Genomic DNA, 231,758 nt, shown 5'->3' with positions numbered 1-231,758 from the left:
GCAGGGGAAAGGCAATTACTGATGGTCATGCAGGACATGGTCACATGGGTTACTGCAGTAATGTTTTTTGAGGTCTTCAAGCCAATTTGGAGGAAAATCTTTGAAGTTTTGGTCAAAGTAAAAAATGTGTTCCTTGTCTCCTGTTATCTGAAGTAACTGGTCTTCATTCAGTACGACACCCTCCCTTCTAAATGCGTACACGTACAACTGAAAAACGTGGAACCGTTAGGGAAAACAATACAGCTAATAATAAACGAGCTGCAGCCTGCAGCAGCGTCACCGCTTCAACACTTTGACGATTAGTTTTACTTAGCAGACGTGTACGTACATTGTAACACGCTATATATAGTTGTTATACCAGATATCCAAGGCTTCGTGCTCGCTCTGCAGGTTCTACTACGTCATCGTCAGAATTTGAATCGGTAAAGATGGAGATTGACTTCGGCACTCTCTCGTCTCTCATGCCGAACTGTGGTTGGAGAATTTGATCTAAAGCAAACTGAATTGCTGCTCCGGTGTTGGAAGGTCCTGTATATCGTATACAGTTCGTTTCAATGCCACGTCAAACCACAATGTTTGAAACAGGTTTATTTTCTAAGATTAAAGCGAAACTTTTTCATTGTGCAAGACATGTATATATCTTTTGCAGGTATTATTTTTTAAATTTTGCAGGTAAGTGACAACGAGTGCGATGGTCCATCCTGAAATTTGCCCGTATTTGGATATGTAAATACTTGTTGCGTACATATACACGTTTTGTTTGTTTAAACGGCAACTACTCATGCCATCATCTGATCAATATATTGGCTTGGCTGTTAAAACTACAGTCAAAAATTCGCCATGAAATTAACAAGCTGAAACGAAACTGATTGAACCTTCAGGAGTGGGTTTAATGGTGGCGAGGAACCTCTCAAGAGTAAATTCGCCGAACTTTGTTACTGATGAAGGGATTACACTTTCACCGTACGTGTAAGATGCCGATAACACAGCATCATCTCCTTCTGCCACCAATCTAACAGAAAAAAAATTAATGTGGTCGTAGATGATCTGACAAGCGGCTAAACTACCGTCAAGTTCTAGTGACTCCAGCCATGGTCGGTATATATGTAAAAACGCAGTGTTACTGGACATGAAAAAATCTTTTGTATTTAAGCTTATAACACATTGGAGTCAAGCAATCCTTAACTTATTTCAAAGTGAACATGAACCGTGTACTTTTGTTTGTGTCAGAGTTCGTTCTAGTTACTGTCATCCGCCTGACTATACATGTATTATTTACCCTTCCATGGCACCAAGGACGCTGAAGAACGTGGACACTGTCTCCGGTCGAATGTGGTATGTTGAAACAGAGTCGTATAGTAGATACGGAGGGCAAGGACCTGGTAAGTTTGTTAACAAATAAGTTCAAAAACGTGGTTTTAAAAGATAGAAAAAATATATTTTGGTATTCGGACGCGTCGTTTACATCATCGACCAATTTCACTGTGAATGTCTCGCCTAAAAATGATCCTTTTTTCGCGCGAATGTTTTTCATCCAACGTACGTGCGCAACAAGGCGTGTCGAACAGCCACGTCGCTCCGGATTGGCAGATGTTGGTCACGTGATCGGATGGATAGACATCGTAGTTGGGGTCTGTGCATGTGTAACTGCAAACGCTCTCGGAGCAGTTGATGTTTCCATGAGGCAATCGTGAAGGTTGGTCTGGACAGTCGTTCGCTGTGAGCATAAAACAGATCTCTTGCATTATTTTGATTTGAGCAGACGAAGACGCATAAGATACTTCTTTTTAGAAACGTTTTGACGATGCTCTTCGGGACAATTACTTTTGTAAGTCTTGTACTGGGTCTAGTGTCATTTTACGTAAAAGTAATGACACAACACCAATGTCCCACGGGTTATTTTCATTGAAAAGTAGGAAAGTCCATTGGAAACCATTGCCCTAAGGCAGGTCATGTTCTATGTCATTTGACCTCTGAACACGCCGTATTGGTTGAATTCAGTCTACGTTAATTTAGGCACAGGAACAGTTATATTACGTTAAATATATGTTGATGTTAACGTATTGTAACATAGCAGCAATATACCAGGTCCTTGGGGTCCAGAGCTTGTGGGTGAACAAGTTTGAGATCCGACGTTGCACAAATTTCCGGCACAACAACAAGTACAGAACGAATTGTATTGGTCGGAATTGCATTGCGTTGATTGGCCTGAAAGTCCTGCATTCTACAGACAATACATACAGTTTATCATTTGACCTACTGAAAACATAAGAAACGGCAGCAAACCTGTCTTTGGTTGTTGTTGCACGACATGGTTTCGCGACATCCCTTATTAACAAATTCTTGACTTCCCTGTCTTCGTACAACTGTTTCACATGAGCTCTGTGAAAATGTTGCATTTTAATGATGTATAGTCCAATAGTTCTCAATCAGCGCGTCGTTTAATAATTTATGTGTCGGAAACGCCGCGAGTCTTTCCGAATAAGAACCACAGATGTAGTGTAATATTTTATCAACAAAAGTATGAAATATCGTACTTGGTCGACTTGACATGCGGTTATTTTTCCGTTCGTGTCGCAGTCATGAGCATTAATTCCACGGCAAGCCATGCACTCCAAAGCTGCAATTATAATATTATATTCAAATGTCTTACGAGTCTATATCAAATTATTTTTTTGGAAATACCATTTTGGTTTAAGCCACACATTACGGCAAGTTACACGTTGTCACCAACTTTTGTTTCAGTTGTTCTTCATACATCAGTAAAAGCTAAAAGCTTTAGATATTATAATGCTTAGAGCTTTCTAGTCTTATCAGTGCAGCTTGTGACTACACAGCGATTGGCTCTCGTAGTTAATATGTTAAAGACATTTTTACTCGTCAACATACCACAGTTTGTCTCAAGGCGCTAGTAGGATACCTAGCTTGGCATCAATTCAATTTATATTGATTGCAAAGTGACCACTACGAGAAATACACTTTGTCCAGCCAAGTACTCTACTGATGATACCAATAAGGTCGAAACACTACCTCTGTCTACAGTTCGATTTTCATATTGCTTCTAATGCTTGTATGTTAATATTCGTCGTCAACAGATGTTAAACGTACCTTGTAAAACAGACACACTTGTGGACAAAAGCAGGACTACATAAAAAATCTTCATATTGGAACACTCAAGCCCCCAACCCTCAAAGACAATCTAATTGTAGGTGAAACAGGTTTTACCGATAAAACTAAATGTCCAGTCGATAGGTCGTGGGCACAACACGACATAATCTTTTCCGTTAGCCCTCAGGCACAAATGTGATTTGCAGTGACATGGAACAGTCCTTGTAGAGTAAACTCAATCACAAAGACTTCTGGCAGAAAAAATTTGTCGCCGAAGTTTGGCAAACGACCTTCAGAATACCGTAGATCATGCGCCGGCAGCATTTCTTCAAACCACTATATTATTGCTACAGCTAAAGAACATATTACATGCGACAAATGTGACGCACAACTTGTTTGAATGCATAATAAGACTTTTCAGCAATGTTTTTCTAGAATACGCTTGCAAGATTCCTTCTTCTAAAGTGATTTATTCTTGGTAAATTTCATTTGTACAAAAATGGTTAATTCTGAACGTTAAACGGAGTATTGATAAGGAATTATTCGGATCAAATTTTACCCGTCGATATTTTAAACTTTTATCACAAAAAAAAATTCTAAATAGGCCAAGGGTGGCGCTTGGCAGCGAAAACCTGAAGGTTAATCCAGCGTCCCCCTGCCCATACTCTCGCATTCCCCATCTTTTTATTGCTGAAATACTTTTGGCAAAAATAAACCAATGAATGAATGAATGGTGTGGCATAACTGATAACTGGTATTTTTATCCCACATATTTCCGTCTTTGCCCTTTTTGTTTACCCGACAACGCATGCCCCACCGTAATGTAAAGATTTTATTACGGTAATCGTTAAACAAAAAGTTATTGTCACTGCAGTGCATTATAACAGCAACCGTTATATTTGAGTAAAATATATTCAGTCTTATGTTAAATAAATAATTTGGCCATCAACGGTTTTCGCTATTTTTTGTCCTGAAACATGACAACACGTGTATTCATTATCGTGGAGCACGTGGTCGCATGGATCGTTGCAGAATTGTGTGACGATATTGTCAAGCCACGATTTCCGGAACTCCTCGGAATCCCGACCCGAATTTAGTTATATGGGACTCTTCAACCGCTATGTCCACACTGCTGATCATCTGTTACTACACCCTCTCTTTTAAAGGAGAAGACGTACATCTTATTTAACTAAAGTAGACCAAAAGCTAAATACATAAACAAAATGTGTCTTAGGTGTAAAAATGCGTAACACTTGATTCATACACCTCTGAATTGAACATAAATGACGCCATCATCACAGATTCTGGGCCGGCATCTGTTGTTGCAAGTGTGGAGACAGTTGTATTACAGCGTTGATCTTTTTTGGATGATACAATAAGTTGTATCAGTCTCATGTCGCTAGACTGCTCTACTCTGGCGTATTCTTGTATCTTTTTGGGGGCTTAACTAAGTGTAGCTTTTGTATAAAACGGCATAATTTGGTTTAAAATATTCGAAATATCATACTGTGTTTTTTAAGATAAAGCCTTGAACGAAAAGAATGTTTTGTATGCGTCAGTAGAACATTGATCCTTCCGAATGATGGTTATTTATTTCTACACAAAGAAAACTTTTTGGATCACCAAATCCTTGATAAAGTCTGACAATGACACAGCTAAAAGAAATACAGATCAAGTGCAAGAAACACGTTTTTTTATATCACGCAATTGGCCAATTAGGTATCCAACACTCAACAATCTCTCTTAATTTGCTCTTTACGCCCAAAAGATCTTTTCAACTATAAGACGAAAACGTTGAAGGTACAAATACGCACTTTCTAATAAAAACAAACGTTTTAAAATAACAATTAATCATCCACCATCGCACTGGAATGACTTATTTTAGGTGCTTGCTTATTTTTTATGATCTCAACCACCCACACGTCCGTTATGTGCAATCACTGCGTGCATGCGTAATTGTTGAATATAATTACAGTTTGCTGCGAGGTTCCAAAGGTGCTATGAAAACACAGACCATTTGGTAAAGTCACCCGATACCTGGTCGCTTGTCGTCTGTTTGAGAAAGTCTTCACAAAAAGGAAGGAAGAATACAAATGAATACAGTGATATTGTTTCAAGTATTTCTGCTACTTCAGGCAGGTGCGGTAAAATCTTTCAAATATTATGAAAAGGATATTTTGTGTCTAAATGTGTGTGAATGTCTTTTGGGTGTGTTAAAAAAGCTGTAACGGACTGAATAATAACCATTTATGATAAAAATTTTAATAATAAGGCCTGGGTTATGTAAGGCAGTATGATGATTAGAAACAGTAAACTGTTGAATATTGAATGCACGTAAGGCCTAGCATATAATAGGGAAAATGACGTTAGAAACGTAGCAGCTATATTTTGTAGTCGTCGATTATAAAACCAAACCAATGACAAATTTAAAAAACAAATCGGCTATAGCCTTATGGCATTGGCATTGGTTCTACTTTGTATCAGAATACACTGCCGCCAACCCTTACTTAAACTTCACTGTTCTGGAAACTCGTCCATGGCCGAAGCAAATGATTGGAGGGAACTTCACGATTACCACGAAAATCGAAAACGGCAACGGATTCAACGACATCATAACTTGGAGCAAAGGTGGTAAGAATATCGGACGACTGGAAATTTTAACCAATGGATCAGTACAATACGTTCAAGGAATTCCACCAACTGGAAGTCCAGTTCATTTCGCCCGGTAAGAAAATTTTACTGAAATGGTCTAATCTACCAATATGAATTTGGTGTGTTGATAATTACGTTTATAATTTAATTTCTCCTGAACTTGTGGCACAGTCACATGCTGCAAAAACGACAATTCCAGTTATTCTAAACTTTAGAAATCTGCAGATGATAAATATGTCCAGCAAAACGTATAGTAGTATGGCATTACTTGAAAATTGTAAAGCAAAAACGTTGAAATAAAAACAGTTTAAAGTAACAAGCAAATAATTGCGCTGTCACACATACTATCGAATAGCACAAGTCCGGGCCGCACAATACCTATACCGTGTGGCAATCAGCTTAGGCCGATGTGTTTATGTAAAAACTCCATCCTGTGGTTTCTTTCACAGCAACAGTCCGGTATTATGAATACATCAAGTTTCGTTTAAAATAAACAACTTGCTTTGGAGTTGCACAATGTTTTTGTCTACAGGAACTTTACCACAAACGCAAAAGCTGGATCATCAGTTACATATTTTACGATGACAGTGGTTGGAATTCGAGAAAGTGAAAATGGAACAGCGGTGCAAATATTTCGAAAAAGGGAACAATATGTTCAACTTAGACTGAACGTTCAAAGTGTGTTTGTGTCTCATTATGAAAAAAGGACTTGTTTTGCAACATAACAATACAACTTGTGTTATATCCTACAAAACTGCTTTTCATTAGTTGTTGCGGATTATACTACTTTTGCATTAAAACTTCCTAAATAACAAACGTCCAAATATGACCATGGAAAAATTCCACTTATTTCAGAATACTTAGGCGATCCTTACTTAAACCTCACTGTGGTGGAAACAAGCCCATGGCCTAAACAAGTTATTGGCGGGAACTTCACCATTACCGCGAGAATCGAAAACGGCAACGGTTTTAACGACGTCATAACTTGGAGTAAAGGTGATAAGAACGTCGGACGACTGGAAATTTTAACCAATGGATCAGTACAATACGTTCAAGGAATTCCACCAACTGGAAGTCCAGTACAATTCTACTGGTAAGAAATATTTTATACTTGAATGGATATGTTTCAAAATTACACACTTCAGTTATTTTACTGATGATTTATTGGGTTTGTAATTTCAAACTGATGGCACATCGACATAATGTTAATATATCGGAGTAACAGCAGAACGAAAAAGCATTTCAATGGATTTGTCTTTCGAATGATCCTGTCGTTCCGTTTGGAATTTCCAGCAAAGCAATGTCAATTTGTAGACTTTATTGCAAAAGAAGTTGTATAGAAAAAATAATAATTCCACGCAATTTACTTATGGCATTATAATACGAATTCTACCCATACCAATAGTAATATCATATTCCAGGCACACAACCAGAAATTTTGGCTCGTCTGTTACCTATTTAACGATGAAGATTGTTGGAATTCGTGAAAATGAAAACAGAACTTTGGTTGGAATATTCCGATACACGCAACAATATGTTCAACTACGACTGAACATTCAAAGTCGGTGTTCAAAGAGTTTCCTGCCAGAATTCTAAATAATTCTTTTGAAAACTTTGTGATGTGATCTAAACAACATCTTTGTATTGAGAAGTGGGATTTTTACTGTTAGAGTTCCTTAAACTAAATGTTAATTCAATCGTATTTAAAAGCATAATTCCTTTCCTTTTTTATGGAAGATTGCCCTTCAAAAATCAACGAAGATTTGTCTGTGATCGCCGCGTCAAACAGCTACGGATCTCAGGGCCAATATCAGTGCAATAATAATGGTACCCTTCATAGATCTGACGTACAGCAGCTTGTGACGTCAAACACAACGACCTGCACGAACTCTGCTGAATGGGAAGGACAGGAGTATATGACATGTTGGAAGGGTAACTCGTTTAGACATTAGTTTTGCTAATTTAACGATTTAAATCGAAGCTTATATATTTTTTCAAAAAGTGTTACTCGATACTTAGCAGGAGACAAAAATACACAAAATAAGGTTGCCTATATGCATATAAAACGAAAGCATAATAACTTTTAAGGTCCAGGCGTCAGAAACAAAATTGCCTGATAAATTCGACTGGTAAAAAAAATACAAGCAAAAATTGCATGATTATCCTGAGTAAACAGACAAAGTTACTTGTTGTAAACATATTATATATCAGCCAAGGCTGGACTAACCATTCATAGCAAACAAGGGCATCAACTTAAGGTGGACACGCAAATTCATCATTATGCGTAAGGCATAAATTTAAGAAGTTGTATACTTTTTATAATGTAGCACCTTCCGTCTTTCTGATTGGTTCACGCAGTCACAAGGCAAACGAAATCGCATCATTCTCCTGCGAGTACGCTAATGACGTGTTTCCCCCGGTGACGTCGGTTCGTTTTGTGATACACAACAAGGCAATAGAGGTTGGTGGAAGAGCAAACAAGTCGGTTTCGTCCATGCGTGGTGTTTAAATTTCAGTCTTTGCATATGACGAACCAACTCTCAGAGATTGCTTCCGCATCTGACTTAGAGCGTGGGGAGTTATGACGAACTATAAAGACAGTTTGACTGTTCAGCATGTTAGTTGGGTTTACGTATAAATTCGGAAAACGTGGGTCGCTACAATTGGAGAAATGACTTCCACAATTATTGTATCGTGTTTCATCATCACGGCGCTGCCACTTTTGCCTTTCATGCTTTTGCATCAGGCATTTATTTCATATTCTAAGTTCTAATACTATCCAATCATTTTCGCGCATATTTATTGCCCCAAACTGTTTCTTTCGCATTCTTGTTTCAGAGTAAAGAAAGAAATATTTCTACTGAGATGACCAGGGAATTAAATGGTAAGACCGTGACCTGTCAAGCGATATCCAACTATACTCTACTCCACCCAGATGCTGGAAGATCCAACTCCATACTGCTGAACGTCTCCTGTAAGTTGGGTGCTATTGTTACGAAACATTGTAATTGAAATTACGTGACATAAAAACAGTCGATTGCAGTATTTTTTCTGTCAAACGATTGACTTTAAAAGCAGTAAAAAGTTTTTATTCTGATAAAAATTAAACCATATCAGCTTTTATGCCATCTATATTTTGCAATATTGTTGGCAACAAAAGTTTAGTTTGCAAAGGTGTATGTTGGTAAAGTCAGCAAGAAATGCATAAGATTTTTTACTCAAATAAGCCAATACGTGCAGATTCGTGTTTTTTTTTTCTTGAAAGCAACTTTAATTGAAATGCTGTTTCATGTGCAGACCCTCCGTATACCAATGCAAGTCAAAATGCCTGCGACTTTGCAACGGGGAATGTTGAGAATTGTTCTATCGAGTTTTATGCAAACCCATCTCCAATCAAAGTTGTTCTTTTCCAACCAGGTAAGTACAAATGTTGAAGTTTTTCACGGTTTTATAGATCTTGAAGACGAACAATATAGTCCATACAACTGCTACAAAATTAATTTTACACACGTATCGACTGAAACTGCAATCATTCTTAATATGAAACGTCTGTAAAATGAATTTCATAGCAGGTATATGTGCTGTATTGTTTGTCTTTATAAAACCGTGAGTTACGTTCCGAAAATATAGTTTTTGTTGTCACTCTGTTGCCACTGTGTAGGAAAAAATACTTCGAAGGACGTGACAACAAAAGTGACATCACAAGGTGAAAGAAACACCCTCGTTTTACCCAAGGTTGGTGGAAGTTTCCTTTGTGCATAACTACCCGAATTATTACAGCTCAATAATGATGGCAAATAACAGTTTTTATTTGAAACAAAAAATCTAAATCAGTTACAAAAATATATTCATAGCACACACAGCTTGAAGATTACATTTCTTTTTTCTTGAATTGAAGACAAATTTCATGGACAACGGCATCTACATAATCAATATATCATCAGCCATCTACGACACTTCCATACAGTTTCACGTTACCATAGCAACGACCACTACAGTTGTTTCTGTTGTTCCAAACAAGTCAACCGTTATACCGGCTGCTGTTGGTGTCGCAGTTGCTTTAATTCTTCTGCTCTCTGGCGCCGCCTTCCTGTTTTATTGGTTCAAAGTGAAGCGACCACGCGGTGGGTTCAGCACATCATAAACTGTAACTGCAGACTCTATTAGGCATAATTTTAGCAGATTTTGAATGGGTGCCCTGTTTAAAAATAACACGTTTAAAAGTAACCAGTTTGGTTAATTATGAAGACAACGGTTCTATTTTACAATTTAAATCACAATTCATACACGACGATACCTATTTCAGCGAAACATATTTGCCTTGAGCAAAAAATCTGCGGAATGTGACGTTTCCCTGCAGCTTGTCGCACCACAAATATTTACTTTGCACCCGCATACGATTTTCGTCAATTTTGAAGCTCTAATTTGTGATGTAAATTGCAAAATAGCGCCGTTGTATTTATAATTATCCGATTAATTTGAACGCGTTACTTTCAAACATGGCATGGAATCAAACTATGCTTTCACGCAATTAAACCCGAGCGCTAACAGTGTGTCTGCTTAACTTTAGATGAAACTGAACAAGATTTTTCTCCTTCATTTCAACCAACAAAAACCATGGACGAGGTAAGAACGTCTTGACCTGAATCTCGAAGCTTGAAGCATTTCCTTCTCTTTTTTTAATTTAATGAAGCAGTATACATTTTTATGAAAGTTTTTGTTGTTCTTACTTTAATAAGTATATCCAGTATTCTGCACATGTAATACCAAAAATGTTTTACATCCTCAAAGTAATAAAAATTTCTTGCATTTTTTTGGTATTTAGACAAACATTCAACCAAGCAAGGTAGAAAAATCAGAAGATCTCGTGGATCTTAACACCGGTAAATAGCAAAAGACTAACGTTAAACAAACATAGTTTTCAATTTTTATCAAATTTTTGTGTTTCAGATGTCAACGGTTACCTCACCTTTGCACCAGTTGAAGAGAAAAACAGAAGGGTAAGTTAATGCTTTTTCGAAGCATATATAAATATGTATACTCGGTAAAGAACTTCCCGATACAACAGTAATACCGTGTATCCAACTTGCACGCTAGTCGGACTCGTGTCAGCAAAAATATACGTAGGTAGGCCTATGTACAGGATCTATTCAAGTCGGAATTAGATCTTTCAATATTCTTTACTTGTTGTTTGTTTGTGTGACCATCCGCTGTGCTTTATGTTTATGTTGTCCAATTTTTGTTGTAGAATGTTTACGAAAGCATTCGTAATGAAGGAAACGCCAAGGCTGCTGCGGAAAACCTGTATGAGAATAGTTAAACTTGTGTGGAAAGTATTGAGCTTTGTTTATTTAACCGCAAAGTTTATGTACATACTTTTTGGGTTTGTTTTATTTTGTGCAACATAATTTTTTTTTCGCTTCAATTTGTGATGATTGGCAAAGGCAAGATTAAAAAAACATGCAAACCGCACTTCGCTGACAATCTTGTAGCTACAAAACATACAGCTATAGACGTTTTGTTTTTACACCACTATTCCACACGTTCAGTGGCACCAAAAATTCTGCAAATAGCAAAACGCCGTATATTTGACACGGTTGGCACAGCCGTCTTATTTCAAACTACACAAGGTTATTATGGATAAGTTTGTCTAACATGAAATCAATCAGCAAGTTAAAAACATGTCCTACACTAAAGACAGGTGTTTTTCCCTAAATCATCCTGTTGAAGTACAACCGTCCTACATAATAAAATTAGTAGTATATACAGAAAAGCATCCATTCGATCTCATGTCGTTTTGTTGTTTCGTGGGTGCAGTACCACATTAGTCGCAAACCAAAACGCACTTGCGACATAGCTTCTAACTTCTGCTTACGTGTGTTTCTTCAGCAACAAAACCACACAAAGTAAGCACCCACTCACCAGAAAATTCCGGTGCACCCACCTGGTTGTTTTCTTGACAAACATTAACAGTACCGGCATATGTGTTTAAACAGAGACTCAACCTTCCGTGATCATCAGTTATGCAGCTTATTGCTCGTCTGCCGTTTTTGGTCTAACATCGACATTTTCCACATTCAAATATACTTAGGAGATATTAATTACTTTACAAAAATGGTTTGACATCCACGTTTCTGCAATTGTAGGATTACTATTGCGAGCCCAACGGAAAAGTTGAAATTTAAGATCAAAACCAATGGCACCGTCCTTGTTTAGACTGTATATTAGGTGCTGAAATGAAGCTGGCGTTTATCTTGCTAAAAATAAGCGTAATATTTGGAATTAGGTCCCCACAACCTATGATAAAATCAACAGCTAAGTTAAAAACAGTTTTACCAACCACATCAACGCGCCCAGCGTTTCGTATACTGCACTGCCACGCACCGGAACTTGCCCGGTCGCCCACAGGCTTAATTGGGACTTGCACACCTCACAAAACAAATACAATGCATGGTGCGTTTGAAGTGCTCCCGTCAAACAAGCATGTTTACTAAAGTTATCCCATGGTTGTGAAGAAAATACTGCCCGAAATATAGCAATCAGGTTTCATCAAGCGGTCTGACAGCACACAACTAAAGAAAAAACATATTATGCCAAAAAGTTTTGATTCAAACATTGCTGGTATTAATTAAAAGTATTTGATTTTTTACAAACAGTATTTCTTATTACTTATTGATAACGAATTTGACATCGTTAGAAATCATGATCAGTGAATTTATTAGTTACCAAGGTAAAGGTTTGATTGTGATTTCATAAATCTTATGACCTCATCAAGTTGCTATTGCCCGCATATTCACCTGTAGGCGGTTGCTGGGTTAGTCATGTGTTTTTCACAGTAGTGTGGGTTATATTGGCAAATCAGACCTATGTTGGAATGTCATATACTGCGTTGTAGCGTTTATTGACGAGAAACTAGTTTATTTGAGAAGCTTATTGGAAAATTAAAGAATATTTTAATGAATGTTATGATATTGTTTCCAGTATATCTACTGCTTCTTGCAGGTAATAAATACCGTTGTGTGTAGTTTTGTGTAAATGTCTACTTACAAATTCAGTTGCTTTAGCTGTACAGCTACGATAAGAGTAATACTGTGACTGCAAATGACTGAAAGTAAAGGAAAGGGTTAATGTGCATATGAAAGTCAATCTCATGATTACAATATGTTTAGAATTAAATACACGTTGTGTTTTCCAAACGATTTGAAGCGTAACAACGGGATATAAGGTGTTTTTTTTGTATTTTTTGACTACATAAAACAAACAACCCAATCTATACTATCCTTCAGGTGAACCGATCATTGATGGCCCTAATTTTCTCCACGGTCTGAGTCTGGCAATTTGCAACAACGAAATTGTACTTTCTTTTAGAATACACCGTCGGCAATCCTTACTTAAACGTCACTATAGTGGAAACTCGCCCATGGCCGAAGCAAATGATCGGAGGAAATTTTACGGTCATCGCGAAAATCGAAAATGGCAACGGTTTCAGTGACGTCATAACTTGGAGTAAGGGAGGAGTAAATGTTAGCCGACTAGAGATTTCCAGCATTGGTGCCGTGCATTACGCTCGTGGCGATTCTCCGACTGGAAGCTCAGTTCAGGTGTCATGGTAAGATCGAATCGCGATGGAATTGTTGATTATAAACAGTATATTGTAAACACGTGATTACAAACGTTGGAATTTAATTTTTGGCTACATATGTTTTGTCTGGATTCATTTTTCTGTTGTTTTAGGAATTCTAGCCAATAACATGTAACACATTATCTTAGTCACCAGATTATGTTGCAAGCAAAGAATGATGACACATACAGTTGCGGGTTACTCACAACATAAGTAACTGTGATGCAAATCGAGTCCGCCGAATTTTGTTCAGAAACCATTTTCTTTAATCCACCCAACAATTTTCTAGGAACATAACGTCAAATGCATCTACTGCATCTTCAGTTACTTATTTCTCAATGAAATTGGTCGGAATCAGGCAAACTGAAAACGGAACACTTGTGGAAATATTTGGAAGCACGAAACAATATTTTCAATTTAGGTTGAACCTTGAAAGTACGTGTACGGTTGAGTTTCTAACCATAAGCGAGAATGTGTTGTTGTGTTTTGACAAATGTGAATATATATATTGAGTAACACAAATGTCTCAAACAACTTTGTTACGTTTGTGTTCTCTAAATTTTCTTCATAACAATTACTACAACAGATTATGGAAATTTTGCATTTAAAATTCCTAAATAAAGGTTTAGCTATGGTTTGAGTCAGGCCCCAAAAACTATTCCTCCTAACTTTCCAGAATTCTTTGGTGATCCTTACTTAAACCTCACTGTGGTGGAAACAAGCCCATGGCCTAAACAAGTTATTGGCGGGAACTTCACATTTACCACGAGAATCGAGAACGGCAACGGTTTTAACGACATCATAAGATGGAGCAAAGGCGGAATATTTAGTGTACAATTGCAAATTACTAGCAATGGTGACGTGCAATTCTCTCGTGGGTTTGCTCCTTCTGGAAGTTCAGTCCAATTCTCCTGGTAAGATTTACTCCTAGGACTCGTTGCGAAAAGACGTATGTGACATAAACTGTTTCACCATCAGAAACCAAACCACATCATTCTGTAATATATAATTTTTTTTATTTTTAGGAACATAGCCACGTCTAGGAGTTTTGGATCCTCCGTTACTAATTTTACGATGAGGGCAATTAAAATTCCTGAAAGTGAAAATGGAACTCTCGTCAGAATATATGGAACCACGAAAGAATATTTTCAACTAAGACTTAACGTTCAAAGTTAGTTTTCAAAGGGTTTCCCAATATCGCAGTGTTTCCCAAAAATTTTTGTGTTTCGTCAGTTGACTAAAAATCCAAAAACGTCAGTAACATTGTTTGTTTTCCTTTTATTTTCGTTCTCCTACGTGTTCTCACAAGGCCAGACGCACAAACTCAGTAATTTTTGCGTTACACTATATGGTACCTCATATGGAAGCCTTTATTACCACCTATAATAATCACTGCATTGTGGCATAGGAACACACATGGTGTTAAACACACAGTCCCTATTTTAGAGCAGAGTGCCTATTAAAACTTATTAACATTAAGTCGTCTTTTTTTGATTAGTGGGGTCAGTTCATTTGAACTTTGATCAGTGGGAGATCCACTCATATTCCCTTAAACATAACGTTTCATACCTTCTTAAATATAATAATCTGCACATTATATTTGCTTTTCTTTTGTGTTGTAAGATTGCCCTTCAACGATCAACACAGATTTGTCTGTGGTCGCTGCATCCAACATATACGGATCACTGGGCCAATATCAGTGCAGAGAAGGCGGCGTTCTTCATAGATCTGACGTACAGCAGCTTGTGACGTCAAACAGAACGACCTGCATGAACTCTGCTGAATGGGAAGGACAGGATTATATGACATGTTGGAAGGGTAACTCGTTAGTATTGTTGTCGCGTTGATCAGTTTTAAAAAGATAATTACAAACGTTTTGCAGTTCATGTGTTGGGTATATATAAAATTTCGTGACAATCCCGACTGGACCGATTTTTCCGGCATGACTAGGATAATTTGGCGTAGTGTGTATCGTAAACGTTTGTATGATATTTTAAACTGTTTTGAATAACAACGCGTTTCCGCTCTGTGCTCGTTGTCAAATTTTTGCACGGCAGTTTTGGCAAAGTTTCCACGCAAATTTTTCTTTTTGTAACGTAGCACCGTCGGTCAGTTTGATCGGTTCAAAGTATCACATGAGCAATAAAAGCGCGTCATTTTTCTGCAAGTACGCCAATGACGTATTTCCCCCGGTGACGTCAGTGCGGTTTATGGTGAACAACAATGCTCTAGAGGTAGGTGGATGAGTGAACGAATCTATATCGTTAAGCGTGGAGTTTAATTCTCCCCGTTTACTTCTCATTAAGCTTGGAGCGTTGGGCATTTTGAGAGGTGTTGGCAGTTATATTGATTGCAATATTATTTGAGTTTTCTAAGTGTAAATTTTACGTTTATTTTCATCAACCTAGAATTTAAGGTATATCTATACTGACAAAACCTAAATGCATTTAATATATACGGTCTTCGTACGCTCCCCCTGCATAACAATTACACACAAACAATGTCCCTATAATTGTGTCTTTCGCGTTTCAGAGTAAAGAAACAAACATTTCTATTAGGATGGCCAGGGAACTAAATGGTAAGACTGTGACATGTCAAGCGATATCCAACTATACTCTACTCCACCCAAATGCTGGAAGATCCCACTCCATATTGCTGAACGTCTCCTGTAAGTTGGGTGCTATTGTTACAAAACATTGTAATTGAAATTAAGGAAGACTGAGAGTCCATTTCTTACATCCCAACTGTTTTCAAGCTTTTCAAAAAGCAGGAAAAACAAACAAAATAACCTGGAAAAAGGAACAGTAATATTCCTTTCGCAAAAACAATCTGATCAAGGTCAAAATTAGCAAATATATACGTGTGATTTCAGTTTCAGTTTACTACTTCTAAAAAAACTGACTTTTCAAAGGAGAAGGTAAAAACATAAAAGCAAAGCAAATTATTCTGAAACCCATTGGTAAAATTGTAGCAAGAAAGTTAGCAAATTTAGAAGGATTTAAGAATAAAATCGCCTATTTCTGACAAATATTTGTCTTCGCGGACAATGAATGTAATGTAAAAATGATGTTGCATGCAGATGCTCCTTACACAAATGCAAGTGCAAACTCCTGCGACTTCGCATCAAGTCGTGTCAAGAATTGTTCTATCGAATTTTACGCAAACCCAGCTCCCATCAAAGTTGTTCTTTTCCAACCAGGTAAGAAAAAACAGAACGTAGACTACTGAGCGCAACGTTTGTCATCTGCTGCCACTGTGTAGGAAAAAGCTCATCAAAGGACGTCACGACAAGCGCGTTGCCTCGCGGAGAAATACACACCCTCGTTTTAACAAAGGTTGGTGCAAACTACTTGATTAAGATAAATCTTCCTTTGTGGACAAAATAAATTTAAACTGAAAATCATTAAACTAAAATATTTGGAGTTTATACCTTTGAAAATGAAAGCCAAAGCTAAAATGCTGACACATTGCTAAGGATGACGTCGCTGCTGTGCCACCATGTTGTTGTCACGTGACATGCCTCTGGCTTGTTGCGCGTTGTTGCTGCTGCTGTTTCCCTTCTGCCTGCTCAGTCCTTTATTACCCCGTAGCTTTTCTTGCATGCAATCATTGTAGTACTGATGATGAACGCAGTTAGTGTTCGAAACGTTTACTAATGAATAACAGCATTTTAGCTTGGGCTTTCATTTTCAAAATTAAACTAAAACATCTCATAATTAATAATTCTGTTTGGCAATTTTTACTGGTGTTAAATGTTTAACCCATTTTACATCAACTTTTCATTCAGCCGATAAAAACAATTAACACCTTTTTTTTCTTGCCAAATTCAAGACAAATTTCGTGGACAACGGCATCTACATAATCAATGTGTCATCAGCCATCTACGAAACTTCTTTCCAACTTCACGTTACCATAGCAATGACTACAACAGTTGTTACAAACCCCATCACTACCGTTGCTACAAACCAAACCACCGTTACTATGTACCCCGTCACTACTGTTGCTACAAATCCAACTACAGTTGTCCCGCAACCCAGCACCTTTGATGCGAAACCTGCCACTGTTGCTGCAAACGAATCATTCGCTATACCAGTTGCTGTTGCGGTCTCTGTTGCTGCAAATTTGGTGCTCATTGGCGCCGCCTTGTTCTACTATCGGTTCAAAAAAAAGCGTTCACGTGGTAGGTTTAACTTGTTCTATTGGTGTAAAAAAGTATGTTGTTTCGACGACGTTCCGATTATAGCTATATGTTGTGTTATTGTCTTCATAACTGACCAAAACTTGGAAAACCAAACCAGCTTTAACAATATTTACCTCAGAGAAAGCTGAACGTCCTTTTCCTTTCCAAGTTTCTTCTCCCGCAATCCGACGAACCAGAAACCAGGACCAAGTAATAAATACCTTTGTTTTTTACACGTAAATCTCGAAGCTTAGCGCAGTCTCGCTGTACTTGTTGCATTCGTGAACATATTACCAAGCTTCATATTAAGAAAAAGCAACAGTCTTTGGGTTCTATCTACTAACCGGAAACGCTGATAGCAATCCAGTGTTCTGTGCATCTAGTACACAAAATCATTGATGTTGAATCCCATAGACTTCAATCAAACCTTGAAATTCTGCGTTATAGAGACAGTAATTAAAACCTCTTGCGTGTTTTGTATATTAAGGCAATCGACCTACCACAACGAGTAGAAAAACCAACGGAAGTCGTGGATATTAAAACTGGTAGGTAGCAGAAATTATTCAAGAATGTTTGTCAAATTACTTTTCTGCGTGTTTTCAGATGCCAACGGTTACCTTATCTTTGCACCAGTTCAAGAGAAAAACAAAGAAGTGAGTTTGCTTTTGCGAAGCTCAGTAAATACAAACACTCTCGGTCAGGTTTGGTCAAACAAGTTCTCCTATAGAAAACAAAAATATCAAAGGTTAAAGCATTTTTCTACGACAAAGCCCTCCTCCATTCATAATTTCGTTTTTTAGCTGTTTACAGCTACATATCTTCTGTATCTTTACGTTGACCCAACTTGTGTTACAGCATGTTTACGAAAGCATTCAAATCAAAGACACGAATGTGGAAAACGAATACCTGGGAGATTAATTGAGATGAAGAAAATTTAAGCTGGACTCGTTCAACGCAATACCATGTGTGTTAATGCGGTTTACTACTAACAAATGTAATTTATTCAATCTTACGTTTGTTTTTGTAAGATTTTGTGTTCTCCTGTCACATTTGTAACCTTATGGAAACATGGTAAACACACAAGCCCGTGAATACAGACCTGGGTCTACTGTACATATAATTGACACTATAAATTGTTGATGGAAAGTCAAGGATCACTCCTCGTGCTGTATCAAACACTTTTCCAATTAATATCATCTACATTTGGCAATAGGATGAAATTGAACGAGAATCTATTATAACACACTATAGTGTATAACTTATAGTTGTAACTTCCTACAAGATTTAGTCTAGATAAATATGTTTGTCAAAATTTCAATATATATTTTATGTACTTTACCTGAGAATGGTAAACATCGTTGTGCAGTTTCTCATCACCAAACAATTTGTTGAATAATATAAGCTCGGAAAAAGAAACTTGTCACTGTTCAATGTCCTTCGTTTTAACAGTTACGTTTTCATATAAAGGGGAATCCGAAGCATCCACCAAGTGTGTTCGTAAACATTAACATTTGCGTAAAAACGGAATGACCTGTCATATTTGTCGTTCATACTCGTTAATCGTTGTGGTTTCAACAATTCGGCATCACTAATCTGAAAATATACTGAAAAGATATCTTAACGACTTGCCTGTGCATTCCAATTGAAAAACTCCTCATTCTTGCCAAGTGTGCTGACAATTAGCATTTGCGCGGCGCGCGACGGAATTGCCTCGGGTGAGACCTGGCGTTTCCATACCATCGGTATGTCCCTTACGTCTATCTATTATCTATTAAGTGCTGGATTGGTGCTTGCGTTGAGTTCGCTTGTAATCAGCTTGATGTTGGAATGCATGTAGTAGTCTGCCCTGATGTTGTTCGGTGGCCGTTTTCCAATGGCTGTACATAGAATACTTACATGTAACTAAATTTGGTGGTGTCGTTTATAAGCAATATTCGCATAAAAGTGTAGGCCTATGCAGTATTTCTGTTTTCGTTTACGATTTTTTCTAAACTAACAAACCAACTGAACAAGAAATAGAACTAATTTATGATATCTCCATATGCATGTTTCAATGTAGCCTAACTGCTGTGCGCTATTTGTAAGGTATTTCAATAACGTACTCACTTTCTGAAATAATTCTTTTCCTTTCCTCAAAATACACAAATTATAGACTTTTAGCTTGCTTTTGGAACATTTGCTTTGCATATAGGCTAGTTTACAAACATACGCAAGTCGTTCGCATACAAGACAAAATGTCTTTTAAGTCTGGGGCGTTTGTTTATATACCTAGTGTCACGTGTTGCTACCCACGTGAGTGAATTTACCAGCCATGCGAAGTGCTGCAATAATTTTGCTTGCATGGGGGTGTTTCAGTAATGTAGAGTTTCTTTCAAAAAAGTTTCTACTGTCGGATGGCGTATTTTACTTTTTTCCTGCGTCCTTATCTTATCCGTGGTTTCTCAACGCGTCTACCCGTTGCATGTGGCAGGTTTTTAGTTGTGTAAAGGGCGTGTTGTTAGGTAGTGGAGAGCCTTTACTTTATTTTATTTGAACCTAATTCTTAATTTGCTTTTATAGACACTGATGATGCTTTTAACGAAGCGAATTATATATGTCTAATTAAAGAAGACTGAAAGATTTTAACCTGAAACGAAAGTTTCCTAGACAGTTGTTATATATATATAATAAGGTGGAAATCTTCAGGGCCAAATTGCAACAGAATGGGAAATGATTCCCAGAATCAATTCTCAAGTCGGATGGCGTAACTACTTTTCTCTAAACCATAAATTTTATCCCACAAAAGTCTTTCGTAATGCAACAAACAAATGCGTTGGTTTCTTCGCGCAATCAGTCCCTATAAAAAATTACCAGAGTCATCAAAATCAATCTACAAATATATGCTTTAACGTTCTCCTTAAATCAGATACTAAGGCCAGCAAATAAAGGCCCGGCTTTGCGCAGAGCCAATGATTGCACACTGCTTGTTTGAGCGATTTACACTTCTTCTGATTGTTAAAAGCTTGTGTTTAAGCTCCGTAAATAGTCTCTTTGTGTACTAATGTGGGGGTTTACCGAGTGGTGCTTTTTAGGCCAGTGGCAAGGACAGGACAAGATGGCGACTGGACGTCACCAATTAATGGTTTAATAAGCCATAAATCCTATGTATTAAGGTAAATGCGTCACTAAAATTTTATGATATAACGCAGTATGATCCAAATTTTTTGTTGAAGTGCCGCTGAATATATTTCTTATTGTGTTTTGAACAAAATCATGGAATGCACATTAAAGTTTTATCACTTACGGGGTTGTTACATCTGAAATCGTATGTTTAATTCCCCAAAATCGACAGATTCCCCTCACAACAAAATCATTTCTTTAAAAACAATATTTTTCTGTAGTTGGTGGAAGAAAATGTAGATTGAAAACCACAAAATGGACACGAAAAGTGATAAACCACTGACGGTGGTTGTGTCCTTGCAAGATAAGGAAAAAACACAAAAGGTGCAATAGGTTTGATTGTAAATCAGAAAGTTAAACTTTTTGCTAATGTGCACATATGGTTCTGCTTCAAGTATGAATATAATGATTCTGCCAACTAACATACTTTAATAGCTGTGTAACATGCATATAAAAACCAATTTTCTCTGTTTAAAAGTGGGTTTCATCAAATGATCAAGCAAATGAAGAAGTAAAAAGGTTTGAAAAAGACACTCTAACAAAGTACAATCAACGCAATAACAGATCCTTTAGTAAGCAAAATCTGGTTTATTAAACTTTCATTCTATTTTCTGACAATTTTATGCTTTATAGATACAGCCAAAGGGCTAATCCGTTGGGATTCTGTATACAACTTTCCCTTCAAAATTTCAAGAGTTATTACACTTGAGTGTCAACATGCAAAGGATCGCAACAAAACATATAACATAAAACGGAGATCACAGGTAATTGTTTAGAAATTTCTACCATGTACCAATAATATTTCCAAGCTTTTTATCACTTATGCATCAGGTGGAAAAGACAAAACGAAAACATAAACCTTACATTACTGCCAACCCTTCAAAGAAAACAAATTGTCCCGCCTTTGTAGAGATTCTTCATGCAATAACATTTCCAGACTATAGTGTGAGTTGCTATATAGATAACTTTTGCTAGTGATGACTTATACTTTTGAGTACGTGGTTCAAAACCACAACTGTAGATGATGACTTAAGTAAAAGCACATCCTAAAGCACTTGGTTAAATAGGATCATCCTGGTATAATTGCACAATTTATCATTATACCAGGATGATCCTGTTTAAGCAAGTGCTTTGTGTGTGTTTCATTTTCTCCCATGTTTTGCAATATTTTGCCACACTGTGGGGCAAAATGCTTCTAAAACTACCAAATCAATCCAACAGAAAAAATGTCTATTATATTTGCTGTAGATTCCCCCCAATACCAAACTTCATAAAAGGAAATTAATGAGTCAGACTTTAAGGTATGACCTGGCATTGGGAATCAAAGATATTCGCAAAGAGGATCTTTATAGAGTGACCTTTCCTTCTGCTGAAACCCATATTGGGCATGGCTTTGGTGAGGTAGGTAAAATCTGTTCAATTATGACATCATACTACCTTATTATGCAACGAACAATGGATTGAACAACCACATATAAATAGTGAATTGTCAACACAATTTTAAACTGAAAGTAGAATAATCTGATTTTGTGTTGTCAAAAACCTGCCAATAAATTGTCATAATTTCTGCCAAAATAGTGACTATTAAATTGTAAATAGTGACCACGACGCCACTTAATTTATTTTTTGTAATTTTTTTGCATACTGATACAGGTACTGCCTAAAAGTGACCAGTTGGACAGTAGACTTGTTGACAAAATTGAGGAATTGGCCACACTGGGCATCATAACCTTTAAGGAAATCAAAAACACTCTGTCATTCACTGTGGGTGAGATGTTTAAACAAACCTCCCAACCCTGCACGAAACACAAAAGGTTTTGGCCAACTAAAAAAACTATTTGCCAACACTTCATTGGGGCTTGTTCAAGATTAGGATTAATTAAATACGACAAGGATGGTGTAATGCTCTTGCCAGATAGATTGAGCACAGTGAATACAATAAAAGACAATGTGTTTGCGTACTGTGCAAAAACCACAGGGACGCAAATAGCAATTACTTACTACAATTGGGGTCCTGACACCAAAAAACAAGTTCTCGCCTGTGAGGAAACCCCTGTTCCGTGCAGTGAAAAGGATGAGAATGAAGAAGACGTCATCAAAAAGTATTTGAGATTTTAAGTGCAACCCACGTGTGGAAATTTGACGACAATCGGGTTATTCCCTGATTGAATACGCTTAATTTTGTAGTACGTAGTTTAGATTGTGGCAGAGATTAGATTTACCTTTATTGCTTTACAATCGTCGTTGTTGCCAATCACGTAACTACTTTTTACCATCTCTCGGAAAATGAACTTGCATAATTACCTATTTATGTTGTACTGCTCTTGCCGTTATTTTATTGTCTATTGCTAATTACTGTGATTTGAGGCTTTGCGCCGCCGTACAAATTTTGTGGTGTGTTTAATTTTCAATCCAACCATGGTAGAAGAGATTGCCGGTGTGTTTTGCGCTTTTTACTTCCAATTTTAATGTCTTTGATGCACTTAAGAGTTCAAAGTTTCGAATCGTCGAAAAGGGTAAAATCTACCTTCTGATAACAACGCTGTGTTTCCTCGTGCATCCCTCTTGTCCCTAACTGTTGATTATTCTTGCCTAGACGAAGCAATAAATCCTTGCAATAAACGGAGTAACACTTTGCCTAAGACGTACAACATTGGTGAAGAACAAAATATGCAGGAAATTGTAGAATTGAATATGCCTTCGCGTGCACTGGGACCAGTGCGACAAGTACTCTCCATTTTTCACGTATTTCAGTCATAGACGGGCAAATAATAATAGTCAACATAGAACGCACAAAGTCGCCACCAGCTGGTTGGTTTTTACAAAGGCCGGAAGTTAGTTCGTGATTTATTAACGCTCGAATGGCAAGCGGTATTTTCCAGCTGCTGCATCTGCTCGCTTGCAAAATATTTTTAATCTGTCCCAGACCTTCTGCAGAATTTTGTTTTCATTGTAATGCAGCACAAGTCGAAACCCATTTAACCTAAACTGCTGGGCGTCGTGTGATTTTTCACTGTTCCGAATGCTAGGGTGTTTTTCGTATTGGAGCAACTGCTCTGATTTTCTTTGGAGCGACAATTCTAACCAAGCCGAGCGCAGAAGTCGTGACCGGATGCAGTTTTTTCTCTTGCTCAACTCCGCCTGGCTCCAGGACTTTCACAGCAGACGGCTACACGAAACTGATATGCTGGTTTCGGCAGCGTTGCCCCGGAAAAAAAAACGATCGCTGCAAATTTGTGTTTTTTTTCAAATTTCTGTGTAGAATTTCAACGTTCGTAAAGCAATAAACGAGGAAAAGTTGAGAAAAAAACATTTAAACCAACGAACGTAATGCAAAAAAGGGATATTTACGCCGATGCGTCTCTCCAACAAACAAGAACATCGGATAACCACGCAGCTGTTTTTAAACGAAATACCGACGAGAATAACTTTGTTCAAACAAACAAAAGCATGACGTCAAATCTATCACGTGACGAAGGCAGTAAACAGGGTAAAATATGAACTAACAGTAACCGTATATACAAGCCGCTGCAGTCGTTGTACGACAGTGCAAGTCATTTGGAGCCGCGGTGGCGTAATTGTGGCCGAAGAGACCACAAGATGAAGTTTGCATGGAACATTGATGGGCGAAAAAACTGTTGTCGTTTGTGGTTTTACGAATAGTTGACGGAGGGCTGTAAGTAATGGACAAGCTTGGTTCGGGCGCTGGTTTGTGGATGCAGAAACGGCATACGGGAAGTCTGGTCGTGCTTTTAAACTGAGTCACGTACGACAGCCTAAGGGTGCCTGTGGGCTTTCGGCCAAAAATATAAAGCTCTGTGCAAAAATTTAACAACCTTAAATACGGTACGGTTACCTACGTCACAAACTGCATTTGTTGAAAAGTCCCACAAATAACAATGTTATTTTTCAGCTAAAACTGGTTTACTTGACTGCGTTTTGCTGCCACATGTGGTGTCAGGCCCTGAGAAAGGGTAACGATAGGACTAAGCCCAAATCATAACGGTTTCGTTCCAGTATTTAGAGGCCGATTTTGCGGGGAATGGTTTTGCGAAAAAACGACACGCATCAGCTCCCACGGAACCACGTGTGAACTAAAACGTTCTTCAAGGCGTGGTTTCGGGTTTTTTAAAAAAATAAAAGTCCTAAAAAAGCAGAAAACCCGAGGGCGACGATGATTGTCCATAACGCTGACATATGTAATACAAAGTATGTATGTATACCACGTGAGTAGCAAAAAATGTCTCTCGTTACTATGGGAGTTTTAGGAAAACTAATAACTTTATTTTAAGACTAATGCAATGGTTATTTTATGGAATTTTTGTAAAGGCGCATTAGTACCGTTCATTGTGTCCGCAAAAACATGCTTTCAAGACTTCTATTTTACAGCTTTTCCAGAATGAATGATGGAATTCCGGAGCTGTTACCGGTGCGATAATATATCAGGGTAACGGTGTCGCGTCTTTTAAAATAAATATATATATTTTGTAATATATAAGGCAACGCTTAGGGATTGCGCCACCATTCGATAGAAAATAGTGCCATGGAAGTAACGACACAACGCCACGGACTCGAATACGAGTCGAAAGACCGTGTCGTACTCAGTGTACATACTGGCAGATCACAGCCGATGGCTTCAGTCCACTTGCTTGTGCACGTATAGTTCCTTTAGGGTTTTTAGCTCGTCAATGAGCTGCTTGTTTTGATTTTCAAGCACGGCCACGCGGGTCTCCAGGCACTTCACATATTCCTTTTTCCGTCGCCGACATTCTTTAGCCGCCTCCCTGGAAATAAGCAAAAAATATTGTAAGTTTAGATTTGATATGTTTCTGAATTGTGTAATTAAAGTATAGTTTGAAAGGTTTAAAGTGTTGCAAAGTAGGCAATTAAACAGTGATTACCCTATGTTTACCAATACAACATTGGCTTGGTAAAACACAGAAGGATTTTGATAGGAAATATTTTGAAGAAAACATTTTAAACATGAAGCATTATGACTCACATATCCAAAATAATCGCTCGTTCATCTTAATTGATTGTCGTAATTACTGTTCCACACTATTTTCGTTCAACGTATTTGTATTAATAGTATACTGATATATAATTATGAACAGCAGACTTGTTTCTAACCGTTAGTGCATCTCGTCTCTACAATACATTTCCTTTAGTTGTTTAAGTTCATCAATCAGCGCTTTATTTTGGCTTTCCAACACATGGACTCTGTGCTCCAAGCACTTAATATACTCTTTCTTTTTGCGCCTACAATCCCTTGCGGCCTCCCTGTTAGTTTAGAAACCCCATGTGAAAATGAAAACAACATGCCCAGAGTTGTGACAAAACACAAAAACATAAAATTGTAAATGATGATACGATCACCAAACAAAAAATTTGGAGGTCCACATTTGAGTTGTCGGAAGCGAAGACGATTTCACCGTGGCCATCATATCCAAATGTCCGAGCAATTAACGAGATGTGTGCATGGGTTGATGAGCAGAGCAGAACCAGAAAAAAAGAGGAAACAATAATTAGCGAACACTTGCAAAAATAAGGTCTTGTTTTTTACAAAAAAAAACAAACTTCATGCACCATGCAGACAGGCATGTGGATGTCAGTTAAGGTGTGCACATACATTCTCTGGTTCTGCTCAGTTCATTGTCATTGCACATTCCAAATCTCACACACACACTCACTTAAGGTGGTACCAATGCCATTGTGGCGTTATCGCTGCAGCCATAATCGTTTTTTGCCTTATTGCAAGAAATTATCACTGTTTAAATGTGCGGATGTATTACCATGCTTTCGCATAGCAAGGCAGGATTGCCCCCACTGCACAGGTCCTTTATATTTGGTGATCTTAGCTCTTGTATTTTTTTATCATAAGGCCATAAACTAGTATTATGACCTTGTCATTTAAACATGAATGCATTTTTTTTTCTGTTACTGTGATGTGGGCCACAGCTCTAGGCCAAAAAAATAGGGACAGAAGCAGCCTTTTTGGAAAGATAAAAGCAAATGCAAGTTTTAAACATAACTCGTGCACTTGTTGTTCACATACACTATGCAACAATAATCATCAGCAACACTGTTAACATTGCCATGAATTAGCTTGGAATGAATCATGGATACTGACCTATTTTTCATGAGGCGGAGTTCTCGCTTTCGAGATGCTTCCTCAGCCATTTGTTGTGGCGACTGCATGGTCGTTCCACTCATCACAACACTTGGAAGTGATGTGGTTGACGTGGGCGTTCGAATTTGGTACATTTGCGTGTCTCCTAAACAAAGGCAAAAGTTTAAACACAACATCAAATATCACTGTTACATGGTGGCAACTGCCACTATATTTAGATATATTTACATGGACCAGTCAATTCAATGTGAAATTGACACAGATGTTATGTTCAAGTGTACACCAATATGTAAATGCTTGTTGCACAATGGCTTCAGCAAGCTTTTAAAAGTGGCCAAAACAATACTTCTGTAATGTTTTTTTTTAAAAATGTGTTTCCTTAAATGTTATGGGTATTTCTAAATCAAGACCATAGAAGCTAGTGCAAGCATAGCGTTTTTATTATATTCAATATATATTTCTTGATAACAATTCAAAGCAAGCCTACCTTGGACCACAACATGGTTGCCTGGCAACCACATGTTTCCACCGGCTGTAGTGTCACCTTGGACGATGGTGTGACCCTGGGCAAGCGCGTTGGCCATGGAGAAAGTCTGCAGGCCCGCTACAGAGGTGGCAGAGTTTTGGTCAGCGTGGTTTAAACCTGCAGCAGCAACGTGAATGGTCTGAGGGGATTGCTGGACAGTGACTGAAAAAAAGTTTTTGCTTTTTTTCACACTTAATTTACTTATATATGGACACACTGTGGTGTGATTGCTAGAAAGGAATCAGACTTTGCCCAAAAAAAATTATTTGTTTTTTTGCATATTTGTTTTCGAGATTAGTTACTTTTCTATATCGAACAGACAAATGGCTATTTTAAACAAAAGTACTTGGAATCGGAATTTCCATGCCAATAATAAGAAAGGTTTTGTGCATGGAAAATGGTTTCAATTTGCTACATATACATCCTACATTAAAATGTCCAGTTTGGTTCACACAAATAATAAGCACAAATTTAGAATTAGAAATATTAATACAATAACAAGTATACGCATTTGTTCATAAACTTACATCACATGACATTATGTACACACGACAACAGTATCAGGCATTTGTGATGATTTATGCAACAAGAGACATGTTTTCATTTGCGACTATCGACAGGAAGCTGATAGGCTGGAGCCTGCTAGCAGTTTCCGGCAGAGCAGTGGTGGGTTTATACGCAAACAAAAACACACAGGGCATACAACCACTCAGCGCCTACTATAAAAACAGACCTAACCTTATAAAGTATGTGACCCCAATATAAGCTAATGAAACAACTACACAACACTTATCAGGCCATGTAAGTTTAGTCTATTTTATAGATCGTTAACATATGTACAAACACGAATCACTAAAATAATGCTTGTACCTTCTTGTGTGTACAGCAAATAAGTGAATTTTTAAATTTAACTGGTTATTTAACTGGTTACGGTTCAATTAGTTTATTTTGTATAAACTTAGTTTATACAAAATGTACAATTTTAAGACTCGATGCAAATTACATGTTTAACATACCCAAATATTCATTCTTAGGATGTTAAAATTTTGCTTATTCTTTTAAAGAGCAAGCAAAAATATAGTGAGTTTTTCCCAAAAAATTTTACAAGACATCATATCTACCTGTGCCACTGCCCGTCTGGTAAGCAATGGTTGGTGCTTGCATGGAGGTAATGACTTGGCTCCCAGAATCAGATTCTGAGCTTTCAGATGATTTACTCCCACCGCCAGGTTCATCTTTTATTCTCTGGTTTTCGTCTGGCTGTCCCGAGAGCTCGTTTAATATTTTCCTTAAAAAATAGAACTAATGTTTTATGTCTACTTGCACTTGACTCTTCACTGCAACTAAAACATCCCTGAACTTGCCTCAGGGACAAACAACTATAATTATATTGTATACTAACCAGTCGTATGACAAATTTTGGTCATAGCCTGTGTAATAATCAGGGTGAGCATACATCATCGAATGCTATCTTGTGTTCTCCATTTCAAAACAACAAAACAAGCTTATGACTGACAAAACAGATAATAACTGACAAAACAAAAAAGGCCATCTTTCGAGACAGTGCCACAGGATGTGACATCAGTTGGCTAAAAAACACATAATCCCCAAAACACACAATCTGACATAAATTAACCTACTCAGTGATGTAAATGTATCAGCCTAGATCATAATTTTTTTACCTGTATGAAGGTCTCCGTGACAACAATTCCCTCCTCTTCGCAGAATCCTTCACAAAAATAATGTAATATTAATATAAACTAGAGTTTTTGTCATAAAACCAATAAGTAAATGTTTGCAGAATAGTAATGCAGAATTTATTGTTAAAATGAAAAAGGTGATGTAAATTATGCCCATGAAACAATATCTTTAAAAGAACAATCAAAAAATTGTTTCGGAGGCCCAAAGAACTTTAAAAAGCTGTATTTATGCTCCTGTATACCTGGAATAATGGTGGTTGTATGACAGATTGTTGGTTGGCTGTGATGACGCTCTGACCCTGTGAACTAATGGCACTGGCCATAGACAGGGGCAATGTCACCATCTGTGTTTCACCCCCTGATCCTGACTGAAATAAAAAAAACAATTTAATTTAACTATAACTGGTGCAGTACCTATAAGAAAACTTAATTCCTTGTGAATACAGTCTGCAGGAGCACCATGTTAAGTGCTTGAAATGTCATAGTTAGCATCAAGGAGAGTAACAACAATTTATTCCCCAATTGCTTGATAGGTAAAACCTTATTTTAAACTTAATCGAACTTGACTTGTGCAGCTTTTGTTCCTATTTACTACAACATACCCATTCTTCAATATGGGGGAGCATGCTCATCATTTGTGCGGCTTAAAGTTAAACCACTTCCCAGAGAAAGCGTTAAACTCACTACATACAATCCATAACGCCCTGACCCCAAAACGACAAAAACTGCATTCAACATAAATGAGTTTAAATCCATTAACAGTAAATCCACAATCACAAGTAGGGCATAATCCGAAATGAAAGACTCCTGACCAGCGGTTACAGTAGAGCACTAACAGGAAATTACAACTGGATTTCATTCGTTCAACTGGTCTACCTGATTGTGACTACAACTTGTCTATCAACACAAGGCCTTTATTGATACAACTGTCGCCCACTCAAGTCAAGCAGCATGCGCCACGCCAAATTAAAACATTGTGACACCGGCCAGTACCGTCTGTGCAGGTGTCATAGTAGCCAGTGATACATGGTGAGATTAAGGAAGGAAGTATTTCCCCTGTGTAGCTAACACGCGCTATGCACAGTGTGGCACTATTTGAATGTGCCAGCGGTGGTTAACGGCTACGACCGGATGCTGGGAGCTAGAACAGGCAATTGTTCATGATTTAGTGTAAACAATACAGGGGTTGGAAACAAATTAAAGTTGCTAGCTTCGTATAGAAAGTGTCGGGGACAAACAATGAACAACAAAATTGTTTGTATTGTTAGTGTGAGTGTATACAAATTTGTTATGGTTTCAAATAGAAACAATGAAAAAAAACTTTCATTTTTTATCTGCATTTTTTTATATTTTTAATTTTTTGAAAAAGACTATTAATCGCTGTCTAAATTGCATGTCACATTTATCAAAGTAGATCGCTTCATATAAACACAAATTCCATTTAAACAAATTTCTTTGATTATATATATATATACCCCAAACGGCGTGCTTTACCAATATATAAAATTATATTCAACAAACTGTCTGCAAATTAATTTTTTGTTTTGGAGAAAATTTCATGTAAAATTTTCTGCAAGCAAAATATAATACTGCTTGCAAAAAAGTCAACAATACGGAATAAAATACAGGTAAAGAAACAATTACACCACCTTCAAGAACAAAATAATCAAATATAACTTGCATAACAAAACAAATTTTTGTCACAATTATGGAACGTTCCCTAAAACATTGCACAATTATGGATTTTTCGTCATCCTGTGTATTCCACACATTCTCCCAACAATCTTTCACACAACTTGCAAAAGTTATCATCACAAATAGAGCCAAATTGTTTGTGAATTTCTACCTTGACCAAAGTGGCACCCAAGCTTTGTTGCAACAATTTAAACATCATGCCTAAATAACAACTATTATTAGTTGTATCGAAACAAACAAATTGGTAATGATGCATCGAGTGTGCAGAAGGCATCCCCAATCTGAGCGACAGGTGTGTAAATATCAAATAGCAATTAACAAAAATTACATATACTTGAGGAAACACATCTTGTTAAAGTTACAAAAAAAATGATAGTGGATTTGAAGACCCACCATACAAAATCAATTTGACAAACATAAAACAATTATCCTACAGGGCTTTCAACAAACAGAACTAGACTAGTTAAAAAAAAAACAGGCAATTAAAAACTTTAAATTACCCACACAAATATGTGTAAGGAATAACAAAAACATTTTAGTGTTTATAGAATAAAGTACAGGCTGCATACCACTTGTATCTGAATTTGTGCTGTTCCAGCGGTATTGGATCCGTCTTCATTGGAATTGGAGTTCTCCATTCCATCCATAATATCATTAAACCTGTAATAGTAAAACAACATTTGTACAAACTAAGTTTTCATGAAAAAAAAACGGAGGAGTTGTATATAAGTTTCTTTAGATATTGACAACTTTGGCCTGGTTTGATTAAATTAGCAAGATTTGTAATAATTGTTGACAAAAGTGTAAACAAAATGAAAAAATCTACTTTATCTACTAATATTTCATACCAAAATCCATTATAGTAAGTTGTTGGAGCATCAAGGCTTCCGAAAACAGACTTTACACTTGTGTAGCAAAAACATTCCCCAAGTCGCTATTAATTCACACAGCGAACGAAATTTAACGAAATTAACGCCTCAACCAACAGATTATTACCACTACAACAAGTTACTATCAAAGATAAGTCATTAACCGCCACCTAACAAACGCTAAGTAGTCGTAACACACGAGAACTAGGCAACGTGGTTTGTGTTTTGTTATTGTACTTACGTAGTTTTGTCGTGATCAAAATGCAGCTTCGCGACTGGACACTCTCCTGCTACGTAGTCAACACGTCAAATGACACAAAACGCGTCACCACGGACAAAAACAAGAAAGATGCTAAGGGTCTTCACGGTAAGTAAACGTTCGCTAGTACGGCTCAATATCCACAAAAACGTTGTATTCCATGAAATTAAACTATTAATTAGTGATTCTTTTCACAAACTTAGATACAACAATAGTCTGGAAAACAAATCTACCCGAATAAACTTGATTATTACTCTCTGCGGAGTGTTACAAAGATATTCATACGCCATCAAACTGTAGTCTCGAAGCAGACGCGCCCATATTACGCAATATGGCTGACGTAAATGAACAAGACAGTGATGTAAGGATACCTGGTAACCACTCTTTGTAACAGGGTCAATCCATTGATTTAACGTTTGTTTAAAATATATTTACAGTGAAAATCAATACCAGAACTACAATTATACTAATTACATGGCTCATCATGCTGTGTATTCATTTTTAATTGGATTTCGTGAGCTTTAAACGAAAAACACAAATGCTTATTTTTCATTCCTCTTTGTGTTAGATAATACAACATTCAATTGTATTTGTAAAAATTCCACCGTTTATGCGTAAAACCTAGGCATTAAAATGCCGAAAACCACGTTAATTTAGCAAACTTGAGTTGGGGCGGAATTACTTACGTATTGAAGTGACGACAATCAAGAGATGGCATCCAGTGCAGTCGACATACCAGAGGTATTTTCTCCAAACAGGCGCGCGTCAAACGCGTCGACTGGCTGACGTTCCTATGTATGCCTCAAGGCACATTGTTTTACCAAACGGCTTTGCATTGGTTAGGCCAAATCTACACATTTTACCCAAAAGTGGAAATTGGAATTACAGTAGGCTACTACTATTTGGTCTTTGCAACATAGGCATGGAAAATGTGATAATCCTCGACATCCTACAATACAAATCGTTACTTATCCAACATTAGAAAATACACACACAGTGTTTAATGCATGGACTTATTAAAATGGTTTACACCACCAAAAAATTCCTGCAGAGGTCCTTGGCAAGTTGCACTTTCAAAATCCACAGATTCTGCCATCGTAACAACACAAACATTGTGATTACATTCCTTTATTTCCCAAAATCTCACACGACAATTTAGATATCCAGGTACAATTACTCTATGTATTAAGAATCACTTCCACACAGTTGAAACACACAAGGCAATAAAGTGGGAATGGTGTTGCAGTTCAGAACAAGCAGGTTTTTACAAGCAACTAATCCTGTTTGCAATTTTATGTGTTTTTGTACAGTACAGCCTCATTCGGTCATGTCAAAATAGTCAATTACCGATTCTTGTTTGTTACTACCAGAAGTTTGGGGCTGACTTGGAGTGGTTGAAACCGGATCTCTTTGGTTACTACGGACAAACGCCTTGGCGGACGGTGACAGGTTTGAACTGGTTGAAACCGGTTGAGGGTGATGGGAAGATGATACAGACAGGACATCGAAACGAGTTGAAAGTGGTAAAGGATTTGGAGATGAGCGCACGGAAGGGGGTTTGTAGGAAAATCCGATGTTTTTTTCCTGGATTTTTCGAGTTGGCGGAGGAGCGCGTCTCGGCACTTGGTCACGTGATGATTCCTCGGATTTAAATGAGACGAGTTTCATGGAGCTCAAGAGTCGACTGTTGATAAACAAGCATTAGATTGGGTTTGCTGTTGCGACCAAAAGTAACAGTTTTTCAGCAAAAATGCCTTTGAACCATCACCGTGGTTCATGCAAAATTTTCCGTTGCAAAATGGCTCCATGACAGCAAGTCAATTGAATTCAAGAAACCTTAACACAGTGTAAGTCTGTATTCAAAAGCGGCGTTTAGTCGGTGAAATTTTGCGCCACTATATGTAAAAAGTGCACATCAGGTGCAGAACGTTACACGGCAATACCAATGAATCTCACCCTTTGGAAGGGGTAGGCTTGGTGGAAGGGAAAGGTTTCGCAGCTTCGACGACTTTCTCAAGAACAAGCTTGCTCAACAACGGGTTGGGACACTTACTCACGCCTTTAGTTGCTGTGACAACAACGTTACGATTGGGTTCTTCATCTCTGCTTTCCGATTTGCAGCCGAAAGCCTCTGCCATCTCGTGTACAGCCTGGTGTATATAGAGTCGAACGTGTGTTTCTTTGGTTTCAAGCTTTAATTGTCCGTGGCGTTTAATTTTAGGAATTAATTTTTTTACAGTTACTTAGCAGAGGAATAATAAACACGGTCATAAAGTGTATGGGGCGTTACAAGTAGGCATATACAACGCGGATAAATTGCTCTTTTCGTGTATATCGGCACTATTGAAGAAAGACCGTGATATACAAGCTTTCGTGAGCAATCAAGTTAGGCCAATAACGTGTTATTACAGAACACATGCAACACTGAAACCAAACACTTCAAAAACAAACCTGTCGTTTATCTCTTCTCATGCTGGGAAAGGAATGCGATTTCTTAGGGGAGCCCATCCAATCAACGTGATCAATAAGATTCGTCAGATCTTTCTCCAATGTTTGGACAAACGCCCCGTCGTTCCTGTTACAAATGCCATGTCATGCATTTTATATGTCACAAAAACAGACGGTACGCCACAGAAACAAAATAATTCATACTATTGTAGCAGAATTTATTGTAACAAACGTTTTGGCCGTGCTACTTCCACCGTTCTTAACGCAATGTGTCGTTAAAGTGTTTTTAAAAGTAGCAATTTATACACTGCAATTTTGACGTAATACAGCTTCTCGTATTATTATGTTTAAATTTGCATTTGCTCTTTTCCTCAATAAATACATTTGCTTCTCGCGCAAAATAATCCCAAAACAGCCCCGGGTGATTAAATCAACAATGACAAGATCTACATTACAAATACTAATAAGTGAACATACTTTGCCATGGACTTAAGAAAGTCAGAATATTGTTGTTTGGTATCCGAACTGAAGTCCGGGTCTTTCACATTCAGTGCAGCAGCCAATCTCCGGTTTCTCTCGTAGACGCTGCATTCCTCATTGCAAGGAAGAGCTCTGTACAAAAATTGTGTGAGTCGACTTGTCTTGGCATTCCGAGTTTAAATTTAGAAACTATACCCACTGGTGTGCACTCAGTTTTTGCTACACAGCATAATAAAACGTGAGCAATTATATGTCAGTATATGTTGGTATTAAACTGCTATGTTCAATGTTTTTAGCAATACCGACGATGTCTGTGAGTAGGCGAAATATATAGGCTACATATTAAACAATATTGTAAAGCAAACGACTTGGGATTATGTATTAAAGGTATCAGCATAAGGCCATAAGTTTGTCCAGTGCCAAAAGTCCATTATCACGTATACAAACCTCGTAGACCAAGACCCTGAACGCAAGAGGAGATTCCCTATATCTATTCCCTCTCCCTTTCTTGTTCCAGCGATTACCGCACTCCTTACACCATAGTAACTTTCACGACCGGAGGAGCATTCCATCTGCTCCTCTCTTCTTCCGCATGGACACTTCACCGTCACCTAGCAACGAGCATGATTTACGACAAGGTTAGGATAAAAACGAACACAAGAGTACTTTAAGATCAAGATTTTTTTCTCATCATAACTTGAACTAATACAGGGTTTCTCAACGTTTCAAGGCATTTTTGGTAATTTCCTATGACACTGGCAATATCACCAAATATCACCGAATTATTTGCTTAAAAACTATTGTTATACAAGTGGGCGTCATTAACTGTTAACCATAACCCACGACTGCGACTTGTCAACCAATAATTTCTTACCATCGCTAAACACGGTGCATTAGGACAAGGCGATCCGTAATGACAGGGGTTTGCGCATGGGTGGATACACTCACTTCTCATAATACTGCATGGCTGTTTGCATTCTGCGCCTTCATCACCACAAGAACCCCTGCAAGATTTACACAATCGGGTTGATTAGGTGGGAAACTAACTAAAGGTTTATGCAAGAACCAAGTAAGATTTAATGGAATCGAGATTTGCATTGAGCACATGTAGCTAGTACGTGCCTAATTTGTAGTAAATTTCAAACAGTACAAAACAATGATGTGCTTTGGACAGACAGATAAAAATTCAAAAATCCTACAAAAAGTAACAAATTGTTTTTTTTATGCCCCAGTATTTTGAAACAACAAATAAATCACCCGAAGGTTTACAAACGCATCCCACTCTTGTATGATTTAACTTGGCTCAAACGCTTACAGCCAAATACGGCATTCTCCGGGTAGGATTTCCGCGTGTTTGTCGTCGCGGTTCGTCATTGACGTCACCAAAACACACAAGGCGTGACGTAAAAGTTATGCGTCATCACAAGCATTGGCAACAAAATTATAAGGTTTTCGACTTCCTGTTGCATAAAATCACTTTTGAATGCCTTTTTTGTGAGCAAAAATATGTGTTTTACGTAAACTGATTAGTACGACTGTATAAGTAACAAGCGAAAGTATTCTGGAACAAAAACATTAATCATACATTAAACTTCGCAATGTTTACGCAATCGTAGCATTAGAACACCAGTCAAAAAAACAAACAATTGCTTTCTTACTTATGACACGGTTTGGAGCATTTATGCCCGCAAGACAAAACTTTCTCGCATGGTTTGCCACATGAAACGTTGTCAACATGACACATGATGTTGCCACGAATTACTCGGCCACAATTACACGGTTTCTTCACCAACTCTACGCACGGTGGGCAGAATTCCTCGGTGTGACAAGTGTGACGAACTGTAAAAGCATACGTTGTTAATAATAGTAACATAACTAATTTAATTTATTAGTCTGATCTTCTGGCACAATAAAAACGTAACTTTATTGACCGACGTTTCGCCTGTTATCCAGCAAGGCTTCCTCAGGATAATGATACTGGTACAACACATAACTAATTTAAGCCTTAAAGAACTTTACAACTGAAAGTCACAAACACATTACAATCGCTTCAATGTGCTGTGTCAGTCTCGGGCAGTACCTGATAATGCGAGATTAAGCTCACGAAAGCTCGTGCAAAAAAATTTTTTTAAGACAGTCTGTCTAAAACAATGCACCTATCACTAACATTACAATAGGTTGGCATTATAACTGAAATGTCCACATACGAGCTTTAAGGTAGTTTAGATCATTGTTTTAGTTCCAACATCGGAAAGAGTTTAGAACCGTGGACCATTGTTTGTGGTGACAACATGGGGTTTCTGTTTTCGTTGCAAAAATGTTTAGCTGGTCATAAAATTTAATTGCAAAATATGAAAAAACCTGAAGTAACATATTATGAAAACGGAAAACGAGAATTTTTGAGAAGTACTGGAATCCTTATTTTTACATACTTTTTATTTATAAGTTATATATTTTTTTTGGAAACACTTTTCTGGTAACCAACACGCCTACTTTTCGCGCGACTTACTCGGGTGCGTGCACGGATGCATTCTGGTACACTCGTTGCTACATTCAGGCGCCTTTGTGCCACATGGTATGGGCGGGTAGGTGACCTTGTCGCCGCAGTAACAACGCAACTCGTCAAAGCTAACGTTGAAGCATGCGTGACACGTGCCACGGTGACATGGCTCATCGCATCGGTGAATACCACATGACAGCTTACGACCACAGATCTGCATGCACACATGTTCCGACTCCTGCGGAAAAATAGAAATCTTACACATTTTCAACATAGAAATCATTAAGGCCAAGTATTTTGGTTTAAAATCTACTGACGCAAAATTGACCACGCGCAAGTCTTGTTATTATTACTTACAGTGCAGCATGTCTGACCACACTTATGACGTCCACACTTCCTCTTCTTGTTGCACCGACGGTCGCACACGTACGTTTCCATGGTTACGTATTCGCCACACGCCACATCCTTCTCTGATTTTCCACACCTGAGGAAAAGATCAATGGAATGTAATGTAGTTTTTACAGCGTGTGCAAAGCACAGATTTTCATATTGTGGTTATATAACCAAGGGGGTGCAGTTACCATGCACTTTTACAGAAGAGCTTCTGCAGCATCTGGTATGCATCTTTTGGTCTCTTACCTGCATTTGATGTTACTATGTTGGTCTGTACATGGTGGACAACTCCCAACATGGCAAGTCAAAGTGCAAATATGGATTTCATCCCCACCACATTCCAGGGGTTTGCCACATATCTGCATAAAACATGGAAATTTATTCACGACTTGTGAAAATAAGCTTTTGAAACAGTCTTCATTGAATATGAAGCATACAGAAGCATATTTTACCACATTACTACACAAACAAACCTAAGCAAAAAACTCAAAGAGCATATATAATTAATTTCATTAAATATTAAAAGTTCAAAATTCCAGAAAATATTGTCGAAAGTCTGCATAAAGGTATAAATGACTTAACACCACCACTAAAATCTAAACAGAAATATTTATGCGAAAAAGAGCCATAATAATCAATGAGAGCTGCAGACAGGGTGTATACACGCACTGTTTCGACCTGTAAGGTCTCATCAGTGCAGCTGTTGATGTGGCACTGTGCTAGCTGGGACTAGCAGGCACACAGATTTCCACTTTGTGGTACCATTCGGTCAATCGTCGATATGTTGGGTACCAAACTAGGTAACAATCAACACAGAAATATTTACCTTTTCACAAGTTGGGACAGGTTCCAAACAACTTTTACGACTGACTGGTAAGCCATCTTCATTCTTTAAATTTTCCAACCTAGTTTGAGTGCATGGGCATAGTTTCACCAGACGGGGGAGCATGGGGCACTCTTTGCATTTTCCCTCATGACACAGAGCTTCACAATGATGGTTGTCACATTCAAGAACTCTGTTCAAAAGTACAGTGTTTGTTGGTACAACCAAAACACAGTGTGTTGACAAAAAGTTTTGCTTTTCGTAAACATTTTACTAACCGAAAAACAGTAATACTATTTTTGCACTTGGGTGCAGAGTTGATTACTTGAAATAGAAAATGATGAACGCAGTTAGTGTTCGAAACGTTAACATGATTAACATCATATTAGCTTTGGCTTTTCTATGTTATATTTTTGCACTGTTTCACCTGTTGCATATTTCTTCACAGGAGTAGAAACCGTTCCCTTCCAATTCTTTCGAAGCTTTATGTTCATACGAACCGCACACCACCTTACGACTGTGCTTACCACAGAAACATTCTACAAAAACATACAATTCTCAAAATGAAACATCTCTTTGAAAAGATTACAAGAGATTTGTTTAATGTATCACCAGGTGATAATGTGTCATATACACTGATTGCATTTGGGTCATCAACAGAAGTTGGTATTGTGACATTATGAAAACAGAGCAAAAAATGTGCTTTGATTTGCCCACGTCCACTAACAATTAAGTATGAAATATAAACACTAAATATAGCTTGCAAATTGCTATTCCATAAAGTTACATGTTAAATGTCGAAATACAATTGCCAGGATATCTAATCATATACTTCTAACCAGTAATTGAATGCCTGTGACAGATTTTGGGCATGAACCTTTGCTCGAAGAGACAGATTCAAGTACAAACAAGAAATCACCTTGGGTTATGGTTTCTTCACAATCACTGCACTTGCCAGAATGGCAAACTTCTGAGCACTTGTGTATTCCACAGTTCCTAAATTTGCTGCACTCTTTGTCACACTTAAGCAAGCTTTGCTGACTGCATCGAATACGGGAAGTAAGTTTACCACACTGGCATTGTCTGTTCACCATCGCTGGGCATTGTGGACAAGGGCCGGGATGGCAAAGTCTATTCAAAGTAAAAAGTATTCTGGATTATTAAAGCTGAATGGATTTCATTGATGATTGCAAAACTGTAATGTCTTTAGGATTTTATCTTCAACTGCAGCAAAAATTTAACCAGCATTAAGTTTTTTAATTAAGCAACATAACATGTATAAGTATCAGGTTAACAACAAAGTTCAATAGAAATCCTACATGTTACAGGGGTGAGTACAACCAGGAGTATCCTTTCTTTGCTTGCTGCAATTTTCACCACAAGAGTGTGGCATTTCTCCTTTTTTCCATTCTGGGTCGCGAACTTTTCCACAGAAACAATAGTAGGTGTTGGGTACTTGCTTTGTAACGTTCTGACACCCCGGGCACCTCCAACCAACATCGTTTTCTAAAAAAACAAGACAACATAAGTATTTTTGAAAACTCAAAATGGGTTTTGACCATCTGGTAGCTTCTGTTGTTTTTTTCACCAGAAAAATGAACAATTTAGTATTGAAATACCCTATTCAGATGCAATATGCTTACATAGGTAATAATGACCAAAAATAGGCAATAATAGTAGGATGAAACATGTGTACTTTATAAGCCCTTGTATGCAAAGGATGACAGTTTTTCATTATAGCAACGATGTACCTTTGTGTGGGTTTGCATAGTGTAGAGTTAAATTCGGTGATGTCATTTGTTTATATGTATAATTGTATATGCCAATATGGTTTCCATCTAAAATGGACCATAGGAAAATCCTTATCAGCTCAAACAGGGACTATTTAAGACTATTTTTACTGTTTTACCAAGACAAAGGAGATTGGTTATTGAAGCTGACTCACCATTGACTTTGGCTACAGGCGATCTTGCCCACTTTTTAATGCACACCATGTGAAAAAGGTTGAAGCACTTTGGACAATTCCACACTGCATGGAACTGTTTGATTCGGTCGCAACAAACCATGCACTCATATGTACCAGCTGACAATTGATCATGGAGCAAACCTGGCAATGTAAAGCAAATTAACTGCTGTCAATATTTGGTTGATTATCAGCAAGTTAAAGATTAACACTTTACTGTAAAATGTAAACCCTAATTAAACTGGTTGGGTCTTTTGTAAATAAGCACCACTCCACTTATTAAATAATAATATACAATCCAGGTGGTGCATTTTCCTAACTAATCTACAAAAAGTTAAAAAGGAAGACTTACTAGCTTGATCTGCATTAACCATAGAAATCTTCCTACTCTTTGGTCGCAACATCTTTTCAGTTTTATCTAAAGAAGCAAGAAACAAATTTATAAAATTTTGATATTTTAAATATTATTAATTATTACATCACTATAGGCACTATTTACAAACTATGCCCATAACAGTGTTACCTTTGGATTGGGATAGCTTGGACTGTGATGCTTTGAAAGCTTCTTTTGAACTCTATAATATGTAATATGTCTTTAGCAAAGCATATAACAATGCAACACCAAAGTACATACCTCACAATGTTCACCATCGGGAGACCTACTTTGTAATTTGTACTTGGATTTGGTTTCTAAATTCAAATTACGGTCATATTAAATCACATATCATGACACTACTTTTTATATATATATGCAACTTTTTCTTCACAATTATGCCGACCTTTTTTAGTATTGGAGAGACCGTTTTCTTTTTGGTGACTGAATCTAATGGGGCCTTTTGGCTGCAGAAACACAGAAAAATAGTTCAGACTAGGAATAGAGCTGTGATGATTTCTAATTTTAAATACCTTACACAATGCATATATACCTATTTCACCATACCAACTGTTATCCGGTTTAAATAACTGAGTGTTGTTAAGATAAAATTACTTCACACACGTCCAGAAGCGTCAGATGAGACCATACCTGTTGTTTGGCTGAAAATGATTTGGCGTCAGATCGCTCTTGTGATTGACTCACCATTTCCCCACTTGAGCCCGGTGTGTTTGTGTCCTTGGCAGTCCTTTGCCGACTGAAGCGACGTGATTTCCTTTGAAAAAGGTTAGGCAGTTGAGGCATTGTGGTATGATATGCAAACTGTTTCTTGCAAGAAAATCCTATTCAATGTGTTTAACTACAATTTTAACAATGGCAATTAGAATTACACTTTGCCATAAGCATTTCTACCTGAAACTTGAACTGTACATAACAAATATTGTCTAATTTAGACATTAGAACAGAATTATGTCACTACAGTGAAAACATAAATGGCAACTGTCATTTTTTTTCGATCAAAATGTAAATTTATGACGTCTTTAAATATTCTGATTTAACCGATTTTGGGCTGGAAGAATCTTTTCTGTGTTGGCGCATCCCTACAATTGAGTGGAAGTGCCAAACGGAAATCATAACAAAACTTACCCCATTCCTTCGTTACTTTTAGAATCCTCATTGGGCATTTGCAAAAAAGAATCAGGATATGGGGGAATATTTGAAGTGGGAGAAAAATGATGGGGAGGCTGGACTACATGATATTGATCGGAATATCCTGCAAGACAATGAGTCTTTTTAACTTCTTTGTTTCACTTTTCTGTTGTGATTTAACTTTAATAGAGAAACTATTTCAAAAACACATCACCTAATTAAAAAAACTGGCAATACATTTGAGCTATTTGTGCTTTAACAGGTTTCTTTTTGCATTACTCCAAGAACAATATATAGCTACGACATACATCTATATACAAACACATAGGCATCGATTTTTTAACGTCTTGTAAAATACTAAGGGTGACTTTTCCGAGTGTTAGAAATACACAAAAAAAACATTTCATCAGTCGCATCACCCTAAACGTAGGCAAACGACGCAAATTCCGTTCCGTGTTTTGTTTTTACACCGAATCATGTTTTTGTAGCACTAAGTTTTAAACACTTTATTTACGGACCCCCCACGGCACATTTTTGTTTTACTCGGTCTATTGCAGATTTAGTAATTATGAAGTAACAAACAAATCGATTATGCAACAATGGTAACAATCAACAAGACACATGTGTTTGTCAAGATTGTTACAGTGATAATACAGGCATAGCAGAAAGTATGCAGGTTTTCTAAACATAATTTTGATGGAATCCAGGGGTGACAACACACACATTGTCACCCCTGTTTGTTTGTGAGGGATGACATGTCACCCAAGTCACCCCTAAATCAACGCCTATGTACAAACAACAACATAAATCTAAAATAAAATAAAGTTAACCTTGCTGTGGAAAATATTCCGATTGGTTTGGATAAAATTCTGTGCCAGTGTTGAAATACAGATTGGGCACAAACTGATTTCCACTATATGGAAAATTCATTGACTGGGGAAGATAGCCTGGAGCATTATGTCCAGGAAACATTGGGTTCAAGCCATTCCCAGCATATGGTGCATTCGGACTTTGATGAAAATTGTGAGGTCTTTGCCTTGCAGAACTGCTTTGGGGCTAAAATAGAAAGAGTTGTTTTAAAAAATTGCTGTTAAAGTATAAAATATTTTTACACAACTGTACGAAGTATGCTTTGCCAGAATTTGACAAATAAAACGATTTTGTTTGGATCGGGCTTAAATAATTTAACTATACAAATAACCAATCAATTTGCAAAATATGTGTACTATCAACAGAAAAAAAATCACATTAATTCACCAGTTTAAACAAACACCTACTCTATTTTCACTTGAAGATGAACTTGCTTGATCGGGTGGACCTGGGAATCCTCCATAGAAAGGTGTGCGGAGACTCATTACCCAAACATGGGAACAAATGCGTCACAAACACAAAACAGACTAGTTTGTAGAACTTCTAAACAAGTATTTTGAAATAAATCACTTTAAAATATAGTCATACGACTCAAAGGTCTTTAATTTTTTATATTGGCCTAGCCTACAAACATTAAAAAATTTCAATTAATTCCATATGAACCATACATAAGTGATATACCCTCGTCCTAACATGCAGTGAAATAATGACGAACATCGTTGCCTTATCAGGTATTTAATTAGGACCTTGATAAACATTACATATGCTTCTATTTTAATTTTCAATAAATAATGTTTGTCAAGCGTATTGCGCAAAAATTTGCAATTGCTGTTGATAGCGATGGGAACTTGCTCTCTCTCGCCAACTTGTGTTTTTTTTTGTTTTGCTTTTGATAATTTTTTCAGTCTGTTCACGGCTAAAACTTAGGGCAATGTATTTTGGGTTCATGTAGAAAATAGTACTTCCATCTTTGATTACAAAAAAAAACATTACCGCCAAACAAAACAAGTAGTTTTGTCCAACAGCCATGTTTTAATGCTTTGATTCTTGATCTGTCCAACAGATACAAACCTTGAAAGGTTTGATCTGCACAGGTAGTTTCATTGGTCGTAAATTCACCTCAATACCTTAATAGCTTCAGTCTGATTACCTTGGACGAACGTTCACCCTGGGTGTGACGACCAGAATAGAATAACTTTGTTGTCGGTAAGATGCTGAAGCTAAAATCAACAGAAAGAATTCTGGTTGCGATCAGCCAAGGCTTGGTCAAAACAGAGTCATTTGCTTTGACCAAACGGTAGCCTTTCCACATATATGCCAACCAAATATTAATATAAGTTTAAATCGGCATTTGTAATACATTTGCAGTGACTATATAGCCTAGCCTAGCGTTACATTCTTCTCGATACGCTGATTGCTTTTGATTGCACCGATTACGCTTGAAGTGCCATCGGTTGCTTATTGCTTCGGCAGAGCGTCACATGGGCATCTTACTCGATAACCTCCAAGGTTTTATCGATGTCCACGCCATTTCAATTTTAGCAGTGCATTTGTGTTGTAGTCTTTTGCGAAAATTGACCATCATTTGATTTTATTCAGGAAAACCCGTTTTTTAACTACACATTGATGTAACTATTAATTCCATAATCTTTTGTAACGAATGTTGTTCGTGTAAAAGCAACCAGTTAAATATGTGGACTACACCATAGTATATCAGTATGATATGATATTATACACAACTCGACCATTCTCCCGCACCAGTTTTACATGTCCCTTAAACGGATATGTCGAAGTTTTGAGACAATGCCGCATTGTGTACTTGCCAACGTTAGAGTGGTTTAGCATTGTTTGCTGTCTGCAAAGGGGGTTTATCGCTTTGTGCATGTTTAGCCGTGATAACTGACCTCTCAAAGAACTTAAATACCCATAGTAAATCTTAAACTCAATTGCAATTTTGAATAAGGCCATGGCCTCTTGGCCGGTCGGTATAAAGTATGTAGCAATGTAGGCCTCTTGTGTTTTAATTTGCAAATAGTTTTCTACATTTTACACCCATTTTTAGGGCCAGTTCTGTGTCTGGTGCAATATAACATATTTAACATCAATAAACTAATATAGTATATTGTGTCTTCAATGAGAACTACAGTAATATTAGCATTGACTGAATACTTAATGATGCTTGAACTAAGCTATTACAACAATAATTATAACATGATAGTCCAGTCTGCAGAGTATGGCAGCTGCATGCACAAGTTTTTTTGAACTTTTTTTTGCACGCCAAATTTTTCGACTGCACGCGAATGTCTACACATAAAACAATTAACAGAAAGTCGTTTTCGTTGCACACGGGCTTAGGGGTCGTGAACGCGCGCACATAAAAAAATTTAGTATTGCACGCCTGAGATCTTGTCGAGAACTGCCATATTCTGCAGACTGGATGATAGTTATTTAAATGATTGTTTGTTTAAAATTAATAATTTTTTTTGAAATTTTAATTGTCTAACACATTGCTGTGGCCTTACAATATTGCAAAATTCACTCAATTGTTTAGCAGCATTTCTGATTTTTCAGTAGGCCTACATGATTGGAGTTTTTTGTGGCACCGACAATTGTTTTTCACACATTATTGCATGGATTGGTTGTTAATTTGTTTTGTGTGAATTACCAAAAAAACTTCACATCAGTAAGCACAACATTTTTTTCCAATCTTGCAGCCGTTTTGTTGTAGTTTGCAAACGAGGATGTGTTTATTGTCTGAAAAAAAAAATTTCATTGTTGTTAATTTTCATTTTAGCATGCATTAGAATTAAAAGCAGCTACTGCACCCATCTGTGGCAACTGCCTTGAGCCAAAACCTGGAATCAACTTTTGCCAGAATGGATGCATACTTCCATGAAGCGCTGCTCAAGCAAAGACAACAACAGCAACAAGTTGATTGCGGCATTTCTCCAGTTGCTGGCACAGGAGGTTTTGACTTTACATCATTTTCTCATCTTGCCCAGGCAGCTGCCGCTAGCGGAGTTAACCCCGCTACTGCTGCTGCAGTTGGCAAACAAGCTGTTCTTGCTGCACAAGAATACTTCGATGAACATCGGTGGAAGGAAAGACAGGTGTATATTTATTTACCTTTTAGCTAAAATCTAATGTGGAAGAATGAAAGCTGTGCAGTGTGCTTGATTCTTCAGTGTAATATTTGATATGAATATATACATAGAATAAACATTATAGCCCAGCTGTAAAATGGATGTAAACTGGAGACAGGGTCACTGTTTCCTGATTTGAGATATAAAACCTGATTATAATATATATATTGTTTTCTTGTTAAATTATGAAAAAAATATCAAGTGAATTGGCAACATAGTTAAAAATATTTGTATAAAAAGACTTAAACTTGTTTTTTGTTGCATTTGTATGTTTAGTCTGGTTCAACCGGTACAAAAATTGTACTTTTGTGAAACTGTACGGTGGATTGTCTCATAAATAAGTATATATTGTATTTAGGCACAATGTGTTGTCATGCCCGATCCCTCCAACCACATACTGTACAACAACAGCAACATGTCAAATCAAAACATGGCAGTTGGGCATCAACAAATAGCTGCGACAGCCGCCAACTTTGACATGTTGGCTGCAGCGCAAAACAATGTACGATCATATATGACCAACAACGAACATGGAATCTCCATGCTGGCCCAAGACACTATGGCAGTACGTTTCCCCGCGGCATTAGAATATTCATGAATGTTTAATTAGGTTTGTCCACATCTGGTGTCCAAGCCGTCCATTCATTGATTTTTTAACCGTTTTCATGTGCCTAAAAGCTTTCCATATTTGGAGGTTTGTTTCACATTTGATGCATAAGCTACTGTCAGCAACTTTAAAAATGCATTAATACTGAATTTAATATTTTAATTTTTAAAGTGAAGTACATGTTATTGCTTAAATATGAATGTGTAAAATCAGCAACCACATATATGTACCTTTTTGGATGGACTCTGTTTGGTGACATTTATTTTTCTTTTACTCAATTTTGCCCACATCACAATAAAGTGATAAGTTACTAATGTTCATAAAACAAATCAAAAAAAAATGGTAAAAAAACAGGTAAAAAAAATTCTGTTAAAGAAGACATTTAGTAATTCCCTTTGGCTTTTCTATTTAAACTTTTCCATTTCTTAGATAAAACCTGACCCCATCGATCAGATGATTCCGAGCAACGACAGTGTGTCATCTTATTCAAGCCAGGAAACGGCGATTATCAGCCAACACCAGGAGTTGGATGCAAACCAAGAACAAGTCATATCAGCAGAGTACAGTGAAGCAAACTTTAATTCACAACTTGTTTTAGCATTTTTATGGATAGAAGCCAAGTTGTGTGCAAAATTAAAGGTATTCATCAGATTTTTCTGTCAAATCATTAAGTTACTCTTAACTAAATTACGTTTACCAAGCATGCACTTAAATTTTCTACTCTTAACAGCATAAATGTGGCCAATATTGAACAAGTTGACCAATTTTTGCCAGAAAATGTAGACGACAAACAGAAGCCAAGTTTATTTTTCTAAAAAAGTGCTTAACCATCTGAAACCTTTGTTCATACCATGCCTGTTTTGTCCAATGTTAAAAGTTTGGCTTGCTGTGTATTAGTAGTCGTGACCTGTGTGTCTTGTTTATAAATACATCCTTTGCAGATGATGACATTCTGCGAACGAGTGTCTTATGTATACAACCCTCTTGAGTATGCATCAGATCCACACGCTCACTATATCAGCAAATATTGTGGGACCAAAACTGTTCTGTTCCTTGGAATGAATCCTGGACCTTTCGGAATGGCACAAAATGGGGTAGGTAACACTTTTATGTCAATGAAAGGTTGTGTTAGTAAAAATCCATGCTGAAAAACAGGTGCCTTTTGGTGACACACGATATGTGCGCGAATGGTTAAAAGTGAGTGGGCAAGTAAACTCACCAGAGCCAGAACATCCAAAACGTCCAATATACGGTCTGGAGTGCACTAGGTGAGTAAACAACAACTCAATTTTGTTTCTTGACCAATCAGGAAGCAAAAAATACATGTACAGTAATTCAGTCTTTACAATATTTCTATTGCACTTTAAAATTTTATTACAGTAAATGAGGGACTATGTTACACAAAATTTGTCACAAGCCACTGAATGTTACCACCTGTAAAACTAGAACTATTACTGCATTTCTTTGCAATATTAATCTTGAACTTTCAATTTGTTTTGTGTCAAGCTTCGTAGGTACAGTTACCAACTTGTTGGGCTTAGAACCATATCACCTTTACTCCATGTTGTTTAGGAGTGAAGTAAGTGGTGCAAGATTTTGGGGATTTATTGCTAAAATATGTGGATCGCCGGAGCAGTTTTTCCAGAATTGTTTTGTTCACAATTACTGCCCCTTGGTATTCATTACCAAGACCGGTTAGTGTCGAATGTTCTGCAGCAGATACAATCAGTGATGAATAAGTAATGGATTTCTTGCAGGCAAAAATGTGATACCTGCAGCTCTTCCAGCCTCTGACAGAAGAACTTTAGAGGAAGTTTGTGACAATGCTTTGTTAGAATGCATTCGTGTTCTGCGCGTTCAAGTTATTGTTGCTGTTGGAAAATATGCATCCGACAGGTTTGTATTGAAAACCAAGATTTTTTTGGTTTAAAGTTAAGCAAAATCCAAAAAAAACAACAGTACTAAACCACCTGCATGAGCATTAGATAATTTGGCAAAGTTCCAGTTGCATATCAGTGAAAAAAATCCATTTTTATCAAAAATTATCGTTAAAGGCTCTGCTGTAAAAAGAACTGACATATTATTGATTTACATTGACATCAGGGCAACTCATGTGCTCCGTTCAACGGGTGATGAATCATCAGCAAGCATTCGTGTCGAGAGAATTCTTCATCCATCACCAGCTTCACCGCAGGTAATGCAGACTATTTTGTCCTCTATTTTATTTTAATAAATGTGTGATTATTCAGTAGTGAACTAATTACGAAACGAAAGTAAATTCATTGCCAAAGTGATATATTCTTTGTATGACCTGCATTGAAAAGAAAAGTGAAACAAAGGTTTTGCCACGAATTCAATTGGGAAATGACAGTAAAATTGTTACTCTTAATATTTGAAATTACATGCATAAAAAGCTTTATTATTCTCTTCAGTATGCAATGTGGCCTTGCCATGATTATAAACAGGGCACATAACAAGAGTTTCCAACAACAGGAGATATTGTACGCAAATGATATTACTAGTTGAATTTTTTCCACCAACCAGGCCAACAGTGGATGGGAGGAAGTGGTTACCAGGCAACTTCGAGAAAGTGGGGTTTTACAGTTCATCATGGGAACTGGGTGATGAGCATCAAAACATGTTTGTTTCTTCTTGTCTGCAGCACAATTGTGCTACAACTAGAGTCATTTCACTTCATTTAACGACAGTAAAGCATCACAAAAGTTCCAACAATGTTCTCTCGAGTCTTCATTGTTCGTAGTCAACTCTTTTAAAATTTCACAATCTTATGTTTTCAAAAAAGTTTCATATCTACTCCACATACTGTTTTCATTATGTCACTGGAGGCGAAAAAGTTCCTGCGTTACAAATATTCTAACAAGGTGCAACAGCTTTAACACTTGAATGTTTGCCATCTTGCACAGTTTAATATGAAGGTTCTGATTACTCTGTCATATAATCGTGTACATTTCCTCAATGTTCCTACGTTTTTTCTCTGTGTTGTGAACCATGCCTCAAAACTTTTTGCTGTTGTACCTTGCCATTGATGTCAACTTTTTGCTCAGTGTGCTGAATCCATGGTGCTTTATAGAGCCGGTATAGCCTTGATGTGAACATTATTAAAATCATATGTTTCCCTGCAATAACTCTTCAGGCAAACTTTAAAATCTAATCTGCCGGAAAAGTGGACCTGCAATTTTAGCTCCTTATATGACAATAACTTTAATGTTAAATTCCAAAGTGGTTGTATGCTGGATTTTGGGAAAGCAAAGGCACATTCTGTAGCTACTATTGGTGACTTCTCAGGTAATAATTTACTTTTCATGCCAGTACTCCTCCAGGGAATGTTATTATTTTGCCTTGCTTTCTCATCCAAGAAAAACCCTTTCCTTTCTGCATGAAGTTACTTACATGAAAATTTAGTTGTAACTTTTTCAACTTCAACAGACTCGATTTTTTTTAAGAATTGTTACATGTGCAGTACAGTGATGTTGAGTTTATTAAAGTGTGTTTCAAAGTGCCATACATACCATATCTCGCCCACATTTATCTATCGTGTCTCGACTTGTTGTTTCTTGTTGTAACACTCATTTTGTGAATGTTTTTATTTTGCCTTATCAAATTTTTTGGTCATTCCAATGCATAGTTTTTCACATAGTGGGGTAGCTTCTAAATGTAAAAATTGCCATCTCTGTTCAAGTGCATAAAACTGTGGCCGAAGATGAAGTAATTCAGTGGCATGGCCACATTTCTCTACCAGGTTCCATTTCGTTTGTATTAGCCTTTAGGAACTGTCAAAACTTGTATTTAAAAGTTTTGGCTCAAAATACCTCATTGCCTGCTTAGTAATACACGACTCTTTTTTAGATAGTTGGATAATTTTGTTAATTACATTGTTATTTTTAACCAATATGGTACATAGAAACTGACATGAAAGTTTCGCTGTTTATGTGTTGTGTATCACTTTGTGGTACATAAAAATATTTTTCAAAAAAAATTGTTACTGAATGTGCGCCATTAAAAAATGTGTTATCAGGATTTTACATTCTAGTTTACATTGAATAATATAAGCTTTAGGCAACTAATAGCACTACCTACACAAACTCGATCTGTAACCTCTTTTATTGGATAACCACTGTTCATTACAAACTCTACATTTATTACATAATAATTTTAGTGGTACATGTAGTCTTATTTTCCACTCGGAGGAGCACTTTATCTTTCAACATTTGTGTTGCACTGTTGTCATTTGGTTAGCAACGCCATTCGTGAGTTTGACACGAAATTCGTTTCGAGTTTTCAAACAATAAAATGTGTCACTGTACATCCAACGGTTTGGAATTTCATTCAGCATTGCACCATGTGACTAATCACATTATGTGATGGAGACCAGATGAATGGTGGAATCACGACAGCCAATAAGTAAGTTCGAACGTGAATCACTTTTCTCTGCTTCTTTTCTGGGCATGTAGTCAGTCAGACTACATATTGTAACAGGCCAACTTGGGAGATCTAGTGTATGAAGAACCTAAAGGGAGGTTTATGAGTTCAACAGGAACTTAATTCAAGGATTTGCTCACAACTATGAAAACAAACAGGCTGGCCCATCATATTACAGAAAACGTCGACATGTTTTATGTATTAAAGATGTCGATCAATTTATTGAACTGTTGATGGCATGAGTTGCAAAAACGTCTTTGTCTGGGTTTACTGCAATTCGGGCCAGTCTGTTTGTTCGTAATAGTTTTGTCTTCACAAAAACTAATCCCTAACGTGTTACCTTGCCATGTTGCAACACAAGTAGCGAAGGAAAGTGTCCAGCGCATATGAGGAGATCTACAATGCCATCAACACTATTGATGCCTTGAACAAAGTTGCCCTTGGCCGGCACAGGCCTCAATTCACTGATTGGATATCCAATTTCAGCATAAGGCGAAGTTTTGTCAATGGTGAAGTCGACACACAGCCAAATTGTGCCGTTTTCACAGCCAAGGGCTATTTGCGTTAACCTGAACACAAAATGACAAGAAAATAATTTGATAGCTTGTAGCAATATTTGGTGGAGTTGCTGCTGTGTCGCAAAGTGTTAAAACTTCCAGTAGTTTGTTGCAGTTCGGAAAAAAATTATGTTGGCAACAGATATAGTCCTGGATTTATAGCTGCAGATTTTCTGTCTATAAATGTAGGTCACCTTTGTGTTGTTACCTTTGGTTGCTTGGATTTGAGTCTTCCATTTGAAGAAATTGCCCAGCAGTCATCTGTGAAGAAGTTTAACATATGTGACAAGGTTTGGTACACTTGCGTATTGTGTTTGCAAATTGCATTTATAAATTAACACCTTTGGGAACTTTAAAACTAATTTTCCTGTTAGAATATGAACTTACAGTCTTAACTGCAGACGGAACATTGATGACATCCATTACTTTCTCACCTACAATTACATAAACATAGCCCTGAGTGTCAGCAACAAGAATGTAATCTGCTGTAATTCCACGTGATGACTGGGTGACAATTGAAGTTGCAAGGATACAGGTGACTGAAGGACAACTTTGCGACTTCTAATAACAAACGTTTATGACACAATTTGCAAGTGCAAAAATGGTGAATTCTTGAAAACACATTTAAGTCCTGTATCAAATATCATTTAGAACACACAAATTAAACAACCCCTTATGAGAAGCATAAAATGGTCCACTGCATTGTTTCCCATCTGGTGATACGCGTACATCTTAAAATATTCATTACTTTATCCCCAAGGTTACTTTGTACCACTTAACCAAGTGGTACGCGTCAAAATTGTTTTACCTCCAAGTGGTACGCAACCAAAAAAAGGTTGGGAATCACTGGTCTACTGCATATGTGTTCGTCAATCACTACATATACTTGAACAGACATTAAACACTGTTATCACCTCTCTCACACAATCACTCAAGCGAATTCTCCACAGTTGTGAGAAAGTGTTGAAGCAGAGAACCTCTCCATCATCTCGACCAATTATCACATTAACATGGCCCACTAAACATAAAGCAACATTTAAAGCAAGATCCTTCAATAAAAACAAAAGAACGACTTTTCAAATTTACATTTTGAATATTTAACAACATAATATGTGATTTAAGTTTAATGATACAGTATAATATGGATATTTTTTGACATGTAGCTTTACAAGAATCCTGTAAACACTCAGATTGAATACTCACTTGCTGTTTCCTGTATTTCAATTGCAGTGATTTGAGCAGATTTACCACTCACAGAGCCTTTGCGGTTGAGAATTTGGCCGTCGCAGAACAAGACGACAGACCCTCGTGTGTCGGCAACCAGCATATCACATGGTGATAACCTTGTTATGTCCTTGAGCAATATGTGAAGGGCAGGACCACATTTGGCTTCAAGTGATCTCTTTAACTAAAAATGGGTTAACTGTTTCAGTAGGAAATTTGAACCACTTTTTAAGCATTTAAGCTTGGCAAGAAAATGAAATCTAATCAAAACATTATAATTAGTCTGACAGTACTACAGTGTACGTGGACAACCAATAAATGAAGTGAATCGGCATGGGCACTGAGCAACTTTGCTTCCAGATTTTACTGTATATTGCATGTAAAGATGTGATCCAAGATAGTATATTTGTATTTCATTTTGCAAACATCAAAAAGCTGTTCAATTTTGGTGAGTTGCCTCTCATCGACATTTAAACAAAACATAACGCTTTTGTATCAAAGCACATACCTGTAGAGTTGTGGTTTTCTGGTTTGACGATTTCTCAGGTGCGGCAAATATTCTTACAATTCCATCCTCACCTGCTGTAACTACAGAATCAACACTTTCCTTAAACAACTTTCCATATGCAATGACATTGAACGGAACAGATGAGTGTGCACACCAAACAGTCTGCACATCTAGGCTTAACAACATTTTACATGTACCTTAAAATAGTTGAAACAATTAAATAAACAATTTTGGTGAAAGGATGATCAACTTTCCAACACAGTTTAAATGTCTCAACCAGCACAAGGAAAACATGTTAAAAAGCTTTTTTACAGCATTTACCAAGATAACGTAACAGAAAAAGTTTACCCTTGTTCTATGTATTTTTTATGTGTGCCCACTCTCCATAAGCATTTCTTGAATAAGAACATGTTGCTTGTTCTCATTGATATAGGGTTGGTGCAGCCAACAGGATGAATAAAACATCAGAATGTCTCGGCATTGTTTGTTATGCTGCTCAAGGTCATTGGCAGCCACCCAGTGGTCGATATGAGCCACATTTTCAACTATGCACCTTTTCACCAAAAGTTCTCTGCCGATCATATTCACAATTTCCCTTCCATGTAATGCAAAGTCATTTGGTTGCCATGAAACAAAGGGTTTATTGGCTTCTGGTGAAATTCCTTGTAGCTTTGCTAGTTTTTCAAACTTGGAGGCAACATTAATTAGCTTATCATATACAGATGTCAATTGTTTGAGGACTTCAGACAGTTGATTACAAGCACTCTCAAGTTCAACAGAGTATTGAGGCTCATTTTCATTGCTATCAGCCTTTGCAATGAGAGTCAACTTTATGTCACAAACATTTGTCACTGCTGTGAATCCTGTGGAATTCAATTTGTCCCATTTGGTGACCAAGTTATGGACATCTGCAGCATTGTCTTTGAGCTGTCTTGGCAATCCTGTCAATTGACCTTGCTGGGAGTTACCAAGCGACTTTCTTTTCTGTTTCATGGCAAAACGGTAAAAAACAACATAAAAAATCAGTCAGTTTTCTTGTCTTCTCCTGCGTCCGCGCACCTTTTCGTTTTCTTGCGTTTGTTGCCGAGTAATTCCGATTCGGCAACGTCTCTGTACTCTACGTTGTCAAACTTGTACGTATCTTTCGTTATATTAGCCCGGTATTCCTTATCGCCAACTTGTTCAATCTGCACAACGTGTTTACGTAGGATCGAAGCAGAATCCTTAGCCACCGTGATCAGCTCTTCGATGACCTTGGGGTCTGTAACGTCCTTGTTATTCCGAAAGTGTTGGTTGATTTCGTCTCGCCCGGCTTTTAAAGCTTTTTCGTCTCCGCGAAAAGTTTGTAGTCTAGCTTGGTGCAAATCCTTAAACGCAGCTAGCACAAGTCGCCTCAGATTTTCTCTTCCCGACATGAAAAAGGTTCAAATTAACACGCTAGCGATTCAATAAATCGAAATTAAACTGAGCAAAGGTAATCTTAAAGCAAGGGTCGCTCGGCGGGTATTTTCAGAAATATTCCCTAAAGCGCAACCAAGATTATCAATAATATTTTTTTTATCTTTAGCGATGTTTTTTTGTTATTATTGTTATACATTTTTTACACTAGACACTATGAATTTTTATTGTTTAGTGCAGCAATTCTCAAAGCAAAACATTAAAGGGTTCCTGCTACCGAGTTTTAGGCAAGAACTGCCAGTTTATTTAAGAACATGTACGATATTTTTGTGAAAGTAGGAAACCCAAACCTAGTATGCTGATCATTACTAAGCAAACGCTCATCATCAGTGCTATGAACTTTAACTTTGGCTTTCCCTTTTCGTGTATTTAACTAATTCTTTTCCTAAATTAAATTACGTCCCCTAACATTCTTCTTGAAGGTCTTTCGTGATGTGCTGAATAGAATACGAAAGCCGATATAGACTCTTTTTTCATATTTACCTTGGATTAATTAGGAACTGCGGGAAAAATAGAGAATCGATCAAAATAAGAAAACAACAACAAAACATCGGCGAAAAGTGGAGGAGGGGAAACAAATGCATCAGAAACCGTCAGAGGCGAAAACATCGCGCTCGAAATTTCATAATCGCGACACTTGTGAGGAAAAGTTGGCGAAAAATACCAGAAAATAAACGTTTGTTTAAAGTTGATCGGCTTTGTAAATTTGGTCTTGGAGGGAGCGAAAAAAGCGAGAGTTTTATGTGGAGCGCCACTTAGCGGCGAAGCATAGGGACAGAGCAGTCACGCTCAACTACGACAAGTGCAGAAACGAGAGCTACTGAAATGCTATACTGCAAAGCGCATGCGCACTTTTTAGTGGGCATGAACTAACCAAACAACCACCAGGCAGTATAAAGGAATGAGAAAGTTGTCTAGCGGAAGAGTAACCACGTCAGCATTTGTATATTACAATAGTTTCTCAGTGTGGCCTCATTTTCCAGCTTTGGGCAGTTTCAAATGACTTGGTTTGCGCAGTGACTTCAGCTCACAGGGAAGTGCATGCATTCGGCAAAATGTTATTGGCTTTTTCAGCAAGCACATTGAAACCAGTTCGCGTGTGCCGATTTTAAATATATTACGTTTGCTTGTCAACATGTGTCATGACTTTCTTTTGTTAATTAACCTAGAAACCGGTGTGTCATGTATAAAGAAATGGCATGACAAACAAAAGTCCATAAACAGCTGGGGAATAACATTGGCCCACTTTGTTCAAAGTATAGTTTTAGAACAGGTTGCGTCGGCTTTAAAAAAAAAATTAAAAAGCAAAAAATGGTGAAAATTTTATGTTGATAAACATTATTTTCTACAAGATGAGATGTACAGAAGAAAACGGAATAATTAAAAAACAATAGGATCCCAACGCAACTGGTTGTCGTGATTACCGAAGAAATTAGCCTTTACAAGCAACGGGACTGATGAGAAGGCGTTGGTAGCTTTTGAGGCCGATATGCGGAAGGGCTGCAAGCAAATCTAGTTCTCCCACACGAGCAAAATCTCAATAAAAGCCACAAGTGCCGGCAAAGATTGATTGCACTTGAACAACACTGACCGATGTACCTCACGCAATTAGGCGAACGCGCGCGTCGATAAGCCACGTCACAATGGTGTGATCGGGTATGGCGCGTCATCAGCCGTAGCGCGGTCCTGTTTTGGGAATTTAGGCGACGAGGTTGATCGAGAACGAGCGAACGGCGGTAAGGTGTGTTTGGCCACACCGAAAAGTCCTTTCGTGCCGTTGTACTTTGCCGTTTGCGGCGCCAAAGCGCCCGTTGCGCTGTTGTTTCCATTTTGGTTATTCCCCGAACCGTCACTTTTCTCCAGGCCGTTCGTGTTGTTGGTCGTATCGGTTTGTTTCGGTTTTTCAGCTGCGATGCAGCAACGCGTCGCCGCCTCCCATATGTCCGCTAGAGAGCGCGATGCCTCATCTGAGCAAGCGCGCAAAAGCTCCACCTGCCCTTTCACAATGCTGTGATTCCAGCGTAGATTTTCTTCGAGCGTTTGGCGCCTCTTGCGGTCGCCATCCAGGCTGTTCGAGGATTTCTTCTTAGCTGCTGCCTTGGCTGATTTCTTCGATACCGGGGTTCCATTACCCCCGTTTATCACACCACTACTCAGAGAATCACCTTCTCCTTGATTTGATGGAATGTTGCCACTTATCAATTGAGGAATTTCCTGAAGAAACAAACACTTTAGGTAAAAACTTACATATGTTTCATTGTTAATTTTTTCCATCAGAAAACGTTAAGCAGGTTATTATTAACTTCCTATCCTGATAAATTGCTGTCGCTGGTAGAAAGATAATGCCCAAAAGAGAGATATATTTTTGCAAAATTAAGGCGCCAAAAGTTTTAAGTAGGTTAGTTTGGTTCCTTTTGGTTAAATCCTGTTCAGTAGGCGCTACCTATAGTGAACACAAAAAAGCTTTCGTTAACAACCTCTGGTGATCGGAGCAATTCCTAAGGTTTCCTTATCATAAAACTGCACGCACTCACTTCATAATAGGTTTCCATTGATTGACAGAAACCTTCCAAGGACGCACAGCATCCGGGAGCATTGTCCAATACTGCAAGCGTGTCCGACACGTAAGCGTCCAACGCTAATCCCGCTTTCCTCCAGTATTCGTTGTTACTATAAGGTGCGCGTAGATCCAACAGCAGTCTTCTTTCCTGGCGCAGAATTGTCACCGGGGATGCTGTGAACGACGAATCGGTGGAAGATTGTGAAGTTTGAGACGCTTGCCGTTTTAAGCGAACGTCACCGGAAACTGTGCTTCGCCGTAAGTCGCCTTGGTCACTCTCAGTGGCTGTTTGTGTGTCGTCATCCGCCGACTGAGCCGAAAAGGAACGTTTTTGGCGGGGAGTAGAACCGTCGCTTTGTCCAGAGTCAGCCCTTAGCCTTTGAGCTAAGCACCGAACACACTGCTTGACTGATGCCAGTGGACCCGCACCACAAGCCTCGCGCAAGTACGACAAAGACCAGCGCTGCGACTCCCGCAGTGACGTAGCATGACGCAATGGCGCGTCGGCTTTACGAAACAGATCGTCCAAAACTGGCAAAGAGCATTCGCGTATCGCAAGATAATCGATATCCTTCCGCGACCGGGTTTTCTTCAATCGTTTGCTCGAACTTCCGCGCTTCTTCAGCGTTCCGCCAGACGTGTTCGACTGGGAAACGGCGGCAGCGACGCCACCAGACCCAACTGCTACCGCCTCCGAATCTACGATCGAAACGTGAATGAACAGAGTGGCATCTTCAAGCGGTTCATCGAATATGGAACGGAGGCGAAGGTGGCGGTAACCGGGTCTCATGCATTCGAACGGAATTGTGTACTGACCTGTGTGCGAAAGGTTGTTTCTTATAGTACAGGAAAGACTCAAATGTAGGCACAATGAAACAATATGTTAGTTACAATTGAAAAATTATAAACACAAGACACATTTTTAGTAAAACCATTGCTTTTTTGCAGTTTAGATCTGCCACTAACTTCGCTGTGTTGGGAAAACCACTTTATTGTTTTGAGCCCCAGAAAATATCAATCTATTGCAATAATTCGTTTAAACACTCAAGTAACACAGCTACTTTAAAATACTTTGTTTGTTTTCTCCCTATATCTGCTGTTTACAGTAAGTACAATAGCAACAAACCGATGAATTCGTCGCCGATAAACTCGTCGTCGAGCACAACAAACCGCACGAGGGCGAGAGAGGGCAGAGTAAGGCGGAATTCGAAGGATTCGTCGAACACCGGTGATTCCCCGCTGTTGTTGGGCGCGGTTCTGGTTCGTTGCTCAGCGCAGTCGGCCGGAACGCCGAAAAGTTCAATCAGAACGTAGGGGTCGATAACATTGCCCTTAGCGCCTGCGAAAACCCACGTAAACGGTCAAACAACGTGTGATGGTTGTTGCTAGGAGTATTAAACACATGCAAAACGTATTGACCAGTGACTACCGCTACATTTCAATGTATAAACACGATCGCAAACCTTACCAAATTATTTTCAATTCACTTTGCGTAGAGTAACGACAACACAACAATTTAATCCTGGTCGGGGTGCGCAAAAACAATAACATAAAAGGGATCGCCCAACTGTGAAGGCCCTATGGCTTGGTAATCTCAACCATCATATATCGATCAAATCTGACTTTGATCCAGTTCGGCTGCTATGCCAGTGAACCTTACAGTTATGGTTCAGGGTTCTTATAAATATTGGTTAATCATTGTGCCTTTAGGTCTGGATGCATTGCAAGACAACACCAGCATCACACGACAAAGTAAGCACAGGGGTTAAGACCTATCTGTAGCGGGAACTCACCGCCTCCTCTGGGCTTGGGGAAGTTTTGGCCACTGATGATGCGAAGGTTCAGTGTTTTGGTTGGAACTCCAGGGATGGTATCGGTATGCTGCGTGCTGTAGTACGCCATCTAGCGGATGTAAAAAAATAGGTTATAATGATGAAATATTACGAAAATAAATAACTTACAGGCTCACGCATCACACTTGGTTTCAGTACGTAACCACAGCTACCGTTCATGGAGAATCTTCCGTCGTTGATGTCCATCATCAAACCTGAAACGCATGATATAATAATAAAATCTTTACTTTCACTCGACGAGAATTTATATTATTAAAATCTCCTGATAGTTTCATGACCTACAGATATCTTCAACAACGTCTTTCATAAACCCTAATATGGTTCTCCCACACAAGGTTTTCAACATATATGTATATGTCGCTTATCCTTGTGGGCATCATTAGTCGCTTATTCAAACAGAATCTACTTAATCTAAAAGATAAGGCACATGAAAATTACCCCTTTGGATTTTACAGGAGATGACAATCTAAGTCATTTTCACATCCGAACATGGTCGTGAGATTATTTTTGACAGTGAAGTATTTAGTCTTGTCAATGACATTTACTAAAGTTTTGTAATACGCCTTTGACGTTGCCGTCAGTAAAGATGTTGCTGCATGGGGTTTTGAGTAATTTAAAACCATTTCACATTGCCCTTCCTCTAAAAAAAATAAAGATTTTGCAACACAGTAGCTATAATATTGGATACCTGAAAAAAACACCACATTTGGTGACCCCGATTATAGAAAAGCGTCACAGGATCTTTACTTATTATTTGTATGTAAGTCATTAAGTCACTTAATTAAAGGCCGTGTAGCAACTTTACCTGGTGTTTGGTAATTGAGAGAGGCAATCTGCACCCCGCAGTTCCAGTAATCTTGTGGGTTGAAGTTACTGGAATCGTACCTCAGTCCGCTCGGAAACACACGCGTTAAGTACCTGAAAAACATGAGAAATTCAATCAAAATTAATGATAAAATCCTCGAATAATTGAGTATTTTTGTCAGATAGAAGATTTTCGTGTCGGAAATTCAGCTATTTTTTTTTTATATTTTAAAATGATTTTATATTTAAAACTTAAAATGATTATTTACAGGTGCTTCCCCACGTTTATTAAAAATCCCACAGTCTGTAATCGTTCACAAAATTCTAGATGGGCCTTGAGGCTTTTTTTGACACAAGGAACCGTTAGAATTATGACAAATTACGAAACAAATAAACACAGTTTTAGCCATTAGTTGGATCACATCCACGTTCACCTGACAGGTCGGAAAAGAGATACGAAAATGAAACAAATATAGAAAAACATATAATATATTGTCTTACTTCTTAGTGTGGACAACAAACTGGTCGGGAGTGGTGTCAACGATGCGGACGGCGAGTTGTTCGTTTAATGAACACGTATGTGAGCAACTGGAGATGATACATAAGGATCATTACCAGCGTTGATAAACGTTATTTTTTGTATTATTTTACCCACAGTTGAAAACGGTTTCAGACATTGTTCGGCCAAAACAATTTTGTTAAATTTTTCCTAGCTGTACAAGAACAGGATTAACTATACAGAATATCAAAATATGTATTCAGAATATCAAAATGCAACTACATCACTTATCAAAATAACTATTCAGAATGTCAAAAATGCAGGCTAACATAACATAAACTTAATGTTTCTGTTGCTGCCAGGCATATTGTAATTTAATAGTCTGTTCCTCTTACAATAAAAACGTAACTTTATTAACCGACGTTTCGCCTGTTACCCAACAAGGCTTCCTCTTAAACTTTTTAAATACTGATATGGAAAACGAAAGTCGTTATGAAAACCACCAGGAAATGAAACAAACACTGGGACGGATCCCAGACACAAGTTCATGATGGTCCCTGTAAGATCTAATTACACAGAGCAACAGTTTCCATAACCACGGAAGTTGAAAGAGAAACCCCCGGGATAAAGCCCAAGAATTGTGCAAACTCTCATAAAGGTCAATTTAGCAGTGGTTCTTATTGCAAACCAAACATGACAAAACGCAACGTTGTGCAATAAGTTGTCCTATTATTGACCTGGTGAAGTGGTTAAACCTTATTTCCCTCGGCAGCTCCTTGTGATTAAACAAGCCAATAAAAATAACTGTGTGTTCTCATGCGTCACACAACTCGTTACAGCAGTGGAACGCTGATGGTGGATAAATGTTGGAACTTTGCATGTAGTTTTGCAAAAGAAAATCGATCAAGAACAATGTCAATGCTCTCACCCGTATGTGCGCTGATGCGCGTCGAAATTGTCGAGAAAAGTTACGCAGGAACAAATTGAAACCAGGTCGGACAGTTGTCGAACGAGGGGAAGTCCCTTAGAGCTGGGGCGGCGTTCCGTAACTGGAATGGAAGGAGCACCGTTGGTGGGTGATATTGGAGGCGTTGGCATCTGCAAAGCGAGTAGTTTTAGCATTAAACATTCCACGAAACAATAAACAAACAAATTCAATACTACATAATTCTAATGACTTGACATTAATTAAATTTTTTCCGCGATGTTTACAGGTCCAGGTACAGTAGGCCTATCTCATGAATGTGCATTGGTAGAGTAATGTGCTCAATTCTTCTACTTCTAATAAACAAATAGCAGGTGGCATTCCTACGCGAATACAGCCTTGTGGGATTGTGTTTAAATTATGCAAACACCCATGACAAAATTATATTGGCAAAATCACACTTGGAGCTTTTCTCTTTTGAACCCGTATTACAACAAAATGAAACAGAAACCTTACAACAGAACAGCGCAACATGTCTTACAGTACCTAAACATTTTATATGTGACTCTGAACAATTTTTAATATAAATGACAGATAGGAACTCTTTTACATAAAACATCTCATCAATATATTAGTAACGGATGTACGGATATGCAGTGTCCATAATAACAGCTGTGGAATCCAATTGTTAGTCTCTGGTGTGTAGTGCATCCGGTCATTATCGCCACAAGCCAATATAAACGGCCCATTGGACGCTGTGCTGTTGCAATTCACTAGGGACAAGGGTTTTTTATAATCCCTTGTGACCAGTGAGGTATTTGCATTGGCTGTGCTCTATACAACATACAGCCTTTGGCTCACAACCCCTTGCGGCAATGCAACGAGAACGCGAATTAAGACGCGGTATATGTCTGTGCGTCACAATGTCTCAAGATTTAATCCGAATAACCACCACTGTTCATTGATGAGTCATAAAAACAATTAAAGAAACAACTGTGTGGTCCAGTTCAAAGTCACCTTCTCCTCGACCTCCTGACCTTCGTCGTCCTCTAAGACGTAACCGACCTCTTTGTCGCACTCTGGTGGCAGTTTTCGGCTGCGGATGAGGAATCGATTCTTGAGGGCCTCGGGGGATGGCAGACATTTTGCCTCGTTCGATAAAGTCTGAAAATAGAATTATTTTGGCATACATGCAAAAGCGCCAGGTATGTTCTGAGCAAAAACAGCACAAGAATTTTGTTTTGCTTCCATCAAAATTTTGGCAAAAGAAAAAGTACCTGATCGGACTTTGCGTCAACGCATATCTACATCGTAAATAATTTATAATCCTAAAAATTGTCACGTTAACACAATGGCAAAAGAAGAAACCTAGCCTTCTTCGTATGAATATCCTAACCTCAGTGTAAATCTGGTCTCCCAGTATGGTTGTAAGATCTTCGGCCAATATCACTTGCTGCTTTTCGCTGCAGTGATTTTCCACACACAGGATTACTGGGTAAGGGGAGTTCCTAAAGGCGCTGTCCTTGATCGCTTCTATCACTTGTCGGAATGGGATTCTGTCGGAAGATATGAGATGTCAATATTTTGGACAGGAAAGTCATACAAAAGCAAATGAGCCTATAATGGAAATGAGGACGGTGAAAATGCAATGGTCTGTTCCTGCATGGTTAGAATAAAAGCATTAACTCTAGTGTACGCAGTATAAGTGCCTTAGAATAGTCGACAGTAAGCTAAAATCGCGGGTGAACTTTTGCCTCATCGCAACCAAACCAAACTCCATTCAACAGCATCCAAATGTGGAATCACGTGACGGAGAATGGTGCAAGTAGAAGTTTTGAATATAATAAACGCGTGGGCGTTGCCAACTGCACCATTTAGGAAAACAACAACGCAGAGAACGAATGAGCTGACCGGTCTGCACAGAATGTATACCAGCATATACTCACTTATTTGTGGGTGTGTGACCGTGCGTTACAACGGGTTGCTCGTTTGGTCCGTCCCAACAATCGAGCTCTACGCAGCGGCAACATCTGCGAAACACAATTGCAATTTGGACAGACTGGTTTTGAGACATAATACACGAGATTAAGTGCAGACAAATCGGTTCCAAAAACAAAACATGATACACTTTTGCGTCTTACGATAACCCCTATATTTTATCACCAGTTAACCAGTAATTGCCCCACATAAACATTTAACCTTACAAGAAAGAAATTGTTACTGCAGATGCCAGACATAATGAGAAATAAACACAGAGTTACTGCGTCTCGTTGCCAGAGTAGCTCTGTGTGTATTATCAAAGCATTAATCAAGTACCGGAGGAGAGCCCTGACGTAGGCACCGGCGCTGCTGGGGCCACTTATCTGGTCTTCCATAAGGTAAGTGTTGTGCGAAGAGGCGATGAAATAGTGGGAGAGAGGTTGATCCATGTCCTGACAAACCTGAAACCCACACAAGTTTGAAACCAACAGCTCTTTACTGGTTGTACGGTTTCCATGTAAACGGTAGCAAGAGGATTGTGTTTTACATTTTGCAACAAGAGGAACAAAAAACGGAATGCCCACATTCGCACAAAATTAGTAAAAAAACGCAATCATGCACATTGTGCCTGCTATCAATACAGTATTTTTAAATGACAAAACACTGGTAAACTATAACTGACTACATAAATATCAACAAAGCTTGTTTATGTCAAGCAGTGCTTCAAACTCAACGACTCTATGCGCGGTAATATTTGTATATCTTTGCATGTAAGATTATTTTCTAAATAGAAATTTGTAATTAATGTGAGTCAGCGATCATGGGTTGTATTCAAATTCATCTGCTATACAAAACAAGATTACCATATCCCTGTAGAATTATCCAAAAACACGAACTTCTGTTATTGCAAATGATCAATGCAAAATGTATTTTATTCTTGTCACAAACATTACCTGAAGATGAACCGGGTCTAGAAGTCCGCACTCATCCGACATGAGGTACTTGGTGAAACCGTCGATACCCAAAGCTGGTAAGTTCCTTAGAGATTCGGTCGGCTCATATGATTTAATCAGTTCAATGCAGGATTCGTGTGTAGCGCCCGATATTCCTATACAACAATAATAATATTTATTCTTAGAATCCTCTACGCTGACTATTTACTGTGCTACTTTTGCTGGCAGACATACCATAATTTAAACAGTACTGATATTTTGGCATAAATAAACGTACTTTATTCTTCCGACGTTTCGTCTGCCATACAGCAAGACTTCATCAGGGTTTATTTGAGCAGTCCTTTTTAAAATTGACTGTTTACTGATGTTGACATTTCTTGTCAAACATCAATTAAACTTGTATAAGCAATAGACGCAATAATGATTTTTACAGAGAGCTGCAGACAGGGTCACTGTCTGTCGTGTAGCTGCACTGATGAGATGTGTTACTTTGAAACAGTGGCCCTTATCCACCATATCGATTTGTGTAAACGAAACGCGTGGAATTGATGAAAAACTTAGACAAAATAAACCTCAAGCATTCATTTCACAGATGATGAAAATACAGAACAATGTATAAATGGGTCTGCTGCAGAAATAGGTCAGTGAGATCACGATTTGTTTACTTAAAGAAAGTGACGTATCATACAAACGGATACATTAAGTAGTGACGTAATATACCCACAACTGTGCCCTAAATTTAGCAATGTCCTCAATTTGTATGTGTCCTTCATAGTCACAAAATGACATAAACATTATGCGTAAATTTGATGCTAGTGCAAGGTTTACTTCGACACAAACAGCGAAAAAGTTACACCACAATTTACAAGGTTAGAATGGAAAAGGTACTGGTAGCGAGGGTGCTGCTCTCTCAATGAAAAAGAGCTGTGTTTTTCCGCCAACGTACATCTACGTCAACACAACACAGTCTTTCCATTGATATCCGAAACCAGATGTAGGTTGTGGGAAAGTTTTGACTCGTTCACTCAAAACCGCTCATTGCCTCCAGGCGACAATATGCAACGCACCTACATCCATCCTTGTTATGAAACGTAGCGTGTATTTCCAATACATTTTCCAGCAAGTACCAACTAACGTGAGATATAACACTGGTTGGAGTTGGTTGCGCAGAGGTTTACAACTTTTGCAACTTAAAACTAACATTAACAACAACGCCTATGTAACTGAGCGAATGGCGCGGTCTGCGGTACAGTTTTGTTTGGCGAGTATTGCAATCAACTATTTTCGTCTCTTTCTCCAGCTCCAGTCATGGGATATTGCATCTCTTGGATGAGATTGGCGCAAGGTCGCACGGAATTGACATATAGCGTCACATGTTACAGTTTTCCCAGCAAAATGCTGTATATATCACGCCACAATCCTTGGACCAAACGATAAAATCGGCGATATTATTGACACTGCTTTACGCCGTTGCATGAAAAAAAGAATTTAAATAACTTTCATTTGTATAAAATCTTTTAATCATATTTTTTAAGTGAGTTAATGCAGATAGTGACTTGTTAAAACAATGACAAACAATTCAAACATAATTTAAACGCTTCTACATACAACATATGTTGACATATGAAATTGGAACAAACATACAGGTGTGTCGATCGGAACCCACTGTTACTCATGAAAAACATTTGTACATTTCAAAAGCCACATCATTACTTTGAAGGCGAACTTGAAGGGCTGAAAAGTACTGCGTGCTGGAAGAGCATTTCTCCAAAACAACGATCAATAATTCACCATTATGTGGCTCAATTCTGAAGCCGACACACTTCACATAGAGATCTGGGACTTAATTGAAAAAGGCGCCCTATTGCCCTAACTCGACTGTGCTTGAACCATTTAAACATGACTGTCTGGACCGCTGTGACTCAATGTTGCAGCGCAACAGTGACAATTTAAAGCATACCAGAATACCTGCAGAACAGAACATTTGTGCGGTTTTATGAAACCTAATGGGAAAAAGACACTTCGATGGTGTAGTTTTACAGTGGGACTTGCAGAGTTGTCAATGGCATGTTTTCAGAAGCCCAAACAATGATATCAAACCCAAAACACACATGATGTCTCATCAGCCATGCTTGACACCAAATATAGTTTATGTAAAGTTACCAAAATATAAGCATCTTTGCGGCAATGTAACTTTTGATTTTACAGCTTTATTATAACGGACTGGAACAACATAAGTTATTCATTTCTATTATCTTATTTTTGACGTTTGTTTATGGGCAAAGTTTTACTGGAGTTCCAAGTGTTTGGATACCCTCAGCAAGGTGCGATGACTAATTGATGTTTTACCTTGTTCAGCTTCTAGAAACACCAGCAGATCATCGACAGACAACCGATCATCCCGACTCGCAAACCGCGCAAGCAGGAAGTAGATCTCCGGTCGCGTGGCAACGTCCTTTAAACAATCAATAAATTCAGAAAGTCAGCTTCGAACTGACTTAGAAAATATGTGTGTGGGGTGAGTCATCAATATTGCTTAAAAAACAACAACTGCGCTATTTTTCAAACAACTACTATTTTTTACAAAAATTTAACCCCAGGTTTAGCCTCAAGGGATTATCTTGTGTCAAAAAACACCATCCATTCATTTAACACAAGCTATAACTTGCACGATACGCTCGTTTGACCATAAGGCGACGATGACAGACACGCCCTATGGGATTGCCTACCAAGGCTAAAAGATTGTCTGACTACATTATGTGTCTTTAAAACCTAGGCAGAATCCTAGGAGCGTCACAATGCCTGAATTGCTCACACGTCAACACTGTAGGTAAAGTGCGCCATTATTTAACGGTTTTTCGTTCACTAAACCCCGTTTAATCCAAAGCACTCAAATGCTCGGTTGACTGAACGTTTGGAATATATCAGGTAGATAAAGATCCTGGCAAAAATGGCAAGGAATCCACAATAGATTTATAATTTTAATGTCAAGGCCATTGTGTTGGGATTTGTGGAAATTTTTTGTACATGAACTATTGTTGATTCTTCGAGAATATTGTTTCATGCAATGGCATAATTGGAAGGATCGCGAAGACTGTAAACCTAATTCTCGGAGAATTTTGTTAATTCTCGATTAGTTTCCTATCTAAGAAACTGTCCTATTCGTTGCAACATTTTTTTAATACAATCAGTTAACCGAACCCTCTCCTTTACATTGAAGACTGCTAGTATAGTGCAGAACCCTCCAGCTACAAATATGGAAGATGGGTGGAAGTCAGAGACAATCCTGAATGCCAAATCACGAGTAATAAACGGAAATATCAAAACACAACTGACCTTGAAAAACTCGACAAATTCATCCTTGCTGAGTCGCGCGCTGTCAGTGTTCCCGCGCAGCTGGACGTGTTCCTGGAGTTTCTGCTTGATTCGCAGTTCCCGAATACCGTCACTGAGGCTCTGTATGACGTAATAATTAGCGACTGGCGTATTTTAATAAAAGCAAAACCACTATCTTGGAAAAAAATGCTCAAAGCTTGCAGTGGAATTGAAGTAACTTCTGTATCAACGCCATACAAATAAGAAATTCAGCATAGCATATTGTTAACAGATAGAATTCTCAAAATATGGATAGGAATATCCCAACATTCTCATGGGCGACAAGACAGGAGTGTGTCGGCTGTTGTTAAACGTAACGCTTACTTTCAAGAGCTTAAGGGATTCCTCCTCGTCAAGAAAACCATCCGAGTTGATATCGGCTCTGTCAAATACTCCACTTAACCACGTGTCTCTGGCGTCCCCGCGCATCTTAAGACCTTCCATATCCTGGCCAGACATTAGACAGCGTAAACCTGCACACGAAAATGGTTATTACCTTAGAAAAAGTACAAATATTCCTGGACAAATATTACTTTTGAAAAGTATTGGCCAATCATACCACGCAAATTGCACACGTGGTAATGTTTTGCCCATTTTCACGTCTTGGAAGTATAGATTGTGACTGCCGCAGTATGTTCAGCCATATGATTGGTCTTTTAATGGCTCAGTTTGGTATCAATCGAATTAACAGTGACACTAAGTCACCACTTTGTCCATTCAGGCCATAGGTTGTCGAAACTTACATAAATTATAACCGAAAGCTAGGCAGTGTGCTGGCATTTTCTACAGCTCCAAAAACGTACGCACATTATTAAATAAATTATAAGGATTAGGAATTTTGCCATCGGGAAAGGAGCCACCGATCGATGTTTCCAAACTTACGTGTTTCGATATCGACCCAGGAAACATGTCGCACCTCACGATATATTAAACTTCGTTGCGATATGGTTGTAATCGCCAAGCAAGGTCCCTCGCAGTGAACCTGCCAATTATGCGACTGCACGAAACACTGCTGCCTTACCTATTTCTGTTAATCAATGTATAAGATTCCTACAGTTTATATGCACGCAGAGGGCTCAAAATTATCTATAAAACGGACAACAAAACTTCTACAGCCGGCAGTTCGTCATTTTCGCACCTGTAACCCAGACGTTTGCGTCGTCGGCCGAATTCGCGATTAAATCCAATGTCTTGCCGTCACCATAGACAATAGAAAAAGAACATTCTTCGGGAAAGTGGGTTGAAATGTCGGATGTAAGGAATAGTTCAGTTGTTTTTCCAGGACGAACTTCGCGGATGGAGCTGATGTCGATCCGGGCCTTACCGGAGTCTTTCTTTGACGGTTCCCACCTCAGGCAACTGCAATATCGATATTTACGTAAATATGTGACGGAAAAGCAGACGATTTTAGTGGATATTTTGATACAATTGCGATGTACATTGATAACACCTTGCGAGACCAAAAACTGCTATTGGTTTTGTGAATATACCACGGAAAATCAGATATTTTAAGTGATTTACTAATACAATGTACATTGCTTTGACCTTGCGAGACCAAAAACAGGATCAACCTTAACTTAACGTTATCTTATCGTAATTATAAGGTACTGTAACTTACCCATGGCCATAAATAATTCAAAAGCGCCCTAAATTGCCCTCAACACAAAGGTTCCAATTAGTGTCGCCTGATTGTTTTAAATGAGGATTTTTGCTCCATTGCTAGGAGTCTCCTACGGCAGGGGTTGTTAACCTATGGCGCATTGCACTGTTTAGTATGCTTCGTCTACTGCAAATCATAGGAATGAACAGGCGTATATATAAGTTGTGGTGCATCTGAATTGAATGTGAAACATATTGGTGTTCGGGAAGCAAAAGGTTGGCCACCCCTTATGTTACACAGCAGAACAACAAGGAAGTCTGCGACGAGATTTGACGAGTAGATTGCTGTAAAAATACGTTTAAATAATGCATGGCTCAAAACCGCGCCGGCAAAACAGGGGAAAACGAATCAAACCGCAAATAGGAAGCGACAAGCGCAAGTTCGGTCATACGGCATCGGTCTGATGCAGCCGCAAACAGTGGTACCGCATGGGGGAGATTGACACCCATTAGGTGGAAGTCTAATTTAAACATGTTAGGTTGCTACAAAACAGTGCCTCTTGTTTTTCTATGAAAAAAACGCTTTGAGACGTGTATTTGGTAAAATGCTGTTGGAACTCAAGCTAATTGGATTACAGTCATACATTAAAGGTCGATTTAATTAATAGTAGTGTAAGAATTTTCGAGATTTTGAAAATTCATTCAAGAGCAATATATTTGCTAACCAACATTATGCAGAGGTTTCGAACTCCAGTGTCAATCATTTTAAAACCTATTCCCGGCAAAAACGCCATCTTTTTAAAGTTAATCCTACATTCCATTACGAATTATATTGCCAAAAATCGCACCAAAAACATAGGGACAAAATTTCACATAAAAACAAGGCCTTACTTGACCACTTCGTCGAGCCAGTATAGGCGGTTGTATACCCTGGCGTTTGATCTCATCTTAACGAATTGGTGCCCGGTCTGCATCAGAGTAATGCAATCGGTCGAGTTTTTTACCGACGCTTCACTTGGCAGTCGACTGAATGAAACAGTTTTCTTTCGCAGTGTTGGTTTCGTTCCCGGCTCCTATGAAATCAAACGCACGTGATTAGTGATGAGTTGCGTTATTGAAGCTCAAACGATTTGTGTTGTAGCAAGAATACAACAGCCAGAAGAGTATGAAACCTCATTAAGGCCTTACAAGCATAAAATATTCGTTTTGGTGTTAAACTCTTAAGGATCTGCACGGTAGTACAAGGGATGAGTGATGACCCCAACATAAGAAGCAGTATCTTTACCGACGATGCAGAACGGTATTTTTTTAACGTACAGAAGAAAGTCTGCCTTTTGTCATAACCGTGAAAAGATGTTGCAACTATCAGAACAGAGTTGATATATACAGAGAAACGGTCAAGGGAAAAGCCATTGGACAGTCAGAGCAAAACCTTTACCTGAAAACAAGAAATAACAACGCTCTCTTCCTGAGGTTTCTGCCCTATCGACGACCTTACGTCACAGTGCAAAGCAATTGTGACTTGAAACTGTTCGTGACCCCACGGTGCTGTCACGCCAATTGCCAAAAGGGGGGTCATTGAAGGAAGAGTAAAGTGCGGTGTTTTAAAATCTGATTGGAAAACATCCTCATATTGGGCAACTGGTTATGACCGGAGGTCGTATTGGTTGGAAATATTCATGTTTTTTCCAGCTATACCAAGTCAAATGATTGGGCCATTGCCTTAAAGCGTTTAAAAACGCTCAGAAAATTTACAGGACAACGTTGACCGTAATCACATAAAAAACGTCTGGGCAAGGCTCATTAATCTTCCAATAACATCGGCCACCATTTGCAAAAACACGACACACGTCCGTGCCTTTGTGTTGAACCGCATTCCTGCCCTATACCTACGGTTCAAAAACAAGTAAGAGCGCAGTCCCAGCAATCAATCATAAGCCAAATGCACAGCACTATCGACCGCGTTTTCAGTACGGCCGGGTGCAAAAACTGAAACCGACTCTTTCAAGCGGAAGAATGAGTACCAGACGATCTTTCGAAGCTTGCAATGGCATCACAAACAAAAAGAGCATTGATTTATCACCATCTGGTCGCCAGAAATAACGCAATTAAAGTGGCATATCTGATTTCCAGTCCACGCCGGTCAGCAAATTTGATACCTTACAATCCGGTAGTCAATTCGTTTTGTTTTTGAATAAAATGTTATCCATGTATGTGGTGCATGTAACGCCCTTTGCATGAACCGGAAAAAAAGAATAAAAAAATCAACACCAAAAAAGCTAGATTAGTCTGCAGTCCAAAACGTAAAATCCAATTCCAGAACAAAGATCTACTTTCTATACAACGAACAGACAACGGTGCTTTGGGCATTCAGCACTTTGAAATTGCCTAGAATACTCGAGAATGGCAAGCAGTTGGCTGCACAAAGGTGTCATTAAAAAGCATTGATGTTCTGCATAAAAAAGATTTACCCAACTACTATACTTACGTGCATACAACAAGAATATGCACGGCAAAAATTTGAATTGACCCAAGGCTAAACATATTTGCAATTAAAAAGAGCGTCATAATGAAATGGCCCAAGCGTAATCGTTTCTCTGTATAGTGACGTCCAAACATAGTCATAAACTACGTGAGCAAAGAACCTGTGGCTAAAGAATTTACGCATGTTTTATGAGGTGACAAGTAAATAGAACTGTTGTGTCGTTAACATACGTTACTTGGTACTTGTTTTATACTAATATTGTAAGCAATAAATTGAAGTTTTGCATTAGGTATTCACCGAGCTACAAGCATTATATGGTCATTATGTGTCAATGACCTTACATGATAGATTTTTACGTTTATTTTAACCAAACGATTATTTAGTGATAAAACGTTTTTTTGTTGCGACATAAAGGTTTTCCATGACGTCACCTTTTCTCTTGCATTCCAGTTTTGTTGGGGATGCGACCTGCGTTTCAGGATGGGAGTTAATGCAGGATTTAGGACACAAGAATCCAGGTCCACGGTACCGAAAACGGATGGCGTAACTCCAACACGCGCAAGCGCTCTTGCAAGAGAATCCCAACCCTGCAAGCTGTTGTTACTCGGACTTCGGTTTAAACCAGAGCGTCGCAGCCGGGATAAAAGAGTTCTTTTCCCGCCCCCACTGACAGGATCTCCCGATGTGAGTTCCTCATCAAGGGAACTGCCAGAAGGCTTTTTAACATAAGGCGACGGAGGCCTGTCTGCAAGACTTGGCGCTTTCTTCTCTATGGGGCTTCCAAACAGCTCAGCAGGCCTGGTGCTGTCCGCAATACGATCGTAAACCTCCTGAGCGTTGGACGGTTCAACTTTGGAATGCTGCAAACGCGGTCTCGGGTCCTCCGGTGGCTTTTTTGTTTCGCTTTGCGCCCCGACCGTTGATTGGAGCGACGAGGAATCACTTCCCGAAGTTGACTCAGAATCAACATCCGGACCAGTGGGTTCATCAAAGTCAAACTTTTCCGATGCGGTAGTAGCCGCTGGGGTCTGTTGTCGTCTGACTGGCCCAGTTCGTTCAAAACTACACCTCCGAGTTTGCAACAACATCTCATAGCCTTCATCGTGGACCAAGGCTGCAGCTACATCCGGAATCTCAAGGATTTGCCCGATTCGTGACGACCTTCTCACCACTGGTGAATTCATGGCTCCAGCACCAAGCGTACTGACCACCTGTTTTCTGAGTGTAACAAAAGGTGGGGTTTCGTTCGTGGTCTTTTCGTTTTTCCCAACGTCATCGATCGTCTGGTTTTCAGGCTTCGCACAAGCGATGTCCAAGTTCGGTGGTTTGTTTTTACGTTGAAGAGATAGACTAACTTCAAAGTCTTCCTTCTGGGAATCGTCTTTATCTGGGGATTCTTTGTGTTTACAAGAAGGCATTTTATCTAGCTCCATAGCAGAGTAATCAATCCAATGATTGCTCAGAGCAGACTTTTCACTTTAAAACTCATCCTAAATCCATGAAGGTTTACGTTCGAGACATCAATGTTATTAGTAAACCGTAGGTCACAGGTCAAGTCGTAGGAAAGCACTTAAAGGTTTTGTGACGTTTAGAAACCTGCAGTTTACTTTGAAGGCAAATAAAAATTAACATTTGACAGTAAAGTAAAAAAAAGTCGAACGGGTCGTGAATTATATGACCGCTTGTGAAAACTAGAACCCTTACAAAAACAATCCCTTACTATACAGAATAAAATTAAACTTAACTTTATGTTCTTGCTGCCTGCACATCTCACTTACAGCCGAGTACAACCGAGTATAAGATAAATAGCGCCCACCCTGCCCCTGAACCGTTAATTAATTTAGGCACAAACTGCCAAACCCTGTCACCTGCACGATCAAAAATCACTTAATCGCAAACCTAGCAAGAGAGCACTGGTCTACAAGCCAACAGCCGACAAATTCCGGTGAGTTATTAAAAACACAGCGAGTTGGACCCTGCCGTGACTCAGTACATAATTAGCGCTATACCGTTGCCTTAAATAATAGATGAAGTGGGAGGTAAGGGAAGAATCAATAAAGAAGAAGGTTCTGGAAAAAGGGGATGAACTTGGGTTAACCGTGAACACGCTGACCCCTTTGCGGAGAGTGCGATTATACCGGTCACAAAAGGATACAGAGTGGTCAGTGGAATGTTATCTAACGAAGGTTCACACCCGATACCTGGTTACACCACATTGGCCCAAATTTATGAATGAAAAAAAACGGGGAAAACGTCATTCGTTAATGTAACATTCTCCGTTCAAATTACGCCTCCCGCAAACTTTCTATTACGCAGCAAAAAACTAAGACCCGTGTTATTGACCTCCACCCAAGTGTAACTAAACAACTGTGTGCGTAAATGAACCGAATCACCGCTAACATAAGAAACTTTGGCAATATTAATTGAACTGTATAGTTCCAGTTTAAAGTTTTGTTTTCTGTTTTGACAGCGACCCGCAATTACATGTTATGTCGCCGGTGAACTTTACGGTATCGCATAATTGCACATTTTCTTTTGTGGCATTTTGCAGCGAAAGATGGTAAACTATATAAAAAAGCGAATTTTCTTTGAATGGTTTAGAAGTTTTTATAAGGTCCACGGGCCTGTCGGGTCTGTGATAATAATGAAAAGAAAATGCAAGTGATAGTTTAAACCTTTAATATGAGCACATCCCTTTATTGTGACAAACATCCATGACATTTGCATCTTTATCGGTGTTGACAATACTATCATTGTATTTGTACAGAATGGTTGGCGGTTTCCTGAAGATGGCCGATATACCAATATTCAAAAGCTTTACTCAGATGCGGTTGCTTTCCATGCAATAAACATGCGCCCTATGAACGCAACTGCAAATAAAGCGTCGTGAAGAAAGGTCGCCATAAACAAAGAAGGTTCAATATTAATCTCGGTCCGTCGCCATTGATGCGAACTCCAGTTTGCGGAAAGCGACTGCACATGCAATTATTCATTAGTCTCATGGGATTCTCCCTGTTGAAATGCGATCTTCTTGTGAAACGGATTTGCAATAAGCTGACGCGACGGGGCCTTTGAAAAGGGAAAGAGTTTATAATCCGCACGCCTTGCTCCCATCACAGCATTGGGAATTCTAGGAACTCGCGCCATTGTTCTGCAGCCAAATAAATGCAAACCCTACCCCAATAAAGCGATACAATTTCTACTAGTCACATCCGAATTATAAGTTTCATAGCGATTTTTTATGTACAGCACACATATACATAGAAATGACCTTGTTTAAAAATCAATAAAGAGCTTACAGTAAAACATAAGCAACAAGATTTTATTCAACGACCGTTTTTCCTGCAAGCGTTATAAATTAACATCAACATTGTACCCAATCCTCTCATAATACATGGGTAAGACCAGACTCTAACAACATGAAACCTACAACGACCTGCATTTACCCTTCACGTTGCATCACTTACTAAACTCGGTTCTGATAACATTTATCACGGCTGTGTTCTTCACGGTTTGACGTCCTTGCATTGCTGTCCAATACATCGGCAGCGGCGCGTGACTTGACACAAGCTGGTAAAAGTGCGCGAGGTAAAAGCCGCGATTCGCGTAAATGCCAAAACAAGAGCGTCCGCAAGTGGGTAGGTCTCACGTTTTCTTTGTCACAGAATAAAACTGCTTAATCCACAAGATACCCTTGGGCTGGTATTCTATCACAACCATAAATGACGCGAAAAAGTTACTTCTCCGCACTTTTTTGAGAAAAGTTGTTTGATGGTTGTGTTATTCAACGTTATTTTATTGAAGTTTATAAAAATAGCTAATAGTGAAAACTGAAAATAGGCTTTGACCACCAGGTATCATAATGAATTATGAATCTGACGCTCTTCTGGTGGAGAACAACAAATATACAAAATACAATCTTTTTTAAACAAAAGGTGTATATTTGTTGTTCTCCACCAGAAGAGCGTCAGATTCATAATTCATAGCTAATAGTGACAGAATTTACCAATAGAGTTTGACGGTATTGTCAATCAAGTAACAAAATTTTTATCTTGGGCGCTTTCTGAAAGGAGATCATTGGGCAAGCTCTTATTTTATCCGTAACAAAGAGAACAGTTTGCCTTGTCAGTAAAATGCCACTCACTAGCTCTGCGCTCCAACTATAGCTGCTATGAGCGTTGCAGATTATCCCTTCTTCTGTTGCTGTTAGCTGGTAACAAATACTTCCTTAAGCTATGACCAACAGGCCAAACCGCCTCCCCGAAAAGATAACGATTATCTGACCACATTGTGCAATTGCAGCCGGGGAGCAGCTGAGCGAAACGCACCACTACAGCACGTTGGTGCACTCTAATGCACGGGAACCGACCAAGCCATCTAAACTTAGTATGTCCGGCACTCTTTCCGAATCGGGTCGCGTCACAGTTATAAATACATGGAGGCTATTTCGCTCGTTCGCTACTTGCATGCTGCCTGCAACATCGCTAAGCTACATCAAACAAGGCAATAGCTTCCACGACACAAAGTGGCGCATATAGGTTTCATGCAAATGGCAATACCTCTGCAATATATCGTGTGGAAACTTCAGCTTAATAAAACGATGTTAATAACTTGTAACATTACTAATTGTATCATTTCCGACAACGATGACAATACGTTGAGAAGTTAATTCCAGATCAAAATTACAAGGGATGTTGCACCTTCTTCAAAACACTTAATTTTATAAATATGACCCATTGTTGGGTATCCTATACCTCAACGACGATAAAAAACAATTAACGTTCAATTTTCAAACATCATCTGGTATTTTAGTTTCGCGACACCAATCTTATATTTTTCGACCCGAAGAAAGAGTTCTTTGTAAGACCACTAGAAACCATTTGTAAGACCGTAAGACCAGACTGTAAGACCAGGAGGAGACCATCCTTGAATATAAAAACACCAACCCTTTTTTCATTGCGTTGTATGTTATAGTGATGGACTATAATGTTCTCCCGTTTAACTCACAAACATTTGGGCCACGAAAGAATGTTTATACGAATAAACCCTACGACACACTGTGTATTATAATTTTATGTCCGTTTCAAGCAATCAATACGCGAAGAAAATAAGTTATGACCGAATTGCATGTAGGTCATGCTTTGCTTCTTGTCATATTGATTTCTTGGGTTACGGGCAATCCACTGAGTGCGACCTTTGATGTTGCTAACGAAAGGAAAAGTATTAGCATTGAACCTTGGATTAAGTACCATTTACGATGGACAAAGAAATCCCCACCTTGTAAGCTTTTCGTTTTGGATATAAACCACTACCGAACAATCTAGCAACTGGACACATTAGGGCGCCTTTTAGGCTGAGGTTCCCTACCACGAATGCCAGCCAGTTGTCAAAGGTCAATCCATCCAGTCAAGACAATGCATGGCACGATTGATTGAAATTACTGCGGTTGCTTGGCAGCGTTACGTCACTTGTATTCCCTTTCAAGCGAAACCAACTGCATGACTGAACCAAAGCGGGCGACTGATCAAGTTTTATGGCGGTATTAACACGTTTGTAAAGTTGTGGGGCATCTCGCAATCACAACGCCAATAAGGCCATAGCATAAAAAATTAGACCAAGTTTGGGATGAAAATCTTCACGGACGTCAACAACATATAATCGCTAACAAACGATTTCATCAGTAACCACACCAGGAAAAAGTTTTAAAGTAATTCGGAAATAGGCGAAAAATTGTAATTTAACGAAGAGGTCATATTCTGTGAGACAATGTAATAAGGACGACATCACCCATTATACAACACTGAAAGCAATAAATGGTTGTTACCGACTAGAGTTGACATACATTACTTTATCACTGACGTCACCACATGACGTAATGCAGACAATGCCGGAAGCTGAACGCCTACAACGAACAAACTCGACTCTTACAACGCAAGTTAACTGCAGCGGTTGCCTACATAATATTCCACAAAAATAAAAGTGTATGAGTTGCAAGAATTGAGACTACCCAGCTTCCAGAACCAATCGTATCCAAACGTATACACCAGCAGAGGAAAAATATTACGGCGGGCTTACAGTGGGTGGTAACTTCGGTTTCAAACTTTATGTTCAAGCGAATACCGTGAAAGCATTTGTCATGAATTAAAAATACATGAGCGTCTATTAACGACAAATATAATTCGCTGAATAAGTATTACCAGTGCAATAGATTTCAATCATACCGTATTGAATGCTGCGCTCAGTATCCATTAGATGTATTATTTTCCAAGTATCCTATTCTGTACCAAACCGTACAGGCGTGCATGAGATTTATAAACAAACTATTTAGGTGACTTGCGACGCGCACTGCTGCCATGCCAATGGGCGGAAGGAAGCCGATGTGCTTGCTGCCGCATCACGAAGCTTAACGTCCATCTTAGCGCCCTACGAACCCCATCTCCCTTCCTGCTTACAACTTTGATGTTGTTTGCGCGTTGAAGTCTTTCTTAAAGAACTTTCAAACCCCTTTTTTCTACATTTGAACATAAATGGAGCGTATTTGGAATAAGGTGGACGCAAACCTGAACGTTTTGAAAGTTTGGATTGTTGAACAAACTGGACGTCGCAGTTATCTCGGTAAACATAAAATCTAAGTAACTTTTATTCCAAAAAGACAGCTCTTTCAAATACGCTTTTACATGTTTACAACTTTATTAGATAGATAAAACTAACTGGGAAAAGTAAACAAGTTTGTATATAAACAATAATAATAGTAATACGTATTGTCGCACCCTAAACTTCATTTACTGTCATAGAATGGTCAATACTCCTGTCTATGGGGGTTACTCTACTTATATTGCCTTGTGCAATATCTGCTCCAATTACAGCCTTGAGACCAGTTCATTGAACGCGACAACCACAACAAACCAGGACATATTCCTCCTGTCTACCCTTGTTACATTACCACAACGGCGACAACAACCACCAAATTCAGCAACGATTGGCCTTGTTTTGCAGTCATTTCACAAAACGGCAAAAGACTGACGAGCTTCTCGCGACGGGCGGCAGACATCTGCGTCACAAGCCGCCCGAGCAAGGCAATAATTCAATGCAAAGCAAAGAAAAACGTGTATCCGCGTCTCGAACTCATATCACTATAAACCCGGACATCAGATAACGACATTACACAAGTCAAGGGGTTTCTTTTTGGAGGGTTAGTACAGTAATTTAGGCATAGTCGGTTTCTAGATTATTATTAGAATAGAAGTATTAGGGCAACCAACGGATAGACGTAGACTAACAAGTACCGCATAATGAAAAACTCTGTACCTAGTAGTTCACATGGTCCTGTACTGTCTGCAGCTCACAGAACAGAGGTCAATCCACAGCAACCCAAGCAATACGTTACATGCATGTAAGTGTTTCTACACATAATATATTTAAAATACAATACTTTGCCATCTGACCGACACATGCTTTAGTTACAAGAAAATGAGCTCAAAAAAGGAATACAGCCGTAAGTGAAGAAGTAAACAAGATAACATTGGTTCTTGCAATTGATGTCGCGCGAAAACAAAAAACAATTTCCCACACACTTTAGTCATACTTTCTGTGCTTTGCTGGTGTCCAGAAACTTTATCGTATGTCATTCACCAGTGCATAACATAAACAGGAACTCCGTTTGCGAGTGCATTAGTTACAAACGCACTGTTGTTAATGTCACAGGTGTAAGTGAGGTTTGGACAGTGCGACGTACCTCAGTTGCAAATAGCTTCCATGTTTTGTTGTCAAAATAAGCCAGTTTTCTAACAATATATCTATTTTGAGCAGGTGAATTTTGTGACAATGCTTCTACTGTAATTCACGTCGAGGCGCTGCGGAAACATTGCCATAAAATCAGCTTACGAACATAATCCTTCTCTGCAGCTTTCATACAAACTTCACTGTCAATACCATCTTTTGTCGTGTACCCAGACAACGTAGAGATAGTTATTTGTTTGCACTCAAAACTTCTGCATCACTCCGCCCACAATTGGTGCCAAACATTAAAGCGACCTCCGGTAAGTTTCCTTGCCTTAGCTGAGCACTCGCAACAGTCTAGCCCAGCCCAGAAAGTAAGCAGCAAGCGCAAATTTATTCACAACCACGGCAGGACGACACACACGGAGTGTTTAACGAGAGTGCGTCCAGCCTCTGTGAATCGGTGCTCTTCTAAAATTAATCCTTTACCTTTCAGCTCTGTAACCAAACACAGCACCGATCAATACATAAACAAAACGACCGCTCCTTCGCCACTATTCCACGTTGCTGGTTCGCTGGCATAGACGCCAAGCCACAGCTAAACGTACTGCTGGGCGACGACTGACGCACCGCCTATATGCAATGACTTCTGCCCGTACAGCCGGGACCTCGCAGTGCAGTATGGCAAATTGCCGGATACGCACTAGCTTCAATTCGGCGGCATTTTCTCTCAGCGTGTATGAGCACCGACGCACTACACGCTGTTGGCAGCGCATCATCCTACGCAAAACCGCAGTATAACTTTTCAGTTCTGTTAAAACCGTCCACTTCCATCCCAACAAAACGGTATCCAAAAGTTACCACAATCTAAATCAGAATATTACTTTTTGGTTGTGAAAGCACGAGGACAACAATAAGGGTATAACGCAGTGGTTTGCGTGTGCATTTGACGAATCAAGGATCGTTTGCTTCCTGTAATTAACAGTTATAAACCCCTAAATTAGGGATCTCATAAAGACTCTCAAGGTGCCAACGAATGGCCATGGATAATAATTTTGATTTCAAATGTGGATTTTCGTGCCATAAAGGCAAAGTTGGACTTGCGTGACCAACAGCTGAAAGAAATATTCGGTTACGTAAACCTAAAACTAAACCTTTTGCGATTTTTTCAGGGATTCATTACCGTAACTCACCCAAGATTTTTATAAGTTAGATCAGGCATTTTAACAACGAAAGGCATTTTAAACAGATCCTTTCCACGAAAGGACGTAACGACGTTCAGATTTGCTTTCGACTCCCGGTCCCAGCGTCGTCCGTTATGCAACGATTTACCGGCACGCGTCCAATTACTCGCAATTTCGGTCGCCCCCATCCAAACCTTTTCTGTTTGTACAAGCGATTAAAAGGCGACCAGCGGTGACTCCGTGCGACGAAACTGGAGAAAGGTTTCAGAGCAATTACGACTTTACGCAACGTTGAGGTGAACGTCTGGACTTAATGCTCGAGCAGTGTTTTGAGAAGGTATCAAGAATTGTCGAAAAAAAAACACTTCAACCGGCGCAAGTTTAACCACAGCCATTTGCCTGCATGGAAAAAAAGGTTGGTGAAAAATGATCGATATTTAACTCCTTCTGTTATTGAAAGGCTTTTCTATCAGGTTTAAAAACAGATCACTTTAAATTAAACAAACCACAATTTACTACTTTTTTAGACTTGGATTCTCTGCCACCATTGCAAATTGGACGACAAAGTACACAGTTGCACACTTTTAGCAAACTCACACTCAAGTTATGGTATAGCAAACTCACACTCAAGTTATGGTATAGCAAACTCACACTCAAGTTATGGTATAGCAAACTCACACTCAAGTTATGGTATAGCAAACTCACACTCAAGTTATAGTATAGCAAACTCACACTCGAGTTATGGTATAGCAAACTCACACTCAAGTTATAGTATAGCAAACTCACACTCAAGTTATGGTATAAGTATCTCCTAAAACAACTCATATTCCTTGAAGGTTTGTTTGGCCCAGTAGTAAACTTTAATGCCTGTCAAATACATACGAGCCAGAAAATTACAAACCTTTAGAAGTTTTAAACATTAGTGGTGCCCGTAGTCGTACGTTTGGGAAAACTACTTTGGATCCGGTCCAGTCGGTCAAAAATGATAGACCGTAAAAGTAACTCAATAGCGCCAACGTGCGGTTGTGACTTGAATACGAAACGAACACAAGAGCCGAATACGAAAGACCGTGATAACGTAAGTTTCCAAACTATCATACAGGAATGCTGAATTTTTACTGCCATTTCGGACATTTGTCAGACATTTTTTATTGAAACAAAAAACCCAGAAGCAGATGAAAAAGAAACCATAGACTAGGGTTTTCCAAGTTTCATATATCGGCCACGAAGTACCAAATCAATTGTTAATATCTTTGCCGTGGTCCAAATAGCACGAATCAAATAAGTCTCAATAAGAATTTCACCAGCCAGCAAAGAAAAATGATACAGAAACGTGTCTTTGAACAGGAAAAGGCTATTTCAGACATCACACAACACGTTCGTTTGTAGAATATCATCCATTTGCACAACTATGAAGTTGCGAAGAATAAAACGATCACCGATTGTGCATCAGAAAAAAAACACAGACAAACAGCATGTAAAAAGCACTTTAAATCCTGGTACTGACAATGCATTGCACACAATAGACTTTTTTCTATTCCCATCGCAACCTCACGACCTTCGGCGATTTCTCGCAGTCAAAACGTTTCTTCTCTGCGACGATGGATAAGTTTAGAATTCAATTTTAATTGTGTTAGAGCCGTTCGTCGATCGATGGAATTAATTGTTCGAGTACGTCGCATCGCTGTTCGTTGATTTTGACGCAAAGATTAAAAGCCTGCGACAATCGATCCTTGAAGTCTGCTTCCAAATCCCTGTTCAAACTTGCTTGGATATATACTATAATATGGTGAGCACACAATTCAAATCCCATGGCAATTAAGTCATGGTCGTTTGCTGGTTTGTAAAAAGAGCTAAAAAAATTGGGTCAGCACCAGAAGGAAAGAAACCACACAAGGGCTTGACAAGTCAGGTTTAAACATACCCACGCCTTCGATACTCGTGATACTAGCACCACTGTCGACAGAGGGCAGAAAGGGACAAGAGCCCTTCCAAATTTCAACGACAAAGATATTTGTAAGTTTGTGTTTTTAAAATATACATTTTCCAATTGAATATTTAATAAAAATAAACACGACTAATTGTTTTTTTGTGTGTGTGTTCAGTTAAGAAATGTTTCAAGCCAATAACTTTTGGCTTCCACCCTAATTCCGGCTACGTTACAGAACACCAGTACAAAAACTAAGAACATATTTACATAAGAGAGGTCGTCGCCCGGCTTCCACGCAGGCAGTGAACCAGAACCAAAAGCGACACAAACTGTTTTTGAAGCATAACGAGGGGTAGAAACAGTAGATCACTCCTAAGTTTTCAAGCAAACTGTTGTAAATTTGTCGCTTACCGAGGGTACAAGCTTCAAGCGCAACTGACACGTGCCTTTTAACTTCCTCTGAGAACAAGACTACTGTATTTTCACATTAAGGTGAGCATCTGATTTGTGGGGGAATGTGTTTTAAGATACCCTAACTAAGTAGACAAACACGAAAAGAAATAAATGACGTAGTACGTAAAACCGGTTATGTTGTCCCCATGGTGACACTTCCTACGCTTAAAACACGACTTGTTGAATGTCCGTTCTGCTACATAGCAGTTTCCGGACGAGTTTGGTTGAACTGAGTAAGCGATCAGCCCACGAGGTGTGTGACGTAATCCTAGACTGAGGCAGTTTAGGGCCAGGGCTCAACGCCTCGAAGAATTTCAAGGTGCGTTATGCGACAACGCCCAATAAACCTACCGAGCACGGTTTTGATACACGCACTGTAATGTTAAGTTTTTTCCCCTACTGGTAGTCAGATTCCACGAAAGAAACGCTTCGTACGTCTCCACGATAAAGACATCAGTATGACATATCCGTCTCTTTCCATATATTTAAATGTGGTGGTAGAGACTAAAATATTTTCGGCCTGGTCATTTTCCTTGTCCAAAACGGTCATGGGTATTTTTGATCGCAGCACTGTGATACAGAAAAATGATTTTGCAGTCATGTTTAAGGTGACACATACGTAACACCTTTTATTCTGGCTTTGCTAATGCATAGTTATTTTTGTGCGCAGGAGAAGCAACTTCGTTCCATCAGACTTTCGCGCATACAAGCGCACAACAAGCTTGCGCAATCGTCATGTGCTTTTCTTTCTTTTCACTTATCTTTACTCTCACCCTACTTTCCTTGCAGATGACACAAACTTTTTTCTGAATTTGGAAGTCTAAACCCCTTTCACTCTTTCTATGTATAGAATCAACTGAATTCCGGGAAAGCCATTGCTTGAACTTGGCACACAGCTACGCACCACATTATGAACACAAAAACAAACGCTACCTTGATAATGCTTCGTCTCCTTCCGGTGGGCTGGGTAGGAGGAACTGTGCCATCTGGAGTCACAGGAATTTGCGGAAAAACAGCGGGGGGAGAAGTAGGACTGTTTACCTGTAAAATAATTAATCTTGCGTTTAAATCAAATTCATTAAATTTGCGATGCCAGAGCTCGGCAACCTACAGGGAGCTTCTCTACAAATTGCAATAACTATATGGCTCGACGGGAGCTAGTATGTTATGATGCAAAATAAGGAGATAATCTTCAAATAATAAGATGATATGAACAAAATGCGCAAGGAACAACAAAACAGCAGAATGCCCAAAAGAAATTTCTGTGCAAGCTTTACAACAACAAACACTGCGTATAAAGCAATGGAGTCAACAAATCTTGTCGGCTATTTAAGATCGTTATAAGTCACGCAATAGCTGCACTACTGAGACCTACCAGGTAGAAACAGTGGCACTGTCTGCAGTTCATTATAAAACGCCAGAACTACGACTAAGATATTTAAGGCGGTCGTTCCCAAATTGTGTAGCTCGCAACCTACTGTTAATGACGTTTTTCGGGGGGTACACCCATTTAAGATATGGTAACATGCCTCGTGACCCACTGGTCTAAGGTACATCTCTTAGACATAAATTTCTTCATAAATGTCCAAGTTTTGTAACGGATGAGCGAAAACCACGCTGAACACGGACACAATCGGAACGTACTCAATACGTTGTGTTGAGAACACACGAAATCAAAAACGGTAAGAGAACATGGGGCTTTAACAAGATTTTATCATGACAGTGAATAAATGTAGCCAAGTCAATCAGTTGGGAAAGTTAAACAGGGTTTTTTAACGATATGAATCGATATCCTGGCGTTGATGAACAAGACCTGATAATTGTAATAAACTCATCAGACCTTCAAAACATCATTGAGGTAAAGGGCGCGAAGTTCAACATTTACACGCGAGAAAACCTCGCATTTATATCCTGAATAGCGCGCGCGGCGCAATATTTATGACAATGGCAATAAAGCGCGTATAAATGTAGCCAAAAAGGTCATAGCCATTATTTCACACGAATACCAATAAATTTTTCCAATTTACTTTAAACACCATGCCACACTATTGAGTAGGATGTAATCCAAGGTTTAAATTTGGCGGTCAATGCATGCGCACTGTACGTAATTTGTCGGTGTTTCTCATTATTTTTTCTCTTTCCTCTCAAGAGAAAACCGCCCGCTCTTGGTCACAGCTGCAAACGTTGCAACATTAAAAACGCATCGAAATGCAAATTCATTCAATTTGTAACGACCTGTATTTCACAAACAGCTTTTCCAATTACATTTTGCATCGCAGTTCAGCCAAACAAGCTACACTTGCTGCAGCATGCAAATGCGCACACACGAACCAAACGACGATACTACTCTGTAGGTGATCTACTTCGAATAACGGTGTTTGTAATCACATATTTGAAACACAGCATCAAAGAAGGTTAGATTCCTATCAAATTGCCGGCATTTATAATTACTTATCTTTTCAGGATATTTTTGCGCGCCTTGTTTCAAACGACATAAGTGTAAATAACCATTTCTAAAGGACTTTGTGCACGGAAAAACCTCGAAAATTAAACTAAAACTGATACTATTGATATATGTTGATGCCATGAGATAGAATCAAAAGCAACAGAATTTTTCTTTAAAGGTTTTTTAGCTAGAAAGAATGAATAGGTACGAGTGATCACCCTGAAGACTGGCACAATAAACTTGGCTTATCGCGAAATTGCAATACAAACACTCAACGCCTTGGCAAGTAAATGGTGCCACTAAGACCTCTACCATACATAATGAATGTGAATTCGCCCTGATCCAATCAATTAACACACAAGTTCAAATTTGAAACAAAGTATTATAAAATAACGCGAAATTTAAAACTCTAAAAAAAACTAAGGTGTTTCGCTTTAATAAAACCAAACATAAAAAAGTACAGAAGCCAAACCTCACGCGATACAAAGTCCTAAAATTTTGTATGAAATTTGAAATGACGTGAAACATAATTGTATAGCTGTGCTGCTGCACTCAGCTTCGCATCCACGTAAATAATAGGCGTTAATGGCCAACAACACAGATCTGTTAGGCGTTGCGGGGTCGCCTTTCCCGCCCGAACACCAACAGGTGAAGGTTTTCAGAGAAAGCGAACAAACAGACCTAACGATAAACATCAAACCTAGCAGACTATCGACAGCGTTCCGTTTTTCTTCGCAAGAAAACATAGTATTTGTTATTTAAACGTTGGGGAAATGATAGATATGTACATAGTTGCCATCAATGTGAAACCAAATAGGACATAGGAATGCGATTTACCTTTAAACGTGCTACAACTTACAGATATTTAAACAGGATGACCTTTTTTAGTCGTGGCGTGAGAATGCCAAACACATTTTGTTGACAAAAAAAACGAAAAATATTAGCATTCAACGTTGTTGGAGCCAAACTATATTTAAAATAACGACGCATGGGACTAAAACAGCTAAAAATTGCCTAAAGACGCCCTGTCACATATAAGGTCAAATTGTAGAAATAAGTACTGTATGGCAACCCTGAATACATGATTTTGCATAATCTCGATTGCCTTTGAATAAGCATTACAGCGTGGGCATTGTTCGAACAGGAGAAAATACGACAAAAAACATCGACGGAAAACCAGTTTGGTTTCAATAAAATACTAAAGATACACCCCAAAATGACTAATGTGATTCAATTATTTACCCAAAAAGCCCCAATAGGAGATTGTTAAACTAATGCCTATCGTCTTTGTGTGTCTTCAGAAGTATTTATTTTATCGTTTTGTGTAACTAAATAATATCCAAGTCACTAAAACCATACACCAACAGTCACATCTCAACTGTGCGCGTGTTTATCTGGCAAACCACATGAAAGCGACGGTTTCAGTTTGGCATCCGAAAGACAAGAGCACGTGATACGTGTAGGATGCTGCCAAGCATCCAAGTACTATTCAATTTAAAATCTTACCAAACTGTCAGTTAAGTATTTGTGATTACCGTAGTATCTTAATGCATGCATCAAAATGTACACGTCAAAGGTTGCTAACTTCTGCAGACTGCATAGATTCAGGAAGTCCCCTGCATGCTATGATGTTATACATGCCCGTGACTGTTCGTCCTTACAAGGTACAAACCACTAGACGTGTTAATCTGCTCATTCTTCTTGTAAAAGCCTCTAACATTAACAGCGACCACGGCAAACACTTTTGTTATTGATATAAGATGAAGGCACATCCCAGGAGCCGCAAACTCATCCTGAAATGAAGTTACTTCTTCGGCCTTGGGTTTGTATATTACACCGGAGCAACATACTTAATAATTGTATAACCTGGCATAGCAGTTATAAACATTGTAATTACTGCAGATTTAAATAGTTTTGTTGAAAACCATTTCGTTTTTACTGAAAATTATAACCAATAGTGCAGTGCTTTTTTAACATTTTTGTTCGTAAACCATCGAATGCAATACGAGTGGAGCGCCACGACCTGGGCCGCCAGTCGAACAACCACACATTATATTGCCAGCCTACATCATTGCATAAACACTAAACATATCACTGGGGTTCACGAACACAACCAAAGAGAGTTTTAACCAACAATGACTGACAAGAAACCCAACTTATCTTCTAACCTGCATCAATGTATTCAAACTTGATCCAGCTTCAATTCTCTAGTAATACTGTTTACCAATACAACGTTGGAGTGTGCTGGTGCCAATCTAACCAAACACGACAAACTGCTGTCCCACTCTTGGCGCAACAGGTCGATGGGTACACGTTTAATTCGACAATAAATAATTTCCATTCACTTTAAATCTCAGGCAATTTCAAAGGATTTCACCGCACCACAAGACTAGGTCATAAATCTTTTTAATTATTTCCAACTGACTGAAGGGAGCGGCACGTTTGTGCACCACTTACAAATCAATATCTTTTAAGGGCAACATTTGTTTCTAAGTGAGGATTGTGCAATTTCTCTATAATTTCAAAAGATGTTTGATAAACACACACACATACACAACCACATGAACCACTAAAGATTTATTTTCTAAAAAAATTCGATTTTATTCGGATACATTGGATTAATTCCTGCTAGAATCAATTGGATTTGTAGAAAATATCCATTTCTTTACCACAACATGCAAACTTTTTATCAAGAAAAGTCTAAAATATGTTTTGAGGTGGAAAACCTTTGTTTTCGAATAAACTCAGTAACCCAAATAGCAATGAGTGGTTTTAAAACAATCCAGGTTCTACATAACACAGTAATTGCATGGAAGTTGAGAACTATTACTTACCATGACCAACATCTCGATCAAAACAGTATCAAAAAATTGGCACTCAACAATGTAATAAAACAACAAAAGAATTTCCAATCTGAATGTCACCGTTCATTCGAAGGGTACGCTGTACCTATATTCAACCTATTCTACACAACATATCCATCCATCAGAACTTAAAAGTGTAAGCGACTTACCGCGCTGGAAAAGGCTTTGTCCGTTTGAGGAAGCGAATGATCGATGTCACCGCCGCCCTGAGCAGAATCGTCAGCCAACTCTGGAATTGTTGCCATATCGGAAAGGGAGTCGGATGATTTTGTTGGACGGGGGGCAGGGGGTGGCGTTTTGCCTCTGCACAGAAATAAGTGATTTTTGATGGATCGAAAAAGTTGCGACAGAATATAACAGTTTTGAACAAGAATCATATATGACTGTCGTGGAAAGATCCTTACACAGTGACCCAAAAGGCTGGAATATTGCCTTTGACGTTAGTGGGACCACAATCATAACGCAGTTCGCTAAACCACAAATTGAAAACCCGAAGCAATTAGTGTTGAGCGATATGACATTTTTGCGTAGCGAGGCGTTGCCAAGCGTAATTAAAGTTCACCACCCAGCAGTGCCTATAAATCAACTGCCGATTAGCTTACCCCGATGTGGTTTTCTTATTCATGCTCTCAGCAGAATTGGTGAGACTCAAACGACAGCGATGACGTAATTGGTCGTTGTTGCTTCATTTACAAGCACAGCGAACGAGGAGACTTCGGGTCGCAGGTCGGTTGTTGTATTCCTTGTTGCAGGCTGCACAAGCTGAAAGCATTGCCGTGTCCCAACAAACAAGAGTTACTAATTTATGTGCTATGTGGCCGAATTCATCTGCGTGAAAGCAAAATCGGATGATGAAATTACAAACAAGTCGTATTGTGCATTGTGTAAATCTTGAGGATGTGCGTGCTTGTTTTGGCTATAGAGTGTTATCCTAGGAGAAGCTGATATTTGCCATAGAAATGTATTACGTGCCTCTTTCATTCTTAAGGTGTCAACTTAATTTACAACTGTCTTAAATTACAACTTAATTTAACAATTTGTTGATGTATTAACGGTATTTGAAATGAATGTCGTACAATCGATTTTCTGAGCTTGAAACACGACTGACTCTTCATTTAAGACATGTATACATGGTTTTGATAACAAAATTGGTTTCAGCTACACATAAATAAATTGACTTTGCCACAAGGATAACCCTAACAACAGCTAGTTGAACTGGTAGCACCCAAAACCAATATCTACAGCTGAAAGCAGCAGTTATATAATTGCTTATCACATCACTAGTAAGCAAACTACGATATATCAAGTTAATTACAAATTTCTGAACCAGTTAAATGATAATAGCTGACGTAAAAACGGTATTATGATCTCATTAAACTCAATTATAACAACCAGTTATGCTGCAGCAGACAACAATGTTCTGTCAATTGTTTACCGAGATTCATATGATATGTATTTAAACATCACTCGCTTTATCGTTTATTGAATACACTGAATAGCAAAACACATGTGTAACTCGGTCTACAAAACATTGAATGTTGTAGCCTGCAAAAGCACCGAAGGAAAAGCTTTCATGCCCAATAAACGGAAACACGATTTCCGTCGCAAACCTAGACGGCTTACAACACAAATTTTCCATCCAAGACACATATTGATTTTCTAATCTAAAATGCAGCAAATTTAGACATCGAATGTGACCAACAGAGATAAAGCTAGAGCCTTTGCTTTAAGCAACCAATTGTTTGGCATCCCAAGAAGAATACGAAGATAAGGAATAACAGCTCTGTCCCTCCATTATTTTGACCATGTACAAGGGTGTGTGGAATGTAAATTTGTGCTTGAAAGGAGTTCATTACTTGAACAATTTTCAAGGGGAATCCGTAAAACAGTTCATAAGCGTAGTTTATATTTCTACATATTATCTTGCCAACGAAATATATTAGTTGCAACAAACACTTCGCAAGATTTTAGTGCTTATTATCGAGAAACCATATTTTAATTTGATGTGGGGACATTCCAGACCCCTGCAGAAAATCAAGTCGCACAACGCATTCTTCACGAGCTACATTTCAGGTACATCCAGTGTTCTTGGCGTTGTTGAACAGACAAACAACGGTGGAAACCCTTCAAAGCCCTCAAACGAACCTGAGGCAAATATTTTGAATTTCCAGGCGTTCTTGAATACGGTCTAGTGATCTTTCGCGCATGCCCGAAGATAGAAAATGTATTGAAGAGTCCTGGAATGACGCATCGCACCCAATTGATCTTACCTACGCGTTAAACTTGGCAAGGGGGATATTAATAATAAGTTAGGCGAATCTTTTTAAAACGATCTTGAAATTTTCGTCCTATACAATATCGTGAGCACAGTAAGTATATTACTTGCAATATCGGCAAATCTAAGCCGATCTTTATCAAAATCTAGTTTCGTCGCAAGGGTTTTTTGATGGCCTTTCATCGTCGAATCTTTCTTTTTCACCGAATTTTTTCTCAAGTCTTTAATCTAGATTTCCACAAACACGAATTTTGCTGCATGTTTAAAGATGTTACAAACGAAAACGTCCAAACGAAGCACATCAGTTATAGCAAAAGTTTGCGTCAGTATTTTTCTGTGAAAGATATTGTCCTTTCATACATCATCCATCTAATCGTGGGTCAAAACATCACTTTGCCATATGCGATATTCACAACGCTGGTAACTGAATGTGACAAAATGCACATTGACAAAGAGTGTTTAATAGTTCAAACTGCCATCGAACCAACAGCATCACCCGCTGCATGTGTTTGCTTTACGGCTCCTGCTGTGTTAGAAAGTGACGCCACAGACTATTTGTCTGACGTGTTGAACAATTCATACATCTCCGTTGCGCCAGACGAAAATTTGACAACGCAAAATAAAGGGGGTTAATGAGTAACCCTGCGAAAGGCAAATACACGGCACGACCCTTCGAACTTTACGGGTTCCAGGTGTTGACTGGAAAGGACAAATAAAAAAGTTGGGATTCTTGCTGGAAACGCCACGATAAAGACTCTATATACGACGCCTACACACATTGTCCAGCATCACGTCCTGTAAGAGGAGTGCCTATTGTTGCAGGTGGCTTATGGCATTCGCTCCAGCGTGAAACAGTGTTCCGCATTTTGCACCGCGCATATGTTTCTATACCGCAAGCAAGTTTCGACTGAAAAGGGGGTTTCATCAAGCAATAACAGGAACTACACAGCAAATGTGTAACAACTGGAGTCGGTGTCTTGACATGCGTTGGGTCACAACACACAAAGCTAAACAAACGCAACTCTTTTCTAAGTCAGCACTAATTTCAATACTTACACATAAGGCATGTATTAATCATTCAAACATAAAAAGCATTTTTGGATTAATTACCATAGGGAAACTGGTAAAGTTACCCAAAAATAATAGCGTCGCGTACTGTGTCCAATGGAAGCATACGTTGGTCACATTCTACTAGTGAGGCTGTTCAATTAAAGTTCGGCGCATAAAGATTAATATCAAAAACTCATCGCGCAGCGCAGGTGCTCAGTTGTTATAGCACAGAGCGGAACACGGTCATTATCGCATTAAGCGATTGGTGTCCCCCCCTCTCACTGCGCTCATTTTCTTCATAAGACGAATTGCCATAAAGCTCGCGGTCGGTCAATGCTGTCGGACGTCACGTTACTCGTACAAAAGTTCAGAGCATTGGCGTCACCAGGAAGGGGACAAAGGGCCCATTTACCCTCCCAAATTTCCAAGTTAAAGGTTTCATGTTTCGGTTTTACTAAATGTCCGAAATGTGACTATTTTTTTAATAAAAAACTAAACCCATTAAATCTTTGCCCCCCTCCAAGGTGATGGCTACGTCACTGGTTTGGAGTAGGAGTTGGATTGGCACTGCAGCAACGCCGAAAGAACCGCTTGCACTCGTGTTCTGCCACGTTGTCGAAATGGTTTCACCACATGTTTTAACATTTATCGTGAAAAGCAATGTCTTCAACATTTACATACCAACTACCGGAATTGCTTCGCTGTCACACCGTTTTTGTGCATTTTTAAACCACGAAAATATCACCACGTTTCTTTAGCTTTCTCTTAAGTGCTGTTTGCCTGGAAATACACGAATGACCGCATTTCTGTAGCTCTGTTTGTTATTCCAAGAAAAACTGCGTTGTCAAAATGACAGCAAACCTTTTGCGAGGGGATATTATTGGTAGTAGCCATGGAGGAGGTGTCACTCAAACAGGAAATAAGCACTGCTCCAACCGAACAGAACCTTAACGGTCTCGGCATATCGTCCTTACCTTGTTCGCTCGTCCGTAAAGGCATGCCGTTGGAGTACAGAGGCAGCCGATGGGCAATTTCGCTGGTGAAACCGGTGATTACAGTGATGGCTCGACTGACAATACCACAAGGCAGTCAGCGATATTTGCCATGCTAGGGAATCGCTTCGGGTAGTTTACAACATAAAGTACAAGCCACATAACCTCAAGTTAAAACGTGTTCTTTCATAAACGTGATACAGAGACAAATTATGCACATTGCATGTCAGAGACTTCCTTTAGTCATGAAGACATGTTTGGACAAAACAACAGCATGGAAAAAATGCCCAAAAACTTTCTCAAAAAGTTTTATATTGAAAAACGTTCACACAATGTGTGTGTTGAAGTAAGTGTACCAAAGCATATACACATAAAACACTAAGTTCTTAATACTCATATGAGCTGTTATACCAGATATTTTGCAGAAACCAACAAAAAACTTGCTTAGGCACACAAGCCTTGGCTTCTGTTCCACATGCTGACTTAGAGGAAGGTGATAGGCACCACTGTGACACAGTACAATTACTTACATGTACTACACTGATTTACATTTTCATTGTGGACAGAATCCAAAAACACTTTTCATACACCATTTCAGACAAGTTTTGTTGTGACTTATACATGATCATAATAAGTTAAACAATTTTTATATCACTTAATTCTATTGCTTACAACAAAATAACACATATTGTTCGAATGTTTTCTACATGGTTTTGCCAACTGTATAATCAGCCTCACAAGCATTGCACCTCATAACTATACCTTGCAGATGGCTTATAGTCAAGCCAAATCTTTCAAAATTATTTTTGTTGTCTGCCGCCTAAAAAGAGTATAGGCATCAATCTTGCCTAATAGACTTTGTTTAAAATAGATCATATAAGTAAGCTTCTTCTGAAACACACGTACCAACTACACTGAGTAAACTGCAAAAGGATATTCGTGTCATAAAAAACACACAGGTCTCATTAAATCAATACACATAAAGAAAATAGACCAGGAACTGTCATTTACAAGCTGTAACTGACATTTTGACAGTTATAACCTGTGTTAGTGACATTCCATAAGGTCCCATGGTAAAGTCACAAGCTATATCCAACTGCAAAATTGTATCTGTCTATGCCATTGCAATGACAGTTTTGGAAAAACAATATATATACTAAATAATGTATAGTGTTCAATAATTCTATACCAGTAATCAGTCATGCCATGAACCAAAAACCCCACGCTACTTTATTTGGCGTTTTGTTTAATTTAGTTCTGTTTGTAATTCATGCCAGTACCAAAGTATGCCAAATCATTGTGAAAATACACAATACATCTAACAACATGATGGATAACAAAGATTATTTCCCATGTGTATTCTTTTTCAGTTTGACCTACTAAGGTAATGCTGGCCTTCTGCATATAACAAAGTGCAAACACCTTATGATCTGACTCATGTTATAACATCAGTAAATTTCCCTAATCATGAAAGGTCACACTTTCCATACACTAGCTGCAAACAAACATCAATAAGCCACAGTTTCCTAACCTAACCTTTAAAAAAATTTAATTTTGAAAAGTGTCCCCTATAAAACAAAGAAACAAATCGGTCAAGATGATTCAACAGCCTCAAAATATTTTAGCTGTGCATCACATATATCCAAGAACTGTAAATCTGTCATAACTTGCTTTCACATAATTTAACAACTTTTAAAATACATCCAATGTAACAATTAGGGTAGGCCTACAGCATATCACAAATAATGGACCATCCATGTTAGAGTTGCACCATTTTGAGTAATGATGAAGTAAATGTGATGTCCAATAGCCAATTGTGCAACTCTGGACACCAAAAGTAAGTTTATAAAATAATCAGAAAATATACCTGCCCCTTTATACACAGTGTAAACACATATCTTACACACAAAAGTGTACTTGGTTCACTCACATAAAAACTCTTAAACGTGTTCAAAGTAACACTCCCACATAAATATTACAACAAACATTATGAGATGGTATTAAATATTTAAAAGGGGTTCTATTTCTAGAGCTAGGGTGCTGATCAGTACCAATGTATACAAGGTTAAACCCTTTTTCATATCAAGCACAAACTATTTCCCGCTGCACAAGCACTACATAAAAATTTGTCGGAAATGAAGTTACGTTGCAATAATTAGCAGTACTTTTACCACAGCAGACATTACGTTATCCCTAGCTTAATACTGACGCTTAGCGCTATTTCGCAAACGGATATTAACATGATTACTCGAAAATGTCAAATCAGATTCTTGTAAAGTAATCATCACTGCATTTTTTTAATTTTAAAGTTTTAATTTTGTTTAAACAAAAAGATTGTCACGGGGATAAAACAAAAAAAATCAAAATTATTTTTACTATTTCTATGATTGTGTCATTGTGATATCACAAACCCATCTTTTTGCATTCTTTCATTGTTTTTGTTCTTTGCAAACTAAGCTACTGTTTGGTATGCTATTTTTAGTTTTTAGATATGCGAAGTTTAAAGAAACGTATCTGCCTTAGAATCCGTACAACTATTTCCAAAAACTCCTTGAAGAAACGAAGCTCATCAAACCAAGCGCTACTTGGTATTATATCTGGGTGCTTAGTTATCTATATCTTAATTCAGCTGGGAACTCTTCTTGGATCTAAAATTGGACTTTTGCATATTTTTCATAATGAAGTGCCAGCTGCTCCATCCTATATACCATTTTTGGTTTCAGTCATCTCTCCACGAACCAACAATCTCGACATGGATTGTATTTTTAAATTACAAGCAAACCGGTCATTTATGTCCAAGGTCGAAGGCAGCTTACGCAGCGCTAACTCCAACCCAAAGTTCATTCAATACCTAAATGAAACTTTGTCAAAGTGTATTAAAGAGGTGGAGAAGCCTGATGAGCAGTGGGCTACAACAATGACTACCCCTGCTTCCACGACCACGCTCAACTACGAATCTAGACCTTGTCTTATAGATATATTTAGATATTTAAAAGATAACATTGCCCTTAATTTGGACGAACCGCCACCAACAATGCGACAGATCGGCAAAAAATACCCCCAGCTTAAAATTGGTGGTCACCACCCAGGGCCCAAGTTTTGTCGACCAAGATATTCAGTTGCTGTAATTATTCCATACCGAGACAGGGACGCTCATCTGAGGTTAGTGCAGCATATTTTTTGCTCGGAAGCCTTTTTGCAACGAAAAGGTAAAAAAGATGTTTTTTACTTTTAACTCTCATGGATTCTTCGTTACACTTGTAACTTCGTTCTGTAGCAATATTCGACAGGTTTGCTACGCTATTGTTAACTCTTTACAATTTTGAAATTTGCACTTTGTAGGCTACTGTGCTACACGCTATTTTAAGACAAGCCCTTAACAGGTTTTGGCTCTTCTACACGCTGGAAACTTTAATTAAGCAGCAGATCGAGTTCAACGTATTCGTTGCCGAACAAAATGGAGATGGGGTATTTAACAAGGGGCAACTGATGAACACGGCATTCAAATGGATAACCGAAAACCAGAAAGGAATATTTCATTGTTTTATTTTCCATGACGTGGATATGATTCCGGAGAACGCAGCAAACATATACAAATGTTCAGGTATTCATCTGTGTATTTTCCAATATGTTTGTGGGGTTCCATGTGCTAAAATCGTTGTGCTATCCTCTTGTTTGCTACTGCATAAAAAACCCGGAAATCACCATGGTACGTGGAGGCTTCATACAAATGACTGGGTTTCAGTGTTACAAGGCAAAGATTGGTTTAAGATGCTATACTATTCTTGATCTTGCACTAAATATGCTTGCAGGACCAATTACATATTATTAATGATCGCGCCGTATCGCCTTTTTAGGAATGCGGCACGTTATGCACCTTTCACCATTGGTGTCAAAGTTCAATTACACCGCAAGCAGAAAGGTGGGCGTTACTGTGGGCGGAGCGGTGTCGTTTAACGAATGGCAATTCCGGTAGTGAAACTGTTCATTTTTCACTTTGCGGTTTCTAATCCAAATGACACAAATTTCAGGGCGGTGAACGGATATTCGAACGAGTACTGGGGATGGGGAGGTGAAGATGACGACATGAATCTTAGAATCAGATATTTGGGATTTCGCCGTCTTCGGCCCAGTTTCGAAATAGGAAGGTAAAGTACCTTTGTTAATCATTCAAATTCATAGCCTTAAAAATGAAGATTTTTTTAGCATTGAATCGAAGTTCGAGCCTTTATGATAATTAAAAGCAATAGATGCAAAAAGGCATGTTTGTTGGTGAGGCACAAATGAAAAGAATATTTTGTATTAATAACCAGTTTGTGATACGTTACATATAACGTATTGCCCCACAAATACAATTTTTCAATGTATTTCCTAAATCGTATATCATTGAATCAGATTAAATATTTTTTGTACATGAAACGATGGAGTATTCTTTACACCTTAATTTTTGTACTTGAGATAATCCTCTGAGAATTCATGAACAACATTTGTTTGTAAATTTAGTGTCAAACACTTCTTTTCAGGTACAAAATGATCCGACACCGGCACGACCAGTTAAATCCTCTTAACACACAGCGGCATAAACTTCTCAAAAAGACGCGTAATTCTATGTTCATGGACGGGCTTACTAGCCTCAACACCACGGTGAAACAGGTGACGCTCCTGCGGACCCACACGCATTTACTCATTGAAGTATCACATTACATCGTACCGGAGGCGCCATTCCAAACCACGGCTGGTTCCTAATTGCCAACTGAAAGGTTTCATAGCATCCTGATCTTCAGTGCAAAATGCCAAAAGCCCTGTTCAACACATTGATCTACTCCACTTGGACACGCCGCTTACCTTGTCGTGGGATTGTATTTTTAGGCAAATACTTAAACTTCATATGCAAGTTCTATGCTCTATGTGGCGACCGAAGTTCGTACTGTATTTGGAGACGTTCTCTTTAGTGAACGAATGCATTTCGTTGTGCTCCAAATACTAAAGTTATTTTTGTTGTTCACGCTCCACTTGTCAAACACGGAAACGCTCTGTTGGCCTTATCGCGTAAGTGGGAAACCCCCTTTCAAGAGTAGCTGAAGACACTTGAAGTCCGTGATGAGCACTCACGACGGTCCCGTGTGCCTTTGTTTACATTCGTAAGCCATAAAGACGGTCTGTTGTCCAGTGCGTGATTTACTGCCAGTGCTAGGTTGAATTAACATGAAACGCGGGACAAACAGTGTGTTCTGAGAAATTCTTGTGTTTATTTTGTAGCGTTGCTATAAACTTAGTGCATGACTTGGACCACTGAATGTCGATAAACCGATAGTCAGTTGTTCCTGACAGACTAACTAAAGCGTTCAACCTTTGCAGTGGATTGGCAGTTATGGTGTTGTGTCCTTTTTTTTGTTTTCAACCTGTTGCGCCCGGTTCGTTTTTTCACCAACCAACTAATTGCCTAAAAACGTGTTCTTGTGGTCAAGCCCGTGTTGAATAGTCAAATGTAGTTAGAATTGTTTTTTTTTGATGTATATTATGTAATGCTGCATTTTTATGTTTTATATCCAGGAAGTCTTTTTGTGTTTTGTACTTCTTGCCAGGTTGAAAAACAAAACTTATAAATGGAGCAACGCAAAATTAAAATTTGTGTGAAAAGTGAATTGAAATTTGTAGAAGTATGTGTCGGTAAAACTAGTTGGAAATCATCAATGTTTGACACAATTTAAGTATGTGTTGTAACCCTTGTTACACTGCTGTTTGAAGATCACAGTAGTCAGGAAGCAGAGTTAAAACACCATACAAGATAATAATTTAATATTACAGTAATAATCATTAAAAAAAACAAAATCAATTTAATGAATTTTTTGCTTGTTTTAAGGTTATAGAGGCTGTCAAGTATTAAAGTAATGTCTGTAGGATAGTAATGTTTTTAGATTATGCAAATCTGCACGTAGAAACATTGCCAATAAAAAGTTTAATTTTTTAATAGTGTATATCAGACCAGGCTTTACAATAAATATATTTGAGTGTACGTGAACAGGCATTTCCAGCCATAAAATGATTAGGGGTAGTGAAGATTTTGATAAGATCTTGGATTCATTGGATGATGAGCTAGAAGCTTATGACAACCATATTACTCCTGATAATTATGCAGAAGGTAAGTAAATATTATTTCAAACTTAACTAACCACAAACACCTTTAACATAGGTTATATATTTATTGTTTGTAGAAAATCAAAGTTATGCTCACTCTGGCAGCCACATGAATGCTCACAATCTTCCAAATGTAACTGGACAAGGTGTGTTTTTTTTCTGCCATTATCATGGCAACTTGCAAAACTGTTCAGTAGCATGCAATTTAATTATGTGCTGTTTTACTTTAGTACAAAACCATTTGTAAATAGTAAGTTTATAATAATGTGTTTTATAGTTAGTATAGCAAGTGATAAATTTTAATTTTGAGTACCTACAACATTTGGCTTAGAAAATGTGCGAAAATTTTGCAGATGCCAACCAAACACTTTTACGAAGTCGAATGCGAAATGCCAAGGAAGCCGCAGCAGGAATTGAGAATATCATCAATGAAATGCCCAGCCGGACACTTGGTCAGTTAATTTGTTTCTATATATGCATTATACAACAATATGCAAAAAATTAGAAAGCTGTGTTCCTGATTTCAGAAAGCAAATAAAACAGTTCAAATAATACCAAATGTCTGTCACAAAAAGTTTATACCAGTATTGACTATAGTTCACAAAAAGTTAATGTACTGTAATTTATTACACGTTTAATTGATAACTGTTGTCCGAAAACAATAGCAATAATTTGTTTTACTACATGAAATCTACCTAACCAGCAGCACTTCTTTCATGTGACACAAGTTAACCTTCAATTCAATTTTAAATGTTACTAGAACAACTTAGTGTCCACACTTCTGGTTTTAGAAAACATGTTTCGCTTTTTATTAAAGCATCTTCAGTTCTACAAACAAAATAAACAGGAAAGACATAGTTAGATGTTTCTAAAACCAGAAGCGTGGACACAAAGTTGTTCTAGTAACATTTAAAATTGTAGTCCTAAAAAAAAACTTTTTCAATAAGCTATTTGTCATCAAACAAAACTACACACCTTTTCCAATAATATTGTATGTATATATCAGGCCGTCGTGGGGGAGCACAAGTTAAAGATGCCATTCATTTTGGAACTGTGTCGAGAAACACTGTTTCACGGCGATTTGGCCAAAATACTTTTAAACGCCGCCAAAGTACATTCGAGGAAATTCTGCAAAATGAAACGAATGTAGCCAAGGAAATATATCGGGAAATGAAAGACAAAGATGGAGGTAAAAGAATTGAGTCAAATTTCAAACCTATATACAAAAAGTTAATGAGTCTTTGTGTTTTAAATTGCAGAAGTTGACTATGATGACTTGAGACAACTTGACATGAATATGAATGTCAAAAAGCAGATCAGGTTTTTGTGAAAATATTATAAAGGTTAACTGTATTGTATGTCAAAAGTAATCTCTACCTAGTCACAAAAGATTTAATTACCTTCAGAACAAGATTGGTCTTTTAGTAATAGAAATAACAAAAGATTTTTTTGTATGTGTAGAAACCAAGCAATTGCAAACAGACAGAAAAAGAAAAACCGAAATGTGGGCTGTTTTAAAATCTGGAAATACAAAATGTCCATGGTAAGTATTCTGAGTAGTACTGAGTACTGTTATGTTAAAATAAGATGACTTAGTCAGTCAAACTGATGATGACATAAGTTTTTGTCGAATCGTCTTATTTTAACATGACAGTGTTAATAACAATATGGGCCAGTCTCTTTATACTCAGAATTATGAGAAAACCCGTGAGTTGTGTTCCTGAGTAGTAGTTGTTTTTACAAAACAATGGACTGTACAAACCTTCCAGGCCCCGTGTCGCTGTTTTCTCAGAACAGTATTGATGATTCCTATAACTATAAATAGGTGTGATGTCAGAGCTGAACCTACCATCATTAACAATGCGCTGGTGCTATACCACAGTTCCTGTCCAAAGTGTTGCCTTTTTATACGTAAATATTCATGATTAATGCAAAAAGAGAAATTATGCAGCCTAAACAATTATATTCTCTTTATATTTTAATGCACTTTTAAACAAGATGGATAGAAATATTATAGGCTGTATTGTTTACTTTTTACTTGGCTAAATAAAGTAAAGATTATTAGGACTGCCCTTGATTATAAACCACAAACTAGTGTCATTAATTTCCAACTTACTTTTGCCCGTGAGTATTAAAACCAAATGATATTTATATGAGAATAAAAACTGTATTTTAAATAGAAATGGAGACATTTTAAAGAAAGCACTAAGAAAGCACTTGGATCAGCGAAACTATGGAACTACCACCTCAAACAAGTGGAGGGAAATTTCGGTTCAGGTAGTAAAACACAAAACTTGTGTCTGGTCAAATATTAACCATGTTTCAGCTCCCTGACAATCAAATAAAACTTAGTTCATGCAAACTAACTTTTCTTACCTACTTAATAAATAAACACTGTTTAGGTTTTATTTCCCTATTTTCTTTACTTATTTATTAACTGTTTACATTTTAAACAAATGTTTCTTTATGGAATCGTTGAAGTTCTGTTTCCATTGGTTCATTGAATTTTAAAAGTCTTCTATAACTATTTACAACTCTACAGAGCAAATTATATCAGCCTAAATAATACATTTCGTTCATCTATGATATGTGGCGTGAATTTCTGAACCTAATACAAGTGTATTTATATTTCTGTTAAGTTAAACATGCTTAATTTTAATTTTCTAGGGGTTGTTTCCTATTTTACTTTTCTAAGAGGACTTTTTATACTTTCCATACCGGCATTTGTACTCAACTTTGCATTCATTTCAATTCCTCAAATCATTGAACCAGAACCTCGAACAAATCCTAACATCACTTTCACCGGAGAAGAAATTTTAACAGGCGCTGTAAGTTGTGTTTTATCATTGTGTATCTACTATTAAGATATAGGGTCAAGATAAAATTGCAACCATAACTGAGTTGAAGAGCTCTTTTTAACTTCCAAGTCAGAATTAAAGTCTACAAAAGCCATCTACATAAACACACATCTCATAGTGGTATAAAATATTGCCACATATGTCTTAAAGTGGGCCACAAAAAAATTGCCAAAAATGGACTGTGACCTAATAATGGTATTGACAGATCCACAGTACAATTTGTAGACATTATACATTTGCAAATTTGTTTTGAGTCACTTGGCACCAGAATAAACTCATGTAATGGTTTATGTTTCAGAACTGGCTCACAGAGACTATCATGTATTATGGTTATTACACTAATCAGCCCATTCAGGCAATTTCTGGAGCTTACTATGACATGCAGTTGGCATACCTATTAGCCACAGCTGGCTACTTTGTCCTTTGCCTTATTTTGCTCATAAAAACGTAAGTAAAATGTTTTCTATTGTCCTATCTGAAAAATGTACTGAAGAAATACAGCCTGATTTAAGATAAAAGAACAAACACCATTCTATTATTTTATTGTATCATTTTTGTGAGATTGTTGAACAATACACTTGCTTTACTATTTATCAAGTTTAAACAAAGTTTTAGACCAAAAAAGTTCCAATGGCTGTTTACCTGGCAACAGTTTTAATAAAGTTGTAGGTTAAAATATTTCTATGCTTGTGGATTGAAGTATAAAAGGTGAAAGTTCACAGCGATGACAATAAAATGGGTATTGATTCGCAGAATCAATAAATAAAAAAGTATCGTAGTAGATATTTAACTTATTATATCAATAATAGCACTGCCACCAACTTTCGAAAAAGTTTCATCGACAACCAGGAGAACCGCAGTAGTTTCATAAGTAAAGTATTTTGCTCTTGGGATTATGGAATAACTTCCACCACTGCTGCAAAACTTCAGCACAAAACAATAACAACAGAATTAAAGGTACACCTTTGTGTCAAATAAAATACAGCTGTGTGCTCATGTGTCTCATATATTTTGCATACTTGTATTTTCATGAGTTAAAAGATTTCCTACATAAAGGAATTGTAAATGACACAGCTATTGCTGAAAGGTGACATAAGTGTCAGAAAATCTGACATTAATCTCCAATATCTAACAGGAAATATTGTCTGAAAGGCAAATGGCAATTCAAAGGCGATCCCTTAGTGAGAAATTGGAGGTTTACGCTTTTCGATTCGTGACATGGGCAATTGTTCTTGGTATTATTGCAGGGTGTATGACATTGATCTATTATCTTCAGTCAATTTTCCTTGCAGACATTAGGGTGAGTAATAAAACGCCAACCTACTAATTTTTCCAGATTCTCATTAAATCAAATCTAAATTTAATTTAATGGGTAATAATAAGTGCTTAATACTAAAAATGTCACCTTAAAATTTCATACATTCTTTAATAAAAATATTTAATAAAGTTGTGTCACACAATGTCAATAATCAATTCTGCTTTTCCTACTTTTTAGTGCACTCTTGCGGATGTGAAAGTGCTGCCTGAAATAGCTCTGGCATTGATTGTGTCTACCATTAATCTCGTAATGCCAATTATATTCAATGCAATTACGTTATTTGAGAAGTACAAATATCCAAGGCACCAACTATACATAGCTGTATTCAGGTACGAATAATTTGTGGAAAAGACAGCTATAAATTCTTGCTTACTAAAACTCTTGGAAGTGCTCAAAAACTATTTTTTTCCTTGTGAAGGGCCAAGCTATTGATTCTGTTATGTGTGTGACTAATAGTTGTGTGTGTTATGCTATTATGGCAATTAACTCATTGGCAATGAAAGCATGCCTTTTGTGGTAGTTCAACATGTGTGTGCTTTTAACTTATGTAGAAACTTTCTTTTGAAAATTGGAATGCTTGCTGTGATCTGCACCTTTTGGACTGCTGGAGATGTTATTACGACCAATTCTAATGTAAGTAGCTTCCAAAGTGGCCAACTTCCATTTTTCTGCATCAAAATTTTACTGTCCCCTTTGTAGCATATTTTGTGTGCATGAGCAGTGCATAGTGCCTCATTAATCGCCATACTGACGATTTTGTCTGTTAGCAAACAGATATTGTGTATTTAGTCCTCAAACTGTCCGGGAAATACACTGGGTGATTGCTGGGAAACAGCACTTGGACAAGAGGCCTACCGCTTGGTTATTATTGACTTTCTCTTCTCAATTGTATTTTCAACATTCTGTGCTGAGTTCTTAAGAAGGTAAATGAACACAACATGTAACGGTAATAAGTTTGCATTTTAATTCTGAAAATGGCTTATGAGTCCCTATTGGTGTTATATTTGGAAACCTCCTCAAATTTACACAGTAGTTACTTTTGTTCCACAAGGTTAAACATTTGCCAACACTTTGTGATTGTGGTAGAGGAACGGTCTTAACAATGAGGACTGCCTGAATGCAAAATTAAATTCATTAATTTCTTCTCATAGAATTTTTGCTACTTACTGCTGCAAGACCTTGACACGACCGGAGTTTTCCATTGTCAACAATGTCATGGATCTAATATATGGGCAAACATTGTGTTGGTATGCAAAAAGTGACGTTTCTTAATATGTCAATCTTTCTTATTAAAAGTTAAAAACAAAACTTTAACAAAAAATTTTACTTTTGTGAGTATTAACTTTTATGAAAATACAGCAACCAATAATATTTTACAGGATTGGTGTATTCTTCAGTCCTCTTCTGCCACTCATTGTCATTTTAAAATATTTCATCATGTTTTATGTTAAAAAGGTATGGGCTGATAAGTTGCTGTAAATTGTTGTATTGACTCATTCTACCTTGCAGGTCAGTGTTATGCAGAACTGTGTTCCACCAACAAAAAGATGGAGGGCAGCACAGACAAGAACATTGTTTAACTTTTTACTGCTGCTAAGCTTTCTGTTGTCAGCTGTGTTCCTGTGTGTGGTAGTTTTTCGGTAGGTTTCACATTATATATTGTAAGAAAAACAACAATATTAAGTCATGGATACCTCTTAATGTTTTCTGGTTCCCAAGTAGTTCAAGGTCGAATTCTGTTGGAAGCAAATATTTTCTTTATTGCTTCATAACCAGTGCCATTCTTTGGGTTATAGGTTAACTCCATCAACAACATGTGGACCTTACAGAGGATTAGATCATGCCTACGATGTGATAGTAATCGGAATAAATGACCTTGCTGGAAACCAAACGACAGCATGGTTGGCAGACATCTTAACTGCTGTTGGAAGTGTATGGGTTCTTAACGCAATCGTGACGGCATTAGCGTAAGTCCTTTTTTCACAAGTCAGTGATTCAGAAAAGTATGGGTTTAGATTTATTGTCATAGGCTTTGTGCAACTAAAGACTGGAGTTAGCATGTTTGCCAATGAAAGTATGTGTTGGCTTATTCATGTGTTTGTCACCGATTGCACGAGTTGAGTAAACAGCTGTTAAGTTTGACATCATGGGCTTGAACCGAAAGGTTGAAGTACTGGACAAAATATAGGGCACCAACTAATAAAAGGCCAAGTACAATAAACCATGAAGCCATGCTGTTATTTAACCATCTTTTCTTGCTTATCTTTCAGGGTGGCAGTGGCTATCAACTTCAGTAAATCAAAGGGCTACAATGCTTTGTCAAAAGCTCTTCAAGAACAAATTAAGTTGGAAGGAAAAGATAAAGCTCTCATATTGCAGTGGCTGCAAAACGTTGTTAAGCAAAGTGATACTTTCACTGGGCCTGGAAGTCCTGGATTCTCTGGCAAACCAGAAGTATTACTGACACTTCATAAATGTTACAAGTTGGGGTTTAGCTTTTACCTGAATTGCATGTTATCCAATAGATCAGTGGTTTCTAAACTGTACATTCCAATACCTGCTTAAGTCGAGTATTGTATCCCTTTTCCTCTATTTATTTGCCTCGTGCAAAAATATGACAGACCAAACAGTCTCAATGAATATCACGTTGAGATATTTGGCTATTACTCAAACCAATCTCAATGTTTTTTTTACTTTGTTGAAATAATTACTTGTTTTTTTTCAGCATGTGGTTCCAATTCTTAGTCGTCACCGAGATTCTGTGCACTCTTCCCACTCTTCCAGAACAGGATCCATCAGGGGAGTTCACCCACAAACTCCACTTTCAGCGAGCAATGTATTAACCTATGTTGACCCACAACATGTTCTGTCAGGAGCTCTGGCAAACAAAATGGTAACGGGACAGTTTTAAACCACAAACCACGAGCAAAATATAGTAGATTTCACTTGGCCAGTGTTGCAAAAAAATTATTTCACATTCTTTCCAACTACTTTAGTTGGTCCATGATACTTCTGGTCTGTGTTTTCCTTCTTTAATTTGTGAAAAATTGTAGTGTTTTAAATGGTCATCAATGCTTTTTTAGTACCGCAGTGATTCTGTGTCATCTCGTTCCGCTCACAAAGATCCACTCCTTCGTAAAGCTTTGCAAAAACAACAACAGGCACCACCTAGTTCCACCACTGAAAATTCCCACATCCCAGAACCAGGTTTGACCATTTTACCTCATTTACAAATAATTAGCAATGGCAAGCTTTAGTATAGAAAACTTTTGTATTGTAGATTATATGAAATATGAAACAACCCAGTTGGATGATTCTGTTGTTGACCAATGGCCACCAAGGCCAGACAATAGCAAGGTAAACAGCCTTTTTTAACATAGATTTGTCAGTTTAGTGCAACTACATAAAACACAGATCTCAAATTCTGCTTCATCATCGCCCATGGTTCAAAGAAGGCAGATAGAGACTGCAGATGTCTATAGTCAGCCACGCCCCTCCAGCATGTTTGTTCCCTCCAACTCATCAAAATATGGTAACGACGAACATGTTTGAGTAAAAAGTTCTTAGTTTTGTTGACCTTACACCAAATCAATCATGTAAATTGCACAAAATCTATTCTGGTGCCAAAAATAACATTCTGGAAGTTGGGTTTGCTTCAAAAAGTGTGAAATTGTAATTAATGAAAACAAAATTTTCAAATTAACTGCAAAAATTTGAGATTCTGATGAATATATAAAATCTGCATGAAGGTAATGTTTGTGCATAAGTACATTAAAGATCCAAAGTTTGAGTAAATTTGATCTACCAAAAGATTGATGCATCGTATGTTACGCCACTAGTTCTTAAATTCGCATGTCCAACTAAACATGTTGAAGGTTTTGAAACATCAAGCGTGGAAGATGATGAAGATGGCTATAATATTCCTGCATGGGTAAGAAACCTTGCAAAATACTTTTATCTATTCACATGTGTTTATATTTTTTTCAATCTTTCATCTAGAGTCCTTAATTCCTAATTTTTGGAAAATGTTCTTTTCATAATTTAGGATGAATAATTTTTTTTGGTATTAGTAGTTTATATGTTAAAATGTCAAGGTCAGTTATTCATCTATTTGTGTCAAAAAAATGAATACTATATAGTGGACATCCCAAAATATATAGATTACTATGTTATTTGCTCACAGAAACAGGCTAACCAAGCTGGAAAACAAAACCAAAACTCAGAAAACATACAGATGCAAAATGTGGAAAGCCCACAATCCGCATACCATGGCTATGCAGAACCAGATTATGATTAAAATTGTTTCTTGCTGTTTAATGAGGGTAGAAAACGTACGACAAAAATTCATGACATTTCTTTTTTTGTTCTGTGTGTATTTGCGTTACACGATTGCACTCATTTCTGTGCAAATACTTTCTCTCTTCCATATGAAATCTCACCTTGTTGTGTTTAACCTCAGTAATGCTGTTCACTGTAAACAGTGCTCATGTTCAACCTAGTGTAGTACCTAGATGCAATTCCCAGTGTTTGATGAAGATAAACGTACATTTTGAAAAAAAAAATATGACATCATTGTTTTTATGTATCATAATGCGATAGTGTTGAACAAAAAGTGTTCATGCCATGTTTTGAACAAGTCTTGAAAGTCAGTTTTCTTCAAAGTATAAATCATAGTCCTGTTATAGTGCAAGTGTTGTTTTTTACTGATTAAGTTTTTTTTTCTTATTCTATCATCCACAATTAAGTCATGACCAATTCCTTGTTTTTCATTTCGCAATAAGTGTACATTGTTTTTTTTTATTCTCTGACCTGACATTAACTGTAGGTGAAAAGTATCATGTGTTTGTTTGTACATAACAGACTGTATGCTAGTCTTCGCTGTTGACAACAAAGAGTTTGAATCTTGGTATTTGTTCCAACATGTTGATAAAAATGATGCTGACAAGAACATTGCACAGTTTATTCACTAAGATCACTACATCTGTACTCAGCGAAGATTGGAGAAAACGAAAATGAGTCAAGTGACTTCACAAATGTATCAATCTTAACAGAAACACATGTTTACAACTAACATCTAAATCAAAAAAGTGATTCGTGAATAAATTTGAAGTTCATTTTAAAGGCTGGCATGTTAGCAATGCATAGGTGTAAAAACACAGATCGCCAATAGCTTACAAGATCAGTTGAATATCATAGAATTGGAGGTTTTATGTTAGAATAAATACAAAACAATGTGAATTACAAATTATCTCAACCCTCCATACCAATTGGTGTAATTTTGGGTCAAAAGTTTAAGCCACTTGTATGATTCAATCTGAAGCTAGCAATGATCATATTTATTGCAGCTCTTAACTAGTTTTATCTCGTAGATAATCACAACATTATATGTAGACTATTATATTGCTATAAAAAACTTTCATGAATCAATAAAAATTGCGGAACAAGGTTGCACACTATGACGGAGCGCTGTTGTTATTAACAGTAAGCAAGCATGAGTATTGACAGTTTTGTGGCAATAGAGGCGTCTTGTCCTCAATAAGTGTTGGAACGGCCCAAACGCCGAAGGAGTTTAAGTTGTACACGCCTGGAATTACAAAACATGCATTCATAGAAAGTGTGTGGCTGCCATTTGGTGCCAAAATGAACTTTGATAGAGCTTTGCCTGTCCACAGAAACTGAGGATTGTTTGTTGCTTGGTTTTGTCCTGCATCAAGTCCATCGACTTTTACTCTCACTTCACAATTATACAAGTTCTGTACAGTGATGGCAACAGGCACTAAACATGGCCTTGATTGATCAAAATTGTTTTTCACGCTGGTTTGGTGTGCAACTTTCCATTTTACCAGCTGGTGGAGAGCGGCAAGTGAATGGCTGTTGTCTTGCGAGGAAGACTTTCCCTTGATATCAAGGCCAATTTTTGATAAGCTGTGTTCATCACTACTGATATCATGCAGGTTAAGATAATGCTGTCCACACACTGATTTGTCATTTGACAAGCACCATTCCATAGCAACTGTTAAAAACTTTGAGTTTAACTTATCTCCACTTTCTGATTGAACTTTGTGGACTTGAATATTTTTGACAGTTAAATTACATTCCATTTGCCCCGAATCATGAACACCAAAGGGCAGGCGCTGCTGAGAAACTTCATTATCATCATTACTACTATTTTTTGTGTAATTGTTTCCTACCTTGAGACAAAATTTTACTTGCTGCTGTGGAGGCAATTCAGAGGGGTTGGCATCACCAACTTGTTTCAATTGCCAAGTCCTTGCATCACAAAGCAGTCCTTCAATTGAAAACACAGACAATGGCGAGTTGCTCTTATTTTTAACGTCTACAGACACAATTGCATCCTCTTGGCTGTTTTCCCAAAACACAGTTGACTCAAGCTCTAATGTCGGCAGTATCTTAACATCTCCCTCATAACAAAGTGTTCTGTAAAACATGGCGTCCTTTACATATTTTTTTGCTTCATAGTAAAACATTAATTGCACACTGCTGCCTGGGTTCATGTGGTTACCCTGTATCCAAAGCTTCATATGACTTTCTGCATCCGGATTGCAACACACACCCGATAGATTTTGAACATGGCATTGCACATTGGCATGGGAGTACGAGTTTTTGAGGAAGTGAGACTTAGCTTGTTCCACTGTGGATGCATTCTCGGCAAAAACACACTGGCAACTTGAAGCATAAGCAATCTTCAAATTGTGGAGCTCCTCTTTGCCGACATTTTTCAAAATGAAGTCAACGCTTGCAATTTGACCTGATAGTAGACTGGTTGGAAAGTTTGCAACTTCCAGTTTTAACCTGGGCATGGGTGGACAAATTTTAATATCAATGCCACCTTCTCCATCAGGAGTAAACAGTTGCCTGCCAGCCAATTGTACACTAGATATGTTTGCTGTTAGGTTAAAACCTGCTGTGGTTGCAATGCTCAGGTTATATAATATGCCAACTATTGTCAGTTCTCCAACACACTTTGCAACAATAGGGAACAAAAGCATGGTTTCAGAGTTCTCAGGTACAATTAACTCATCCACAGTAGCACTGTCAATTGAAGATTGCTCCATTAGCTTAAGGTTGTAAACCAGCGTAGCTTTATGTAGGCAAAGTGGAACATTCAGTGGATTGCACAAATGTATTTTAACAGTCATCTGTTCACCCATAACGCACTCATAGCATGTTGGATGTTGCTTTTTGGTGGGAGTTTGTATCATTAGGTGTGGCTTTTCTTTGGACGCAATATCAACAACAGATTGCATTAAAACTGACCAAACCGGTGCCTCGTTTGTCACATATTCTTCAGGATTTTCAACTGTACACTTTGTCATGTCCACAGATGGTATGATCATGTCTACCATAGTGTTTGATGACTCACTTTTGCTCTTGGACACAAGCAGATACTCATGAAGAAAGAGAGCCTGCTGTGAAACTGGCTGTTTTGACTTTACTAAAAGGCCCTGGAATGCATCAGCCGCACTTTCAAGCTGCTTTAAATTATGAGAGTGACGTCCTATGGTGAAGTTGATGTGGTCCTGTGCAAGACTCCATCCACATCCATTGTACACTTGAAAAGCATATTTATAACAAGCCAATGCACATGATCTTTGCATTGCCTTGCCATAACGATGTCCTGCCAAGACTGCATAGAATGCAAACTTTCTAAGCAGCGGGCGTTTGGTATGCAGAAAGCACTGGGCAATTTGTTCAAGTAACATTGCACTTTTTAAATCATCTTCATCATTGGAGAGTTTCAAAAGTTGTGTGGCAGCTTCAGCATATAGGCCTTTGTTGCGAAGACATTCAAGACTGACAAATGCACACCGAAGGGACAAATATTCATCACTGCAAGTAGTGCTGTATGTATCAATGGCAGAATCAACATAGTGGGAGGGGTAATTCCTTTGCGTCTTGGCCTGCATAAAATTTGAAAATGCAGCCATTTCGGATGCTCCAGCAGCATGTAGCCATGCTTGTTCATTTGAAAAGTCTTTTTTAGCACTGTGGTAGTAATAATAGGCATGTTCGTACATTTGGCATAAAAAAAACAAGTCGGCAAGCTTCCTTGACTGTAACTCTTGCGACTCTGTGCCCCCTGCAAGTGTCTTTAATGCAGGAGCACTGGCAGCTTTGTTACCACCAAACAAAGACCGTGTTGCTCTAAAGAACGATTTGTGTATTGCTTTGCGAGATGCAATTTGTTCATTACATATACGTATTGTTTTTTCCATGTAAGGAATCAATCCCTGTGAAGCGAATTCCTGCATGAACTTCTTCAAATTCTCGTGATCAGTTAGTGTAAGGCAACAGCCATAACCTTTTTCAGTGATGTTTACAGACTGTTTGAGGTCCTTTACCCATTTCATATCAGTTTGAGGAACTGTTTCTGGGCCAATCTGTACAGTTTCTGCTTTCATGGTCAGACCATTGCTTTCCACTTTGTCGTGAATTTTCCAGTTAACAATGCGACTCCATGGGTCAGGTAGGTGTTGCTGTTCACTTGTCGATTTGGAGTTTATTGCCAAAATATTGCAAGATTGTTTACCATACATTGCTTGTAAGTCATTGATTACTTTTTGTGCCTTACTTTCATCAGCATGTGAGCTGTCATGAAGTAAAACATAGTACTTCAAGGTATTTGGAGTCATCCACCTAATATGAGCCTGACCTGTCTGGTGCTGGATGTAGTTTTGCTGCTGACTAAGCTTTCCAAACTCTTCCAATGGTTCGGGGTGTGATGACGATACGACCAGTAGGCAGGCGATGCAGTGCTTGACAAATTCATGCTGTTTTGGCAGTGCCAGGGTAGTGACTGCCTCTCGGTAGGCATCAAACCAAGGACAAGACAGGTTAACAGATACAGTATACTTATCTGTTTTCACTTCAGTTAATTGCGAATTGTCAAATCCAGCTGACTTCTCCGCTACAACGGATGACAAAAGTTGTTTGACGGAATTTTCGTCAGGAACACGACATCGTAGGTCACACATCGTGATTCGCAAATCCTTAATGGTGTACTGCTGATTGTTGGGGTCATGAACGGAAACTTCTGAGTTAATTGCGCAAAATGGTTGAATAAGTTGTGCGAACGACAGATTGTTTCTCTGGCTGATAATTTCCGCATCTTGGCTGCAAAGGACTGCCACATGTGGGGAAAACAGACTTTTGATGAAACCTTCCGATGACTGTGCGCATTGCGACATGTTTCAATCAAGCCTAACAAATGAATTTGGCCTGAAAAAAACGTACAGTTTCAAAACTACAGCTGTTTCACATTAACAATCTCCTGGAGTGATATATGTAAAAACTACATTCATTGACCGTTGTACTTTGTTTCAGGAAATATAAGGCAGAGCTTGCACAGTAAGTAGTTGAATGTGTGACCCGGATCAAGGTTTAAACTGCTCTTCAACTCCACCTAACGGAAGAACAATCCAAAAAACTTGCATTGCTGGGTGACGCCAACAAAGCAAAGAAATTAAAAAAAGTTTCCTAAGGTGATTGGCAGCATTGGTCAAGTGCCCGACCCATATACCAAGAAGAAAATCTGATCGGGATTCGTGCCCAGGATATCCTGAGTTCAAATCCCGGTGCGGTCAAAAAAACACACACATTATGCCTAAGCATTGGTCAAGTGCCCGACCCATATACCCAAAAAAAACTGATCGATATTCGTGCACAGGATATCCAAAAACCACACACATTATGCCTACATTGTTTCCCGTATTTGTTGTTGTGATAATAAAAATGGGTATTTTTTTGTGTTTTTGCCCTGTAGACAAAAATTAAATTAGAACTGTTATAATTCCTGATCTTGATAAAACTGGAAATTTTGTCTCATCTAAAAATAAACAATTGTCATTGCTGTGTCATTTATACCGTACGGGAATGTACTGCATTTTGTACGGTTATATCAGTTTAATCAAAAACACACACAAAGCAAAAGCAATAAGACGGATAAACTAAACACAAAACTTGGTATTAGTGTGGGTTCATTGACCACTAATTTACATAAAAGTATCAGTTGATTCAAATGTACACAACTCTAAAGAAAAGAAATAAGATGCAACCACAGTTAATCGATGTGCGACACAATTACTTCTCAGTATTCCAATTGGAAGAACTTGAATAGCAAGAAGATAGGCGGTTTTTAAATTTCTGACTGCCCGTCTTCGGAAGTCGCCGAAATCTTAAGAATGCAATTTACAAAGAAGATATCGACTACCATGAAAGCTAGAAAAAAGACCCAAAATATCCAAGCTAAAATGTACGATGTTGAGTAAGATATAGTTATTTTCAGTGAATTCCCGTTCATGTCCGCGCCATAGATGATGTGGGTTTCCCAGAAGTTTGTATACACGCTTAAACCAATCAGCAGAAAAACTTCTGAAAAACAATAAATGTTTTAGCATTCGCAACCACAATATACAAAGTAGGAAACATGCAAGATAGGAAAATAGCCTACAAGAAAACGCACCTGAAACAACATAAAGTATCTGAGTCAACCGCATGTAAAACATTGGACCGTGAGAAAATATCATTCTCCGAGACCATGAAACTGCCTGGGTTGCGATGCCAACAATCAAAGTCATAATTGCTAGAACCAACATAGCTGCTAAAGTGTTGGTACCGGTATTGTCTTTAACTGCAAAAACAGTAACAAAGTTCTATTTATGCAAGACGTTTCGGCAACAACTCGAATGGGGTTAGATCAAACAGGCACCGTTGCTATAGATTTAAATATATTCTCTTTTTGAATAAATGGACTAGGTTAGCGTTGGCAAATCTGATGAATGATGAATTTACGCCAGTATCGTCAACCGATTTGTGAGTCTGAAAAACGTATTTATTGTAGTATAAATTCCAGATAAAGTCAAAGCAAATTACTGCCGTTTTACAATAGCATATATCTAGATCGTACAGATAACTTACTGTAAAAGTAGTATGATCCACTGGTGGCTGTTAGATCAAAGGTCCCGTAATAAAACGTTACCAGTTTGCTGCCAAATTTTACAACTGCCCCCAACCAATTCTTCATTGCGGCCAAACTAATCAAAACGCAAAGTTGAATACACCCAGCTACAAGATTTCCAGCACAAACGTGCCAAAATTGAAGATTAACCATTGTCACTCGCCAGTCTTTATCACTAGCAGTTACAGTAAACAATATTTTGTCTACTATCCTGACAAGCTGCGCAAATTAATCAAAGGAAATGCCGTTAGTGCTGTCACAGGTCTTCCGATACAAATCAAACCGCCTCATAAAACCAAAACGTTGGCTACCTTTCCTCAAACTTCCTTCTGTTCTGTAGAAAAAAACAATACATGTGTTACGGACAATACTCTCCCCAGCACGAAATAATTCTTTCCCGCCACCAAAGTGTTTTTTGTTGTCGACGTCTTGTGACGTCATAAGCATGTACTATCTTACATTCTTCACTTTTCGGCCAGTGTAATGTTGAGGCTGGTGTAATGAGTCTGTATATGCTTATAATATTCTTTTTGAATAGGTGTGGTCGGAAAATCGTTTAAAATCACGACTTAGAAATTGATTTCGTAACTGTCGGAATAAACGTGCATGTTAAACTGGACCGACCTTATAGGCTACTACCAGTTGGAGGACTGTAAGGTGGAATTGAGAAAGTGCTCGAATTCTACAACATGTATGATTTTGAACAGAAAGCAGTGTGACGATAATTTTTATGTTGGTGGATATTGTTAGCGCGTGTGCAATTGACATAGCATACATAAGTCGTTAAGTCAAATGGTTTCATTTTAGTTTATCAGATTTTTTTAATATGCTGTGAGTAATACAAGGATCTTTATCGATAATCCATATAAACTGTTCGTTTTTGGTTGGCTCTGTTATAATACAGTCTAGTAAAAACTTACTCTGACACTATAATGTTTGTTCTGTGCTGTTGCCCAACCAATGCCATTCCAATCATATGTACAAAAGTTTTCTAAACAGTAGTTGTCTACTATAATTTTACCGTAAACAAAAGTTAAATTGAAACTGTTTCACAAATAGGGGAGACCGGGGGGATATCTCGGACAGCAAGTTTTAAACAGACGTTTTTTTGTTTATTTAACAAATATCTGAAATCAAACTTGGCGCAATATCACCATTGGGGCATTAGCGCATATAATATCATTCAAGCTTTCAGGAATCGGGGCGTGGCCACTTATCGTTTCGACCCTTCCATACGTTCATACTTTGGGTAACTCATGTACTTTTACGACAGCACGAATATATAGATTTTCGGGTCAACAATCGATGTTTTATGTTTGGGGCTTTTTTTTACTGCCAAAATTCGATGATTTCATACAGCCTCTGTATATTCTCTTCTATGACCTGATAATTATTCAAAAAACTCAAAAAGTGTGGTCTTCTGGCGATTTCTTGCCATGATGTCCGAAGTATCCCCGACCACGTGACGACACAGAAATTATTAAAATATGGCCTTATTTGTAAAGGTAACACAAAATCACCATTGGCCTATCCAAGAATACACATTTGAATATGCAATTAACCAAAAAATACTGCATTTTCATTAACTGTGACTTATATATAGCCTTACACATACAAATTAAAAAACTTGGTTTCACTGATAAATTGACTTTTTTGATTATAATTTTTTAAGCAGACATGATTTAATTCCAAAGTTCCTGTTAACGTTTGATGGAGACATAAAGCTTTTGTATCAGTGTCTTAACAATACCTAATTGTGACGTAAAATACCTGGTCCGAAGTATCCCCGTGTCCTAGGTATCCCCGGTCTCCCCTACTGGGCATTTTTTAAACTTAAACATTTTTTAAACTTTTAAAACTTAAAATAGGTTGCTCTCAACTCTTTTCTGTGTCATTTACACCGTGTCCGAAACATATTCCGCACTTTGGACACTTGTCATTTCAATCGAGAACCCCCAAAAGCAAAAACAATGAGACGAATAAACCAAACACTATTTGGTGTAAGTGAGTTGATTGATCAATAATTTACATAAAAGTATCAGTTGATTCAAACGTAAACAACTCAAAAGAGAGTAAAGAACCTGCAGTGGACCGACATGCAACGCAAAACTAATTTCTCGTTTCAATTGTAACAACTTACAAAACAAAATAGCAAGAATATATCCGTGTTTTAGGCTTCTGACTGGTACGGCCTGTCATTGGAAGTCGTCGTAATCTTAAGAACGCAATTTACGAAAAAGATATCGGCTACCATGAAAGCTAAAAATAAGACCCAAACTACCCAAGCTAAAATGAATGCTGTTGAGAAAGATATAGTTGTTTCCAATACATTTCCATTCTTATTGTCCAAGCCAAAGATGGTGTGGGTTTCCCAGTAGTTTGTATACACACTCAAACCAATCAACAGAAAAAACTCTAAAAGTGTTATAGCATTAAATATAAGAAGTAAGTATTAATCAAGACTGACAAATTGTGCCGATAAATGTCAATTGCTGCACAAAGAAAGCTGAAAGTTTGCAATAAAACGTACCTGCGACAGCGTAAAGTATCTGAGTCAATTTCATATAAAACATTGGACCGTGAGAAAATATCACTCTCCGAGACCATGAAACTGCTTGGATTGCGATGCCGGCAATCAATGTCAAAATTGTCAGAACTAACATGGCTGCTAAGGTGTTGGTAACAGTATTGGCTCTAACTACAAAAAACAGCAACAAACATTACGTTTTAAATATTCGAATTTGTCTGAAGTCTATAGTTTGCTGATATCTAATCAGTAATTATATGTTGTGGTATAGTGTGCTGTTCAATTATAAATATGTAAATAGGCCTAGGTCCGCAGAAAGAAATCGTAACTTACTGTAAAAAGAGTAAGATCCGCTGGTGTCTGCCAAATCAAATGCTCCATAATGAAACGTCACCGATTCGCTGCCAAATTTTACAACTGCTTTCAACCAACTCTTCATTGCGGCCAAACTGATCATAATGCAAAGTTGAATAAATCCAGCAATAAGATTTGCAGCGCAAACGTGCCAAAATTGAAAATTAACCATTGCCACCAGTTGTCTATATCACTAGCAGTTAGAGGAAAAATTATTGTGTCTACTATACTGACAATCTGCGGATATACGTCAGTCCCATTAATCAATTTCTGAGACTGAACACCGCATTTATTGTTGCACAAATACCAGACACATTAAGGACAAATTACTGTCGCTTTGCAATAGAACATGTAGAGATTTCTACTGCTCACAAATAGTGGTTTTATATAGGTAGCCCCATATGCAAAAACCTCGAATTACATCTAACAGACATCGGTAATTATACCTTAATAATCTGTTCTTCTGGCAAAGATAAAACGTAACTTTATTCACCGACGTTTCGCCTGTTATTCAACAAGGCTTCCTCAAGGTAATGGTACAGTGCAGCACACAAGTCGCACCCCATTGTCATGGAGGTAGCGGAACCAAAAGGAGTGGTTTATTCAATTCCATGTGGAGAGTGCGAGGGTGTCTACATCGGGGAAACCGGAATAGCCTTGAAAACCAGAATTAAGGAGCACCGCCGCGACGTTGCGTCAAAAGACGCAAATAAAACAGCGTTAGCCAAGCATGCTGCCTTAAAAGGTCATCAGATCGCCTTTGACAAGGCTAAGGTTTTGAAAAAGGAGGTGGACCATACAAAGCGCCTCTTCCTAGAAGCGCTCCACATCCACAAGAACAATCGCTGTGTTAATGATAGGGAACAGTGCGTTTACTTCCCGGTGCTCTATAACAACTTACTGTAACTGTAGTTTTCCCGCCCATTTTTTATACATCACATGATTTTACAAGCGGTGTTAGCGTTATCCCCTTTTTCGTGTTGGCACGTTTTTTGTTTTTTTTTTGCGTTAGTTGTGTGCTGCACTGTACCATTACCTTGAGGAAGCCTTGTTGAATAACAGGCGAAACGTCGGTGAATAAAGTTACGTTTTATCTTTGCCAGAAGAACAGATTATTAAGTTACAATATGCTTGGCAGCAACAAAAACATTATATCGGTAATTATTATATGATGTGACTAAGTTTAATAGTTATCAATCCTGAAGATTTGAACACTAACATTCCGAACATGTTTGCGAAAATCTTGTCGTATGGCAATCCTATGCGCCACATAGCCTGTAAGGGCAGCAATGCAACAAAATGTACTTTATAAAAATGTAGATAGGTCTATAGCACGAAATTGTATAGATAACTTACTGTAAAAGTAGTATATGACCCACCGGTGTACTATCAAATGCTCCGCAATAAAACGATACCAATGCGCCAAATTTTACAACTGCCCTTAACCAACTCTTCATTGCGACCAAACTAATCAAAATGCAAAGCAGAATAAACCCAGCAGCAAGATTTGCAGCACAACCGTGCCAAAATTGAAGATTAACCATTGCACTTCGTTAGTCTATATCACTATAGCAGTCACAGCAATAATGTGTTTCCAGACAAACCGCGAAAAACAAATGTCGATCAATACGAAGAACGAAAATCCCTTGTATCGCAACGCTTTAAAAATTGAACACATAGCATGTACTAGTTTGTTCTAAGCTGCTGTTATGAATGCAGTGTGCGTGCAACTGACAAAGCATACACATGTTACTTAGGTATTTTCTGTCACTCAAAAATTTAAACTATCATTGTGATGTTGCTTTTCAAATACATACTATGTCCATCATCTTTGTCACTCTTCACCCTTTGGATTGATGACAACTACAGTACAGTTATGTAAACTTACTCTAATACTAATGTTTGCTCTGTGCTGTTGTGGCCCAAGCGATGCCATTTTCCGTCGGCCTTATCATATGTGCGGTAAATTCCCGTTCATGTCCGCGCCATAGATGATGTGGGTTTCCCAGAAGTTTGTGTACACGCTTAAACCAATCAGCAGAAAAACTTCTGGAAAACAATAAATGTTTTAGCATTTGCAACTACAATATACAAAGTAGGAAACGTGCAAGATAGGAAAATAGCCTACAAGAAAACGCACCTGAAACAACATAAAGTATCTGAGTCAACCGCATGTAAAACATTGGACCGTGAGAAAATATCATTCTCCGAGACCATGAACCTGCCTGGGTTGCGATGCCAACAATCAAAGTCATAATTGCTAGAACCAACATAGCTGCTAAAGTGTTGGTACCGGTATTGTCTTCAACTGCAAAAACAGTAACAAAGTTCTATTTATGCAAGACGTTTCGGCAACAACTCGAATGGGATTAGATGAAACAGGCACCGTTGCTATAGATTTAAATATATTCTCTTTTTGAATAAATGGACTATAGGTTAGCGTTGGCAAATCTGATGAATGATGAATTTACGCCAGTATCGTCAACCAATTTGTGAGTCTGAAAAACGTATTTATTGTAGTATAAATTCCAGATAAAGTCAAAGCAAATTACTGCCGTTTTACAATAGCATATATCTAGATCGTACAGATAACTTACTGTAAAAGTAGTATGATCCACTGGTGGCTGTTAGATCAAAGGTCCCGTAATAAAACGTTACCAGTTTGCTGCCAAATTTTACAACTGCCCCCAACCAATTCTTCATTGCGGCCAAACTAATCAAAACGCAAAGTTGGATACACCCAGCTACAAGATTTCCAGCACAAACGTGCCAAAATTGAAGATTAACCATTGTCACTCGCCAGTCTTTATCACTAGCAGTTACAGTAAACAATATTTTGTCTACTACCCTGACAAGCTGCGCAAATTAATCAAAGGAAATGCCGTTAGTGCTGCCACAGGTCTTCCGATACAAATCAAACCGCCTCATAAAACCAAAACGTTGGCTACCTTTCCTCAAACTTCCTTCTGTTCTGTAGAAAAAACAATACATGTATGATTTTGAACAGAAAGCAGTGTGACGATAATTTTTATGTTGGTGGGTATTGTTAGCGCGTGTGCAATTGACATAGCATACATAAGTCGTTAAGTCAAATGGTTTCATTTTAGTTTATTAGATTTTTTAATATTGTTGTGAGTAATACAAGGACGAATCTTTATCGATAAACCATAAACTGTTCGTTTTGGGGTTTTAGGTTGGCTCTGTTATAATACAGTTGAGTAAACTTACTCTGACACTATAATGTTTGTTCTGTGCTGTTGCCCAACCAATGCCATTCTAATCACATGCACAAAAGTTTTCTAAATAGTGGTTGCCTACTAGTTCCACCGTAAACAAAAGTTAAATTGAAACTGTTTCACAAATACTGGACATTTTTTTTAAACTTAAAATAGATATTGGTCTCCACTCCTGTGTCATTTATACCGTGTCCGAAACATATTCCGCACTTTGGACACTTGTCAGTTTAATCGAGAACACACAAAAAGCAGAAACAATAAGACGAATAAACCAAACACAATTTGGTGTAAGTGAGTTGATTGACCACTAATTTACATAAAAGTATCAGTTGATTCAAACGTAAACAACTCAAAAAAGAGTAAAGAACCTGCAGTGGACCGACGAGCAACGCAAAAATAATTTCTCGTTTCAATTGTAACAACTTACAAAACAAAATAGCAAGAATATATCCGTGTTTTAGGCTTCTGACTGGTACGGCCTGTCTTTGGAAGTCGTCGTAATCTTAAGAACGCAATTTACGAAGAAGATATCGGCTACCATGAAAGCTAAAAATAAAACCCAAACTACCCAAGCCAAAATGAATGCTGTTGAGAAAGATATAGTTGTTTCCAATACATTTCCATTCTTGTCCAAGCCAAAGATGATGTGGGTTTCCCAGAAGTTTGTGTACACGCTCAAACCAATCAACAGAAAAAACTCTAAAAGTGTTATAGCATTAAATATAAGAAGTAGGCCTAAGTATTAATCAAGACTGACAAATTGTGCCGATAAATGTTAATTGCTGCACAAAGAAAGCTGAAAGTTTGCAATAAAACGTACCTGCGACAGCGTAAAGTATCTGAGTCAATTTCATATAAAACATTGGACCGTGAGAAAATATCACTCTCCGAGACCATGAAACTGCTTGGGTTGCGATGCCGGCAATCAATGTCAAAATTGTCAGAACCAACATGGCTGCTAAGGTGTTGGTACCAGTATTGGCTCTAACTACAAAAACACAGCAACAAATATTACGTTTTAAATATTCGAATTTCTCTGGAGTCTATAGTTTGCTGATATCTAATCAGTAATTATATGTTGTGGTATAGTGTGCTGTTCAATTATAAATCTGTAGATAGGCCTAGGTCAACAGAAAGAAATCGTAACTTACTGTAAAAGTAGTAAGATCCGCTGGTGTCTGCAAGATCAAATGCTCCATAATAAAACGTCACCGATTTGCTGTCAAATTTTACAACTGCTTTCAACCAACTCTTCATTGCGGCCAAACTGATCATGATGCAAAGTTGAATAATTCCAGCAATTAGATTTGCAGCGCAAACGTGCCAAAATTGAAGATTAACCATTGTCACCAGTTGTCTATATCAATATCAGTTAGAGGAAACAATATTGTGTCTACTATACTGACGATCTGCGGATATACGTCAGTCCCATTAACCAATTTCTGAGACTGAACACCGCATATATTGTTGTACAAATACCAGACACATAAAGGACAAATTACTTTCGCTTTGCAATAGAACATATGGAGATTTCTACTGCTCACAAAGTAGTGTTTTTTATATGCGTAGCTTCATATGCAAAAACCTCGGAATTACATCTAACAGACACAATTATTATATGATGTCACTAAGTATTATCAATCCTGAAGATTTCAACACTAAAATTAAGGACATATCAGCGAAGATCCTATTCTATGGCAATCCTATGCGTCTCATATAGAACAGCAATGTAACAAAATATGTACCTTATGAAAATGTAGATAGGTCCACAGCACCAAATTGTATAGATAACTTACTGCAAAAATAGTATATGACCCACCGGTGTACTATCAAATGCTCCGCAATAAAACGATACCAATTCGCCAAATTTTACAACTGCCTTTAACCAACTCTTAATTGCGACCAAACTAATCAAAATGCAAAGCAGAATAAACCCAGCAGCAAGATTTGCAGCACAACCGTGCCAAAATTGAAGATTAACCATTGCACTTCGTTAGTCTATATCACTATAGCAGTCACAGCAATAATGTGTTTCCAGACAAACCGCGAAAAACAAATGTCGATCAAAACGAAGATCGAAAATCCCTTGTATCGCAACGCTTTAAAAATTGAACATATAGCATGTACTAGTTTGTTCCAAGCTGCTGTTATGAATGCAGTGTGCGTGCAACTGACAAAGCATACACATGTTACTTAGGTATTTTCTGTCACTCAAAAATTTAAACTATCATTGTGATGTTGCTTTTCAAATACATACTATGTCCATCATCTTTGTCACTCTTCACCCTTTGGATTGATGACAACTACAGTACAGTTATGTAAACTTACTCTAATACTAATGTTTGCTCTGTGCTGTTGTGGCCCAAGCGATGCCATTTTCCGTCGGCCTTATCATATGTGCGGTAAATTCCCGTTCATGTCCGCGCCATAGATGATGTGGGTTTCCCAGAAGTTTGTGTACACGCTTAAACCAATCAGCAGAAAAACTTCTGGAAAACAATAAATGTTTTAGCATTTGCAACTACAATATACAAAGTAGGAAACGTGCAAGATAGGAAAATAGCCTACAAGAAAACGCACCTGAAACAACATAAAGTATCTGAGTCAACCGCATGTAAAACATTGGACCGTGAGAAAATATCATTCTCCGAGACCATGAACCTGCCTGGGTTGCGATGCCAACAATCAAAGTCATAATTGCTAGAACCAACATAGCTGCTAAAGTGTTGGTACCGGTATTGTCTTCAACTGCAAAAACAGTAACAAAGTTCTATTTATGCAAGACGTTTCGGCAACAACTCGAATGGGATTAGATGAAACAGGCACCGTTGCTATAGATTTAAATATATTCTCTTTTTGAATAAATGGACTAGGTTAGCGTTGGCAAATCTGATGAATGATGAATTTACGCCAGTATCGTCAACCAATTTGTGAGTCTGAAAAACGTATTTATTGTAGTATAAATTCCAGATAAAGTCAAAGCAAATTACTGCCGTTTTACAATAGCATATATCTAGATCGTACAGATAACTTACTGTAAAAGTAGTATGATCCACTGGTGGCTGTTAGATCAAAGGTCCCGTAATAAAACGTTACCAGTTTGCTGCCAAATTTTACAACTGCCACCAACCAATTCTTCATTGCGGCCAAACTAATCAAAACGCAAAGTTGAATACACCCAGCTACAAGATTTCCAGCACAAACGTTCCAAAATTGAAGATTAACCATTGTCACTCGCCAGTCTTTAAAACCTGGAGGTAACAGTAAACAATATTTTGTCTACTACCCTGACAAGCTGCGCAAATTAATCAAAGGAAATGCCGTTAGTGCTGCCACAGGTCTTCCGATACAAATCAAACCGCCTCATAAAACCAAAACGTTGGCTACCTTTCCTCAAACTTCCTTCTGTTCTGTAGAAAAAACAATACATGTATGATTTTGAACAGAAAGCAGTGTGACGATAATTTTTATGTTGGTGGGTATTGTTAGCGCGTGTGCAATTGACATAGCATACATAGGCTAAGTCGTTAAGTCAAATGGTTTCATTTTAGTTTATTAGATTTTTTTAATATTGTTGTGAGTAATACAAGGACGAATCTTTATCGATAAACCATAAACTGTTCGTTTTGGGATTTTAGGTTGGCTCTGCTATAATACAGTTGAGTAAACTTACTCTGACACTATAATGTTTGTTCTGTGCTGTTGCCCAACCAATGCCATTCTAATCACATGCACAAAAGTTTTCTAAATAGTGGTTGCCTACTAGTTCCACCGTAAACAAAAGTTAAATTGAAACTGTTTCACAAATACTGGACATTTTTTTTAAACTTAAAATAGATATTGGTCTCCACTCCTGTGTCATTTATACCGTGTCCGAAACATATTCCGCACTTTGGACACTTGTCAGTTTAATCGAGAACACACAAAAAGCAGAAACAATAAGACGAATAAACCAAACACAATTTGGTGTAAGTGAGTTGATTGACCAATAATTTACATAAAAGTATCAGTTAATTCAAACGTACACAACTTTAAATAGAATAAAGAACCTGCAGTGGACCGACATGCAACGCAAAACTAATTTCCCGTTTCAATTGTAACAACTTACAAAACAAAATAGCAAGAATATATCCGTGTTTTAGGCTTCTGACTGGTACGGCCTGTCTTTGGAAGTCGTCGTAATCTTAAGAACGCAATTTACGAAGAAGATATCGGCTACCATGAAAGCTAAAAATAAAACCCAAACTACCCAAGCTAAAATGAATGCTGTTGAGAAAGATATAGTTGTTTCCAATACATTTCCATTCTTGTCCAAGCCAAAGATGATGTGGGTTTCCCAGAAGTTTGTGTACACGCTCAAACCAATCAACAGAAAAAACTCTAAAAGTGTTATAGCATTAAATATAAGAAGTAGGCCTAAGTATTAATCAAGACTGACAAATTGTGCCGATAAATGTCAATTGCTGCACAAAGAAAGCCGGAAGTTTGCAATAAAACGTACCTGAGACAGCGTAAAGTATCTGAGTCAATTTCATATAAAACATTGGGCCGTGAGAAAATATCACTCTCCGAGACCATGAAACTGCTTGGGTAGCGATGCCGGCAATCAATGTCAAAATTGTCAGAACCAACATGGCTGCTAAGGTGTTGGTACCAGTATTGGCTCTAACTACAAAACAACAGCAACAAATATTACGTTTTAAATATTCGAATTTCTCTGGAGTCTATAGTTTGCTGATATCTAATCAGTAGTTATATCATGTGGCATAGTGTGCTGTTCAATTATAAATATGTAAATAGGTCCCCAGAAAAAATCATAACTCACTGTAAAAGTAGTAAGATCCGCTGGTGTCTGCAAGATCAAATGCTCCATAATAAAACGTCACCGATTTGCTGTCAAATTTTACAACTGCCTTCAACCAACTCTTCATTGCGGCCAAACTGATCATAATGCAAAGTTGAATAAATCCAGCAATTAGATTTGCAGCGCAAACGTGCCAAAATTGAAGATTAACCATTGCTACCAGTTATCTATATCACTAGCAGTTGGAGGAAACAATATTGTGTCTATTATACTGACAATCTGCGGATATACGTCAGTCCCATTAATCAATTTCTGAGACTGAACACCGCATTTATTGTTGCACAAATACCAGACACATTAAGGACAAATTACTGTCGCTTTGCAATAGAACATGTAGAGATTTCTACTGCTCACAAATAGTGGTTTTATATGGGTAGCCCCATATGCAAAAACCTCGAATTACATCTAACAGACATCGGTAATTATAACTTAATAATCTGTTCTTCTGGCAAAGATAAAACGTAACTTTATTCACCGACGTTTCGCCTGTTATTCAACAAGGCTTCCTCAAGGTAATGGTACAGTGCAGCACACAAGTCGCACCCCATTGTCATGGAGGTAGCGGAACCAAAAGGAGTGGTTTATTCAATTCCATGTGGAGAGTGCGAGGGTGTCTACATCGGGGAAACCGGAACAGCCTTGAAAACCAGAATTAAGGAGCACCGCCGCGACGTTGCGTCGAAAGACGCAAATAAAACAGCGTTAGCCAAGCATGCTGCCTTAAAAGGTCATCAGATCGCCTTTGACAAGGCTAAGGTTTTGGAAAAGGAGGTGGACCATACAAAGCGCCTCTTCCTAGAAGCGCTCCACATCCACAAGAACAATCGCTGTGTTAATGATAGGGAACAGTGCGTTTACTTCCCGGTGCTCTATAACAACTTACTGTAACTGTAGTTTTCCCGCCCATTTTTTATACATCACATGATTTTACAAGCGGTGTTAGCGTTATCCCCTTTTTCGTGTTGGCACGTTTTTTTTTGTTTTTTTTTGCGTTAGTTGTGTGCTGCACTGTACCATTACCTTGAGGAAGCCTTGTTGAATAACAGGCGAAACGTCGGTGAATAAAGTTACGTTTTATCTTTGCCAGAAGAACAGATTATTAAGTTACAATATGCCTGGCAGCAACATAAACATTATATCGGTAATTATTATATGATGTGACTAAGTTTAATAGTTATCAATCCTGAAGATTTGAACACTAACATTCCGAACATGTTTGCGAAAATCTTGTCGTATGGCAATCCTATGCGCCACATAGCCTATAAGGGCAGCAATGCAACAAAATGTACTTTATAAAAATGTAGATAGGTCTATAGCACGAAATTGTATAGATAACTTACTGTAAAAGTAGTATATGACCCACCGGTGTACTATTAAATGCTCCGCAATAAAACGATACCAATTCGCCAAATTTTACAACTGCCTTTAACCAACTCTTCATTGCGACCAAACTAATCAAAATGCAAAGCAGAATAAACCCAGTAGCAAGATTTGCAGCACAACCGTGCCAAAATTGAAGATTAACCATTGCACTTCGTTAGTCTATATCACTATAGCAGTCACAGCAATAATGTGTTTCCAGACAAACCGCGAAAAACAAATGTCGATGAAAACGAAGAACGAAAATCCCTTGTATCGCAACGCTTTAAAAATTGAACATATAGCATGTACTAGTTTGTTCCAAGCTGCTGTTATGAATGCAGTGTGCGTGCAACTGACAAAGCATACACATGTTACTTAGGTATTTTCTGTCACTCAAAAATTTAGACTATCATTGTGATGTTGCTTTTCAAATACATACTATGTCCATCATCTTTGTCACTCTTCACCCTTTGGATTGATGACAATTACAGCACAGTTATGTAAACTTACTCTAACACTAATGTTTGCTCTGTGCTGCTGTGGCCCAAGCAATGCCATTCTCCGTCGGCCTTATCACATGCGGTCGCAGCAAAGCATCGAATTTTTTTTAACAAGCGTTAAAAATTAACTATGAGTGGCACGTGAGAATTCATATGTTAGATTACGTTACGACATTCCGAAAGAACACATCTTGTACGTGGTTATGGTGCCAACTAGCGTGGGTAAATTTGAATTTTACTTTGAAGCTTTAAAAACAATTAAACTCGCAGGTATATGCATTGCATGGAGGGGTTCAGAGAATTTACTATGAAACAATGCATTATGAATAGCGATTTTAATTGAGTAGATAGACATGCGGCGGTAGACAAAAACGCTAACTATGAACGAAAATCAATCTTAAGACAACCCTTCGTACCATGTTGAAAACAGATCGGAAACCCTAAGATAAGTCAAAACAAAGATGACATCATGGTGTGACGTCATTAACCGAAGGTTTGCCAACTTCCAAATACTCGTCTACAAAAAGCTGCCGCCAATCACCTGCGGTGCACACTGTAGAGCAGTGTTTCTCAAACTTGTTTTTGCACCGCTCCCCAAAACACCTTAATCATTTAACAAAGCCTAACAAAACAGACAAAAAAAACGAATTTATTTGCTGCTTGTCAATAAATGCGATGAGTGAGGTTGGAATTTCGTCTGATTTCTAATATTTCAATACCAATCTCTAGTTAAAAACAAGCAAACCATACCACCGAAAATCCTCATTTTCGAATAGCGATTGCTTAGCGTTGATTGATGACACATTGTGAAATACATCAAATTCGTTGAGACGTCAGAATCGATACTTACTAGTTCAGCATGCGAGAAAAACCCTTTTTGAAGTAACTTAAATTATACAAAGATTGGGCTGAATCATTTGGGCCAGTGATTCCCAACCTTTTTGTGGTTGCGTACCACCTGGAGGGAAAACAATTTCGTCGTGTACTATCTAATTGAGTGTTACAAAGTAACCTAGGGGAGAAACTATCGAAAATTTTAAAATCAGTAACAATTTTTTAAATTCGAACTATACCCGCAAATTACGGAAAGTTACACCGGTTAGGAAACACTGAGTTACGCTATAAGAGAAAATTTGCCCTGTCACCAAGCGCCCCCCAGGTCTCTAGCGCCCCCCAGTCGCCCATTTGGTCTCTAGCGCCCCTCGTACGACTGCAAACGCCCCCAGGGGGGCGCTGGCGCCCACTTTGGGAACCACTGTAGAGCATTGACAATGTATGTAAAATTCAAATAAAGCCACTCACATCCAAAAGTATCTTTTTCGGTTAATGCAGGCCTCGCATTCTTTTTTCCAATCGTTTATCAAATCCGTATATTTATAACGCCATAAATTTACAAATTGGTTGTAAAAAAATCACACGCACTATTTGATTTTAATTTTTCCTACATTTTTTTGTTAAATTCGTGAGCTAAATTATTTCGTATAATTAAAGTTTCCCACATAATATCTAACGGCAATGTTGCACTAATCTTTAATTGTAAAGTCTTGTAAAAGTTATTTCTAGCACTAACGCAGTTTACTGTACTTATGGCAAATTATACAAACCATGCTGAGATCTGGAAGATTGTCGTCTGACCCTAGACTGTTTTTCTTGGGCGACGCTGTCGGGTTAGTTTAATTGGCGTGTTTTTGAAACTGGCTTTACTGCTGCAGAATAAGCTGTTGCTGTTGACAGTCTGCTCACTTTTTTAACAATGATTCCGTTACCACTGTACAGTATTTCATACATCACAATCAAACTATGACGTCACAATATAATGTAACTTGACGTGTAAACACGTAATTTGTGACAAAGATCTTTAAAGATCTAACAACGCTAGTCAGCACCCTTAAATTGTATAAATGCTTCGGTTCATGATTGAGTTATCATTTTCTCTTGCGTAGCGGTAGCGACAAATTGCAAGATCGTGCAGAAAACCGAAACTAGACTTCGCACGCGCATTGGCTGCTTTTGGTGAACTGAAATCGAATACTCCTGAGGTATCGTTGCTAATGCAGTGTCAAGTGAGCGAAGTACTGAAGGGCGTTTATGTGGAGATAGATTGATGAAGCTAAATGTGCTGTTGAATAAAGCTAATATTAAACCATGACTAGGTTAGTCCGACTATTACTGTGTTGTTGTTCCAAAAACGATGTGCAATGAAAAATCCGCAGAAAACGTGCAGTGGTGACAATTTCTTCAATGCATTTTTTTTTTCTGATCACAAAAATTTTTTTGTAAGATTTTTTTTCGTAAAACGAAAACGGCTTGGAGAAGTGCATATTATCCATAAAATCATCATATCACGTGATTAATTCAGTTCGTGACTTGCAGTCTGCTGTTGTCAGTCCGAGAAAGCGTCTTGGCGTCGCGTATCGTGTGACGTGTACATTCAGATATTGGCCTGCTCAAAGAGTTTTGTCAGGCTTTGTGCGATATATTTTCTGTTAGAATTTTATTGGCAGTCAGTTATCAGTTCTTTTCTTACATATCCAGGTTTTTATTTGCATTTTTTAATATTTATTAAGGTACTTTCCCTTGTGTGGCAGACCTTCGCCCGTACTTAGTTATTTTACGTTGTTACACTTGTGATGTTTGTTCACTGCATAAACTGATGATGCCCTTTTCAGGGCGAAATATATTTTTCTACTAAAAATAAAAACATTTTTGAAAGAGCTGTCTGAAAGATTGATGTTGTGTTCAAAGTTGACCAATTTGTTGGGATGATGCTTTAAAACTGTTCTTTTCAGAAAGGTCTACAGCACTCGGAGTGCTATAGCCTGCGACTTTTTGTGTTAGCTGACTTAGTAGCAGTTGGTTGACGTTTAGTGCTGAAATGGAGGTAAAATACTGGCACGTTTCTGTCGTCACCATTTTGGCTGGTCTCGTTCAACTCGGCCTGCTTATTCTGTTATGCGCAATGAAAACCTGGGTTATTGTGACTGGAAAGTACGAAGGAAAGGAACTCACGTTTTATGTCGGAGTGTTCGGTATTGATCAAGCCGTTGGAGGAATACTAACAAGTGAGTACAACGGAGAATCAGCGGAATCATTTTGTGTTTGCTATTTTTGCAATGGCGTAACCTTGGCAATGAATGACACATGCCTTTTTTATACCGCAGATGTAATATTGTGATCTTTTAACATACAGAGTGCTTTGACATTGCATGAGAGTATTTAATTGGACTAGGTTTTTCATAACCAAACACATCATAGCGATCATTTGAAATTTCAAAGTTAGCGGTAAACTAAATTGGTCTGTTTTGTTAGCAATTGTTAATTGCTCCCAACACTTCGTTTCGTCTTCTAATAACTCTTCCTTTAATGGCAGTTAAAAAAAATCACGGATACGTCACCCTACTGGCAATGCTTGTACTTGGCATGCTTATGTTGGCCAGCGGTATTGTATTCCAAGCCTTATCTTGGGCAAAACGTTCTTGTATGTGCTGTTCCCCAAAAGGACTCTTGCGATTGGCTGCGACAATGTACTTGGTTTCAGGTAGGACACATATCTGACAACTATATACTGCTTCCATCTTAATCTATGACAAAAGTTTGCTTGTTTGAAAAGCAATTGACGACAAAAATTTGCAAGTTTCACATTCATTAATGGGATGTAAAAACACATCAACAATATTTGTAATCAACTGTCGACCAAATGAATGATTTTAGATATTTTTCTGATGATCGGCCTGACGCAGTACGACTTAAGTTATTGGAAAAACATCAAATGGAAAGGTGATGTGACTGATGTTTCGTGGCACTATTGGTGGGCTTACATTGTTGGATGGATTATGAGTCTTGCTTTCCTTGTTTTCGTCCTTGCCAGAGCAGTTTTCGTAAATTTTATAATTGATATACGCAAAGTAATGGAAAGTGCTGATGATAAGAAGGAACTGATTACAGATGAACCCACAGTCCAGGCGTAGATTTTTTCGTTAAAAAAGTATGATAGCGCTGGACTACCAAATAGATATCCACATTACCTTATACTCGAAAAGTTCAAACCGATGTATTTGTGCTAAACCCAAATTTTCCCGTGGCAAGTGAAAAATGTATATATGTACATTTGTATGGATGTTGCACCTCGTTTTCAATCTCGCTGTGAAATCGCACAACTGTATAATTGTGAAGAGAGCGTCTTTCTGTATAATGATACAACAATGTGTGGATGGCGGTGACTGAATCAGATCTTAAGAAGTCTTACAATGCAAAAGGCAATTTAACAAGTTACATTGGTAATTTATGTGACAAAGCATGATAATTTGCATATAAGGCATACAAGATCAGTTTTTGTCACCACGCCCGGCGTTTAAAGTTGTGAAACATGGTATACTGCAATTGTTTTTTAATTCCATTTATGTCATTGTTATTTTGCAATAAACCATATGCATATTTAAGTTTATTTAAGACATAGGCTACCGGAAAAGTTGAAAGGGAAATCACCTGAAAGCTGCAATGCATGTATTCTCTCTAAGCGCATATAGTACAAGTAATTTGTTTTGTTATTTGACTTGACGATATAAAAACTTCGAATCCACGCACGATTTTGCGCGTAATTGCCCTGCAAATGTATAACGCTGCCTGGGAGTTGGGAATTCCAATTTCGAAAACGTTTTACCGCATATATGACGTTGCCTTTGAGTAGGAAGTGCTGAATTGTGGTTCTGTCAGTCTTATGGCAAATTCTGAGGTGACATGAAAATACCCATGTAATGCACTTTCCAAGACTAACGGTAAAACACAAAACACAGCTTCATTACAAATTCATTAATCTTTTATTTTTAATTCAAACTTTTGAAGGAATTGATTTTCGATGAGTTGGGCGTTTTACCCCCTTGATCCTGATCGTATATACCAGTGATTTTCAACCGGTGTTCCGCGGAACACCAGTGCTCCGTGAAAGATCATCAGGTGTTCCGCAAGAAATTTATCAGTTTTACTGATGTTCCTTGGAACACGGGTCGAAAATCACTTTTTTTATAAAAATAATCATCCACTATCACAGTTTGAATGTTCTATTGTTGTGAAACAATAAGATTCGTTTTGTAATAATAAGAATGTAATTGCGCGAGCATGTAGCTGGTTAAGTACAATGCCGCAGTACTTCCAACAATTTGGTGTTCCGCACGATTATTTTGATAAAAATAGTGTTGCGTGGCTCAAAAAGGTTGGAAAATACTGGTATATACGTTCTAAAGTTTTTATGTTGCTTTGTTTTTGACTGGCCCTAAGGCCTCAATGAAGCATGACAGGTTGGAAACCAATGCTCTCGAGCATGTGCCTTTTTTACCTGATGATCAATCCGGCACTGTGTGCAGGTTATATGTAAACGCACGAAACATAACCACTTTGTAGAATTGATATTTTTATAATCTATCAACAATGCGTTGAGGTCTTAAACAAATGCGAATCAGAAAACCTGCAGGCTACACGCCTACCCAAACATGTGATTAACTTAAACAGGGAACACTTTAAAATACAAAGGTAACCGATTAGTAAATGCCAAAATTTTTTCCAGAAACAAACTTATGACCATATCACTTTTATAATAGGGCATACATTTTGCAACACTGGATAGTCGAATCCGAACGTTTGACGACAAAATTGAAAGGGAAAAAAGTTTCTATGTCCATATTATAAAATGAATTGTGAGTTTCACTGTTGTACTTTTATGTGTGTTTGCTTTTGTTATTTTAGGATCAGGGTACCTTTCACAGAAATACCTAATGTAAACGATTCCAGAAATGTTGTCGTTATACGTTTTGCTTGTCAATTGCACTGTGTGTCTGAGTTTTAAGACACTGTGCTCACCAACAATCAAAAAAATTAGTTGAGAAAACTCGCCATTCAGTACAAGTATAGAATCCTCAAAATCAGTGAAATTACATTAAAATGTTTTGCTTGTGGGTATTGAAGGGCGACCGCGCCCGTTAAAAATACGTCACGTGACCACTTAACCCAACTGGTGAGAGCCATTTTGTGCCGCCGTCATTCGATCTCGTTCGATTTTAACGTTGCATTCATCCGACCGATGATGGAAGTGTTATCGTCCACTTTGGAGGTTCGATATACATATGCAGAAACTGCCGAAGTTGTTTCAGAGTTAGAACAATCGACAGGCACAAAATTTGTTGTACTCCAAAAGCAAAAGTTTTATGGCAACTCAGGTAACATGACCGTTGTTACATGCAATTCCTTTTCCTGTTGGTAAGCTGTTAAAACCTCGTAAATTGTTTCGGTAATTTTTTTTTAATTTTATTTTATATTTAAAAGCGCAGAATACATTCATGTATAAGCTTTTAGAACGCACTTATGTAATGACACAAAGACTCAAAAAACATTATTCATTTGCAGATTGGATTCCAACTGCAAAAGGAAGAATATACTGGGAACACCCAGGACCAGAAGATGGTGTAAGCATTCCGATACCATTTGATGGACAACCTTTTATGTTTGTGGGTAGAAAAGTACTTGGATGCCACCAGGGTGTTGATAAAGACAAAGAAAGAAAAGCAAGGCGTATAGAAGAAAAACAAAGGGTACATTTTTGTGAACTTAAATTATTCTACACAAGATACTAGGACGAAACAGTGACGTCCATCTGCACCTCACTATAAAATTATTGTATATGTACAAAAAACGTTGTATTTTTATTTTTATGCAGGGTAGTGTGGAAGGGCGTGTGGTTAAACCAAGAAAACCTCGTATCTCAAAGAAAGTTAACTGCCCTGCCCAAATATACAGCTTGGAAATTGCAAAATTTCCAGAATATGAGGTACCAGTTAACTCGAAAGAAATCATACAAAATTGTTATTCAAACTTCTTGTTTTGTGAACTTTTTTTGCAGATACCGGGCAACACAGCAAGGGATCGACGTGAGTCAGCAAAGAAACTCAAAGATGACTTAGCAAATAATGTGGATGTAGGATATAATATTATATATATCACAAAGCTACCATTAATATCAGAACATGAAGGGCATCTGATAAGTGGGGAGGTAATTAAAACTGGTTCTATTGCAATTAGCTTCTCCATCTATCGGTTAAATAAATTTCAAGTCCGTTAAGAAGCATATTTCAATATTATCCTGTAACGTCCTTAAATTGTGATTTAAAATGTTACCAATCTTATTTCAGGCACTCCGTTCATCGCAGCTTGTTGCTGATGAAAGAAATGTGCTAATAGAGAAATGTGCGCAAGTATCGCAGACCATCAGTGAAGCAACCAATGTAGTCAAGGATGGACCTTATTTAAAAGACCTGCTGGTAATAATCTTTGTTCTCAACCATATAAAAAGGGGGGACAGACTAGCTTTTTAACTCACAGGTTAGAAATTATCACCAACTGACCACGTAAATTTACAATAGTTCAAAAGTTGCAACCAAAAGCAAAAAAAAACTGTACACTAAAATTCTGCAGCATAATCAGCGTTCATGTGATACTAATTTATATTAACTCCTGGGGGCGGAGCAATTTGCATAACCATGTCTGGTATGGCATATAGCAGTTTGGGGAATTTAGTAAAGCATAAGTTTCATATAACTCAAAATAGATGTATTTTAGACCAAGTATATTAAAATTGCATTTTTACATAATTCAGTTAAACATATGTGAAAAGTTTGTTGTTTTTATCGTGCAATTGTACTTTTGTTTCAAGACAACACTACAGCAAGTACAAAACAGTGTCTTGGAACATGTATCAAATGAAGAAATCGAGGAGATAGAAAGATCGTTAAGTAAAAGAAAATTTGACTCTGATCAAAGTGAAGTGACAATTGAAATCCAGTTAGAAAAACATCGCAAAGTTGAATTTGATGAAGTTGAAGTAATTGAAGAACACTGTTTTTGAAGTGCTTTAAAATACCTGCCGTAATCTTCCAGAAAGTGGTTTTACTTTAATGTTTGTCAAAAAGGATTCCTTTGAATCTGTTCCAATCATTGTGTGCATAATTTATTGTGCTTGGCCAAACAACATGTTGTTCATGTTCATGGGTTGGAATAGTTTCAAACAAATGATGAACTGCTGGATTTTCCTTGATTTCTATCCACAATAATAAGTTGTGAAATGACTTTCCTTTTTATGTTGTTCGTTTTTTTCTGAAATAAAATAAATTTACCACACCTGTCAAGTGGAGACTTGTATCCAGATACTATTTTGCCCATAATAACTATTTGTGGTGGTGTTGTTTAGAAACGTCTTTTCGTATTTAATTTTGCCGAAATAGTTGGCACAACTTAGGCTTTCGAACTGACGAAAGAATGACGTACATACGAGACCGAATGTTGGCTTGTGAGAAAAAGAATCGATGTTTAAGATTTCGATACGCTACCCGATGCTAACTGTACACAAAAATTACAAAACTTTTTGCAGTGGGAAGTCATTAAATATGTTGTCGTTGTGATTTGATTTTCGACCACCGCGACAGTTGGCCTTTTTCTGTTGGCAAAAACAAAGGAGTTTGGCGCAGACGCAGCAGTCATCCTAGTTCATTGTAAAAGTCCAGCAGTCATGGAGTTGCTGGAAGTGGAACATCCCCCGCTAGAAATAAAATACACAGTCGAAGAAGCCACCGAAGTTGTTGAAAACATTGAGAGGAATTCTGCAATTAGATTTGTTGTGTTGCAAAAACAAAAGCATTACGGAGATAAAGGTAGTTCTGAAAACGTAGCACAAAAGGATTTATGTCTGTAATGTTTTTTATAGTATTGTGGACTTATGGTCAACTCTTTGATAACTTTCAAATAGGCCTACTTTATTTTAAATGTTATTTTATTGCTATTATAATACTTACTGATACAAACAACATAAATCAGGCAGTTAAGCCACATACACACAATCATTTTTACAGAATTACCAGATACATTAACCTTTGTTTGCACAGATTGGCAGCCCAGTTCAAAATGTCGTGTATACTGGGAACACCCTAATGTTGATCCTGATCTTAACATTCCAATTCCCTTCGATGGGCAACCATTCATGTTTGTGGGCCGCAAAGTAATGGGATGTCACCAAGGTATTGACAAGAATAGAGAGAAAAAACACAAATACCAAGAACAGAAAAAGATAGTAAGTTTATATATTTGTACTGTTGTGATGTGCTTACACAACAACATATATACATTATGCAGCTTTGGTGTTATTCTTATATGAATCTAGTTAAACGAATTGTCCAGTCATATTTATTGGAATGTAACATGTCGCTTGACATTTCTGCTGCCAGCTTTTTCTATAGTTTTAAAAATTGTTTTACTATTTTGGAAGAAATTTGACAATTTGGGAAAAAATCTACTTGTAAATGTATATTATGTGTATTCTGTTACTCAAATATTAACTTGGCTTTAATGTACATATACAGGATGTAAAACTCAAAATGTTAACAACTTTTACAGAATGCCGATGCTGGATTTTTTATTCAAGAGCGCAAACCAAGGAGAAGCAAAAAAGTTAACTGTCCCGCCCAAATCTATTCATTACAAATCGCCAAATTTCCAGGCTACGAGGTTCTCCCATTCCACCTATTGTAATTCTCTTTTGTACATTTGCTTTATTGTGTCATTAGATTGATTCAAACACCACAAAGGACCGACGGACTGCATCAAAGCAGCTGAAGGAAGATTTAAAGAACAATGTTGATGTTCTGTACAGCACCATATTTATCACAAGAGTCCCTAAACTGAATGACCATAAGGGTCATATGGTAGCAGGGCAAGTAAGTTCTCCAAATTATGTTGCAAATAATAAAAAAGTTATTACTGTTTTGTGTTTTTGTAGAGCGGCGCAGAGGTTGAGCCAGCTCCACTTCGACCGAAGAGACGAAATGATGCCAAACAGCTCATCCAGAAATGTGCAGAGATTACACAAACAATTACAGCGGCCACATGCAATGTAAAAGATGAACCTTACCTGCAAGAACTACTGGTATGATGTGTTTTTGTTGTTTTTTAAGTACAATATTAAACCTACACAGATTTTCTGTAAATTTTGTTTGTGTTCATCTTTTGCTGCAGTGACTCAACTTACATGATTTGCATATGATTCATATAAAATTTCTGTGTAAATAATGAATTTGTCCTTATGGTTGTACGTTAATTTTTTTTTTATGTGGGTAAGTTCATTTTTGTCCAGTTATGATCATGCATCTTTCCAAATCTTTTCAATAAATTCATTTGTTTGTCTGCAGGCAACACTTGAAAACCTGCAGAGCAATGTTCTTGCTCATACATCAGATGATTCATCACCAATTCAAACCTCACCTGCAGGAAAACGATTTAAATCTGACTTTCCCATTAGCAGTGAAGTCACAATAGAAATATCCACCCATGATGATGGCTTTACAAGTGGTATGTTGTTCATACTTCACAACAATATAAACAGTCTTGTATGGGACTTTTTTCCATTGTTGTTACAGAGCTGCTTTGATGTTTGGGTTGTCTTTGAGAAAAAAGCTATGCAATCTTGTGTCTGTGTATGGTTTCAACACATATGTGTAAAAGCACAATCATCACAGGAAGTTAAGATTTAGTATTGCTTGTTGTGCGAATTTTTATTTGTTATTGACAAAATATATGGAAACACCAGTCATTGTTGTGTGTGATATTGTTGTTGTGTGTGTGGTAGTATGTTCTACGGAGACAAGGCATGTTAAATTTATTTGCTGTTTTTAGAATTGTCACTTGAGAACTTAAACAAAGTATACATTTAATGCAACAGTGTGAGCGATGAAGTCAACAATACACAGCACCATATTTAAGTGGAACAGAAAATAAGAAAGAAAAGTCAACAAAGAATGCACCGCCAACACAACCTTTTGAAACTTCGCAGCATCAATCAGACAGCATTTCTGCTGTGTCATAGATACTATTCAAAGTTCCAATTAGAATTTTGAGCTCCCTAAACTGGCTGCCCATTTTGCCTGAAGTTTGATGTTTTGATTCAAGAATGCCTCGGATGATAACAAGATCATCGTAGCAGGCCTTGCATTTCCTATGTCTTTATAAAACATTAGATATAATTATTTTATACTTCTACCTACTGTTCTAGTTGTCATGCTATTGTTGCGCAAACCACCAATAACTTTGAAGTATTTATTGAATAAAGCCCACCTTTCCTCCCTTGAAATGTCAACGGCATTGGGTGGGGGTTTAAGGTTACTTCGAATTACTTGAGCAAAGTTTTTCAACACCAGCTTTAATGAACTGCACCCCACATTCATGTACCTAGAAAGCTTTTTCTATAGTTTTAAAAATTGTTTTACTATTTTGGAAGAAATTTGACAATTTGGGAAAAAATCCACTTGTAAATGTATATTATGTGTATTCTGTTACTCAAATATTAACTTGGCTTTAATGTACATATACAGGATGTAAAACTCAAAATGTTAACAACTTTTACAGAATGCCGATGCTGGATTTTTTATTCAAGAGCGCAAACCAAGGAGAAGCAAAAAAGTTAACTGTCCCGCCCAAATCTATTCATTACAAATCGCCAAATTTCCAGGCTACGAGGTTCTCCCATTCCACCTATTGTAATTCTCTTTTGTACATTTGCTTTATTGTGTCATTAGATTGATTCAAACACCACAAAGGACCGACGGACTGCATCAAAGCAGCTGAAGGAAGATTTAAAGAACAATGTTGATGTTCTGTACAGCACCATATTTATCACAAGAGTCCCTAAACTGAATGACCATAAGGGTCATATGGTAGCAGGGCAAGTAAGTTCTCCAAATTATGTTGCAAATAATAAAAAAGTTATTACTGTTTTGTGTTTTTGTAGAGCGGCGCAGAGGTTGAGCCAGCTCCACTTCGACCGAAGAGACGAAATGATGCCAAACAGCTCATCCAGAAATGTGCAGAGATTACACAAACAATTACAGCGGCCACATGCAATGTAAAAGATGAACCTTACCTGCAAGAACTACTGGTATGATGTGTTTTTGTTGTTTTTTAAGTACAATATTAAACCTACACAGATTTTCTGTAAATTTTGTTTGTGTTCATCTTTTGCTGCAGTGACTCAACTTACATGATTTGCATATGATTCATATAAAATTTCTGTGTAAATAATGAATTTGTCCTTATGTGGGTAAGTTCATTTTTGTCCAGTTATGATCATGCATCTTTCCAAATCTTTTCAATAAATTCATTTGTTTGTCTGCAGGCAACACTTGAAAACCTGCAGAGCAATGTTCTTGCTCATACATCAGATGATTCATCACCAATTCAAACCTCACCTGCAGGAAAACGATTTAAATCTGACTTTCCCATTAGCAGTGAAGTCACAATAGAAATATCCACCCATGATGATGGCTTTACAAGTGGTATGTTGTTCATACTTCACAACAATATAAACAGTCTTGTATGGGACTTTTTTCCATTGTTGTTACAGAGCTGCTTTGATGTTTGGGTTGTCTTTGAGAAAAAAGCTATGCAATCTTGTGTCTGTGTATGGTTTCAACACATATGTGTAAAAGCACAATCATCACAGGAAGTTAAGATTTAGTATTGCTTGTTGTGCGAATTTTTATTTGTTATTGACAAAATATATGGAAACACCAGTCATTGTTGTGTGTGATATTGTTGTTGTGTGTGTGGTAGTATGTTCTACGGAGACAAGGCATGTTAAATTTATTTGCTGTTTTTAGAATTGTCACTTGAGAACTTAAACAAAGTATACATTCAATGCAACAGTGTGAGCGATGAAGTCAACAATACACAGCACCATATTTAAGTGGAACAGAAAATAAGAAAGAAAAGTCAACAAAGAATGCACCGCCAACACAACCTTTTGAAACTTCGCAGCATCAATCAGACAGCATTTCTGCTGTGTCATAGATACTATTCCAAAGTTCCAATTAGAATTTTGAGCTCCCTAAACTGGCTGCCCATTTTGCCTGAAGTTTGATGTTTTGATTCAAGAATGCCTCGGATGATAACAAGATCATCGTAGCAGGCCTTGCATTTCCTATGTCTTTATAAAACATTAGATATAATTATTTTATACTTCTACCTACTGTTCTAGTTGTCATGCTATTGTTGCGCAAACCACCAATAACTTTGAAGTATTTATTGAATAAAGCCCACCTTTCCTCCCTTGAAATGTCAACGGCATTGGGTGGGGGTTTAAGGTTACTTCGAATTACTTGAGCAAAGTTTTTCAACACCAGCTTTAATGAACTGCACCCCACATTCATGTACCTAGAAAAGTGGACATGGAATTGGTCAAGCCAATATTTTATGTCAGTTTGGATGATGTTAATTACTTACGTTTCATATTTGCTGGTCATGAGCTGTTTAATCTGTGGCAGCATTTTCATGCAAAGGTCTAAACTCCATAAGGATCTACATAAAACAGCAGCTAATATTTGGAAACTAACATAAGAGATGCATCACAGACTTACGGCTTGAGAACTAGAATGTTAAGAATGTCGACCACTAGTGCCTGGTCTTCCATTTTCACAGCAGCATTAATGGATGTCTGAAACACACAAAACAATATGGCTAATTTTTGGACGTCTTTGCAGTAACAAGCAATCTGCCAATATGTCATCAGCACACAAATATAAAAAGTTTGAATAGGATGCATGACTAGGTTACCCATATGGTTTTATCGGTGTCTATTTCTTAGGTTTGGGAAGTAACTTTCGTGCAAAAAAACAAAAACGATTTGAAATACTACCCTTCTGACAATAAATGTGCAAAAATTTTTTTTAAAATAACAAATTGCTTACAGGAATGGCAACCTTCGGGGTCATGGAGCAGCCAATCGAAAAAAATACCTAATTTTATTTTTATTGTATTTGAACCCAAGGTAACCCCATAAATAAGGGATTCAATATAATCTCATTGATTATTTCATGTTACCATGACATCGCCACTTGTCCACAAAGCACGAACAATCTCCAGATTTTTGTGTCTGTTTGTTAAAACAATCCTCATGGAATCAAAACCTTTACGGATGATTGATATCGCCTCTTTATCATTTGATGCAATTGTGGAGACGCCTGTAGGTTCTTTCTTTGGCTGAGGAATTACATTTATTGATTTACTGCCAGCAGTTATCCTTTTACTATGTTTTTTTTATGTAAGTTTTTATGTAAAACAGAAGAAAACTATTTATTGAGTGAGTTTAAATGTTTTTGTTAGTACGTAGTACATCACAGTGATTTTGGTATATTCCTTTTGTATGGGGATGAGATTTATCTTATTAAAACAATAAAATGTTTGTCACCTTGATTGACTTTTAACGAACGCTTTTGCAACTGTATTTAGAGCCAAAAACTTACTGGAAGAAATGCATTTACATCCAAATAAATAGGATCCTGCCTTTCTGCAGGGATGACAGTTGACATTCCCAGGGAAACTTTGGTTTGCTGAACATTATTCTAAATGCACATCAAAACTATCAATGAAAAGCTTGAGTAATAAAGCTAAACCTATTGCTTGGTAATCAGAATAATCTAAAATGGCTGCTCACAGATTTGTTTGTGATTTTGAATATGTGTAAGCTAGAGTACAATATACCAGTCTACAACTCCATATCGTCGATCAGCTTATATTGTGTATAGAAGATTTACCTGTGGCATCTGTTCAGTAGGTGTAGTAGGGTCACATGCTCCAGGTTTCTCAGGTATATTTTTATCCCTGGTCGGAACTTGGTTTGAATCAAACCAGTTCAGAGCACCACCTAGTGGTTGTCCGACTGCCTGTTTATCAGGTAATTTTGATGGCCCTGGTCCATTTGCTTTAGGTGCTGCTACTGTTGCTTTGGTTGGCTCATTTTTTGTCACATCATCTTTGGTTGGCAGTGCTACAGGCGTCTTTGAAACAGTGGCATGATTTTTTGCTGGTTCAGCTGGTTTGGCAGCAGTGGGTTTTGGCTGTTGAACAGCTGCTTTTTCTAACTGTGGGGCACTTTTTGACTCGCTTGGCTTAGGTTTGCTTGCTTGTGTGTTCAGGTCGAGGGGATCATCATTGTGTTCTTTAGTTGGTGATCGTGCTGCATGTAAAAGGTGTTCTATGAATTTCAACCAATAAAATTACCATTAAATGCGTACAATTGTCGTTTTTATGGACTACTTGGTTATTACCATGTTGAAAAGTAACTATACTGCAATTTTTGCTGCCAGGCATACTAATTAATCAAAATCGTTCTTCTGGCACTTAAGTTTAATAACTTCAGAAACTTAAGTGCCAGAAGAACGATTCTGATTAATGAAAAGTAACTGTTTATTTAGCAGATGTCTTGAACTGTGTACTTACGGATTGTAGAGGTTGGCTTGAATATCTTGTCTTTGTCATCTGGTATTTCAGCCTTAATGTAAGCTGGGTTCTTTTGTCCTGGAATGTGGTTTTCCTATTGGCAGAAGTTGCAAAACATGTATATGTTATACATCAGTATGAGTAACAGTACTTCATGTAGGTTGTACTTTGCCAAAAGTTTGGGGTACCTTTAGCTGCAGCAAAGGAGGAATGTATGGATCTTTTGCTGGAATTCCACATGAAGTATAAGGCCGAGTGGTTACATTATTTGGCTGTTTGCTGTTAAAATACATACATTTATACTAAATACCAAATACTACACTAATGTACTTCAACAACAAAATTTTTGTGAACAAAAACTATTGTACAACAATAAAAATGACGGGAAAATTATCACAATAATAAAGGATTTGTAAGTTATTTTAATGTTTTTATCTCATTTCGAAGAAGCCATTGCGACTACAGGTTTTGCCAAACCAATTAAGATTACCTTATGTTAGGAACAACTGGTTTAACTGACTCTTGTCTGCTAGATTGAGGATCCACTTTTTGTTGGGGTGTGTTACATAACATCTTTGCACAAAAAAAACATGCGTAAAACAGACACACTACTTTAAGAATTGCATTCACTCTTACCTTTAAATCTATGATGTATACTGAAACGATGTTTTGACTATATGAACATCCCATCTGAAATGTATGTCTAAATTAGTCTCCTTACACACTAAGTGCTGTCAGATGTAAGATTGCTACATTATACTCGAAGCTTTTATGCCACTTGAGCAGATTTCCACATACTTTAACTACCTACCAGTTGGTCTGCAGAAACAGTTATATCAGCTGGACGTCCCCACTTTGCCACCACAGTATCTAAATGTTGACATTTTGGTTCCCAAGAATATACTTTACAGTAGTCCTGTAAAAATAAAAAATAAAATAGTTTAGGATTTGTAATATAATTCCACATAATTTTTGGATAGGCCTTGCTAACCATTGCATATCACATTAATTTAATGCAATTTTTATCTTGGTTTTGTGCACACTGTATTATTATTATTAATTTATAGAAATTAAAATACATTTGCTATTATCTAGAAACATTATAATGATCTAAAATTCCTGTTGCTGCCAGGCATATTGCAGTTTAAAAATGTACTGCTCTTCTGGCATAAAATATACGTGCTGTATTTCTTCAACGTTTCGTCTGCCATGCCATTTTGTGCCCCTGCATGTTTTAGTGTAGTTCACTTTGGAATTGTGTTACACCTGATGAAGTCTCGCCGCATGGCATACGAAACGTCGAAGATATATTTTATGCCAGAAAAGCAGTACATTTTTACATTATAATGATCATGCTCGTTATTATGAAAAGTGCACTAACCTGGGAAGCAGTATATATACGTTCTCCACTTTCATCAAACAGAATCTTCTGAATTGCATTGGACTCAGGAATCGTGCTTGATATTAAACGGAACTGCTCCACATCGTAAACTTTGCACGTTCTGAAAAAGAAATTGTTGAAATCAACTGAAGTTGTGGATAATTGTGTGTTGGCATTTCACCTGTCGGTGCTTCCAGTTGCGAGAAGAAATTCTCTAGGGTGGAACTGTAGACAGGTTAGAGGCCCGCTGTGATCTTTTAGCTCATGAAGCAACTTGCCAGCAGTTATGTCCCATAGCTAAACAAGTACCATATATATATATATATGAGTGAATAACATAGAAAAGTGGTAGACTCTGATGCAGAATTTTTCAACCCAATCAATTATGTTTACATTTCACCAAAAGATCTTATGTGACTTACCAGGTACCAAATGCAATTAATCCAAACACAGAAACTCAATTGCTGACTTATTATCTGGGCCTTGCTTCAGTTTAGAGTAAATTTAAAATGAGTTTCTATTATAAACAAAGCAAGCATTCTACCTTGCATGTTCCGTCCTTTGATGTTGAAGAGATCCATCTCCCATCTGGACTGAAGTCTACATCACTGATACTGTCCGTATGACCCTTTGTATAAAAACACTACCTGTTTTTCTGTGTGCATATGTGGTTAACCAGTTGTAACACTTGCAAAATCTTTTACAAGAGCAGATGCAAGGCATGTGTTTAACATTGTATAAATTACTCATTTTATTCAGTTTTTGGAGCCCATTAGTGTCCTAATATTGTTAAGGAATAGTTTTTTGTAATATGCTGAAGAAAACACAAGACTGAGCTTAAAAACAAATTTTTAAAACATACTTTGCCTAAAGAAAAAATCTTGGGCATATTAGTAGGCCCAAATATTTGTAAGAAGTGCTCATGAGTTCTTACCTTGTAGGTGAAGATGCAGCCCTTCCTTCTAACATCCCACATTCTAACTTTGTGGTCATCAGAACCAGAAGCAATGAATTCACCATAAGGATGAAAGTCTACTGATCGAACAGCGGCTTTGTGTCCAGTCAGATGCCGAACAACTAAAGGTAATAATATGTTTCTTTCAAATAACCACCTCGGAAATGATATTGTGACAAGTTATTCAAATGCGGTACCACATCTACACCCTGAATAGGAGTTTTTTTCTAGATTTTATTTAGATCCTTTTAGTGGCTATTACAGAAAATAACTGATTGTTTATTACAGGAATATGTTTGTGCACCTTTGGCTGTGGAGAGATCCCATATTCGCAGAGCACCAGATAGAGAACCAGCACATACAAGTTCTTCACTGGCATTGAAATGCACAGTTTCCACAGATGAATTCAAGGGTGTTAAACTCTGCCAATCAAAATAACACAACTCAATTTAGTTTGCATGAAACAACAATTACATAAACCTATTAATGGAGAGACACTGAATATCACATTATATAGTAAAGATTATCATGTAAATTTCAACACCCAACAAGTTGCTGAATATAAACTGAAAAAAATCAATCTGGCAGAAAGCTCTCAAGATGTTTAGAATCAGAAAAAATTATTTTACCCTGTGAAGGGCAACGTCAGTTTCTGCGGAATGCAAAACACAGAAGCAACGTATAAATCTAAGCTCAAACACAGGTCCAGCTATGGAAGCGTTATAATTAAACTAATAAAAAACTAGATATGTAAAAATAATGTAAAATCTGACTGCCAATAAAAACAACAAGTTGTGTTGTTTTACCAATATGCAGTTAGGTGATCCAATGTGCCACAGATTAACTTTTCCATCTTCACCACCAGTTGCCATAACACGGCCTGATTTCTGTCCGAGGACTGCACATGTAACTGCTGATCCATGTCCAACAAACTCTTCTGTACAAAATAAAGTATATATAGAATTACACTTTTGCCTCCGACTAGAATATTTCCATTTTATGATTTGAGTTTATGAAAACCGCGTCCTTTTTACAAATTCCACTGGTCATATCAAGTTTTAAATTCAGACAGTAGCCTAACTAATTTGACCTGGTAAAACATATTGTTTAAGCTCAGAAGTCGTAACATCTAAACAAGAACAATTCTTACGAATTTTTTGGCTTTTCTTGACGTTGCTTGCCATCTTCCATTCCGCGAGATTGCCTAAATTGTCTTTTGTTTTACGAAATACCGTAAACTTAAATCTGTTTCGAAAAACCAATATTAACTTTCATAATTCTTCTGAAGACTATGCACAGACAAAACAATAGCTCCTGATTGGTTATATATTGATCTGTTACGCATAATTAATGTAGTTAGGTTTAAAAAAAATGTTTACAACACTATTGTTCGGATTTCCCAAAAACTCTTGGCTCATGTTTGCTCTTTCTTTCAAGCGGTTCAAACGGGACAGTCCCTATCAGGCTACAAAACTGAAGAAAAATGTCAAACCGAAAGCAACGCTTGGTTGTTTTATTAAAATCGGTAGCAAAAAATCACGAAAGCAACGAATTACAGTTTGTTGCAATTTTACGTATTACGGTCTGTCACAACAGACACCGGCAATTACAAACGTATGTTACATGAATTTTCATTCAGTCTTGTACTAGTGGCAATGTAAAACATTTTCAATCGACAATACGATTAAAACCCAATCTTTTGAGCTCCATCCATTGCGCCGTTAAATTTCCTCTTGTCAAGTGCAAAGTTCTGTTAATCCTAAACACAAATTCAAAACTTCGATCCAATGAATCATCAATATAATGAACATTACAACAATTCCTACCAATATCTGATTTATCAATGACAGCAACACAAAGGCAGTAATGCTCCATAAGCTGTTGTAATAATTCACATTCATCCAACATTTCAATTCTTTCCATGCGCTGTGAAAACACCAGTGTTATCTAGGAGGTTTTTAGGCAAACTATCTTGTTCTTGAAATAGATTATTACCCTTTTCTCAGCAAGACTGTTGTAAATTGTCCACATATCATCACAACTTACAGTTTGCCAACCAGTGGAAACAAATCTATCACTTTGTGATTTGAGGCTGGAACAAGGGTAGACTCCAGACAAAAAACAATCTCGTGCCTAAAAATGTTTTCTTTATTTTACATAAGATTACATATACAAAATATAGTGAACATTCAAACTACTTACCTTTAGGTTTTGAATCATAACTTGTCCAAAATTGTCAGTCATCCTCACTTGCTCATAGTTTACAAATACGGCATCAATAAACTGGTCACTGATCCACTTTAAAATTGCTGTGGAGTCTTCATGGGGAACATATACCAATACACACTCTGTGAGAAACAGGGTTGGCATGCTGAAGCAATAAAGATGAATATAATTGATGTATTTAGAGGAACATATAGTGCTTACCTGTAATCAACGTGACATGCATTTAATTTTTCTTTCAGGGTAGCGATGTTTCGCAAGTCACATGCAAAGAGGTGATAGTTTTCACAGTGTATGCAGGTAGAGTCTGTTTGAAAAAAGAAACATAAATTTATACATTTGTAAGTTCTTTATAAATAACCACTTGAAGAACCTGATGCTGTAATTTCACCGAGGCAATCTTTAAGGACTTGTTTGTTGCTGCAACAGAAATAATAAAGAAACAGTGATAAAAATAAGTAAAATCAAAACAACAAGCTCAAACTAAAAAAACAATCACATATATAATAGCAATAAATATACCTAATGGTTCGAAGTTTTCTTACTACAACTTCCTGAAAATCTACTTCAATGTATCTGACAGGCTTCAGGCCTTGAGAATGAAGTCTCCAAAATGTTGTGTCAAGACCAGCACCAAAACTAACCACTTGACACATGTTTTTAGTCATTGCCACAAATTGACTGAGCAGACTCCAAATTTTTTCAGTTCGTGCATAGTAACCTAAAACATAAAACTTGGGTAGCAAAATTCTACTTGCTTATTTTATATGTTTTTTAAACCTCTGCTTATCTCTGGTTGGCGTTTCCTAAGAGGACCAGGTACCATATGCATAATGTAGGAATCATTCCAGTAGCCTTTCTGAACAGCATACCTTAAAATGCATTGAGTTTATGTGTGCAAATAAAACAGCACTATTTTGACTTACTTTTTACACGAAGCAGCGTCATCGCAAGTTGCTTGCGTTGCAAGATCAGTTTGTGCACTTGAAAAACTCATGTTTAACAGCTAATCTTGCTTTTTTGTTGTCCACAGCTTGGAGAATTTAAATATTTTTAAAAAATTAACAAATGCAAAGCATAGAATTGGAATTAATTCACGTGCAATTGAATCAACATGACTGGAAATGTTAGAAAACAACAAGACTGAAGACACAACGCAACCCAAAATCCAAGCAACGTCCCTCAAACCAACCGTGACGAAACTAACAACACATTCTATAAAAATCGAAACTGCGATATTTTCTTCCGAAAGAGAGGGCCAAAGTTTTAAAACTTATACTTATTACAAAGCTGCAGACAGGGTGTGTACACGCATTGTTTCGACCTGTAAGGTCTCATCCTTACAGGGCGAAACAGTGCGTGTACACACCCTGTCTGCAGCTTTGCAATATAATGGTTTTTTTGCACATATTATGCTTATTAGTAGTGATAGAAGCTTTTCAAACCGACCATGTCGCTATTTCGATAGCATTATAGCTTTAGTTTCTTATCCGTTCATGATAGTCTGAACGTTAAGCAGGCTACGCTAACTCGATTTGAACAAAACCAAGCATCTTAGACCACTGATCAGTACGCCAAGTGTAATGTATTGCATTGTTTTGATTCCAGGCAAATGGACCCAGTACACTGTACACAGTTTTCCTTTGACGTGTATTAAAGGTGATTGATTGCACACAAAGTGGAAATAACGGACCACAGTGCTGGTACAAATTGTCATACGGCCACAGAATAATGCTGCAAAACGAAGTATTGCACTATCTCAGCTTATCTTACACACTACAAACAACACGACTTTGCATAAGGAATTGAATGGTACAAATCACCAATTAGATTCTTAATCATATTTCATACCGAAACTAATGCAAAAAAACAGCAAGTTCTTTGTGAAGATTTCAATAAAAGCGCGTCAAGCTAAAAAAACACCTTGGAAATCACTGTGTTCAAACCTACACGAGGCAGATACTTAGACATCATAAAGGGTACTTGCGCAAAAGCGTAAATCATCCGCTTTTGTTGAGTTGACCTTGACCTTCACGTCCTCTGAGATGTGCGATGAAGATTAGGAATCGCCATTTTCTGTTTTCAGTCGTTTATCGAGTTGTAAACGTTGGTTAATTTCTTGTGCACCGAACACGACCATAGGAAGAGATACGGCCAGACAGCCAAGAAGAATGTAGTTCGCAATAACTGGGTCTAAAACAGGGTATAAATATAAAATATTGCTCTATGTAATAAACTTGGTTTTGCATGAATTTGAACGAGTTGAAAATAGTTAAAAACACTCAAATAATTGCTGTTATAGAAGACGCTTTGACAACGTTTTAATGTATAGTATTCTTCAGTTCATTGTTTAAACTTGCGAAAAGTCCCATTTGTTGATTGATTTATCACAGTTCACAAGAAGTAAACCCTTTTTCATGAACAACAAAAGCGGTATTTCAACAGTGCAATCACCACGCTCAAAATAATCTGTTCAGTTTGCGCAAGTTGGTCGTCTAAATGGGTAGACTTGCCTGAGGAAACGCTGAAGCCAAGAAGAAAGACGAATGAAAGAACATTCATCAACCAAACCACGACTGATGCTGACGTTCCCTCGTTGATCGGGAATCCAGAATCAGCAGTCATTTCCATTATAAGAGGAGCGGCCGCGTTTATAGCAATACCGAAAATAATCATGACAGTCCATATCTCAGCTGAAATACAATCATTTACAAGAAGACAATCTTAAGTTTACCAGCATAATTTACTTTTACATGCACATGTAAAATGTGCCGATAGCTCGGAGAAATAATTAAACTAGTTGAAGCCAATAACAAGTTCTTTTTCTTTTAAAATTAGGTATTAAAGGACATTGTCATAGATATGTTGAACATGGGGCATGGCAGTTGTGAGTAGCCTGCTGGTTTTCATCAGTCACTTGACTACCGTTAATATGGATGTAATTTGAAATTGTTTCGGACATTTGTCGATCCTTAAGGTTTAACAAATTAAATTCTATGAAAGATTACAATTATCTTTTGTTCACCTGGGTTGGGAATAAATGGAGGGAAGTTGAACCACTTATTGGAGAGAATAACAAAATATACAAAATCAATCAGGCAAATGGTGAGAAGTATCACAAGCATAGTCTTCATACGACCTTTTAAATGATCTGTGAGCCTATAAAAAAAACATAAGCAGAGAACTTTGATACTTGGGACATTTTAAAGAACTCATGTGTGTTGCAAGATATGATAATGTCACAAATTACCAGCCAACAGCAATACCCATGACACATCCAACTGTGGTCATAGCAAATCCTATCCAATCACTTGTGTTCTAAACAAATTTGCAAAATGAAAAAGAAAATTATTTTTCTGCCCACACTACCCAATTAAAATTATCTCTAATTTTTCTTTCAAACCACAGCTATGATATCCATGATGATTTGAAGTAATCTAGTGTGTGACAAGTTTGCAGTTGCATAAAACAAACAAAGAGGTTAAAAAATGCACCTGTGATACACCAAGAGGTTTAAGTAGTAGGGAAATGATGCTACTCCAACCATTCCCTGTCCCAATGGCTAAACCACCAACAACAGCAATAACCAAAAATTTTCGATTTGATTTGAGTGAAATTACACCTTCCTATAAAAACATAGACATTTGTTGTTAGGAAAGTTTAGTGAGGTAATTGAGCCACTGTTGTTGGCATGCTGGTTAATATTTACCAAGCCACAGCACATCAATAAAGTTGGATCATAAAATGCATTTAATCCACTGCCTTCTAGTTCAGAAAAAAAACTCTTTATGGGTTTGGGGAATTAAACAAAACACATATTTCAATCTTATAACAATAATCGACCAAAAACTATCATTGTTGATGTGAAACACTAACATTAATCAAGTACACTCATTTTTCAGTAAAGACCAATACATTCCTACATTTAGTTTATGAAGGAATGTATCGATGTGTGCTGGGGGATATATTGATATTTAGATGATTTTATCACATGAAAAAAATATATTACTTACCTTCAAATTAAGTCTGGATTTGGAGGCAGAAATGCTTGGCGGTAGTGGGGGTTTATTTGGAAAGAAAATGAACATACATATGAAAATAGCAGATACATCACATGTCCAATCTGGGATCTGAAGGGTTGTCTTTTTATTGATAAATGAAAAACTTACTTAATATTTGGCTGACCTTATTTTGTAAACTTCTTTGCAACTTGCATTCTTTGCAGTGTCGGTTTGAGACAAGCATGAAACATTTTGAGTGTCATTGGATGGTTCTTGGACAAAGAGTGGACCGATAACAAATGCAAGTCCAGTACCTAAGTATGTATTTATTTTATTTTTTTATATCACAAACGTTTGGTATTTATTCACTTTAGAGCTGAAGCTTTTAAACTGAAGCTGTTAAAGCTAAACTTAACAGTCTTGGTAGATTGTAGATACATTTACCAAAGTAATTCAATAGAGTTGTAATTCCAGTTGCAGTGATCCTTTCTTCTGGGGGAAACCACACATTGGAGAGAAGGGGTGGGACGGCCAACACGGGACAACCACTGATACCATTAAGTATGTGACCAGCATGAATGAAGCTAAAACGTGAATTGTTAAAGTAATCAAGCATTTAATTGTCCTGGCATTGTCAAGGTTTTAAATTGTTGTTAAATTTTTATTTATTCTTTTTTTATTGGGAAGGTTTCTAAATGTTTTATTTCTCAAATTCTTAGTTTTGTCAATGCATACCAACTTGAAACAAAACAGTCTAAATAATTGGAATGCAGACACCTACCGCTATTTAAAAATACATGCATACCCACATGCACCAACTGCCTATAAAATATAACAAAAAATTTTCATCCAAATTCCACACTTTTTCACCTTCTATTGCAGATTTGCAACAAATCATCAAATCAAACTAATATGCAGACTTACTACTTAAGTACATGTATATTCAGGGGAAGACATCTCAAACCGGTGCCAACAGTCACAAGAAATGCAGCAGATACAACAGTGGGTCGCAGGCCTTTGTTGTCCAGCAACCACATATAAAAAGGCATCGCAATAATAAAAGCAATGGGTCCCCAGCTGGCCAACAAAGTGATTTCAGCTGAAAGTGTAAAAAATACATGCAAACATCCTTACTTTGGTCATCATTTTGTGCCAAGTATTACTTTCAGAAAATCCCAGCGCAACTTCTGCCGATGCAGCTATTGGACTCCATGTGTTCCAGACAACTCCTTGCAACATACCAAGAAATGCCAAAATGAAACAAATATACCATCGATACCAATACTTTTGACACCTCACATCCTTATCTGGTGATAATAAACTGGAACTTTCACCGCCAGTTATGGAATTGCAAGAATCTTCATTTGAGTTGAGAACATTCTAACAAGAGAAGTGCATTTTTAAAGCAAACCAATGTCAGTAGCAGTAGAACCTGTGCCAGATTGCAAAGTTTGTCATTTTTGCGGTTGCATGCATTGTTCTTTATATATTATTGCATTTTTTGTGCAAATTGCCAAACAACTTTCGGAAATGTGTGCATAGGCTCACATGTAGCCTATATTCATCAATTCATACCTTGCAATCAATAAAGCATGATAAACGAAAGTTTTTTATACAGATATGTTTCATCTTTCCTCAACAACATCAATTTCTTTACCTACCGAATTCACAGTGGATTCCATTTCGAACGAGACACAAAAACATGGCAAAAACCAAAACAATAACAAAGAAAGTGCACTTTTCAACTAAAACATAGTAAAAAATGAAGAATGGTAAATTATATAAAATCATTGGAATATATTATTACTTACTTTTCATTACTTACGACATATAAACGAGAGAACAACGTAAATTAAACCTTTTCGGTTTTCGCGGTCTTGTTTATCGGTTTTCGCGGTCTTGTTTTATTTGCGAAGTAATTATTAGTCAGCAAGTATTTGGCTAATAAACTTGCAAATACGAACCGCAACTTTTGTGCGACGTTGTTCGTGATTTCAAACCCATTTTTGACCAGAAGTACTCTTGAATTATTTGGTGAAAATATTTTGTGGTCAAAGAACAACGAATTATAACCGTGAAGCTCGTTTACAAACGGGTACAGCAGTTCGGTACGCGCGGTATCCACACCACTGAAATATTTCAGAACACACTATAAGTTTATTAGACTATTAAATCTATTGTAAAGAAACTCTCTTTTCCAACTAAACGTAGAGCAATGTTAGCAAATAAAAAGAAATACTGGCAGTAGTAGGCTACCGTATATGGCGATCGCAGTGCCTCGTAAAGCGCAAAACCATCACATGTTCCTACGCTTTGCTGAACACCTACTTTGTCAATGCGTAATTTATAATTCCTCCCTCCAATGAGCACCTATCAGCAGTATAGCCATAAACTATCGCTGTAGTGCGCCCAACGTCGAATTTTTGCTGGAAAGTTAGCCGAGCACATCCCGCCCAAGCATATGCACATTCGCACAATGAAAAATACAGGGAGTCGGCGATAGTTAAACAGGCATCTGATTTGAGGATGTCTGGCGCTTTATAAAAACAACAATGAAAACAGGTTGCACACGTAATCCCGCATTCACCAGCATTTATCATTTTTGTGCATGATATTGCCCAAAAAACATTCCATGATGATATGCGATGAATTCGGTCCTTTAGAAATTATAACCACGTTAAACCAGTCTGTAGTGCAAACAGGGTTGTGGATTCTGAATAGAATGAGAGATATGAAGAGGGTTGTGGGACACAGAATAGCGGGTTTCAAGGGTACGCCGACGCAGTAGGCCTTCAATCGGAAAGGAGTCCAACGGGGAGTTTTACAAGGTTCACAGTTATAAGAACCTAAAGGCACTGTGGAGTTAACTTCAGCATGTAAAACACAAAATATCATTTATTTTAGTTAGTTTTTTAATCACAAAAATTTAGTCAGGTACTGACTAACCATTAAAATAGTATCACATACGTGCAGGGACACGTGACATTTTTCATGTTATAGAAAGTTCACGTTGTTTTGCCATACTGCTGCGCCGCCATAAGCCCACTCGCAAACTCCTATGAGCGGAAATCGATCCCTAACATTTTTCATCACGAGAATCCGGTTACCTCGCTGTCACTTTTGGCATAAACAACTGACGTATTAACATAACACAATGTTATTTTATTGAAGTAGCCAGTAGGAACCCATAGGACCTGGTCCCAAATTTTATAAAAAGCAACAACAGAAACATTATATTATAAAAACCACTCGCCTAAATACTAAAAAGGGGACTTGGGTGGGAATTCGAAGACTTTTAAACTCGTGACGTAAGACGGGGTCAGGAGGCATTCTATTATTATATGTACGCATTGTGAACCTCTAAAAGTAATTAACGGTTGTTATTGTTTAAAATTTGATAATCGCACCGTGTTTTATAGATCGCAATTACATCTTAAAGGGCTAAGCTAAGGTTTTTAGTACTATTTGTTTCAACATGTTAGACGGAGTGTACATTTTGTACAAGGATTAGGTAACGTTCACTATACATATTCCATTATCCGTTTCTAGTTATGTGACACAGTACACAGTTTTTCAATCAACAACAAAACGTGTATTTGACAAATTTAGTGCACACATAGCGGAAATAATGCATGTAAGGCCCGCAATGGGAAAATGTCAAGACGCCCGACGGAAAATGCTTTCATAGCGGAATATTGTACTATCATCACCACTTATCCTATACACACAAGGGGTTCGTGTTATGTTGATTACGTGTACGAAGAGTAGGAAATTTCCGAACAAAAAGTTATGCAAAAGTGAGTTTTAAAAATTCAGGTATAGGTCTACATTTTTTGGCACCTTTTTGCTCATGAAGTTTGCGTTGAAAACAAATAAAGTCGTGAAAATGAAGTATAAGGGAAAAAACGCACATAAGTGGATGCATATTTATATCTCCAAAGCATTGGTTCATATTCTAACATACAAAGAGAGACTTGTTTTACCGCTATGAAAGTTACGCAATACGCCACAAAAATACACAATTTATCATACAAAACCCATTGGGTCAGGCAAGAAAAATTACGACACAAGGACTTTATAATAGTTTGCACAGTAGACTTCGCAAAGTTAATGATCAGAAAGTAGGAACAGTTGAAATATTTACTGGTAAGCAACAAAAAGGAATTAATATACCTTTTGACCAACTTGGAACAGCAGAAGAGTGCAGAAATTCGCTCGAAAGATAAAGCACACTGAATTTGCAGAAATGCACAACAACCAAGAACAGTGCGGACATAAATAAACGTAATATATGTACTTGAGACAAGAACAACACTGTATAATTTATAAGAGCAACGCTAGCTTACGTGAACAAAGGCGGTGGCTACTTATATTGCAAAAATATGAGGATCTTTTCGTTATTGCAACGAAGAAAAAAATTAGGCACAAAATATACAACAACAAAAAACGAGACAACAGCAAAAAACGAGACAACAGCAAAAAACGAGACAACAGCAAAAAAACAAAAAGTCGGTGCCAAATGACGGCTGTTTGTACACAAATTAGTACCTATTCAATCCTATATGAGGTAGTTAGTTAAGTTTTCTATATAGGGTTGCTACCCAGGGCACTTGCGCCATGGCGCTATAGGGTGACAAATTAAGCATCGGTTTCTGTTAAAACTGCATTGACATTAACATTAACATTCACATCTACTGAGCCGTACGATGAAGATTGGGAACCACCACGTTCCGTTTTCAGTTGTTTATCGAGTTGTAAACGTTGGTTAATTTCTTTTGTTCCGAACACGACCATAGGAAGAGAGACGGCCAGACAGCCAAGAAGAATGTAGTTGGCGACAACAGGGTCTAAAACACATCAGGTTCGAATTTAATTTTGTTTTAAATGACCAACTTTCTGTTTCCTGTTCCGCCGGGTATAGCAGAGGATAATTTTTTTAAAAGTGACCAACCTCTTTCTGATTTTGATTGGTTTCAATGAAAGAAATTACATCTACTAATTGAAACAGTGGTTGTTATGAATAAACATGTAAGTGAAACGTGGTGTTAAAAAATACGAAATAAATTTACTATTTTAATATAGTAATCTTACGGTAATGTTACTGTACCCTCCTCATAAACGTCGAACATGTTTATGTAATTTACAAGATTTTAAAAGTTATATTATCCATAAACACTTAAATAGTCATGAGCTTGAAGGTTAACAAACAACAACGACGATAATTGTGCGAGTTAATCGCCGGAAAGCTTGGGAGACTTACTTGAAGAAACGCTGAAACCAAGAAGAAAGACGAATGAAAGAACATTCATCAACCAAACCACGACTGATGCTGACGTTCCCTCGTTGATCGGAAATCCAGAATCAGCAGTCATTTCCATTATAAGAGGAACGGCAGCGTTCATAACGATGCCAAGGATAATCATGACGGTCCAAATCTCAGCTGAAATACAAACATTTTAATTAAGAATACCTTTAACGCTCACCAGAGTATACTATTTAAAATAAAACCTATGCTGATTAGTTGTCGAAATTTTCAAATTATTTTAACAGATCTTGATTAAATAAATATTAACGATAAAACACTGTTTTCCTACGGATCTGTTTTAAACAGTATAAATGCCCGACCGTGTAAATCAAAGTTATGCTGTGTGTGAAAGTTACGTGGCTTTCTCGGATAAAGGAGGTCCCTTAGTTACAACGGACTTTGGATGTGTGCTGGTGAATCATGTGCTTAACACATGTGACATGTTGTAATATCCAGTTAACTGTTTACAACTTTGTTAAGTAGGTCAAACGTGACGAAAAATTAATAAGAAACCATCAACAAAATGGCAGTAAAGTGTTATTTCTATGAAGACGATTTTCAGTTGCAGCTGCAACTAGATTTCTCATCAGTACTTCTGGAAGTCCCTTAAAACGAATGTCATCCCTTAAGCTTAAAAATAATAAGCTTAAAAATAATGAGCTTGTGTCTTGTCATAGATATGTTGTAAATGGCAGTTGTGAGTAACCTGGTTTTCATCAGTCACTTAACTATTGTTAACATGGATGTAATTTGAAATTGTTTCGGACATTTGTCGATCCTTAAGGTTTAACAAATTAAATTCTATGAAAGATTACAATTATCTTTTGTTCACCTGGGTTGGGAATAAATGGAGGGAAGTTGAACCACTTGTTGGAGAGAATCACAAAATAAACAAAATCAACCAGGCAAATGGTAAGAAGAATCACAAGCATAGTCTTCATGCGACCTTTCAAACGATCAGTGATCCTATCAAAATCAAAGTTGTAGCAGTTCATTATGTTTTGCACGGCATGTACTCATGTATGATAATGTTAAATCTTACCAGCCAACAGCAATACCAATGACACATCCAACAGCAGTCATGGTAAATCCTATCCAATCACTTGTGTTCTAAACAAATGTACTTTTAACATTACTTTACTCACACAATCTTATTGCAATTATTCTCCTGGATTTTGCATGTAAAAAAATCATTTAATTAACAAACTGATAGCCATGTTTTTTAGGAAATGTTAATCTAAAACAGTAACACATTTACGTCAATTTTTGTTTAGCTATTAATAGGAAATAATATATTAATCGCACCTGTGATATGTCTAGAGGTTTAAGTAGAAGCGACATGATGCCAGTCCAACCACCCCACGTTCCGCTGACAAAACCACCAACGAGTGCAATAACAATAAATCTTCGATTTGATTTGAGTGAAAGCAGGCCTTCCTGCAAGAGTTGTCAAAATTTGTGACATTTATTGTTTAAATAGTTTGGTGCTGCAATTGAACTGCCATTGTTGGTATGCTAGTTAATTTTTAATTTCCATAAGCTTTTGCACAATTGCAACGTACACAAGCACAGCACATAATGAAGACATTGATCGTTGTCTGCCTTGAAGCATTAAAACTGCCAGTTTTTTAAGTTCCAAATAACTGTTGTTGATGAAATATTTAACTATTTCATTGCTGTTTAAACTGGAGAATTGTACAAATATCTTTTATCAACATTGTACTTTTTTCAAAAAACATTATCTTCCATTTGCACATATCTTTTATTGCCTAACATGATGTGTTCAGCAAAATTTACTTTGTTTCAGAATATCACTGAAACATGTTTATGCATATAAAGATTCATACCATTATCACAATTGTATATTATTTTCCCCAGTTTATACTTCTCTAGCAATATATTGATGTTTCAGATCAGATTTCAACATAAAATAATTAGAATCGACCACCCACTTACCTTCAAATTAAGTCTGGATTTGGAGGCAGAAATGCTTGGTGGTAGTGGAGGTTTATTTGGAAAGAAAATGAACATACATATGAAAATAGCGGCAGTTATGCCAAATTCAAAATACATCACATGACCAATCTGGGATCTGAAGATTTATCGTTTTTTTACAAAAGCAAACAACCCTACTTTATATTCAATATACCTTATTTCGTAAACTTCCTTGCAACTTGCATTCTTTGCGATGTTGGTTTGAGATAAGCATGAAACATTTTGTGTGGCATTGGATGGTTCTTGGACAAAGAGTGGACCAATAATGAATGCAGCCCCCGTACCTGAGGGCACAACAACATTTAAAATCCTACAGTAAATACCTATTGAGTTATATACAACCTCCAAATTAAACATTCACCTACACCTTGAAGTTTTTGTTACAGGCCTGTGCTTAACTTATAGTTGCATTTACCGAAGTAATTCAATAGAGTTGTAATTCCTGTTGCAGTGATTCTTTCTTCTGGGGGAAACCACACATTGGATAGAAGAGGTGGGACAGCCATTACGGGACAACCACTGATTCCATTTAGTATTTGACCAGCATGAATAAAGCTAAAGTATAAATATGCCTGGAGTTAGGGGGTGTTATGTTCGCAAGTGAAAATGGATAAATTTTTTTTTGTATAGGAGCATAAATACAACAAGTTGACATTTTTGATAAGAGGCAAACTTTGCCTACTCACAGGGAGTCTTATTTCTTTGGGTTTTAACAATTTAATTTACAGAAGCTTCAAAATAAATTTTCAGATAAACTTACTACTTAAGAATATGTACATCCACAGGAAGGCATCTCAAACCAGTACCAACAGCAACTAAAAATGCACCAGATACAATAGTAGGCCGAAGGCCTTTGTTGTCCAGCAACCACATATAAAAAGGCATCGAAATCATGAATGTAATTGGACCCCAGTTGGTCAACAAAGTAATTTCCGCTAAAAACACAAAAAATAGTTACTTAAATTTACATACTCAAGTCATGAAGATTACATTTTTAAGTCAATATCAAGGCAGAGCAAAATGTGTGTTTAGATTTAGTGCATGTAGTACCTTCAGAAAATCCCAGTGCAACTTTTGCTGATGCATCAATGGGACTCCATGTATTCCATACTGCTCCTTGGAATAAACCGAAAAATGCCATAATAAAACAAATGTACCATCGATACCAATACTTTTGACACTTAACATCTTTGCCTGGTGATAACAAACTGGAACTTTCACAGTCAGTTGTACAAGTGGAATCATCATCAGAGTTAAGAACATTCTAAGAAAAGAATACAAAGGAATCTTATTTCTTGAACAATGCACTGTCATTTTGAATGGAATGTATGATAAAAATAGAAACCAATTATGCTGTTATTACCATAAATAGTGTTTTATATATTCACCCAAAGCAGCGATTACCTACCGAATTTACAGTGGATTCCATTACAAACGAGACATGAAATATGGAAGAAAAACAACAGTGCAATATTACACAAAGCTACACTGAAAAATACACATAAACTATTATTTATTTTATATGTAAAGTAAATAATGTAAATTATTTAATTCCAAGGCGACACATTAACTGTGAAACGCTAACTGTAGGCACTTCGATCCAACGCCGACTGACTGAACTGAACACAAACCTTTTCGCTTCATTGTTTACATTGCTTCTTGCTTGGAAGCATTCGCTGAGTAATTATTAGTCAGCAAAATGTTCGTTGTCACAACTGTCGAAATAACGTAAACACAAACAATAAAACCCAATCCTTCTTGAATCGGTATTGAAGCTTCATGTACCTAATTGTTGCATGAAAATCTTTAATATAGATTATAAACAAAAAGGGTAAAAGCCAATCCCACCCTTAAAAGTAACTTTGTCTGTCTGACTATTTAAGTGTGGACAATCCACTACATGTAAATGTTGGATAGTCTAACCTTTTTTTTCTTTTCCGTTTCTAAACGTAAATCACCACTGCAAAATATGTATTGCACTTAAGGAACAACAAAACATGTTGACAAAAACAAATTTATGAATTTACACTTCGTACACATAACAGTAGTCGATAAATAACCATCATTCACCATACAAACAGTGCATAAGATGTTGCGCATTGCATACACAAAAAAAGGATGACTAGGTTCTTAATACTCCAATGTTTGATACAATAAAAGCTAAAGAAATAATTTGTCACAGAAAAGCATGTATAGAAACATCTTATGTACAGAAAAGCAATTCGTAGTAAGTATTGTACTTCAACATTTTTGACTTTTGGTTACTCAGTAAAACTACGACAACTTAAAAAGCATTAGGTAGCAGGTAAATTAAGTGCAAAAAATTCAAATACAATCTAAGAAACTACATTTCCTGAGGTATGATCATCTTTATTTAGGTTTATTACAGAGCCATGTGAAGAAGATGAATTCAAGTGGCCAGGTTGGCCATGTGTGTCTAGCTGCAACCTATAGTTGACTTCCTTAATCCCAAATATCACAATGAGAAGTGGGAGAGTTATGGATGCCAATTGAATGTAGTTTGCAAAGAAAGGGTCTAGAAAATAGAAATGCGATTTGTCAGACTTCCCAAGATTGTGAGTGTCCACAGTTACAAATATTCAGACAGCAATCTAGGTAGGCATGGAGGCAATAATATGTTCCGATGAAGACATTACTGGCATTTCTTTAATTGTTGAACAGAGTGTAAACACTTACTTGTGGAAATGCTGAAACTGAGAAGAAAAATGAAGGAGACAATATTCATGAGCCAAACTGCTATGGATGCTGATGTTCCTTCATTTATTGGATATGCTGCATCTGCACACATTTCCATGATAAGTGGGTAGGGTGCATTCATTGTGATGCCAAAAATAATCATGACCGTCCAAACCTCAGCTGAATGCGATAGAAAAATGAAATAATCTTCTATCTACTCTATATCCCTTGCTTACCTTCATTTGGAAGAAAAGGGGGGAATTTAAACCAGCCATTGGATAGAATAATAAAATACAGAAAATCCAGGATGCCAATGAACAACAAAATAACCAACACACTCTTCATGCGACCTTTTAAACGATCAGTAAGCCTGAAGTAACATAAATGACATTACATAGTAATTAGTTACAAATTTTTCTTCTTTGTCTTTTTGTCTGCATAATTTTAGTATTGTTAAAAACCATTAGACAGTAACCAAATAAATTGCAGTGTTTCTTGGGGTTTCTTGTAACATTAATTTAAAATAAAGACAACTTGAGGAGGCTTTTTTATTGTTGCATGGTATCACTAACAGTGCTGAAAGTAGTAACTTACCATCCAACCCCTATGCCGACAACACAGCTTACTGTGGTCATAACAAATCCCATCCAGTCACTTGTGTCCTGGAATAAATTTTAAAGTCAAAAAAATAAATGATCGTAGAGTTGCAGAGAGTGTTTTTTGTTTTTACCAATCAGGTCTCATCAGGGCAGTTAGGTTTAAATAAATAGCCAGACAAAGACTATTCCACTTTGTATTTACAGTTAATGTTGGTATGTTGGGTACCTAGCTAGGAACAAACCCCAGAGACAAGCTACGGCTGTGCTACTGGACATGAGCTTATATATCCAAACATTGTGCACGGTATGCAGCTCACTGATCATTATTGGCTCAATTACTTCTGCAGTATGAACAGACCTGTGTAATGCCAAGCGGACGAAGAAGCAATGACATGACACCACACCATCCACCATAAGAACCAACAAATAAACTTCCAACCAACATGATAACCAGGTATCTCTTATTTGCTTTAAGGGCAAGTAACCCTTCCTGTATCATAGTAAAACATCAAACAGGTGTGCATGGTTTCATGAAAACAAATGTATAAACCTTCAAATTAAGTCTGGATTTTGAGGCAGAAGTGCTGGGTGGGGTCGGAGGTTTGTTGGGAAAGAAAATAAACATAAAAACGAAAATAATGAAAGTGACTCCAAAATAAAAATACATCACATGTTGAATTTGTGATCTAAAAATCAAATTTGCAAATTTACAAATATTTTTGTTGTCAGGAACATTATTCTAACTTACCTAATTTTGTAAACTTCTTTGCAACTTGCATTACTTGTAGGATTAAAGTTGGTTTGGGACAAACAAGTCATATTTTGTGTACCATTGGATGGTTCTTGAACAAAAAGTGGACCAATAATAAATGCTGCCCCAGTACCTAAATAAATACAGTACAAGCCACCATGAGAATAAAAAACTTTTGCTCAACAGTTAGATAACACTTACCAAAAGTAGCCAAGAGACTTGTAATTCCAGTTGCTGTTATCCTTTCTTCAGGTGGAAACCAAACATTGGAGAGCATTGGTGAAACAACCATTATTGGACAACCAGCGATACCATTCAATATCTGACCAACATGAATAAAACTGCCCAAAAAATTGTGTGATAAAGTAGACAAAAAATATTGGATTGATTTGTTTGGATTTCAACACATCTATAGTAAATATGCAACTACACATTCATGAATTCAAAAGATATAGCACATTTCTTACTACTTAAGGATGTGAATATCAAGCGGAAGACATCTTAAACCAGTTCCCATAGCTACCAAAAATGCACCAGAAACAATAGCAGGTCGAAGGCCTTTGTTATTTAACAACCACATGTAGACAGGCACAGCAGCAATGATTGTGATGGGTCCCCAATTTGTCAACATGGTAATTTCAGCTGAAAGTACAGATATAACAGTAGAAGGTAAATGTACTGTACATTTAATCATAAACACCGATTAAAATTGTGAATAAACCAGTTCTGTACAGTTTTGAAGAATCACAAGAAAAGTCCTTGTTCGAATACCTTCAGTAAAGCCAAGAGCTACTTCTGCTGAGGCACTGATAGGACCCCAAGTGTTCCAAACCGCTCCTTGGAACATGCCAAAAGCCGCTGTTATGAAACAAATATACCAGCGGTACCAGTATTTTTCAAACTTTGCATGTTCCTTCGAGGCAAGTAAACTGGCACTTTCATTGTCAGGTGAAAAATTAGAAGCAAAGTCGTCGTTGGAGTTTGAATCAATCTAGGTAGAATGTATTAAATGTATTAGAAATTAATAAACACACATCGACAAACAAATACCCCATTTACTTCAGAATCCATCACAAGGCCCCTTTGCAAATTCGTTGCTAAAAATCACTTCATAATATGAATGACAACAAATGTTAACAATTAGTATAGCAGAAAAATCAAAGCCCAGGCTGTATCTTTATGTGCTGAATAGAATCTGACACTAAATGCCTGCATTAATCCCAATGCAACATCATTACATCAAATTTCAAGTGAACAGCATTTAATGCCAGACAACATGAACTCAGTGGCCAGTATGTCAAATATTAGAGGACAAACATTTACACAAATAAAGGCAAACAATTGTTACAGTCTGACAACACCAACACACAATGCTTCAAAAGTATTGCACAACTGAAAAATTAACAAAATTGCACTGTACTGTTTAACGTGGATACACACGTACCAGTACTAAATATACCAAAACACATATTCAGCAACAAAATTGTTTCACAGTTAACAAAATAACATCACTGTTCTTGGGGTTTGAGAAACTGGTCACATTCTTCATCATTCACATTAATATCTACTGTATCATTGTCTGGCAAGGTGTCAGCACTGTCTTTACATACACTCATGGTGTCAATCTGTAATCTTTGGTTGATTTCTTTCATACAAAATACTACCAGAAGGAGAGCTAGTGCAATGGAACCAAGCTGAACATAATTCGCAAAAAACGGATCTGTGTGATAAAGAGGAAGGGGTATTTTAGTGACCTTCTGTTACTTATAACACTGGTAGAAGCAGAATATTAGTCTATATGGGAATGGTGTTTAGGCAACAACTGACTGCATGTATTGCTAAACTAAAGAAGTATTTTGGGCTAAAAAGGAATTAGATATCACATACCAAAAAATAGCTTTCTAGCAAGTTGCTACAATAAACAAACCAAGAAAAACTGTGCAACAGTTATACCTGTAGAAACACCGAATGCAAGCAAGAAGACAAAGGAGATAATATTCATAAACCAAACTGTGATGGAGCTTGAAGTACCCTCATTAATTGGATACGCTGAATCAGCACTCATCTCCATTATAAGTGGAAAAGGAGCATTTATAGTAATGCCAAAAACAATCATGACTGCCCAAATTGCAGCTAAAACAAAGCAACATATTATGTATAAAGTTTGAATACTTTTGAAAACTGATACTGTGGGAAACTGAAAGCCGCAAAGTATTTCAGTACTTATGGGAATAGCTTTAGAAACAGTCAATAAAGAATATAAACTTTTATCATATTTTTGGCAAAAGCATTGCTTGTATGGGTGTATAATTTACAACAGTCCTGGCCCACAAACAAAGTAAGGATTTTTTTAACAAACTTCAATGTGACACAAGCATAAAAGCAAGCAAATATTACACTTTATTACAAAAATTAATCTAGTTAGTGTACATACCATGGTTAGGCAAAAATGGTGGAAATTTAAACCATTTGTTTGATAGAATAACAAAGTATACAAAACTCAGCAAGCAAAGAGACAAGAGAACAGCCAGAATATTCTTCATGCGACCTCTTAGTCGATCAGTTAGCCTGCAAAATCAAAAAAATTGAAGCAGAAATTAATCAAAAAGACAAAAGTTATGAGAAAAGATTTCTGTTCGATCGCTACTTTTTGTTCTAGTGAAATTTATTTTACTATTATAGATATCTAATACAGTACTCACCATCCAACTAATATACCAGCAGCACAACCCACTAACGTCATTGCAAAACCCATCCAATCACTGGTATTCTGAAAAATAATGGCAGACAATTTTTTTGCATAAATAATACAATTCCAGTGTTCTCAAATGGTTGGTAATGTGGATATCAATGCACAAAATGTGAATGGATAATGGTTAAATAAGTGATGATGTAGGCTAAAAAAGAAAAAAGTTGTGTGCAACATCAACTTAAAAAATAATGCAAATACTTTTAAAATTCATTTAAAATGGTTCTTAATCATTTGTAAACATGCATAATCAGTCAATATATGTTGACATACCTGAGTAACATTCAGGGGTTTTAGCAAGAGTGACATGACACCAGACCAACCACTGTAAGTGCCAACGACTAGTCCTCCAACCAAAGTTATTACAAAAAAGGCTTTGTTGGATTTCAAGGCCAATAAGCCTTCCTGCAGGGACAAGAGAGAAACAGTAAAAATACTAAATAAGCTCTTCTGTCTAACTACACATGACAAACTTTCAAAGGAGTAAAAAAATAATGTGTTTGCTAAATTAATCTTATTTTGACAAAAAATTGTAAAAAACACCAATTACAATGGGAAAACCTTGGTATTGTTAAAAAATTCTTCAAAAAACAGACTGTGTTTATAATATATGATAAGTTGAAGCAAAACTAACTTTCAAGTTAAGTCTTTCTTTTGATGCGGAAATGCTTGGTGGGTTTGGTGGTTTGTTTGGGAAGTAAATATACATGGCTATGAAAATAATGGTAGTTATTCCAAAATAAAAGTACATCACATAGTGAATCTGCATTCTGCAAAAATGCAAGTTTTATATCAATCTCCTGTGGTTTACTGCACGTAAACAACCTACCTTATTTTGAAAATTTCTTTGCAACTTGAATTTGGTGTGTGTAAGTTAGTTTGAGTCAAACACGATATATTTTGCGTTCCATTGGGAGGTTCTTGGACGAACAAAGGTCCGATAATAAAAGCTGCACCGGTACCTGCACATCCAAATTCTAATTAAACACTAGGTTCTGTGTTGGTGTTGTAGCTTTGCAAACAACCAACACAAACACACAGTACAGAATAACAGTCTATAATCTACCTAATTTTTATTTTAACAAAACAGGTTTAATGTAACATGACCCTATTTCACAGTCAGTATGTAAAATGCTGCATACCAAAAGTGCTTATAAGACTTGTAATTCCAGTTGCCGTTACCCTTTCTTCAGGTGGAAACCACACATTAGACAAAAGAGGTGGTACGACCATTACTGGACAACCACTAATGCCATTCAATATCTGACCAGCGTGAATAAAGCTGTAAGAATTAATTAGTTGGTGGTTGGTTGTAATTACCAGCTGTATGCAACTACAATAAAAACAAGTGTTTTTTTAGTGCCTACTATTTCAAAATGTGAATATCCAGTGGAAGACATCTTAAGCCTGTCCCAACAGCCATACAAAATGCAGCAGAAACAATTGCAGGTCTCAAGCCTTTGTTGTTGAGTAACCACAGATAAATGGGCATTACAGCAATGATGGTGATTGCAGCCCAGTTGGTTAACATGGTTATTTCCGCTGAAAGTATAAGAAAAAATATTTGGAATTAGGTAACTAAAAAATATTTTTGTATTTGACGCAAAAAAAACTAAACATGACTGAAATGAACAAAAAAAAACATTATTAGAACAAAATCCTTTTTTCCATTTGGATGATTGATTTCAGTTTAGCAGTTTAAGTGGAAAAATTAACATGACTGTACCTGAACTACAGCATTAGATGCATAGTTACCTGCAGAAAAGCCAAGAGCAACATTTGCTGAAGCGCTTATTGGTCCCCAAGTATTTCCAATTGCCCCTTGAAACATACCAAGAGCTGCAGTGACAAAACATATATACCATCGATACCAGTATTTTTGACAATGAATGTCTTTGTCCACTTTGAGTAGATTGGAACATTCCACTTTTGAATCGCATGAAAAATCATCACCAAAGTTATGGTTGTTCTGTAAATATTTTGTGTCAAAAAAATAGTTAGTGTTAATCCAGATTGGGAAAAATGTCATGTGTAGAGGATATATCTTTAACACACTTTTGTAAACATTTACTGATAATCCAAGCAAAAAAATGTGTTAACATAAGAAAAATGTTCTGATAATATGCGCATTATCGACAGGTCTCAGCACATGCTTGCTCTCACAAACTCTTTTCATATGTTTTATTTTCTGGTTTACTGCTTTTTATTCATTTACAATGATTGCGCAGTGAGGCTTGTGGATTATCTATATATGCAATTTTGGTGATAAATAGCAAGATAGAAACAGTAAAAAAAATCCAGATGTAAGATTGCATGTCCAACTTACTGAGTTTGTGGTTGAATCCATGGACACCAAACATTGCAACCAATATTTAACAAACAAAGAAAGTAGCACCTATGAAAACATTAAACAGATGTCATAAAAGTCCACTAAAAATGCAGCACTTAAGCCAAAAAAGAATTGCAGGAGTTATATTATTCTTTACAACCCAAGTAAGTAATTAATTATGAGCTTTAACATGCTATAGTTCCAAAGCTAAATGGTAAACTAAAATATATTTTGTTATGCCACATTGTTTCGGCCTGCAACGTATAGGAGTACAGTTCCCTACTAAACCTCAATTTAGAGTTTATGATCCTTGACCCTTAGGCCTAAGCCTTGGGGCTGAAATTAGTTAATTTCCTTTCTTCTGGTTTCGAAATAATTCAATCTTCCAATTTATATTTACAGTTTTATTCTTGCCAAGTGCCAATATGGAGACACAAGGCAGGCAACGTTAACTTCAATCCTTTTCAAACAAGCAGTTTATGTGGCAACCAATAGAATTACAATGCCAGACGCAGCACTTGCAAAAGCAAATTATGGTCAGAGGAAATGGCTGCGCCAGTCAGGCTTGTGATACAACATTGCACAACACACATTGAAGGACTTGTGTTGACATGGTCATACTTGGGCCAACACCAGCAAAGACGATATACTGGAAATTACACACAACACAATGACCAATTTGGCTTTAGTGACATAACAATGTGACCTTTATGTGTTAATTTTCAAACTGTGATTATTTCCTGTACCTAAACCACCAATTGATCTCAGTAAAATTAATTCAGTGAATATTTGTTGGATTATCCTTTCTGCATGCACAAATAAATTCCATTACTAACCTCCCTTTATTTAAAGAGTTGTTAATTTATTTATTGGCACTGTTTAGTGTTATTACATATTGTAGTTCATCATGAGGTGAGGCAGGACATTCTTTTTGAAGAAAGGGTATAACACTGTTTAATTACAATATTAAAAAGGAATGAGAAGTTTTTCTTATAGGACGTCAAATCGAGATTCAACAATAAGTTACACGCAGCGAGCGACTGTTCTTGTGTTTTGTTCGCCCAGACCAGGGTCATTTGTTGGTTCATAGGCGATTTACATGAAAATAGCGGATGTAGCAGCAATTATGCCTCGATTGTGATCTTTTGCACTATTAAAAAATAATACGATAAATAGCGTTGTAGTTTTTCGCAAATGAGATATCCAAAAGCATCAGTTTTTTGTGCAACGACTGCAGCATCCAATGGATTGTTTACATGTTTTGCATTCCCTAAAATCTGCTGACTAACATTACTCGGCAATTTTAAAAAGATCATATTTTTTGAGAAATGTTTTTAACAAATCTTATAGAATTTTCTGTTATCGGTTAGTTAGTTTTTTTATTCCGCAAACAAAAATACAATGTAAATGAAAATAGCAATAAAACTAAATGGAGGACAATGAAGTTCTCTATTTCAGCATAGAATACTGATTTGAATTCATCCAGCACCGGTCTGCGGTATGCAACAAATTGTTTTAGCTGCTTGGTATGGAATGAATTGAAAGTTCAGAATACCTGACAAACAAATAAAAAGTGTACAACAATTACAAGAAAGCACAAGAAACGACAATAACTCTGATATTTTGCACTTTAGGTGAATACTTATGTTCAATCCACTCAAGTACGAAACCATCCGTGCACTTAAAAAAACAGAAGTTCGAAGGTTTGATAAAATATTTTTATTAAGAAACAGTTGCTACGTGTATGATTCTGGACAAATGTCTGTCTTCATTGTTGCTACGGATTCAGGTTGGTGGGTTGTGGCTGGTAATCTAAAAACAGCTTTATCTTTAAAGAAATGAAAAAACGTTCGTGTTAAACAATGATGAAGAAGTCTACTGCATTGCATGTCAACCAGTTCGCAACATTTGTTTTAAAGTTGTTCTCAACCGGTGATAGACGAACCGCTAAAGCCTTCCAGGTGATACGGGAGAACGTTTCAAGAAAATGATTATTAGGCCTAGTGCCGGAAAATTATCTTGAATCACAAAGTCAAAAATAATAATACATTCATTTACGATCCAGCCTTCAGAAAATGCGAACAAAAGAAGGTTGGTACGTCATAACTCGTTTGTGTCATGCCATTTTCCGAAAATTAGTTGTGTAACTGGGCAAGACTTTTTTCTGGACAACTGTGCAGGTCGCTGCAAACTCAGATTTGGGACCACTGCTGGTTGAAAAAATGGTATACTTTTGTAATAATGATGCATTAACTTTCTTTTTCCAATGGTGTGTCGCGACGCACTACTGCGTTACCGTATTACGCAAGAGAATTCGTCCAAACAAAGGTCAACATTTTTAAGGTGCGCCGTCACACCATTTCGTTAGAAACGACCGCGTCACCGATTACTGAAAGTTGGGAACCCGTAGTTTAACGCAATAAACCCGACTGTTCCCAAAATTGGGACATTTTGAAAACCAGAACACACTTTACCCACGAGGTGTCGCCGCAGCGCCAATAAGAGAGCAACTCCATGACAGCGAATGACGCCTGCTGACGTGGAAGGACTCCCCTAACCGCGCCCAGCACTAGTAAGTTGGGTGGGGAATTTCTTTATGCATATAACTTCAAGTGGGGACCCACGTATGAGTTCAGTAAGATTTCTATGTAACATTTTTCCAGGAGATAGCGCGAGAAACCGAACAGTTCTACTTGCCTTCACGACAGATTGAAATATTGGTTGTAGGACTTGTTAATATTGATACGTTCCTTGTTTTCCACATTATTTGCTCTACCCTTACCCGTCTAAACGCACTGACAGTACCGATCTAAACGTAACCCTAAATCCATCTCAACCGTCCTTTCCGCACCTACCCCAGGTGGTGAATGACGCTTGGATTGTATAGCGGTGATAGAAATACCGAACCCTACTATTGGGATTCAAGTCTTGGCGCGTCTTTGCTGTGAAGACAACAGTTTCATAAACATTTCGTGGCACCGGTGTCTTATTGTATTTCCAGTCAACCCAACCCTGTGTTTCCTTTGTGCTTTGCAGCCCCCGCCTCCAAGTTCACGTTTCTAAGGCTTGCCAGTGTTTGGAAAACGCTTTCCGTTGTTTATTGTTTTCTTTACGCTGTCTCTGGGGGTCGCGAGTATACCTTTTATACGATAAAAGTTGCTCTGGTGCTATATGATTGCTGCGTCTATTTTTCGTTTGTTTCATGCGTATAAATAATTGAGATCGCTATAGTTTCCAAAGAGTTGAAAGCGTTTAAATCTAACCATGTTCTTAAATGAACTGAAAGAATATTCTCCAAAATTATTTCTGATTTCGACGTTTTGGAGTCCAACCAATTCGGTCTATTTTATACCTTCAAGACAAACAGACTGGGTTGTTCAATTAATACATAGACTTGCAGTTTTCGCGTGCTAACTTTTAGCATTGGACGTTTTAAATAACAAGCATATATCCCGAAATAAATAAGCATAAATTGCTGAGCACCCGAGAACTATATACCTGACACTTTGTCATACATGCCTTATATAACGTAACGCGCACTTACTGCAAATGGTTCGGGAGGTACTTCGTTTCGCTCACCTAACCCCAGCCATTTGCCGTTTCGAAATTTGGCAAACGTGGCACCTTCGTCGCAAGGCGGGGGCCCTTTTTAATGCCCACTGTTGCGACGCTGTATCTATCGGACTGGTCTTTCATTGCCACCCGCCTGTAACCTCGTCTCTTGCACCAGAAAGGCTTTTTGTAGCGACTCAACCTGTTGTTACAGCGAATATATTCCCAACCGTCCCCGTATTCGATACGAATAGAAAGCGACTGTTTTCGTTCGGGGCGACACAATTAACAATACTGTGACAGGGAGGAAGATATTCCTTTCAACGACACTCGGAACCACGTTTTCGACAACGAGTCGCTTTCCAATCAAAATAGAAATTTCAAATTCGTTTTCACGCCAGCGAAACGCAATGTCCGAACCCAAGTCCGTTGGAAGCGGCCCCAAGCAACCTTTGTCATGGTGTTTCTTTTTAGTAATAGTAGAGTTTCGCTGTCACTTTAAACCCGCAATCTGGGCGCGGATACCTCGTACGACGAAGAATACGCATTCCTTTGTATCTGTAGCGCTTTATGATAATTAAAAAACGCTCCTTTTTTGCGTTGTATTTACGCATGTGCGAGCTTTGCATTTTATGTCTAATGCCTCTAACCACGTGCATTAGAACCTACCAAACTGTTTAAGCGACAGTCTCAAGGTGACACTCAAGGTGACACATGTCTACAGACAACCACGTGCGCCGTATACTGCCTCGTTCTATCCTTAGCGTGCAGACATACGAGCCAAAACCTTTCATTACATCAGGTCAAACACAACATCAAACCAACTTGGACATTTATACATAACATCGTCCTAAAGCTTTGGGACATGACGGATGTCCCATTTGTTGCCCTAGGCAGCGATTGAACTGGTCTGGGACATAGTGGTACGCGGGACAACGCTCCACTGGGCAAGCATAGGCTGCACAGTCTGGCCTCAGTCGAGCGCAACGGAGCAAACCAAAACACGAAGCGATACGGTGAACTTGGTGTCATAGGGAGTAATTAAATTCCGTGTCCTGGACATGGTCAATTTTGTAGTATAGCAGGTAATGGCATCGGTATATACGGCGGAACTACTTTTGTTGCAACATGTCAAGTTACCTTTGAACATTGTTAAGTTTACGGCTTTGCCATTTCATAGAACTTTAACATTAAAACAGGAAGCAAACGATTTTTAGGGCGCATTTGCCATACCCTGGACATTTGTTTAATTCAAAATGTTCCCCGGACTTTGCAACAGCGACATACACGACTCCATACCGCCACCTAGAGTACGATAAACGCCCAGTTCGTCACGACTGAATGCCACTGCCCTTCCCCGCTTCCTTATATTTAGAAATTTTGGAAGATCCAAACAGGAAATTAGCCTATCCCTTCTTGGAACAGTTTGGTAGCATTGAAGCAAATCGCTCTGATTTCACAACTGTGGTGAAAAACGTTGTTTGTGATGTGTTTTGAGCAAGTGCTTGTCTCGAATTTCCACGGGTTTCGTCAGGAGAGCATGATTCAAACAGATGTCGTCACGACTTAATGATTCTGTTCGGGTTCGACTGTCAATTACGTTGTGGAACAAGATGCTGGAGTAATTTCACTTATATTTGTTACAAGATCAAATATTTGGTTGCGAATTGTGCACGACACTGTCCATGGGGGCAAACAAATTGCTTTTAGGTTTCTGCCCAATAACAACATTATAAATTTGACATTTGTATGAATTCGGCCTTAAACCAACAAACCGTCGGCGCGTTTACACAAAATCCATTGTTATGGCTTCCGTATCGTCAACATCACAAAGCGTAAGCCACTGATCATATCGTGCAGTATGGCAGCCTTTGGCCTCGAAACTGTTTAATTTTCCTGGATATTTCTGAACCCAGTGCACCGGCGTTCGCACAAAAGCCCATTGCTTCTTGGTGACATTCGATGCCTGTACGCTACTTCGAAGACAATCAATCTTAGATCGTGTTGCCAATTTTCCAAACATTGGCCATTCATAAGGAGGGTTTTAAATTGCCTGATCGATTACACTAGCAACAGGCAGCGTGGACCTTTAAAGCGTATCGTAGCGGTCTTGAAACAATGGATTCGTCTGGGATCAGATCCGAGGTGATTGACTGTAATACGGTTGTTAGTTTTGTGGAGTTCATTTAAGGCTGCATATTCTGCTGTAAACAACAGTTCTGATTTTATTGTTTCCTAAGGATCTTGCAAACACTTCCAGTAGCTGCACTTTTTGTCGTAATCAGTCGAGCTATCTTAGTGTGTGTCTTGCTGCTATATAACAGTTAAGGCGTTGCGCATTTTTGCAGTCATGGGGTCTTCCAAGAGTTCTCGTATTCTGAAGACGTTTATGGGAAAATCGAAAAAGAAAGACGAAACCAAAGATCAAGGAAACCAAGGTATGTGTGGAGCCGATTAATATGACCTAATGCCAATATATTTGACACCATACTTCTAAAAAAACATATAGTTACGAAGCTAAATTGACATATTGTATAATAAAAACAACATGCAAAGATACATTTACAGCATGTTATAACCCTGTAGCTAAGAATTTTGCAGTATACCGATCTTGTTGGTGATTTTCTATTGGCATAAATTGTGAGGTGCACATGAGTATTGCTAATCGGTAACACTTTTTAATGTTTCGAGTTGGCTGCATGCAGGTACACTGGTTCGACCTATAGGTCTCATTAAGCTTTGTGGCGACTTTACAATTTTATTGCGTTTAGAGCTCCGTCTTTTTTCCAATGACCATTAAAAACTGTATAATTGGCTAAAAAACGACCATATTGTCTAACTGTTAAGAAGCGCTAAAGGTACTGAGGTACAAATCGCTGGTATGTGTTATACAAATCGCTGGTATGTGGTGCGCAGAAGGCAGTGACGATTCACCGATCCCAGAAGACATTGAGGGTTTGGACGAAACGAGAAAAACCAAGAAGAAGGGAAGAAAAGGACGAGGAGGAAGAATCCGGAAGAGGAAAATGGGCAAAGGAAAGAAGAAGTCGACGAAGGCCCAGGAAGTTACTTTCACCAATACCGCAATCAGTCAATTGTCGAGAGCCCTGGAAGCCAACGAGTGGATAAAGTTGGCTTATGCCCTTGGGTTTGTACCTCAGGTATGGTTGCGAGCTGCATACAAATACAAAACCTATGGCACGTTAACACAGCAATGTTAACAATGCGGGTATTTTGTAACTTTTACTTGGCATCATATTTGGCACAGATCTTCATTATTGAATAGTGTGTTGCAGGCCGATAAAGTGTAATTAAAAGTCTCCTGAAATAAAAAAAAAGTCCCCGAAAGTATATGACATTTTATAATAATAATGCAAGTGGTGTGTACTTATAGCGGACATTTATTAATTGTTCTCTTTGTCGGCGAGGTTGCATTTTATGTACAATAATTTTCAGCATGATGCAGCTAACCGTTGTCGAGTAATATAAAACAACGTATTTTGTGAAAAAAGCACTTTGAAAGCTAAATAAACAGACAACCGCTGCAAAAATGAGAGTCATCTCGTCTGATTTTTACAGGGAATTTCTCATTTCATGGGGAGGGCGAGCTCGTCGCAAAATTCCTACAGTCAGTGTTCCCTGATGCTGAGAACGTGGAGAGGTTTGACTCCCGCAGACGAAATACTCCCGCGACTCTGTAACGCCCTCCAGCGGATACGACGCCACGATTTGGCCGTGAAAGTCGGTCTTGAGTTGGCAGCAAGAGGTGATTCTTCGGTTGGCTTATGTGCGGGGTGGATACCCTGAACTTACATTTACGAGCAATACGGAGCCAATAACATTAAGTAGATGGCGATTTGTCTGCAGCTCGTATAATTTACATTTATAAATCCGGCACAACATCAAATTATTTTGCAAACGAATTTTCGACAACAATGTAGGCAATGAACAACATGACATTTGCGCTATCCACTGTTTTCATAACTTCTCTAGGATTGATATACGCCTATTCAAAATTCAGAAAAGAAACAAATGCAGTTTGCAAAGAAAAAAAATCCACAAAACTACGTTTCTTTGCAGATAATTAAAAAATGATCTTTTCCAACACGAAACGAAATTTTAAATTGGCCAAAATTTCCACGTTAAAACCTACTTTTTTCCACAGCAAACTCAGTTGCACATCGATACGGCAGATCTTCCAACAAAGTGTCCGACATTCCACCCGAACTTCTTAACTTGATCTCCGAAAAACCTAACTCTTTACCGCCCTCTTACGACACAAATAAGTTGGTTTTCACTGACGACAAGATTAGTTTCCTAGCAAGGCAGATTCTCGCTCGAGAGGAATGGAAAAGACTCGCATATGCACTTGGATTTCTGCCAGATGACGTAGGTGTTGCCATTTCTTTTAACACAGTCAAACCTTGTTAGTGCGAACACAATACCCAGAAACTCCACTATTCTAACACAACATATACAACGGGTTTCTTCTAACGCATTTCACCTTTATTATTCCAACATGTCGTACTTCCTAAGACAACGCTATTTGACAAGAGTAATTAGTGCAGACTAATGGGGTCTCGCTGCATTACCTTATTTGTACTTCATCGAAAGGATTGTTGTGTTTCGAATTAAAATGTTCCTATTCTAGCAACTCTATAACACTGTCCTATATTCCAGGCGTCACAGATAATTGCGTCAGCGAGTAGCTCTCAGAACCTCTACGCACAAGCTCACCTTATGTTGGAAAAATTTAGAGAAAAAACGCCCGCGTATGAGTTGGCGAGCAGACTCCGGGCAGCGTTCATACGAATCAGGAGGCAGGACCTCGTCTTCCTCCTTGATCTGGGAGCCATAGTTGCTCCTCCGGAGGATGACAAGGAGACTATAGAGGAAAAGGTACGGCAGCTGCAGAAGGAACTCAAGGGAAAAGAAAGCAGTTTGGGAAAGGATTTGGTTTCCAAGTTTGAACACTTAAAGGTGTAACGTCAACCACCCGCTCTGTGCTCTTTCAAATGGTATTATTTTTTTTACGTAGCCCGTGCGTGGCCTGTTGTCAACGCTGCGTCTGATATTTGTGTACATATTTGTCGCGATGAGTATTTTGTTTTCATAAAGCGTAAAATTTCTTCGTTTATTGCATGTAACAATAAAAAAAGGCCCGACCTGCAGAATGGCATCAATTTTTAAGTATTACCGCCATTATTCCCTCAGCAGACTCTGATAAGCCGGAATACAAAGACTCAAACACGGGATATCTTTCTTGTATGAACCTTGCCAACAACACGGAAAGATACGTTTTTTTTGTAAAAGTAAGTGTATGTATTGCGCGAGCTCAGTGCAGCATATAATAAACACTGATAAGCAATTGATTATTTGCAATAAGTGGTGTGCATTCATAGCGGACAAAATTATTTAAATGAATGCGTTGCGTGAATTTCTCAACAAAGGCAACTTTACGGGAATAAAATATAAAAGGATACAAAATAACAAATATGAAAAACAACAAAAAAAATTATTTATTCTTTTAAAGGGTGGTAATATTTTTCTATCATTATTTTCATAGTACAATTGTTGTATGAAAGTAGGAGTACCGATAAAATACTAAAAGCACCAAACTTACGTGTTTGTTAAATACAGAGCTACAGTCCGACCCCATGTATTTTATCCTTCAATTTTCAAATTTCGTCAATCGGAAAACCCTGTTAAGCCAACATTATGTGACGATACCAAGCAATCCAATATAACAAGGGGTCTGACTGTAGTCCCATAAAAACCGTGGTAAACAATCCGGTAACTAAGTAATGAATGCATAAAACATAATACTGCAATGCAGGCGGCCAGACACAAAAATGCCTTTTTGAGATTTGAGGTATTTAAAAATGAACCGTTTGTTAGCAATATGCTGCTTTGTACCGTAACATACCAATTGAAGGGAAAAAAGGTAGTTACTTATATATTAAAAAATTTTACTGGCCGACGTTTGTTGTCTATTTCTGAGTTGCCACTGCGCCGCGGGATACATCGTATTTTATGTCGTTTTAAAGATAGTGACATCATCATGGCTGTGAGACGAATTTTAAAAAAATTGCATAATACTGTCGGCACAAAGCGTCAATGCACAGTAGGCAGTGGGGATAGCAAACTTATGGACAAATCCAGCAAGTCTGACTCCTTTTTTAACGACTTATAGCCGAACAGCGACATCATGCGACTGCAAACACCCTGAATACTAAACGCTAGATGGGGTTGGATCGTTTTTCGCCACTTCGACGCCTGTTTGGAGATATTTCGACTTGTACTGTAGATTGAGGCGCCAGAAGTGCGTGAACTGCTGTCAAACCATTTCAAAACGTCAGGGTGTGTGAGATTAAAAGCCGCTGCCGTTAATTTGTCACTTCCATGGGTTGCAAATGCTGTTGCATCGGATAAAAACTTACTGACGTCAAACAAAATGTCCTCATACCTGAAAACAACGTTTTTCTAGATTAAGGCTAGTGTACTATTAAAAAACATAGTCTGTTTTTTTCCTTGTTCTAATAATTTGAAAAAATGAATTATGGCCATTGTTTTCTCAAATATATATTTTAAATACAAAGTTATACTTTGCAAAATTAATTTAAATATCTGTTCTACAAATATATGTGCAAAAAAAGCCATATTATTGCAAAGCTTTGTTTTACAAATACTTTTATACTCTAAAACAAGTTAACACAGTTTAAAGCCACTCTTAAAATTTGAGGAAGATTAAAGGTCTGATAAGTTTGAAACATCAGGTACCTGATAGCCATATACTTGTCTTTAAACCAGTTATCTGACTTTAATTGTTCCCTCTTGTTGGCCTCTGCATTTTCTTCATCAAACTTGCAATTACTCAACATCTCATTTGTAGCATTGCCCAAGCCTTTGTGCATGGTAAGTCTTGACAAACCCGTTGCCCTTGGATCACGAACCAAATGCAGAATTTTCACATTTACACCAGCATTGGCATATGCTCTGATCAAAGAGGAACAAAAAATAATATTTAGGTTGAGTTAACCTTGATGAAATGTATTAACTTACCTGGAAAGCCAATCAACATGACAGGTTCTAACACTTTTTATGACCACAAGTTTTGCAGCTTTGCATTTGTTTGTTATCTGCTCTATGGTGGGTTTCGATCTGCACTTGGAACACGATGGAGCCAACGGACACAAGTCCTTCCCACACAAAGCTTTGCTACTGGGACTGCAAATATTACATGTGTATGTTAAGCATAGAAGAATATTCATCTGCTGAAACATCCATGTATTATCTACAATTTTGAAAGTGAAAAACACATGTACAAGATACTTAGGTGCAATAGACTTGATTACAAGAAATTAAAAAGACAACCCTAATACGTTATCTCATTTAAACAAATGTTTCGACATGACAGTGTTAATAACTATATGGGCCAGTCTTTTTATACTCAGCATATACATGATATTTGCAAAAAGCTATAGTTTAACTTATTTGTCTTAAATTAACATTGGCTACCGGAAACAAATTGTCGAGTCCTTGCAACTCTGCAAGTTTTTGATTCTTCGTTTCAAGTGATCTAGGCTTGCTGCTGATTGCTTCACAGACAGAAGCTGGTTTGCTTCATACAAACTTTGCTCCACAGATAATTGAATTGCAGAGAAATTACATGAAAGTAAACCTTCGAGAACCTGAATCTTCTTTTCCACAGCAATGTTGCACCTTAAACATGGCAAATGAGTGTTAAATGTACATCTGTGGAAAAGAAATTAAAAAACTACTCAACCATCAATGAAGAGTTTTGCCAATTGTATGAACATCAACATTACTAGGTTCTATTCAATAAAATTGCTGCTACATACATTTAATAGTAGCATTACCTTACATTACTTTTGTAAACAATGATTTTAACACTCACGAGTCATGGAATGGAAACAGAGGCTCAAATATGTAGAAAACATCAGGATGCTGATTGAAGAACTGGCCAGTAAATGACGAACCGGTACGCATGGAAGACATGATCAGCAAAGCATCTCTTTCTATTCTTTTCTGCTGGGGTACTGGTTTGTCTCTTGGAGGAACATTTACTATATTGTTAGGAAGAGGATTTTGTGCATTGTTCTTGACAGGTATTACAGGTTGGACTTTCTGTTTAAAAACTGCAAAGTTTTGGTTCTTTTCGACAAACAGTCTTTCATTGATAGTGAGCAATTCAAGGTTTTTTCTCTTCTGAAAACTTCTATAAAAACTATGTTGCGACTGTGCTTCCAAATTCAACCAGAACACCAAGAGAAACATAAAAAGTCCGACACAAACAAAAATTTGAAGCATACACAACGGCTTGCACCTCATATTTTTCGTTTTAAGACAACAGTATGTTGTCAGTGCGGAAAAGGCTTGAAACTTCTTTCACAGATCCTCTTTCACACATTGCACCAACTGCTTACAGAGTCATGGTGCCAACCCATGAATCGGCGGCAAGGCGACAAAATTTACACCAAATTGCATAAACAAACAGACAATAACAATGCAACATGCGAGACGAATGACTTGGCATAGAAATCATAAAGATTTTATGGACGAAAATGCGGAAACTACACCGCAAAACGAAAACAGTAATCTATCATGATATAAATGTACAGAAAATAAAGGAATAATACGACGAATTTTAAACAAAAAGAGTTTTTTATGCAGAAGGTCCATAAACACAGAAAAACATTCGTTTCTCAATCATTTAATTGCTTGGCAGCAAAATCATGATGGTTTTATTTTGACGTGGGCCGATGCCGATATCAACATAGTTGTTATTTGCGGGCCAGTCAAATTCTATCGTTGTTGTGTTTATTTTTCTATTTTCCTTTTTGTATTTCGGTCGTTTCGTTCGTATGCTACCTGAACGTTTGTAAAGCCTATGTTTAAAAAAGGCCTAAGTTTGCTCAGAGATAAGGTCAAATAGCAAAGTATCTTGAAAATGCAGCGCTTGCACGCAGTTGTATGTTTACACAAGAAAATTAATCCTCATTTGCCACTAACGAAGCGACTGCTCTTTTGTGGCAATGATGTTTAGGTCATGATGGATATCTTGCACCGGCAGTTTATCTACGTCAGTGGCGAAACCAAAGTCCATGGAGCAAAGGCGGGTGCGTAATTGGTTTTCTGCAGGCATGTCATACAACCTACTTGGCCACCTGTGCACACGTTCTTGGCTATCGCGACACGATTCGCAGGATTTGGTCGAGATAAAACGATTGCCGCTACCTGCAGAGCAAGCAACAAAACCCCGAAGGACCACATAAAGTCTTTGGGTTGGTTTATTTGAACAAACCCAAACTACTTGAGGTGTTGCTTATCAAGGTAATTTAAACCGGATAAAAGAAAACGGCGCTAGATGTCGCTAAAGGCACTTAAATTTGCAAATGGAGCAAGTTGGGAATATTGCACTGACATTTTGCACACGTTTGTGTGGTATTTTGAAATGATATACCGTTAAAGACATCTAAACACTTTTTGTTTCGTGGAATGATGTCTTAAACAAAAAAAAACGTTACCCCCGCAAAAATCATTAATTTTTGGGCCCGACAAATCACGATCGCTCAGTGTCTAATAGCGATGTTTTCCAAGTTATTATTTATAATTAAAAACAAGACAGTTTGATCCAACGATGATTCTTTGATGAGAAATGTTGTTGGTTTTTGAGGCTGACAGACGAAAATGTTTTCTCATACTTGCAGCCATAAAATCCTGAATAAATCTTCATTTAAGTGCGACAGGTCGACGGTAACTTGCGGTTCACTTTTGACTTCCCTGCGGTCTAGAAAAGGGCGCCACGTTCATCAACCGCCCGCCCCTGAATCCCCAACAGTCGTAAATCGTTGCCGTTCGGCACTGCCTCGTAAAACCACGCGTCGAACCAAAAAGCGAATCGCGCACCTGATTAGCAAGACTGCTGCGATGCAATCAAACGCAAATGCCGCCACCCGTACAAAGCCCATCAAAGATTGTCACCGACTAGCCGTCTTTTGTGCACCTTGTTGTACAATAGCGATTAAGCTTTAGTCCCCTGATTTAAAACTGCCCGACAGCTACAAGCTAATTGACTTTACTACTCAAATCCGCAAACGGCGCTCGCAAAATACTGGCTTTTGACTTTCGGCAGGTACTGTTTGAATGCACCGAGGGGAGGAACAATGCCACTGCATGCTCTTGTTTCACAATTGCCCGAAGAAATGTGTAAAATTTCCAGCCTATCACCCTGTGACAAAACAAGGATACTGAAAAACCTATTAATATAGCTTCAATGTGCTCCGCACCTAGTACAAAACACAAGTGTAGCTGATAAAATACCTCGTACTAAAATCATGCTGGTAAAATTATGCACCGGAATTTCTGTTTGCCTCGCGTGTGAACCATTAGGTAGCATAAGCAGCATTGTAAATTAATGGGTTCCACTGTAAATAAAAATAGTCGTATATAGGACGCAAAACACAATCATAAAACCGAATTAACTACAAGAGTTACCACCATAGATCCACAATTCGAGCAACTTTTATGCATCCCGTTTTATGTTTTACTGTTGCGGAATTCAACCAAGCGATGAAATGCATTTTAGTTTTACGAAACCCAACAGAAAGTTTTAAACTTGGCCAACGGAATTCCACGGCCAGGAGTTAAAACCTTCCACTGTTTGGATAAGTTAGATAGACGATCGCGAGGTTTTTTTTACGATCTAGCATCGTAAATGTGTATTGACGTCGCGGCGCCATCAGTGTAAACTTTGCATGGGTGCAACGGTTCTATTAGACGCCAGCAAAACCGCTGAAAGTTGAGAACAAAGGCAAGGCAACAATAATACCCCCACATCACATTGTGATTAGCCTTTCTCTGCCAAGCGTCCGACTTGTGTTTATTTTGTTAAAGATGGAGTTGGGCGGGATCAACCAAACGGCTGAAGCGGTACAGATGAAAATCTCTAATTAAATGCGCGGAGTTGCCGAGTTTCTGTATCTCAGATGCTTGTCGTGAATACAAATACTCGGTGGCCCGCGAATAGTTTGCCTGTAATCCGTTGCGCTACGAACGAAAGCTATTTTCTTACTTTCCTGCACAAAAGTTCACCGCAATCTCCGCCCAAACGCGTAGTTAACTCCCCGGTAAACATTTCCCAGTAATAGATTTACAGCAAATGCGGTTCGCCGTTTCGACAACTTGGACAAAATGTAAACGGTGAATGGAATTTATTTAACTCAACTGGGTGCACGCCGTGCGGTCATGACAGGCGCCTTCCGTTCAATGTCAAGGGGATGTCTTCTAATTCCTTTTTGGCGCCAAGGGCGTAAAAATCGACTTAATCCCTTGGGAAGTTTTTGGGAAATCCACAAACGGTCACGCCAAGTTAAATTATGAATAATAAAAACGACCTTTACCGATCAAGCTTGGTGTGGAGAATCTTCAATTTTCTCAAATGCAAATTCCCAAGTCCTCCAAAATACAGTGCCAAAGTGCAGGCAAAACAATGTTCCATAAAATGCAGTTATACAAAAGGTATCAAGACGAATAAAGAGGTTAAACGACATTATTTTTCTTCAATGCGACTGGTTTGGGAGATGAGCACAGAACAGACTATGGAACGGGCTTACAGTTTATCATGAAATCATGGTCATTGCCAAATCTCTAAATCGTATATTTTGTCGCCAAGGGACAATTCTGTATGCAAAGTTTGTTTTTTCGCCTTATCAGTTTGGCGTCACCAGAGCAGATTGTACCCTCGATAGACATGTAAGACGTACGTTGTCGCATCAGGACAAACATAGCTGAACAACCAGCTATGCTCAACTATTTCTCCTACGGAATTCAAAAAGAATTTAAAAGTTGGTGCAATTTTTTTTTCTAAATTTTGAGGCAACCGATATAGGTTTATATTCTGTCCATTTCAATTTTAAGTGTGTTTGTTTTTCTCTTTAAAACCGTGCTCTTTCAGCAATAGACTCTATATAATCTGTCCAAACCTACAAGATGTTACACAACGCGTAAAAGGCAATAGGCGCGATGTTATCGGTATAAGAAATTTGTCCCAGGTATGTCGCGAAGGTAAAATACCGACATGAGTGCGTGTTTTTGGGCAAACGTGGGAGACGGAGCGTTGTTTAACCATTTTATGATGTTCAACAAGATTTGCCTATTTCGTGTGTCAAGCGGTCATTCATTAACCAGACGTAGTTGTTTACAGCATTGGTTACTTTCTCAAGACCTAGGCATGTCGCTACATCTGGGTCGTGTCTTTAGTGTACACAAACGCCAGCTAAATGACCTGGTCAGCGAGATTCGCCCAAATCCTTATTTATGCCGATTTTCCAAGTTCCGTCCAACAGTGTTTACACCAGTAGTTCCCATACTGAGTGCATGCCACGTCCAACCACGATTTTCAATGGGCCACAGAGCAATTTGAATAGATTGAACTATTTAGGCCACCACCGAGACGGCCTTGTTGGTTCACAAACTGGTTTAACAAAATTTTGGCCACACGACAAAAAGCTTGGGAACCCCTGATTTTTACGAGTTTGAATGCGTGAAATGCCGTTAAAATATAATGGAAACAAGTTTTTAACACTTTCATCCTCGTGCGGTGTAATGGTGCAAGCTGGACATACGAGTTGTCAGCAAAGCCAAATGGTATCAGTAGATGTAGTGCTCTGCAATTCAAAACACGCCTTAATAATTTATAAAGGCGTGGGCACGCCTTCGTATGCAGGAAACCTAATCAAGTCTTTATGTGCCATGCAGGCGACACGTTGGAGGCGAAATGTAATTAACGGAAATCTGTTGCCGGTCAAGCACGTTTATTCGGATTTCGGATTAAAAACAAAATGTTTTCAGCTGCATTCACATCCGCCATGTTTTATTAATCAGCTATTAGCGCGAGCATCTGAGAGACAGCACGCCAATTTGCGCTGAGCTGGTTGCAAGTCAAAGTTAATGGCTTGTATATTGATCGCGTACCACTCGGCGACTTCCGTTTCTCAATGATTGCTATCAAAACTTGTCCCACCTCAGCCCGTCATTCGATCGACCTTCTCAACTCCAAAATCTGACTATTGTGGTTTGCGAGCGGATTCGGATTTTCTGCGGCCTCAGTTGTTGCCCTCATGCGTTGACGCGTTCAAGATATCAGTGGAACCGTTGTCATTTAACTTCCGTTCAATATTGATAAATCGATATTTTTGTCGCCCTATCCATTTCACGATTGATTAATTAAATATGTTTCACAAGTTTTCGCAGCTAAACCTTGGAACTTATGGACTAAACATTATAGACTACAAAAACATTGTAAAATTTATTGTGGATAATATTACACAACCGTTTTCAAGGAAAGCATTAGACCAAGTTGTAGGTTCTGGCTTCAAACCTCAATTGGAAAAATATTGACATGCATTTTATAACTTGGTAACATTTCTTCAATGAACACATTGTTTTTACGGCCGGTTCTGTTTGAATTGACAATGACTGATGTTTGTTTGTGTGTTTGAATATCCACCTCAGCAAATATTTGAAATGAGGTTTACGCTGTGGAAATATTTCACTTAGGACATGTCACCATATTGATACAGTTACATATTAGGTTTCCCCTATCTCTAGACATGTCCATGCCATTTGCTGTGGGTAACATCACAGCGACAAGATAACTCATCTCAACGTAGCGTGGTTTAACATTTTCCCTCAAAACAGTTCGGCTGCATATGCCAAGAAATCATCCCGCTGTCAGCAGTTTTTGCTCAAGAAATACGAACGCAAACCTCCGAACCTGACAACCCGCAGTGCTTGCGGTAGAGTTCTGCATGAAACACGTCTTATCTTTGATCAGAACACCCACGCTCTGCCCGTGAAGAATTAATTAAGTCTTAAGGTAAAGTGCAAAGAGTTTAAACATGAGTACATTGACTGTCTAAGACCCACACACGTTTTGTTGTGGTTAGGTTGAAGGAGGTGTCGTTCTGCAAACGCTTACTGTTTTTCTTCCAAACGCTTTGCTTGTGGTAAAGGAGCATAGAGAACAACATATATTCAGTACCAGATATACGATCAGACCAAGGCGCTGCCAAAATATCAAAACACCATGTTTTGTGGTGATGTGAGAATGAAAGAACAAACTTATTTTGGATTCTTCGCAGATTAAGAATTTAAAATATTTCTTCATTTAATTTGTGATTTTTACGATGTTTTTGTGGCTACGCAGGTCTTCACTTCTGCAAGGTATACACGGGCAATATACATACGTTGGCCTACATGTGCTGTATGACTAATAGTGTGGGTAATATTTTCTCATTCAGTTTGAAAAGAACGAGATATATTGCTAAGGCCGAATCAGACACGTTCAGATTTAGATGCCTGACATTTAACAATTTTTTGCCTGTTGTTTTTGATTCAAGTCCTCAACGCCGTTTGGAGAGATTTGTCATCTTTGGCACCACGATCCCGTTTGAAAAGATTTAGTTTTTTAACCAATAGTTTGAGGAACATAAAGCACGTAAATCTTCAGGAAAAACAAAATAGCCCACATTGCTGATATCAAGTTCACTTGCAAACGTTTCAATTGTGGCTACCATCAGAAAACGCCATCTTGCATTGGCAATGATTGTAGATACGATTGAAACGTTTGCAATTGAGCTAAATGGACTATAATGTTTGTCCTAAATAGACAATAGTGTTTTTGTTTTTAGTGAGTTGCAGACAGGGCCACTATATTTCTCATCAATGCAGCTTTTATGACTATATACGACGATATTGCCATCAGCTGAATAGCCAAGCAAGACTTCCACTCTATGGCGACTATTCAGTTGTTTGTTTCGGATATGTAGGTCTATCATAAATCTGAATCCGAAAGTATTACGCGCGGCGTCGCTTAACCCGTCAGCATGTCCGCTACACAGCTATTGGCCTCGTTTTGAGACAAGATGATTAACCTCTTGTTGATTTGTGTCGCAAGGCGGAGATCTCGAAAAGGCAAAGGCTTAAACCTCCGGGACTTGTCGCCTGTGTACTTTTGTCTGGCGGCGCCCCTACAAGCCGACATGATCCATGCGTCAACCCATACTAAGTGGGATAAATAATTAACAAGTTCCCAGTTACTGCGGTTGGTTCGACCCCTGCTGGGTTCTTCAATGGACATTTTGTTTCGCCAAAACACGTGAAGGAAGGGGCATGTTCTGTAAGCTTGTACAGCAACGTCAACAGATTCTTTACAGCTCCGCCTTCCGTGTATATACCCCAAGTAAAGAAACATACATGATTGTTTAATCCAGAAAAGGAATCCTACGTTTGGATATTAATTTAACAAATTCACAAGTTTCAAGTGGTACCGCAAATCCATGCAAAGGCGTATGGCAATTTGTAAAAACACTCCCAAAAGAACCATGTTTTGCAATGTTGTTAATTACGACATACGCAAAGATGGAACAACATTCGTATATTTCATCGTAACGAGATGACCATATATTTTATCCGCGTTACTGGGCAACAGATTCTCTCAATGGTATTTTGCCGCCTCTTATTTGCTGTAAATTTTCATCGACGAAAAAAATATGAAACGAGACTGACCGCAAACATTGAAGTCCGGAGATGTCATGCGTTTACAGAGTGTTTTTTTGTAAATGTTGGTCAGTGGGCGGCGTGAGCGAGATCCCGATCGCTCGGCGGAGTTATTTGCTATTTAACTTGTCAGCGGTTTGTTACTCTGCTTGGAAAGATAAAGACGTGTACGAGGAAAAGTAAAGGATTGGGCTATGATTTTCGGTGATATTTGCACAAGCGAATAACGGTATTGTTGCCCACGTCAGGACAGGTTTGATGGGTCATAATGGCGGGATTGTAGTTAACTGCCATGCGACCAGTACTTGAAATGAAAGTGGTGTTTTTCTATTGATCAGTTTCTGTTGTTAGTATAAAATGCAGTTGAAACCGTGTGTCAAATATTTCAACAAAACATTATGTATTCTGGATTAGCGATGCATTAGAAAAAGGGATCTTGTTCTTAAGACTGAAAACTTTGCCGAGATAACATAAGGGATTACGACTTTCGCTTGTGATTAATCTTGGCATGTTGTCAAAGCCGTTATGTGTGTAATTTCATTGACATGCTCGTCAGTTATCATGAGAAACGTAAGATACGACTGCAATGTAATAAAATGATTCCAAATATTTTAATATTTTACGCGTTAGAGAAAATGGAGAAGTTTGTGAAGAATCTCCCCCATGTATTTGTATGTGCTTTGTAGTGTATGCTTTGCTCTCAGGACAAATAACTTTTCGGCAAATGGCGTTTGTTCCTTGGGCAAATAAGGTATTGCAGAGTATTATTAATTATATTTTAATCACACACCGGTGATGATTCATCACGTTTTGGACTGCGTACTCTTTGTATATGTCCCCTTTGGTGACAAAATTCCGTTACAAATACGCGTTGTCGAATTGTCAACTCACCAAGGACACGATCAATTGAGAATCCGTCAGACAAAACCCGAACCGCGCAAATACGCACAGCGGTGGTATCATGCCGATGCGTATACTTTAATTAAACATTTAAGGGATAAAGGTGTTTGTCGTTTAAATTTCGCGCCTGGCAGCACTTCTGCCTGGGAGTGTGCAGATGATAAATGTATTTGCTGGTTGAAGATAAGCTCGTGTGTCAAGTGGGATGGGTGGGATGGGTGAGTTCGCACGTGCGTGCCGCCGCCAAATGGCAAAAGTGCAAGTGAAAAGCGTTATCGCAAAATAAATATATTCAGGAAAAAGATAATGGCGTCATCAGACAGTGTTTGTCAGTAAGCTTGATTTTCGAAACTTTGGCGCCATGGAACTGTTTCAATGCCACTTTTCTGGTTACGACCCTGCCAATGTTTAACTTTTACTTAGAGAAGAAGCAAGCACTGAAGTTGACTCCGGGGTGGTTCAACTGTTATAAACGAAACACCCCGGACCGAACCACACTACGTTTTCTTCTCGCACAAATAAGTCACATAAAATAAGTCACAAGGTCAATTTTCTTCTCCGCTTGGCGGCGCACGCAAGCGATCGGATAAAATCTAAGAGGCGGAGCTGGAGGTTGAGAACAATGTCGGACGTAGAAACAAAAGGAAAAATTACCCGAACTCGCCAGACGTGCTATTTACCTGCTTTTGTCGTGGCGCTGGATCACTTCTGCCGCGGGGTCCCATTTTCTTCGAGGAGTCGACACAGAGAAAAAGGCAAAGCGAGTCCGCGGGTCAGTTGGTTGTGCCACTCTGTTGTAAGCCGTTTGTGCGTCGCGGGCTGTTGAACAGTGAGCCGATTTGGCAAAGCTCTGTCGCGAATCTCATGTGTTTAGTTTTCGAGTCCCACGCGAGTTTGCAGACGTTAGAGTATATTGTTTGCGCATGCATGGAGTTAACGTATTTCGTGTGTGAAAGTGTTTTAAGTTTATTCACGCAGCGAAGTTGTGTTTGGCAAAGTACGGTTGTCGCAGAACTTTTTCATTTGAATTCTGCCTTGGCGGTGGAATTGCTTTCACTCGGTACCAGGGCACAATAATGACCTTTTCGAGGCAAGACTATCACCACGATGCGTTTGTGCATATTCGCCAAACTTAAAGTGCAGACTTCCTCGACCGGTTTTATAAAGGGTTTTGTACTGGTCTCGTTCGAGAAAGCGCGCAGAAAATGAACTAGATTAACGGCAAAGACGGTAAAGTGTTAACATGCCTAAGAGCAATATTGTGGCAGGCATTCAAAACGTCGCGAACGTTCGTATTCCACAGGCTAGCGTTCATTGATCGCTGGTCATTACGAGGCGGTTAAAATTGACCGAGGCCTGCGCTGTCAAGGTCTGTCGGCGTATCGATCTACAACCTATAGCTGGCTCCTTGCATTGCAGGCAAGCAATCGAAAAAGTCAAGTCGTGTTACAGGACGAGTGTTTTACTGTGCCTTTGGGGTCTGTTATGTGTGCATGTAATGTAACTATAACGAACTACCTTTCTGCAGTGCATGAATAGGTGAGATAAGTTGAGAAGGTTTATTCGAGTGTGCAGCAATTGGGTCGCGCTCGGCAGTTTGCGGTGCTAAGTCTTAACACTTATCCCCAATCTGTCTGTCACCCAATTAACTAGTTATTTGGCATCAGTATCGGTCAAATTGCACGCTTTCGTTTTTTCGTTTTTTAATTCCTTAGTTTAATTTTTTCCTTCATCGTTTTTACAGGAACTATTTAGCGCACAAACCTATACGCACTGAGAAGTTTATTAAAAGTCGTCAACGACAGTTGGAGTTAAACTGACTTGTTCAAAGAAAAGCTATTTTACATTAGCTGGAAAGCCACACCACAAGCATACCAAAAAGGCAGAGTCGTTATCGAGAAGGTTTGATTCGTTATATGATGTTGAGACTGAGAATGGAGGAACTCACAATATTCGCTATTGTGTTGAGTTTGATGATTTGGGTTATGGAATGTACAGTAGTGGAGGGACGCACTCTGGACCCAATCTACTGGAATTCGTCAAACCCAATGTAAGTACTTTACAACAACCATTATTTTGATGCTTGTGAATCTTTTTTTTTATCAACGTATGCAGTAAGTTTGATTGGAAACTTTGATTGGAAGTCTTGTGAACTAGAAAATTGCTACATTCAAGGTTTTAATACAAGATAACAAAAACCTAATCGTTGGACCTAACAAATCACGCAATGACAATTTTTGAACTCATGTAACAGCAGAGTATACATAATCCCCATCCAAACACACACAAAATCGTTCAAAAAACGATGTGGTCTCGTGGCTATTACGTACCGTTCTCAAAAGCAACATGCCAACGGTTGTAGGCGATTGTCGGCGAACAGGGCGGAACATGGCAAGTACCTGTAAGCGCTCGCGTTAACACCGTGTTGATTCTGTTTCTCGCTTTGTAGGTCTTCCACGCGGGTCGATCGACGTGGTAATTGTTTAGACAGCGCCACGACGGCTTTGTTTTGCCATTCAGGTGCTCGATTGACGCGACCCTCTGATTTGTCGGTCCTTGTTATAACAATACCGCCTCAAACGGCTTTAACAAAGCCAAGCCAAGTAGCCCGACACCAAAGCCTTAGTTTAAGGCCTGTGTTGCCTCCCGCCCCGTTTCGTAGGGTTGCTTTTTTGTTGCCAATTCCGGCTCAACGTGAGCGCGACCTGTGGCTAAAACGCCCAAATCCCCCGACGAAGGCCGGGACCCGAACGCCCGGAGCGCGCCATTTGTCTTACTGACAAGCATTGGTGGTGCCACATGGCTGGCAACCAACGTACAACCTTTAGCTTAGCTTCAATTAAATCTGTGATCGAGCATCACGCGTATGCAAGAATCTTTCCAATATTTCCATGTAAAGATTTACTATCATTTATATGCTTTTATACCCCTTGGTATTAAGATGCACCTAACAATGTTTAAACAGCATGAAGTGCAAATGGACATTTTCTGTTTCAAACCAGTCAAGCAGGGCAATGCGAAAATTCCATTTAAAGCGCATTCCGACACGTGTGAAATAGCTAACTTACGGCAGCGATCGGTCACACTCTTCCACTACGTTTCTAAGACTCTTTTCATACTCAGCGAGCCGTTTCAACACAGAGTAAGTAACAGAGGGCGCGCCATGGTAGCTGTGAAACGTAGGACCGTAATTGGGTATATTGCTCAACATAAACAACATTGCTATTCTGTTACATAGCTTTGTTTGGCGACCCCACACATGTTGGCATGTATTTTAAGGTTACGCTTTGCTGTTGGCGCTTTGTTATTCTCCCCAGCCCTTGTTTGTCGTGTATTGGAAATTTTAAGCCTTCAATAGTTTTCGTATCAATTAAAATCTCCCAAACTAATGTTAGTTCAAACGTATTCCTCCATACCCAACGGTTTTAAATAAGATAAGGCTCAAATATAATTGTGGTTGTCTGCGAATGAATATAAAAACATACAACCCGCAGATCATCTTAAATATTATTTGTCTTTTTTATAAGATGTAAACTCCAGAATTCATTGGTAAATAGATACGGTTAACATGTCGGTGGTGGTAGACTTGTGTGACATCTGTGGGCAGAAGGGGACGAAGCGAAACCGTGCCACGAACTTTCGAGCGGCGCAAAACGCTTGCGCGAACTGATAATGAAAAGCAGCGCGAAAAGAAAGTGGGGCTTGGGCAATTGGGAGCTAGCACGGCGGCTAATTAAGCGGATCAAGCATTTGTTGCAGCATATGTGCGTCCGTTAGCAGTTCAGTATGCTTGCGACCCAGTAAGCGTTTTAGGGCATCGACGTTTCATTATTATATTACGATATGGAATATATCGGGATAATGGCTCTCACGTGACCCTGTGACGTCGGATAAGCGCTTACGTCACTTAAAACATATCGGGCCAATTAACTTGACCGAAAGGATAATTAGTGACGCCTCCTGCCCGCGTTCATAAATTATTTTGTTGGGAATAACGCGTAGGTTTTAAATGTTAAGGGCGTTTGTAAGCAGCGACCAGACGCTGTCGACTGGGTAGCGAAGTCAGACTTACCGACGCCGGTGACCAGTCACAGAACTATTTTGAAGCTTTCGAGCAAAAATGCCACGATTTCGACCCATCTTCCATCACTAGATAGTTGATCGTTAAAGTTATCAACTTCACCTGTTGCATCAGACCTCCAAAACTTGCACCTGTTATTCGGTCACTTGAAACAGGCAAATCCTGATTCAGTTGCTTACGGGCAATAGCGGGAGCATAGAAATTGTTACGTTAGGGAACAGTGATTGCCACACTGGACGAGGTCGACATTACAGACTTAGATGCGTCTGTACCCGACCGTGTTCGCAAGCAGCAATTAACCTGAACTTCTAGAGTTACACAGCTCTTGTGCTACTAATTGCAGCTTTTGTCCGCCTTCTAAGTCCAATTTGATTTGGTTTGTCGCCACAATTGTATTCTCGTGCAACAATCTTTATTCTATCTGTTTGCATTCACTCGTTTGGCGTTGTTGTGTGTTGAACGCAGTACCCCTAGAACGTTTGAATCGTTGCTAGTGTTAAAATACCTTTAAAACCATGTTAAACTACCTTGATAGTATGTGACAATTTATAGCGCATTGTGAACCAACAGCTTACGATAAGCCTAAGGTATTTTCAAGCAATCTGTGTGCATCCTAAGCCTCCCCCTTGCGTTAATAGCAATCATGTGTCAAAATCGTTGTTTCTAATTCGTTTCGCACTCGGCGAACCATCGAACTACGTCGGACCCAATGTTTGGGCGTCTTAGGGCCACTCGCGCGCCACTTCACGACATCAAACGTCAATGTACCCAGGGCCAGAACGACAGGGCCCAAGCGTACTTCGAGAAAATTGTCAATCGATTTCCTCAAGCATGTGTGCAGGCGTTCAAGGCCTGAGAGGACCCTCGAATGTCTGAGATTTAATTGTCATTCGCGTAGGCCGCGTTTCCTTACATAAGACGAGGAGCGCGGCCTGAGTCTTCGCCGTTTTAAATTGCTCTGGGTCTCCTGTTTTCAAAGAAACGCCAAGGTTGTTTTGAATGTGTAGTAAGTTTTGTGAATTCATTTGTACCCAACAACCTAGATTAAGACATTCTAATGCGGCTAAGTTGCCTGTCACCATCATTCGAATGAACGTAATTCGGATTAGGGTGACTCACATACTATAAATACTAGTAGTTTAGATTAATCACTAGCCCTCAACTAAATAAACACGGGTTCGCTGACGGATAATTCTTCCCCAAATGTTCAATCAGCTTTTAAATTTATCTGCCGTGAAAATTTGAATTTATCAATAATTAAAAATGATCAACTCGACTCTCATAACTTATATTTGGCGAATGATTGGACAACAAATTTCCTTCGTTTTAATACAAGTAACTGAGGGTTCATTTTCTATTCATTGAGCGAGTGCGCAGTCAATTCGAAATGACGACAGTTGGTAGAATTTTGCATGGAGGGAAAAGAGGAGTTTTGAATTCCCATTCCCGACGCGTTGTTAATATTTCTACTACGCGGGAGTTCAACTGCTTGGGCGATTATTTTTGATGACGCATTGCGATAAACAAGTCGGTCCAATGTGATCCAATTAAGCTGCCCGGCAGGGGATGATTAAAGTTTAGGGGAACGCTGTTCGATTTTGGAGAATGGCGCAAGACGAATTGCGATGACGATTGTCGTGTCTCAGGAACAATGAAATCTTCGAAATTTGCCTTTGATCCTTCTCCGCTTAACGCCGATAGCGCGTTATCGGTAAAAATCTTTCAAATATAACTGGGAAAAAGGCTTCCCTATTCAGTCATTCAGTTTCTTGTTTGTCAGGCTGAAGACAGGCTCCATTGTGCTTGGTTCCTGACGCCCTTGGATGCTCTGGCGTGATCGCATCCTCGCCAAACAGCATGGTTCCATTGTCGCTAAGGGCGCAAGTTCAATACACCCCCTGGTGCGATTGTTTGCCTTTAGCCAATGTCGCCATCCAAAATAAGTGTCTTCCATCAGTGCGTCTGGCCTTGGTCAAAATGGTGGCACTGCTGACACTCCTAAACGTCCAAACACGTCTGGGTATCCAAGCGTTCCACACATTCCTACTTATCTTCTAGAAAATATCTTCCCAGGGACCAAAATGGTCATATTGTGGGTCTGCGACAATTACTCACAGCTCAAAGTGTGAAAATTAAACTTATTTTTGGACGCCTTGTTTTCACATAACTGGAGGTATTTTAATTTCGCCCTGAAGGTTTACATTCGCACGGTACGCTCTCTCTCCATCTTGTAACTTGAAAAAGAAGCACGTTGGCAACCCAATGCCAAACATGCTAATCCGGTAATGGGCCAGACGTAATTGTCGCTTTTATGAATGCGAAACGAAATTCCATAGCTCTGTACGGGTTGTCGACGATAACAATTATCCGACTGGTGCAAGCTGGTCCTGAATCGCTTTGCTGTAATTCCTGCCATACATGGTAACAAAAGTAACATAAATGAGGCAGCGCCATTAGTTTTGCTTGAGTATGGGTTAAAATATGTGCAACACGCAACGAGAAGAGTTCCAAAAATTGCTGGATGTGAATAAAAACAGTGCACAGGATTTTGGAGATGTTGCCACATGGCAATGAAGGTAGTTGTTATTGCCACGAACAAAGTATTTTTTACATTAAAAGTTGGCTGGGACACGCTTTATGGCCCCAAAGTGCATCGTATTTAAATACTGTATGACAAAATCAACATATTTGTTTTAAATATAAATCTGACGTTCTTTTGGTGAAAAACAACAAATATACACCTTTTGTTTAAAAAAGATTGTATTTTCTGACGTTTCGCCTGTAAGTACGACTAGGCTTCTTCAGAGAAAACGTCAGAAAATACAATCTTTTTTAAACAAAAGGTGTATATTTGTTGTTTTTCACCAGAGGAACGTCAGATTTATATTTCATTATGATGCCTGGTGGTCACAACCTATTTTCAGTTTTCAGTATTTGTTTTATCTGGGGTGTTTATGCCGATGGAACACCAGAACCTGTTTTGTACCTGTAAGGCAGTACGCCCCAAACTTTCAGTTCACCGCAAATAACTATCTTCTATTCATCTGCTGGAAACAAAACGGCGGAATAAATAGGATAATTAGCGTTTTGCGCGGTCAGACGTGTATTTCTGCATGCGTTCCTGTTCTTTACTCCCAGCGAAAGTCAACCAACCGGGGGACCCAGTTCTCCCTGCCCGCGCGCAGGATATTTCAAGCATCTCTTTTCAAGTGGTAGTTCCGTTCCTGGCGGCTCAATTCAGGACGAACACTCCCTGCTTTGTTTTATAACCAGAGTTAGCGGGATTGACAGCTTGAAGCTTTTGGAGTCTCGAACCTTTATTTCGCGGCGGCTTCGTTTTAACGCATGAGCGGGTCCCGTTGCTGTAATTACCAACCATCCTCAAAGCTTGGCCTATGGCGACGAAATTCGACCCGCATAGTTTTGGCGTCTCATACTCAGAAGAACCATAACGCGCTTAATTTTGACAAGGGTGGATCGCTTTGGCGGCAAAGAAATTATCTGCTGAAGTGTTTTACCCCCCAATGATTTGAGAAGTTTAACAATTTCGCATTCGTGATTCTAAACATGTTGATGGTGATGAAAATCCTTAGTCAAGCACCGTCCCAAAACATGCATTTCTAGACTATTAGCGGGAAGTATTTTGGGTACTCACCCTCAGTGACACCCGATATTTTGTTGTAAACTCCCGCTTATGACGCACCGACACGGTGTGATATCACTCACCATGTGTTAAGGAATGGTAATAGTAAACCACATGGACTCTCATACATTGAAGAGCGGCCATCCGGTGTTGTTAACGCTATCTTCCATTGAGGATTCGGTCTGCTAGAAGCAGGTGGCAGCGCCTGCGTTGTTTTCGAGCAACGCACACTGACCATGGGTTAATTATTTCCCGTTATGGAAACCGGGTGTCCTAATACATGGCGTTAAAAAAACCAATGCGTTTGCCGTATACAATTCCTATCCAAGGACCACAGCTCGGCCTAAAATACTGTGACGTGGCGTTGTGCGCCTTGTGGCCTGGTTTCGCCACAGCCGTGTGTTCAGCAGCCGTGATGAAAACACGATAAAAAACGGATTAGCAAGCGCCTTCGCCGTGGGTGGCATGGCTATTCTGCCTTAAGCACTGAGTTTTAGGCACTTGGCCATGCCCTTTACAAGAACCTGTTGCTTTATTAAGAGACAATGATTTGTTTTTTCTTTGCCAAAACCTCTATAAGCCCTCAAAAATGGTTTGTTTTTGCATAAAAACTAAAATAAAAGTGGGGTTTACCCGTAATAGTAAACAAACATAAACGTTTTTGTCTATTCAATAGGAGCTTGTTTACATAAAATCCCCTTACACGTGACAGTAAGTAGTTGCATATCAAAAGCACTACGACAGTTTGTCCTACAGTATATATAGTATAAAACATTCAACGTTCTGCAGTGCTTTCCAGGTTGCAAAGTAACCAAAAAACACCTCCCCGAATTCATTCCTTCGGCATTGCGTGGCACTCCCGAGTATATCAATATTTGCATTCCTGCTAAACCGATTTTTTACAATTCGATCGCGCCGCCGACTCGAGTGTTTTTGTTCAACATCCGCACGTTTTCTACAAATTATTGACAGAGATGGGGCAGACACTAGTTGGAAGAGCTAGACGAATTTTAATCCTAAACTTACATGTATTTCACAGATTTCTAATTCTATAAATCACTGCAACAAACAAAACTCTTAAAACATTTATGGGAATCTCCCGACAGTCTTATAGCAACAAAGACTCGGTATCTGATTTTTTAACAAGTTATCAGATCAAACCTTAGACATTTGTCTTTCTGTTGTAACAATATACAGAATTTACTTTAATTCTCCCACACTTAGCCTGCTTCGTGATAGATTTGACATTTTACACAAAAACCCACGGGATCTGGAAAATCAATTCGGAAACGAATAGTTGGGACGGAGTGCGCAACAAAAGTCAGCCAATATACCTTAAATTTATCACAAATTGAAATACAGCATGAATAGTCGTTTTTAAATGTGTTTTTCTCTTACTCTACGCTTTGTGCCTAAAGTTTAAACACAAAGTCTGCGGGTAGAACATCGCCATTAGCGGCATGGAAAGACTTTTAACGTAGAGAATGCGATGTGTTGTATTTTTGTGTCGGTCGAAACCTGTTTGCGGCCATCGATAATCCGATTGTTTAAACCGTCTACGACGTGGACCCCGTCGAACTCCACACCATGTACTGACGAGTCGGTCTCTTATTTTGACTGTGCGTTGACTGCGACGGTGAGCTATGTGACGTCGAACGGTCGATCGGTCATTGCGATATGACGTGTGGGGTTGAAGGTTAAGCTGGGCAAAGCAACCGTTTTGAAACGGTTCCCGCATGCCGCCGTGCAACCACAACAAGACGGCGTGTTTTAAAACAATAAGAAAAATAGTTTTTTTAACGCTCATAAAAATACAAGAAATAATTTAGATGCAACACGTATATATGCACTGGCAAATTAATATTCTCTAGTATTTGAGGCACGCTTCTTTGTGATTTGTATAGAAAAACACAGCAATGTCGGTAAAATTGGGTTTTCAATATTTTTCAACATCTTAAAGATCAAAGAGCCTTCAACATCACGTGTTTGAGGCTTATACGTAACAATTAGCTCAAAAGTTCGGTGGGTTTGTGTGATAAAAAGGCCCAGACGTGCTTTCAAGCGACGCCACCACCGTATAAGTCGATATGGCATGTCGAAAATTCCGCCCGCGTTTAACCGACCGAGCAGACGTTTTTCGCCACGCCGGCACCTGTAAATTGAACGTCGGCTAACTCTAATATTCCCAATCCACTCCCGGTGATAATCACTTCAAGCAAACGTCTAATTGTCGTACACATGAGTGGTAAACTTCAAGGGGTGTCATGTCACGGCCTAGACGCCTGGCGCCGTACGCTCGCCTTCGATTAGGCTGCGACAACCTTTGTTTATACATGCGATGTAATATTCAAAAGTGTGTATGTGTGGTTGTGTAACGTCAGCTTTAAACCATCACTGTGCATTACCCGTGGTGACAGTGATGTCATTCCACCTTGCTGGCGAGGTCAGTATCGTTCTCGCGACATTATCGGAACGCCCATTGACTTGTAATTCTAACGTGCGTCACTTACAAACGACTTACTGCGAAGAAGCAAAGCACCGTCCGTCCTTGTTTAATTGCGCAATAAACACCGTTGCCTTTGCCTGAGGGGATGGAGAGGGCTGTTAACTGTCCGTCTTCGCGGTGCAGCTGCTTGCTTGCCGATTGAGACCATGATGGTCTGTTTATTTGCAGTTTGTTTTTGGTTTTTCGCGCGTGGCGATCTCATACACAAACACCGGCCGATCGAGTGTCCAAAATTCGAGATTCCCACGACCGCGAAAATTTAATCTTTCATTGATGGCGAGTGGGAAAGGATTTAAGTTGTTCGCATGCAGCAGTGATTAGACGCTCGATCTAACTAGTTTGTGGTCGATATCTTGGCGCTCAGTGTCAGCTACATATGGGGTGCAGGTCCTGTTCCCAGGGCCTCTCTATTAGCACTCAGCATCGACCCCGTGGTTTTCTGGTATTGATTGTTTCTCCATGGCAATATGTTCCTCGCCTGCCGATGTGGAATCATCATTTTCCAGCCTTGGGGAGTAAACGTCGATCGACCTGCAGTCATGCCAATTCCCAGTTGTTTGCCCTGCTTTGTAAATACCTGCCAGGCGTCATAAGTAAACGATCCCTAAGTCCCAAAGTCACTAATTTTTGGGGGTTAGGGTTTCTGTTGTGTTTAATTATTTTTTTGTAAAAACTACTACAATTATCCACATGCAATTCACTTGTTTTTGGGACGTCTGCCGTAACCAATTCATTTGTTGTCAGGTCTGTAAAAAACGTAATTTATTTAACCAAGCTATACAGATTTAGTCTGTTACTTACACAAGGGCCAGTGTTCCAACCGAGATGTTGGGTAATTACCCAGTGTTAAAAATAGCGAGAGGCGATGCACAGTACTTGTAATTCTTGGTCTCGCGTAAACCTTATTATTTTTTTCTGTTCAGGTTCAAGCCAGGGTCAAGGAGCAGCGTGAACGTAGCGATGTATGACAAGCTGGACATAATCTGCCCACGACAAGGTCGAGATCACGAGGAGCTGTTTTACTTTAAACTCTACCTCGTCAACGAGGATCATTTTAAGACCTGCAACATCACCGGAGGAAGACGTCTCATCACGTGCGACGTTCCCAAGCGTGAGAAGAAGTATACGTTTTACTTCCAGGAGTTGTCACCTTCGCCTTGGGGCCTTGAATTTGAACCGAACAAGGCCTACTACGTCATCTGTGAGTACTTTATCTTGTTATCAATGACCTTTTTTGAGTAGTCAAATTCAATCAAATTTTGACATTGTCTTACGCCGTTCAATAATAGGATTTCGTTACAGCTTATCGCGTAAAACGGGTCGATGAGTCTTGACATGTTTTAAAGCGTTTAGTTTTGGCCAAAAACTTCTTCTCGAAGTTCAATTTACCTTGGGATGGATTACGTCTTTCCTCTTGAATTCGTTTAAAAAGACGTTGGGTTCAGAGACCGAGATTAAACAACAACAGAAAACGTAGGCCCTTGTTTTTTTCGGGTCAGCGAGTAAGTAGAGGAGAAAATCTTTCTCCCCCGGATTAGGCTTGGCCCCGGGGACACTGATAGTCATGTTTTGCCAAACTTGTCCGTGGCCGAATCTTGTAAGCTCGCGCATACCAACTTATCTTCACCATTCCTGCTTGCGATCGAACATTGAATTTTTGCATGGCTTTCGAACGAGTTGTGTTGATCGATAGGCTTAAAACCCGCCGCGCGACAAACGCAATTTTTTAAATATTGCCAAAAGGTGCATCGATTTTAAGGGCCCCCCTATCCTTTTCTTCTGTCTTTTGTTAGTTCACACCGCTGCCAGTGTTTGTGTAAACTATTTTCAAGGGCAGGCGGGCGCAAAGCACAAAGAAGCCGCAAACCGCATGCAAGCAAACGCCATAGGCACCTCGTCACCTCAGTCGTATTTTGTTCACTCGTTTTAACAGCCTTGGACCAGTTGAGTGTCATGCCAGGTGGTTGGTGGCTTGAGCTATGGCGTCATTTGGTGCCGGAATGTTTGAAGTTGGTACCATTCCGGGCTTGTGCCCCAACTTTTTGCGTGATAAGCACCGTTTAGCAGATTTACGTAACTAGCACTTTGGGGTATGAGGCCCCTCGGCGACAACTGGGTGGCATTTTCCGCTCCCCACCTTTACGGTTTAGCTGTTGGCATTGTCACGCCGAATGAGCGTAACGAACCCAAGTTCGTTGTCGTGACAACTCGGTCGCAATGGCACTTTAACAAGACGCGTTTGTGTAGAGAAACAAGAGGCTTGTACACCAAATCCGGGACTATATATATCTATCTTCATCCGTCAGACGCCGCATTTCATTGCGTCGTGTTTTCGTTATCGCCAAATGTATACCGTGCGATGCCTGCCCCATAGTGACTTGACTTTTAACTACGCATTTTCTCCCTACTTGGTCTTGCCTACCGTTGCATGGCGAAACAAACCGTCGGCTGCTGTGCCTTCATGTGCAGGTGTTAGTTGAAACCATCTATTTCCACCACTGGGGCAAATGACAGAGTCTTAGGCACACTTCATTGCCCAAAATCTTCGCTACCTGGTGTTTAGGATCCTTCATATCGATAGACGCCAACAGCAATGCAATTTTACATTCGAGAGTCCATCCAAGTATAAATTCACCAGCAAAACCTTTTTTTTGCACTTTTTCTATTTCTATCTAATGACTCTTGAAATTCGCCTACAAGCCTCGAGAAATGGCGCGCAACACAATAGAGTTTTTGTTGCTTGTCAAAGAGCAATTTATCGGCCAGGGTGGCATATTTTCATTTAGGCGTGAAGGTAGGGCAGGTGGCAAAACGATTCTGACAAGTCTTATCTCGGCCAATGCCCGTTGCCACGGTCAGTGTCAATTGTCACTGACACATGCCAGGGCTGTGACATGCGGCAAGCTGCGGACTTGGCAGGTCGGCATGCGTTTGATGTCGGCAAAAATGATGTATGGCATGTGGAGGCGATTTGGGGCACCGATAACAGACGAATCGCTTTGCAAACGGGCAGGCGGCGGAGGTTAAATCCGCTAATGCCCTTTATAGGCCAAAGACTGGTTTTAATTGTCCATTAGCCTTCAGTAATTTATTTAAATACCCTAAAGACGAGGCACTTTGTACAGAAATTTGCCGCAAGTCCGAATGTTCAAACGCATATTCACATTGACTTTAACTAGGGGGTTTGTGAGCAATTTGCGAATGTTGACTCTATAATCCATCAGTGCAGGGCACGTAGGCTATGCGAAGGCTTTCCTGTGGCGCCCATAGCGTACTTATTGCACCTTCTTGTTTGCCTGCTGTCGCATTCCGGGGGAGCACAAGCATGAAAATCAAGAGTAACTCTATCTGCAAGGCGCGTCGGCAAAGCAGGCCCCTCTTACCGACCGTGGGGCGCATCAGCAATCCTGATCGCTTGTTTTCGCCGGTCCCAGGCAAGTTGAGGGCCGAACTTATTATGGGTCGCTGGTTCTCGGCGCAAACGTCTGTACCATTGGTCTCCGCCACACCAGGCTCGGTCGAGTCAAGAATGCAACCTCGCATTTCCTGATTCATTAAAACGCAAAACAAGCGGATTCGCCACAACCCGGGTCACATTTAACTGTGGACCTTCGCTACACAGATGTTTGGAGATGCGCTTCTTTTTTCCCAGGCTAATTGTCGTAGCGTCATGCGAACGAAATGTTTCGGCCCCCCCTGCAAATGCGAACGACTTGTCGCCGCCGAAATCGGGTTGTGCGTAACCCGATATCCCTGACAGACAGGTGTTGTCGCGATCTGTAAGCTAAAGTGCGCGAACTGGACGAAAAATGAGCCGTCAAGTTCAGAGGAAAGGACCCACAAGAAATTTGTTGTCGTTGTTGCGGGCGAACCCACATTCCTAGCCCCTCCCGTGCATTTCGCCGTGCAAACTTTTGCCCGTTGCCAAATTTATCTGACCAAGCCTCTGGGGTGTATGCGGTCGCGAAGATTATTTTCATTTGCCTAATGTTGCCAATCCAGGGTAATTATCCTAAAAGCCAGCTGCTCAAGCCAACCTCGCCCCAAAACATCCCAGTCATCCATGGCATCTACACCCTCGACATCACGGTCGCGCGATGTCCAAATTTGCGGAACCTCTCCTGTTTGCGTACATGGATGGGTGTGTGTTTTCAAATGACCCTCCATAAATTAAGTCCTGAGCCTATTTTAACGATTTTACTTCACTCGAAGGCGAGACATGCAAGAGAGATTGTCGGGCCAATGACCGCGAAATATTTTCCGTAACCGTCGACGCGCGTGATTGGACGAAGCCAGTTCCGCATCGCTGCCCCCTTCATTGCGGTCCCAGCGCAAGCACGAAACCCTTTGCTCCGTTCCCTCACGAACGATCGTGAAAAGCCGCAAACTCCAGTGTAATAGTCCTGGCATTTGCGTTGGGTACCTTGTTCCGCTTGGCTGAACTTTCGGCTTAACAAAGCCTACGTCGATCCTGACTGAACTCCCCAACAAAACAGGATTAAATTTTTATGCTCGCCTTGTAAGTTCCAGGATGATTAGGCGACTGTAGCATGCCTGTCCCCCGTGACTTAATGAGAAATGCATTTCACGCTATAATTGGCCTGTGCCCGTTTAAGGCTTGGCGTTGCATTAAAGCGGTTTTATCCTCTGAAGTCGCTTTTACTTCCTAACGAAGTGGTTCGCACTTTGAAAGCACCGGCGACCGCACCAGGTAATTTCGAAAGTAAACAAGTCGCCCTCTTTGCAAGGAGTTAAGCTCCCCGGGAGTTAAAAGGATCTGAACAGTCGTTTTGCAATTTAGAATCAAGCCGAGAATTGTTTCTGCCTCCTTTTGCGCCCACGCTAACTTCAGGTTGTGTTTTTCCCATACCCGCTGTGTCAGAGGCTCGGGTTTGATTTTTAATGTCCCGGACGCCTCCCCGAGTTCGCCCAGTTCAACTCAAATCAACATGTGCTCTCTTTTCCCTATTCGGTCAAAACGTCGCGCCAGACCTGTCAAGGGCGCTGTTTGTGTGCGTGGATGCATGACCACGCTGTCACGTGATATGTGCGGATGACTCACGGCGTCCCTCGTTTTCTTCCAAAATGTCAACCGTAAGCTTGTTATGCAAGTTTGCGGCGACACACGCAAAGCAATGGCCGACGGGAAGATCGAAAACAAGTTGTTTCGAGTTGGTTGGGAGCTTAATCTTTTCACGCGTCTTCTTGACGGATGGAAACGCCCGACACTGACCTGCATCTGGGCTTAGTCATCCAGTTGACAGAAAACAGCCCAATTAGCGGCTGTCAATATAGTTGGCGCGCAGTGTGGGCCGTACATCATACATCAAGGCTGAACCATGGGGTGTACGGGTAACGTGATAAATAGCTGCAAGGGGTTTGTGGTGCGCTGCACGTGAAAGATGGGCATCGGTTTCTTTGTTCTGCTTGCCATATATTAATCGACTGTCGAAACAAGTTGCCCGGCTCTCTAATCAGGTTGTAAACATCTTGAGAAGTCGGATCGTACCCCTGTAAACACGTGCACGTTTTCGTCATACGTTTCTCAGTAACTGGATTTTATCATCACGTGACGGATTGCCCCCTTAAAAATGGCGCTCTTAGTGTGAATCCCTGCCAAGGAGAAGACACATTAAAATTTCATGCAGTTCCGTGCCAATATTTCGTGGCCCTTTAAACTCAACATTTAGCTGTATTTTTTGTCGATTCCCAAACCGTCCGAGGCCTGCCTTAACACAAACCGCAATACCGCGACAAAAAACGTCGCGACGGATCGGTTTCAAATTTATCCTGGGCGCGCGAGCCTGCTCATCCTTTATTTATGCTAAAGAAACATCGGCGTGGATTACAGAGCGCCCGAAAGCGGAGAAAATTGCGATCTAAAAGTCGCCGCCTGGCTTCCATCTCCATATATCCTTTCGTCTTATCATCTAACGTCAGCTGTCGTGACCCTGACTAAAAGGACACGAGATGGTCACAGTGACAACGTTATGCGTTCGGTGTAATGTAATTGAAGAAGCGAAAGGTGTCTGGTCGTAGAAGGGTTCCTCCTGCCAATACTAATCACTGTGTATTGGATGTGGTCCGTGCCCAGCACTTGCATGACGTAAAGGAATGTTTTCACAAGTTTTCTGCTTACCGTAATCGTGCAGCATTCGACGTCAATATTTTTCTTATCGCAAGCGCCGATGCTTTTCCCTACACGAAACCCCCATTACTGCCTATCGAACAGCAGACAAAACTCTGCCGCTTTTAGTTTTTTTAACGCCCGAGCGCCCCGAGCATGTATTGCGAATCGACGTTTTGTCTTCTCCGAGAGAACTATGCGGACGAAGACATTTTTTTCGGTCAAGCGCATCAGGGCGTTCACAAACCGTCTCCAGCGAGACTCGAAAATCCTCCATCGAAAAGGAAAGTTGTCATGCTGTGAGCTCTTCACATGAAACTGTCTTAGGCCTGTAATATGTTAATTTGTTTTCGGAGTCCTGGTTTGCCATTGACGTCCTGAAAACCTTTGTTGAAAATAAAAATACCATTTCATCGTGTCTGTTTCACAACTTCACGGATATCCAGTTCGCAAGCAACACAATCTTTCATGCTGATCCCGTCAGTGTGAAAAACGGAGACTTAATGACTGGCAGTTCGCAATGGTCTGTGCTGGCAATGTAGCTAAAAACAGTTTTTGTCATAGCTCTGACGGTAACCTTTGCCTTGAGGCCTGTAACGCAACACTTGGATGCTTGGTGCAATAATATTCTCACCGCCTTGAAACGTTTCCGTTTCATTAACTTAGCCAATGGTTCATAAACCACTTGCCACGTTAAAGTTAATTATCCCATAAGTCAATTTCCTCAGGTATTGTGTATAAACTGTGTAATAAGAAAGCGAAGGGAAATTGATTAAGAAGACCACAGGAAAAAACGCTAGGTTTTTGAAATTCAAATTTTAGACGTCAGCAGAGGACAATCGTTGCAATTGACTTAATTCCTTTGTTTGTCAAACATTTACAAATGGAAACGAGGAATCGTCGGGGATTAAGTTTGATGAAAAGTAACACAAAATCCGTGCACAAGTGTCATTGCGAATGGATTTGTACAATTTAAATGTTTGTAAACCTCGTAGAAGTCAAAAGAAAGATGATCTGTTTTACGCCTGGCGGTTTGTGGATTTAGAACGACGCCCCTACTGGCCCGTATGTTTGTCTGTTTGCTTGCTAATTAATTGCCGTCCAAAACGAACTGTTGTACGGGTTTGGAACGTTATCCACAAATCGGATTACTGGGCTCCCGTTACTGCAAACTGGATCCCAGTGTTGCTGTTCGGAAGTATCGGGGCAACTACTTTTTTTCTCAATTGCTTAATTTTTCCAACTGATCAGTACATACATGTCCTCGGATGACATTGGCAGAAATTAGGCATTCGTTCGCAGGATTGTCGCGGGTTTAAAGCCCAATGGACAAAATACACTAAAGATCATTTGAAATTAGATTATACAAATTCGAGACCTGGCACACCTGCACCAAAACACAATCTCTTCTGAACTTCTGTGCCCTGTTTGTTGCCAAAAGCTGCCCATTTTGCGTAAAAAGGCGGATTATCTTTTGCCATTGCTATGTATGGTGTTCCAAAGCCGAAATCCCATGACCGCAATTTACGTGGACGAGTGCAGCAAAAATCAGTTGTGTTTGCATTACAACCAGTGTCATGTAATAACAGCCAACTTAACGGCACTGTAACCAAAGATTTTTTCCGGTTACCTGTGTGTGCTTTGGTCCCCACTGACTTTTATTTGGATGAAGTCCTTTCGCATGTTTCACGGTTTTTTTATTGATCCAGGTGCACCAGGAGCAGCGAGTTTAATTGAGTGTAGAGGTGAACTTTAGTTAGGTGTCTCCGTTGGCTGAAGATAAAACATGCACGCGTGCCTTATCGTGTCGACAATCTTTAATATTATTCACCTTGTGTTTGCATGTGTGGTATGATGAAATCATATCAACCTGCGGGGTCACGACCCGGCTGAATGTCATCGAACTGCATATTTTTTTGAGTAAAATATACATTTAGGTTTACCCAAGCCTGGTTTGTAAGTTCGACTAAACATTAATTGTTATTATACGATGGAATTAAGTCATGCAACATGCTCTTTGCATACATTTGTGCAATGGTTCATAATCGTTCACAACCTCCCTGATATTGCCTTACAAAATATCGTTTATAATTTTCCTTTTTTGTGTACTTTTTGGTGAGCAACAATCAATTGCCGATATAACCGATGACGTTATTGTTTGGCCAAGCAATTAAGTCACTCGTCCCATGACGCCAAATCAATTGCCGCCTACATATCGCTAACCTAGCATTTTAATTTTCAGCCGCTTCAGACGGGACACATGGTGGAATCAATACGAAGCAAGGCGGAGTCTGCTCTGAACATAACATGAAACTTCAACTTCACGTCCACAATCCAGGTAAGAAGAGCGTGACGTCAACAGTCGTAGCTGTACATCGTAATTGCTGTAACGGACACGAGATTCCTGAGGCGCATGTATAGCAATGCCTTGCGACACACCTTCGTTGGCTGGGTTAGGTGGGAAATCTATTAAATGGAGCATAGCGCAATGTAAAACATTACGCCTTGTTTGCAACTCTTCTCGCCAGCTAAGAGCTTGTGTAGGGAATGCTCTATCTCCCCACGCCTTCTTTGTACACAAACATACAGCCAGGGTATCAAAGCTCGAATGTTGCGTTACCAGGGCGTAAACCAAAAGCCCCGGGAGCTTGAGACTAGAATAATATACAGGAAGCTTTTGCGGGAAGCCCAGTCTGGAAAAGTAGGATTTTTCGGCAAGGAATTTAAATGCTCTTGGCTGACCGGTCGCCGACGCCGATATTGGTTCCACTTGGGCGCACAGTTCACAGCTCACCGCCAACGATTTCTATCTAATTTAGCGTCGGCGTGTCCAAAAGCGGCCTTCGGAACTAAAAATTCTATCGGGCAGTTTAACGATAAATACGGGTCACTCCCCACCCCCAGCGCTTGTTAAGACTTAGAAAATAAAAACTTCGCCAAGCCGTTGTAATTCGCCTTTGCCCGGCGCTTAGACGCCAAGGAATGCCTGCCCTGCTCGTTGTTTTCATTCTAAACACGTTCTATTTGTGTCGCGAAAAATCGCCGCGCTGTTGCCGCGTTAGTCGAGCATGGGACGCGGACTTCATTTGTTTTCTTTATTAAACCTGCTTGGAATTTAGAAGCCGCCGATTCGATTGATTGTAAACATTTTGACATGGTTGCGTCGCTGACATGCATCCCTAAAGTTAAATGAAATATGTTCAATAGCGCCACTTTCGACTTGCCTGCCGTAAGATTGTAGACACCATAAAATATCCTGTTCATTGACTCCATGATATTTTGAGAATTGTTTTTTTTCACTTTTTTTCATTCATTTGAAAGCTTTGGGATGCTAACGTTTGCACTGACAGTCAGTATATTATATTTGAGCATTACTAAACGAACTAGTACATAATCATTATGAGGATTCTTGTGCGTTAATTACCCATGGGTATGTCGAATGGGCAGCGGGACCTTATGACCTGTCTTCACTTGAGTACTCGGGTGGCCAGATGGGTCTCTTTCTTCGTCACCTTTTGTAAAATTAGATGCTAAACGCCCCGTCCAAGACGTGGGAAATCCGACGGGCTGCCTAAGTGGCCTGGATACGTTTACACTCAAGCTTTTGGCCGCAAATCACGGCGTCGCGAGTTTTCCGGGCCTAATGACTCGTGAGATAGATGAGGAGTTGCTTGCATTTTCTCCGCTGTTGTCAATACAACCTGGTTTTGGTGGTGGTTCAGCAACGCTAACGCGGTTTAGCGGGCTTGGCCGGGACAAAAGAAATTTAACGCACGGATTTATTTTGCGAATGGGATATTTTGATTTTCTGCTTTCCTGGGCATGTTTTGTAAACGGATCTTGACGCAAACCGCGCTCTCAAAATTAATTCGGATTTGTCAGTTCAAGAAATAAGTTGTCTCTCGGCCAATACTGCACCAAGACTATGAACATTGATGTTAATGTCAGCGTACCCTTATAACAAATATTTGCAAATTTAACATAAACAAGTACTTAAATGTAAACAAAGCGTAAACGAACCGGAACCGGCAAAAGCTCTCGCGAAATCATTCCGAGATCCCAGAGTAAGGAAAGCAGACGGGGCCGGAACCAGGCCCCAACCCATGCCTAACCCCAAGTTCGTCGGCCTTTCGTTTGAAGCAACGCGCAAAGAGCCAGCGCGCGTAATCGTCCTTTCGTAAACAATCGCCAGATGATCGCGCAGCGACTGCGCGGCACAAACAATGGGTTCTTTGTCTCATGACTCTCGCGGTTGCGCCAAGTTTTTGGCCCTTGCCGCCACGGTAAAAGTAATAGTGCTGCGGTGAGGCGAACGCGGAGGCCCAGGCCGGTTCACCTGAAAAGAAAACATCTTCGTTCGAGCCGTCGACAGCAATAGGGTTGCATTAGAGCTAGTGATGACACACGAGGCGCCTATTCCGCTGACCTTTTTTCAACATAGCGGCTTATATCTTTCCGGACTCGAGCAATGATACAGGGTTCTTAGCTGGTCCTGGCATACTAGAGATCTTCATAAACGCAGTGCGAGTCCGTGTTGGGTTACCCGGTATTTTAATGGACGGTTGTGAGTCGCGCCGGGCGGACTCTTATTTGGAGAATAATCGCGGTCGCGCGAGCAACTTTTCGTTGTTCGGATTGAGAAACGTGCAATTATGTCGTCGATCACTTCGTCTTTTGGTCTCGGCACCGACCGCTATTGAGTCATTTTTGGCGCAATTGTTCTATGCTTTCGTTGTCCTGAAGTGTGGAAACTCAACATATTAACTTCGAATCAACCACAAATCAATGCCTTTTTTGACATTGCACTGTAACAGTGCCAAAAATTTCAACCCGCTCGTCCGATAACCCAGAACAAGAAAGGAATGTTTAAAGCGTGGTGGACTCAAAAGTCAGCATTTGCTATAAACGGAACGATATAAAGCGAAAAGCGTGTGGTCGTTAGAAAGGTGTCTTGAAATCTATACGCAACCGGGGCTTTAGAGCTTGCCGTACGATGTGGGAGAATGATGTTTGCTTACGTGCCTGGGCGAGTTGGAGGTCACGTGATTACTGGTTTGAACTGATGCTTGGCAACGATTTGGATTCCGGAACGTGACTTATCGCCAAAAGGCCTCAGGTGAACTGTCGCGCAATTCTTGTGTGCTGTTAACGCGGTCGACGGTGCTCCCTGAGTACCGCCAAAATCTGTTAAATTTACTCGTTTTGCGCCAATATACCGTTCCCAGTTTTCGAAGCAATTTTAGCCTATAGAGGACTCCCCAATTAAATTCCAACGTAACCACTTTACAAACGAGGCTACACGTTGTAAACGTTCTTATTATTAATCTAACGAATGTCAAGACCGCCTCCGCGACAATTCAAACGACTTTTGACATTTGCAAATATTCCATGATGATGTTGGAGGTTTGCGTTGAACGACTACAATGGGGATTGGAAACTGCTCACGCGCAAGTCTTTTGAGTGCAAATTTACCGACGCGCCAGCGCCTGAGACCCCAACCAATCACCCTGAAAGGGTTTCATTGTACATTCGCGCGAAAATGAAAGCTGCAAAGTCTTAACTGACAAATAGCGAACGCAGACGGGGTGTCGCATGAATACACAGCGAAAACCGCGTTCCTTTCAAAGGGTAGTCGACTCTTGTTGGTTAAAGGCTTCGGTTAAACGTGAAGTAAGAGGCTGCATCCACACACAAGAGCGTTCATGTGCACGTCTTGCGACAACGCAGATGAGATTAAATGGCTGCATTTTCGCTGCGGCGCCACAATTTCGTGCGACCGATACCGTTCAGCTGTTGCATTTACGCACTCAGGCATCTCACCTTCCCGTATTGGCGAAGTTGGAGGCTGCCCGTCTTCTTGGTATTGTCGTTACTTGGCTTCCAAGGGCACAGATTAAACGTCTCGTCTGCTCTCAGTCGAAAAGGGGTTGGACCCAGGGATTTGTTACCCAATTTCCGCGCCAAGCAGATCGTTTTACCCCAGTCGCACTGCCCCTTCTATTCTATGAACCACATAACGCGTTAATTTGTAAAATTTGTCTTTGCGTTGTGGCTGATTTTGAAGTTTTGACTCACGTCCGCGTTGACAATAAGATTTGCAAGCAGCTGAAGGATTTGCCTTTTCGTCTAATTAGCCGCCATTACTTTTCATTTTCCGTACTGCAGTTAAATCCGGCCGCCTTGGTGCGCTTTGCACTTGTTATACGCAGGTGCCACTTTGAAGAATAGGGCGCCATGCCTGTGCCTAGTCGGTGTGAAATCCCTTGCTTCCCTTCCGCTCACGGGAGTCCGCTTATCAAAAACTAGTGATTGCGCAACGTAACCTCTGGTGAAAAAAAGTTGGGGTGTCGCGTTGAATGTTGAAATCGCGCGAATCGCTCATAAATAGCAGCAGCCCTGTGACGTTCGACTCCGAAAAGCATTCTGGACTTGGTTTCCTACTGACTACGTGTTTTGTCACGAGGTCGCGCTTAGTTTTCAACCCTTACCCGAACCCAACATGTCCGTGGAGGATTGGGTGTCGTTAAAACGGCCGCTAATCCACAAATTCAGGCCGCTTTAAAAGTGCAGTGGTACCTGCATTAACGGGACCTCCAACGCTTGCAGCGTTCTCGTGCCGCCCTCTTCCTCTTGCTTTGACGTCACAAAACCTGTTTGTGACGCGCGTGACGTTTGAAAGGGGGTTGAGAAAATTACCGTTCACAAGTCCTAAGCTATTCAGGCAGCTGTATTTTGGGTGATGAATGTGGCTTGAAATTTGCCTTCTCAGTTTCCCCGCTTTTGCATTTCACGCTCGGCACTCGCCTCTGTCCAAATGTCCGGGTGCACTTTACGTTATTGCGCCTGAGATTCGTGCGTAACCGATTCGAATAAATCGATTCGCGCGTTGGGTTGCTCTTTTTACCAACAACACCTCGTCCACCCCAGACCCGTGCAAAATCGAGTCTCATCCGACATTCACTTATATGGCATTTGTTTACGTTTAAGGAATTTATCACTTTCATCCATCAAGGGTTGGAACTACACTGGCTTGTGTCTGCCTTCGTGTAAAATTCCCGAGCTCTGACAATGCGCTGAAAAGGCGTAGGGAACGTGTGGGTAAAATCCGATTAATATTCATGATGTGGTTGTGGGGCTTTGACGAGAGATCCATCTTGTTTACACCTGAATGAGGTTTGTAATCCCGACGCATTGCAATAGAATGCGACCCTGAGTTATAACAGCGTTGCTTTCATCGTTGCGGGTATCGCTTACATGGCGATTGTTACGCTAATGTACCCACAACCCTTATCGCGGGGCCGTATCGTTACGCCTATTACATCGCAAGCGTCTAATGTGCGAAAAAATGTGTTGGCCACCATAAAATTGAAGCTTAAATTTACGGATACAATATCTTGTAAACAGTTCAGTGCAGCTGGTGGCGGCGGTAGGTTTTTTGTGGGCGCATGGGTTACTTCGGTTTCTTGCTGAGAAGAGATTTTGTTCGCCGGACACTGAGGGAAACACTTAGCGCAATAAAAACAAGTACTTGGGAATCTTTCACCGTGCTCTGTAACGCAAGACCGCTTAAAATCGCGCTGATGATTCCGCTTTCCCGGTTCATTAGGTTTGAGAAAACCACCAGCTCCTATATTAGCTTGTTCACAAGGGCCGCAAACAGACGTTAGTCTTGTGCTAAACGTGTGCACCTAACTAATGACTGTCCTCATTGGGCGCGTTAAATCTTCCACATCTTGCAAACGACCGTTTTAGGAATGCACTATACCCACAAAAAACAGCCCTGGATCATTTTGCGGCTATGCGAAAGACGGGCCATGCAAGCGAAAGTTGCAATTACCGCGCGCCAAAAACACGAAGCGTCAAAACTTGGTCTAAACGTAACACAAGTGACATAACACTTTTTAACACCTGCCACCGTTGACCCGGAGATTAATGCCACCTGCAAGTCCCGTTTTAGATATTTTACCTTCCAAAAGAACAAGTTTTGGACAGCGGCAAAAAGGTCACGTCACGCCTCATTAGTACTTGGCGTCTGTCACTGGGGACCACTTATCGCCCCTTAATCAGTATTTGAAAGCACGTTTGCCTCATCCAGCACTCCCACCACCGTCTACCAGGGCAAATCTAATAGAAAAACTTCGACGGCACTTTCAGGGTATGGTGGAAGTTAATCAGATAAAGGAGCGCCATTTTGAACGTTATAATAAGGTGTCGAGTGATCCATACTTCTACCTATGCCGAGTGCCGGTTGATTTGACTACGAATAGCCCCCGGGTCATGGGACCCTAACAAACTCTCCATTTGAACTACGCATGTCATGCGGTCGTGGCACTTAGCGACGTTTACGCGTAGATGTCAGTCCCGAGCGCCCTACGACCTGGAAGGTCCTCGCGCGGCGCCGAATTCGTGCGGTTTTCAGTCACGTAACATTGTCGGTTGGTTGGAAGATGCATGTGTCAACAGCAACAGTGGCGTTTCCGGAAAATAAGCGGAGCATACGCGTAATCTCTGCTCCTTTGATAGTATCTCACCGCAGTGCGAACTTGTTTACGCCCAAACAGAGGTTCTTTACGAATGTCAAACGGCTTTAAGCTTACGCCTTTGATGCCGTAGTGAGATTGGTCCCGGGGCAGGGTTAGTTCTCGGACAATCGACTCACAGGCTATGCTGAGAGAGTAATCCCACAACATCACACATTAAAGACCATTGTGAAAGGAAATAGCGCATAAACATGTGCCAGTGATTGCCCTTCGCATTACCTTGAAACTGCCACAGAAATGCGATAAATCATTCTGCTGGTCTCTGCCACTGCGTGCCAATTACTGTCATGTCGTTAGGCGCTACATAGATTAACAGATGAGTTCGCGATAAAAGCGATATGTTATTGCTACAGCGACAGATAAGTCATCCTACGTAAATGACTCATTAGGTTATCAGACTCATTTGTCTGAAGTTTTTTTTATCTTTATGTGGTAAAAACAGCCCCCAAGCAATTTGACTCACAAGCTTTCGGATGCGATACACATTTTAAATATTAATTGGAGTTTTTAATAACTGGGACGTCAACTGCTTCCTAAGACAATTTATAAGATAATAAAATGCGATTGCATTGTAAATTATTAATTTGTTGGGTACCAGGTCTCTTCTTCCCTTTTCTTCCTAAATAAAAGCAGGTGTTAAATCAAAGTTAACTGTTAAATAATCACGACCAAGCCCAAGTTATATGTTTATTGGTTGGTCGTTACAGTAACATGTCTTAATGCGTACAGGATTTTATTTTCTAAGAAACGCAGGCATTTTCCATGCGCCGGTGCACCTGCCTCACAAGATAATCTTAATTAAGACCTGTCGGGCTTGGATCATAATCAATCAAAACTTAGTCTTATTGTAACCACTTCCAAGCTATCGCATACATTAACGTTGCAGTAGCTGTGTCGTTACCGTTCCAAGTATAAACCGTATTTTCGTGGAAACTACGGTGATCGCGGGTGTAAATTGACTGAAATAAATTTCGTCATTTTGTGTACATTGGACTGGTTTCGCATGTGCACGTGCAGTGTACGGCGGTACCAGAAACCTCTGCTAATCTCCGAGAGAATGTTGGTTTTGTTCAAGTTGCCTGGGTGGCCTTTTGCGGAAGGTCACTAAACTCTCTGGAGCAGATTACTGTTGCCAAGCTACACATCGGGCGGGTGGCACCGATTTTGCCGGGATTGCGGTTAACATTCTCAGTAAACTTCGGTCGTTTCTTCCGGAAGAAAAGCGACATCGTCACTAAATTCGTAAACAAGTCGAAAACAGTCTGAAGTCATTTACATGCTGGAGAGTTTTTGAGGCAAGCAAAACTTGTAGAGAATATATTTGTGTTTAAAAGAACGTCACATTCCGATACCCTCATCTGTTGTGTGGCTTTTAGTGGTTTGTGTAAATTCAACCTCTGTTTTTGCGCAACACTTCATGCTAAATGTTGAGCGGGCTGATACAAAATAAAACAAACTGGCTCCAGGGTAGGGCACACACTTACGAAACGGCATCTCGCGGCGGGTGTTTAAAGGCTGACACGTTTAACACTTGTACACATCAAGCCCGAGCTGTAGCGATATTCTCGTTTATTGCCGTCAACAAACAATGACGATGGCATTACCGATTCACTCAGGTGCGCTGTGACTCCGAAGGTTTTGATATCAAAAGCCGACGAACGATAAACATCACATAGATAATTATAATCCAGTCTGTCTTAAAAGCATTCAAAAAGTCCAGGGCGTGTTTTAAAGCCGTTGAAGTTGTGTGGTACTGCGGGCACTGGAACGTTCATGCGCTAATGAGTAGAAATCCTGATTGATGTTCTTACCGAATGATTTGACACATCACGGGTAAATGTTTTGCACGTGTTCATCCGGTCGCGGGTTTTGATTTGCTCGAATGAGTTATCATGGAAACAGACTTAAATCCAAGTTGTTTTCAGCGTACGTCTTTAGCGCAACACTTGCAGCTTAGGATTTTCTTGTGTTTATGACCACCTCAGTTTGAAATATTTGGCTTATCTCACAACAATGATTCCCAGTCGAGAATTTCGTGTCCGTTACTTAATCTTATTACGGGGGAATTCAAACAAAAATGCGACCAACGACTTGAAGACGGATCAATTTTCTTCAAAAACAATATATATATTGTGTATTAAAACCGAGTTTTCGTCTATTGGCTTTTTTTTCAGCTTTTTTTGAAACGTATTCTTTATCTATTGGATGATTTCAGACATTTTTTTGTTATTACAGACGAAGTGTACGAGCCTCCCAAGCCGGAAAAACCAGTAGAAAACAGCCCAACCCCCGACATCACAGTAGTCCGGCCACCAATTTCGCATGTACGGCCGGACGACACAAAAACAGACCCGAAGGAGAAAAGTGAGTAGCCACGAATATGTTACTCATTCGGCTTAGTTTTTTACAGAAACAAACGCAGCTGTTGGTATGCTGCCGTTGCGATACTGTGTAACAGGGTTGTTCCCGATTTATAAGTAATCCCATGCGCCGGAATAAATGGACGACCTGTGTTCGTGAGACTGCGGGTTTTGAACAACAATTCTTGATGGCTTTCGTCAAGGCAGCGCCCTCTGTGGTTGGGAGCGATGAGTCGCGGTCTAAGGACCACCTTGTGCGTTGGGAACAACGCTAATCACGCGACATAGCGCGCGGTTTAATGCAACGTTGACTTTGGTGTTGGGTTTTCGCAAACTCGCTAGGCGGCACTCTTTGTCATTCGAACGATGCCCATAACATTGGCGGCCTCGGGGGCCTCGTAAGTGTCACGTTACCCCGAGGTTTTTGCACAGGCCTTTCCTGTTTCCAGATGCTTGTGTTTGTCCAGGGCGCATTTACACTGGCTGTATGGCCTCGTCGCTGTGTCCCCTGTAACGCGAAACCCCAGTGTTGTTCTGGAATTCCCACATGTGTTTCGATTATCGACTTAAGCCCGCACGTATAATGGCAAACGAACCAATCACATCCACTGTCTCCCCCAGTGTAATCCAAACATTGCGCTTTACAAGTTGTTTAGATTGACGCTATCGGACGTTGTGACCGTTATATGGAATTGCAACACTGTGACGAAATGTGTGGTGCGTCATAACATTCGTCACGCATTGTAGAGTCGTTTTTTTGCTGAGGGAGTGTTTATGAACTGTTCCAAGACAATCGCGACAACCGCGCTTCTATGCATACACGTGATACAATCTCGTGGTTCCTGAAAGCGTTTTTTTAGTCGGGAGAAAGTGGCAAAATGCTTTTCCCTTCGGTAACTGTTTATATCAAACCGCCAAGACCTTAATGGCCAATTGTGGTTTCACGTTTTCCTTAAGCCTGTCCCTTGGCGCCCCATGTACAGTTATGTATTCGGTACATCGCATGTGTATCTAAGTGTTGATCTGAGAGCAGAGTCCCTTTTCTGTTTCGTAACCTTATTAACACTTTTCGGCGTGTGAAGGAAACAGACAAAAAAGCGTGCGAAAAAACTATTAATTTTTTATTTACTGCTGAGACACTGTGCCCTTTAACTCTAACTATCGTGCAAGGTATTAAACGCTCTTTTTATTATCAGGTACTACTATTGAGGTGGTGGCGCCAACCAACTCTAACTCTGGTACGGAGGAGCCAGTCGCAAGCAATGGCCTTGTCATCGGGATAGTCTTGGGAGCATGCGCAGTCCTCTTCGTGGTTCTGATTGCTTTTTTGGGATACAAAGTGTACAGGCGGCGCCGGCACATGAAGAAATACCAATCACCGCCGATCACTCCGACACGTGGTACTACGCCCATGCAGCAAGTCACTCTGCTCCCAATAACTCCTGCAGCTCACCACAGTCACTCCCACCATCACGGCCGGTTGCACTCCGAGTCCGACCGGCATCGGTCGGCGACCCTTACTTCGCACACAGACCTACGGCCACCACCCTCGTATAACGAGTCATTTCTGGACAACGGGGGTCCAGTAGTGGCGGTTTGATTGCGTTACGGGACGCTATCGATGCGTACTGAACGCGTTTCGGGACATTACTGACGAGTATGAGGATCTCAAGCCGAGAGAATATGTGTGGATGTCCCTAAAGTAAAGGGCTTGGTGCCACTTCGAAGACGAGATCCACCACCGTGCGCTGGCTTTAGAAGATAATTCGCTGCTAACTACGCGCTGCACTTTTGCCAAAGGCAACCAGACAAAACAAGCGCTGTTCCGCAACCTGGGGTTTGGTTTACTTGCCCTGGTGAGTTTCAAGCGCTCGTACGCAAGAAAACAAGTGTTCTTTTAGCTGGGTAGGCTGCCTACGTTTTCACCGCTTTCGCAGTTGTTTTTATTCAATCAGTCTTTTGCTGTTGATTTCCACATTTCATCCTGCGTTTTTACTCGCAAAAAGTCATGAAAAAAGCTATATTTTGTTTTGGTGAAATATTCTTTAAATACTTTTTGACAATTTTGCTCATGAACTACTTTTGTTACAACATGGCCATGACACGTGATCACTACGCAGCGCACACCGATATGGCGGCAGTTAATCTGGTTTCAAACATTTGAGATTCCTTTTGCTTTACTTGTTTGACAAAGTCTATATCCGTTGCGTTTCCCCGTTTTCATTTATTTCGCTTTTGCAAGGGTTTTACCGATTTTCTCCCTGAGGGGAGAAAACCCGGACAAGGGCAAGGTTGCAAAATCGTTTTTTATTCACTTTCCATTTGGCGATCGAATTTTAAGGCGCTTTTATCGGATTAAGAAATGGAGTTGTGGTGAAAGCGCCGAGCCGCACTAACGAACACGCCACAACTTCACCAACGAGTCCAAAGCCAACGACGCCGTGCAATCAATCGAACACAAAAGACCACTGGCCTATGGCTTTCCCCCTTTCTTCATGACGCCGCTTGGAAAGTTTTTTGGTCAATTATAATGACATTGAATTATAAATTATAAACGAATACATATCATCGGCTTTCAAGTTTCCTTTACAATTACTGCGATCAATTTCCACATTTACTTAGTGGTGCAATACCACAAACCAACACCATGACCCAAAGTTTTAAAATCACTGCTTTGCTGGTTGAATGTATAACTACCGGACGTATTATCGGTACTTGCACTACGAGAAAAAAACTCAAATATTTATTGAGCAGACTGCTGGCGCCCGTCGAAGATATTGTTCCACAAACAAGAGACCGCCTCACTGGCGTTTTTGTTTGCGATCTCATAAGTCTTAAGGCTTTGTCTCGCTCCGCTTGCGTTCTTGACGCTTTGTTTTATTTTTACTTTTCATTGTTCGTCGCTTCTTTTCTGTATTTTTTCATCGAGCAATCGTTAAAAATAATCGTTAAAATAAATTTATACCTACTTGCAGCAGGTGTGGAGGACTTTCAATTAGTTTGCAAATGTAGAAAAATAGGATTTTTCATTTTGTTCTCAGTATTTAGGTAAAAAATGAGGTGTCTTTAAGTTTATAAGTCACACGCAGGTTGCAGTAAGCCCCAAAAGTGGAAATAAACAATTTCACGAAAATAAAAAAATAATTAATTTTGACACACCAAAGGGAAGCAACACTTATCCAATCAATAATCGCAGTTATTTTGTGATTAACTATTTTTACCCGTTGTTTATCCCCAAAGAACGGAGCCAAAATTGATGCTTTCCCGCGTCAGAGCGAAAGACACAATCGCGGATTATTTCACGTACGAAAAGAGACAAGTTTAATGCAGGGGCCTCTCTGCGCCCAGTCTCGTCTTGGTGCATTACAGAACCGAATTAAGGTGTTTAAATATTGACCATGTATCTTATTCGAGTTGACGCGGGCCGAACTCGATATGCCTCAGCCTTGCTGGGAAGAACAAATACAATTTTCTTTTCACTTACCCTTCGACGCGGCGGGCGAGCGCTTGGCGATGGAATAAAAACGCTTAGTCGAGCGCAAAATACGAATTCCAACTTTGAACGGTGATCTGGGTTTGGCACGTGAATATAAGTGACTAATATGTTTAGGTTTTTCCGCATGGTCGCGTCATATAATGGTCGGTGCCTCGCTCTCCTGGCTTTTAATGAGCGGGTCCGCTCCGTTGTGCTCAAACGAACTGAAACCCCTTTCCAGCCACCGCAGTTTGCGCAACCTTTTTGCCTCCAAGCTTGCGGAACGTGTAAAGCGATACAGAGGATGACGTCATTGTTGATAAGCACTGACTTGGTTTGTATTAAACAAGCTATGGGACGAACACCTGTATCCAGCCTTCGCAATGATACATTATATATACACGGAACTACAACGAGGCGGTGCGAGTTTGGCTAATTTCGTTCAAGTACTGAGTCATTGCGATTGGAAGGGTGCTTGATAACTTCCATTGTTTGCATACTAGTTAGGAAGACCAGATGTGTATTCTGTCACTGGAAGTTGGGCCCAATTTAAAACAGGCTTTGAACGCGTGGCGTCCAAAGCAAGCAGTTCGCTCCCCAAAACAGAACAGTTTGTAACAAGGGTTCTCGTCGGCCGAGCGCTCCAACAGCACAACTGCACTTGAACCGAATCCAACAGTCAAGCACTTATTCGCTAATTGGCGTTGTAGAGCGGCTGCCGGCATCTTCGACTTGCTTGCGAAAGCCAGAAAGGGCGGAGGTCAATAAATTAGGCCAACACTTGAAAATAAATTGCGCTCTCGTCGCAAAAGTCACGACAAATGTCCTAAATAGGAAAAGGCTTCTTGGCGCAATTCTGTAGACAAGTAATTCTATAAAAATATCCAATACGGTCTCCATATTTGCCGGATGACTCGCGGTCCAAGGTGAAAGATTACAACACAGGAACGTTTGTGTGCAAAGAATCGCCTTCTTGTTACTTGTTTTAGAATAGAACAGCACAAACTGATGATGGCATAAGTTCTTGCCGAAACGTTTTTCGTATGAAAACATGACAATGTTAACAACAGAATGGGCCAGTCTTTTTATTCTCAGAATTATGAACAGCACATTTCTCATACAAAGATCACATTCAGCAGTTGACATAAATTTAGACTTACAGTACGTTAGTACAGTTTTGCAATCTGGCATGAATTTGGAAAGACATCAGGTTCTTCGCGATTCCCTTGAAATCACTAAGGAAGAACCAATGCTGTAGATGGTTCAACGTAGCCTATAACCCCCGGCGACAAACCGAGCCTTTCAATAAAGTTGCACTCTGCTGCTTCTTTGTCAGATGTTCAACAAAGCATTTCTGTTTTGCCATTTGACGTACATTTCTGTGAAATATTTTTTGAGTGGAAACAATTTGGAAAAAGAGAACCATACGGCATCAAGTCGAATCCGTACCTTGAAGGTATTTTACGACTTTTGTGACTTATAATCAGCGGATATACCAACGAAACCCATAGGAGCAGGTGATTGTGATTTTGATCCGATTGCAAGAGTGTTTAACGTGATGCCAGGAACGTTTATTTGCATATCAGATATGAATGATTTTTTTGACCACACCGGGATTTGAACCCTGGACATCCTGGCCACGAATCCCAATCAGGTTTTCTTCTTGGTATATGGGTCTTTCTTGGTATATGGGCTTGACTAATGCTGCCAATCAACCGCCCACCGATGAATAAATGTTTCGCAGCCAGCTACTATATAGATCAGCAGCGCCACCGTCTGTTTATTTTCTTGGAGAACGATTTATCTGTGCAATTTTCCAATTTCATTCAATGGTTCTATTCCCAAGCCAAATAGTGATCCACCGAAAGAAAATTGAGTACTTTTCATAAAAGTGCCCGGTTCGTCAACAAATATGGTTACATTTGCGTCCATCCTCTGCCAAACATGTTTTTGTTCGAAGTGAAAATGATTTGATTACATAAATACCCGTTCGATTTTGGGACTCTATCCCCATTCTGTTGCAACCGCCTTAGCGATTTCCACTTCTCATAATTTATACCCTCTTTATTTATGTTTTAATAAAGCAACAAATATGATTTTGATGTAATTTATTTATCTTAATCGTTTTTGCTTGTCGACGAAATGCTCTGCAGTGTTGGATAAATGTGGGAAAACCCAATGCGTCATCATACGTAACAATCAGCAAGTTTTTATTACGCCGGCAATTGCTGGCGGTTGTGCTGTTTTTGTGTTGTTGTTGTATTTTTAGAAATGTAACGACAGGCAATTGTATTCACCTACAAAATATTTAAATTGCTTGTAAGAAATTGTTTTCATTAATTTGTGCATTTAAACTGTTGGTCTGTTACATTAATGTGTGCCGAAAAACTAGTTTTACTCAATAAATGTGTATTGTTTACTTACTGGTATACGGTTTGCTCTTGCAAAGGAATAATAGTAATAAAGTATTTTTTCTTGTAACAATCATGAATGCACTTATGTCAGATGAGTGTTTTGACCAATTCTTTCATCATTTCAATCTCTTTCATGGTAAGACAAAAAAAATACTTTGTAGCTAAATATATATATGCACAAGGCAATAGTATATCAAAGAAAGCAGTTAGTTTTACAGTTTTATTGTATGGTTTGTGGAAGGCATATGTAAATTTATGCAACAGTTTCTATTTTTCAGATGATTGCTTGGCAGCACTTATCAGTAAAGTTCTTGGTTATTCAATTGTTGCTGGAGCAGTGTTGGGTAGGTGACATAGTAAAAATATTAATGTAGTAATAATAACTGGTTTGCAATTCACCAACACCTAAAAAGTATATTCTGTTTGTATTAATCAATAAAAGTGTTTTTTTGCACGTGTATGTATGCTTTTCCAGTCAAGGTCCCTCAAATACAGAAAATTTTGTCCGCTGGTAGTTCTAAAGGATTGAGCTTTTCCTCCCTTCTTCTGGAATTGTATGCAGTTACCTCCATGTTTGTGTACAGTATTGCCCAAGGATTTCCTTTCAGGTATGCTGTCAAATGTTAATAATACAGGTTTATTTCTATAATTATAGTGAAAATATATTTTTAGCACTTGGGGTGATTCCTTTTTCCTTCTGTTGCAAAATGTTATCATTGGAGCTCTAATTCAGGTGAAATGTTTGAATCATATAAAAACTTCGAAAGTAATTTATGTGGTCTGTACAAAATCACCAAACAAAATTTTTGTACAAATTATTATCCTGGAACTCTCAAACAGTTTGAATATCAGCAAGGTTACGGTGTAGATAGCACTTAGTTCAATTACGACCTATGGATCAAGTACAAAGCAAAGAGCAGAACACAAGATCAATGGAATATGACATGGCTGTGTCAGAAAGTGCCCATTTTGTATTCTAAAAAAAATAAGAACACCAAAAAGTCTTAGTGTATTGTGGTAATTAAATGTTTTTGTCAAGTGTTTGACAACAAGATACACATGATTTGTGCCTCAGACACTGAGAATAGTAGTATGGATATGGTTAATAGGTAGCATTTAGTTCAATTCAACTGAAGGCTGCATGGATCAAGTTTTCAGAACAGTGAGCAAAACAGAACAAATATCAATGGAATATGATTTTGGTGTGTCAGAAAGTGCTCATCTATGTATGGTTGTATTGTAATCCAAAAGACAGTTGGAACTACTAAAGAGTCTTGGTGTGCCGTGGTAACTATATCAACTTGTGCAATATTATATGCCAGACGTCTTTAACAATATAAACACAATATTATGCTAAGCAAATATTTAATGTGATAAATTATATCTTTGCAGCATTACAAAAGGAAGACTGGAGTGGCTTTTGTATTTGTTGTCATTTTTCTTGGTATTTTGAGTGTCCTTCTCTCTGGACTAACACCATTCAGTGTATTGGCTGCAATGCAAGCGAGCAACATGCCGGCTGTTGTTATTAGCAAGGTAGTGTATTTGTTTTAACAATTTCCTAGTATATTTGTTTTAAAATTATATCACAAAATTTACACTTTACTGGTAAGTAAAGAGCTAATGTATTATTGGTTTGTTGTATGAGCTAGAGTGTATTACTTGGCTGTAAAACAGCCTTGTTGGTGACCCAAACTCAAGAAGATGTGGATAGATAGGCACTGGCTAAAAGAAACCAAGGTTGCAGCACAATACACTTTATTGGCAACTGTTTCAAAACATGCATTGTATGATATCCCCACAGTACACGAAGGGATACTGAAAACATATACATTTACAGTATGTGGTCTGAAAACCTGTTACATATTGTGGCTTGACGCACAAACAATCGTCTGTGGTATTGTGCTGCCGCGTGGTGGTGTCAAAGAGTTGCTTCTGTGCTCATTTTGAAATTCCCCAATTTGTGAGAAAAACAGCGTCCGCAAGGTGGCGACATCGAGTAACATTTCTTCGGTCTGGCAAATGGCATGGCATCAGGTAGGTTTGCAAGTGTGCAACTACATGGTGGGAGTGATTTAACACCTCATTATAAATTGTAGATTCTTCAAAGCCTATTAGGCATCATCTATATCCAATAGTGTTAAAACAGTTTTCACATCGCACATTGAACTTCAGGCATCGAGGCTTCTTATGCACGAAATAATTGATTAATTACTACTGGTGCTGTCAGGCATGTGTTATTGCTGCAATACGGCTCTTCTGGCAAAAATTTTATTATATCAACGTTTCGGCCACCATGCAGCAGCCTTTATCAGGATGCAATAAATGTGAATAATACAACGTGGACATTCTTCAGGCGCACAAACAGAGAACAAAAATATAAGCGTAAATAGTTACGTCTGTAGTTTATTGGTCTTTTCTGTCGTTGGTTTAAGTTGGCTTTCTGTCCAACGGAAAGTTTGGTGTGTTCATTCGGGGGGTGCCTTTGTGACATTTTTAGCTTGTGTGTGCCGTTTTTAGCGCAGAATTGTTCATTGACGCCACGTTGTGGTGGAAATTTCGTAACACTACTAATCGATGATAACGCGTCAAGAATTTCGCTACAAATTCAATGCCCCGCCGTTGCTGGCCAATCAAATTCCTTCTATCACGGAAAACTGAGTCGGGGTCCTTTTGTGGCCAACGTTTATGGCGCAAGGCGCTTCACAAAGCGATGTATTTGTTGCCGATACAGCCTCGATAGCATGCGAATGTAGCGGGTCCAAATTTTCCCAGGAGTTTTAGGGATCGTCCCTTCCATTCAAGTCTTGACCGCCTGCATCCCAGTTCCTGTCAAGTTGCTGTTTGGCGATTGTTTTTTCTTTTATATCAGGCACGCGAACAACTCCTCTTGCATCTTGTCACGCCACCCGCCAGGGTTTCATACTACACGCATGGCCGCACAGCTTTGTGACGTCACAAAGCTTCTGTCGAGCGGCGTTTAGTATTACTGAGCGGTATCGCCGAAGAAAGAGCGTGGCATCGATTATATTGTCGTCGACAGGGTTTTCCGCACCTTAAATTTCTGTTGTCATCGTAAGATTGGTTTCTTTGTGTTCTGTCAAAGGTTCAGGAACGCCGTACATCGAAAATCATTAATTCATGTAAAACTACCAAATTATTTTTAAACTCGTTGTGGTTGCGTTCGTAGAAATAAGTTGTTCATTTCTTTTAAAATTTTTTAAATATTTTGATTTTTGTTCTTAGTTGGGCGTCTGACTTAAAAACGTTCATGATTTTATCTCTGCCTATATTTGGTAGCTTTGGTTCTGAACCTTCAGCTTTTTATGGAAAAAATGCGCAATCTTTTACATTTACTGGAAGATAAACTATTCGCCTATTCGTTTTTTTTATTCGAATCCATCGTAGTTGGCATTTCGTCACTTTTTGCCTGTAAATGCCTCGTCCTTGCTCAACGAAGCTTGGTTTGCTCCTTTTTCATATTAAAATGCCTTTAAAACGTCGGAACGCCGATAGAGTGGGAAGTGAAGTGGTGTCTAGGTATTGTATTCTAACCACTTAAGCGTGTGCTTGGCTCTCGCAGCACGGCAGCTTACATCTTGTCCCCTTTCCTATTTTTCCTTGACAACTAGATGGGCACACAAAACACCTGATGTGTTGTTTTATCTGTGACATCGTTGCCATTGACAAAAATGGAAATTTAAATAGAATACAGCATTTGAGGAACTTTTTTTACCTCTTCTTTCATTTCCTGATGACTTCACGCAGTTTCGTTAAATAACGGTTGATTGGTCGTTGTCTTATCGCACGTCTTTGTTAATATAACCCGAGTGTTGCTTAAGAAGTCCCTATAGAATTTAACAATTAAACAAGGTGGTGCAGCTGTGTTGTGCATTGGTTGCCTTTTTCTTAATTATTTCCACTTCTTGTAAAAACTATAAAGTATCGCCAGCATTTGCCATGGCTGTGATTTGCCGATGCCGATCTCCTATTATTTCCACTCATTTGCCCTCGCGTCACACTACACACCAGTTATAGACGCGTGAGCGTGTGTGGTCTTGCGTATCCCCCTGGTAAAGTTCGCGACCCGTTATCCACACTGCGGCCCTTGCAATCCACCCAAACCATGGTCCGATAGCAAACAACCGCCGGTCGGTTCCGTCTCACACGACTTACGGCTTGCAGATTGACGAACGAAGTCGTTCACATTTTAAGATGTGTACTTTGGAAGGTTTTCGGTCTGAGAAGGGCAACACCCCCGCCCTCGCATAAAGACCCGATATTATTTTACTGGCTGTCTTTATCGGTGCCTTCTCAATGTCAACGCCACTTACGCTGGCGAGATGGGTCGTCGCTGTGCCGAAATTCATGTGCGACTCCTATGTGGCTCGTGCTAATGTGTCCTGATGACTGACGTCCGTCGCCGAATTCGCGACTTCTGGAAGGCGCTGACTTTATTAAGCCGAGCCGTTTCTATCTGTTATGGCGCGCGCGCTCGCCTTTGCGGTCCCCCCGTGCGTGACAGCGCCGTGATCCATCTGTTTGTATGCCCCAGTCGGTCCTACTCCACACCCTTCCGCCCCCGTTGCCCGGCCCCACTTGTGGCTTGCTATTCACGCGCGTTCTTGCGCAGATCCCGTCCCCTATTGTTCTAAGCGCGACCGCCGCCGTGTTTTTTCCCAACCGACCCCTGGCCAAGTTCCGTCGGCTCTTTCTGCAGTCACATCCCTTCCCCGTGGGCTGTTCGCCTTTGTTCGTTGCAGAGCACCCCTGAAACATTATCTGTTGTGCTCAATTGCCCCACAATGCCGGCTACCGCTTGTACACGTGCCTTGTCTTTTCACCACTGAGGGTTTTCAATTGCTCGACAACGTTTGCATGTAGGCCTTCGTGCGGATAGAATTTTTGTACGTATTTGTACGGACTATTGTTTTTTTGAAAGGGTAAAAGATGATTTTTTGTGTTCTTGTTGCTTCAAAGCATGAAACGCGTGGGCAAAAGCTTTATCGGTGCCTGTATTCAGTTATTGAATGAAGGTCTTATATTTTGTTTTTCAACTGTATTGCCACAAGTGGTCGCACACAAATTAACAAAAACGGTATCCGACATTGAAGACAGCACACCCATTGCCAACAACTCCGCTCCCACGCCCCCATTATCGCTGCTCTTAATTTAAGCACCAGGCGCCCCCGCGAAGCTGTCATTTGGTTGCGACGTAATAACGGGTACCCGGCTCTCCCCAAATGGCCGGTTCTGTGCCCCTGACGTGCCAGAAGGTCGTGGTTTTTGGTCCCAACGATCCCAGGCCTCTATAGCCTGGGTATATTTGTCTGCACGTTTGTACAACGCTCCGTTGGCAAGGGAAAGGAGAAAGGGTGCCACGGTTAAGGAGTCATGTCAAGTGCCCATCTTCCGTATGGCACTTTCGCTGAGACTTTTGAGTCTGTCCGGGTGCGTTACGCCACACAGATCTCTTGACTTCTTTCGCACTAACGACTCTTTCGTTTGTGTCGCTGTTGGTTTTCTCTTCTTTGCTTGCGTGATTTTTAAACAAGCACGCGGGTTTTCGACGTGTGCAAGTTTACTAACTGATGTGTTTGTTGTTTTTTATAACGTTGTTTGCCGAAAATATGTAATGTTTTGTTGTCTTTTCTTAAATCTTGATTTCAGGCTCTGTGGGTTCTTTGGGCAAATTCCCCATGGCATGAATGTTTTAATACCTACCTATATATGACATAACGTTTGTAATGTGCTTGGTTTATTGGTGACGATGGTTTGTAATTTTCCAATTCTCTTGCGCAAGGAAATGTTACACGCCACGTACAATTTTTCCAAGCATTTAAATATGTTGCCAAGGTTCAACATTCCCACGCGAAATAATCTGTTCTTCGGCGACATACACATTACAACATTATACCCAATTTAAAACAGATACTATAACCGGACATTACTGCCCTTATTTCGGCCCATATCGGTTGGCATATGTACCTGTTTTAGTATTAAAAAACGTGTGATCTACGCTCGCACACAGCAGTTAGAAGCTGTAAGGAAACGTGGTTATTACGCCCAGATAGGTGGTTTGGCGTAATTATGTATGTTGCTTGTCACAGTAAAAATAGCAGCAGCTTTTTACTACAGGATCAGCTTGGATTTTTATCAGGAATATATATTTCGCCCCATGGGCATCTTCAGTTCCTTACAGTAGGCACAATAAAATGATTTCAAAAATGTCTGAAAGGCAACTTCGACCTCTTACAATGCTATTGTGCCAAGGCAAAACACTGTGTTACCGGCCTTGCATGAAAAGGCGAGAGAATTGCGCACACAGTGGAGAAACAGCACCCAATTTCAGATCCCAATTTTTCAATTTTTGGAGTTGTTTTATAGAAAACTCCGATATGTTGATTTTTGTTGTTGTAATTGTTTGATTCCCGTGCTGCTGCTAGTTCTCGATAGTTTTGGCCTTGGTCGTATTTCGAAGCATCAGCGTTAAAAGGAACAACTCACAGCGTAGATTTTTTCTCAACAAAAGTGTTTTGTTAGATGGTCCACGAAGCCTCTTTGTGTGCTTGTGTAGAGTTACGGGCTTGGGCTGACTGTTACCCAAATCAACTCAAGGACGATTAAGTTATCACAACCACGTTTACGCGTCGCTTATGTAACTCCTAAAGGAGGGCGATTTTTTTTTCGCTTTTTTATAAAATGCCGAAATTTCCACCTTTTCTCACGGTGGCGCGAGAGAGGAATTAAAACTTTTCTGGCGCCAGGGACTCTTATGTGCGAGCGTTTAATCAAGTCGTTCCTTCCGTCTCTACGTCAGATAAGCCCGCCGCCTTGAAACAACAGCGCATCTCGGGCTTGCCCCAGCGAGATGAAAGACTCCCCAGTCTCTCTGTATTCTGTTTACTCTGCTTTTAATGGACTGCGAAAACTTGCTTCACTACATAGATCACCGCACTCTCTCTTTCCCCCCTCGCTTCCAAACACGCCGCTGTCTATTATTTGCATAAACTTTGGAGGCGCGCGGTGACCCTGTGTAAATTGTCGCGGCCCCCGACATCCATTTGATGTAGTCGTCTGTTATATGTTATTGTTGTCGCCCATCGCGTGGATCTGTTGTTTTCTGGTGTGTTTTGCCGTCGTACTCTTCGGGCGTATACAGGGCTACGTCATAAGGTATGTTTGTGACATCATTGTTTTGTATGTGCTCTTGAAGATGGATGGTTTCTCTTGGTGAGTCATGACCTGCTGGTGGGTAAAGTGTATTCTGCGGGAAGCGTTGTCCTCAACTCATTTTACATCTCTCCTCGCATGTCAAAAAGAGCGTCGCCGAAAAGTGATTACTACTATGCCAATGCACATCAACTCGGGTCAAGTCTGGTTTTGCACTTTTTATTCGCTCAAACGTATATTTGCGCAAGCGTGCTGTGCGAGCCTGGAGGAATTATTTATCATGAAATGCCACCCAGAGTTTTTTCTATATTTCTTAAATTGTGCTGCGTTTGAGCATCTTAAAAATCCCGAAGACCTCAAGAACTCATATTCATTCCCACACATTCTCCAGATCCCGTATCGCGGCTTCCATAGCCATGTTGTTTTATCCACACCTCATATCTCCGCACTACTAACTACAACACGCGCACGGGCTTATCTCCGCTAACGACTCGCCGCTCTCCCTACGTACTATAACCCTACTTCCGGGCTGCTTCTTGTGTGGCGTCGATGACATAAGGCGATTAGAAAGGGTCGCCCGTAGACCCTGGCGCCAATAGGCTCTTTGCTCAGGTGCACTGAGCGCCTTCGTTTTTAATGGATCGAATCGACACCTCGACATATATCGTAGCATAGCGGAGACGCTCTTAGAAGGTGGCGTCATATTCGAGCGTTATGTTGTTCTTGTCGCTCCCCCTGGCGTTTTATCGCGATATATTTGTCGCCCTGTGCATTGTGTTGGCATCACATGTTCGAGTGTGCGGCTCACTGACGATTTTCGGTAGCGATACAGAACCTTAAAAATGCCTATGGGAAAAGGATCTGTCCTGGCGTCCTTGACAAGTGTCACTGTTTGATGCGCCAGTTAACTAAATGAATGTGGTACCTTCGCTACTGATTTGTGTATTGAACGTTGCATTCTTTGATATAGATGGAGGACACAAAGAATAGTTCTGTATGTATATAACGTCTCTATGTCGAAATGTCTCCGATTAATCGTCTGAAATTGTTTCCTTCTGAAACCTTGAGTGTGCTGGCACAAGTGTCCAATGATTTTTGGTTACATGTGGAAAAAAAGTTTGGACGAGTGTTTTTTTGCACCACACCCAAAACTGCGTGCCCAACCTAGTTAATTCGTCATCAGCAATCCCCGTATTGCACGCAACCTTGAGCACAATCGCCAGACTCTCCTAGTTTTCCACTACAACAAATGTATTGGATCCCTTTTAAAGGACTATTTTTGGAATAGAAGCTTAGCTATGACCGTCCAACACCTCCTATCTAAAAGGCCAACGCTCCCAACAGCTTCATTTCCATCGAGGTTCAGTGGCATCGTGAGCACTCGCGCGTGTCGTAACCTTAGACGAAACACGTGCTGAGTGACGTGAAGTAAAATATTACGTTTCCTCTCTCCAGTTGCACGGCCCCGCTTGCCGGGGTCCGCTAATGCATTCTGGCCCCCTTCAAACGCGCCGAAGAGGCGAAATGGTTAAGTCGCGGCCGCTCGTTACCGAAGGGGTGACGATCTGTTCCCTGATATTTGCCATTTGTTTTATCGCCGCCTTCTCCAGGTTTTTTTTTTGAATCATTCCCCCAGGAAACCCCGCGGGCACCTGGCTGTTGTTTTTGAAATCGTTTCCCGCTCCCGCGTTTGTTACCCACTGATGGATTTTGGATCCTTCTTTGTTCTAAACCCGTATTGCGCTGTTATTAAATAATTTAAACTTCGTGGGTTTTCTTGGTTGTTTGATTGCTGCAAAGAAGCATTTGCACCGGTGTTAATATTACATACGCCCGGCAGCACAAGCAGCAGTGGTGAAAAATTATAGCAATTATTATTATCTTGCGTTCTATAATGTTTCGCGTAACTGCCAATTCTGGGCTTAAAAAAGACTGTTAGTCACTCCCAATTACGACACGCTTGAGCAGTCACGCACACCTGATTAAACCACGTGACCCGGTTTCCGGTTATGAACGTTAATAAATGTTATTGGGGCGCGGCCGGGGGAACTGGTCCGTGCGCTGTCCGCCCGATCAAGCCGAAATATTTATGAAGTCGCGAATTCGCGGCGCTCTTATTATGACGTGTCGTTCTGCTTGATTTCAACGAGTATGAAGGCGTTCGGATATCGTCGCTCGCGAAGTGCTAATGGAATTTATATGTGGTCGTCCTTCATTAAAATTCTGTGCCTGCCGGTTGTCCACGATCCGGTTACACACTAAAATCTGATGTTGTATAATTGGATATCGGTTATTAACTATCTAAAAATATTAAGCAGACACGGCTTGGGTTGAAACAACATCTTGTGGCATCTTTGGCTTCATTTGGGAAATGCACGTGAAAATGCAGAACAGAAAAGTCATGCACTCTAATTTGTTGAATCAACTTTGCATTCTTTGATATCATAAACAATGTTTTTTCATTCTTTGATATCATAAACAAAGGTGCCAATCTGCATACGGTGGTCACACCAAGCCGCACTGACAAGACCTTTGCGGGTTGAAGCAGTGGCCATCTGTATGCAGCTCACAAAATGTTTTTTTCTGTCTTGAAACCCTACCCTTTGTTGTACTTACATGCTTTTTTTAAAAAAATTGTTAAATTTTGTTGTTTACTACAGTGCTATCTATATTGATTGGGCTGAATTTAACCAGTGCTGATGGCAAACTCGAGCCGAGTGATTAATAGTGCGTTATTTTACTTTCAGATGATACAAGCTCTTGACAATTATAGAAACGGCAGCACCGGACAACTATCGGCTATAACTGTATTTCTAATATTCACTGGTTCGGTTGCCCGCATATTTACCTCAATCAAGGAGACTGGAGATTCACTTGTTGTCATGAATTACGTTGTTTCCACTGTATGCAACGGTGTTATAGCGTCACAGGTAAAACCATCAATATATTGTAATATGTAACTAACTAATCCATTATATTGCCTCAAATTTGTGTTTGAGTAACAAAGCCTTGTTAATCTGACACTAAGTGTTTTTCTCGGAGATTCCGCTATTTTAAATTTAACCAACATTATAGTGTTTTAATTGTGAGAGTTTTTTCTGCAATTCACTTCATAAAATGTATATGTTTCAGATGCTTTGGTATTGGAACGTAGGCAAAAAGGCCAAAGCCGAGTGATTTGTCGTTGGTTCTATGGCCCCAATTCTTGAAGCACTTGGACGTTTGCTTGTCTGTTAACAAAGCAGACACGTTGTGTAATTAGTTTATTTGTTTTGTGTTTGTAGTTTCGCGATGCCGAAGCTATGACATTTGTCAAACTCAAAGTTATTTGTTATCATTGAAAAATCCACCTTGGAACAAGAAAGAACAACGTGTGATTTTGAAAAGGTTTCTTACCTAGATCATTGCAAAGCAATTCTGTGGATAAGATGACCGCCAAGCGCATATGCAATTTATATTGTTCCAACTGTACCAGTGCTATTGCTGTTCCGCTATAATCAAGAACCAAATAAAATTCTATCCCACTATGGCCTCTGCGCCTTGCTACTGCGAGGGCAGCAACTACTACATCAGAAAATAGCATCTCGAGTAGGCCCTGGAAAAATAAAAATGGCGGCGACAACACAACAAGTGAGAAGCAGTGGGTTATGGCTTTCTGGTTCCTAATGACGAAGCTTCTTGACGTGCGGATGTGGTTCTTATTTGGGCCTTTTTTGGGTGAGGCCAAATGGAGTTTTGAGCCTTTCGTTTCCGCTGAAACCATACGGGAAACCGGTCATAACTTTTTTTGTCGTGTTCTTGTTTCGTTGTTACTTCGTACAAGAGTTATTAGGCCCCTTGTTGTACATCTAATTCTGGTAGCTTGGTCGTTACTACTTCCATTAAGAAAGAATATTTTTTTCAACCGATCACAAGTAACTTCTCACCAACAGAGCCAATAAAAATGTCTGAATTTGATACAACCTGACTTTTAATCTCATTGTTTCCAAACTCCTGCTCTGCGCTTGGCTCCATTGGCAACCCACATGCGAAAAGCCCAAAGTTCATTGAGAGGCCAACAAAAGCCACTTACCGCTACAGAAATAACGACAAAGGACTGTGCAATATCAAACCAGTTGCTTTGTTGCAGTGCCCAAAGCACGGGGGCTGCAATTTCACGTTCTCTTCGCACTCTGCACCATTCACAAAAACGCCCTTGAAT

The 231,758-nt window shown here is 38.9% G+C and overlaps 33 protein-coding genes and 1 pseudogene across 42 annotated transcripts; 13 read left to right on the top strand and 21 right to left on the bottom strand.

The window, feature by feature from the left end:
• The first annotated feature begins 6,792 nt into the window (after positions 1–6,792).
• LOC145909400 (uncharacterized) lies at positions 6,793–11,080 on the top strand. The gene is made up of 11 exons (XM_082996791.1): positions 6,793–6,853; positions 7,498–7,692; positions 8,088–8,221; positions 8,599–8,734; positions 9,058–9,177; positions 9,422–9,495; positions 9,659–9,884; positions 10,331–10,386; positions 10,586–10,643; positions 10,711–10,760; positions 11,009–11,080. The coding sequence occupies exons 1-11, from the start codon at positions 6,793–6,795 to the stop codon at positions 11,078–11,080; spliced, it is 1,182 nt and encodes a 393-aa protein (XP_082852917.1).
• A 1,548-nt stretch (positions 11,081–12,628) lies between these two features.
• On the top strand, positions 12,629–19,451 carry LOC145908586 (uncharacterized). Its single transcript, XM_082995889.1, has 15 exons — positions 12,629–12,762; positions 13,129–13,369; positions 13,671–13,816; positions 14,058–14,295; positions 14,407–14,552; positions 15,005–15,199; positions 15,482–15,615; positions 15,914–16,049; positions 16,461–16,580; positions 16,643–16,716; positions 17,213–17,561; positions 17,701–17,771; positions 18,049–18,106; positions 18,165–18,214; positions 18,417–19,451. Exons 1-15 carry the CDS (start codon positions 12,717–12,719, stop codon positions 18,477–18,479), a joined length of 2,067 nt encoding a protein of 688 aa, XP_082852015.1. The 5' UTR covers positions 12,629–12,716; the 3' UTR covers positions 18,480–19,451.
• A 1,164-nt stretch (positions 19,452–20,615) lies between these two features.
• On the top strand, positions 20,616–23,357 carry LOC145908687 (uncharacterized). The gene is made up of 7 exons (XM_082996009.1): positions 20,616–20,713; positions 20,942–21,044; positions 21,199–21,292; positions 21,354–21,484; positions 21,552–21,665; positions 21,969–22,121; positions 22,374–23,357. The coding sequence occupies exons 2-7, from the start codon at positions 20,976–20,978 to the stop codon at positions 22,836–22,838; spliced, it is 1,026 nt and encodes a 341-aa protein (XP_082852135.1). The 5' UTR covers positions 20,616–20,713; positions 20,942–20,975; the 3' UTR covers positions 22,839–23,357.
• A 590-nt stretch (positions 23,358–23,947) lies between these two features.
• Positions 23,948–32,033, bottom strand: LOC145909174 (cyclic AMP-responsive element-binding protein 1-like). 6 transcript variants are annotated; one of them, XM_082996498.1, is made up of 9 exons: positions 31,882–32,032; positions 31,341–31,431; positions 29,319–29,444; positions 29,059–29,105; positions 28,498–28,664; positions 27,338–27,538; positions 26,851–26,995; positions 25,851–26,000; positions 25,363–25,504 (listed from the first exon to the last, which is right to left on the bottom strand). In XM_082996498.1, the coding sequence occupies exons 2-8, from the start codon at positions 31,416–31,418 to the stop codon at positions 25,853–25,855; spliced, it is 912 nt and encodes a 303-aa protein (XP_082852624.1). In that variant the 5' UTR covers positions 31,419–31,431; positions 31,882–32,032; the 3' UTR covers positions 25,363–25,504; positions 25,851–25,852. The 6 variants fall into 6 exon arrangements, with proteins under 6 accessions (XP_082852626.1, XP_082852630.1, XP_082852624.1 ...); XM_082996502.1 differs by having other exon boundaries at positions 27,338–27,493; XM_082996499.1 differs by lacking the exon at positions 31,882–32,032 and adding an exon at positions 31,620–31,871.
• A 978-nt stretch (positions 32,034–33,011) lies between these two features.
• Positions 33,012–43,443, bottom strand: LOC145909285 (transcriptional repressor NF-X1-like). Its single transcript, XM_082996653.1, has 23 exons — positions 43,306–43,443; positions 42,859–43,084; positions 42,026–42,152; positions 41,531–41,654; positions 41,286–41,346; positions 41,141–41,196; positions 41,030–41,081; positions 40,859–40,924; positions 40,489–40,650; positions 39,863–40,049; positions 39,463–39,674; positions 38,971–39,082; positions 38,547–38,736; positions 37,967–38,079; positions 37,685–37,811; positions 37,337–37,565; positions 36,486–36,666; positions 35,702–35,831; positions 35,275–35,438; positions 34,825–34,959; positions 34,351–34,474; positions 33,856–34,049; positions 33,012–33,583 (listed from the first exon to the last, which is right to left on the bottom strand). The coding sequence occupies exons 1-23, from the start codon at positions 43,381–43,383 to the stop codon at positions 33,217–33,219; spliced, it is 3,417 nt and encodes a 1,138-aa protein (XP_082852779.1). The 5' UTR covers positions 43,384–43,443; the 3' UTR covers positions 33,012–33,216.
• Positions 43,444–45,698: 2,255 nt separating this feature from the next.
• Positions 45,699–49,329, top strand: LOC145909169 (single-strand selective monofunctional uracil DNA glycosylase-like). The gene is made up of 9 exons (XM_082996494.1): positions 45,699–46,008; positions 46,400–46,606; positions 47,078–47,287; positions 47,590–47,742; positions 47,804–47,916; positions 48,221–48,342; positions 48,406–48,544; positions 48,752–48,842; positions 49,193–49,329. Exons 1-9 carry the CDS (start codon positions 45,775–45,777, stop codon positions 49,271–49,273), a joined length of 1,350 nt encoding a protein of 449 aa, XP_082852620.1. The 5' UTR covers positions 45,699–45,774; the 3' UTR covers positions 49,274–49,329.
• A 1,676-nt stretch (positions 49,330–51,005) lies between these two features.
• On the bottom strand, positions 51,006–53,711 carry LOC145909170 (uncharacterized). Its single transcript, XM_082996495.1, has 7 exons — positions 53,378–53,711; positions 52,849–53,053; positions 52,560–52,663; positions 52,033–52,206; positions 51,854–51,906; positions 51,429–51,657; positions 51,006–51,176 (listed from the first exon to the last, which is right to left on the bottom strand). Exons 1-7 carry the CDS (start codon positions 53,561–53,563, stop codon positions 51,024–51,026), a joined length of 1,104 nt encoding a protein of 367 aa, XP_082852621.1. The 5' UTR covers positions 53,564–53,711; the 3' UTR covers positions 51,006–51,023.
• LOC145909171 (cyclin-dependent kinase 2-interacting protein-like) lies at positions 53,607–54,522 on the bottom strand. The gene has a single exon (XM_082996496.1). It carries the CDS (start codon positions 54,368–54,370, stop codon positions 53,744–53,746), a length of 627 nt encoding a protein of 208 aa, XP_082852622.1. The 5' UTR covers positions 54,371–54,522; the 3' UTR covers positions 53,607–53,743.
• On the bottom strand, positions 54,400–54,792 carry LOC145909399 (complex III assembly factor LYRM7-like). Its single transcript, XM_082996790.1, has one exon. The coding sequence runs from the start codon at positions 54,790–54,792 to the stop codon at positions 54,400–54,402; it is 393 nt and encodes a 130-aa protein (XP_082852916.1).
• A 525-nt stretch (positions 54,793–55,317) lies between these two features.
• Positions 55,318–89,404, bottom strand: LOC145909168 (inactive phospholipase C-like protein 1). Of its 2 annotated transcripts, XM_082996493.1 has the most exons (21): positions 89,067–89,404; positions 88,614–88,767; positions 84,088–84,195; positions 70,275–70,456; positions 68,923–69,143; positions 68,109–68,257; positions 67,746–67,865; positions 66,759–66,864; positions 64,410–64,564; positions 63,793–63,917; positions 63,423–63,506; positions 62,873–63,032; positions 62,494–62,640; positions 61,480–61,649; positions 60,554–60,640; positions 60,054–60,166; positions 59,357–59,442; positions 59,189–59,297; positions 58,522–58,734; positions 57,370–58,211; positions 55,318–57,049 (listed from the first exon to the last, which is right to left on the bottom strand). In XM_082996493.1, the coding sequence occupies exons 1-21, from the start codon at positions 89,087–89,089 to the stop codon at positions 56,474–56,476; spliced, it is 3,930 nt and encodes a 1,309-aa protein (XP_082852619.1). In that variant the 5' UTR covers positions 89,090–89,404; the 3' UTR covers positions 55,318–56,473. The 2 variants fall into 2 exon arrangements, with proteins under 2 accessions (XP_082852619.1, XP_082852617.1); XM_082996491.1 differs by lacking the exons at positions 84,088–84,195; positions 88,614–88,767; positions 89,067–89,404 and adding an exon at positions 72,300–73,469.
• Positions 89,405–92,681: 3,277 nt separating this feature from the next.
• LOC145909398 (uncharacterized) lies at positions 92,682–97,527 on the top strand. Its single transcript, XM_082996789.1, has 8 exons — positions 92,682–92,877; positions 93,012–93,127; positions 93,196–93,297; positions 95,411–95,943; positions 96,165–96,385; positions 96,639–96,753; positions 96,813–96,929; positions 97,305–97,527. The coding sequence occupies exons 1-8, from the start codon at positions 92,682–92,684 to the stop codon at positions 97,525–97,527; spliced, it is 1,623 nt and encodes a 540-aa protein (XP_082852915.1).
• Positions 97,528–98,455: 928 nt separating this feature from the next.
• LOC145908140 (transmembrane channel-like protein 6) lies at positions 98,456–108,535 on the top strand. The gene is made up of 25 exons (XM_082995335.1): positions 98,456–98,923; positions 98,997–99,065; positions 99,273–99,371; positions 99,926–100,108; positions 100,179–100,239; positions 100,381–100,462; positions 101,100–101,196; positions 101,587–101,747; positions 102,076–102,224; positions 102,587–102,734; positions 102,913–103,077; positions 103,273–103,424; positions 103,647–103,728; positions 103,885–104,018; positions 104,247–104,342; positions 104,475–104,550; positions 104,605–104,735; positions 104,892–105,062; positions 105,366–105,549; positions 105,821–105,988; positions 106,179–106,302; positions 106,376–106,452; positions 106,510–106,627; positions 106,971–107,026; positions 107,279–108,535. The coding sequence occupies exons 1-25, from the start codon at positions 98,824–98,826 to the stop codon at positions 107,390–107,392; spliced, it is 2,997 nt and encodes a 998-aa protein (XP_082851461.1). The 5' UTR covers positions 98,456–98,823; the 3' UTR covers positions 107,393–108,535.
• Positions 108,536–108,540: 5 nt separating this feature from the next.
• On the bottom strand, positions 108,541–112,329 carry LOC145908139 (trafficking protein particle complex subunit 8-like). The gene has a single exon (XM_082995334.1). The coding sequence runs from the start codon at positions 112,302–112,304 to the stop codon at positions 108,549–108,551; it is 3,756 nt and encodes a 1,251-aa protein (XP_082851460.1). The 5' UTR covers positions 112,305–112,329; the 3' UTR covers positions 108,541–108,548.
• A 922-nt stretch (positions 112,330–113,251) lies between these two features.
• On the bottom strand, positions 113,252–114,289 carry LOC145909397 (uncharacterized). The gene is made up of 3 exons (XM_082996787.1): positions 114,034–114,289; positions 113,579–113,746; positions 113,252–113,487 (listed from the first exon to the last, which is right to left on the bottom strand). The coding sequence occupies exons 1-3, from the start codon at positions 114,224–114,226 to the stop codon at positions 113,252–113,254; spliced, it is 597 nt and encodes a 198-aa protein (XP_082852913.1). The 5' UTR covers positions 114,227–114,289.
• Positions 114,290–116,077: 1,788 nt separating this feature from the next.
• LOC145909049 (uncharacterized) lies at positions 116,078–117,190 on the bottom strand. Its single transcript, XM_082996372.1, has 3 exons — positions 116,934–117,190; positions 116,604–116,771; positions 116,078–116,488 (listed from the first exon to the last, which is right to left on the bottom strand). Exons 1-3 carry the CDS (start codon positions 117,124–117,126, stop codon positions 116,244–116,246), a joined length of 606 nt encoding a protein of 201 aa, XP_082852498.1. The 5' UTR covers positions 117,127–117,190; the 3' UTR covers positions 116,078–116,243.
• Positions 117,191–118,453: 1,263 nt separating this feature from the next.
• LOC145909155 (uncharacterized) lies at positions 118,454–119,744 on the bottom strand. Its single transcript, XM_082996476.1, has 3 exons — positions 119,552–119,744; positions 119,095–119,262; positions 118,454–119,003 (listed from the first exon to the last, which is right to left on the bottom strand). Exons 1-3 carry the CDS (start codon positions 119,742–119,744, stop codon positions 118,906–118,908), a joined length of 459 nt encoding a protein of 152 aa, XP_082852602.1. The 3' UTR covers positions 118,454–118,905.
• Positions 119,745–120,645: 901 nt separating this feature from the next.
• On the bottom strand, positions 120,646–121,534 carry LOC145909058 (uncharacterized). The gene is made up of 3 exons (XM_082996379.1): positions 121,342–121,534; positions 121,011–121,178; positions 120,646–120,889 (listed from the first exon to the last, which is right to left on the bottom strand). The coding sequence occupies exons 1-3, from the start codon at positions 121,532–121,534 to the stop codon at positions 120,648–120,650; spliced, it is 603 nt and encodes a 200-aa protein (XP_082852505.1). The 3' UTR covers positions 120,646–120,647.
• An 810-nt stretch (positions 121,535–122,344) lies between these two features.
• Positions 122,345–123,418, bottom strand: LOC145909059 (uncharacterized). The gene is made up of 3 exons (XM_082996380.1): positions 123,226–123,418; positions 122,771–122,938; positions 122,345–122,679 (listed from the first exon to the last, which is right to left on the bottom strand). Exons 1-3 carry the CDS (start codon positions 123,416–123,418, stop codon positions 122,582–122,584), a joined length of 459 nt encoding a protein of 152 aa, XP_082852506.1. The 3' UTR covers positions 122,345–122,581.
• Positions 123,419–123,495: 77 nt separating this feature from the next.
• LOC145909033 (uncharacterized) lies at positions 123,496–125,282 on the bottom strand. Of its 2 annotated transcripts, XM_082996354.1 has the most exons (4): positions 125,016–125,282; positions 124,692–124,859; positions 124,440–124,570; positions 123,496–123,600 (listed from the first exon to the last, which is right to left on the bottom strand). In XM_082996354.1, exons 1-4 carry the CDS (start codon positions 125,206–125,208, stop codon positions 123,574–123,576), a joined length of 519 nt encoding a protein of 172 aa, XP_082852480.1. In that variant the 5' UTR covers positions 125,209–125,282; the 3' UTR covers positions 123,496–123,573. The 2 variants fall into 2 exon arrangements, with proteins under 2 accessions (XP_082852480.1, XP_082852479.1); XM_082996353.1 differs by lacking the exon at positions 123,496–123,600 and having other exon boundaries at positions 124,172–124,570.
• Positions 125,283–129,821: 4,539 nt separating this feature from the next.
• On the top strand, positions 129,822–131,052 carry LOC145909065 (uncharacterized). The gene is made up of 3 exons (XM_082996386.1): positions 129,822–129,978; positions 130,287–130,454; positions 130,628–131,052. Exons 1-3 carry the CDS (start codon positions 129,876–129,878, stop codon positions 130,882–130,884), a joined length of 528 nt encoding a protein of 175 aa, XP_082852512.1. The 5' UTR covers positions 129,822–129,875; the 3' UTR covers positions 130,885–131,052.
• Positions 131,053–132,948: 1,896 nt separating this feature from the next.
• Positions 132,949–135,073, top strand: LOC145908909 (calcium-responsive transcription factor-like). The gene is made up of 6 exons (XM_082996227.1): positions 132,949–133,125; positions 133,313–133,497; positions 133,623–133,733; positions 133,806–133,955; positions 134,095–134,223; positions 134,616–135,073. The coding sequence occupies exons 1-6, from the start codon at positions 132,990–132,992 to the stop codon at positions 134,805–134,807; spliced, it is 903 nt and encodes a 300-aa protein (XP_082852353.1). The 5' UTR covers positions 132,949–132,989; the 3' UTR covers positions 134,808–135,073.
• A 243-nt stretch (positions 135,074–135,316) lies between these two features.
• Positions 135,317–137,540, top strand: LOC145907896 (uncharacterized). The gene is made up of 7 exons (XM_082994998.1): positions 135,317–135,609; positions 135,841–136,025; positions 136,349–136,459; positions 136,519–136,668; positions 136,731–136,877; positions 137,140–137,299; positions 137,368–137,540. The coding sequence occupies exons 1-7, from the start codon at positions 135,468–135,470 to the stop codon at positions 137,376–137,378; spliced, it is 906 nt and encodes a 301-aa protein (XP_082851124.1). The 5' UTR covers positions 135,317–135,467; the 3' UTR covers positions 137,379–137,540.
• A 183-nt stretch (positions 137,541–137,723) lies between these two features.
• LOC145907898 (katanin p80 WD40 repeat-containing subunit B1-like) lies at positions 137,724–138,171 on the bottom strand. The gene is made up of 2 exons (XM_082995000.1): positions 138,062–138,171; positions 137,724–137,948 (listed from the first exon to the last, which is right to left on the bottom strand). The coding sequence occupies exons 1-2, from the start codon at positions 138,169–138,171 to the stop codon at positions 137,783–137,785; spliced, it is 276 nt and encodes a 91-aa protein (XP_082851126.1). The 3' UTR covers positions 137,724–137,782.
• A 136-nt stretch (positions 138,172–138,307) lies between these two features.
• LOC145907897 (uncharacterized) lies at positions 138,308–139,525 on the top strand. Its single transcript, XM_082994999.1, has 5 exons — positions 138,308–138,463; positions 138,523–138,672; positions 138,735–138,881; positions 139,119–139,278; positions 139,347–139,525. The coding sequence occupies exons 2-5, from the start codon at positions 138,658–138,660 to the stop codon at positions 139,355–139,357; spliced, it is 333 nt and encodes a 110-aa protein (XP_082851125.1). The 5' UTR covers positions 138,308–138,463; positions 138,523–138,657; the 3' UTR covers positions 139,358–139,525.
• Positions 139,526–139,570: 45 nt separating this feature from the next.
• Positions 139,571–145,796, bottom strand: LOC145907895 (katanin p80 WD40 repeat-containing subunit B1-like). Its single transcript, XM_082994996.1, has 19 exons — positions 145,706–145,796; positions 145,362–145,492; positions 144,860–144,977; positions 144,535–144,677; positions 144,145–144,228; positions 143,782–143,897; positions 143,601–143,721; positions 143,031–143,135; positions 142,856–142,909; positions 142,710–142,792; positions 142,408–142,498; positions 142,220–142,313; positions 141,535–141,956; positions 141,244–141,342; positions 140,822–140,980; positions 140,359–140,435; positions 140,225–140,299; positions 140,042–140,155; positions 139,571–139,928 (listed from the first exon to the last, which is right to left on the bottom strand). The coding sequence occupies exons 1-19, from the start codon at positions 145,737–145,739 to the stop codon at positions 139,796–139,798; spliced, it is 2,253 nt and encodes a 750-aa protein (XP_082851122.1). The 5' UTR covers positions 145,740–145,796; the 3' UTR covers positions 139,571–139,795.
• Positions 145,797–146,053: 257 nt separating this feature from the next.
• LOC145908540 (leucine carboxyl methyltransferase 1-like) lies at positions 146,054–147,886 on the bottom strand. Its single transcript, XM_082995835.1, has 9 exons — positions 147,705–147,886; positions 147,559–147,650; positions 147,301–147,499; positions 147,152–147,198; positions 146,983–147,085; positions 146,758–146,926; positions 146,551–146,688; positions 146,382–146,481; positions 146,054–146,314 (listed from the first exon to the last, which is right to left on the bottom strand). Exons 1-9 carry the CDS (start codon positions 147,773–147,775, stop codon positions 146,292–146,294), a joined length of 942 nt encoding a protein of 313 aa, XP_082851961.1. The 5' UTR covers positions 147,776–147,886; the 3' UTR covers positions 146,054–146,291.
• A 543-nt stretch (positions 147,887–148,429) lies between these two features.
• Positions 148,430–152,535, bottom strand: LOC145909765 (solute carrier family 49 member 4 homolog; annotated as a pseudogene). Its single transcript, XR_014403143.1, has 11 exons — positions 152,441–152,535; positions 151,943–152,159; positions 151,704–151,878; positions 151,224–151,363; positions 150,964–151,093; positions 150,792–150,908; positions 150,273–150,404; positions 150,029–150,096; positions 149,804–149,937; positions 149,292–149,471; positions 148,430–148,971 (listed from the first exon to the last, which is right to left on the bottom strand). The product of XR_014403143.1 is annotated as a solute carrier family 49 member 4 homolog (transcript).
• Positions 152,536–154,374: 1,839 nt separating this feature from the next.
• LOC145909764 (solute carrier family 49 member 4 homolog) lies at positions 154,375–159,561 on the bottom strand. Its single transcript, XM_082997115.1, has 11 exons — positions 159,488–159,561; positions 159,130–159,343; positions 158,840–159,014; positions 158,495–158,634; positions 158,234–158,363; positions 158,041–158,176; positions 157,390–157,521; positions 157,127–157,194; positions 156,917–157,050; positions 156,040–156,219; positions 154,375–155,626 (listed from the first exon to the last, which is right to left on the bottom strand). The coding sequence occupies exons 1-11, from the start codon at positions 159,506–159,508 to the stop codon at positions 155,418–155,420; spliced, it is 1,539 nt and encodes a 512-aa protein (XP_082853241.1). The 5' UTR covers positions 159,509–159,561; the 3' UTR covers positions 154,375–155,417.
• A 472-nt stretch (positions 159,562–160,033) lies between these two features.
• LOC145909763 (solute carrier family 49 member 4 homolog) lies at positions 160,034–163,318 on the bottom strand. The gene is made up of 11 exons (XM_082997114.1): positions 163,177–163,318; positions 162,898–163,117; positions 162,594–162,768; positions 162,328–162,467; positions 162,124–162,259; positions 161,926–162,061; positions 161,734–161,865; positions 161,371–161,438; positions 161,013–161,146; positions 160,777–160,956; positions 160,034–160,615 (listed from the first exon to the last, which is right to left on the bottom strand). Exons 1-11 carry the CDS (start codon positions 163,195–163,197, stop codon positions 160,416–160,418), a joined length of 1,542 nt encoding a protein of 513 aa, XP_082853240.1. The 5' UTR covers positions 163,198–163,318; the 3' UTR covers positions 160,034–160,415.
• Positions 163,319–163,621: 303 nt separating this feature from the next.
• Positions 163,622–168,389, bottom strand: LOC145909762 (solute carrier family 49 member 4 homolog). The gene is made up of 12 exons (XM_082997113.1): positions 168,041–168,389; positions 167,202–167,270; positions 166,631–166,844; positions 166,243–166,417; positions 166,018–166,157; positions 165,705–165,837; positions 165,510–165,645; positions 165,149–165,280; positions 164,829–164,896; positions 164,561–164,694; positions 164,080–164,259; positions 163,622–163,846 (listed from the first exon to the last, which is right to left on the bottom strand). The coding sequence occupies exons 2-12, from the start codon at positions 167,220–167,222 to the stop codon at positions 163,635–163,637; spliced, it is 1,545 nt and encodes a 514-aa protein (XP_082853239.1). The 5' UTR covers positions 167,223–167,270; positions 168,041–168,389; the 3' UTR covers positions 163,622–163,634.
• A 4,215-nt stretch (positions 168,390–172,604) lies between these two features.
• Positions 172,605–175,924, top strand: LOC145908614 (uncharacterized). Of its 2 annotated transcripts, XM_082995923.1 has the most exons (6): positions 172,605–172,901; positions 173,105–173,194; positions 173,673–173,917; positions 174,336–174,522; positions 174,922–175,145; positions 175,437–175,924. In XM_082995923.1, the coding sequence occupies exons 2-6, from the start codon at positions 173,107–173,109 to the stop codon at positions 175,740–175,742; spliced, it is 1,050 nt and encodes a 349-aa protein (XP_082852049.1). In that variant the 5' UTR covers positions 172,605–172,901; positions 173,105–173,106; the 3' UTR covers positions 175,743–175,924. The 2 variants fall into 2 exon arrangements, with proteins under 2 accessions (XP_082852049.1, XP_082852048.1); XM_082995922.1 differs by lacking the exon at positions 172,605–172,901 and having other exon boundaries at positions 172,908–173,194.
• Positions 175,925–176,065: 141 nt separating this feature from the next.
• On the bottom strand, positions 176,066–179,268 carry LOC145908548 (carbohydrate sulfotransferase 3-like). Its single transcript, XM_082995844.1, has 5 exons — positions 178,675–179,268; positions 178,275–178,478; positions 177,819–177,983; positions 177,537–177,752; positions 176,066–177,222 (listed from the first exon to the last, which is right to left on the bottom strand). Exons 1-5 carry the CDS (start codon positions 179,106–179,108, stop codon positions 176,871–176,873), a joined length of 1,371 nt encoding a protein of 456 aa, XP_082851970.1. The 5' UTR covers positions 179,109–179,268; the 3' UTR covers positions 176,066–176,870.
• Positions 179,269–188,986: 9,718 nt separating this feature from the next.
• Positions 188,987–217,469, top strand: LOC145908029 (uncharacterized). The gene is made up of 5 exons (XM_082995194.1): positions 188,987–189,288; positions 198,392–198,669; positions 205,838–205,933; positions 214,371–214,499; positions 215,692–217,469. Exons 1-5 carry the CDS (start codon positions 189,155–189,157, stop codon positions 216,093–216,095), a joined length of 1,041 nt encoding a protein of 346 aa, XP_082851320.1. The 5' UTR covers positions 188,987–189,154; the 3' UTR covers positions 216,096–217,469.
• Positions 217,470–220,406: 2,937 nt separating this feature from the next.
• On the top strand, positions 220,407–231,518 carry LOC145908411 (mannose-P-dolichol utilization defect 1 protein-like). The gene is made up of 7 exons (XM_082995686.1): positions 220,407–220,520; positions 220,663–220,728; positions 220,860–220,992; positions 221,057–221,117; positions 221,777–221,920; positions 230,305–230,487; positions 230,690–231,518. The coding sequence occupies exons 1-7, from the start codon at positions 220,457–220,459 to the stop codon at positions 230,732–230,734; spliced, it is 696 nt and encodes a 231-aa protein (XP_082851812.1). The 5' UTR covers positions 220,407–220,456; the 3' UTR covers positions 230,735–231,518.
• Positions 231,519–231,758: the final 240 nt, after the last annotated feature.

Source organism: Ascidia mentula, chromosome 7 (assembly GCF_947561715.1).
Source record: "Ascidia mentula chromosome 7, kaAscMent1.1, whole genome shotgun sequence".
Classification (NCBI taxonomy): domain Eukaryota; kingdom Metazoa; phylum Chordata; class Ascidiacea; order Phlebobranchia; family Ascidiidae; genus Ascidia; species Ascidia mentula.
This window is presented reverse-complemented; position numbering and strand designations above follow the sequence as displayed.

What these genes read in the sequence shown, in the direction of transcription:
- LOC145907895 (XM_082994996.1), bottom strand. Translation starts at nt 145,739, where the DNA reads ATGGCAAGCAACGTCAAGAAAAGCCAAAAAATTC. An exon ending in CAAAGGACGGAACATGCAAG is followed by an intron (nt 143,898 to 144,144) that starts GTAGAATGCTTG and finishes GTACTTGTTTAG; the next exon opens with CTATGGGACATAACTGCTGG. An exon ending in GACATTTCAAGGGAGGAAAG is followed by an intron (nt 139,929 to 140,041) that starts GTGGGCTTTATT and finishes TGTTTTATAAAG; the next exon opens with ACATAGGAAATGCAAGGCCT.
- LOC145908411 (XM_082995686.1), top strand. Translation starts at nt 220,457, where the DNA reads ATGAATGCACTTATGTCAGATGAGTGTTTTGACCAATTCTTTCATCAT. An exon ending in GCCCAAGGATTTCCTTTCAG is followed by an intron (nt 220,993 to 221,056) that starts GTATGCTGTCAA and finishes ATATATTTTTAG; the next exon opens with CACTTGGGGTGATTCCTTTT. An exon ending in TCATTGGAGCTCTAATTCAG is followed by an intron (nt 221,118 to 221,776) that starts GTGAAATGTTTG and finishes ATATCTTTGCAG; the next exon opens with CATTACAAAAGGAAGACTGG.
- LOC145908540 (XM_082995835.1), bottom strand. Translation starts at nt 147,775, where the DNA reads ATGAGTTTTTCAAGTGCACAAACTGATCTTGCAACGCAAGCAACTTGC. An exon ending in CCAACCAGAGATAAGCAGAG is followed by an intron (nt 147,500 to 147,558) that starts GTTTAAAAAACA and finishes TTTATGTTTTAG; the next exon opens with GTTACTATGCACGAACTGAA. An exon ending in CATTGATAAATCAGATATTG is followed by an intron (nt 146,315 to 146,381) that starts GTAGGAATTGTT and finishes ATTTGTGTTTAG; the next exon opens with GATTAACAGAACTTTGCACT.
- LOC145908586 (XM_082995889.1), top strand. Translation starts at nt 12,717, where the DNA reads ATGAATGTTATGATATTGTTTCCAGTATATCTACTGCTTCTTGCAG. An exon ending in TTATATGACATGTTGGAAGG is followed by an intron (nt 15,200 to 15,481) that starts GTAACTCGTTAG and finishes TTTGTAACGTAG; the next exon opens with CACCGTCGGTCAGTTTGATC. An exon ending in AGTTGTTCTTTTCCAACCAG is followed by an intron (nt 16,581 to 16,642) that starts GTAAGAAAAAAC and finishes GCCACTGTGTAG; the next exon opens with GAAAAAGCTCATCAAAGGAC.
- LOC145909762 (XM_082997113.1), bottom strand. Translation starts at nt 167,222, where the DNA reads ATGGATTCAACCACAAACTCA. An exon ending in AAGAAAGACTTAACTTGAAA is followed by an intron (nt 165,281 to 165,509) that starts GTTAGTTTTGCT and finishes TTGTCCCTGCAG; the next exon opens with GAAGGCTTATTGGCCTTGAA. An exon ending in GCTGGTATATTAGTTGGATG is followed by an intron (nt 164,695 to 164,828) that starts GTGAGTACTGTA and finishes TTGATTTTGCAG; the next exon opens with GCTAACTGATCGACTAAGAG.
- LOC145907898 (XM_082995000.1), bottom strand. Translation starts at nt 138,171, where the DNA reads ATGAATGTGGGGTGCAGTTCATTAAAGCTGGTGTTGAAAAACTTTGCT. An exon ending in GACATTTCAAGGGAGGAAAG is followed by an intron (nt 137,949 to 138,061) that starts GTGGGCTTTATT and finishes TGTTTTATAAAG; the next exon opens with ACATAGGAAATGCAAGGCCT.
- LOC145908139 (XM_082995334.1), bottom strand. Translation starts at nt 112,304, where the DNA reads ATGTCGCAATGCGCACAGTCATCGGAAGGTTTCATCAAAAGTCTGTTT.
- LOC145908687 (XM_082996009.1), top strand. Translation starts at nt 20,976, where the DNA reads ATGGACACGAAAAGTGATAAACCACTGACGGTGGTTGTGTCCTTGCAA. An exon ending in ACATAAAACGGAGATCACAG is followed by an intron (nt 21,485 to 21,551) that starts GTAATTGTTTAG and finishes CTTATGCATCAG; the next exon opens with GTGGAAAAGACAAAACGAAA. An exon ending in TTGGGCATGGCTTTGGTGAG is followed by an intron (nt 22,122 to 22,373) that starts GTAGGTAAAATC and finishes ATACTGATACAG; the next exon opens with GTACTGCCTAAAAGTGACCA.
- LOC145909398 (XM_082996789.1), top strand. Translation starts at nt 92,682, where the DNA reads ATGGAGGAGGTGTCACTCAAACAGGAAATAAGCACTGCTCCAACCGAA. An exon ending in TTTAACGAATGGCAATTCCG is followed by an intron (nt 96,754 to 96,812) that starts GTAGTGAAACTG and finishes CACAAATTTCAG; the next exon opens with GGCGGTGAACGGATATTCGA. An exon ending in CCCAGTTTCGAAATAGGAAG is followed by an intron (nt 96,930 to 97,304) that starts GTAAAGTACCTT and finishes ACTTCTTTTCAG; the next exon opens with GTACAAAATGATCCGACACC.
- LOC145909174 (XM_082996500.1), bottom strand. Translation starts at nt 31,418, where the DNA reads ATGGATGGAATGGAGAACTCCAATTCCAATGAAGACGGATCCAATACC. An exon ending in CACAAATTCAGATACAAGTG is followed by an intron (nt 29,445 to 31,340) that starts GTATGCAGCCTG and finishes TTTTTATTTCAG; the next exon opens with TCAGGATCAGGGGGTGAAAC. An exon ending in CAACCATGTTGTGGTCCAAG is followed by an intron (nt 26,996 to 27,337) that starts GTAGGCTTGCTT and finishes GCCTTTGTTTAG; the next exon opens with GAGACACGCAAATGTACCAA.
- LOC145909059 (XM_082996380.1), bottom strand. Translation starts at nt 123,418, where the DNA reads ATGGTTAATCTTCAATTTTGGAACGTTTGTGCTGGAAATCTTGTAGCT. An exon ending in TGGATCATACTACTTTTACA is followed by an intron (nt 122,939 to 123,225) that starts GTAAGTTATCTG and finishes CTGTTTTTGCAG; the next exon opens with TTGAAGACAATACCGGTACC. An exon ending in GATACTTTATGTTGTTTCAG is followed by an intron (nt 122,680 to 122,770) that starts GTGCGTTTTCTT and finishes ATTGTTTTCCAG; the next exon opens with AAGTTTTTCTGCTGATTGGT.
- LOC145909285 (XM_082996653.1), bottom strand. Translation starts at nt 43,383, where the DNA reads ATGAGTCTCCGCACACCTTTCTATGGAGGATTCCCAGGTCCACCCGAT. An exon ending in TTTCTTAAGTCCATGGCAAA is followed by an intron (nt 34,475 to 34,824) that starts GTATGTTCACTT and finishes CATTTGTAACAG; the next exon opens with GAACGACGGGGCGTTTGTCC. An exon ending in AAGCCTACCCCTTCCAAAGG is followed by an intron (nt 33,584 to 33,855) that starts GTGAGATTCATT and finishes GTTTATCAACAG; the next exon opens with TCGACTCTTGAGCTCCATGA.
- LOC145909764 (XM_082997115.1), bottom strand. Translation starts at nt 159,508, where the DNA reads ATGGAATCCACTGTAAATTCG. An exon ending in TGCACTGGGATTTTCTGAAG is followed by an intron (nt 159,015 to 159,129) that starts GTACTACATGCA and finishes TTGTGTTTTTAG; the next exon opens with CGGAAATTACTTTGTTGACC. An exon ending in TCCATTTATTCCCAACCCAG is followed by an intron (nt 156,220 to 156,916) that starts GTGAACAAAAGA and finishes TTTGTATTTCAG; the next exon opens with CTGAGATTTGGACCGTCATG.
- LOC145909399 (XM_082996790.1), bottom strand. Translation starts at nt 54,792, where the DNA reads ATGTCGGGAAGAGAAAATCTGAGGCGACTTGTGCTAGCTGCGTTTAAG.
- LOC145907897 (XM_082994999.1), top strand. An exon ending in CTTACCTGCAAGAACTACTG is followed by an intron (nt 138,882 to 139,118) that starts GTATGATGTGTT and finishes GTTTGTCTGCAG; the next exon opens with GCAACACTTGAAAACCTGCA.
- LOC145909033 (XM_082996353.1), bottom strand. Translation starts at nt 125,208, where the DNA reads ATGGTTAATCTTCAATTTTGGCACGTTTGCGCTGCAAATCTAATTGCT. An exon ending in CGGATCTTACTACTTTTACA is followed by an intron (nt 124,860 to 125,015) that starts GTGAGTTATGAT and finishes GTTGTTTTGTAG; the next exon opens with TTAGAGCCAATACTGGTACC. An exon ending in GATACTTTACGCTGTCTCAG is followed by an intron (nt 124,571 to 124,691) that starts GTACGTTTTATT and finishes TAACACTTTTAG; the next exon opens with AGTTTTTTCTGTTGATTGGT.
- LOC145909397 (XM_082996787.1), bottom strand. Translation starts at nt 114,226, where the DNA reads ATGGTTAATCTTCAATTTTGGCACGTTTGTGCTGGAAATCTTGTAGCT. An exon ending in TGGATCATACTACTTTTACA is followed by an intron (nt 113,747 to 114,033) that starts GTAAGTTATCTG and finishes CTGTTTTTGCAG; the next exon opens with TTAAAGACAATACCGGTACC. An exon ending in GATACTTTATGTTGTTTCAG is followed by an intron (nt 113,488 to 113,578) that starts GTGCGTTTTCTT and finishes ATTGTTTTTCAG; the next exon opens with AAGTTTTTCTGCTGATTGGT.
- LOC145909171 (XM_082996496.1), bottom strand. Translation starts at nt 54,370, where the DNA reads ATGAAACAGAAAAGAAAGTCGCTTGGTAACTCCCAGCAAGGTCAATTG.
- LOC145909763 (XM_082997114.1), bottom strand. Translation starts at nt 163,197, where the DNA reads ATGGATTCTGAAGTAAATGGG. An exon ending in AGCTCTTGGCTTTACTGAAG is followed by an intron (nt 162,769 to 162,897) that starts GTATTCGAACAA and finishes CTGTACTTTCAG; the next exon opens with CTGAAATTACCATGTTGACA. An exon ending in CCCTTTTCTTCCAAATGAAG is followed by an intron (nt 160,957 to 161,012) that starts GTAAGCAAGGGA and finishes TATCGCATTCAG; the next exon opens with CTGAGGTTTGGACGGTCATG.
- LOC145909169 (XM_082996494.1), top strand. Translation starts at nt 45,775, where the DNA reads ATGGATGCATACTTCCATGAAGCGCTGCTCAAGCAAAGACAACAACAG. An exon ending in TGGCCCAAGACACTATGGCA is followed by an intron (nt 46,607 to 47,077) that starts GTACGTTTCCCC and finishes TCCATTTCTTAG; the next exon opens with ATAAAACCTGACCCCATCGA. An exon ending in CATCACCAGCTTCACCGCAG is followed by an intron (nt 48,843 to 49,192) that starts GTAATGCAGACT and finishes TCCACCAACCAG; the next exon opens with GCCAACAGTGGATGGGAGGA.
- LOC145908909 (XM_082996227.1), top strand. Translation starts at nt 132,990, where the DNA reads ATGATGGAAGTGTTATCGTCCACTTTGGAGGTTCGATATACATATGCA. An exon ending in GTATAGAAGAAAAACAAAGG is followed by an intron (nt 133,498 to 133,622) that starts GTACATTTTTGT and finishes ATTTTTATGCAG; the next exon opens with GGTAGTGTGGAAGGGCGTGT. An exon ending in CTTATTTAAAAGACCTGCTG is followed by an intron (nt 134,224 to 134,615) that starts GTAATAATCTTT and finishes TTTTGTTTCAAG; the next exon opens with ACAACACTACAGCAAGTACA.
- LOC145909049 (XM_082996372.1), bottom strand. Translation starts at nt 117,126, where the DNA reads ATGGTTAATTTTCAATTTTGGCACGTTTGCGCTGCAAATCTTATTGCT. An exon ending in CGGATCTTACTCTTTTTACA is followed by an intron (nt 116,772 to 116,933) that starts GTAAGTTACGAT and finishes TGTTTTTTGTAG; the next exon opens with TTAGAGCCAATACTGTTACC. An exon ending in GATACTTTACGCTGTCGCAG is followed by an intron (nt 116,489 to 116,603) that starts GTACGTTTTATT and finishes TAACACTTTTAG; the next exon opens with AGTTTTTTCTGTTGATTGGT.
- LOC145908029 (XM_082995194.1), top strand. Translation starts at nt 189,155, where the DNA reads ATGATGTTGAGACTGAGAATGGAGGAACTCACAATATTCGCTATTGTG. An exon ending in ACTTCACGTCCACAATCCAG is followed by an intron (nt 205,934 to 214,370) that starts GTAAGAAGAGCG and finishes TTGTTATTACAG; the next exon opens with ACGAAGTGTACGAGCCTCCC. An exon ending in AACAGACCCGAAGGAGAAAA is followed by an intron (nt 214,500 to 215,691) that starts GTGAGTAGCCAC and finishes TTTTATTATCAG; the next exon opens with GTACTACTATTGAGGTGGTG.
- LOC145909065 (XM_082996386.1), top strand. Translation starts at nt 129,876, where the DNA reads ATGAAAACCTGGGTTATTGTGACTGGAAAGTACGAAGGAAAGGAACTC. An exon ending in CGTTGGAGGAATACTAACAA is followed by an intron (nt 129,979 to 130,286) that starts GTGAGTACAACG and finishes CTTTAATGGCAG; the next exon opens with TTAAAAAAAATCACGGATAC. An exon ending in GACAATGTACTTGGTTTCAG is followed by an intron (nt 130,455 to 130,627) that starts GTAGGACACATA and finishes GAATGATTTTAG; the next exon opens with ATATTTTTCTGATGATCGGC.
- LOC145908548 (XM_082995844.1), bottom strand. Translation starts at nt 179,108, where the DNA reads ATGAGGTGCAAGCCGTTGTGTATGCTTCAAATTTTTGTTTGTGTCGGA. An exon ending in GACTCGACAATTTGTTTCCG is followed by an intron (nt 177,984 to 178,274) that starts GTAGCCAATGTT and finishes TAATATTTGCAG; the next exon opens with TCCCAGTAGCAAAGCTTTGT. An exon ending in CATGTTGATTGGCTTTCCAG is followed by an intron (nt 177,753 to 177,818) that starts GTAAGTTAATAC and finishes CTCTTTGATCAG; the next exon opens with AGCATATGCCAATGCTGGTG.
- LOC145909168 (XM_082996491.1), bottom strand. Translation starts at nt 73,301, where the DNA reads ATGGAGCTAGATAAAATGCCTTCTTGTAAACACAAAGAATCCCCAGAT. An exon ending in GGTCACACACCCACAAATAA is followed by an intron (nt 63,033 to 63,422) that starts GTGAGTATATGC and finishes ATCTTCCGACAG; the next exon opens with AATCCCATTCCGACAAGTGA. An exon ending in CCCCAAGCCCAGAGGAGGCG is followed by an intron (nt 58,735 to 59,188) that starts GTGAGTTCCCGC and finishes GGGTTTTCGCAG; the next exon opens with GCGCTAAGGGCAATGTTATC.
- LOC145909058 (XM_082996379.1), bottom strand. Translation starts at nt 121,534, where the DNA reads ATGGTTAATCTTCAATTTTGGCACGTTTGCGCTGCAAATCTAATTGCT. An exon ending in CGGATCTTACTACTTTTACA is followed by an intron (nt 121,179 to 121,341) that starts GTAAGTTACGAT and finishes GTGTTTTTGTAG; the next exon opens with TTAGAGCCAATACTGGTACC. An exon ending in GATACTTTACGCTGTCGCAG is followed by an intron (nt 120,890 to 121,010) that starts GTACGTTTTATT and finishes TAACACTTTTAG; the next exon opens with AGTTTTTTCTGTTGATTGGT.
- LOC145907896 (XM_082994998.1), top strand. Translation starts at nt 135,468, where the DNA reads ATGGAGTTGCTGGAAGTGGAACATCCCCCGCTAGAAATAAAATACACA. An exon ending in CCAAATTTCCAGGCTACGAG is followed by an intron (nt 136,460 to 136,518) that starts GTTCTCCCATTC and finishes TTGTGTCATTAG; the next exon opens with ATTGATTCAAACACCACAAA. An exon ending in CTTACCTGCAAGAACTACTG is followed by an intron (nt 136,878 to 137,139) that starts GTATGATGTGTT and finishes GTTTGTCTGCAG; the next exon opens with GCAACACTTGAAAACCTGCA.
- LOC145909400 (XM_082996791.1), top strand. Translation starts at nt 6,793, where the DNA reads ATGGATCAGTACAATACGTTCAAGGAATTCCACCAACTGGAAGTCCAG. An exon ending in TACACAACAAGGCAATAGAG is followed by an intron (nt 8,222 to 8,598) that starts GTTGGTGGAAGA and finishes TTCTTGTTTCAG; the next exon opens with AGTAAAGAAAGAAATATTTC. An exon ending in CATACTGCTGAACGTCTCCT is followed by an intron (nt 8,735 to 9,057) that starts GTAAGTTGGGTG and finishes TTTCATGTGCAG; the next exon opens with ACCCTCCGTATACCAATGCA.
- LOC145908140 (XM_082995335.1), top strand. Translation starts at nt 98,824, where the DNA reads ATGATTAGGGGTAGTGAAGATTTTGATAAGATCTTGGATTCATTGGAT. An exon ending in AATGAAAGACAAAGATGGAG is followed by an intron (nt 100,109 to 100,178) that starts GTAAAAGAATTG and finishes TTTAAATTGCAG; the next exon opens with AAGTTGACTATGATGACTTG. An exon ending in CTATACATAGCTGTATTCAG is followed by an intron (nt 103,425 to 103,646) that starts GTACGAATAATT and finishes TAACTTATGTAG; the next exon opens with AAACTTTCTTTTGAAAATTG.
- LOC145909170 (XM_082996495.1), bottom strand. Translation starts at nt 53,563, where the DNA reads ATGTTGTTAAGCCTAGATGTGCAGACTGTTTGGTGTGCACACTCATCT. An exon ending in TGAGTGATTGTGTGAGAGAG is followed by an intron (nt 52,207 to 52,559) that starts GTGATAACAGTG and finishes GTTTGTTATTAG; the next exon opens with AAGTCGCAAAGTTGTCCTTC. An exon ending in TCAAATCCAAGCAACCAAAG is followed by an intron (nt 51,658 to 51,853) that starts GTAACAACACAA and finishes TTTTGTGTTCAG; the next exon opens with GTTAACGCAAATAGCCCTTG.
- LOC145908614 (XM_082995923.1), top strand. Translation starts at nt 173,107, where the DNA reads ATGGGGTCTTCCAAGAGTTCTCGTATTCTGAAGACGTTTATGGGAAAA. An exon ending in CAAAGATCAAGGAAACCAAG is followed by an intron (nt 173,195 to 173,672) that starts GTATGTGTGGAG and finishes TGTGGTGCGCAG; the next exon opens with AAGGCAGTGACGATTCACCG. An exon ending in CCCTTGGGTTTGTACCTCAG is followed by an intron (nt 173,918 to 174,335) that starts GTATGGTTGCGA and finishes TGATTTTTACAG; the next exon opens with GGAATTTCTCATTTCATGGG.
- LOC145909155 (XM_082996476.1), bottom strand. Translation starts at nt 119,744, where the DNA reads ATGGTTAATCTTCAATTTTGGCACGTTTGTGCTGGAAATCTTGTAGCT. An exon ending in TGGATCATACTACTTTTACA is followed by an intron (nt 119,263 to 119,551) that starts GTAAGTTATCTG and finishes CTGTTTTTGCAG; the next exon opens with TTGAAGACAATACCGGTACC. An exon ending in GATACTTTATGTTGTTTCAG is followed by an intron (nt 119,004 to 119,094) that starts GTGCGTTTTCTT and finishes ATTGTTTTCCAG; the next exon opens with AAGTTTTTCTGCTGATTGGT.